General features: G+C 41.4%; 13 protein-coding genes across 21 annotated transcripts in view; 4 read left to right on the forward strand and 9 right to left on the reverse strand.

Annotated features, from left to right (window-relative positions):
- The window catches only part of LOC310872229 (T-box transcription factor TBX5-like), a gene marked incomplete at both ends in the record, with an annotated part of 9,049 nt that extends 6,619 nt beyond the window's left edge, over positions 1–2,430 (forward strand). The window contains 2 exons of the mRNA XM_083783986.1: positions 805–1,043; positions 1,841–2,430. Coding sequence (XP_083640112.1) covers positions 805–1,043; positions 1,841–2,430 — 829 coding nt within the window. The remainder of the gene's footprint in view (positions 1–804; positions 1,044–1,840) is intronic.
- Positions 2,431–17,604: 15,174 nt separating this feature from the next.
- cfap73 (cilia and flagella associated protein 73) lies at positions 17,605–21,534 on the forward strand. The gene is made up of 7 exons (XM_083783723.1): positions 17,605–17,670; positions 17,797–17,902; positions 19,375–19,479; positions 20,427–20,624; positions 20,756–20,977; positions 21,087–21,245; positions 21,405–21,534. The coding sequence occupies exons 1-7, from the start codon at positions 17,615–17,617 to the stop codon at positions 21,441–21,443; spliced, it is 885 nt and encodes a 294-aa protein (XP_083639849.1). The 5' UTR covers positions 17,605–17,614; the 3' UTR covers positions 21,444–21,534.
- A 584-nt stretch (positions 21,535–22,118) lies between these two features.
- Positions 22,119–27,074, reverse strand: drc10 (dynein regulatory complex subunit 10). Of its 2 annotated transcripts, none has more exons than XM_083783722.1 (6): positions 27,025–27,074; positions 26,629–26,816; positions 23,452–24,136; positions 23,128–23,289; positions 22,871–22,942; positions 22,119–22,433 (listed from the first exon to the last, which is right to left on the reverse strand). In XM_083783722.1, the coding sequence occupies exons 3-6, from the start codon at positions 24,133–24,135 to the stop codon at positions 22,152–22,154; spliced, it is 1,200 nt and encodes a 399-aa protein (XP_083639848.1). In that variant the 5' UTR covers position 24,136; positions 26,629–26,816; positions 27,025–27,074; the 3' UTR covers positions 22,119–22,151. The 2 variants fall into 2 exon arrangements, with proteins under 2 accessions (XP_083639848.1, XP_083639847.1); XM_083783721.1 differs by having other exon boundaries at positions 23,056–23,289.
- tpcn1 (two pore segment channel 1) lies at positions 26,207–45,994 on the forward strand. Of its 3 annotated transcripts, none has more exons than XM_083783720.1 (26): positions 26,207–26,734; positions 29,317–29,450; positions 30,492–30,668; positions 31,363–31,476; positions 31,933–32,063; positions 32,205–32,293; positions 32,533–32,567; positions 32,708–32,766; positions 32,983–33,082; positions 33,304–33,420; positions 33,537–33,661; positions 34,442–34,490; positions 34,596–34,659; positions 34,880–34,924; positions 35,071–35,127; positions 35,233–35,286; positions 36,484–36,556; positions 36,704–36,811; positions 36,919–37,080; positions 37,297–37,412; positions 41,025–41,071; positions 41,156–41,224; positions 42,029–42,125; positions 42,328–42,458; positions 44,724–44,804; positions 44,899–45,994. In XM_083783720.1, exons 1-26 carry the CDS (start codon positions 26,644–26,646, stop codon positions 45,040–45,042), a joined length of 2,469 nt encoding a protein of 822 aa, XP_083639846.1. In that variant the 5' UTR covers positions 26,207–26,643; the 3' UTR covers positions 45,043–45,994. The 3 variants fall into 3 exon arrangements, 2 of the variants coding, with proteins under 2 accessions (XP_083639846.1, XP_083639845.1); XM_083783719.1 differs by lacking the exon at positions 26,207–26,734 and adding an exon at positions 27,487–28,929; XR_014570337.1 differs by lacking the exons at positions 26,207–26,734; positions 42,029–42,125; positions 44,899–45,994 and adding an exon at positions 27,487–28,929 and having other exon boundaries at positions 44,724–44,802.
- Positions 45,995–106,440: 60,446 nt separating this feature from the next.
- Positions 106,441–123,946, reverse strand: slc8b1 (solute carrier family 8 member B1). 2 transcript variants are annotated; one of them, XM_083783954.1, is made up of 15 exons: positions 123,554–123,946; positions 123,004–123,156; positions 122,132–122,184; positions 120,422–120,479; positions 120,076–120,181; positions 119,754–119,921; positions 119,532–119,645; positions 119,258–119,326; positions 118,210–118,340; positions 110,566–110,707; positions 109,692–109,813; positions 108,738–108,891; positions 107,666–107,746; positions 107,509–107,573; positions 106,441–107,324 (listed from the first exon to the last, which is right to left on the reverse strand). In XM_083783954.1, the coding sequence occupies exons 1-15, from the start codon at positions 123,746–123,748 to the stop codon at positions 107,133–107,135; spliced, it is 1,803 nt and encodes a 600-aa protein (XP_083640080.1). In that variant the 5' UTR covers positions 123,749–123,946; the 3' UTR covers positions 106,441–107,132. The 2 variants fall into 2 exon arrangements, with proteins under 2 accessions (XP_083640080.1, XP_083640081.1); XM_083783955.1 differs by lacking the exon at positions 123,004–123,156.
- A 777-nt stretch (positions 123,947–124,723) lies between these two features.
- LOC310872096 (acyl-CoA dehydrogenase family member 11) lies at positions 124,724–132,126 on the reverse strand. Its single transcript, XM_083783807.1, has 15 exons — positions 132,017–132,126; positions 131,200–131,481; positions 130,868–131,091; positions 130,107–130,206; positions 129,854–129,971; positions 129,602–129,744; positions 129,259–129,411; positions 128,938–129,032; positions 128,690–128,789; positions 128,064–128,204; positions 127,823–127,915; positions 127,100–127,207; positions 126,844–127,015; positions 126,273–126,339; positions 124,724–125,624 (listed from the first exon to the last, which is right to left on the reverse strand). The coding sequence occupies exons 2-15, from the start codon at positions 131,467–131,469 to the stop codon at positions 125,510–125,512; spliced, it is 1,899 nt and encodes a 632-aa protein (XP_083639933.1). The 5' UTR covers positions 131,470–131,481; positions 132,017–132,126; the 3' UTR covers positions 124,724–125,509.
- Positions 132,127–132,478: 352 nt separating this feature from the next.
- On the reverse strand, positions 132,479–155,331 carry morc2 (MORC family CW-type zinc finger 2). Of its 5 annotated transcripts, none has more exons than XM_083783850.1 (28): positions 155,269–155,331; positions 154,523–154,675; positions 152,147–152,200; positions 151,976–152,010; positions 151,807–151,875; positions 151,558–151,648; positions 151,356–151,464; positions 149,671–149,830; positions 149,444–149,555; positions 149,136–149,261; positions 148,950–149,029; positions 148,761–148,843; positions 148,227–148,312; positions 147,928–148,068; positions 147,278–147,432; positions 146,785–146,913; positions 146,581–146,686; positions 144,313–144,445; positions 144,149–144,232; positions 138,965–139,204; positions 136,578–136,820; positions 135,659–135,760; positions 135,239–135,287; positions 134,980–135,118; positions 134,330–134,497; positions 134,111–134,204; positions 133,728–133,916; positions 132,479–133,507 (listed from the first exon to the last, which is right to left on the reverse strand). In XM_083783850.1, the coding sequence occupies exons 2-28, from the start codon at positions 154,588–154,590 to the stop codon at positions 133,439–133,441; spliced, it is 3,114 nt and encodes a 1,037-aa protein (XP_083639976.1). In that variant the 5' UTR covers positions 154,591–154,675; positions 155,269–155,331; the 3' UTR covers positions 132,479–133,438. The 5 variants fall into 5 exon arrangements, with proteins under 5 accessions (XP_083639976.1, XP_083639975.1, XP_083639977.1 ...); XM_083783849.1 differs by having other exon boundaries at positions 155,151–155,294; XM_083783851.1 differs by having other exon boundaries at positions 155,147–155,294.
- Positions 155,332–156,078: 747 nt separating this feature from the next.
- Positions 156,079–160,446, reverse strand: LOC310872482 (transmembrane protein 248). Its single transcript, XM_083784382.1, has 7 exons — positions 160,329–160,446; positions 159,827–160,019; positions 159,153–159,420; positions 158,889–159,003; positions 158,612–158,762; positions 158,389–158,523; positions 156,079–156,435 (listed from the first exon to the last, which is right to left on the reverse strand). The coding sequence occupies exons 2-7, from the start codon at positions 159,983–159,985 to the stop codon at positions 156,415–156,417; spliced, it is 849 nt and encodes a 282-aa protein (XP_083640508.1). The 5' UTR covers positions 159,986–160,019; positions 160,329–160,446; the 3' UTR covers positions 156,079–156,414.
- A 260-nt stretch (positions 160,447–160,706) lies between these two features.
- On the reverse strand, positions 160,707–166,271 carry plbd2 (phospholipase B domain containing 2; the record flags this gene model as incomplete). The annotated part of the gene is made up of 12 exons (XM_083784922.1): positions 160,707–161,464; positions 162,441–162,603; positions 162,767–162,919; positions 163,006–163,077; positions 163,338–163,433; positions 163,826–163,986; positions 164,256–164,350; positions 164,514–164,728; positions 164,821–164,921; positions 165,250–165,408; positions 165,511–165,604; positions 166,021–166,271. The coding sequence occupies 12 exons, from the start codon at positions 166,269–166,271 to the stop codon at positions 161,294–161,296; spliced, it is 1,731 nt and encodes a 576-aa protein (XP_083641048.1). The 3' UTR covers positions 160,707–161,293.
- Positions 166,272–166,574: 303 nt separating this feature from the next.
- Positions 166,575–181,239, reverse strand: rbm19 (RNA binding motif protein 19). Its single transcript, XM_083784921.1, has 24 exons — positions 181,107–181,239; positions 179,642–179,824; positions 179,433–179,540; positions 179,200–179,235; positions 178,758–178,980; positions 178,113–178,402; positions 177,732–177,791; positions 177,540–177,618; positions 177,355–177,426; positions 176,969–177,175; positions 176,729–176,859; positions 170,985–171,112; positions 170,627–170,723; positions 170,331–170,441; positions 170,035–170,235; positions 169,870–169,939; positions 169,625–169,770; positions 169,450–169,510; positions 169,168–169,247; positions 169,012–169,067; positions 167,781–167,897; positions 167,075–167,180; positions 166,809–166,929; positions 166,575–166,711 (listed from the first exon to the last, which is right to left on the reverse strand). Exons 1-24 carry the CDS (start codon positions 181,140–181,142, stop codon positions 166,629–166,631), a joined length of 2,802 nt encoding a protein of 933 aa, XP_083641047.1. The 5' UTR covers positions 181,143–181,239; the 3' UTR covers positions 166,575–166,628.
- Positions 181,240–185,825: 4,586 nt separating this feature from the next.
- slc2a11b (solute carrier family 2 member 11b) lies at positions 185,826–195,707 on the reverse strand (the record flags this gene model as incomplete). The annotated part of the gene is made up of 13 exons (XM_083784814.1): positions 185,826–186,229; positions 186,388–186,515; positions 186,600–186,675; positions 186,767–186,868; positions 187,045–187,155; positions 187,341–187,528; positions 187,959–188,107; positions 188,194–188,323; positions 188,485–188,609; positions 188,739–188,899; positions 189,150–189,248; positions 195,038–195,156; positions 195,680–195,707. The coding sequence occupies 13 exons, from the start codon at positions 195,705–195,707 to the stop codon at positions 186,020–186,022; spliced, it is 1,626 nt and encodes a 541-aa protein (XP_083640940.1). The 3' UTR covers positions 185,826–186,019.
- An 87-nt stretch (positions 195,708–195,794) lies between these two features.
- Positions 195,795–208,358, forward strand: LOC310872460 (uncharacterized protein). The gene is made up of 12 exons (XM_083784356.1): positions 195,795–195,934; positions 196,768–196,879; positions 197,906–197,999; positions 198,779–198,833; positions 202,500–202,640; positions 202,756–202,916; positions 203,025–203,123; positions 203,984–204,129; positions 204,910–205,081; positions 205,842–205,954; positions 206,272–206,359; positions 206,614–208,358. The coding sequence occupies exons 1-12, from the start codon at positions 195,823–195,825 to the stop codon at positions 206,665–206,667; spliced, it is 1,347 nt and encodes a 448-aa protein (XP_083640482.1). The 5' UTR covers positions 195,795–195,822; the 3' UTR covers positions 206,668–208,358.
- A 4,789-nt stretch (positions 208,359–213,147) lies between these two features.
- Positions 213,148–225,869, reverse strand: aifm3 (AIF family member 3; the record flags this gene model as incomplete). Its single annotated transcript, XM_083784337.1, has 19 exons — positions 213,148–213,532; positions 214,099–214,203; positions 214,409–214,484; positions 214,889–214,987; positions 215,959–216,076; positions 216,163–216,239; positions 217,008–217,071; positions 217,360–217,431; positions 217,703–217,818; positions 218,851–218,981; positions 219,082–219,173; positions 219,352–219,438; positions 220,254–220,366; positions 220,639–220,735; positions 221,074–221,118; positions 221,202–221,311; positions 221,489–221,598; positions 221,819–222,032; positions 225,839–225,869. 19 exons carry the CDS (start codon positions 225,867–225,869, stop codon positions 213,490–213,492), a joined length of 1,800 nt encoding a protein of 599 aa, XP_083640463.1. The 3' UTR covers positions 213,148–213,489.
- Positions 225,870–228,252: the final 2,383 nt, after the last annotated feature.

A 228,252-nucleotide genomic window follows, 5' to 3' on the forward strand; every position in this document is an offset into this window, starting at 1 on the left:
TAAAACAATTCTGTATGTCTCTGCAACTCTCAAATTGGATGATTTGAGGCATTTTGTTCCAAAAATGTGTTTTGCAAAAATCCACCTGTTGGTGGCCAATGTGAAAAGAGTGGGATATATTCCTCAGTTTAGTAGGAAAGTCTGTGAAAGATTTCACGTAAATTGCATGCTGCGTTCTTGATTTGAGGGTTTTTTGTTCAAACCAGGCCAATTAGGATGGAATATGAAATATCGGACAGATCCGTCTTGAACACATGACTATAGAGATAGTGTGTAACGATTTGCGAGATTTTGGACAGAATCTAATTTTTTCTTTTCTTCAAAAGTCGGCCTCCTGGTGGTGCTATAACAGGCCGTTCTGGAAGATTTGGGGCAGAGGTTCATGTTGGCAATTGGCATCCAGGGAGTGTGTGAATTTATTTTTGGCATGGACTGGGTTAACGGTGGAGACAATAAGCTCTCAAGCTTCTTTGTGTTTTATCCTTTTGACATATCGTATTATACATGTACCAGTATATACTGTATGTTAGTATACCGGTATTCATTTTTGTCAATAAACAAATCAAACAATAAACAATCAATCAATCAATCAATCAATCAATCAATCAATCAATCAATCAATCAATCAATCAATCAATCAATCAATCATTGTACGATGTAGTTCAGTATATAGGGCATAAGAGGTAATGACTTTCAGGTCATTACAGTGGCAGCAAACCCCAACTCAAAACATGACATGGCCAATATCTACAATTGCTGTAATAGTCGACTTACATCTCTCTTTCTCTCATCTCCATTTTTCAGTAAAGACTATCCAGTGGTCCCTCGCAGCACAGCCCGCCAGAGAGTGTGTTCTAGTGGGAGTCCCTTTGCTGGTGACGGTGGGGTTCTGGGAGGTTCCCCCGAGGCCATCCGATCCCCATACCCCTGTGACGTAGGCCTGAGCAGCGGCAGCAGTCCTCCAGCAGCCTCCTATGGCCAAACCCACCCTCCCCTGCAGCACCACCCACAGACGCAGGTCTACCACTACACCAAGAGGAAAGGTACAGTGAAACTGCTGACAAGCTTTACAGTGCATTGACCATATTCACATTATTATGGCCAATATAAAAGCATTCTTTACAGTATTAAAAAAGGATGATCTCTATACATTAGAGGGAAAAAATGTGTAATTTACAACATACAGCAGGTCATTGTCTCCACCAGGCCGAAGGCATGGGGAGAGAGTATGTTTTGCACTCCGTCCGTGTGTCTGTCCGTGTGTGTGTGTGTGTGTGTGTGTGTGTGTGTGTGTCCGTCTGTCCGTCCGTCTGTTACCAGCTAATCCCCGGCACCGAACCCAGTCAATGCCAAATTTTGCACACTCCCTAGACGCCAACGATGAACCGCTGCCCCAAATTTTCCAGAACGGCCTGTTATAGCGCCACCAGGAGGCTGACTTTTGTAAAACACATTTTTGGATATCACGCCTCCAGATTCTGTCCAAAAATCCCGCAAATCGCTACACAGTATTTCTATAGTCATGTGTTCAAGACGGATCTGTCCGATATTTCATATTCCATCCTAATTGGCTAACATTGGCTTTAAAAAATGTCAGGATTGGCCCGTTTTGAACAAAATGCCCCAAATCATGAACGCAGCGTGCGATTTACGTGAAATCTTTCCTACTAGGCTGAGGAATATATCCCACCCTTTTTGTCCTGTTATAGCGCCACCAATTGGATTTTGCCATGTCTGTCTGTCTGTCTGTCTGTCTGTCTGTCTGTCTGTCTGTCTGTCTGTCTGTCGTTCTTTCTGTCTCTCACACACTCTCTCTCACTTTCTCTCTTTCCCTCAGTAGTGGAAGAGAGCTGTCCCTCAGTAGACCACCCACATCAGTACAAGAAGCCATTCGTTGATGGCTCACCAAACGAGGGAGAGTCTTACTACCACCCCTCATCCTACCGTCCTCCCCCTCCGCCTGGCCTGCCCAATAATCCTCCCCTGGGTCTCACTGACTCCCCCTACAGCTCAGACATGGGACAGCGTCAGGCGTGTATGTTTGCTGGCTCCGAACCCAGACTGGAGGATCTCAGCTGCACTTCATGGTCTTACACATGTCCCTTGCCCGCTGCCATGACTCCTATCGAACCCTACCCACCATACGCCCCTCATCCCCCCTTCAGCTCCAGCCCGCAGGGCTCTAGGCTCAGTGCCATGGCCCACCAGGGCTCTCCTCCACTTGGGGAGCCGCTGCCTCATGACCCCTACCAGACACAAAGCTCCGGACCTCCATCTCAGACCCACCAGAACATCCACAGCAGACAGCTCAGCCCTCCGCTCAGAGAGTATCCCCGCTACACCCCCAACCTGTCCCCTCCTCTCTACCACACACTAGACACACACACTCCCATCAGGGGAGGCGTCCCAGAGTGGAGCTCAGCATCCTAATCGGACCAGACCAATATTGGACACCTGCATTTCCAGCACCCTTGCTGCTGTTATGACAGAAGATGCTGCACCACACTGGGATTGAATACGATATTAATTTTGTAACATAATTGTGAAAAGTGTGGTATTGTGCCATGTGAAGAGGGTGCATTTGCCAGTTGTGTTGCGTCTCCATTTGTGCTGGATGGAACCATGGATTGCTACAGATAATTTGCTCCTTTTTTACTTGGATATACAATCTGATGTACAGTATGTTCCACAAAACAACAAACAGAGGTGTGTGGTCCATTAGGTTTCCTTCCATACCCAGACTGACTGATGGCGTTCAATATTTGCACTTTGAGACCTGTCAGGCTTTAACATCAAAGGTGCTGCTTTCCTGTCTCACTCATTCACAGGTCTCAGCATTGTGAAGGACGTCTACTGTGACCCACCATCTGACAAGCAGTAACTTTTACTGACTGAACAACATTTTGGCTTTTAACAGTAGAGCCTGAGGCAGACATTTCTTATTTTATTTAGAGGTGCAAAACACAGCTCCTTGCTAAGTCTCTTTTTGAAGGACAAAGCCACGAGTTTGTGTGTGTGTGTGTGTGTGTGTGTGTGTGTGTGTGTGCGTGCGTGCGTGTGTGTGTGCGTGCGTGCGTGCGCGCGCGTGCATGCATGCGTGCGGGTAGCCCGTGTCAACTTAGCTCGTGACTGCTATGAGCTAATTCCCAATGAAACAGGCAGTAGTGGCTGCAGGCATTAGGCATTGCAACACGGAGAGAAACAGTTTGTTTAGATCACACTACAGGCTGAGCGACCTGTACACACACAGTTATCATTGCATTCTGGGTAGGACAGCTCAGAGTCAGCATCACACAGCTGTCACTGTCCTCTCAGTCACCCCAATCTGACCAATCAGCACTCTGTTTTTCCTGTGAGCCAACCAATCACCTGGCACCACTCTTTTATCCCTGGTTGATCAGTCACCTGTGTTCTTTTTGTAGGTTAGCCCATTTTGACTTCTTAGTGAATGATGTGAGAGGATTGCTCAGAAAACATGCCAAACAGGGTAATCACATAAATGTGATAACTATGATGAACCAACTAATTGTCTTTGTTTTCTTTTTATCCAATCCTGGTATTACAAATATTTGTTTTTAATATACCATCTATTTTATTTTTTAGGTGTTTACCATTACCTCCTTTACCTCTACAGAAAGCTATTTCTACAACGCAAAAGAGTATACCATGCTGAGAAGTAGTTACCGTACTTAATGTTTTTATGATCCTATTTTTGCCCAGGTGTTTTATATGCAGCAACATGTGAAAAGGCCTTCTTGCTGTCAGCCATTACTGTTATTAGTACAAAGAACAAAGAAGTCATTCCTCATCATTCCTTTGTGTGAGTGTGTGTGTGCGTGTGTGTGTGCGTGCGTGCGTGCTTGCGTGTGTGTGTGTGCGTGTGTGTGCGTGTGTGAGAGAAAGATTATGGTGTGTGTGTGTGTGTGTGTGTGTGTGTGCATGCCTGTGTGTGGTGCGTGCGTGCGTGTGTGTGATGCGTGCGTGCGTGCGTGACAGTGCACATGAGAGAGAGCGAGAGAGAGAGAGAGTGCTCTATTGTTTTAGGAAATGTTCTTGTTTGTATGTGTTTGTATGATATTCTGCTCATATAGTACTGCTCATATAGTATTTATTATTCTAGATTTGTAAAGACTAGTTTGTTGTAAAATTGTGAATGAGACAGTACTGTTTGAAGTTGTTTGTTTCTCATAAACGGATTCTGATTTCACCTCCCTATTGTGGGGACAAGTGGTTGTGATAAACAAAGTCATTGATTCTTCCTATGACAATAAAAGACAGATTTATATATAGAAATGGATTAAATTTTAATGAATTTTGAATCGCTGCAGCGTCTATATTTGTTACTGAGTAATGCAACCTTCCCATGGGGTTATTTAAAGGACCATGTCACAAGTGCCAGATCGTAAGTGGTGTACAGTTTATCAGTGTCAATGTAGATACCAGTACAAATAACCTGATGGTCAGAATCATTTCCACCTCTACAAAGAAAAAATAAGGACATTGAATAAAGACACACAACCTATTTGTAGATAATTTGTTGTGTAATGTAAAAAGCATGTACATTGTACAATCCTCAGTGTTCACGACTGACAGTGTACAAATTTAACCAAAATGACATACTGTATGTAGACGCAATTGGACACACACGCACGCACGCACACACATGGAGTGGGGTCCTGGGCTAGTGTGCATGCCCCCCTTGCAGTGGGTGATATTTGTTTTCCTTGGAAAACAACTGAAGATAAAACCGATATCGCTCCCAGTGGAGTGGGGTTCAGGACTAGTGTGCATGCCCCCCTCCCAGAGGAGTAGGGTGCTGGGTGTGCATGCCCCCCCCCCCCCCCCCCTCACAGTGGAGTGGGGTCCTGTGTGTATACCTTGTCCGCCTCCTCTTATCTCTGACAGGTTGTTTGGCATCTCCAGTCTCCACCAGCTGGACCCACTCACTGACAACCTGTTGCCCAGAAATGGGAGGGGTTGGACGGGTTGGGGGATACAGCAGGGTGGGGTGTGCTGGTGGTCCGCCTGCCTGCTGTCTTAGCTTTAACACAACCTCTCATTTCTCCCCTCCAACACAGTCAAATCCTCTGTGTTCATTTTATTCTGAAGAGTGTAAAATGGAACCAAATGCACGCGCACACACATGCATGCACACATTCTCAGTCAATATATCTGGTGTTTCTGTTTGTGGCATTAACCTCTCCCTCCTTACACCTGCTCAAGGCTCACACACACGCCTGCTTTTACAGAAAAAGTAAAAGTCACTCTACCACACATTTGTTTGGTAGAGTTTGTAATGAAACTTATTGTGCATGCTGGTGCTGGATTAAGTAATGCCCAAATTGTAAATTGTAATTGTATTATTTAGAATGTAGTTACCAATTGTCTTGATTTTGGTTTGGTTATGCTTCAGGTATTAAAAATGTCTCTCTCTCTCTCTCTCTCTCTCTCTCTCTCTCTCTCTCTCTCTCTCTCTCTCTCTGTGTCTCTCTCTCTTCCCCTCTCTTCCACTCTCCCTCTCTCTCTCTCACGCACCGTAGGGTTAGAGGTTAAGCAGGCAGCTCTTCAGAGGGTCTGTTCCTCCTTAACCCTTTGTCTCCAGACAAACAGAGTGCTGAGAGGGGTGAGGGGGGGTCCAGGAGGCCTCTAACTGTGGAGAAGATGGATCACATCATTGCATGTTTGGATGTACAGATATATACAGTACAGTAACGGTGCTTTGCAGAGACTGGATAGGATAGGTATAAAAATTAAGCTTTTAGTAAAGTGGTAAGTAAACACACTGCAAGTGTGAGCGTATATACGTACAGTGTGTGTATATATATCTGTGTGTGTGTGTGTGTGTGTGTGTGTGTGTGTGTGTGTGTGTGTGTGTGAGTGAGTGCGTGCGTGCGTGCGTGCAGATGTGCGAACATGTGGGTCTATGTGGAAAAGCTTAATTCATCAGCAGAGGACTTTCTCAGACACACTGGTCTGACAGTAAATTGATGACCCTCTGTGATCAAAGAGCCTAAGTGGTGCTTATCATTATCTGTCCACTGGAGACCTACATCTCTCCCACCCCCCTTTCGCCCCCATCCCCCTTGTCTCCCCCTTCCTCTCTCCATATTCTCATTTTCTCATCCCTTTCAAATTTACTTACTGTCGCTGTTTTCGAACGCAGACTGACAGAGGACAAACAGACAGACTGTTATGTTGAGTGTTTAGGACTGCATATACACAAGTGGTTGAAAAATACAGAATGACATTTTTAAATGTCAATTATTTGGCCTGGAGACATACACTTCCATCCTTAAATGTGAATGTCTAATACGCAACCTTTATTTAAACCAAAAAGGTTTGTGTTTTTCGGCATAATATTTGATATTTTTGGTGTTGTAAAGCCCAACGTCCGACGGTGCCAATAATTCAAAGCTGATTTGACTTAAATATAAACTGCAGCATATAATGGCTTGAATATATAAATGTGTAGTTTGGACCCACATCTCTTGCAAGACATTGAAAGGCATTTGTTTTATGTTCTAACATGAATGACGTCATTCTTTGTAGAATAAGTGGTCTGAGATGGAGTGTAATTGGTAAAGCTGATTATGTTTTCTCTCCAGTGGTCTGATTGCGCTCTCGTCTCATTGGTGGTGGTGGCAACAGGGTTCTCTGTATAATACAACACTGATACAAACCATCTGATCATATTGGAGTGCCACAGAGACACACACGAAAAAGATAGGCAACTTTCATACACTTCCATTCTATTCCATTTTATATCATTAAAAGTAGGGACATATATAAAGGACAGCCTCAGATATCGACGTTGTCAACCTAGACAACAATATCAGTTGCAATTAGTTTGACTTAAAATGAGAAATAGTTGAGATGAAGAAGTGGAGGAAATTGCTAGTTGTTCATAGTGTGTTGACTGCACTTGGCATAATTCAAATACATAGCATTCAAAACCAACTATACATAACATATTTATTGTTTATGGGCATGGGCATGCCGAATGTATAGGTACTGTTTTTCACATTAGATATGAATTCATATAATTATAACATTAAAATCAGTAAGAATAGCAATGAGAAGGTTCTGAATTTTAGCAGTAAACCCAAATGGTGGAACAAAGTTGGTTGGCAGGGAGAGCTTATTTGAATGGTATTGTCCATTCCATGCATGCTAGCTTTAATTTAAAAGCCACAATAATGGTGATTCTATTAAGCACTGTATAGTAACGAGACCCAGACCCAAGCTAATTTCCTCCAAATGAGAGTTTATGGCTGAGATAGCCACCAAATCACTGGAGTAGATCTTAATATGAGCATAAGGGCTGTCAAGGATAAGAGGGTATTATGCGTGTGTGTGTGTGTGTGTGTGTGTGTGTGTGTGTGTGTGTGTGCGTGTGTGTGTGTGTGTGTGTGTGTGTGTGTGTGTGTGTGTGTGTGTGTGTGCGCGTGCGTGCGCGCGTGCATGCGTGCGTGCGTGCGTGGGTGTGCTCGAGTTGTTCTGTGTGCTGCATACAAAAGACAAAGGCTGGGGTCAGAGTTCAAACTAACAGCAGACCGGGCAGTCCAGGGTCAGACGACTCAGACTATAACTTGATCAGTGAAGGCTGTTTATCTGGCGCCCCTGTAACACTGGAGTACTCCCACACCACTACCTCTGTATACCACTAGAGTACCCCTGTACCAGTGGTGTGGGACCTATGCTCCCACACCACTAGTACCCCTGTGCCACTAGCGTACCCCTGTACCACTGGAGTAGGCCTTACTCCCACACCACTAGTACCCCTGTACCACTAGCGTACCCCTGTACCACTGGAGTAGGCCTTACTCCCACACCACTAGTACCCCTGTGCCACTAGAGTACCCCTGGAGTAGACCAATGCTCCCACACCACTAGTATCCCTGTATGCCACTAGAGCAGTGGTTCTCAACGTTTTTGGCTGGGGACCCCCCGAAATGCTTTGGCCATGTTACAGTGCGTTAGCACAAGTGCTAATTTTCACCACCTGTACACAGGAGACTTTTTTTTAAATACAGTAAAGGTCCCTGCACACAGAGCACGTTTTTCAGATTTTTTGCAGCGTTCCTCCGTCGGTTTTCCGAAAAACGCGTCCAGTGTGCAAGCACCTTAACACTTTAGTTTAAAAAACCCAATCAAGTACAAAAAAGGAATACATACTAATAATATTAGTCAAAATTACATTAACCTACGATACAAAAGTAAACATGGAAGTTGGAAGTCTATCAACCAGTCCAGAGAACAATTAAGGTGAAACATGACCATGTAAACATTTAAAAACCAATTTGATAGTAGAAAAAACCACAACATTTTCAAACGTAAAAAGGTTGTGTTTTTTTTTTTAAATACCACAAAGGTGCCATCTCATCGGTTTTTGATCCATGATTTGTATATCCTGTTTGTTGGAAAGGCCAAACCATATATTAGGCTGCCTTGCCAACAGGCATGCGCAGAGGGCCTTTGATTGGACTGATTGAGACTGCATTACAGGCACCTGTGCTGTTAATTATAATTTAGTAGGTTCACCTTGCTCTGCAGAGAGTTCAGTTTGTGTTTGACAGAGCAACACCTCCGACTGTGCGCAAATGACGTAAGTGTATTTTGTGCATGTTATCCCGTTATCACAGTACATAGGCTTACATGTAACAGTTTGATGGTCAACCTAAGTTTGCTGTTACTATTTATTGTTTGTTTGATAACTTTGTGACACTATGGATGTTTAGACAGACAATTGTTATGGATGTTTCTGTAATGTTTAGAAATGTATTTTGCCTATGAAAGTGCCTTGGATGTTCTGTATACTGATTATTATTTTCTATGTATTTTGTTTATGCACAGACCACACACACATTTGTTTGCTACCTAATACAAGTAAAGCAAGCTACAGTACCCAGTTCTGCATTCTGAGTGTTCTTACCGACACGCCAAGGCGGCACCAACATCCTACCTAATCGGCCTATACAGTCCTCCTAGTTTCAACACTGTATATTGATGTTATTGGACAGTTTGAGAGGATTGTGACCATGTTGTTATGCTGTATGATAGGTGCGAGAAAATCATAGCATGCATGTACAGCTGTGCAGTTTTAGCTGATAAGTCGCTTCTAATATGACGACAACAATTTAGATTTGGTTTAACCTTCTTGCATAATAATGCTTTACCTGTTAAAATTTTAGGTTTTTATCCAAGATAATTCCTAAATATTTTACTTCACTTCACATTTATACTACCCCTGGCCGGTACCGCTAGGCTAGAGTACCCCGTACCAGTGGTTCTCAAACGTTTTTGTTTCATGGCACTCCTGTTAATACCATTTTCGCCCACGGCACTCCTGAATGACATTGTGCATAGCTATGCATGGCCAAATGCTTTGGCCATGTCTCGCGACCCCTGCACTAGAGTACCCCCGTACCACTAGAGAATCTTGCTGGTATCACTAGACTAGAGCGACCCTGCAGCACTAGAGCACCTCCAGTCCGTCTGTAGCACTAGATCGCCTCTGTACCATTAAAGTATCCAAGCACTGTCTATCTCTTCCAGTGATTCAATGATTTAAGATAACAAGTGGATAAGAAATTCAGCGATGTAAGCAGGTATAATTGCTTTCAACTCTCTACATACCGCCATGCTCCAAGGTCTCGAGTCCCAAGACCGGCAGGCAAACACGCTTGACAGACTGAAAGGGAGAGAGGCGCTCCCAGTGGGTGGTGGGGGGGGGTTGAGGGCCGACATGGAGCCAATGTCCCGTCTGATTACAGCCACGGGAGTGGAGAGGCACGATAATCCTACACACAAACACACACATGCACGCACGCACGCACCCCCCCCCCCCCCCCCCCCACACACACACACACACATGCACAAGGACACACACACACACACACACACAAGGTTGGACACGCACACATGCACGCACACACGCACGCACAAAACTACTCGATCCAGATCATATCCGCCACCCCTGATCTCACTCCAGACCCCTTGTCTGGACAGGGGTACCCAGCGTAAGCATATCACTGCCAGCAGGACATCACTGAACACAAATCAGCTCTTCTGTTTGAAGTGAAGGTCACCACACATCCTGGCAGTGGCCCCTAACGGGTTGGCCCTCTAATTTGAAGCAAAGAATTCTATTGAATGTTTTCCGTTGAATATGTTCTAAACTGGCTAACATTATTAATGTATGCCTAATGAATTTAAATTTCATTATTTTGGTGAAAATCTTCAGCGAATGACATTGCTGTATGACAAAGAGGATGAATTTAGCTTAAGGAGTGCAGCAGGTTGCTCCAGAGCCCAGTGGCGGGCCTGTTTCTCTGTCTCTGCCCTTCAGTTCCACTTGCCATCCCCAGAGGCTTGTCTCTAGCCATGTACAAGGATGTTTGCAAACAGGTCTGACAAGACCACTGCTGGGATACAAACACAAACATCAATTGACAAACAAATGCAATGATACACATTTAGACCCCCAACCCCACTCCCAACAGTACCTTCTAAATTCTGCATGGATATACACAAAAGGCTCTGAAAAGCCTCCACCACAGTCTCGTCCGCCCCGTCGTGTTCCATTGTTTCCCGGTAGCATCATTGTTTTGCCCATGTCCCTTGCATTTCTGGGACCTTGTCTCATTATTAATAGATGGTGTCAGAAAGCCATAGCCCCCGCTGTCTGACAAGGGCATTTGCATAAACACAGACTTCCTCTCAAAATCTGTTTGCACCACAGTGTTGACCTTTAATAATGGATACCTAAATGTTTGCTACCTGTCCAGTCAAGTGTGAGCTACTGTGTGAACATGTGTGTGTGTGTGTGTGTGTGTGTGTGTGTGTTGAAGACAGAGAGAAGAAAAGGGGAGTGAGACAGAACAGGAAGTTTAAATATATCTATATAATTGTTTTTCTTTTGAGTCATTCTATTTATTGACTTTTATTTTCAGGAGCATGAAGTTCATCATGCTGGTAAAGCATATGTTGATTCCTTTTAGTTGGATAGAACAAAAAAAAAAAGTTTTAATTGACATGCAGGCTGTCAAGTAGTCAAGATGTCTTCAAAGACTCTGAATGATTCATTTTCTCCTCCTCTCTTCCTTCGACCGAGACTGTTAAAAGGTCTGTAGGTGTTTACATGGGTGTGATGTCTCCATCTCCACAACTTCACACTCACCCTGCCATCCACCACAATATGCTTTCATTCTAATTCGCTCCATTAGTATTAATATAGTGGCGTGTGTGTGTGTGTGCGCGTGTGTGCGTGCGTGCGTGTGCCTGAGTGCATGTGGATGTGTGTGTATGTTTAGCATGCCATCTACTCATCAAAAATGGATAGGGCATCATCTTTGCCTCTAGCTTTATGTTGTTGTTTTTCCTCTTCACTGACTCATTTTCAGTCTTCGGTTCTCTCTTCCATGTTCTCTCTGCCGCCACATTGGTTTGTGTGCAATGTGCATACACATCTGCATCTACAGATGCACTTCTTTGGTTATTGTTACTGTCACTGTCGGCCCCTCCGTCCATGGCACACCTGACATATACTGTATTATGCAAATATGACACCACAAGGCATTTCCATTATGTGCGCTAATATCACTCCCCAGGCCAGTTCCCACTGTCACCCAAGGCACTGACTGTACTGATCTGGCAATGTAGCCAGAGTACCTTTGTGCAACTTCTGTATTCTCGCCAGAGGTTAAATCCTCAAAATCATTCTGAATCCTTTTAGAAATACAATCAATGAAAACATGACATTTAAAATAAATAATAATAATTATTATAATTATAATTATTATTATTCTTATTATTGTTTTTGTCTTTTTCTTCTCCTTCCACCAAAAATAGCAGTTCTGGCTGGACCGTGCAGTCGGTTTTCGTGAAACTCTGTAATATGGTAGAGGGTGAGGATGCGAAGCCCACGACCATTGGCCAAAGGGTGGCGCTATAGCACTCAATTGAAAATGCTAACTTTGATAGTATAGCATAGCTTATGAACTGTTTGACCGTCGGCAATAAAACTTTTATACACATATGCCTCATGCTGAAGTATCGTGCTCTTACTTTTGACCTCTGACCTCTAGATCACCCGCCATTTTGAATGATATGAAAATCCGTTAAAATGTATCTCCTCCCATGATCTTTGATCAAAATGCACAAGAATTTCTACACGTGAACTTTGGACCCGGACAAGGGAATCTATAGTACTTAGTTTTATGAGCCAATGAAAAATTCTGTTTTGTGAAAATTCTTCTTTTGCCCATAATACATACATGCAACGTCATATGCTTATGAAACTTTACAGTATGGTAGAGGGTCATGCCAAATAGCACTGAAACCAGCCTTACTCCAATTGGCCAAAGGGGGGCGCCATAGCAATTTTTTGAAAATGAAACCTTTGAACAGGCATAACTCATGAGTTTGGCCAAAGGTCATGGCACTTGTTTCCACATGTCCTTTAACTCATGAGGAACACATCTGTCACTTTGACCAGTAAGCTCTGGATCTCGGATCTTTGAACGATTTGCGTGAAACGTTGTACACAATCTATGGACCATTATCTGAAATCCCAGTTGAAGATAAGTTTGTATTTGAAAGAATGAACAGCGAACACACTGTAGAAATGGATGATGATCCCCAAAACCAGGACACATAATGGTTTTTCTGTTAACAATGGAACAACTGAGCTCTTGCCTTTGGACCACAAGATTATAGGTTCAAATCTGGGCATCGCCAACTCAGTGTATGAGTAGCATGGCCTTGGCTTGGGTGTTGCAAGTCCTGGGAATTGATTGTAGGTGTGGTGTTAATTATACTCCAACTTGGAGAAAAGGAGAGCAAAGGGTTAAAATCTGGACTGACACTCATTGCCACTGACACTCGGCTGCAATGCAATGGCATTGCAATGAACATCAATGATGACGTTATCTGTTATGTTTTAGGGATTTTAGTTCGTCTTGTTTGTCTTTCTTTTGTTTATTCGTTCATTCATCAATCCTGTAATGTAAGTGCTCAGTCATTCAGTGTAATGTAAGTGGTCAGTCATTCAGTGCTCAGTCATTCAGTGTAATGTGACTGTAATGTAAGTGCTCAGTCATTCAGTGTAATGTGACTGTAATGTAAGTGCTCAGTCATTCCGTGTAATGTAAGTGCTCAGTCATTCAGTGCTCAGTCATTCAGTGTAATGTAACCTAATGTAAGTGCTCAGTCATTCAGTGTAATGTAAGTGCTCAGTCATTCAGTGTAATGTAAGTGCTCAGTCATTCAGTGTAATGTAAGTGCTCAGTCATTCAGTGTAATGTAAGTGCTCAGTCATTCAGTGTAATGTAAGTGCTCAGTCATTCAGTGTAATGTGACTGTAATGTAAGTGCTCAGTCATTCAGTGCTCAGTCATTCAGTGCTCAGTCATTCAGTGTAATGTAAGTGCTCAGTCATTCAGTGTAATGTAAGTGCTCAGTCATTCAGTGTAATGTAAGTGCTCAGTCATTCAGTGCTCAGTCATTCAGTGCTCAGTCATTCAGTGCTCAGTCATTCAGTGCTCACAGAGCCATTCTGTTGTACATTATGCGTCAGGCATAAGCCACTTTGTAACTTATTGTTCTTGAGTATTAAAATAAATACTCTTTTATGAGTGGTGGTGTTCTTCCATACATGTTGCGGGCAGTTTTCCCCTAGACTTTAGAACAGTCCGTAACAGGAGGCACTGGGCAGACACTGGGGGAGGCACTGGGCAGACACTGGGGGAGGCACTGGGGGGGACACTGGGGAGTCACTGGGGGGACACTGGGGAGGCATTGGGGAGACACTGTGGAGGCACTGGGGGGGACACTGGGGAGTCACTGGGGGGCACTGGGGGACACTGAGGAGGCACTGGGCAGACACTGGGGAGGCACTGGGCAGACACTGGGGAGGCACTGGGGGGACACTGGCGAGGCACTGGGGGGCACTGGGGAGGCACTGGGGGACACTGAGGAGGCACTGGGCAGACACTGGGGAGGCACTGGGGGGGACACTGAGGAGGCACTGGGCAGGCACTGGGGGGGACACTGAGGAGGCACTGGGCAGACACTGGGGAGGCACTGGGGGGGGACACTGAGGAGGCACTGGGGGGACACTGGGGAGACACTGGGGAGGCACTGGGGAGACACTGGCGAGGCACTGGGGGGCACTGGGGAGGCACTGGGGGACACTGAGGAGGCACTGGGCAGACACTGGGGAGGCACTGGGGGGGACACTGAGGAGGCACTGGGCAGACACTGGGGAGGCACTGGGGGGGACACTGAGGAGGCACTGGGCAGACACTGGGGAGGCACTGGGGGGGACACTGAGGAGGCACTGGGGGGACACTGGGGAGACACTGGGGAGGCACTGGGGGGGACACTGAGGAGGCACTGAGGAGACACTGGGGAGGCACTGGGGGGCACTGGGGAGGCACTGGGGGACACTGGGTGGACACTGAGGAGGCACTGGGGGGGACACTGAGGAGGCACTGGGGGGGGACACTGAGGAGGCACTGGGCAGACACTGGGGAGGCACTGGGGGGAGGACCAGAGCGACAGCCCCGCCCCCTGCTATTCATTTCGATGGAAGTTGCTCAGTGGCATTTTGAAGCACCCGGAAGAACGCTCTACTTCTGCATTTTCAAAAGGGCGCTCAATGTTTGGCTTGGGTCTGATATGTCCCGGAAAGGATGCGCTGTGATTGGCCAGTAGTCACTTGAGTGTCAACGTGACCTAGCGTGCCTTCCACACTTCTGGCACACTTTTGCCAGGTCATAAGCTATATTGACATTCCCATATGGGCTTAATATTGATGACATCATGTATCTCCATATATGGGCATAGCAGGGATTGTATTAGTGCATCGCCTGGGAATGCCCATATATGGAGATCCTTGATGTCATCAATATTAAGCGCAAATATGGTAATGTCAATATATGGCTATATTGTGACAGTCTCATGATAACCAGTGTGGTTGCCGCGACGCGAGTAACACTAGCAAAGGTTGCATTTACTATGACTGTTGAGCGACTACGGGAGATTGATGTATAAATAAGTCGCTGAGAGGCGATGGGATGGGCCAGGTTGTCAGACGTGCTCCGCAAACATAATGCTTTCGCTGGGTCCAAAACAATGCGTTTAAGGTGTTTTATTAAAGCTAGGTGCATAACTTAAACGGTGATCAAACATAAAGCAAAGTAGTTACAGCGATCCAACGTAAATAAAGTAAATAAAATAAAGCAAAATAAGCGGTATAAAGCGGTCAACAAAAGTGCAGCTTCCCACACACCCCCGCTCTCTCTCACTGTGTGTGAAGCAGGTAAACTAGGTGAGGTATTAAGTGAATCAGGTCCGCCCAAATGCCCGTCAATCATCCACGTTAATCACCGGTGACAGCCCACTCATTTCATAGACCAAACATCATTTCCAATTCATGGCTCTTATACAATGACATTGTGCGTGTCGCGTCCGTCACACCACCATATGGTTGCCAATCAATCATGCCTTGTGACAGACCCTTAGATCTCCATATATGGATCTGACCTCGTGACATCACGTGACATCATGGTGACCTTTAACGCCTCCATATATGCTCACGCCTCATGACATCACGCCTTGTGACACGTCACACCACCCACCATATATGGCCATCTCCATATGAAGATCACGACACTGACCTCATCTAACCCTGCTGGATAACCCATACATGGAGAAAACTGGATCATCATCTAGATCTGCATATATGCAGCCGGCCAGCAACTCTTGTTGATCTGACACTATAGGCCTAATCTGACACTAGGTCTAGGCCTACTATATTATGTTGTCGAAAACCATCAAAACCATTTTGCACGATTTTCTAAAAAACATTCAGTGTGTAAAATCATGAAAAACAACATGGCCTACTATATGCCATCAAAAACGACATACAAGTACTAGTAGTATACTACTTAGTACAACTAACTATATAGATTAATTAAATACACAGGACCCCAATGGAAACAAGCCAGTGCTTTCTTTTTTTCTTTGGGCAAACTGTTTATAAGTCAATCAGTCAATCAATCAATCAATCAAGACATGATTCTGACCATGATTCTGACCATGATACTACTGACCATGATACTGTCATGTGATGATATTGATTGATTGATTGATTGATTGATTGATTTATAATTGTGTTCATAGATTTCATAATGTGTACAGTCCATGGAATTAAGGTAGGCCAATACAAAAACTGCTACGAGGATAAAACTTTACACTTTATTGTCACATCACAGTTTAAAAAGTGGGTGAAATTCGTTTTTGTGCATAGTTCTTTTCAACAGGCAACTGACATGTCAAGGACTATGATATTAAGTGATTCATATACTGTCCATGATAGGGGGGAACTGGCACAAAAAGGTTGAGAAACACTGCTCTGCACTGCAGAATATATTTACAATAGGCTGTCAGCTTTAGCCTATAGCTATTTGCGAACGCAGTGAGCCACTTACTATGACAGCAAGGGCTGAATGTCTGTGTGTGTGTGTGTCACGCTGTTACACCACCCGCCCGCCACCAGAGGGCGCAGCTGTAGCACACACACACACACACACACACACACACACACACACAGGGCGCAGCTGTAGCACACACACACACACACACACACACACACACACACACACACACACACACGAGCTGCGTTCGCTTCACGCGTTTGCGCGTCTTACTTGTAGGCTAAAGCTGGCAGCATTCTGGACTTCAAAGTTCAAAAGACCTGTAACTTTTTAACAAGTCCTCGATGGAGCTCTGCTTTTGTGGTGGATCACCGTGGATGTCTAGCCTTGGTAATAACAACTTGAACATGATTCTATTTTCTGCCTTTATTGATAGATAAATACAAAGTAAGTTGATTCTTAATGCAATGTTATTTCAAGGCAAGGGAGTGGTTAACCAGTGTTAGCTCTGCTTTGAGTGCTGAAACAAGACAGTTAAACCCCGCCTATTATAACTGTAATGGTCAACTGTAGTATGTAACGGTCATGTGTGCATGCAGCTGAATGCTGATATTCCTAGTAATACAATGCGATCTATTCTGCGTCCACCCAGCCTCATGTCTATGTGAAAACGTGTGCCACTGTGCCTCATTTACGTGTTCACGAAGTGTAGAGCGAACACACACACACACACACACACACACACACACACACACACACACACACACACCAAACTGCCAAGAAAACGTGTAATATTCTAATTCATACACATTTTGTCCTTTGAGTTGACCTCACAAAAAGTCTGCCCTTGTGCCGTGACATTGTCTCGCAATGCCGTGACCCGGATTCGAACCGGGGTTGCTGCGGCCACAACGCAGAGTACTAACCACTATACGATCACGGCGAGCTACCGGGGCTTGGGGAGAGCAGCAGCCACGGAGTTTAGGGTTCTGAAATACTATTGTGCAAATTTACACCACTAGGGGCTGTAAAATGGTGCAGTGTATCATGTATGTTGCCGTAGAAACGGAGGCATGCGTCACTGGAAGAATTTGTTTGATAGAAAGTTTAGTAGCGGGGGGAAAAAAAGAAAATCTAAAATTCTCAAACATCACTAGTGGTTGGCTGGTTGCATTAATGGCCACGGATTTGGAGGATTATTTCAACGTCGTCTATGAGGAACAGCATGCAATGTGAGTGTGTTGATTAATGTTTTCAGGTCGTTTTGATGCTATAGCCACCAAATAAATCGATCAAATTGATTATTTGAAGTTGTTTTTCTCCCTCCTATAATGGCTGTGCCTGCGTGTGTATATTAGAAAGCCGTCTGACGTCGAGATGTGTCTGATGACAAGGGCCACACGAATGTTGGAGAAACACAGAGAGATTACGGAGGTGGATAAACAGCTCAAGGGGCACATAAAGGTTAGTTACATGTTATTTAGTTTATTTATCTCGGTCATGATTTAACAAAACAATTGAATACAGAATAACATACAGAATAATTAAGGTTACATGATAAAAGTAATGAAAAGGTGCAACTTTGCAAGTCCTTGTATCTGTCCACTGCATGCCATTGCCATGTGCACAATTACCAATCCTCAACACCAATATACATTATTTTCATCTGAATGTTAACAGCCTCTTTCCCAGACTGGCCGAAATTAGAGAAATATTCCTAAACAATAAGGCTAACATATTGAGTTTCAGTTAAACCAAGCTCGATGAATCAATCAAGGACCCTGAGTTTGAAATTGAAGATTCTTCGATAGTCAGAAATGATAGAAATGGGGTTATGTATTTCCATGTCCATTCTTTTTGGATCAAATAGTAATCTCAGCAAGGCAGATGGCTTCTTGGTTGGGGTGGGTGACAACTGACAATATTATCACACGAAAAGATTAAATTACCTACCTAGGTTCCATCCTGGAGGCAAATCTTTCCGGTGATAAAATGGCCACTTAATCAAAAAAGTCAACCAAAGAACCAGATTCCTATACCGGATCTCCTCACTGGTCATTGGTCAACAAAAACACCTTGAAGACCCTAACAGGAGCCCTCGTACAAGGTTTCTTCGACTATGCATGCACCTCTTGGTACCACAGCACCTCAAAGTCCCTTAAAACAAGGCTCCAGACTAACAAACAAATTGGTCAGCCTCACCCCCGGAACCCACCTCACCCCTGCCCATTTTGACAGGCTGGAATGGCTTAGGGTTGATGACAGAGTACAGCATCTTGCAATGGGTCTGGTCCACAAGATTCGATACACCACCAAGATAGTTGAAGATACCCATGTACCTGTCTAAATACTTCCTTAATGTCAATGAAGTCCACACCCACAACACCAGAGGGAGTTCAACAAACCATGTGCAACCCAGATTCAGCACAAACAAGGGACTAAATTAATTTAGCTCCTATGCCACAAAAATGTGGAACGCCCTACCAACTGTCATTAAGACATGTGAATCCCTTGACTCCTTCAAAACCGCTCTCAAAGGGCACCTACGGACAGCTGCAATTCGAAACTGGCCCCCGTAAAATCTGAATCCCCCTTTTCCCCCCTTTTTACATCCTTTATGATGATTTCCTGTTTTTGGCTATATAGAAGTGTATATTTGTACGTCTCTAAATGTTATGATGAATTGAAAACATCTTGTAAACAAGTGTAATGCTTTATGGTGTCGTCCACTCACAGTTAACAGTTTGATTGAGTTGTGCTTGAAATGTACTGTAATTCTGCAAACTGTTAATAAACTATACTTCAATCAATCAATCAATCAATCAATCAATCAATCAATCAATCACATACACATCTAGTTATGTTAATTTGCCTGTTGCCATTAAAAAAAAGGAAAAGTTCTCATTGTTTTCTGCATCACTCAATGACCTGTATAGGAGTTTGAAATGAAAAGGAAGACTTTGCTGATACGCAGAGATGACGTGCTGATGAAGGAGGAAAGCCTGAAGGAATCACTTCTACACTTTGACAGATTTCTCAAGGTAGATGTTGGGGGCCACAGTGATCACATCATGTTTCAAGGAATCCACAAGTAATGCAGTATGCAGGAGGCTACCAATTGTTCACATTGATCTTCACATACAGCAGTCATGTGATGGAGGTTTGGATCATAGCCTAGAGATGTAAGCTAGAGTTTTTTTTATTATATATAAGTTGATTTTACTGAGCTCCTTGTGATCAGTACTTTATTTTAGATTTTTTACAAACACATAAAACAGAAAACCTACAATACAAACACAAACAACAACAGCAGAGTACGTATGCATGGATAGACAATTAAGATAGATAAGATAAAAAAAGAAAAAAAAAATCTAATTAAAATGTGAAAATAGTTTACATTAATTACACGACCAAACGCAGCATCATCAACCGTATCATAATGTGTAGTAATACAATAAACGATCAAGAGGGCATTGCCTGACCATGGATCACACCAAGGGACCTGCAACATGACTGAGGAACACGTCCCACTTCAGATCGATTTTACTGAGCTCCTGAAGTGAACATTCATACATCATGAGGTATTGTTTATGCTTGACTATAGTGTCAACTTGAGGTCAGAATGGATATTTTCTTTTGTGATAGGTCTATGTGTAGTTTATGACAAAATCTTATTCTTTGAAGATTATAAAATGGGAACATTGGGAACGTTTTTGCATGCACAACTTAACTTACCACACTGGGGGTAAGTTCGTCAAAGGAACACCATTTTCAGGCAAAATGTTTTCGTTTTTATGGGTGCACTAAAACCTGCAAAAGGTATATTGTTTCATTATAGGCCTATACTTTATGGAAATCTTTATGTTTCTGGCCACTAAAATGCTCAATGTAAAAAGAAATGCTCAATTTATGGTAACCTGTTCACTTATGCAGCTGCAGTGGATAATTGATCAGATTACCTTTTATCTCATCATTCTTCCCCACACAGGAGAACGATGCTAAACGTAACAGAAGTCTAAAGAAAGCTGGGAAAGAGAGGCAGATTGTGCTTCATAAGGAGGCAGAGGCGGAGGAACTGAAGGAGCAATGTGTTGCATTAGAGAACAGACTTAAGAAAATACAGCGCAGAGTGCAGTGGAATACTCTGTACTGGACCTTCCTAGAACAGGTTCTCAAAATGGCTAAGGTAATCTAATTATGTGCACCTTTCACACTGCCTCAAAATTTCATGTGGAAGTCAAACCTGAGACAAAATCTCCAATTTGTTGTTATTACTAATTATTAATATTTCATGTCTACACCACGTGAGTGCTGCAGTTTGAGGGGGTGTGGCAGTTGCTGGGTCGTTTTGAGACCCTTCGTGTCACCAGAGATCAGCTCTGTCAGAGGCAGAGGGAGGTTCAGGAGCAGACAGACAACCAGAGAGCAGTTCTGCAGAGATACACAGGCCAGCAGAGCTGCCTGCTGCTGCAGAAGAACAACCTGCTGTCCCAGCTACAGACACAGCTGGACCAGACACGCTTGGAGGCTCTCAGATGGGTATATGACCTGCTGAATGACATAAAACATCAAATAGGCTACTTAATTTAGCCCAGTCTCTTTTTTTTGTGTGTGTAATGAATGTCAGTTGTTCCGATATACCCCACAGGAAAATAAGTTGAATCACATCCAGAACACTGCAGCAAAGGAGACGCTGCTGCTGGGCCAAATCAAAATGGTGACCCTTAACCTTTACCAAATGACAGGTGGGCACATAGGGGAGAAGGGAAGTTTGGCTGTAGATGACACAGAGACACAGTTGGATAAGGTGAGCAATTTCTCAGCAAGGGTAACATTTATCCTGATAAAGTGAGTGTTCTGCTTTCGTAACTCCTAACTTCCTGGCAGACAAACAGGCATCTAGGCTGAACAGCCAGCGTCCAGCATTATGAATAGTTTCCATCTGAACAGACTCTGCTCTCCTCAGATCCTGATGTTCATCCAAAACCAGTGGCATAGTGAATGACATCAACCTGCCTCCCTCGGACACAACGGTGGATTTAAGATAAGAACAAGACAATACCAAGAGTGCATATCAACTGCAGCAGATTGTTTAGTAGACTGCACAAAACAGAATCTATTGCCAGATCATTTTTTATTTAAACTGAAATGAATGAAGGAACGTTCTATGGGAAATAGATTAATCAAAGATAATACAGAATAGCTTTACTGCCACTCTGTGGCCAATGCAGAGAATAGCAACCTAAATGCCATACAATAAACTGAAAAGTGCCATAGGCCAATAATATCATATGCCAAATACCATATATATATTTTTAATAATGAAATGTATTCTGTGGAAAATACTGAAAAATATGTTTTAAAAAACGTTTTCATTGGTCATTATTTTCAGCAATGTAACACTGAATTGTAATCTCGGCAGCCGAGAGACCTATGTCGCCTAATGTACATCCTGAGAGTGTAATAAAATAAACAGTGACAAATTTTGTTCATAAAAGAGATCTTTCTTTTTAGATATTTGAATGACACATACAAGAGGAATACAATATTTCCATTAGCCTCTCTGAAAACTGTCGCCTTTTCATTATTCTCAGTGAGCAACATGGTCATACGTGCAAATATAAACTGGGCTTAATGCGCAATTCAAATATTGAAAAATACAGTTAATTTTAACGTCTTCAGTGTTTAGCAAAGGCCAAACACTGAGATTAAACTATCTGCCTTTCTTGGCTTTTCCCTTCTTGCTTTTCATCTTCTTGCTCTTGCCCTTCATGCTCTTGCGGACACGGAAGCCCCGCCACCAGGCCTGGATGATGACAGCGGCTCTGGTGTTGAACTCCAGGTCTCTCTCCTCCTCCTGCATCCTCTCCTCTGCCAGCAGGCGCTCCTGCTGGATCTGGCTGTACTCCACCTCCAGGACAGAATAGGCCTCCTGCAGCAGCCTCAGCTCCTCCTTTTCCTCCTCATAGATGACTGCCATCTCCTCTAGCTCCACCTGAATGGATGGGGACGGTAGTGAAATTAATGGAAAGAGAAAGCCACGGAGGAGAGAGAAATACTGTAATGATCGAAGTTAAAAGTCCAGTGTTTATTGGATTAATAGATATTCCATTCAAGAGTGTTTACAGCCAGGCTAAACTCACCTTCCATTCAAATCCTGAGCGACCGTTTTGAACCCCTCTTATAGAACCCAAAGGAATTCATGGAATACACTTCTCTTTTTTACTGCTTGTAAGTGACCTTGTGTAAGTTACAGTATGTTCATTGTAATATTGGGAATATTATGTTAATCAATGCAGACAGATGTGTTTGTGATGAGGATGTGTATCTCATTACTTTAACAGGGATATTTGCTAAAATATTCTGAAACCATATCAATTCTCCCAACTGAGAGCTGTCAAACTTGGTCCCAGCTCAGAACTGAACCTTTACCTGCTTCTCTCCCATGTCAGCATCATACTTCTTAATCCTGTTTTCTATCTCTGTTTCCAACTTGTATTTTTTCTGCCGGGTACAAAAATAGAATAGATAGCTTACAACAAATACATGTTGTGGCCCACACGATAGCAAACATTAAAAACTTAAGGTTTAGGTATAATTGTACATATTAGGTGCACCTTACGAAGTGCTGATTCCGCCTCCTTGTTCTCAAGGATACTATTGTTAAGCTGAAATGTAAGTTGATTGACCTCCTGCTGCAATCGAGTCTGTTTCCCCTCTGAAGCCTTAACATCTGATTGGCTTTGCTTCTCTGCATCCTGCTGTGTACGTGACACAACCTCTTCTGAGAGCTTTTCCATCTGGTGCAAAGAACTCTTCAATTTCTTGATCACATCATTTTTCTTAGAAATCTGGGAGACAAACAGGAAGATAAATGGGAAAAGGGTAGGGGAAACAGACATATTTTCCAAAGTTATTGGCCATGAGCTGTGAATCACATACTTGCTACCCTCTCATGAGTAAAAGACTGTCATTAGCCTAGTAGCTAGCTATAATTACACATGTTGTCTCACCGCTGCATCTCTGTCCTTGGTGACTGCTGCTACTTCCGTTTCTAGTGAAGCCACCAGCTCCATGTTCTTGCCATGGCGCACAGACAGCTCTTGCAAATAGCGGCCCCGTGCCTGTTGCTCAGTAGGACTGGTGAGCAGGTTCTCCAGTACAACCCCATGGAGGTCCCTTAGTCCTCCAATTAGACATTGCATGTTCTTACTCATCCCACTTGCCATATCTGCTTCTCTCCTCAAAATACGGATGGCAGTTGGATGGGCTCGGAATAGTCTCAGCACGTTCCTCAAGGACATCTGGAAATCCTTCTCAAGCTGATCTCTCTCTCCCCCCCTTGCTCTTTCCTCTTCTTTACCTGACCCCTGCTTTAGATGTTCCAGCCTTTCCAGACTCTTCCCTAAGACTTGATGCTCTCTCAGTGCCTCAGTCAGTCCCTTATCTAGCCTACTAGACAGAGTGTCTAGGTGAACCAACACAGCAGGCAGCATGGCTACTAACTCCACTCCACTGATGCAGTCTTCTATAACACCAGATATTTGGTGTGTCTCTAGAGAAGACAATTTCTTTTGTAGAGGGTCAAGGATCTGTTGGGAGTCTTCTGGGAGTCTCTTGGACCTCGGCTGGGGAGTGGAGGACAACATCTGAAGACTGGCATCCACTGCCACCAAAGTTGGTACCTCTGCAGACATGCTGTCATTGGAACATTGAAATTAACTTTTAGTTTTTATTTTATTTTATCTGTTTATATTATTAGGCAATTTACACATGGCTAATTGTCATCAAGCTGTAAGGTAAATAGCACACCTTACCTCAAGGTTAGACTTTAGGCTAGAGTAGACGCGCTTTGACAATAGTTTAAGTGTTAGGCTAATTTACCTGCCTGAGAGTGTAACTAGCACGGACAAAACAGTGCTTGTTAAAAATATTAAGCATGATATAGTCACATTCCCCTGCCGTTCGCCTCAGCTACTGTATTTAAATGTCTTGTTGCCAACACAGCTATCTCGTATGTTTTTGTTTTGTCGGTTGCTAAGATACCATCTCCAACTGGCTATTGTAAGTAAGCCTGGGACCGAGGCTACACAAGTAGCCTACACAGGGTCAGACTCAGAGTAGCCTACAGGGCAGATGACAAAGCACAAAATTATCTAGCGTAGGCTATGCTTCTTATATTTCACAGAAATGTTATTTAATATATAAAGCTAAACTTTCTTGATTTGAATTGGGAATCTTGATTCTGTCATTCGTTGATCAACCGGCATTTCACAATAAGAGTTTGTATTATTTAGGCTACTGTGGAATGTGGATGCTTAAAAACAAATTAACAAAACAAAAAAAATCAAACAGAAGAAAAATAATACTTACAATTTGTTATTACAATCATAATACAAAATATGAATAATGAATTCTGTAGGCCTACTGGCCATATAAGGAGCATGTCTTCAGTGTACAGGGTTTGATGAGGTCAGATCAACATTACATAATTATTATTAATGTCAGAACAGGTCCGCTCCATATATGGAGATCTAAGGGTTGTAGCAGGGACATTCTCTTGAGTGTATAGTAGGGTTTGATGAGGGCCGGGCCTTAATTTTCGGCAGGCCCGTCTAGAGTTTGAATGGACAGGTATCAGTCAAAAGGGAATGGTCAAGAGATGCACGCACATCCACAAATTTCAACGAGTGCAGGACCCAAAATAATAAAGGAAAGAGGAGATCCGCAACAGGTTCTGACATATCCATATATGGAGATCTAAGGGTTTGAGGTCAGATGTGGAGTTGCTGGCCAATATTGATGACAGCAGGGATCTCCATATATGGGCTTAATTGCGACTGCATGCCGCATATACTATGAACAGATGTCATAGTGATGTCACAAGGCCTGATATAATTGTTGTATTGTATTGCATTGTCTTTCTCTTTATTTGTCCTGTTTTGTTTATTATCTGTTCTTGTTGTCTGTGCTGCGTTTTTTCTACCGGAATTATTTGTATTATATTTCTCAAAAAAACCCAATAACCTGGGCACCATATGGGGCTTTCCCATGGGGATTTTGAGTGATACACTGAAATGATTTCAGTATCATGTCAGTATCTGAGTATCATGTCAGTATCTGAGTATCATGTCAGTATAGTCAGCAGTATTGGAATCGACAAAGCAGTATAATGGTCAGTATCATGTCAGTAGCCTATGTCAATATCAATGATCAAATAAAAAGGTATTAGATATTATAGAGAGATTGAGCTCTTGTGACTTAATTCAACTACCAAGTTTATGGTAGTCCAATACGTTTTACTGGACAGTGTTATAGACCTCCATTGACTAGCTGTTTCTGTTAAACCAGTTTCTTTGTTTTTGGTTTATAATAGACATAAATAACTTTAAATTGTTGAGTTTTTCTTTTAATTATTTAATTTAATGTGCAAAGAAATTATTAAAGCAGCTTTCATTGTTTTATCAATTGTTGACCCATAAACAAAAATTGAGAAATCTTGCACTTCAGCTTTCATTCTTATTCAATGCAATGTTCATGTTGGACCTTTATTTTGAAAATTCAACTGCCGTGAATTGAATTGCTTTGGTGTCGCAAACGTTTGTTGATGAAACAGTCTTCAGTGACTGGAATCTGGATGTCTTGACTTTATATTGTTTTAGTTACGGTGAGATCGCAATATTTTGTACTTCACTTTCGATTAAACGTTTGAAAAAAATACTGACAAGCAGCTAAAACGCCTGTGTTGTTTTTGTTATGTGATGATGGTGTAATGGGCGCAGAGACTCGGCAGGAGTTGTGCCGTGAATGACAGTGGGTCTGGGTCGTTGACAGATGTCATCTCCTCAAGACCAAAGACAAAAACTGAAATAAACAAGCAATCCTGCTTGTCAGACACCCTAGGTTTTGCATTACATACCGGTAACCAGATAGCCATTTAGCTAACTAGTTGTTATCTTAAGATATCGTTTTTTGTTTTATATATAAAAACGTACAAAAGTTGCTTGCATGCTAGCAACTAATTAGCTATGAGCGAAGAGTGCGCACACAAGATGTCATGTCCTGCTACGGTTAGCAAAGGAGTTTGTACCGTTATCTAGTTTGAAAACCGAAGCTAACTGCCTATAAATACAGCGATATAACGCTGAATAGGCAAAGTGGAATTTTAGAAGATCGCGGTTGCCTTTTACTTGTGCTATTGAAGAATGGAGACTGATGACGATGTGCCTCTCATCTTAAACTGGGACGACGACAACAGCGGTTTGCTTAGCGACGACACAGAGAGGGGAGATGAGAGTAAGTTACTAAGTTTTACTGGCATCCTCATCCTTAACATTGTAGCCTCGTATACTGACAGTGCTGGCTGCCACTCATGATGCTGTTGATGATGATGATGATGATGAATGAAAAAAAAGAAAGAAAAATGTATCTGATTAAAGTGAAAATAAGTGATAATTGTACTTTTTTTTCTTTATCTTTTTTTTTATCTCCACAATGCTTGTTGTGAATTTGTGTAAGGTATGTCAGTCAGTGTATTTTGTGATAGTAGTATATTGTATATTGTTATTTGTTTCATGCCTACCTACCGGAGGCGTGCCTCCCCTCCCAAGCTGTTGTAGGAGTCGGAGATGATGTTGAAACTCTCCCCCTGAGGATGTGATGTTGGTTGCCAGGTGCAATCAGGGAACATTGTTGTTTAAAAAAAAGGAAAATAGAAATGTCCATAATTCTGAGATCACATGTCCATGTGTCATGTGTCCACTCTATGTTGTAATCCTGCTGCCTTTGTATGCCTCACATATACTCTACAAACTGACCGGTGCAGGAAACTGCAGGCTCAGCAGTGTGTATGAGTGGCCCCATTACCCCCCATGCTCATCATGGGCAGCATGCAACACATACAACAGTATGTGTGTGTGAGACCAGACCTCCATACCAACTGTGTTTTGTTTTCCTGCTCTGGAAGTGAACAGGAAGAGGAGATCTCCTTTCCCCCCAGGATATCAGGGAGTGGGAACTTCCCTGAGACTGGGAGGATTGATTGGGAGTTCTCTGGAGACAGGGAGGGAGTTTGAACGCTGACGGAGGCAAAAATAAGTCACCATTTGGACAGCATATTTCAATCTACGATGATTCTCAATCTCACTGGCTAGGGAGAAAGTGTGGTGTTTGGTTTCTTTGTTGTTGAACGCTGGCCACCGTTCTGAAAAGGAAAAGAAGAATAAAGGATTTTTACTGAGAACCAGTCACCATAGACATAGACATAGTAGTGTGTTTGTTTTTGGAAGAGCCGGCTCAGGGCCTGACCTCACTGGTTATTGACTGGCAGCAACAAACGCATTGTTGTTCTCAAACAAATGATGGGTTGGAATAGCGCACAGCGGATAGTGGCTTTGCTTCTGTCGGAATAACAGCTAGTCAGTCCCTCAGCTGGACTAGACTTTACTGAGGCTGATTCAATTGCTGTCATACAGGAATATACCACAGCCGGGGACTGATCTTTACTTTTTTTATTCTGTTCTTCTCCTACATGTTTTAAAAGTTCTTCTAAGGATTACTGCCTGGGGCAGCAACGTGACATGAATAGGGCGAGAGGACACTGACAGGACCATTCCGATTGAAACGCGTTGTGACCACGGAAACATGTGGACTAGTTGATTGGTAAAGACATAATGGACTGTAATATCTTCCTCCAACATACAGATGGAAACTTGATGTTGAACTGGAGTTGATTTAATATTTTTTCCCTATTTATTTTTAGTATGTCCAGTCGCTTAAAATACAAGTAGCCTCTTTATGGAATGTGTGGAATTGAATTAAGGATTACAGTGTTATATGCCTGCTTCCTCTTCTGTGTTGAAAGAGCCATAAATAGATGAATAGATCTTCCGCGTCTATTGAATACACTTGCAAGTTGCTACAACTGTCCACTGTGTTGAGTGAGTCATATAAAAAAAGTACTGTACTTACAGGCAGCACAGGGTTCAACGTTCAAACTGCACTGCAGTGGCAGCTACAGCTGGTAACTTTCAGAGGTATTGTGACAGTTCAGTTATTACCCTCTCATTGCTGGCATCATGATCTGCAGTCCAGCGTGCTGTCTACATGTTGATTTCTGGAAGGAGAAACTACAGCATGAAAGAAGTAATTAGTTCACAAGAAGACTCTAATTATCAGTGGCAACACCGATGGACATTCTCTTGAAAGGACATCAGTATTGATTGGAATGCTTTCCTGTCTGTATCCTCGGGGGGGGTGTGAACACTGGAGCTGGACCTGTGGACTGTGAATAACACACACATTGTCCGTGGTGGACTTCGGGGGACTGTAATACGTTCACATATGCTGAGACAAATACACACGTCCAGGCTGAGCCATGGAGTGCTTGTCTGAGCAAACACAAACAGCTGAACAGCATCAAAGTCAGGGCCATGAGGAGAGTCCAGTTGTAATGAACTCTTATGTCCTACATGTAGAACTAGACTGCATTGGTAGGCACGCACCCTTGTGATGTGTGTGTCTAGATTGTCTACAGTATGTCTCTAATAATGAAATAACTTTATTCACAATTGCCAAGAAGAATCTGTATAAATAGCGACTATTATACTATAGCCTATAGTTACAGTGATGCTTCAATCTATTCTATATACGTGTGTGTGTGTGTGTGTGTGTGTGTGTGTGTGTGTGTGTGCGCGCGCACATGCTATACTCACCGTGATCTTGCTTGCCTTGTTAAGAGCAGTAATCCAGTCTTTCATGTCAGTCACATCATTAACTTGGAGGAAATACCGCCGGGATAGCGTGTGTGTGTGTGTGTGATGTATGTATGTACACTATATGTGACAACACATATCATACACGTTGTTCTTATTTTATAGATGGAGGTGGCAATTACGATATAATAAACAATGCAGTAATTCCAACGCCTGGCCCACAAAACTGCAGAGCCCAAAATGCATCATTACAACACAGCTGGGAGATGAACTACCAAGAGGCAGCTATCTATTTACAGGTATTCACAAGCACTGGGCAAAGTAACTATATAGCAGAACCTCCACTAGTAGCCTTTAGCTCATGTGATCATATGATAATGTTTTTATTATGTCCTCAGGACTTTGTACAGTACGTTTTAATAGAGCCCATTCTGTTCTGTCGCAGCTGCAAGTGACAGTGTTTAACTAGCTGCTTCTTATTCTTAGGCTTGTCAAAATTATTACATGTTTGCCTGTTCGAAAGTATTTGCAATAATCGTTTCCATGTTGGAAAACGTTCACACATTTTCAAAAAGCTTGTAAATCTGTTTTAACATTTTAAAGTATAAAGTTGACTATAAAGTCAGTCATTTCTTTGTAAATTTACGTTATTTGGGGGCACGGTGGCACAGTCGGTAGTGCTGTCGCCTCACAGCTAGAAGGTCCTGGGTTCGATTCCCCACTGGGGATGCTGTGGGTGCTGGGGTCCCTCCTCCGTGTACCCGAGGCGGGGTTGCCGAAAGGGCCTTTCTGTGTGGAGTTTGCATGTTCTCCCCGTGTCCCCTAGGGTAGGTACCCTCACAAAAAACATGCAGTAATCCTGGTCTCTAAACTACCTCCCCCTGGCCAGCCGGAGCGCCTGATGGAGGGGAAACTATGTCCGACCAGGGAAACTCCCCCTGTCAGGTGAAAAGAAGCAGCTTGGACTCCTCATGCATAGAAGGAAGCATGAGGTCAGTCCGCTGCCCCCCCAGGTTGGCAGAGGAAGTGCAGCGCCCAGGATTACATTAGATAATTGACCCTGGGTTTAAAAAATGGGTTGCAAAATCATGGGATAAAAAAATCATTAAAAAATATATATTCAAAAGAATTTATGTACAGTTATTTGTCATAACTGTACTGTGTAATATTTGTTTACAAAGCCTAAAAGGCCATTTTATCCACATGTTCCAATGTTCAATGCCATAATTAAATGGTTAATTGCAATTAATTGTGCGACAAATAATCGTTGTGTAAAATGTCATGATCGTGACAGCTCCTACCTCCTTATATGCACTCCCCTGTATGTATTGTATGTGTAGGAAGGGGAAAACAATGATAAGTTCTTCACCCACCCTCGGAACCCCAAGGCGCTGGCAGCATACCTGTTTGCTCATAACCACCTGTTCTACATGATGGAGCTGCTGACAGCCGTGCTGCTGATGGTTCTGTCGCTGTGCGAGGCTCCCGCTGTGCCATCGCTTCGCCTGGACGTCTATGTAAGTGGAGACACATGTAGTTCCAAAAACCTTTCAGAAAATTGGAAGAACCCGGACTGCTGGCAGGCACCTAGGCTACAAAGTAGCCTGACAGCATGTTGCGGGTTCGAGTCCCAGTACCAGGCAACCTACAATCTAACTATAAATGCAGTCTTGTACGTCTCTGTACGTCTGTATGAACGTCTGTAATCCACATAACTCGAGAACCGTTCGCCCAGCCAACTTCAAATTTTACACATGCGTACCTCCCCACCACAGGGGGTGCAGTGCCCGGTGTCGCGTCCGTCGGACCCATGGTTATCCAGAACCGCCCCAAAAATGCCTTTGCCCAGGCTCTGTACATATGTCCATATATGGAGCTGGCCTGTTCTGACATCATTCTGACGTCTGCATAGACTCCATATTTGGGCATGCCTGACAAATAACTCCATATATGGGCATAAAAGGGACACAGACATAATATATGGGTGGGGCATGCATCGTTCCAAGTAGGTCAGTGCCCGACTGGCACCGCTGTAGAGGCCCCACGGGCACCGCTGTAGTCCTATCAATAAAGGCATAATACCCCCTCCCCCCAAAAACATGTAGCTCTAAAAGCTCGCAATGTGTTTCATTGCGACATGTTGTGAGCTTGTAGGAAAGAAATTAAAATGATAACTGTAGTCTATTTGTGTTTATGTTATGCTTCTTGTAGGTCCATGCCACTCTGGAGCTGTTAGCTTTGGTCATGGTGGCGTTTGAACTATGCATGAAGATACGTTGGCTAGGCTTCCAGACCTTCATACGACATAAGAGGACCATGGTGAAGGTAATGGATGCACCTCTGATACTTCCAGATGACATTGGGTAATAGTGTTAGGGTGTCTGTCCCTGTGGCTCAGGGGTAAATTACCTGCTCACCATTCGAGCCAGGTGTCCCCGGGCTTGGGCGGTCACATCAACAAACACAATTTAGGAAGGGAGGGGAGGGGAGGGCAATCTCTGTCGCTGTACTAGCTATTTCTACAGCTTTGGTCAAAGCTCGTCATTCCTCTTCAAGCGTCATGCTCTCCTATTGGAACTCCTCAGTTTAAAAGAAGGGGATGTATCAGGCGAGACGTGGTCGTCAAAATACCCCCCTATCCCGAACAATGCCACAGGGATTATAAACATGACAACGACTAAATTGGGAGAAAAGTGAAAAAGAATGTGCACGATATGTAATAAGACATGAGTGTTGTGTATAGTTTTCTGAGTAATCTCATCTCTTTTCTCTGTGAAATAGACGTGCGTGTTGCTGCTACAGTTCATTGAGGCAATTGTGGTTCTCATCAGACAGACATCTCACTTGCGTGTGACCAGAGCTCTCAGACCCATATTCCTAGTGGACTGCAGATATTGTGGTGCAGTGCGCAGGTTCATAACAACATATTCAACGCCACATATAACACGACGACAACACTTATAATATATGCTGTACATATACACACAAATCGCTGATCATTTTACAATTTGGCACTCTCATTAATGACTCATTCCTTCCTTTCTTCCAATTAGAAACTTGCGTCAGATCTTCCAGTCGCTCCCCCCTTTCATTGACATCCTCTTACTGCTACTCTTCTTCATGGTTATATTTGCAATATTGGGTAAGCATCATGTCTTCTTATGGCCTACTGTCACTAAATAGTGACAGTAAAAAAAGAAGCTGCAAGCTAAACACACTTATGTTCTTCCAAGTTGATTTAACCATATTGACACGAGCAAAATTGCCACAGGGTGATTTTGGTCAATTCATCATCGGACTGTCCGCTTTCAGCCATAGAGTACTGTACAGTTTTTCTGTTATTCTGTGTTTGTTTGACTATGGTCCATTGTCTCCTCTCAGGCTTCTGCCTCTTCTCTCCAAACCCTGTTGATCCGGTACGTCTGATAGATTAGTCTGGGTGACATTAGTTTGTTTGGGCTATGTTGTGGTGGTATGTGTTTTTGTTTCCTGGATGACAGTTGTGGCTCAGTTGTGGTCAAAGTTTTCTGATTTGTGTCCGCTCTTCTCCCCACAGTACTTCAACACTCTGGAGAACAGCATTGTCAGTCTCTTTGTACTGCTGACCACAGCAAAGTAAGCACAACAGAACACACTGTATTGTACATTGCCCTTTGCTCAGATGCCATGCAAGCTATACGCATCATCTCCTTCCTACTTCCGTTGCTCAACTTTAATGTTTTCCATAGCACAAGTCTGTTTGGCCTACTACCAGATCTTGTTTTTTTTGTAACCATTGCTGTTGTATAACTTTTGTCACTGGTTGAGAACAATCTTCCCTGTTTCCTGTAGCTTCCCTGATGTGATGATGCCAGCATACTCTAGAAATCGCTGGTCCTGTGTCTTCTTCATTGTTTACCTCTCCATAGAACTGTACTTCATCATGAACCTGGTACTGCACACAGACTGCTCTCACTATCTTAAATGTTCTGATATCTAAACATTAGCTGTATTAGCATCAACAGTCCAACTCCAAATGAGAAGCATTGCATTCTGAAAACCTTTTAAACAGCCATGTAATTGGTCAGCAATGCATATCACATCCTATTTGTCACTGACTGTGATTAATCTAGAAACTATTATTGCATTACACTGTCTCTGTTCCCTTTACAGCTCCTGGCAGTAGTGTTTGATACATTTAACGGCGTTGAAAAGATGAAGTTTAAATCTCTACTGCTTCACAAACGCTCAGCCATTGACCATGCCTTCCAGCTGCTTGTTAGCCGACAGGTATGCCCCTGTTTAATAACATCAGGATGAATTCAGTCTCCGAAAAGCAGTCATAGCTGTTGCATCACATCTACATCATATTTTCCTGTGTGTGTGTGTGTGTGTTTTGTCTCCAGAGGCCGATGGGTGTTTCTCTAAAGCAGTTTGATGGCCTAATGCGCTTCTACAGGCCGCGAATGTCAGCAAGAGACCGCTTTCTCACATTTAAAGCTCTCAACATCTCAGGGGCTCCAATGCTTAGGTACCAGCATTATATACAAGCTGCTTATTAAAGGATTTATTTTGATAAAATTATATATATTCTGATAAGTAATGGTAATTATTGCTATAGTTTCTTCATTAACAGGCTTCTTTAGTAAACAGAAAATGCATTTTCAGGTCAGGATAGCAATTTTATCCAATCAGGAGACACAACTCATGCAGGATACAGGATAAACAAGTGAAAGTGGAAGTGATGACAAAAGCGAAATGAGAAGGCAAAAGTTATCCTGGAACACTATACATTTTAAGATGATAAATGGCTCCAGCCCCTGAATCGCAAGCCTCACATTCAGGGTCTAATGCTGTATCCGGATAACCTTATGAACCAATTGCCATAGAGTCGCACTTTGGCCACACCCCATGTCAGAAAACGGCTGCACTGAGAGGGCTTTTAGGCTGAATAATGGAGTGAAACTAAATGAAAATTCTGAATTCAGGCTAAGGTACTCTCTCTCCTCCTGATTGGATGCAATTGGCAAGCCACCTGAAAATGTATTTTCTGTTTATTAAAGCCATAGAGAAACGGAAACGGACTCTTTGGAGGGCCAGTAATTGGAATGACTTTAAATTCTTTAACCTTTTCACAAAATATATCACTTACACTACCTTTAAGTACTTGTCTTAGTTCACACTGGTGGCTTAACCAAGTAATGCAGTTACCACTGAGTGTATGAATCAAACCTGCCCCTAAACTTAAAAGTAAATCCTCATGTTTGTATTCCTAGTTCCATCTCATTCTCTGCTCCTCTTTCCGTTACAGCCTAGATGACTTTTATAAGTTCTATGAGGTCATTGGCCTTAAATGGAAAGTAAGTTTAAATTAATTCATTCATTTATAATTTTCCCACTATTCCATTCCCTGTGTGTCTGTGGTTTTATTTGTCAAAAATAAATTCTCTGTGTTTGATGGCCAGGCGCGACGAAGTGGAGAATATTGGTTTGATGACCTTCCACACACGACTTTCCTCATTTTCAAAGGTGAATTCTCTCTTCTTCTCTTTCAAATCAAGGCTGAAATGAATCTCATGAACACACACACACACACACACACACACACACACACACACACACACACACACACACACACACACACACACACACACACACACACACACACACACACACACACACACACACACACACACACTCACTGTCTATATACTGTCTATATATTTCTTTATGCATTACATTTTAATAGGCATCAACCTTCTGGTGAAGTCAAAGGCCTTCCAATATGCTATGTGTGAGTGCATCCATTCATTATACTCAACATACCCCTTTCTATTCTTAGATAGATCTGCTATTTATTTATTTAACCACAATTCTCAAAAATAAATTTATTTTATTCTCCCAAAGTGGTTAATTCACATGCTCTTCTCACATCTGCAGACGTGGTGGTGGCTGTTAATGGCTTATGGATCCTTGTTGAGACATACATGCAAAATAGTAAGACCCTTGCAGCGACACTGATTTGATTGTGGTAGTGGAGAAGACTGTGTGGTTCTCCCGGCCTGTGACCTGTGACCTCTGTCTCTCCCTCTCCTCCTACAGCCGGATTTTCCTGGTCCAGAATTGTTCCGTGGAGTTACATTGTCTTCCTTACCAGTGAGTATGACTTGTCCTGTATCTTGTCCTGTATCTTGTCCTGTATCTGTCCTGTATCTGTCCTGTATCTTGTCCTGTATCTTGTCCTGTATCTTGTCCTGTATCTTGTCCTGTATCGTGTCCTGTATCTGTCCTGTATTTGTCCTGTATCTTGTCCTGTATCTGTCCTGTATCTGTCCTGTATCTTGTCCTGTATCGTGTCCTGTATCGTGTCCTGTATCTGTCCTGTATTTGTCCTGTATGTTGTCCTGTATGTTGTCCTGTATGTTGTACTGTATCTGTCCTGTATCTTGTCCTGTATCTTGTCCTGTATCTTGTCCTGTATCTGTCCTGTATCGTGTCCTGTATCTGTCCTGTATCTTGTCCTGTATCTTGTCCTGTATCTGTCCTGTATCTTGTCCTGTATCTGTCCTGTATCTTGTCCTGTATCTTGTCCTGTATCTGTCCTGTATCTGTCCTGTATCTGTCCTGTATCTGTCCTGTATCTTGTCCTGTATCTGTCCTGTATCTTGTCCTGTATCTTGTCCTGTATCTGTCCTGTATCTTGCTTGCATACAAAAGCCATAATAGGTGGCCGTGTCCACAGAAAGCATTTCATGAGCAGCGGAGGATACCACGTTCACAGCGTTTATATGGGGAGTGGCAGTTGAGTGAAGGTGGGAGGTAGTTGAGTACAGGGAGTGACAGTGATAAGCAGAGGGTGGTCTCTACTCCTGAAACGTTGTACAACTACCCTTCTGTCAAATCCTCTGTTATAGCTGCGTTATTAGCACAAATAGTCTAGCTGAAACAACGGTAAACATGGACTTATCATGGTTGTGAACTTTCGATTCGATTTCAAAGCGATTCAATGTCAGGTTGTTAAAGACCGTCAGTCACAGCCAGAAGGATCAAACATGGCATTGATGAGCGACGCACATCTCAAAAAGTTGAAATATTTTCTGCTTGGAATGCCGTGAACGCACCCCAAAAAAAGCTGGGCACCAAAAGAACTGAAACGTGATGTTTACACTGGGATGAGGAGCATCTCTTTACCATGTCAGAAAGATGCAGCCAAAATACAAAGAGAAAATAAGAAGCTTTTTGTGGACACGGCCCCATTATCAACATGTGACTTATGCTGGTCATCACCATCTGTTAAGTACTTGACACATATCCCACACAGACTTCATCTAAGTTTACCCACTTTCTCTCCAGTTTATGGTGTGGAGGTGTTAATGAAAATAACAGGCTTGGGGCCAATTGCTTATTTCAGCTCCGGATGGAATCTGTGAGTACTGGCCTCTCTCATGTGTGACATTTTTACAATACTCAACAGTAGTACAAGAATGGCAATATTTTAGAAAGAAACTCTAGAACATGTATCAAACTCAATTTCTACTGTGTTGTTTCCTAACTACTGATCTTCCTCAACCAGGTTTGACTTCTCTGTGACTGTGTTTGCCTTTCTGGGCTTGATTGCTCTTGCCTTTGACATGGAACCTTTCTACTTCATAGTAGTGCTCAGGCCACTTCAGCTTCTCAGGTGGGCCCCAAACCAATGTCATTATTCACATGCTCTGTTTTGCATATACCGGTAGCCATATTTATATGCATATTATGCATTCTTCTCTCTTTCCTCTGCTCCCGCAGGTTGTTTAAGATAAAGCAGAGGTATCGTAATGTGTTGGACACCATGTTTGAGCTGTTCCCCAGGATGGCAAGTCTGGGCCTGACCTTGATTATCTTCTACTACTCCTTTGCCATTGTCGGGATGGAGTTCTTTGCTGATGTGATCTACCCAAACTGCTGCAAGTAAGTTGTTGGTAACCCATCAGGGTCAGCACTTATACGTGATTGCTGCTAGCATACATTTGTGGTCCTCACTTACGGTAATTGTTTGAAATGACTGAAATGCATACAGAGGTACGCTGTACTTCTGATTTATTCCCAGATTTGACACTTTTACTGGTGTTCCTCTACAGTCTCTATATTCTACTAACTGTACTCCTTATCCAATCAACCCCTCAGCACCAGTACAGTCGCAGACTCCTACAGACAAATCAATGTCACCATAGGCAACAAGACAGTGCTGGAGGAAGGCTACTATTATCTCAATAACTTCAACAACATTCTCAGCAGCTTTGGTAAACACCTTACTTGTTGCTGTTTTGTTTTGCTTTACATGATCTGGTTGTTGCTTTTAATCAGAGGATCACAGTACCACATGGGAGGTGAACACTGTAGCGGCTCCTAGCCAGCAGAAATATTACAACGCTCCAAACTGATGTCTCAAAAGGGTTTTTTATTTCCCAAAGTTGACACCGTGAAAACTGTAACACAAAACATACAAATATTCTTTTAAACACCATGAAATATGCATTTTGAATGTCCTTGTTGTAACTTGTTGTAACTGTCGGTCAATCATGACTTCCGGGTATGGGTAAACAAACAAGATGAAACGTAAACAAACAAACAATCGACAGAACACTATTTACAAACACAGAAACCAACAATATGCAACGTACCGTGTGCGCCTTCTGCCGATTCTTTTAGGAGCTACTCTACGTTCTCTTGTCTTATATTTGAGGACGCTCTTTCTTGGCGTGAGCAGAGATCCTCTCCCCCTGCAACTCAGCTTGAACTGCCTGAGCCAGCTCAGACCGGTGCCATTAATGCTACTCACAGGCTCTTCCTGCACGCCCTCAACACGTCATAATATGAACCAGGCACCACACACGGCATGTAAATACAATGTACCCAAGAAATGTACCTCTAATGTTCACATTAGCAATAAAAATAGAATAGAAAATAGATAGAAAATAGAATAGCAAATAGAAATAGAAAAGTACAAAATACCTATTGCTGGGACAGTTACACTGCCCCCAAAATACAGTGATTTACTACTGCTTTTAGGCTGTAGAAATCCGTATTTTCCTTCTTAATAGAACCCAAGTGTCACATAATAAAAAATTTTTATTTTGTATTGACCTTTGACCAACCAAAAATACATTTTTTCCTTTTTGTATTAAAATAGCAAATGGTTTGCATTTGATTTGGAGGCTTAAATTTGTCAGACCCTCCTCCTAAGTTACGCTGCCCCCATGGACCTTCATCTTCACTCGTCTCTTTCCATTCCACCGTTTCCTTTTCTTTCTTGTTCCTGACAGTCCGGCATCCTCTGTCAAGGCTGTGGATACATCAGAAATGATGACGACGTTCTTCTCCCGTCCTACTTCAGTGGAGTTCTTGGATGCTGATCTTTTCCTTCTTTTCAGCTTCTTCCTTCTTTTCAGAATCCACTGAGGACTCGGAGGACGAGTCTTTATGGCTTCGCTCTGCCTACCTCTTCCTCCGGCGGCTTTTTTCATCCTTTTCTTTGTCTCCTTCCTCCCTGGGTCTTTTTTCTTCTTCTTGCCGTCTGGGTCGGATTCAGCTGCCGAGCCGTCGGACGCCATCCTGGCTGAAGACTTCTTCCGTTTCCTCTTCTTCTTCACACTTTTTTCTCATCCTCGTCGTCAGACTAAGAGGCGGAACTGCTGGAGGAATCAGGACTCGATGAAGAGGAGGAAGATGATGAATGCCTGCTTGATTTCTTCTTCTCTTGTGGGGGTACCGAGCTCTCTGTGCCACACTCAACCTTCATTTTGGCCATCACTGTATTTGGCCTCTTCAAGGTTCCATGTTTTGAGCTTGCACCCGTTGAGCCTCCCACCATACTCCAGCCTAGGTCATTCTTGACCGCATATGGCTCATGCTCTTCCCCATCTATTATCCTTCTTGGTTTCGGGGCCCTAGCACAGTCATAACCAATAAGGAGACGAACAGGACAGTCCAACAACTCAGGCATCTCCTCAGACATACTGAGAAGGTGAGTCCAGCGCTCTGCTGTTTTCCGAGTGGAAATACTATTTTCCTCCCTCGGTATGTACTGCAGTGTCTGCAGGTGGCAAATCAATCTTTTCTTGTGAAAGGTAACCTCTAACTCTTAGACCAGTCACTCTTTGACATTTGACCACTGACCCCCTGTCGGTCATTGTTGACAGTTTCAGTTTGACTGGCTGTGCTTCTGCTTGAACTAAACTAACTTCATGAACTGTCATCTCTTGTTTGTTCTCCGTGGAAGGAAGGATTGGCGTACTGTGAGGGCCTTGATCACATGGAGTGCTGCTACTCTGTTGAATTACAGGCTGAATATTTGCTGGTTCCATGTCCGTTCTTTGGTTATTGTCTCCACCAGGCCGAAGGCATGGGGAGAGAGTATGTTTTGCACTCCGTCCGTCCGTGTGTCCGTCCGTGTGTCCGTCCGTCCGTCCGTCCGTCCGTGTGTGTGTGTGTGTGTGTGTGTGTGTGTCCGTCCGTGAGCAGCTAATCTCGGCCACCGTTAACCCGGTCGATGCCAAATTTTGCACACACACTCCCTGGATGCCAACGATGAACCTCTGCCCCAAACTTTCCAGAACGGCCTGTTATAGCGCCACCAGGAGGCCGCTTTGTGCAAAACAAGTTTTTGCACAGTACACCTACAGATTTTGTCCAAACATCACGCAAATTGGTACACAGTCTCTCTAGAGCCATTCAACGAAACCGGTCTTTCACATTTCTCAGACTCCATCCTGATTGGTTAAGATTGGCTTCCAAAGTTCACAGGAATGCTCACTTTCAAACAAAATGCTGCAAATCATGAACACATCGCGTGATTTCTGTGAAATTGTGCACCCACATTACCACTAGGCCGAGGACGAAATGCCACATGAACAATTTCAACTCAGCCTCAAGGTGGCGCTATAACTGGCCGAAAAGTGTTTTTACCTCTATCTGCACGGATCTGTGGATAACTTTGTATGCCAACTCCCTAGAGGCCAAGGAAAAACCTTTGCCTGGAATTTTTCACATCTGCTCTTTATATCGCCACCAGGAGGCCGACATATGTAAAACACATTTTCTATTATTACTCCTTCAGATTTTATCCAAATTTCACGCAAATCGGTACACATGATCTCCATAGTCATGCCATGTCCTACATTCCTATCCTGGTGTAGACCTGTGCCCAGAAGGGCACTTTTTCTAGTTCAATTTGGACTCCTCTCTCTGGGCTGAGATTTCTGCTTTTATAGCTTCCAGGTCTCTCAGCTTCTCCAATATACTCAACTTCTCTCTCTGGGCTGAAATCTCTTCTTCCCTCAATATTTCAGCCTTCAATGCAGCCAATCGCGCTGCTGCTTTTGCTTTCTCAATTCTGATTGCATCTAGCAATCCTCGCTGGCTGCCTCGTCCTGCTCTTGACACAGTTGAGCCATACATTTTTGTTTTTTAACAACAAAGTTGTTAGATAGAAAATAGACAAATAGACAAAAATAGATAAAGTAGAAAACCTCTTGTAGAAACACCTTTTTTGTTTTACAAATGAATATACCCTTGCAAATATGTCTCTTAGAAAATAGAAAATGAGCAGAATGTCTCAAACTCCAACCTATATATTTTCCTCTTCCAAGAGTTTCACCCACCAAGACAGTTCAACCTGTCCTAGCGTACATTCAATATTTCCTCTTCACCCACACAACATAGGCTACGGTCTGACCTGTCACGTGACTCTTTGCGCAAAGAACGTTCTCCTCTGGAAACTTGGACCCGAAAGTTACAAACACCCATGCTTGACTTAATAAGCCATGAAAGAAAGACTTTCCCCTTTTTCTCTTTACCTATAAATCTGTACATTTACCAAACTGACCATTTGCTTGTCTCATTTATCTCTCTAGTGACACTGTTTGAACTCACAGTAGTCAACAACTGGTACATCACCATGGTAAGATCAAGTTAGTTATCCATATCTGTTTTTCAGCATCATCACATACAATATATAATAGCTACAATACCCACCCTCTCATAGGAAGGAGTAACATCTATGACATCCCACTGGAGCCGCCTGTATTTCATGACCTTCTACATTGTTACCATGGTGAGGTGTGTGCGCGCACGCGTGCGTGCCTGCCTGCATGTGTGCGTCTGTGTTGTGTGTAAGAGAGAGAGAGACCTGCTTTGTGAATAGATGGGTCTAGACCAGTGGCATCCCAGTAACCCATTAACATTGTATTAGTAGTGCCACCCGTAAGCCACTTTCGCACTAGAAACAGTATCTCAAAATCTGATTTGTGAATAGCCATTGAAACCTGCTGACCTATTGTGTCAGCCTGAGGCCAAAATTTCTATTTTGAATGCAAGATATCTCATAATCTAATAGGCAGATTGTAGGATTGCCCCACCTTCAGGCCAAAGAGTTCTGCTTGTTTTTATTTTTAAAGTCACTGGAGGTTTTTCATTTTTTTATTTGTACTTAAGTTAATTCTTCAGTGAATGTACAATATACCCCACCTCAATCTTTTCTTTTTGCTTGTTTTGGTAAACATAGTATACTTTTGTATATTTTGACAGCATAGTAGTATGACCTATTTCTGATTAAATAAACCTATGGTTTATTTACATATTACATACTGTAGTACTGTATACTTTGGTGTATATTGTCAGAAATGCATGCTTATCTTTTTTTGGTCCCCCAAAATGTACAAATCTCTACCATAAGGTATAATTGTTAACCTTTGAGGATCCTTTGAGGATATATTAACTACCTTTTGGTTAATAGATGAACCACTAGCGTACCCTTATTTCTGAGTGTATCTTCACTATCTTGCAAGCATGTACAGCATTCTTGCCCTTATATGCAAGTACGCTCATGAGATCACTGATGTGTGTCTGTCCTCCCCAGGTGGTGATGACCATCATTGTGGCTTTCATTCTGGATGCTTTTGTGTTCCGCATGAATTATAGCCGCAAGAACAGGGAACCAGTGGAGAACCCAGAGGGTGGGACTTTGTGTGTGCATGAGAGAGAGTCTGTGTGTACAGCATGTGTACTGTATGTGCACATTCTCACATGGGAATACTTTTATAGACACTGGCAATTTGTTAAATCTGAATGTATTATTATGTATACAAAGTTGTGTGCTTACGGCTTAGGATGTTTTTTATGTTGCTGTGTGTGTGTGTGTGTGTGTGTGTGTGTTAGATGAGAATGGTATAGTGTTTGAAACAGAGGTGAGTCGTGATGAAGCCTTGGCCACACTGGAGCTGTACAAACAGACCTGTCCAGGACAGAACTCTCTACAGGGAGTCCTACTCGTTATGGACCGCAGTGGGGTGAGAACACATCAACATGAGCCACACAGAACCTGGACGTTTTTCCCCCACGATTTTTGTAACTCATTTTTCACCCTGTGCCAATTGCCTAAGCAGTAATCCTGGGTGCTACTCTCCCTCTGCCAACCTGGGGAGAGCCCCGAACTGAGGGTCCTTCCTTCCTTCGAAGCATGAGGAGGGAGCAGGCCGCTTCTTATCACCTGCCAGGGGGGGGAGTTTCCCCAGTAGGGCGTAGCGTGTGGAACGAACGAGTTATTTCAACCACTTCCTTTCCCCTCCATAAGGCCTCCGTCTGGCCAGGGGGAGGCAGTATAGACCAGTATTACTGCATGTTTTTTTAGGATACCTACTGTACCCTATGGCCTATGGGACATGTGGAGAACAGGCAAACTCCACAGAGAAAGGCCCTTTCGCTAACCCTGAACCTGGAAGTTTGTGTAATAATCTACAGTATCTAGTTGAGCCTTTTTTTGAAGGATAAACATATAATACTGATATGTGTTCAATAGTCTCAGTGCATAATGATGCACAACTGTTTTGTGTCGTGGTGCAAGCATTAGACTTGCGTTACCAGACTTTTGCCTTTCGCAATTCCAAATGATTTCATCATACAGTATGGACCAACGCTATCATGAGTAAAATATAAAGCAGAAGTGGAGCCTCCTCGCCACTTCCGTTTCATCTTTAAAGTTGTTGCAAATGTATCCTAATATATAAATCATCTAAGCATATATAGCTTGCTTGTTATTAGCAGAAATGGAAATAAAAAAAATATGCTCTAAAGATATTTTAAAATATATTTTCGTGAACGGAAATGGCAGCTTCCTTACTCGAAACTACACTTAGGTGTAGTTCCAGACTATAGCATTCAGAGATTGTGGAATAGTTGTCTCAACTTGTCTGGCTACGCGAGACTAGGCTAACCCTGGCCACATGGGTTATGCGTGGGTTATAATCAGCGGTTTCGTCCGTTATCACTTCATTAAATATACGAAATCCACCGTTATCAGGACGTTGGAATATGGCCAATATGGCCATACTGGCATACTATACATTGTGGTGTTTGGCTGTGTTCACCCGGACTGCACGCATGCAGAGTGGTGCAGACATAGCCTGGTCAAGGACTCCCTCTGCTGAACTCATTTCCAACTCTATGGTCGGGGCATGGAAACTAGGGGCTACTAATATTTACTATTCTCTGCCTAGTTATGGGACGTAACTCGGACGGCGCTGAGTCGGCTCTGGTGGCCGTCGCAACGCTCGGCTAGAGCCTCGCTCGGTGGTGCCTCACGTGTCTCAAGGCCACCAGAGACAGCGCCCCTCCGTCATTGACACAAAAGGCAAACGCTCTCATAGTTTCACTTCCGGATTTCCCAGTATGTTGATTATCACATACTGGGGGTATTTCTAAGGTGCTGATCACGAACATTCTCTTGATTAAGGGGTGATAACATCCGAAGCGGGTGCAGCAATGCATAACCACTTGGACCCTAGTGTCCCTATTCTTGGGAAAATAGCAGATGCTGTGAGCTTGTCAATGGGCTATTTTGGGCTATGAGAGATTTAGGGCTGTATTTTGCGTGTGTTACGTACCAGGTCTTATTACTTACCTTAAGAACTTGAGGCGTGGTTAATTCTCTTTGGCCACTCAGAATAGCCAAATGGCTATTGATCACGCCTCCAGGTCTTAAGTTAAGTAATAAGACCTGGTACTTAAGACACACAAAATACAGCCCTCAGTGTTGAGAGACAAAAGGAGTGGACCAAAGACAGACCCCTGGGGCACGTTAGTCAACAAAGTATATAGGTTTCGACTACGGATGTCCCGATCACGTTTCTTGCTCCCGATCCGATTCCGATCATTTGATTTTGACCGATTTTTTCCCGATCCGATATTTATATTTTATAGAACACATTTATGCCATATTACAATAGTACAATATCCTAAATCAGACAATTTCCAGGTTTAATATCATGATATCGATATAATATTGATACTAGGGTGATCGGTCCCGATTTCCGATCACCCGATCCGATCGAGGCAACCCTAGTTTCAACTAAAGTGGTTAAAATATTTTCTTTCCCTGCACGAGGGATTTGTATTAAAATGAAACATAAGATTGACAAAATAAAGTGGGTTTGTGTGATTTTGGAGAGGCACCTTGCTGTATGCTAGTTGAGGTGGTTGAACATAAACATTGGACTGTATCTTTTAGTTATGTGTAGTTCAACTAACAGTCTTTCTTCCTGTGGCAATGTATGCAGCACACGTCTCTGGTGTACATTGGTCGAAGATCACGGACTAAGAGTGACCTCAGCATGAAAATGTATGCAGAGGAGATTCAGGTGAGACACTGTTTAGAAGTATCATAATGTGTCATCCTATCATTTGCTTGTGCGTTCATTGAGCAATAATCCTTTTGCTTGTTTTCCTGCACAGGAATGGTATGCAGAGTACTCGAGGGACAACCTGCCTCAACTAGACCAAAGGCTGCCCCGGGAACTGGACAGTCCCGTCTCTGACCCATCTCCCTCCCCCGAACCCCGGCTCAACTCGCAGACTGGACCGCACAGCATCAACTGACAACCAGTCCCCCAGTGCTATAATACACCTCTGTCTGAGAATTCCCGTCACTCCATGTCTCTTCTATGTAGTTGCCCTCACCCCTGGCCACAGCAGGTATCTGTCCCTGGGGCTCAGATTGGAAGTGAGGGTGTGAGCAGCAGCTAAAGAAACTGAACTGCTTGGACTCCTCACAAGAGACAGACAGAAGGACAAAATGACTGACTGACAAGTAGAAGGTTTACAGGTCTGTTGCTTTACCAGTTTAGCTGGATCATGAACCTTCTTGGGCCTTCCTAAAGACTCCCTCTCTAGCAGTTTGTGTTAGGAAGGAGGCATGTATGGTGTGTATGTATACTGCTGTACGACCCGTTTGGACCTCTTGTAGATCATATACAGTACTTAACACCTGATGCCTTTGTTGAATGGCTCATCTAATCAGTGTTTAAACAAGGTAATACTATCCTTGTGTTCCCAATGTTCATACACAAACATACACTCCTTTATGCTTCTACCATGTACTCCTACGAACAGATAAATTATATCTCTCAACTCAAGTCTCAATAGACAGAAGAGATGGTTTTACTTTTATATAACTTGTTATTCTTTTAAGTGTATGTGTTTGATCTTAATCATTTGAATAAACTGTCAAGTGCATTGATGTACCTTTACTGTTATATCTTACAGTACATCAATCTATTCTAAAAATGGGGAAGGACCTCAACTCAACGCAACTTTATTTATATAGCACATTTTACATGACCAGGTCAACCAAAGTGCTGTACAGGTTCAGAAACAATCAGAAACAGGCATTTAAAACATGAAAACAAACAGGCATTTAAAAGAAATGAAAGCTAAAATATACAATATATATACCGGTAGCTACAATAGAAGTCTACTCTAAATAAACATTTATATTAAATATATTTTATTTGTAAACCTGACAGTGAAATAAATCTGTCTGGTCACTCTGTGACTGTGTTTGATTTCTTAACGGGCCTGGTTCTCTAGTAGTCAACTGGTAACGTATGCGCGTTGTTGACACGAGGTCCCGGGTTCGCATTACAGAGTGTTTCTTTCTATGTTGATTGCAGTATTGATACTTTTACTAAACTAATTTCAAGAAATGTAGTAATTTTTCAACTACTGAGTGGAGTCAAACTAAGGATCTCTCACACTTCAAGACTATATTATAGCCCATAGGACAGACATAGGAGAGTTCAAGGTTTAAGTTAAATCGTGTTTATCTAAATGCCTAATGACAACCTAACTACAGGCTAAAACGATAGAAGCATCTGCGCTCTGAACACTGGACAGCGAGTGGTAGGCATAAAGAAATGCATGCATTCATTATTTGATCCCTGAATTAAATCCAACATCATAGAAGAACACGTTTATCCACAGTCACAAGGGGGCGTTCTCCGCTCTGTAGTAGGCTGTACCAAGAAGACATCTGATGATGAGTATAATAAACTGGAAGGAAAGTAACGACTAGTGTGTGTTCTGGTCCTGTTGATTGAGCTGAGCAGGAGCCGGGTTTCTAGGTCCTGCTCAGCTCAATCACAACACACCTGGTCTGGCTGAATTATAAAAAGTGTGAATGGAGTTTCTAGGTGCCAATATCTGCCATTGAGCCCCATTGTAAATTTCTCAAATTTGAAAGCACTATATTTCTAAAACGATGAAACATTTCAAAGATTCCTTTTCAGGCAAAAGGAATGTCCACCATAAGATGAGGGCAAAACTCTGTCTAATCACTACAACTGATGATATTTCTCAAATCTTCTATTAACGGCTAGGTGTGCTGTCATGCTCATTTCAGCACGGCTGGATAGCCTATTTCAACCAATTGCTTGGTCAGAAGAACTACCTGTAGTAATCTTTCATTCCACTTTTGTCTTTTTTAAATCTTTTGGGGCAACTCCTCTGAGTACCACCAGAGGAGGGCTCAAGTACCACCAGTGGTACTGGTACCAGTGGTTGGGAACCTCTGCCCTAGGGGACACGAGGAGAACATGTGAGAATACCTACCCTATACGGGACACGGGGAGAACATGTGAGGGTACCTACCCTAGGGGACAGCCCATGGTCAAACGCCGCTTTTCATCATTTTTGAGGATTTGAAAAAAAAAAAAAAACCATGGGCTATAACCCATCGTTTTTTTTTTTTTTTTTCATTTTTTTCAAATCCTCAAAAATTATGAAAAACGGCGTGCTATAGTATGCCGTACAGTATGGGCTATTAGACGAGCGTCTAAAATGGGATAAAAATGTCTAAAAATAGACGTCTAAAACACGTCTAAAAATAGACGTGTTTTAGACGTCTATATTTAGACGTTTTTTATCCCATATTTGACCATGGGCTATAGCCCATACTGTACGGCATACTATAGCAAGCCGTTTTTCATCATTTTTGAGGATTAAAAAAAAAAAAAAAACAAAAAAAAACATGGGCTATAACCCATCGTTTTTTTTTTTTTTTTTTCATTTTTTTCAAATCCTCAAAAATTATGAAAAACGGTGCTATAGTATGCCATACAGTATGGGCTATTAGACGAGTGTCTAAAAATGGGATAAGAATGTCTAAAAATAGACGTCTAAAACACGTCTAAAAATAGACGTGTTTTAGACGTCTATTTGTAGACGTTTTTTATCCAATTTTTGACCATGGGCTATAGCCCATACTGTACGGCATACTATAGCAAGCCGTTTTTCATCATTTTTGAGGAATTGAAAAAAAAAAAGAAAAAAAAAACGATGGGCTATAACCCATCGTTTTTTTTTTTTTTCATTTTTTTCAAATCCTCAAAAATGATGAAAAGCGGCGTTTGACCATGGGCTATAGCCCATACTGTACGGCATACTATAGCAAGCCGTTTTTCATCATTTTTGAGGATTTGAAAAAAAAAAAAAAAAAGAAAAACGATGGGCTATAACCCATCGTTTTTTTTTTTTTTCATTTTTTTCAAATGCGTGCTATAGTATGCCGTACGATATGGGCTATAGCCCATGGTCCAAAATGATGACGTTCTCTCTACCGCAACATACTTAAAAGTATAGCGGTGTATGAGAATGGGTGTTGCGGAGGATGAGAAACATTAACATTGTGCTATACATTGGAGCAATGGGACTTGAACATAGAATGTCCGTACAGAGAGACTGATCATTAGACCATTGCACCATCAGTCAGACACACAGTGAACATCTCCTGGTAATTGTGTGTGTTAGCCCTCAGTTGGTAAAGTTGAAACACTCCAGCATTAAGCTATAGGAGAACAGGGATTTGAACATTTAGAGGTGTATTAACTGAAGGCTCACAGCCTCAGCCTGATAACCTCAAAAGTCTCATATCTCCCCTGAGCCATAGGCAGTTGCTTTGGCTTAGTGGTTAAGATGTTGGCCTTCAGTGCAGGGGACCTGTGTTCGATTCCTGGGTGTTACACTCTGATGAACGTGAGTCTATGTTTAACTCTTGATTCTTTCAACTTTACTATCTGAAGGCTAACATACAAATGATCGCTTCAACAGTACAAAGAGGCAGATGTTACTGAGTGATGGTGTAGTAGGGGCTATTCAGCACAGAGAGTTCATGTTCAAATCCCACTCTTCCTAAAGTTTAATGCTAGTTATTGAGCTTCATTTACTGCTATTCTAGCAGTGGCTCACAGCCTCAGCCTGACTACCTCAAAACTCTAATTGTCGTAGTGGTTAAGATGTTGGCTTTCCACGTGGGAGACCAGGGTTCGATTCCCGGCTGTTACACTATCATACAAAAGAAGACCTCAACAACAGCGCTAAGAAACATCTGATTAATATGAGTCTGTGTTATTTAAACTTTACTGAAGGCTAACGCACAAAAGATCACTTCAAAATTACCAGGAGGCTTTGCCTGAGAGTGTCTGACTGATGGTGCAGTGGTCTAATCATCAGGCTTTCAGTACAGACATTCCATGTTCAAGTCCTGTTCCTCCTACAGCTCAATGCTGCAGTAATTTGAAATTTTCAAGGCTTGAATAAAAAATAAAAACTCAAAAGCACCAGGAGACATCTACTGATTGCCCAAAGGTGCCTTGGCTCAATGGTGTGGAGCGCTTGACCCGTTGCCTCTGCTACAGACAGTTGGCAGTTTCAAGTCCCATGTCATGACATCAAGGTGCTGGAGGACCATCGGGAGATGGTTTCCTGAGATGTAACGGTTGGGGCTTATGTCTGAAAGAACCCTGTCCAGCTAACCTTTTACCATGAAAATGTCCAATTTAACATAAATGGTGAATGGTGCATGCACAATCTCTGTAAAGCGCCTTGGATAAAGGCGCTACGCGCCTTTATCCAAGGCGCTTTACAGAGATTGTGCATTACATTCACCCATTCATACACCGATGGCAGCGGAAACCATGCAAGGCACCAACTAGCACATCGGGAGCAATTAGGGGTTCAGTGTCTTGCTCAAGGACACTTCGACAGTAACTCTGGGGGAGCCCGGGTTTGAACTGGCAACCTTACGGTTACCATCCAGGCACTCTACCCCTGAGCCACTGCCGCCCCACAAGGCACCTTGGGGCATTCAGCAGATGTCCCCTGGTGCTTTTGAGTTTTTATTTTCTATTCTAGCCTTGAAAAATTCAAATTACTGCAGCTTTGGTTGAGTATTAGTTTTGTTTGAGTTTTGAACCAGTAACCTTTGGATTACGAACCTCAGATTTATCTTTTGAGCCACACTGGCATGTAAGGTACAATCGGGAACTTATATTTAACCAGCCGTTTAGAATTTAGATGGACAGTGAAAATGTTCTTCAGGAGAATTGAACCCTGAATGTTCTGTTTATAAAGCCCCGGTTTATCTCCGGTGCCACAGTGGCATGTGAGGTGCAATCGGGAACTTATATTTAACCAACCGTTTAGAATTTAGATGGACAGTGAAAATGTTTGATGTATATTGGAATCACAATTCACATTAAATATAGCCTAGTATTAGTAATGTTAAATTGGACAGACTAAATTGTGTCACCTCTAAACTAAAAGTGTACCCCTGTCTCTCTCTCTCTCTTGCTTCCTGCATGGGGGAGAAAGACAACAGGATAGACGCATGGGCACCAGTTCACAGCTGGTACTCTATGGTAAATATAGCTATAGGCCTACTTTGATCTGACCTATTGATAGCAAGCCTACTGTTCCTCTTGGTGACTCGACCACTACCATTTGGGACAGTGGGGGTGGGGAACCTGAGACCACCTTTTCTCTTTGATCTCATTGTTCTGACTTGTATTTAAACCCTACTGAAAATGTAACTGAGTGTGTTAGTCCCAGGAGCCGTGAGGCTGCCTGGGTGCATGGGGCTCCATGCCCCTGCATGGCTGTGATCTGCTGTCTTTGTTTGTACTCTACAATCTACAATAAATTTGGACTTGGAAACTTTCATTTGCCTGTCGGTCGTCGACTCATTCTCCGCATCTTTGCCTGAGGATTTAGTCAAGTTTACGTATGTTTATGGGCTATATAGTAATATACATTTAGCTCATTTACTTCATGTTGTTCAGGAGACTTGAACCCTGAATGTTCTGTTTATAAACGTCTAAAACAAGTCTAAAAATAGACGTGATTTAGACGTCTATTTTTAGACGTTTTTTAGACGTCTATTTGTAGACGTTTTTTTATCCCATTTTTAGACACACGTCTAATAGCCGGCTATTGCTCAGTGGGATGGTCAAAATGATGAAAAACGAGGATAAAAAAAAATAATAATAAAAAAAACGATGGGCTATAATCCATCGTTTTTTTTTCTTCATTTCTTTCAAATCCTCAAAAATGATGAAAAAACGGCGTGCTATAGTATGCCGTACGATATGGGCTATAGCCCATGGTCCAAAATGATGAAAAACGAGGATAAAAAAAAAAAAAAAAAAAAAAAACGATGGGCTATAACCCATCGTTTTTTTTTTTTTTTTTTTTTTTTTCAAATGCGTGCTATAGCATGCCGTACGATATGGGCTATAGCCCATGGTCCAAAATGATGACGTTCTCTCTACCGCAACATACTTAAAAGTATAGCGGTGTATGAGAATGGGTGTTGCGGAGGATGAGAAACATTAACATTGTGCTATACATTGGAGCAATGGGACTTGAACATAGAATGTCCGTACAGAGAGACTGATCATTAGACCATTGCACCATCAGTCAGACACACAGTGAACATCTCCTGGTAATTGTGTGTGTTAGCCCTCAGTTGGTAAAGTTGAAACACTCCAGCATTAAGCTATAGGAGAACAGGGATTTGAACATTTAGAGGTGTATTAACTGAAGGCTCACAGCCTCAGCCTGATAACCTCAAAAGTCTCATATCTCCCCTGAGCCATAGGCAGTTGCTTTGGCTTAGTGGTTAAGATGTTGGCCTTCAGTGCAGGGGACCTGTGTTCGATTCCTGGGTGTTACACTCTGATGAACGTGAGTCTATGTTTAACTCTTGATTCTTTCAACTTTACTATCTGAAGGCTAACATACAAATGATCGCTTCAACAGTACAAAGAGGCAGATGTTACTGAGGGATGGTGTAGTAGGGGCTATTCAGCACAGAGAGTTCATGTTCAAATCCCACTCTTCCTAAAGTTTAATGCTAGTTATTGAGCTTCATTTACTGCTATTCTAGCAGTGGCTCACAGCCTCAGCCTGACTACCTCAAAACTCTAATTGTCGTAGTGGTTAAGATGTTGGCTTTCCACGTGGGAGACCAGGGTTCGATTCCCGGCTGTTACACTATCATACAAAAGAAGACCTCAACAACAGCGCTAAGAAACATCTGATTAATATGAGTCTGTGTTATTTAAACTTTACTGAAGGCTAACGCACAAAAGATCACTTCAAAATTACCAGGAGGCTTTGCCTGAGAGTGTCTGACTGATGGTGCAGTGGTCTAATCATCAGGCTTTCAGTACAGACATTCCATGTTCAAGTCCTGTTCCTCCTACAGCTCAATGCTGCAGTAATTTGAAATTTTCAAGGCTTGAATAAAAAATAAAAACTCAAAAGCACCAGGAGACATCTACTGATTGCCCAAAGGTGCCTTGGCTCAATGGTGTGGAGCGCTTGACCCGTTGCCTCTGCTACAGACAGTTGGCAGGTTCAAGTCCCATGTCATGACATCAAGGTGCTGGAGGACCATCGGGAGATGGTTTCCTGAGATGTAACGGTTGGGGCTTATGTCTGAAAGAACCCTGTCCAGCTAACCTTTTACCATGAAAATGTCCAATTTAACATAAATGGTGAATGGTGCATGCACAATCTCTGTAAAGCGCCTTGGATAAAGGCGCTACGCGCCTTTATCCAAGGCGCTTTACAGAGATTGTGCATTACATTCACCCATTCATACACCGATGGCAGCGGAAACCATGCAAGGCACCAACTAGCACATCGGGAGCAATTAGGGGTTCAGTGTCTTGCTCAAGGACACTTCGACAGTAACTCTGGGGGAGCCCGGGTTTGAACTGGCAACCTTACGGTTACCATCCAGGCACTCTACCCCTGAGCCACTGCCGCCCCACAAGGCACCTTGGGGCATTCAGCAGATGTCCCCTGGTGCTTTTGAGTTTTTATTTTCTATTCTAGCCTTGAAAAATTCAAATTACTGCAGCTTTGGTTGAGTATTAGTTTTGTTTGAGTTTTGAACCAGTAACCTTTGGATTACGAACCTCAGATTTATCTTTTGAGCCACACTGGCATGTAAGGTACAATCAGGAACTTATATTTAACCAGCCGTTTAGAATTTAGATGGACAGTGAAAATGTTCTTCAGGAGAATTGAACCCTGAATGTTCTGTTTATAAAGCCCCGGTTTATCTCCGGTGCCACAGTGGCATGTGAGGTGCAATCGGGAACTTATATTTAACCAACCGTTTAGAATTTAGATGGACAGTGAAAATGTTTGATGTATATTGGAATCACAATTCACATTAAATATAGCCTAGTATTAGTAATGTTAAATTGGACAGACTAAATTGTGTCACCTCTAAACTAAAAGTGTACCCCTGTCTCTCTCTCTCTCTTGCTTCCTGCATGGGGGAGAAAGACAACAGGATAGACGCATGGGCACCAGTTCACAGCTGGTACTCTATGGTAAATATAGCTATAGGCCTACTTTGATCTGACCTATTGATAGCAAGCCTACTGTTCCTCTTGGTGACTCGACCACTACCATTTGGGACAGTGGGGGTGGGGAACCTGAGACCACCTTTTCTCTTTGATCTCATTGTTCTGACTTGTATTTAAACCCTACTGAAAATGTAACTGAGTGTGTTAGTCCCAGGAGCCGTGAGGCTGCCTGGGTGCATGGGGCTCCATGCCCCTGCATGGCTGTGATCTGCTGTCTTTGTTTGTACTCTACAATCTACAATAAATTTGGACTTGGAAACTTTCATTTGCCTGTCGGTCGTCGACTCATTCTCCGCATCTTTGCCTGAGGATTTAGTCAAGTTTACGTATGTTTATGGGCTATATAGTAATATACATTTAGCTCATTTACTTCATGTTGTTCAGGAGACTTGAACCCTGAATGTTCTGTTTATAAACGTCTAAAACAAGTCTAAAAATAGACGTGATTTAGACGTCTATTTTTAGACGTTTTTTAGACGTCTATTTGTAGACGTTTTTTTATCCCATTTTTAGACACACGTCTAATAGCCGGCTATTGCTCAGTGGGATGGTCAAAATGATGAAAAACGAGGATAAAAAAAAATAATAATAAAAAAAACGATGGGCTATAATCCATCGTTTTTTTTTCTTCATTTCTTTCAAATCCTCAAAAATGATGAAAAAACGGCGTGCTATAGTATGCCGTACGATATGGGCTATAGCCCATGGTCCAAAATGATGAAAAACGAGGATAAAAAAAAAAAAAAAAAAAAAAAACGATGGGCTATAACCCATCGTTTTTTTTTTTTTTTTTTTTTTTTTCAAATGCGTGCTATAGCATGCCGTACGATATGGGCTATAGCCCATGGTCCAAAATGATGACGTTCTCTCTACCGCAACATACTTAAAAGTATAGCGGTGTATGAGAATGGGTGTTGCGGAGGATGAGAAACATTAACATTGTGCTATACATTGGAGCAATGGGACTTGAACATAGAATGTCCGTACAGAGAGACTGATCATTAGACCATTGCACCATCAGTCAGACACACAGTGAACATCTCCTGGTAATTGTGTGTGTTAGCCCTCAGTTGGTAAAGTTGAAACACTCCAGCATTAAGCTATAGGAGAACAGGGATTTGAACATTTAGAGGTGTATTAACTGAAGGCTCACAGCCTCAGCCTGATAACCTCAAAAGTCTCATATCTCCCCTGAGCCATAGGCAGTTGCTTTGGCTTAGTGGTTAAGATGTTGGCCTTCAGTGCAGGGGACCTGTGTTCGATTCCTGGGTGTTACACTCTGATGAACGTGAGTCTATGTTTAACTCTTGATTCTTTCAACTTTACTATCTGAAGGCTAACATACAAATGATCGCTTCAACAGTACAAAGAGGCAGATGTTACTGAGTGATGGTGTAGTAGGGGCTATTCAGCACAGAGAGTTCATGTTCAAATCCCACTCTTCCTAAAGTTTAATGCTAGTTATTGAGCTTCATTTACTGCTATTCTAGCAGTGGCTCACAGCCTCAGCCTGACTACCTCAAAACTCTAATTGTCGTAGTGGTTAAGATGTTGGCTTTCCACGTGGGAGACCAGGGTTCGATTCCCGGCTGTTACACTATCATACAAAAGAAGACCTCAACAACAGCGCTAAGAAACATCTGATTAATATGAGTCTGTGTTATTTAAACTTTACTGAAGGCTAACGCACAAAAGATCACTTCAAAATTACCAGGAGGCTTTGCCTGAGAGTGTCTGACTGATGGTGCAGTGGTCTAATCATCAGGCTTTCAGTACAGACATTCCATGTTCAAGTCCTGTTCCTCCTACAGCTCAATGCTGCAGTAATTTGAAATTTTCAAGGCTTGAATAAAAAATAAAAACTCAAAAGCACCAGGAGACATCTACTGATTGCCCAAAGGTGCCTTGGCTCAATGGTGTGGAGCGCTTGACCCGTTGCCTCTGCTACAGACAGTTGGCAGGTTCAAGTCCCATGTCATGACATCAAGGTGCTGGAGGACCATCGGGAGATGGTTTCCTGAGATGTAACGGTTGGGGCTTATGTCTGAAAGAACCCTGTCCAGCTAACCTTTTACCATGAAAATGTCCAATTTAACATAAATGGTGAATGGTGCAAGCACAATCTCTGTAAAGCGCCTTGGATAAAGGCGCTACGCGCCTTTATCCAAGGCGCTTTACAGAGATTGTGCATTACATTCACCCATTCATACACCGATGGCAGCGGAAACCATGCAAGGCACCAACTAGCACATCGGGAGCAATTAGGGGTTCAGTGTCTTGCTCAAGGACACTTCGACAGTAACTCTGGGGGAGCCCGGGTTTGAACTGGCAACCTTACGGTTACCATCCAGGCACTCTACCCCTGAGCCACTGCCGCCCCACAAGGCACCTTGGGGCATTCAGCAGATGTCCCCTGGTGCTTTTGAGTTTTTATTTTCTATTCTAGCCTTGAAAAATTCAAATTACTGCAGCTTTGGTTGAGTATTAGTTTTGTTTGAGTTTTGAACCAGTAACCTTTGGATTACGAACCTCAGATTTATCTTTTGAGCCACACTGGCATGTAAGGTACAATCGGGAACTTATATTTAACCAGCCGTTTAGAATTTAGATGGACAGTGAAAATGTTCTTCAGGAGAATTGAACCCTGAATGTTCTGTTTATAAAGCCCCGGTTTATCTCCGGTGCCACAGTGGCATGTGAGGTGCAATCGGGAACTTATATTTAACCAACCGTTTAGAATTTAGATGGACAGTGAAAATGTTTGATGTATATTGGAATCACAATTCACATTAAATATAGCCTAGTATTAGTAATGTTAAATTGGACAGACTAAATTGTGTCACCTCTAAACTAAAAGTGTACCCCTGTCTCTCTCTCTCTCTTGCTTCCTGCATGGGGGAGAAAGACAACAGGATAGACGCATGGGCACCAGTTCACAGCTGGTACTCTATGGTAAATATAGCTATAGGCCTACTTTGATCTGACCTATTGATAGCAAGCCTACTGTTCCTCTTGGTGACTCGACCACTACCATTTGGGACAGTGGGGGTGGGGAACCTGAGACCACCTTTTCTCTTTGATCTCATTGTTCTGACTTGTATTTAAACCCTACTGAAAATGTAACTGAGTGTGTTAGTCCCAGGAGCCGTGAGGCTGCCTGGGTGCATGGGGCTCCATGCCCCTGCATGGCTGTGATCTGCTGTCTTTGTTTGTACTCTACAATCTACAATAAATTTGGACTTGGAAACTTTCATTTGCCTGTCGGTCGTCGACTCATTCTCCGCATCTTTGCCTGAGGATTTAGTCAAGTTTACGTATGTTTATGGGCTATATAGTAATATACATTTAGCTCATTTACTTCATGTTGTTCAGGAGACTTGAACCCTGAATGTTCTGTTTATAAACGTCTAAAACAAGTCTAAAAATAGACGTGATTTAGACGTCTATTTTTAGACGTTTTTTAGACGTCTATTTGTAGACGTTTTTTTATCCCATTTTTAGACACACGTCTAATAGCCGGCTATTGCTCAGTGGGATGGTCAAAATGATGAAAAACGAGGATAAAAAAATAATAATAATAAAAAAAACGATGGGCTATAATCCATCGTTTTTTTTTCTTCATTTCTTTCAAATCCTCAAAAATGATGAAAAAACGGCGTGCTATAGTATGCCGTACGATATGGGCTATAGCCCATGGTCCAAAATGATGAAAAACGAGGATAAAAAAAAAAAAAAAAAAAAAAACGATGGGCTATAACCCATCGTTTTTTTTCTTTTCTTTTTTTTTTTTCAAATGCGTGCTATAGTATGCCGTACGATATGGGCTATAGCCCATGGTCCAAAATGATGACGTTCTCTCTACCGCAACATACTTAAAAGTATAGCGGTGTATGAGAATGGGTGTTGCGGAGGATGAGAAACATTAACATTGTGCTATACATTGGAGCAATGGGACTTGAACATAGAATGTCCGTACAGAGAGACTGATCATTAGACCATTGCACCATCAGTCAGACACACAGTGAACATCTCCTGGTAATTGTGTGTGTTAGCCCTCAGTTGGTAAAGTTGAAACACTCCAGCATTAAGCTATAGGAGAACAGGGATTTGAACATTTAGAGGTGTATTAACTGAAGGCTCACAGCCTCAGCCTGATAACCTCAAAAGTCTCATATCTCCCCTGAGCCATAGGCAGTTGCTTTGGCTTAGTGGTTAAGATGTTGGCCTTCAGTGCAGGGGACCTGTGTTCGATTCCTGGGTGTTACACTCTGATGAACGTGAGTCTATGTTTAACTCTTGATTCTTTCAACTTTACTATCTGAAGGCTAACATACAAATGATCGCTTCAACAGTACAAAGAGGCAGATGTTACTGAGGGATGGTGTAGTAGGGGCTATTCAGCACAGAGAGTTCATGTTCAAATCCCACTCTTCCTAAAGTTTAATGCTAGTTATTGAGCTTCATTTACTGCTATTCTAGCAGTGGCTCACAGCCTCAGCCTGACTACCTCAAAACTCTAATTGTCGTAGTGGTTAAGATGTTGGCTTTCCACGTGGGAGACCAGGGTTCGATTCCCGGCTGTTACACTATCATACAAAAGAAGACCTCAACAACAGCGCTAAGAAACATCTGATTAATATGAGTCTGTGTTATTTAAACTTTACTGAAGGCTAACGCACAAAAGATCACTTCAAAATTACCAGGAGGCTTTGCCTGAGAGTGTCTGACTGATGGTGCAGTGGTCTAATCATCAGGCTTTCAGTACAGACATTCCATGTTCAAGTCCTGTTCCTCCTACAGCTCAATGCTGCAGTAATTTGAAATTTTCAAGGCTTGAATAAAAAATAAAAACTCAAAAGCACCAGGAGACATCTACTGATTGCCCAAAGGTGCCTTGGCTCAATGGTGTGGAGCGCTTGACCCGTTGCCTCTGCTACAGACAGTTGGCAGGTTCAAGTCCCATGTCATGACATCAAGGTGCTGGAGGACCATCGGGAGATGGTTTCCTGAGATGTAACGGTTGGGGCTTATGTCTGAAAGAACCCTGTCCAGCTAACCTTTTACCATGAAAATGTCCAATTTAACATAAATGGTGAATGGTGCATGCACAATCTCTGTAAAGCGCCTTGGATAAAGGCGCTACGCGCCTTTATCCAAGGCGCTTTACAGAGATTGTGCATTACATTCACCCATTCATACACCGATGGCAGCGGAAACCATGCAAGGCACCAACTAGCACATCGGGAGCAATTAGGGGTTCAGTGTCTTGCTCAAGGACACTTCGACAGTAACTCTGGGGGAGCCCGGGTTTGAACTGGCAACCTTACGGTTACCATCCAGGCACTCTACCCCTGAGCCACTGCCGCCCCACAAGGCACCTTGGGGCATTCAGCAGATGTCCCCTGGTGCTTTTGAGTTTTTATTTTCTATTCTAGCCTTGAAAAATTCAAATTACTGCAGCTTTGGTTGAGTATTAGTTTTGTTTGAGTTTTGAACCAGTAACCTTTGGATTACGAACCTCAGATTTATCTTTTGAGCCACACTGGCATGTAAGGTACAATCAGGAACTTATATTTAACCAGCCGTTTAGAATTTAGATGGACAGTGAAAATGTTCTTCAGGAGAATTGAACCCTGAATGTTCTGTTTATAAAGCCCCGGTTTATCTCCGGTGCCACAGTGGCATGTGAGGTGCAATCGGGAACTTATATTTAACCAACCGTTTAGAATTTAGATGGACAGTGAAAATGTTTGATGTATATTGGAATCACAATTCACATTAAATATAGCCTAGTATTAGTAATGTTAAATTGGACAGACTAAATTGTGTCACCTCTAAACTAAAAGTGTACCCCTGTCTCTCTCTCTCTCTCTTGCTTCCTGCATGGGGGAGAAAGACAACAGGATAGACGCATGGGCACCAGTTCACAGCTGGTACTCTATGGTAAATATAGCTATAGGCCTACTTTGATCTGACCTATTGATAGCAAGCCTACTGTTCCTCTTGGTGACTCGACCACTACCATTTGGGACAGTGGGGGTGGGGAACCTGAGACCACCTTTTCTCTTTGATCTCATTGTTCTGACTTGTATTTAAACCCTACTGAAAATGTAACTGAGTGTGTTAGTCCCAGGAGCCGTGAGGCTGCCTGGGTGCATGGGGCTCCATGCCCCTGCATGGCTGTGATCTGCTGTCTTTGTTTGTACTCTACAATCTACAATAAATTTGGACTTGGAAACTTTCATTTGCCTGTCGGTCGTCGACTCATTCTCCGCATCTTTGCCTGAGGATTTAGTCAAGTTTACGTATGTTTATGGGCTATATAGTAATATACATTTAGCTCATTTACTTCATGTTGTTCAGGAGACTTGAACCCTGAATGTTCTGTTTATAAACGTCTAAAACAAGTCTAAAAATAGACGTGATTTAGACGTCTATTTTTAGACGTTTTTTAGACGTCTATTTGTAGACGTTTTTTTATCCCATTTTTAGACACACGTCTAATAGCCGGCTATTGCTCAGTGGGATGGTCAAAATGATGAAAAACGAGGATAAAAAAATAATAATAATAAAAAAAACGATGGGCTATAATCCATCGTTTTTTTTTCTTCATTTCTTTCAAATCCTCAAAAATGATGAAAAAACGGCGTGCTATAGTATGCCGTACGATATGGGCTATAGCCCATGGTCCAAAATGATGAAAAACGAGGATAAAAAAAAAAAAAAAAAAAAAAAACGATGGGCTATAACCCATCGTTTTTTTTCTTTTTTTTTTTTTTTTTCAAATGCGTGCTATAGTATGCCGTACGATATGGGCTATAGCCCATGGTCCAAAATGATGACGTTCTCTCTACCGCAACATACTTAAAAGTATAGCGGTGTATGAGAATGGGTGTTGCGGAGGATGAGAAACATTAACATTGTGCTATACATTGGAGCAATGGGACTTGAACATAGAATGTCCGTACAGAGAGACTGATCATTAGACCATTGCACCATCAGTCAGACACACAGTGAACATCTCATGGTAATTGTGTGTGTTAGCCCTCAGTTGGTAAAGTTGAAACACTCCAGCATTAAGCTATAGGAGAACAGGGATTTGAACATTTAGAGGTGTATTAACTGAAGGCTCACAGCCTCAGCCTGATAACCTCAAAAGTCTCATATCTCCCCTGAGCCATAGGCAGTTGCTTTGGCTTAGTGGTTAAGATGTTGGCCTTCAGTGCAGGGGACCTGTGTTCGATTCCTGGGTGTTACACTCTGATGAACGTGAGTCTATGTTTAACTCTTGATTCTTTCAACTTTACTATCTGAAGGCTAACATACAAATGATCGCTTCAACAGTACAAAGAGGCAGATGTTACTGAGTGATGGTGTAGTAGGGGCTATTCAGCACAGAGAGTTCATGTTCAAATCCCACTCTTCCTAAAGTTTAATGCTAGTTATTGAGCTTCATTTACTGCTATTCTAGCAGTGGCTCACAGCCTCAGCCTGACTACCTCAAAACTCTAATTGTCGTAGTGGTTAAGATGTTGGCTTTCCACGTGGGAGACCAGGGTTCGATTCCCGGCTGTTACACTATCATACAAAAGAAGACCTCAACAACAGCGCTAAGAAACATCTGATTAATATGAGTCTGTGTTATTTAAACTTTACTGAAGGCTAACGCACAAAAGATCACTTCAAAATTACCAGGAGGCTTTGCCTGAGAGTGTCTGACTGATGGTGCAGTGGTCTAATCATCAGGCTTTCAGTACAGACATTCCATGTTCAAGTCCTGTTCCTCCTACAGCTCAATGCTGCAGTAATTTGAAATTTTCAAGGCTTGAATAAAAAATAAAAACTCAAAAGCACCAGGAGACATCTACTGATTGCCCAAAGGTGCCTTGGCTCAATGGTGTGGAGCGCTTGACCCGTTGCCTCTGCTACAGACAGTTGGCAGGTTCAAGTCCCATGTCATGACATCAAGGTGCTGGAGGACCATCGGGAGATGGTTTCCTGAGATGTAACGGTTGGGGCTTATGTCTGAAAGAACCCTGTCCAGCTAACCTTTTACCATGAAAATGTCCAATTTAACATAAATGGTGAATGGTGCATGCACAATCTCTGTAAAACGCCTTGGATAAAGGCGCTACGCGCCTTTATCCAAGGCGCTTTACAGAGATTGTGCATTACATTCACCCATTCATACACCGATGGCAGCGGAAACCATGCAAGGCACCAACTAGCACATCGGGAGCAATTAGGGGTTCAGTGTCTTGCTCAAGGACACTTCGACAGTAACTCTGGGGGAGCCCGGGTTTGAACTGGCAACCTTACGGTTACCATCCAGGCACTCTACCCCTGAGCCACTGCCGCCCCACAAGGCACCTTGGGGCATTCAGCAGATGTCCCCTGGTGCTTTTGAGTTTTTATTTTCTATTCTAGCCTTGAAAAATTCAAATTACTGCAGCTTTGGTTGAGTATTAGTTTTGTTTGAGTTTTGAACCAGTAACCTTTGGATTACGAACCTCAGATTTATCTTTTGAGCCACACTGGCATGTAAGGTACAATCGGGAACTTATATTTAACCAGCCGTTTAGAATTTAGATGGACAGTGAAAATGTTCTTCAGGAGAATTGAACCCTGAATGTTCTGTTTATAAAGCCCCGGTTTATCTCCGGTGCCACAGTGGCATGTGAGGTGCAATCGGGAACTTATATTTAACCAACCGTTTAGAATTTAGATGGACAGTGAAAATGTTTGATGTATATTGGAATCACAATTCACATTAAATATAGCCTAGTATTAGTAATGTTAAATTGGACAGACTAAATTGTGTCACCTCTAAACTAAAAGTGTACCCCTGTCTCTCTCTCTCTCTTGCTTCCTGCATGGGGGAGAAAGACAACAGGATAGACGCATGGGCACCAGTTCACAGCTGGTACTCTATGGTAAATATAGCTATAGGCCTACTTTGATCTGACCTATTGATAGCAAGCCTACTGTTCCTCTTGGTGACTCGACCACTACCATTTGGGACAGTGGGGGTGGGGAACCTGAGACCACCTTTTCTCTTTGATCTCATTGTTCTGACTTGTATTTAAACCCTACTGAAAATGTAACTGAGTGTGTTAGTCCCAGGAGCCGTGAGGCTGCCTGGGTGCATGGGGCTCCATGCCCCTGCATGGCTGTGATCTGCTGTCTTTGTTTGTACTCTACAATCTACAATAAATTTGGACTTGGAAACTTTCATTTGCCTGTCGGTCGTCGACTCATTCTCCGCATCTTTGCCTGAGGATTTAGTCAAGTTTACGTATGTTTATGGGCTATATAGTAATATACATTTAGCTCATTTACTTCATGTTGTTCAGGAGACTTGAACCCTGAATGTTCTGTTTATAAACGTCTAAAACAAGTCTAAAAATAGACGTGATTTAGACGTCTATTTTTAGACGTTTTTTAGACGTCTATTTGTAGACGTTTTTTTATCCCATTTTTAGACACACGTCTAATAGCCGGCTATTGCTCAGTGGGATGGTCAAAATGATGAAAAACGAGGATAAAAAAATAATAATAATAAAAAAAACGATGGGCTATAATCCATCGTTTTTTTTTCTTCATTTCTTTCAAATCCTCAAAAATGATGAAAAAACGGCGTGCTATAGTATGCCGTACGATATGGGCTATAGCCCATGGTCCAAAATGATGAAAAACGAGGATAAAAAAAAAAAAAAAAAAAAAAAACGATGGGCTATAACCCATCGTTTTTTTTCTTTTTTTTTTTTTTTTTCAAATGCGTGCTATAGTATGCCGTACGATATGGGCTATAGCCCATGGTCCAAAATGATGACGTTCTCTCTACCGCAACATACTTAAAAGTATAGCGGTGTATGAGAATGGGTGTTGCGGAGGATGAGAAACATTAACATTGTGCTATACATTGGAGCAATGGGACTTGAACATAGAATGTCCGTACAGAGAGACTGATCATTAGACCATTGCACCATCAGTCAGACACACAGTGAACATCTCCTGGTAATTGTGTGTGTTAGCCCTCAGTTGGTAAAGTTGAAACACTCCAGCATTAAGCTATAGGAGAACAGGGATTAGAACATTTAGAGGTGTATTAACTGAAGGCTCACAGCCTCAGCCTGATAACCTCAAAAGTCTCATATCTCCCCTGAGCCATAGGCAGTTGCTTTGGCTTAGTGGTTAAGATGTTGGCCTTCAGTGCAGGGGACCTGTGTTCGATTCCTGGGTGTTACACTCTGATGAACGTGAGTCTATGTTTAACTCTTGATTCTTTCAACTTTACTATCTGAAGGCTAACATACAAATGATCGCTTCAACAGTACAAAGAGGCAGATGTTACTGAGTGATGGTGTAGTAGGGGCTATTCAGCACAGAGAGTTCATGTTCAAATCCCACTCTTCCTAAAGTTTAATGCTAGTTATTGAGCTTCATTTACTGCTATTCTAGCAGTGGCTCACAGCCTCAGCCTGACTACCTCAAAACTCTAATTGTCGTAGTGGTTAAGATGTTGGCTTTCCACGTGGGAGACCAGGGTTCGATTCCCGGCTGTTACACTATCATACAAAAGAAGACCTCAACAACAGCGCTAAGAAACATCTGATTAATATGAGTCTGTGTTATTTAAACTTTACTGAAGGCTAACGCACAAAAGATCACTTCAAAATTACCAGGAGGCTTTGCCTGAGAGTGTCTGACTGATGGTGCAGTGGTCTAATCATCAGGCTTTCAGTACAGACATTCCATGTTCAAGTCCTGTTCCTCCTACAGCTCAATGCTGCAGTAATTTGAAATTTTCAAGGCTTGAATAAAAAATAAAAACTCAAAAGCACCAGGAGACATCTACTGATTGCCCAAAGGTGCCTTGGCTCAATGGTGTGGAGCGCTTGACCCGTTGCCTCTGCTACAGACAGTTGGCAGGTTCAAGTCCCATGTCATGACATCAAGGTGCTGGAGGACCATCGGGAGATGGTTTCCTGAGATGTAACGGTTGGGGCTTATGTCTGAAAGAACCCTGTCCAGCTAACCTTTTACCATGAAAATGTCCAATTTAACATAAATGGTGAATGGTGCATGCACAATCTCTGTAAAGCGCCTTGGATAAAGGCGCTACGCGCCTTTATCCAAGGCGCTTTACAGAGATTGTGCATTACATTCACCCATTCATACACCGATGGCAGCGGAAACCATGCAAGGCACCAACTAGCACATCGGGAGCAATTAGGGGTTCAGTGTCTTGCTCAAGGACACTTCGACAGTAACTCTGGGGGAGCCCGGGTTTGAACTGGCAACCTTACGGTTACCATCCAGGCACTCTACCCCTGAGCCACTGCCGCCCCACAAGGCACCTTGGGGCATTCAGCAGATGTCCCCTGGTGCTTTTGAGTTTTTATTTTCTATTCTAGCCTTGAAAAATTCAAATTACTGCAGCTTTGGTTGAGTATTAGTTTTGTTTGAGTTTTGAACCAGTAACCTTTGGATTACGAACCTCAGATTTATCTTTTGAGCCACACTGGCATGTAAGGTACAATCAGGAACTTATATTTAACCAGCCGTTTAGAATTTAGATGGACAGTGAAAATGTTCTTCAGGAGAATTGAACCCTGAATGTTCTGTTTATAAAGCCCCGGTTTATCTCCGGTGCCACAGTGGCATGTGAGGTGCAATCGGGAACTTATATTTAACCAACCGTTTAGAATTTAGATGGACAGTGAAAATGTTTGATGTATATTGGAATCACAATTCACATTAAATATAGCCTAGTATTAGTAATGTTAAATTGGACAGACTAAATTGTGTCACCTCTAAACTAAAAGTGTACCCCTGTCTCTCTCTCTCTCTCTTGCTTCCTGCATGGGGGAGAAAGACAACAGGATAGACGCATGGGCACCAGTTCACAGCTGGTACTCTATGGTAAATATAGCTATAGGCCTACTTTGATCTGACCTATTGATAGCAAGCCTACTGTTCCTCTTGGTGACTCGACCACTACCATTTGGGACAGTGGGGGTGGGGAACCTGAGACCACCTTTTCTCTTTGATCTCATTGTTCTGACTTGTATTTAAACCCTACTGAAAATGTAACTGAGTGTGTTAGTCCCAGGAGCCGTGAGGCTGCCTGGGTGCATGGGGCTCCATGCCCCTGCATGGCTGTGATCTGCTGTCTTTGTTTGTACTCTACAATCTACAATAAATTTGGACTTGGAAACTTTCATTTGCCTGTCGGTCGTCGACTCATTCTCCGCATCTTTGCCTGAGGATTTAGTCAAGTTTACGTATGTTTATGGGCTATATAGTAATATACATTTAGCTCATTTACTTCATGTTGTTCAGGAGACTTGAACCCTGAATGTTCTGTTTATAAACGTCTAAAACAAGTCTAAAAATAGACGTGATTTAGACGTCTATTTTTAGACGTTTTTTAGACGTCTATTTGTAGACGTTTTTTTATCCCATTTTTAGACACACGTCTAATAGCCGGCTATTGCTCAGTGGGATGGTCAAAATGATGAAAAACGAGGATAAAAAAAAAAAAATAATAAAAAAACGATGGGCTATAATCCATCGTTTTTTTTTCTTCATTTCTTTCAAATCCTCAAAAATGATGAAAAAACGGCGTGCTATAGTATGCCGTACGATATGGGCTATAGCCCATGGTCCAAAATGATGAAAAACGAGGTTAAAAAAAAAAAAAAAAAAAAAAACGATGGGCTATAACCCATCGTTTTTTTTTTTTTTTTTTTTTTTTTCAAATGCGTGCTATAGTATGCCGTACGATATGGGCTATAGCCCATGGTCCAAAATGATGACGTTCTCTCTACCGCAACATACTTAAAAGTATAGCGGTGTATGAGAATGGGTGTTGCGGAGGATGAGAAACATTAACATTGTGCTATACATTGGAGCAATGGGACTTGAACATAGAATGTCCGTACAGAGAGACTGATCATTAGACCATTGCACCATCAGTCAGACACACAGTGAACATCTCATGGTAATTGTGTGTGTTAGCCCTCAGTTGGTAAAGTTGAAACACTCCAGCATTAAGCTATAGGAGAACAGGGATTTGAACATTTAGAGGTGTATTAACTGAAGGCTCACAGCCTCAGCCTGATAACCTCAAAAGTCTCATATCTCCCCTGAGCCATAGGCAGTTGCTTTGGCTTAGTGGTTAAGATGTTGGCCTTCAGTGCAGGGGACCTGTGTTCGATTCCTGGGTGTTACACTCTGATGAACGTGAGTCTATGTTTAACTCTTGATTCTTTCAACTTTACTATCTGAAGGCTAACATACAAATGATCGCTTCAACAGTACAAAGAGGCAGATGTTACTGAGTGATGGTGTAGTAGGGGCTATTCAGCACAGAGAGTTCATGTTCAAATCCCACTCTTCCTAAAGTTTAATGCTAGTTATTGAGCTTCATTTACTGCTATTCTAGCAGTGGCTCACAGCCTCAGCCTGACTACCTCAAAACTCTAATTGTCGTAGTGGTTAAGATGTTGGCTTTCCACGTGGGTGACCAGGGTTCGATTCCCGGCTGTTACACTATCATACAAAAGAAGACCTCAACAACAGCGCTAAGAAACATCTGATTAATATGAGTCTGTGTTATTTAAACTTTACTGAAGGCTAACGCACAAAAGATCACTTCAAAATTACCAGGAGGCTTTGCCTGAGAGTGTCTGACTGATGGTGCAGTGGTCTAATCATCAGGCTTTCAGTACAGACATTCCATGTTCAAGTCCTGTTCCTCCTACAGCTCAATGCTGCAGTAATTTGAAATTTTCAAGGCTTGAATAAAAAATAAAAACTCAAAAGCACCAGGAGACATCTACTGATTGCCCAAAGGTGCCTTGGCTCAATGGTGTGGAGCGCTTGACCCGTTGCCTCTGCTACAGACAGTTGGCAGGTTCAAGTCCCATGTCATGACATCAAGGTGCTGGAGGACCATCGGGAGATGGTTTCCTGAGATGTAACGGTTGGGGCTTATGTCTGAAAGAACCCTGTCCAGCTAACCTTTTACCATGAAAATGTCCAATTTAACATAAATGGTGAATGGTGCATGCACAATCTCTGTAAAACGCCTTGGATAAAGGCGCTACGCGCCTTTATCCAAGGCGCTTTACAGAGATTGTGCATTACATTCACCCATTCATACACCGATGGCAGCGGAAACCATGCAAGGCACCAACTAGCACATCGGGAGCAATTAGGGGTTCAGTGTCTTGCTCAAGGACACTTCGACAGTAACTCTGGGGGAGCCCGGGTTTGAACTGGCAACCTTACGGTTACCATCCAGGCACTCTACCCCTGAGCCACTGCCGCCCCACAAGGCACCTTGGGGCATTCAGCAGATGTCCCCTGGTGCTTTTGAGTTTTTATTTTCTATTCTAGCCTTGAAAAATTCAAATTACTGCAGCTTTGGTTGAGTATTAGTTTTGTTTGAGTTTTGAACCAGTAACCTTTGGATTACGAACCTCAGATTTATCTTTTGAGCCACACTGGCATGTAAGGTACAATCGGGAACTTATATTTAACCAGCCGTTTAGAATTTAGATGGACAGTGAAAATGTTCTTCAGGAGAATTGAACCCTGAATGTTCTGTTTATAAAGCCCCGGTTTATCTCCGGTGCCACAGTGGCATGTGAGGTGCAATCGGGAACTTATATTTAACCAACCGTTTAGAATTTAGATGGACAGTGAAAATGTTTGATGTATATTGGAATCACAATTCACATTAAATATAGCCTAGTATTAGTAATGTTAAATTGGACAGACTAAATTGTGTCACCTCTAAACTAAAAGTGTACCCCTGTCTCTCTCTCTCTCTTGCTTCCTGCATGGGGGAGAAAGACAACAGGATAGACGCATGGGCACCAGTTCACAGCTGGTACTCTATGGTAAATATAGCTATAGGCCTACTTTGATCTGACCTATTGATAGCAAGCCTACTGTTCCTCTTGGTGACTCGACCACTACCATTTGGGACAGTGGGGGTGGGGAACCTGAGACCACCTTTTCTCTTTGATCTCATTGTTCTGACTTGTATTTAAACCCTACTGAAAATGTAACTGAGTGTGTTAGTCCCAGGAGCCGTGAGGCTGCCTGGGTGCATGGGGCTCCATGCCCCTGCATGGCTGTGATCTGCTGTCTTTGTTTGTACTCTACAATCTACAATAAATTTGGACTTGGAAACTTTCATTTGCCTGTCGGTCGTCGACTCATTCTCCGCATCTTTGCCTGAGGATTTAGTCAAGTTTACGTATGTTTATGGGCTATATAGTAATATACATTTAGCTCATTTACTTCATGTTGTTCAGGAGACTTGAACCCTGAATGTTCTGTTTATAAACGTCTAAAACAAGTCTAAAAATAGACGTGATTTAGACGTCTATTTTTAGACGTTTTTTAGACGTCTATTTGTAGACGTTTTTTTATCCCATTTTTAGACACACGTCTAATAGCCGGCTATTGCTCAGTGGGATGGTCAAAATGATGAAAAACGAGGATAAAAAAAAAATAATAATAAAAAAAACGATGGGCTATAATCCATCGTTTTTTTTTCTTCATTTCTTTCAAATCCTCAAAAATGATAAAAAAACGGCGTGCTATAGTATGCCGTACGATATGGGCTATAGCCCATGGTCCAAAATGATGAAAAACGAGGATAAAAAAAAAAAAAAAAAAAAAAAACGATGGGCTATAACCCATCGTTTTTTTTCTTTTTTTTTTTTTTTTTCAAATGCGTGCTATAGTATGCCGTACGATATGGGCTATAGCCCATGGTCCAAAATGATGACGTTCTCTCTACCGCAACATACTTAAAAGTATAGCGGTGTATGAGAATGGGTGTTGCGGAGGATGAGAAACATTAACATTGTGCTATACATTGGAGCAATGGGACTTGAACATAGAATGTCCGTACAGAGAGACTGATCATTAGACCATTGCACCATCAGTCAGACACACAGTGAACATCTCCTGGTAATTGTGTGTGTTAGCCCTCAGTTGGTAAAGTTGAAACACTCCAGCATTAAGCTATAGGAGAACAGGGATTTGAACATTTAGAGGTGTATTAACTGAAGGCTCACAGCCTCAGCCTGATAACCTCAAAAGTCTCATATCTCCCCTGAGCCATAGGCAGTTGCTTTGGCTTAGTGGTTAAGATGTTGGCCTTCAGTGCAGGGGACCTGTGTTCGATTCCTGGGTGTTACACTCTGATGAACGTGAGTCTATGTTTAACTCTTGATTCTTTCAACTTTACTATCTGAAGGCTAACATACAAATGATCGCTTCAACAGTACAAAGAGGCAGATGTTACTGAGTGATGGTGTAGTAGGGGCTATTCAGCACAGAGAGTTCATGTTCAAATCCCACTCTTCCTAAAGTTTAATGCTAGTTATTGAGCTTCATTTACTGCTATTCTAGCAGTGGCTCACAGCCTCAGCCTGACTACCTCAAAACTCTAATTGTCGTAGTGGTTAAGATGTTGGCTTTCCACGTGGGAGACCAGGGTTCGATTCCCGGCTGTTACACTATCATACAAAAGAAGACCTCAACAACAGCGCTAAGAAACATCTGATTAATATGAGTCTGTGTTATTTAAACTTTACTGAAGGCTAACGCACAAAAGATCACTTCAAAATTACCAGGAGGCTTTGCCTGAGAGTGTCTGACTGATGGTGCAGTGGTCTAATCATCAGGCTTTCAGTACAGACATTCCATGTTCAAGTCCTGTTCCTCCTACAGCTCAATGCTGCAGTAATTTGAAATTTTCAAGGCTTGAATAAAAAATAAAAACTCAAAAGCACCAGGAGACATCTACTGATTGCCCAAAGGTGCCTTGGCTCAATGGTGTGGAGCGCTTGACCCGTTGCCTCTGCTACAGACAGTTGGCAGGTTCAAGTCCCATGTCATGACATCAAGGTGCTGGAGGACCATCGGGAGATGGTTTCCTGAGATGTAACGGTTGGGGCTTATGTCTGAAAGAACCCTGTCCAGCTAACCTTTTACCATGAAAATGTCCAATTTAACATAAATGGTGAATGGTGCATGCACAATCTCTGTAAAGCGCCTTGGATAAAGGCGCTACGCGCCTTTATCCAAGGCGCTTTACAGAGATTGTGCATTACATTCACCCATTCATACACCGATGGCAGCGGAAACCATGCAAGGCACCAACTAGCACATCGGGAGCAATTAGGGGTTCAGTGTCTTGCTCAAGGACACTTCGACAGTAACTCTGGGGGAGCCCGGGTTTGAACTGGCAACCTTACGGTTACCATCCAGGCACTCTACCCCTGAGCCACTGCCGCCCCACAAGGCACCTTGGGGCATTCAGCAGATGTCCCCTGGTGCTTTTGAGTTTTTATTTTCTATTCTAGCCTTGAAAAATTCAAATTACTGCAGCTTTGGTTGAGTATTAGTTTTGTTTGAGTTTTGAACCAGTAACCTTTGGATTACGAACCTCAGATTTATCTTTTGAGCCACTCTGGCATGTAAGGTACAATCGGGAACTTATATTTAACCAGCCGTTTAGAATTTAGATGGACAGTGAAAATGTTCTTCAGGAGAATTGAACCCTGAATGTTCTGTTTATAAAGCCCCGGTTTATCTCCGGTGCCACAGTGGCATGTGAGGTGCAATCGGGAACTTATATTTAACCAACCGTTTAGAATTTAGATGGACAGTGAAAATGTTTGATGTATATTGGAATCACAATTCACATTAAATATAGCCTAGTATTAGTAATGTTAAATTGGACAGACTAAATTGTGTCACCTCTAAACTAAAAGTGTACCCCTGTCTCTCTCTCTCTCTTGCTTCCTGCATGGGGGAGAAAGACAACAGGATAGACGCATGGGCACCAGTTCACAGCTGGTACTCTATGGTAAATAGCTATAGGCCTACTTTGATCTGACCTATTGATAGCAAGCCTACTGTTCCTCTTGGTGACTCGACCACTACCATTTGGGACAGTGGGGGTGGGGAACCTGAGACCACCTTTTCTCTTTGATCTCATTGTTCTGACTTGTATTTAAACCCTACTGAAAATGTAACTGAGTGTGTTAGTCCCAGGAGCCGTGAGGCTGCCTGGGTGCATGGGGCTCCATGCCCCTGCATGGCTGTGATCTGCTGTCTTTGTTTGTACTCTACAATCTACAATAAATTTGGACTTGGAAACTTTCATTTGCCTGTCGGTCGTCGACTCATTCTCCGCATCTTTGCCTGAGGATTTAGTCAAGTTTACGTATGTTTATGGGCTATATAGTAATATACATTTAGCTCATTTACTTCATGTTGTTCAGGAGACTTGAACCCTGAATGTTCTGTTTATAAACGTCTAAAACAAGTCTAAAAATAGACGTGATTTAGACGTCTATTTTTAGACGTTTTTTAGACGTCTATTTGTAGACGTTTTTTTATCCCATTTTTAGACACACGTCTATTGCTCAGTGGGATGGTCAAAATGATGAAAAACGAGGATAAAAAATAAATAATAATAAAAAAAACGATGGGCTATAATCCATCGTTTTTTTTTCTTCATTTCTTTCAAATCCTCAAAAATGATGAAAAAACGGCGTGCTATAGTATGCCGTACGATATGGGCTATAGCCCATGGTCCAAAATGATGACGTTCTCTCTACCACAACATACTTAAAAGTATAGCGGTGTATGAGAATGGGTGTTGCGGAGGATGAGAAACATTAACATTGTGCTATACATTGGAGCAATGGGACTTGAACATAGAATGTCCGTACAGAGAGACTGATCATTAGACCATTGCACCATCAGTCAGACACACAGTGAACATCTCCTGGTAATTGTGTGTGTTAGCCCTCAGTTGGTAAAGTTGAAACACTCCAGCATTAAGCTATAGGAGAACAGGGATTTGAACATTTAGAGGTGTATTAACTGAAGGCTCACAGCCTCAGCCTGATAACCTCAAAAGTCTCATATCTCCCCTGAGCCATAGGCAGTTGCTTTGGCTTAGTGGTTAAGATGTTGGCCTTCAGTGCAGGGGACCTGTGTTCGATTCCTGGGTGTTACACTCTGATGAACGTGAGTCTATGTTTAACTCTTGATTCTTTCAACTTTACTATCTGAAGGCTAACATACAAATGATCGCTTCAACAGTACAAAGAGGCAGATGTTACTGAGTGATGGTGTAGTAGGGGCTATTCAGCACAGAGAGTTCATGTTCAAATCCCACTCTTCCTAAAGTTTAATGCTAGTTATTGAGCTTCATTTACTGCTATTCTAGCAGTGGCTCACAGCCTCAGCCTGACTACCTCAAAACTCTAATTGTCGTAGTGGTTAAGATGTTGGCTTTCCACGTGGGAGACCAGGGTTCGATTCCCGGCTGTTACGCTATCATACAAAAGAAGACCTCAACAACAGCGCTAAGAAACATCTGATTAATATGAGTCTGTGTTATTTAAACTTTACTGAAGGCTAACGCACAAAAGATCACTTCAAAATTACCAGGAGGCTTTGCCTGAGAGTGTCTGACTGATGGTGCAGTGGTCTAATCATCAGGCTTTCAGTACAGACATTCCATGTTCAAGTCCTGTTCCTCCTACAGCTCAATGCTGCAGTAATTTGAAATTTTCAAGGCTTGAATAAAAAATAAAAACTCAAAAGCACCAGGAGACATCTACTGATTGCCCAAAGGTGCCTTGGCTCAATGGTGTGGAGCGCTTGACCCGTTGCCTCTGCTACAGACAGTTGGCAGGTTCAAGTCCCATGTCATGACATCAAGGTGCTGGAGGACCATTGGGAGATGGTTTCCTGAGATGTAACGGTTGGGGCTTATGTCTGAAAGAACCCTGTCCAGCTAACCTTTTACCATGAAAATGTCCAATTTAACATAAATGGTGAATGGTGCATGCACAATCTCTGTAAAGCGCCTTGGATAAAGGCGCTACGCGCCTTTATCCAAGGCGCTTTACAGAGATTGTGCATTACATTCACCCATTCATACACCGATGGCAGCGGAAACCATGCAAGGCACCAACTAGCACATCGGGAGCAATTAGGGGTTCAGTGTCTTGCTCAAGGACACTTCGACAGTAACTCTGGGGGAGCCCGGGTTTGAACTGGCAACCTTACGGTTACCATCCAGGCACTCTACCCCTGAGCCACTGCCGCCCCACAAGGCACCTTGGGGCATTCAGCAGATGTCCCCTGGTGCTTTTGAGTTTTTATTTTCTATTCTAGCCTTGAAAAATTCAAATTACTGCAGCTTTGGTTGAGTATTAGTTTTGTTTGAGTTTTGAACCAGTAACCTTTGGATTACGAACCTCAGATTTATCTTTTGAGCCACTCTGGCATGTAAGGTACAATCGGGAACTTATATTTAACCAGCCGTTTAGAATTTAGATGGACAGTGAAAATGTTCTTCAGGAGAATTGAACCCTGAATGTTCTGTTTATAAAGCCCCGGTTTATCTCCGGTGCCACAGTGGCATGTGAGGTGCAATCGGGAACTTATATTTAACCAACCGTTTAGAATTTAGATGGACAGTGAAAATGTTTGATGTATATTGGAATCACAATTCACATTAAATATAGCCTAGTATTAGTAATGTTAAATTGGACAGACTAAATTGTGTCACCTCTAAACTAAAAGTGTACCCCTGTCTCTCTCTCTCTCTTGCTTCCTGCATGGGGGAGAAAGACAACAGGATAGACGCATGGGCACCAGTTCACAGCTGGTACTCTATGGTAAATAGCTATAGGCCTACTTTGATCTGACCTATTGATAGCAAGCCTACTGTTCCTCTTGGTGACTCGACCACTACCATTTGGGACAGTGGGGGTGGGGAACCTGAGACCACCTTTTCTCTTTGATCTCATTGTTCTGACTTGTATTTAAACCCTACTGAAAATGTAACTGAGTGTGTTAGTCCCAGGAGCCGTGAGGCTGCCTGGGTGCATGGGGCTCCATGCCCCTGCATGGCTGTGATCTGCTGTCTTTGTTTGTACTCTACAATCTACAATAAATTTGGACTTGGAAACTTTCATTTGCCTGTCGGTCGTCGACTCATTCTCCGCATCTTTGCCTGAGGATTTAGTCAAGTTTACGTATGTTTATGGGCTATATAGTAATATACATTTAGCTCATTTACTTCATGTTGTTCAGGAGACTTGAACCCTGAATGTTCTGTTTATAAACGTCTAAAACAAGTCTAAAAATAGACGTGATTTAGACGTCTATTTTTAGACGTTTTTTAGACGTCTATTTGTAGACGTTTTTTTATCCCATTTTTAGACACACGTCTATTGCTCAGTGGGATGGTCAAAATGATGAAAAACGAGGATAAAAAATAAATAATAATAAAAAAAACGATGGGCTATAATCCATCGTTTTTTTTTCTTCATTTCTTTCAAATCCTCAAAAATGATGAAAAAACGGCGTGCTATAGTATGCCGTACGATATGGGCTATAGCCCATGGTCCAAAATGATGACGTTCTCTCTACCACAACATACTTAAAAGTATAGCGGTGTATGAGAATGGGTGTTGCGGAGGATGAGAAACATTAACATTGTGCTATACATTGGAGCAATGGGACTTGAACATAGAATGTCCGTACAGAGAGACTGATCATTAGACCATTGCACCATCAGTCAGACACACAGTGAACATCTCCTGGTAATTGTGTGTGTTAGCCCTCAGTTGGTAAAGTTGAAACACTCCAGCATTAAGCTATAGGAGAACAGGGATTTGAACATTTAGAGGTGTATTAACTGAAGGCTCACAGCCTCAGCCTGATAACCTCAAAAGTCTCATATCTCCCCTGAGCCATAGGCAGTTGCTTTGGCTTAGTGGTTAAGATGTTGGCATTCAGTGCAGGGGACCTGTGTTCGATTCCTGGGTGTTACACTCTGATGAACGTGAGTCTATGTTTAACTCTTGATTCTTTCAACTTTACTATCTGAAGGCTAACATACAAATGATCGCTTCAACAGTACAAAGAGGCAGATGTTACTGAGTGATGGTGTAGTAGGGGCTATTCAGCACAGAGAGTTCATGTTCAAATCCCACTCTTCCTAAAGTTTAATGCTAGTTATTGAGCTTCATTTACTGCTATTCTAGCAGTGGCTCACAGCCTCAGCCTGACTACCTCAAAACTCTAATTGTCGTAGTGGTTAAGATGTTGGCTTTCCACGTGGGAGACCAGGGTTCGATTCCCGGCTGTTACACTATCATACAAAAGAAGACCTCAACAACAGCGCTAAGAAACATCTGATTAATATGAGTCTGTGTTATTTAAACTTTACTGAAGGCTAACGCACAAAAGATCACTTCAAAATTACCAGGAGGCTTTGCCTGAGAGTGTCTGACTGATGGTGCAGTGGTCTAATCATCAGGCTTTCAGTACAGACATTCCATGTTCAAGTCCTGTTCCTCCTACAGCTCAATGCTGCAGTAATTTGAAATTTTCAAGGCTTGAATAAAAAATAAAAACTCAAAAGCACCAGGAGACATCTACTGATTGCCCAAAGGTGCCTTGGCTCAATGGTGTGGAGCGCTTGACCCGTTGCCTCTGCTACAGACAGTTGGCAGGTTCAAGTCCCATGTCATGACATCAAGGTGCTGGAGGACCATCGGGAGATGGTTTCCTGAGATGTAACGGTTGGGGCTTATGTCTGAAAGAACCCTGTCCAGCTAACCTTTTACCATGAAAATGTCCAATTTAACATAAATGGTGAATGGTGCATGCACAATCTCTGTAAAGCGCCTTGGATAAAGGCGCTACGCGCCTTTATCCAAGGCGCTTTACAGAGATTGTGCATTACATTCACCCATTCATACACCGATGGCAGCGGAAACCATGCAAGGCACCAACTAGCACATCGGGAGCAATTAGGGGTTCAGTGTCTTGCTCAAGGACACTTCGACAGTAACTCTGGGGGAGCCCGGGTTTGAACTGGCAACCTTACGGTTACCATCCAGGCACTCTACCCCTGAGCCACTGCCGCCCCACAAGGCACCTTGGGGCATTCAGCAGATGTCCCCTGGTGCTTTTGAGTTTTTATTTTCTATTCTAGCCTTGAAAAATTCAAATTACTGCAGCTTTGGTTGAGTATTAGTTTTGTTTGAGTTTTGAACCAGTAACCTTTGGATTACGAACCTCAGATTTATCTTTTGAGCCACACTGGCATGTAAGGTACAATCGGGAACTTATATTTAACCAGCCGTTTAGAATTTAGATGGACAGTGAAAATGTTCTTCAGGAGAATTGAACCCTGAATGTTCTGTTTATAAAGCCCCGGTTTATCTCCGGTGCCACAGTGGCATGTGAGGTGCAATCGGGAACTTATATTTAACCAACCGTTTAGAATTTAGATGGACAGTGAAAATGTTTGATGTATATTGGAATCACAATTCACATTAAATATAGCCTAGTATTAGTAATGTTAAATTGGACAGACTAAATTGTGTCACCTCTAAACTAAAAGTGTACCCCTGTCTCTCTCTCTCTCTCTTGCTTCCTGCATGGGGGAGAAAGACAACAGGATAGACGCATGGGCACCAGTTCACAGCTGGTACTCTATGGTAAATATAGCTATAGGCCTACTTTGATCTGACCTATTGATAGCAAGCCTACTGTTCCTCTTGGTGACTCGACCACTACCATTTGGGACAGTGGGGGTGGGGAACCTGAGACCACCTTTTCTCTTTGATCTCATTGTTCTGACTTGTATTTAAACCCTACTGAAAATGTAACTGAGTGTGTTAGTCCCAGGAGCCGTGAGGCTGCCTGGGTGCATGGGGCTCCATGCCCCTGCATGGCTGTGATCTGCTGTCTTTGTTTGTACTCTACAATCTACAATAAATTTGGACTTGGAAACTTTCATTTGCCTGTCGGTCGTCGACTCATTCTCCGCATCTTTGCCTGAGGATTTAGTCAAGTTTACGTATGTTTATGGGCTATATAGTAATATACATTTAGCTCATTTACTTCATGTTGTTCAGGAGACTTGAACCCTGAATGTTCTGTTTATAAACGTCTAAAACAAGTCTAAAAATAGACGTGATTTAGACGTCTATTTTTAGACGTTTTTTAGACGTCTATTTGTAGACGTTTTTTTATCCCATTTTTAGACACACGTCTATTGCTCAGTGGGATGGTCAAAATGATGAAAAACGAGGATAAAAAATAAATAATAATAAAAAAAACGATGGGCTATAATCCATCGTTTTTTTTTCTTCATTTCTTTCAAATCCTCAAAAATGATGAAAAAACGGCGTGCTATAGTATGCCGTACGATATGGGCTATAGCCCATGGTCCAAAATGATGACGTTCTCTCTACCACAACATACTTAAAAGTATAGCGGTGTATGAGAATGGGTGTTGCGGAGGATGAGAAACATTAACATTGTGCTATACATTGGAGCAATGGGACTTGAACATAGAATGTCCGTACAGAGAGACTGATCATTAGACCATTGCACCATCAGTCAGACACACAGTGAACATCTCCTGGTAATTGTGTGTGTTAGCCCTCAGTTGGTAAAGTTGAAACACTCCAGCATTAAGCTATAGGAGAACAGGGATTTGAACATTTAGAGGTGTATTAACTGAAGGCTCACAGCCTCAGCCTGATAACCTCAAAAGTCTCATATCTCCCCTGAGCCATAGGCAGTTGCTTTGGCTTAGTGGTTAAGATGTTGGCCTTCAGTGCAGGGGACCTGTGTTCGATTCCTGGGTGTTACACTCTGATGAACGTGAGTCTATGTTTAACTCTTGATTCTTTCAACTTTACTATCTGAAGGCTAACATACAAATGATCGCTTCAACAGTACAAAGAGGCAGATGTTACTGAGTGATGGTGTAGTAGGGGCTATTCAGCACAGAGAGTTCATGTTCAAATCCCACTCTTCCTAAAGTTTAATGCTAGTTATTGAGCTTCATTTACTGCTATTCTAGCAGTGGCTCACAGCCTCAGCCTGACTACCTCAAAACTCTAATTGTCGTAGTGGTTAAGATGTTGGCTTTCCACGTGGGAGACCAGGGTTCGATTCCCGGCTGTTACGCTATCATACAAAAGAAGACCTCAACAACAGCGCTAAGAAACATCTGATTAATATGAGTCTGTGTTATTTAAACTTTACTGAAGGCTAACGCACAAAAGATCACTTCAAAATTACCAGGAGGCTTTGCCTGAGAGTGTCTGACTGATGGTGCAGTGGTCTAATCATCAGGCTTTCAGTACAGACATTCCATGTTCAAGTCCTGTTCCTCCTACAGCTCAATGCTGCAGTAATTTGAAATTTTCAAGGCTTGAATAAAAAATAAAAACTCAAAAGCACCAGGAGACATCTACTGATTGCCCAAAGGTGCCTTGGCTCAATGGTGTGGAGCGCTTGACCCGTTGCCTCTGCTACAGACAGTTGGCAGGTTCAAGTCCCATGTCATGACATCAAGGTGCTGGAGGACCATTGGGAGATGGTTTCCTGAGATGTAACGGTTGGGGCTTATGTCTGAAAGAACCCTGTCCAGCTAACCTTTTACCATGAAAATGTCCAATTTAACATAAATGGTGAATGGTGCATGCACAATCTCTGTAAAGCGCCTTGGATAAAGGCGCTACGCGCCTTTATCCAAGGCGCTTTACAGAGATTGTGCATTACATTCACCCATTCATACACCGATGGCAGCGGAAACCATGCAAGGCACCAACTAGCACATCGGGAGCAATTAGGGGTTCAGTGTCTTGCTCAAGGACACTTCGACAGTAACTCTGGGGGAGCCCGGGTTTGAACTGGCAACCTTACGGTTACCATCCAGGCACTCTACCCCTGAGCCACTGCCGCCCCACAAGGCACCTTGGGGCATTCAGCAGATGTCCCCTGGTGCTTTTGAGTTTTTATTTTCTATTCTAGCCTTGAAAAATTCAAATTACTGCAGCTTTGGTTGAGTATTAGTTTTGTTTGAGTTTTGAACCAGTAACCTTTGGATTACGAACCTCAGATTTATCTTTTGAGCCACTCTGGCATGTAAGGTACAATCGGGAACTTATATTTAACCAGCCGTTTAGAATTTAGATGGACAGTGAAAATGTTCTTCAGGAGAATTGAACCCTGAATGTTCTGTTTATAAAGCCCCGGTTTATCTCCGGTGCCACAGTGGCATGTGAGGTGCAATCGGGAACTTATATTTAACCAACCGTTTAGAATTTAGATGGACAGTGAAAATGTTTGATGTATATTGGAATCACAATTCACATTAAATATAGCCTAGTATTAGTAATGTTAAATTGGACAGACTAAATTGTGTCACCTCTAAACTAAAAGTGTACCCCTGTCTCTCTCTCTCTCTTGCTTCCTGCATGGGGGAGAAAGACAACAGGATAGACGCATGGGCACCAGTTCACAGCTGGTACTCTATGGTAAATAGCTATAGGCCTACTTTGATCTGACCTATTGATAGCAAGCCTACTGTTCCTCTTGGTGACTCGACCACTACCATTTGGGACAGTGGGGGTGGGGAACCTGAGACCACCTTTTCTCTTTGATCTCATTGTTCTGACTTGTATTTAAACCCTACTGAAAATGTAACTGAGTGTGTTAGTCCCAGGAGCCGTGAGGCTGCCTGGGTGCATGGGGCTCCATGCCCCTGCATGGCTGTGATCTGCTGTCTTTGTTTGTACTCTACAATCTACAATAAATTTGGACTTGGAAACTTTCATTTGCCTGTCGGTCGTCGACTCATTCTCCGCATCTTTGCCTGAGGATTTAGTCAAGTTTACGTATGTTTATGGGCTATATAGTAATATACATTTAGCTCATTTACTTCATGTTGTTCAGGAGACTTGAACCCTGAATGTTCTGTTTATAAACGTCTAAAACAAGTCTAAAAATAGACGTGATTTAGACGTCTATTTTTAGACGTTTTTTAGACGTCTATTTGTAGACGTTTTTTTATCCCATTTTTAGACACACGTCTATTGCTCAGTGGGATGGTCAAAATGATGAAAAACGAGGATAAAAAATAAATAATAATAAAAAAAACGATGGGCTATAATCCATCGTTTTTTTTTCTTCATTTCTTTCAAATCCTCAAAAATGATGAAAAAACGGCGTGCTATAGTATGCCGTACGATATGGGCTATAGCCCATGGTCCAAAATGATGACGTTCTCTCTACCACAACATACTTAAAAGTATAGCGGTGTATGAGAATGGGTGTTGCGGAGGATGAGAAACATTAACATTGTGCTATACATTGGAGCAATGGGACTTGAACATAGAATGTCCGTACAGAGAGACTGATCATTAGACCATTGCACCATCAGTCAGACACACAGTGAACATCTCCTGGTAATTGTGTGTGTTAGCCCTCAGTTGGTAAAGTTGAAACACTCCAGCATTAAGCTATAGGAGAACAGGGATTTGAACATTTAGAGGTGTATTAACTGAAGGCTCACAGCCTCAGCCTGATAACCTCAAAAGTCTCATATCTCCCCTGAGCCATAGGCAGTTGCTTTGGCTTAGTGGTTAAGATGTTGGCATTCAGTGCAGGGGACCTGTGTTCGATTCCTGGGTGTTACACTCTGATGAACGTGAGTCTATGTTTAACTCTTGATTCTTTCAACTTTACTATCTGAAGGCTAACATACAAATGATCGCTTCAACAGTACAAAGAGGCAGATGTTACTGAGTGATGGTGTAGTAGGGGCTATTCAGCACAGAGAGTTCATGTTCAAATCCCACTCTTCCTAAAGTTTAATGCTAGTTATTGAGCTTCATTTACTGCTATTCTAGCAGTGGCTCACAGCCTCAGCCTGACTACCTCAAAACTCTAATTGTCGTAGTGGTTAAGATGTTGGCTTTCCACGTGGGAGACCAGGGTTCGATTCCCGGCTGTTACACTATCATACAAAAGAAGACCTCAACAACAGCGCTAAGAAACATCTGATTAATATGAGTCTGTGTTATTTAAACTTTACTGAAGGCTAACGCACAAAAGATCACTTCAAAATTACCAGGAGGCTTTGCCTGAGAGTGTCTGACTGATGGTGCAGTGGTCTAATCATCAGGCTTTCAGTACAGACATTCCATGTTCAAGTCCTGTTCCTCCTACAGCTCAATGCTGCAGTAATTTGAAATTTTCAAGGCTTGAATAAAAAATAAAAACTCAAAAGCACCAGGAGACATCTACTGATTGCCCAAAGGTGCCTTGGCTCAATGGTGTGGAGCGCTTGACCCGTTGCCTCTGCTACAGACAGTTGGCAGGTTCAAGTCCCATGTCATGACATCAAGGTGCTGGAGGACCATCGGGAGATGGTTTCCTGAGATGTAACGGTTGGGGCTTATGTCTGAAAGAACCCTGTCCAGCTAACCTTTTACCATGAAAATGTCCAATTTAACATAAATGGTGAATGGTGCATGCACAATCTCTGTAAAGCGCCTTGGATAAAGGCGCTACGCGCCTTTATCCAAGGCGCTTTACAGAGATTGTGCATTACATTCACCCATTCATACACCGATGGCAGCGGAAACCATGCAAGGCACCAACTAGCACATCGGGAGCAATTAGGGGTTCAGTGTCTTGCTCAAGGACACTTCGACAGTAACTCTGGGGGAGCCCGGGTTTGAACTGGCAACCTTACGGTTACCATCCAGGCACTCTACCCCTGAGCCACTGCCGCCCCACAAGGCACCTTGGGGCATTCAGCAGATGTCCCCTGGTGCTTTTGAGTTTTTATTTTCTATTCTAGCCTTGAAAAATTCAAATTACTGCAGCTTTGGTTGAGTATTAGTTTTGTTTGAGTTTTGAACCAGTAACCTTTGGATTACGAACCTCAGATTTATCTTTTGAGCCACACTGGCATGTAAGGTACAATCGGGAACTTATATTTAACCAGCCGTTTAGAATTTAGATGGACAGTGAAAATGTTCTTCAGGAGAATTGAACCCTGAATGTTCTGTTTATAAAGCCCCGGTTTATCTCCGGTGCCACAGTGGCATGTGAGGTGCAATCGGGAACTTATATTTAACCAACCGTTTAGAATTTAGATGGACAGTGAAAATGTTTGATGTATATTGGAATCACAATTCACATTAAATATAGCCTAGTATTAGTAATGTTAAATTGGACAGACTAAATTGTGTCACCTCTAAACTAAAAGTGTACCCCTGTCTCTCTCTCTCTCTCTTGCTTCCTGCATGGGGGAGAAAGACAACAGGATAGACGCATGGGCACCAGTTCACAGCTGGTACTCTATGGTAAATATAGCTATAGGCCTACTTTGATCTGACCTATTGATAGCAAGCCTACTGTTCCTCTTGGTGACTCGACCACTACCATTTGGGACAGTGGGGGTGGGGAACCTGAGACCACCTTTTCTCTTTGATCTCATTGTTCTGACTTGTATTTAAACCCTACTGAAAATGTAACTGAGTGTGTTAGTCCCAGGAGCCGTGAGGCTGCCTGGGTGCATGGGGCTCCATGCCCCTGCATGGCTGTGATCTGCTGTCTTTGTTTGTACTCTACAATCTACAATAAATTTGGACTTGGAAACTTTCATTTGCCTGTCGGTCGTCGACTCATTCTCCGCATCTTTGCCTGAGGATTTAGTCAAGTTTACGTATGTTTATGGGCTATATAGTAATATACATTTAGCTCATTTACTTCATGTTGTTCAGGAGACTTGAACCCTGAATGTTCTGTTTATAAACGTCTAAAACAAGTCTAAAAATAGACGTGATTTAGACGTCTATTTTTAGACGTTTTTTAGACGTCTATTTGTAGACGTTTTTTTATCCCATTTTTAGACACACGTCTAATAGCTGGCTATTGCTCAGTGGGATGGTCAAAATGATGAAAAACGAGGATAAAAAAAAAATAATAATAAAAAAACGATGGGCTATAATCCATCGTTTTTTTTTCTTCATTTCTTTCAAATCCTCAAAAATGATGAAAAAACGGCGTGCTATAGTATGCCGTACGATATGGGCTATAGCCCATGGTCCAAAATGATGAAAAACGAGGTTAAAAAAAAAAAAAAAAAAAAAAACGATGGGCTATAACCCATCGTTTTTTTTTTTTTTTTTTTTTTTTCAAATGCGTGCTATAGTATGCCGTACGATATGGGCTATAGCCCATGGTCCAAAATGATGACGTTCTCTCTACCGCAACATACTTAAAAGTATAGCGGTGTATGAGAATGGGTGTTGCGGAGGATGAGAAACATTAACATTGTGCTATACATTGGAGCAATGGGACTTGAACATAGAATGTCCGTACAGAGAGACTGATCATTAGACCATTGCACCATCAGTCAGACACACAGTGAACATCTCATGGTAATTGTGTGTGTTAGCCCTCAGTTGGTAAAGTTGAAACACTCCAGCATTAAGCTATAGGAGAACAGGGATTTGAACATTTAGAGGTGTATTAACTGAAGGCTCACAGCCTCAGCCTGATAACCTCAAAAGTCTCATATCTCCCCTGAGCCATAGGCAGTTGCTTTGGCTTAGTGGTTAAGATGTTGGCCTTCAGTGCAGGGGACCTGTGTTCGATTCCTGGGTGTTACACTCTGATGAACGTGAGTCTATGTTTAACTCTTGATTCTTTCAACTTTACTATCTGAAGGCTAACATACAAATGATCGCTTCAACAGTACAAAGAGGCAGATGTTACTGAGTGATGGTGTAGTAGGGGCTATTCAGCACAGAGAGTTCATGTTCAAATCCCACTCTTCCTAAAGTTTAATGCTAGTTATTGAGCTTCATTTACTGCTATTCTAGCAGTGGCTCACAGCCTCAGCCTGACTACCTCAAAACTCTAATTGTCGTAGTGGTTAAGATGTTGGCTTTCCACGTGGGAGACCAGGGTTCGATTCCCGGCTGTTACACTATCATACAAAAGAAGACCTCAACAACAGCGCTAAGAAACATCTGATTAATATGAGTCTGTGTTATTTAAACTTTACTGAAGGCTAACGCACAAAAGATCACTTCAAAATTACCAGGAGGCTTTGCCTGAGAGTGTCTGACTGATGGTGCAGTGGTCTAATCATCAGGCTTTCAGTACAGACATTCCATGTTCAAGTCCTGTTCCTCCTACAGCTCAATGCTGCAGTAATTTGAAATTTTCAAGGCTTGAATAAAAAATAAAAACTCAAAAGCACCAGGAGACATCTACTGATTGCCCAAAGGTGCCTTGGCTCAATGGTGTGGAGCGCTTGACCCGTTGCCTCTGCTACAGACAGTTGGCAGGTTCAAGTCCCATGTCATGACATCAAGGTGCTGGAGGACCATTGGGAGATGGTTTCCTGAGATGTAACGGTTGGGGCTTATGTCTGAAAGAACCCTGTCCAGCTAACCTTTTACCATGAAAATGTCCAATTTAACATAAATGGTGAATGGTGCATGCACAATCTCTGTAAAGCGCCTTGGATAAAGGCGCTACGCGCCTTTATCCAAGGCGCTTTACAGAGATTGTGCATTACATTCACCCATTCATACACCGATGGCAGCGGAAACCATGCAAGGCACCAACTAGCACATCGGGAGCAATTAGGGGTTCAGTGTCTTGCTCAAGGACACTTCGACAGTAACTCTGGGGGAGCCCGGGTTTGAACTGGCAACCTTACGGTTACCATCCAGGCACTCTACCCCTGAGCCACTGCCGCCCCACAAGGCACCTTGGGGCATTCAGCAGATGTCCCCTGGTGCTTTTGAGTTTTTATTTTCTATTCTAGCCTTGAAAAATTCAAATTACTGCAGCTTTGGTTGAGTATTAGTTTTGTTTGAGTTTTGAACCAGTAACCTTTGGATTACGAACCTCAGATTTATCTTTTGAGCCACACTGGCATGTAAGGTACAATCGGGAACTTATATTTAACCAGCCGTTTAGAATTTAGATGGACAGTGAAAATGTTCTTCAGGAGAATTGAACCCTGAATGTTCTGTTTATAAAGCCCCGGTTTATCTCCGGTGCCACAGTGGCATGTGAGGTGCAATCGGGAACTTATATTTAACCAACCGTTTAGAATTTAGATGGACAGTGAAAATGTTTGATGTATATTGGAATCACAATTCACATTAAATATAGCCTAGTATTAGTAATGTTAAATTGGACAGACTAAATTGTGTCACCTCTAAACTAAAAGTGTACCCCTGTCTCTCTCTCTCTCTCTTGCTTCCTGCATGGGGGAGAAAGACAACAGGATAGACGCATGGGCACCAGTTCACAGCTGGTACTCTATGGTAAATATAGCTATAGGCCTACTTTGATCTGACCTATTGATAGCAAGCCTACTGTTCCTCTTGGTGACTCGACCACTACCATTTGGGACAGTGGGGGTGGGGAACCTGAGACCACCTTTTCTCTTTGATCTCATTGTTCTGACTTGTATTTAAACCCTACTGAAAATGTAACTGAGTGTGTTAGTCCCAGGAGCCGTGAGGCTGCCTGGGTGCATGGGGCTCCATGCCCCTGCATGGCTGTGATCTGCTGTCTTTGTTTGTACTCTACAATCTACAATAAATTTGGACTTGGAAACTTTCATTTGCCTGTCGGTCGTCGACTCATTCTCCGCATCTTTGCCTGAGGATTTAGTCAAGTTTACGTATGTTTATGGGCTATATAGTAATATACATTTAGCTCATTTACTTCATGTTGTTCTGGAGACTTGAACCCTGAATGTTCTGTTTATAAACGTCTAAAACAAGTCTAAAAATAGACGTGATTTAGACGTCTATTTTTAGACGTTTTTTAGACGTCTATTTGTAGACGTTTTTTTATCCCATTTTTAGACACACGTCTATTGCTCAGTGGGATGGTCAAAATGATGAAAAACGAGGATAAAAAATAAATAATAATAAAAAAAACGATGGGCTATAATCCATCGTTTTTTTTTCTTCATTTCTTTCAAATCCTCAAAAATGATGAAAAAACGGCGTGCTATAGTATGCCGTACGATATGGGCTATAGCCCATGGTCCAAAATGATGACGTTCTCTCTACCACAACATACTTAAAAGTATAGCGGTGTATGAGAATGGGTGTTGCGGAGGATGAGAAACATTAACATTGTGCTATACATTGGAGCAATGGGACTTGAACATAGAATGTCCGTACAGAGAGACTGATCATTAGACCATTGCACCATCAGTCAGACACACAGTGAACATCTCATGGTAATTGTGTGTGTTAGCCCTCAGTTGGTAAAGTTGAAACACTCCAGCATTAAGCTATAGGAGAACAGGGATTTGAACATTTAGAGGTGTATTAACTGAAGGCTCACAGCCTCAGCCTGATAACCTCAAAAGTCTCATATCTCCCCTGAGCCATAGGCAGTTGCTTTGGCTTAGTGGTTAAGATGTTGGCCTTCAGTGCAGGGGACCTGTGTTCGATTCCTGGGTGTTACACTCTGATGAACGTGAGTCTATGTTTAACTCTTGATTCTTTCAACTTTACTATCTGAAGGCTAACATACAAATGATCGCTTCAACAGTACAAAGAGGCAGATGTTACTGAGTGATGGTGTAGTAGGGGCTATTCAGCACAGAGAGTTCATGTTCAAATCCCACTCTTCCTAAAGTTTAATGCTAGTTATTGAGCTTCATTTACTGCTATTCTAGCAGTGGCTCACAGCCTCAGCCTGACTACCTCAAAACTCTAATTGTCGTAGTGGTTAAGATGTTGGCTTTCCACGTGGGAGACCAGGGTTCGATTCCCGGCTGTTACACTATCATACAAAAGAAGACCTCAACAACAGCGCTAAGAAACATCTGATTAATATGAGTCTGTGTTATTTAAACTTTACTGAAGGCTAACGCACAAAAGATCACTTCAAAATTACCAGGAGGCTTTGCCTGAGAGTGTCTGACTGATGGTGCAGTGGTCTAATCATCAGGCTTTCAGTACAGACATTCCATGTTCAAGTCCTGTTCCTCCTACAGCTCAATGCTGCAGTAATTTGAAATTTTCAAGGCTTGAATAAAAAATAAAAACTCAAAAGCACCAGGAGACATCTACTGATTGCCCAAAGGTGCCTTGGCTCAATGGTGTGGAGCGCTTGACCCGTTGCCTCTGCTACAGACAGTTGGCAGGTTCAAGTCCCATGTCATGACATCAAGGTGCTGGAGGACCATTGGGAGATGGTTTCCTGAGATGTAACGGTTGGGGCTTATGTCTGAAAGAACCCTGTCCAGCTAACCTTTTACCATGAAAATGTCCAATTTAACATAAATGGTGAATGGTGCATGCACAATCTCTGTAAAACGCCTTGGATAAAGGCGCTACGCGCCTTTATCCAAGGCGCTTTACAGAGATTGTGCATTACATTCACCCATTCATACACCGATGGCAGCGGAAACCATGCAAGGCACCAACTAGCACATCGGGAGCAATTAGGGGTTCAGTGTCTTGCTCAAGGACACTTCGACAGTAACTCTGGGGGAGCCCGGGTTTGAACTGGCAACCTTACGGTTACCATCCAGGCACTCTACCCCTGAGCCACTGCCGCCCCACAAGGCACCTTGGGGCATTCAGCAGATGTCCCCTGGTGCTTTTGAGTTTTTATTTTCTATTCTAGCCTTGAAAAATTCAAATTACTGCAGCTTTGGTTGAGTATTAGTTTTGTTTGAGTTTTGAACCAGTAACCTTTGGATTACGAACCTCAGATTTATCTTTTGAGCCACACTGGCATGTAAGGTACAATCGGGAACTTATATTTAACCAGCCGTTTAGAATTTAGATGGACAGTGAAAATGTTCTTCAGGAGAATTGAACCCTGAATGTTCTGTTTATAAAGCCCCGGTTTATCTCCGGTGCCACAGTGGCATGTGAGGTGCAATCGGGAACTTATATTTAACCAACCGTTTAGAATTTAGATGGACAGTGAAAATGTTTGATGTATATTGGAATCACAATTCACATTAAATATAGCCTAGTATTAGTAATGTTAAATTGGACAGACTAAATTGTGTCACCTCTAAACTAAAAGTGTACCCCTGTCTCTCTCTCTCTCTTGCTTCCTGCATGGGGGAGAAAGACAACAGGATAGACGCATGGGCACCAGTTCACAGCTGGTACTCTATGGTAAATATAGCTATAGGCCTACTTTGATCTGACCTATTGATAGCAAGCCTACTGTTCCTCTTGGTGACTCGACCACTACCATTTGGGACAGTGGGGGTGGGGAACCTGAGACCACCTTTTCTCTTTGATCTCATTGTTCTGACTTGTATTTAAACCCTACTGAAAATGTAACTGAGTGTGTTAGTCCCAGGAGCCGTGAGGCTGCCTGGGTGCATGGGGCTCCATGCCCCTGCATGGCTGTGATCTGCTGTCTTTGTTTGTACTCTACAATCTACAATAAATTTGGACTTGGAAACTTTCATTTGCCTGTCGGTCGTCGACTCATTCTCCGCATCTTTGCCTGAGGATTTAGTCAAGTTTACGTATGTTTATGGGCTATATAGTAATATACATTTAGCTCATTTACTTCATGTTGTTCAGGAGACTTGAACCCTGAATGTTCTGTTTATAAACGTCTAAAACAAGTCTAAAAATAGACGTGATTTAGACGTCTATTTTTAGACGTTTTTTAGACGTCTATTTGTAGACGTTTTTTTATCCCATTTTTAGACACACGTCTAATAGCCGGCTATTGCTCAGTGGGATGGTCAAAATGATGAAAAACGAGGATAAAAAAAAAATAATAATAAAAAAAACGATGGGCTATAATCCATCGTTTTTTTTTCTTCATTTCTTTCAAATCCTCAAAAATGATGAAAAAACGGCGTGCTATAGTATGCCGTACGATATGGGCTATAGCCCATGGTCCAAAATGATGAAAAACGAGGATAAAAAAAAAAAAAAAAAAAAAAAACGATGGGCTATAACCCATCGTTTTTTTTCTTTTTTTTTTTTTTTTTCAAATGCGTGCTATAGTATGCCGTACGATATGGGCTATAGCCCATGGTCCAAAATGATGACGTTCTCTCTACCGCAACATACTTAAAAGTATAGCGGTGTATGAGAATGGGTGTTGCGGAGGATGAGAAACATTAACATTGTGCTATACATTGGAGCAATGGGACTTGAACATAGAATGTCCGTACAGAGAGACTGATCATTAGACCATTGCACCATCAGTCAGACACACAGTGAACATCTCCTGGTAATTGTGTGTGTTAGCCCTCAGTTGGTAAAGTTGAAACACTCCAGCATTAAGCTATAGGAGAACAGGGATTTGAACATTTAGAGGTGTATTAACTGAAGGCTCACAGCCTCAGCCTGATAACCTCAAAAGTCTCATATCTCCCCTGAGCCATAGGCAGTTGCTTTGGCTTAGTGGTTAAGATGTTGGCCTTCAGTGCAGGGGACCTGTGTTCGATTCCTGGGTGTTACACTCTGATGAACGTGAGTCTATGTTTAACTCTTGATTCTTTCAACTTTACTATCTGAAGGCTAACATACAAATGATCGCTTCAACAGTACAAAGAGGCAGATGTTACTGAGTGATGGTGTAGTAGGGGCTATTCAGCACAGAGAGTTCATGTTCAAATCCCACTCTTCCTAAAGTTTAATGCTAGTTATTGAGCTTCATTTACTGCTATTCTAGCAGTGGCTCACAGCCTCAGCCTGACTACCTCAAAACTCTAATTGTCGTAGTGGTTAAGATGTTGGCTTTCCACGTGGGAGACCAGGGTTCGATTCCCGGCTGTTACACTATCATACAAAAGAAGACCTCAACAACAGCGCTAAGAAACATCTGATTAATATGAGTCTGTGTTATTTAAACTTTACTGAAGGCTAACGCACAAAAGATCACTTCAAAATTACCAGGAGGCTTTGCCTGAGAGTGTCTGACTGATGGTGCAGTGGTCTAATCATCAGGCTTTCAGTACAGACATTCCATGTTCAAGTCCTGTTCCTCCTACAGCTCAATGCTGCAGTAATTTGAAATTTTCAAGGCTTGAATAAAAAATAAAAACTCAAAAGCACCAGGAGACATCTACTGATTGCCCAAAGGTGCCTTGGCTCAATGGTGTGGAGCGCTTGACCCGTTGCCTCTGCTACAGACAGTTGGCAGGTTCAAGTCCCATGTCATGACATCAAGGTGCTGGAGGACCATCGGGAGATGGTTTCCTGAGATGTAACGGTTGGGGCTTATGTCTGAAAGAACCCTGTCCAGCTAACCTTTTACCATGAAAATGTCCAATTTAACATAAATGGTGAATGGTGCATGCACAATCTCTGTAAAGCGCCTTGGATAAAGGCGCTACGCGCCTTTATCCAAGGCGCTTTACAGAGATTGTGCATTACATTCACCCATTCATACACCGATGGCAGCGGAAACCATGCAAGGCACCAACTAGCACATCGGGAGCAATTAGGGGTTCAGTGTCTTGCTCAAGGACACTTCGACAGTAACTCTGGGGGAGCCCGGGTTTGAACTGGCAACCTTACGGTTACCATCCAGGCACTCTACCCCTGAGCCACTGCCGCCCCACAAGGCACCTTGGGGCATTCAGCAGATGTCCCCTGGTGCTTTTGAGTTTTTATTTTCTATTCTAGCCTTGAAAAATTCAAATTACTGCAGCTTTGGTTGAGTATTAGTTTTGTTTGAGTTTTGAACCAGTAACCTTTGGATTACGAACCTCAGATTTATCTTTTGAGCCACACTGGCATGTAAGGTACAATCGGGAACTTATATTTAACCAGCCGTTTAGAATTTAGATGGACAGTGAAAATGTTCTTCAGGAGAATTGAACCCTGAATGTTCTGTTTATAAAGCCCCGGTTTATCTCCGGTGCCACAGTGGCATGTGAGGTGCAATCGGGAACTTATATTTAACCAACCGTTTAGAATTTAGATGGACAGTGAAAATGTTTGATGTATATTGGAATCACAATTCACATTAAATATAGCCTAGTATTAGTAATGTTAAATTGGACAGACTAAATTGTGTCACCTCTAAACTAAAAGTGTACCCCTGTCTCTCTCTCTCTCTCTTGCTTCCTGCATGGGGGAGAAAGACAACAGGATAGACGCATGGGCACCAGTTCACAGCTGGTACTCTATGGTAAATATAGCTATAGGCCTACTTTGATCTGACCTATTGATAGCAAGCCTACTGTTCCTCTTGGTGACTCGACCACTACCATTTGGGACAGTGGGGGTGGGGAACCTGAGACCACCTTTTCTCTTTGATCTCATTGTTCTGACTTGTATTTAAACCCTACTGAAAATGTAACTGAGTGTGTTAGTCCCAGGAGCCGTGAGGCTGCCTGGGTGCATGGGGCTCCATGCCCCTGCATGGCTGTGATCTGCTGTCTTTGTTTGTACTCTACAATCTACAATAAATTTGGACTTGGAAACTTTCATTTGCCTGTCGGTCGTCGACTCATTCTCCGCATCTTTGCCTGAGGATTTAGTCAAGTTTACGTATGTTTATGGGCTATATAGTAATATACATTTAGCTCATTTACTTCATGTTGTTCAGGAGACTTGAACCCTGAATGTTCTGTTTATAAACGTCTAAAACAAGTCTAAAAATAGACGTGATTTAGACGTCTATTTTTAGACGTTTTTTAGACGTCTATTTGTAGACGTTTTTTTATCCCATTTTTAGACACACGTCTAATAGCCGGCTATTGCTCAGTGGGATGGTCAAAATGATGAAAAACGAGGATAAAAAAATAATAATAATAAAAAAAACGATGGGCTATAATCCATCGTTTTTTTTTCTTCATTTCTTTCAAATCCTCAAAAATGATGAAAAAACGGCGTGCTATAGTATGCCGTACGATATGGGCTATAGCCCATGGTCCAAAATGATGAAAAACGAGGAAAAAAACGATGGGCTATAACCCATCGTTTTTTTTTTTTTTTTTTTTTTTCAAATGCGTGCTATAGTATGCCGTACGATATGGGCTATAGCCCATGGTCCAAAATGATGACGTTCTCTCTACCGCAACATACTTAAAAGTATAGCGGTGTATGAGAATGGGTGTTGCGGAGGATGAGAAACATTAACATTGTGCTATACATTGGAGCAATGGGACTTGAACATAGAATGTCCGTACAGAGAGACTGATCATTAGACCATTGCACCATCAGTCAGACACACAGTGAACATCTCCTGGTAATTGTGTGTGTTAGCCCTCAGTTGGTAAAGTTGAAACACTCCAGCATTAAGCTATAGGAGAACAGGGATTTGAACATTTAGAGGTGTATTAACTGAAGGCTCACAGCCTCAGCCTGATAACCTCAAAAGTCTCATATCTCCCCTGAGCCATAGGCAGTTGCTTTGGCTTAGTGGTTAAGATGTTGGCCTTCAGTGCAGGGGACCTGTGTTTGATTCCTGGGTGTTACACTCTGATGAACGTGAGTCTATGTTTAACTCTTGATTCTTTCAACTTTACTATCTGAAGGCTAACATACAAATGATCGCTTCAACAGTACAAAGAGGCAGATGTTACTGAGTGATGGTGTAGTAGGGGCTATTCAGCACAGATAGTTCATGTTCAAATCCCACTCTTCCTAAAGTTTAATGCTAGTTATTGAGCTTCATTTACTGCTATTCTAGCAGTGGCTCACAGCCTCAGCCTGACTACCTCAAAACTCTAATTGTCGTAGTGGTTAAGATGTTGGCTTTCCACGTGGGAGACCAGGGTTCGATTCCCGGCTGTTACACTATCATACAAAAGAAGACCTCAACAACAGCGCTAAGAAACATCTGATTAATATGAGTCTGTGTTATTTAAACTTTACTGAAGGCTAACGCACAAAAGATCACTTCAAAATTACCAGGAGGCTTTGCCTGAGAGTGTCTGACTGATGCACGAAATGGCAGGTAGACGTGCAGGTATAAATACGTGGAGAAGGGGAGGGGTTTGGGTGGAATGCTATCAGTTACCATGGTAGATAGTCGATGGGGGGTACTGGATGGTTACCATGGTTATGTTAGTAAACGATTTATCATAGAAGGCACGGTCTTCCTCCTGAACATGCGTTGTACCAACTTCAAATATATTCAAAGATTTGAGGCGCATTTTCACGATTTAAAAAAAATAGCAGACCTACAAGTTCATAGCGCGGCACTCATGTTATTATTATTGTATTTTGTATGTCCAATTCACGCACTGTGACCTTTTGTAGATCTGTTATTGCACTGTGACCTTGTAGATCTGTTATTTTGAATGTGTTTTTATACATTTCAATGGAACATTCTGCATAATATTGTCTACTTTTCCTTTTGGTATACTTTAAGTAGGCCTACATTTGGGGACACGGTGGCACATGCAGTCGGTATAGTGCTGTCGCCTCACAGCTAGAACTAGAAGGCCCTTGGTTCGATTCCCGCTGGAGAAGCTGTGGGCACTGGGGTGTGTTCTCTCCTCCGCGCCGTCAGTGCCCATACCCGAGGGCAGGGTTGGCGAAAGGGTGGAGTTTGCATGTTCTCCCTGTGTCCCCTAGGGTAGGTACCCTCACATGTTCTCCCCGTGTCCCGTATAGGGTAGGTATTCTCACATGTTCTCCTCGTGTCCCCTAGGGCAGAGGTTCCCAACCACTGGTACTAGTACCACTGGTGGTACTTGAGCCCTCCTCTGGTGGTACTCAGAGGAGTTGCCCCAAAAGATTTAAAAAAGACAAAAGTGGAATGAAAGATTACTACAGGTAGTTCTTCTGACCAAGCAATTGGTTGAAATAGGCTATCCAGCCGTGCTGAAATGAGCATGACAGCACACCTAGCCGTTAATAGAAGATTTGAGAAATATCATCACTTGTGCTGATTAGTGATTAGAAACCTGGCTCCTGCTCAGCTCAATCAACAGGACCAGAACACACACTAGTCGTTACTTTCCTTCCAGTTTATTATACTCATCATCAGATGTCTTCTTGGTACAGACTACTACAGAGCGGAGAGCGCCCCCTTGTGACTGTGGATAAACGTGTTCTTCTATGATGTTGGATTTAATTCAGGGATCAAATAATGAATGCATGCATTTCTTTATGCCTACCACTCGCTGTCCAGTGTTCAGAGCGCAGATGCTTCTATCGTTTTAGCCTGTAGTTAGGTTGTCATTAGGCATTTAGATAAACACGATTTAACTTAAACCTTGAACTCTCCTATGTCTGTCCTATGGGCTATAATATAGTCTTGAAGTGTGAGAGATCCTTGGTTTGATTCCACTCAGTAGTGGAAAAATTACTACATTTCTTGAAATTAGTTTAGTAAAAGTATCAATACTGCAATCAACATAGAAAGAAACACTCTGTAATGCGAACCCGGGACCTCGTGTCAACAACGCGCATACGTTACCAGTTGACTACTAGAGAACCAGGCCCGTTAAGAAATCAAACACAGTCACAGAGTGACCAGACAGATTTATTTCACTGTCAGGTTTACAAATAAAATATATTTAATATAAATGTTTATTTAGAGTAGACTTCTATTGTAGCTACCGGTATATATATATTGTATATTTTAGCTTTCATTTATTTTAAATGCCTGTTTGTTTTCATGTTTTAAATGCCTGTTTATATTGTATTGTTTCTGAACCTGTACAGCACTTTGGTCATGTAAAATGTGCTATATAAATAAAGTTGCGTTGAGTTGAGGTCCTTCCCCATTTTTAGAATAGATTGATGTACTGTAAGATATAACAGTAAAGGTACATCAATGCACTTGACAGTTTATTCAAATGATTAAGATCAAACACATACACTTAAAAGAATAACAAGTTATATAAAAGTAAAACCATCTCTTCTGTCTATTGAGACTTGAGTTGAGAGATATAATTTATCTGTTCGTAGGAGTACATGGTAGAAGCATAAAGGAGTGTATGTTTGTGTATGAACATTGGGAACACAAGGATAGTATTACCTTGTTTAAACACTGATTAGATGAGCCATTCAACAAAGGCATCAGGTGTTAAGTACTGTATATGATCTACAAGAGGTCCAAACGGGTCGTACAGCAGTATACATACACACCATACATGCCTCCTTCCTAACACAAACTGCTAGAGAGGGAGTCTTTAGGAAGGCCCAAGAAGGTTCATGATCCAGCTAAACTGGTAAAGCAACAGACCTGTAAACCTTCTACTTGTCAGTCAGTCATTTTGTCCTTCTGTCTGTCTGTTGTGAGGAGTCCAAGCAGTTCAGTTTCGTTAGCTGCTGCTCACACCCTCACTTCCAATCTGAGCCCCAGGGACAGATACCTGCTGTGGCCAGGGGTGAGGGCAACTACATAGAAGAGACATGGAGTGACGGGAATTCTCAGACAGAGGTGTATTATAGCACTGGGGGACTGGTTGTCAGTTGATGCTGTGCGGTCCAGTCTGCGAGTTGAGCCGGGGTTCGGGGGAGGGAGATGGGTCAGAGACGGGACTGTCCAGTTCCCGGGGCAGCCTTTGGTCTAGTTGAGGCAGGTTGTCCCTCGAGTACTCCCCAGCTAAAATTTAGGAACCAAATGGACATTTATGGGTCTGTAACTCTGAAGGTGGACAAATGAGAGTGTACAAATGGAACCAAATGGACCTGTTAGGTCTCTCATAGTTGAACTAACAGTGATTTTACGAAAATAGCCGATCTACAAGCTCACAACAGGTATTGCCACTGCAATGCTGTAGCTACAAAAAAATACAATCTTTCTAACAGCAATGAATACTATTAAAAAGTATTAATAAGCAGTGTTGGAATAAGTACTCAGTTCTGACTTCAACCAAGGTTCATGTTTTAGGTTGTTTTAGAGAAAGTAAAAGATGGGTGTTTATTGGTTTCTTTTCATTTCATTTCATGGAACAGACATTCTAGGGCTATAATCTGCCTTGTGCAACCATTTATGTTATGAAGCCAAAAAGCTATAAAGAAATTAAAACTTTGTATTCATATGTTCAACAGCAAACACAATTGTTAATCGCAATCCTTTGTATGACAATAGACACTAGTAGACACTCTATTACCAATACCAGCCATCTCCTGATGACTGCATCCAAGGTCACCGCATGACATGAAGGTCACATGATCAACCTGTAAGACACAAACATACGCCAACATTATTCTTTATCCAGATTTTTTGAAATTTTTGCATTTTTCTTTTGCAACCAGATCTTATTTTAATGATGTTTGGGAGACAAAAAACACTTTCCTGGGGTTTTTATGCGTTTAGAATCTAAACTTTGAAATACTGAAATATCTAAACTTTAGATATTTCAGTATTTCAAAGAGTCCATGGACTCCATGATGTCATGGACACTGGGCTCACTTCCTTCCTGGACTACATGTTGTCTCAGTAAGACAGCCCTCCCCCTATCCACAAGGAGGAGCAGTGGACCAAAGCATTGTGGGAATTGTAGTTCAGGAAGGAAGCGACATCATGGAGTCCATGGACACTTTGAAATACTAAAATATCTAAAAAGACATAAAAACCCTAGGAAAGTGTTTGTCTCAAAAATCATTCAAATAAGATCTAGTTGCAAAAGGGGTGAAGTGGCCCTTCAAAGTTGAAATCAAGTTGCTCTGTATGGTAGAAATGGGCTTTGAATTCTGAGAAGTTTGTACATTTGAGTTTTCCATCCAGCAGAGAGACATTTAGTTTAGCTTAATCTTATGAATGCGTCTGAGCCACAGTTACAACTTGTGTTACCATTATGTATACTAAAGTAAAAGGGTATGGCATCAAAATGTACTTAAAAAAATGACCAAATGTACTCATTACGCAGAATGTCCCATTTCAAATGTTTGAAAGGAAAATAAATCTGAAAATAGCAGATCTACAATCTCACAATGCATTGCATCACAATGCATTGTGAGATTGTAGATCAGCTACTTCCAAATGGCCAAAATGTGGTTGTAGCCCAGTGGTAAATTGCAATGTAGCCAAAAGGAATTTTTTTAAATAATCCAAATCTACAAAACAACTAGTAAAGTGTCCAAATAATAGAATATAAAATAATATATTGTCCATAGTACTTCAGTAGATGTCATTATTTACTTTCCACCTGTTTTAGTTTGTTTGTGTACAAACACATTCCTCATATTGTTGTCCTTTTAGAGTCACAATAAACAACCAACAGTCCTTCTAGTCCTTCAGTCCTTCCTTGTTTATTTGTTTTTTAAAATGACCGAAATAAAGATTCAAAGATTCAAACTCATACTGTCATATAGACTCAATATGTCAGTTTGTCACCTCACCCTTCACATACAACAGATCCCGTGATATTTTGTGGCCAGATGTAATTTTATGGGGTCTAGTAGGACTATAGTAAATCATTAAAATAAGATTAGCTATAAGATTTTGTAAAAAAAAAAGAAAAAGAAACATATTTAGCCCCATGTTCGAATGCCCCCACCCCCATGTCAAAAATAGATAAAATCGGCCCAGGCCGTAGCGTAACGGTCTGGGCACCGGACTGGTGATCCAGTCGCGGTGTGCCGCGGGTTCGACTCCCGAACCCGACACGGCCTTTACCGCATGTCATCCCCCCATCTCTCTCCCGTTTCCTGTCAGCCTACTATCTGTCCCTTAAAAAATCAATAAAAGGCGTAAGCCGCAAAAAAAAAAATCTTAAAAAAAAAAAATAGATAAAATCGCTGAAACGAAAGAAAGCAGCAAATGAAATAAAATGTACACTCATCTTTTACTTTCTCTAATAACCTAAATCATGAACCTTGGTTGAAAAAAATCTAAAGTTGTCCTTATAAGTAAAAGTATCAATAGAAATACTATTTTTCAGTTTCTGTAAAAGTCCAGAATTTAAAATGTACTTCAGCAAAAGTACAAAAGTATTGGTTTTATAGCTATTGAAAAATAGCAGATCTACAAGCTCGTAGCGCGGCACTCGGTGCCGCGCTGCCGCGCTACGCGCCAATTATATATATCTTTGGGGGTCCTTGACATGAGAATGTTTGAGAAAGACTGACAGAGGGCCGATTCATAATGCTATTTTACCGCTGAAATGCTGAAATGATTTCGGCTCCTCAGAAATTTTCAGTAGCACCGAAGAGCCGACTTTAGGGCGGTACCCGCCCCCCCCCCCCCCCCCCCCCCCCCCCCCCCCGAACCTCAAATGACGTCACATTGTAGGCTCTACAGAGCCGAACAGACTTTTATTTGGCTCTAAAATGAATCGCGCCATAGAAACATGGACTTTTCAGAAAACTGCCAGCATTTGTAGAATAGTCCTCAGGTCTAAGTGGTTAATGTATGTTTTGTAACTAATAAATATAAAAAATAATCTGCAAAGTAACTAGTAACTAATGTTTTCAAATACATGTAGTGGAGGTAAAAATATAATATTTGGATCCGAGATGTAGTGGTTAGTAGAAGTAAAAAATATTGGGGAAAAACTCAAGTGCAACTACCTCAAAATTTAAAGGAATGACCGGAAGTACTCAAATTCCCTCGAAAACTGTTTTTAACATTGTAACAACATTGTAGTAACCTTGCAATAACATTGTAACACTAATGACATTGTAACACTAATAACATGATTGTAACACACTCACCGGTCTGCCGGGTCCACAGGCCGAGGAGAGGCAGGGAGCCAAATCTGTACCTCTCCCACACGCCGTTCTGAGGAGGGTTCCAGACAAGAGCACCAGGCATCATTCTCCTTTAAAAACAAACAAAAAAAAGTATATATATTATAAAACGATCAGACCCGTCTGAAGTGAGTGGTACTGTACTGTACTGTACGGTACTGTACAAGCCCTCCTCCCTTGCCTGTGCGTCTGTGTATTAGGCTGTGCAACAGTGACACTTGGTGGTGAACAAACGCTATAACGCTATTTTCGTGCTCTGACACAGGGACCCAGCACAAAAATCACACCCGTGTGAAGTGAGGGGCTCTCATCATCATCGTACATCATCAAGAATGGTGGTCCCTAGTGTTCCCACCGACATCTGACTGGTTAGCAGATTTTCTCGTCTACATATGACATACATTTTCCCTTCATTGTCAATGGCAATTCATGTTTTGATGTTTAATTTACGTCATATTTGACGGAACTTTGACCTAATTTCTCCTGTCATTGTGGGGACAAAAGCTGTATAAAAAAATCACACTCGTGTGAAGTGAGGGGTGTCTTCATCATACATCATCATGACGTAACGTATGTCGATTTGCTCAGACACACATGACGTAAATTGACCATTCATTTTCAATGGGAACTGAAAAAAATAAACCCAACAAAAAAACTGTGTTTGAATTGATTTCGGACCAAAATTGGGCATAGCTTCGCCGTCCAGAAAGACGTGACATTACTCCTTAAACCCATTTTGGACTGAGGTAGATTTAAAAAAAAAAGCTTCTAAATCCTAACATTTTTCTGAAAAACCCATGTTTCTATGTCAAATATAAAATAGCAGACCTACAAGCTCGTAGCGCGCCACGCGCTATGAGCTTGTAGATCTGCTATTGTTGGACGTTGTTATATAGGGAAAAACATAAGTAGGCTACAACAGTAAAATAAATGTTACTTGAGTATTTCAATTTCCAGTACTTTTACTTCACTTTCACCACTACATCTCAGGGGCAAATAATGTACTTTTACTCTACTACATTAATTTGAAAACCTTCGTTACTGTATGTTAGTTTGTACATTTAGATCAGTGGTTTTCAACCCTCTTCATATCAAGGCCCATTATTTATTTATTGGGCATTTGAGCCATGGAACCACCATTTGATGACATTTAGCCTCTCAGACCCAAAACTAAAGAATATTTTCATGTCGTTGGATAAGATTTTGCTGTATTGATGTTGGTACCATTAGGAGAGATAACAGGCAGACGTTGATCAAAATAACAATTCTTCTACATTCTTTTTTGTGTGGACTTCTGGTAAATTAAGTAATGCAGATGTTTAACAATAATTTAACTCTTGAGAGCGTAAAATGTTTTACGCTCTCAAGAATTAAAGATCTAATAAAGGTCCATTTGGTTACCAACTCTCCATCATTTAGCTGGGGACCACCTGGAACCCCCTCAAGGACCACTGGTGGTCCCCGGACCACTGGTTGAGACCCACAGTTTTAGATCATTACTACAAAACACACATCAATTATCTGTATTTGGCCGTGGACCCCCATCTGAAAATATGTTGTTCCAGGGACCCCCTCCCCCAGAAGCAAAGATTTGAGTTAAAAACATTCGCCCGGAAAGAATATATATTCCAAATTTGTGACACATTTTCAAGATCTTTCAAAAATAGCAGATCTACAAGCACGTAGCGCGGCACCGAGTGTTGCTGTACTGTACTGTACAAGCCCTCCTCCCTGGCCTGTCTGTGTTAGGCTGTGCAACAGTGACACCTGGTGGTGAACAAACGCAATATATTTTCGTGCTCGGACACAGGGACACACACATAGCTGTCTATAGGAGTGGTTGCACCACTCAAAAAGACAAAACGCCATATTACAAATATGAACATGAACACCCCCTCCTCTACAGAGCTTTGGCACCTTCCTAATCAACAGGATTACCAACAACACTGCAGATGAGACAAAATAATTTAGCTTCTGCTCAACAAATGAACACATTTAAAACCATTTTACTTCTCTTGTGTGTGTTGTTACTTAAGTCTATATGTTGTACACAAGGAAAGATGATGCATCACAACACAACTGCACAGTCACTTCCAATCCAGCTGGTGATGTCAATTAGTCATTTGACTCAGGGGTGTGTGTTAGCCGCAATTTGCAACTCTAGATTTTTTGGGTTTGGAACCAAATGGACCCTAATGGGTCTGTAACTCTGAGAGTGTACAAATGGAACCAAATGGACCCTAACGAATCCATTTGGTTGCATTTATACACGTCTCAGAATTAAATAAACATTGATTTTACAATATAAATTGGGGTCTCAGAGATAGAAATGCCAAATGGGGGTCCGTAGACTAATGCATGTCAAACTGGGGGGGGGGTCCTTGAAGTTAAACAGGTTGAGAATCACTGGCTACGTTTACATGGACAGTTAAATCCCCTTTTCATTCAGAATAAAAGTTAAATCCTATTAAAAGTTGTCATGTAAACACCTACAAAAACTTTAATCGGAATGAAAATGGCCAATCTGATTTAAACTTAGATCTGATGTAACTGACCGGATTATTCCGTTTTTAAATCCTATTGAAACAATTGTGGACTCATGTAAACACTCATTCGGATTTAAGTTCATTCTGGTCTTTCTGCGCATGCTTGTTTCCATGTAATTGGTATGGCCATATTATGCTCTTGTTTTGCGATTAATTATAAGAAACTAGACATGTTTAATTTCACATCTCTGAGAGCAACCTCTCATAGGCTACAGGATACATCAAATATAAAGTAATATGGCATAAAAGTGTTTTTTTATTATTATTATTATTTTGTTTTACCTGAAATGTAGTGGAGTAGAAGTAAAAGTATTGGAAATTGGAAATACTCAAGTAAAGTAGAAATACCTCAAATTTTTACTTTAGTAGAGTACTAAAGTAAATGTACTTATTTACTTTCCACCACTGGACGTAAACATATGCGCCCTGCCCCCCATCCAATCAGAAGCCTTCCCAGCCCCAAACCTGATGTGGAATGAAATAATGGGATTTAAAGGTATATTCAGTGATTTCACTTAATTCAAATATCACTTATTTTTTTGTTTTGTTGTGATAATCCTCCCTACTATAGAGTGTGCTGGCCATATAAGGAGTTCCTCCCTGTCCCCAGTTAACCCCTGGGGGTCAAAAAACCTTAGGTTTCGTTTTTGACTCTCTATCCTGATTGGACGAAAGGCTGGGTCCCACAGCCAAAAACGAAACCTAAGGTTTTTTGAGTGAAATCACTGAATATACCTTTAAAAGTATTGTCCATGTAAACACTCATTCGGAATGACCATTTCCCATGTAAACACGCAGCAAAAAACTTACTTCTGAATTAATTAATTCTGAAGTTTTCATTCTGAATGAAAAAGCCCTCATGTAACCGCAGCCACTGCTAGAGAGCCGTCAAAATATTCTTATGGGGGTCCCTGGCATATCTTTTCAATTGGGGGTCCGCTGGCTAATTAGTGTCAATATCGGGGTCCTTGGTATGAAAAAGTTTGGGAACCACTGATCTAATTAACTATTTGCTGCTACATCAAAGTGAAATTACACGCAATTCCATCAACTAATTTAATGGTAAGCACCTAATTAGCTAAGCCAGTCCACCATGTGGTCCTAGGGTGGTTCCATCCAGGTGGTCCCCATGCAGCTATGGCGTTTAACCAAATGGACCCTTAGATCTTTAACTCGAGATAGAATGAAACCAAATGGACCTGTCAAGAGTAAAACATATTAAATAAACTTAAATGCCTGCAATTAGGCCAATTAATTTACCAGAAGTCTTGTACAATTAGATGTAAGTGTGGACAAACAAACTCTTATCCAACGACATCATTTAAATAATGGACCCTGATGTGAAAAGGGTTGAAAAGCACTGAGCTAAGCTAACAGTAACACCTGCACACTCACCTGAGTTTGATCAGCTGATAGCCCCTCTCGGAACCCTCCGTAAAGCTTTTCTGAAATTTGGATGTCACTTTACGTAGGGTCGCTGTGCGTTACTGTGTTTTCGTATTGAAATGATAGAACGCGGACATCAATATCGTCGTTAACGTCGTGTCTGCGCCGTTTGACGGCTTCTTTTCTTTTGAGTTATTCTGAATGTGTCAACTATAAGTACCGCTATACATACCGTTGTTTGACCGATTTGGTCGCTTTGATTCTTCTTGTTTATTTACCGTTCATTGTACCGCCTCCCGATGTGCGGTTGGCTTGTGCATGGCTACGTTCCTGCCTCTGATCTGCTCTGTCATAGCTATAGCCACTAGCTAGCCAGATAGGCGGTACAATGAGGTGTCAATAAACAAGGAAGGAAGAGAAGAATCAAAGTGACCAAATCGGTCAAACAAAGATTAAAAATACTTAACGGCTTCCGCGCCACAGGAGATATTCGCAGCGGTATTTATAGGTACTTATAGTTCACAAATTCAGAAGCCCTCAAACGAACAAAAGCCTTCAAAGAGCGCAGAAGGACGTATCCGAAGGTATTTACGTTTATTTATGTGTGCGTACCCGGTGGCAGGGTGGAGGTGGAATAGGACCCCATGCTATCTGGATCACCGGTATTTATTTTTTGCTGGAAATCCAATATGGCCGCCACAATATTAGTGGTGTAGTGGATGGCTGTATAGTGACTACAGGACACCTCAGAGATGGACAGACTGGAGATCCAGGACAGTGTGTCTCTCTGTCCTCCTGGACCACATGCTGTTCTTCTGGCCGTTGCTCTTCGTACAGCATTCACCAAAGCACAGAGAGTAGCAGTAGAGGAACACATGACCCTTCTGTCACAGAGCGTGTGGAGTCATGCTATAGTCCTTTTCACCCATGGAGACATTCTGGGAGACAGAAGCATCGAGCAGCACATCGAGGCTGAAGGAGAAGACTTCCGCTGGCTTGTTGACAGTGACACATGTGGGAACAGGTACCATGTCTTCAACAATCAGGAGACAGATGACACTCAGGTCACAGAGCTGCTGCAGAAGATGGAGGAGATGGGGGCAGGAAACAGAGGTGGACACTATGAAGATGTTTCAGAGACGACGTCAGAGAGGAAGAAGATCAGAGATAGTCCGGCAGCCGACAGGCTTCTTTTGTTTAAAGCGGGAAATTTGGTATATAGTCTTTTTTATTGGCCTAAAATATTGTCTATATACATACATTTTTTATAGGGGTTTATGTGACCATACCTCTGTATTAAAAAATACACTACAGGAATTTTCTTCGGCTCTGAAATGTAGTTTTCTACAACTTTTATTATTGAAATGTAATCCATATACCTAGTGGATGAAATATAAAATTGTTGCAACAAAAAAATACCAACTCTCAAGAAATATGTATAATTTTTATCCAATTTAAAGCCAACATTTTCAATTAATTTAAATATTTTTACGATTGGCCACCTGGTTAATTGGCCACACCTGATAAATACCTCACTTCACATTTGGCAACACCTGTTGGTAGTGGATCGTCACAAAGAAGAGTCAAACAAACATTTGAGTCAAGCAGATATGGAGAAAACCTGCTACTTTGAGGAGCTACTGTATATGCCTGCAAAACAGAAGGCATCAGTAGCCAGAATAGTCAAAGCTAGCAAAAAGTGTGGTGATGGTAAACACAAGGAATTGGAAGTGCAACAAGTTGAGTTACGTGGAAACTTAACTGTACCTGTTCACCGCAAGTGTCACCCAAAAAGAATGGAGAGGGATAGGGTTGGTCCTCCAGTTGTTGAGCCAAAGAGAGTGACGATCAGAACAATCCAAGTTCATTGCTCACCAACACGGTCTGTTTTGTGGTGATAATTGTGAAATAAAGAAAGATCCTAAACATCCTGCTATCGTAGGTGTCTGCAACATGGTCAATAATGAACAAGCAAAAGCAAACGCAATCCACATCAGATTTGCACTGCGGTTGTTCCTTTTGACCTGCATTCTGCAGGCATAAGGTATCACGTTGACTGTAAAGCCAAATTCATGTGTTCAAGAAACATTTAAGCTGCAATTCGGCAAACGTTAACACTGAATAGCACAGAACCAAAAGACACAGCATTTATTTCATGTCATCACATTTCTTGTTCAAAAGAGATCAAACATGCATAACTCAATTAGTCTATACAAGGAATACGAGGATGCTGGTGGAACCATCCTTGCTCGTAAAAAGTTGGTATCAAACCTTGTTGATTACTTTAGAGGAGAACTCAGATTACTTAGAGATTTCGACCGCGGTCGAAAAATGATGTTTTATTCCCTTGGGTTGGCACCGATACCTTTTTCAAATCATTAATAATTTGCAGCAAAGTTGATATCTAGCAATTGATGCAATATCAAAGAAGATATACAGAGAGATTGGAGACATGATATTGATATGATAGTGAACATTATTACACCCATATCAATGAAGCCATTTGCTCCCAGTTCCAAAGTGACCTTCTGACACAAATAAGCCAAAGGCTATACACAATTCCTTGCCAGGTATGAGTGGGAACATGATCACAGCAATAATAAAAAAGCAAGCGACTCCAAATTTAATCTTCTGATGAGGAAGAAGTTCATGATGGCCAAGATATATATATATATATATATATATATATATATATATACACGGATGGAATAAGTAACAGGGATACAATTAGCCCCGCTGTTTCTGACATTTGGATGACTTTACATAGGGCCGTGGGCTTTAGCCCTTTGTCTTGGACGGCAAAAGTTCCAGCATCTCCACACTAAGCTGAATTATTAAAAATGTGAATGGAGTTTCTAGGTTTTCGATATCTGCCATTGAGCCCCATTGTACATTTCTCAAATTTGAAAGCACTATATTTCTATGAAACAACACTATGAAACATTTCAAAGATTCCTTTTCAGGTAAACATGTCCACTGTAAGATGAACCTAAATAGGTTTGATTGGGGTTTCTAGGTGTAAGTATGTAGGACTAGTAGCATGCCAAAGTTTGTGCTATTGCCTTTGAGAATGCATTGGGCATTTAAGTTTAACTCAGAAACTACAAAACATTTCAAAGTAAAAAGTTCCAGCATGTGTCTCCACAGTAAGCTGAATTATAAAAAGTGTGAATGGAGTTTCTAGGTGAAAGTGCTTTTTTGACGTGCCAATATCTGCCATTGGGGGCTACAGAGCGCCCAAAACATTGTGTTCATTGTCATGATTTGTCACGATCCGAGTTGGCTTTGTCCGCGGCGTAACCGTCTTTAAATAAATTAAATAAGAAGTGCCGATGGGAGAATGCATTGGGTTTTCATTTCCTGGGCCACTCGTTTTTCTGAAAGGGGGAGGGACTGCGGCGCTCTATAGCCCATGGTCTCGGATGGAATAGGCATGCCGTTTTTCATCATTTTTGAGGATTTGAAAAAAAAGACGAAAATCACTCGGGGACCATGGGCTATAGCCCATGTCTCGGAGTGAGACGAAGAGCTACACTATACATATACAGTACATCTTGATCACATGACCCCAGAGATCATTGCAATGCCCCCATTTAGGATGAATGAACACACACACACACACACACACACACACACACACACACACACACACACACTTGACCTTAGGAAGACTTGACCAACTGGCAGCTGGTGACCATTTTGAAAAAATGGCTGCTGCCACACCAAATGTTTGATGGCGTATACAATGCATAGACCAAAAAGCAGATTTTTCCCACCATAAAAAACAAACAACGGCAAATATTGAACCCAAGTGATTTAATCAACATGTAGGTACTAAAGAATTATTTACAAGTAAAAAAGCAGCTTTGTTGCCAAGATATTTAACATTACAGTTGATGTAAAGCCCAGTTATTACATTCAAATTGATTTGAACAACAAATGTTGAATATCCATCTCCACATTTTTCATACCCATGTTGTTTCTAGTCTGTCATGGCAAGAGTAGTCCATGTGTTTGCACTCTCTTGAGGTGCTACAGCAGCTTTGGTCAATACAAACAAGAGTAAAGGCAAGGCACAATGTGATCTGGTTCAACGCTCCCTGAGCTGTGCTCCAAGGACCATTCATGCCGTTCCCATTTTTCCTCATGTAACAATGATCAGTGCCCTTAACATCAGCTCAAATTGTTCACAACGAAACCAAGCTGTGTCCTGAAATATCCGTTTGGCCATTCACATTGATGCAGGTCTCCCTCCAAAAAAAGAGATCTTTGATCTCAATGGGACAAACCTGGTTAAATGGAGGGGGGGAAAGGTACATCCTTCTTGCTTACTGGAACCACCCACAACACAGCTCTGGATAATACAGGTATGCATGATTTCTACGTGTACTTGTTATCCCAGAATAAAGAGTGTGCTTCTGAGAGAATAAGGGGTCCACAAATTGCATGGACCCTGCTCCAGTGTATCCACCAGTAGATGTACAAGACAGAGTTTTGGACTAGACAAGATGGATCATTCCAAACTCTGTTAGCAGTGCAATGACAAGAAAGACAGCATAAAAGATGATAAGGAAGATCCCGTAGGTCCGACCCAAATGGAACCGACACAGTGGAACAATAACAAAGGAAAGGACTAACGATAAACCCAGAGAACCTGCAAGAATCCATGTCAGCAAACCCTCTGGTTCCAACTGCAGAAGAGAAAACAACATAAACATAAAACAGGTGCATGATGTGATGTCTACTCATTTAGTGTTCAACACAGTTTAATCAGTCACAAGTAGCTACAACTTGTTTTTCCATTTCCATTTGCTCGATTCTGTTGTAGACATGAGTCACAAAATAATACAGATTAGGAGTGCGATGGGACAATACCTGTACTTCAGAATGGCTCGTAAACATCTGCCTTAGACAGCCCAGTCCCACACCAAACAGCATATCTGATGGAAGCAGTCAAGGTTGACAGTAATATAACACATGTTTGTGTACAACATGTACATATATTTCACAACGATTTCACACTAAAGGATACTGAAGATGATGCCTCCGAAGCAGGCAGATATTGCCATTCTTGGGTAACCGTGACGTGCAATGGTGATATCAGAAAAAAAATCTGAAAAGACATTTAATACCAAACAGTAGGTCATCAGTTGAGTTAATTATAATTCCAGATATGCTTTCTTCACAGGGTCTGGTAAAGGTGTGCACTGTGCATGCCTTCTAGGGATGGGACCATATGAAAATGACATGTCACGATTATTGTGTCACAATGCATGACACTATGCAGCACAAATTAACACAAATTAACAATATCGCGATAATCAAAATATGCTTAAAACTTAAAATTACACTTTTGATAACCACTTGAACCCCCAGCATCTCTCGTGTGTGTAGAGTGAAATAAGAGCGCATCAACTGTGCTCTTTACAGGTCCATTTTCTCTTTAAATCTTTATCCCACGATTTTGTAACCCAGTTTTCTTTTCACCCAGTGCCAATTATCTAATGTAATACTGGGCGCTACACTTCCTCTGCCAACCAGGGGGGGCAGCGGACTGACCTCATGCCTCCTTCTATGCATGAGGAGTCCAAGCTGCTTCTTTTCACCTGACGGGAATTTCCCTGGCCGGACGTAGCGCGTGGAAGGGACACGTTATTCCGACCAGTTCCTTTCCCCTCCATCAGGCGCCCCGGCTGGCCAGGGGGAGGTAGTTTTAGAGACCAGGATTACGGCATGTTTTTGTGAGGGTATCTACCCTAGGGGACACATGGAGAACATGCAAACTCCACACAGAAAGGCCCTATCGCCAACCCCCGCCTCGGGTATGGGCACTGATGACGCAGAGGAGGGAACACGCCGCCAGTGCCCACAGTGTCCCCAGCGGGAATCAAACCCAGGACCTTCTAGCTGTGAGGCGACAGCACTACCAACTGTGCCACCGTGCCCCTACAGGTCCATTTTATCAAGTAGGATTTAAGTGTTAGTGGTACTGAATTTGCAGCTCAAAAAGCGACATGTCACAATAAATTAAAACATTAAAATAGCGTTTTAATAATAATAATTATTAATAATTATTATTATTATTGTCCCTTCGTTAATCTTACCTCCTATGCTGTTGCCCCAGGCCAGCAGGGTGAGTCCCAGCACAGTGTTACTGAGTCTCAGCACCATGCCCAGCATGTGGAGAAGGCTGACCACCTCTGATGCTGCTGCGCTGATCAATATGGCACTCACCACAAAACCCAAAAGAGCAAACAGCTAGAAAAACAGCACAGGACAAGCATGTCATACTGACTGAGCACTATAGAGCTTCGCAGTCCCGCCCCCTTTCATGACAACGCCAGGCCCAGGAAATAGTTCCCAATGCATTTTTCCCATAGACATTTCGAAACTTATTTATTTAAAGACCTTATAAGCGTCGTACAAAGCCAACTCTTGTCGTGACGAATCATGACAACAAACACAATATTTTGGACAAAACAAATAATTACAAAGAAGAATAACAACAAAAATGTTGTAACCTGCCGTTGTTTTCTACTTTCTAATTCTTTGTTTGGCCCAAAACATTGTGTTTATTGTCAGGATTTGTCCGCCGCGTAAGCGTCTTTAAATAAATACTTTCTGAAAAGTCTATGAGGAAAATGAACAGGGATTTCTTTTCCGGGTCCCTCGAGGGGGCGGGACTGTGACGCTCTATAAACACAGTATAGAAGAATTTACTACTACTAGAGAAGTTTCTACTTTCTACAGGAAACCAAGGGGAGACATGCAAGATATAATGGGCCTCGGACTCGAACCAGGTCCTGGCATTTCACAAGGAGTGTGTGGCTAGAGCAATAACTGACTGGACCACCAGGCAACCCTCACCAGGCTGAGGGGTAGAATTATCTTGTCGTTTCGCTTGACGAAAATGAATCAAACTTGTATTTTTGAAAATCACTTATTTCTGTCAAGCAGCGATCATCAAAAGACAATAGAAATATTTGTTTTGTTATGCTTAACCAGATACTACAGGCTTTATGAGACCTTTATCCACCTCCAAAGCCCACGTTACTTACTGGGTGATATGTGGGAGGACAGTCATTGGTGGTGGTACAGAAAATGATGGCAGAGAGGAACATGCCCAGTAGAAGAATCAGGAGCCAGAGGGGAAACTGTCCTTGGATCATATATTTAGAATCTAGAGACAAAGCAAGAGGATGAGGAAGAGCAAGATATTAAGGATGGTTAATATAGGATAGGTGTGATTTTCACCTCTGACTTTCCTAGTTTCTAGGACATGGCTCCTTCAGAGGTGAGCCATCTGTCTGTGTGTTTTCTTGTGTATACTGCCAGTAGGCCACATAAGTACAACTACTATTTATACTTTTTGAAATAATTTACTTTAATTTGAACCCCTTTTTGTGTTTTAAACATGTTATAATTTAGCTATTGAAAAATAGAAGATCTACAAGCTCATAGCGCGCCACCGAGTGGAGTCGAGCTTGTAGGTCTGCTATTTTTGAAAAATCGAAGAACCACTGACATAGAAACATAGCTTTTTCAGAAAAATGTCATTTTCAAACAGACATTTTTAGAATCTGATCTCAGGTCAAAATGGGTTAAGGCAGTTCAGCTATATCAGTACAGCGGAGAAAGATGAAATTTGACACAGATTATGAGCAGGATTCACACCAATAACAATAATAATTATATGTGCTACATTAATTATGCATCTGTTCCATTTCGGTGTTTCTGCGTGTCAATGAAACATATCTACAATTAGTGTCATCATACCACCAGCTTTGTTTACTCATCTATGGCATGTGAAATTGTCACTGTGAAACTTTGTGACATACTGGCTCACAGCAGAGCACATGAGAGTTAAGGGCTATGGTAGGTCTTTCCATTTCTCTTTGCCAGGGAGGTAATAACACTTAACAGTGAACTTACATAATCCAGACTGGAAAGTGAGCACACACACCATCGGAGTGGTGATCAGATGGAGGCAGTTTAACGGCCGTCTCCAGTTCCTGTCTTCTTTATCAGGATCGACGACAGGGACACACAACAGAAGTAGAACCTCCAGTGGAATCTGGTGGATGGAGGGCACGGTTATAGCTTAACCGTTCACATAACACAATGACAGATGTACAGTCAATTTTCAGTTACATTAACTTTGTATTTCGCTGTGCAATATCAAATTAGGGCCCTTCCGTTTTTCTTTTTGGAACACAGATACAATGATATTAATGGATTTCCACTGCCTGGTCTGGCTGTGATAACTGTAACCTGGCATCACAGCTTTCTGTAGTATTCAGGCATATCAGTAGAGATCAGTAGTGAGTCCGACCATAACAAACTCATCATATTGTTCACCTGACATCGAACTGCTCTCTGTAAATCTGAGACCTAGATATCTCCCCCGTGAATTTGGCCAGCTGAACATTGTTCTGGTTCACATCCCCCTCTGGCAATGACACCCAACAGAGGCTATCTCTGTGGGCAGTCATCGCACTCCCTGGTCTTAATATGTGGCTATGACAGCCGTCAGCTCAAAAAGACTCTCCCCACATACCGGCAAAATGTTAACTGTGCACCAGAGGAAATGAAACAATCAACCTCTGTTATGGTAACGTGAAGAACGCATATAGGGCATAAGAAATTAAGTACAACTGATGATTACAAAGAGGGAGCTGTCTAAAGGCAGGTGCAGCAATTGAAATAAGGAGGCTAGTGAGACTGTATGACTTGTAGTGACTGGAAAACGTTCACAGTTTACAGTGCAAGTGCAAGGATGCATCATCGGTGGACACCCTGGTTCACGCTCTGTAGGACTGTCCTGTAATTGAGAGTTATTGGAAACAAATTCATAATTGTATCTTAAAAATGACAAAGGTTGATTTTCCCTTCTGCCCTAGGCTTTACATACTGGGTGACCCAAAGCAGGTTGCTCACTGTGATTATGTCGATTTCATCCTCACGGCTATCATGATTGGTAGACAGGTGCTGATAAGGGGTTGGAAAGCGTCAGGGACTCGCTCGTTTCATGACTAGTTTGTGGAGTTAGGCAAGGTTGCAGCATACGAAGAAATGGCAAATAGGAGGTCCGACAGACTGGATAAATATATACGGAAATGGGGAGGATACATAATGCATATTGCTGTCAGAGATCCCATTGTGGTGTGAGCGCAACATCCCTTTCTCTTTTATTTTCCTTGAATACAGTGTAAATTAATATTACCCAGGTTCAATGGCATTGTCTTCATTTCTTTTTCCTTTTTTATTGTATGGTATTGTATTGTATTGTCTGTATTGTATTATCTTTTCTGTAAAGGTTTCATGTGTAATGTATTTATTATTTTCTTGTCTAGTTTTGTTTCATTTGTTGTCTTAATTGTTTGTATGATTATTTTATGTACATTCTCAGTTATTCCCTTGTAACTAAACTGAAAAAGCAATAAACATCACAATATGTCAATATGACAGGCAATATGAAACGTGACAATATGACACAATATGAAACATGACAATATGTCAATATGTCAACATGACAATAAGTCAATGTGTGTGTGTGTGTGTGTGTGTGTGTTTGTGTGTGTCTATGCCACCATATGAGACTAAGGTCACATTCATACCAGAGACCTTTGCTGCGATTAAAACGAATCCTGCTGCGCATTGGCAGAAAGTGCGCTTCGTTTGGCAGGTGTGAAGGCTCATTCGAATCCTAATGCGCAGCAAATAACCGCATTTTACTCCGCCCAAAAACGTGGGTTTCGCTTCGCTTCGAATCGCACTTGACTACGATTCGGTGCAGGTGTGAATGCAATCCGCAGTAAATAAAGGAAATGAAGCAAACATAATGTGGCGGGTGAGGAGCTGAACACAGTTGGAGACAGAGAATGCATATTTTACGCAGCGCAAAGATGTCCCGTTACTGTGGATAGACGTGGTCGAATAAGGAGACTGAAGCCCTGATCGAAATGAGGACGTGTACATTAATCAATTGCTTAAGAAAACACATAAAAACACTGCAGTGTATTATAGCCTACATAATATTCTGTCTGTCTGTCTGTCTGTCTGTGCGTGCCGTAAACATGGAGTGCTGTCACTGTGTGGGACTGGGGAGTTATATCAGTGCGCTCATGCAGCGCTGTGCTGCATGCCCAAAAGAACAGTGTGTGGCGGCTGCGTGCGTAGAGAGAGAGAGAGGGGGGGGGGGTGGGGTCCCAGACGGCACGACACATGCACGTTATGAGTGTAATTTTATCACCATAGATTTCACTGTGTAGGCTATAGTTAATGAATGGAACACATTGATAAAGTTCCCCCCTGCTGCGTTTCCAATTGCTGCGAATGACAGTGTGAAGGCAAACCGCAGCCAATTAAATATGCAAGAATCCCAATTTCCCCGCCCATACGGATCTGAGTCTACCGAAGTATTAGGTGAGAATCTGACCTAAGCCTAGTCCTGAGCACCGTCGTGTGAACGAATATGGCTGTCAGAAACGCTGCTGAGTGACATTCTTAATTGTTGTATCATGATTCCAAACATGTGTCGTAGGCTTGTGATTGTAACATAACTGCACCCATAATGTTTGTCCCCTTGTATGCATTTTTCTTTTAAAGTGTGGACCAAATAAAATAATTCAAATGTGTCCGTCCGTCTGTTACCAGCTAATCTCCGGCACCGTTAACCCGGTCGATGCCAAATTTTGCACACACACTCCCTGGATGCCAACGATGAACGGCCTGTTATAGCGCCACCAGGAGGCCGACTTTTGAAAAACTTTTTTTTTATATTACCCCCCCAGATTCTGTTCAAAAATCACACAAATCGTTACACACTATCTCTATAGTCATGCGATCAAGACGGATCTGTCCGATATTTCATATTCCATCCTAATTGGCTATAACATTGGCTTCAAGGTTTGCAGGATTTGCCCGTTTTGAACAAAAAACCTCAAATCATGAACGCAGCGTGCAATTTACATGAAATCTTTCACAGACTTTCCTACATTGGCCTGTTATAGCACCACCAACAGGTGGATTTTTGCTAAACACATTTTTGGAACATAATGCCTCAAATCATCCAATTGCCATCCAAGGCGTAAGAAGACATAGTACCCTTTTCACATTGGCCTATTATAGCGCCACCAGGAGGCCACAACCTGACCTGCCCTGGTGGAGACCTGTGCCCGAGGGGGCACTTTTTAACGGACCAAGAAGTCACGAAGTGACTTTGGTCACTTGTTGTTTGTGTGGTTTATTTTCTTCTTCTCCCGCCAAAAATAGCAGTTCTGACTGAACCGTGCAGTCGGTTTTCGTGAAACGCGGGAATCTGGTAGAGTGCCATGCCAAACGGTGACTATGCGAAGCTCATGACCATTGGCCAAAGGGTGTCACTAAAGCACCCAATTGAAAATGCAAACTTTGAACGTGCATAGCTCATGAACCGTTTGACCGTTGGCAATGGCACTTTGATACACATACTGTATGTGTCTCCTCATGCCGAACAAATTTCATGTTCTGACTTTTGACCTTTAGATCACACGCAATTTTGAATTATATGAAAAACAGTTAAAATGTATCTCCTCCCAGGATCTTTGATCAAAATGCACAAAAACGTCTAAATGTGAACTTTGGACCCATCTGTCCCTAATACATACATGCAGCGTCATATGCTTATGTCACTTCACAGTATAGTAGAGGGTCATGCCAAATAGCACTGAAAGCAGTCTTACTCCAATTGGCCAAAGGGGGGCGCTATAGCATTTTTTTTTTAAATGAAACCTTTGAACAGTCTCATGCTGTTAGGCCAAAATTCATGGCACTTGTTTCCACATGTTCCTTGACTCATGGGGAACACATATGTCACTTTGACAAGTAAGCTCCGCCCTCTGATTTTCAGCCATTTTGAGTAGTTTGACATTGATATTTTTTTCTGCCTGGATTTTTTAGCAATTTGCGTGAAACGTCCTACACACAAGCTATGGACCAAAATGAGGACACACATACTTGTTACCAAAACACTGAATGATGTTACTGTTTAAAATGTAGTAACTGATTGTCTCCGTGTAGCTCAGTCAGTAGAGCTCTTGCCTTCGGACCACAAGGTTGTGTGTTCAAATCTGGGTACAGACAACTCAGCTCGTCAGTCTTATTTGTGCATATTGTTCTTATTGCGTATTTGGGTTCTTTCTTGGCCCCACCTTATCGCTGCTTGCAGCTATATTTCGAATTAATTTTTGCACCTGCCTGCACCGGGCCATTATTTGGTTACAGTTCCTGTCGAGCATGTTTTTAGTGCAAAATTAAAAAGGTATGATAAACATAAATAGCAGGCAACGTCATTTAACTTTTCTTAAAAATGACAGTAGGCTGACAGGAAATGGGGGAGTGACATGCAGTAAAGGCCGTCAGGATCGGGAGTCGAACCCGTGGAACAGACTGCCATGATGTAATTATACCGGTAGTTATTTGGTAGCACAGCTGTGTAAAGTATAAACATTTTTAAAGGCTGTCATATACTCTTAATATATTCTTTCAAATAAGGTTTGGCCTTAGAGATCAAAAATATATTGTCAGTTTTTTTAATGAATACATTTTCAACTATTTGAATAAAGGTTGTAAACTTCAGTGAAATTAACTGCTGGGATCATCCCTAATTGAAGCCACCACGGCTCGCTACGGACACAACCTGTCGGTAAAAATAAAATAATTCCCATAACTTTTGATTGGGTGGGCAGGACGCACCCTATAACTGGCCTTGATGAAGATTACGGCTGAACGATACGGACTACCAAAATTCTGCCGGTGGTATTTTAATCGTATAGGCCCGGAGATAATGTGTGCCGATTTTTGTGAGATTTTGGACAAAATCTGTAGGAGGAGCAAAAAGTGTGTTTTGGAGAAAATTCTAAATGGCGGAAAATCTATCCTGACGGAAATGGGCCTATATGGGGAAATGCGTCATCACCATAGACTGTAAATAAATATGGACAAAGCGTTCGCCGAGTCTGATATGGACGTAAGATGAAGCCAGTCAGTCCTTGAATTGTAAATCGCCATCTTTCTAGATCCGTTTGGGCCCAGCTGGCCATTGGCTGGCCCAGACAACGAGGCGGGACTTCCCCCCTTCTTCTTCCTTGGTTTTTAATTTGACTCGAACGGGGGGTGGCTCCCGATCATAGACTGTAACGGTAGCCACGCCCCTCAGGACATACGCGACTTTATGGTCATTCTTTTAATAAATGGGACCATCATTTTCCAAAAAGAATATTATGACATGAGAAATGAGACTTTAAACTAGTGACTGGAAGCAGAAAGTATTCATGACCATGTTTATTAAGGTAATACAGTCTAGGTGAAGTTGGGCCCAAATACATGGACCTCTATGGGGTAAGCCAAACATAAAGTGGGCTGTTATAGCACCACCGTGAGGCCGACTGATAACAAGTTATTTTAGTAATATTATGAACCTACCCTAGAGGAAAAAATACTTGAAAGTGCTTTTTCACATTTTCCCATTCATGTCAATGGGAGGAGTAGGCAACTCCAGTGTAAACTAGAACTGCAGAGCGCGTAACGTAAGTACTTTTGACCGCTGTAAACTGTCAAATCTCAGTATCTCTGTGAAGGAACGTTTGAAATGTCTAATTATCAGGTGTAACTATTTGCTAACTACCTACTTTATGCATGTAAACACCTAGTATTATTAAGTATGGTTCAAGTTTCTATCTATATAAGAAATACAGTTTTATCAATTTAGAAATATTCTGGATTTTAGTTTTTCAAAGAAAAATAAATCATTGATATGTGATGAAAAAAAGGTATATAAACTGAATTTAAATATGTTATCACGTATACAGTATAATTATTTTATTATTTATTGTAAATTGTCAATTGTTTTAAATGTATTTCATCTTGGACTATAGTGATATTAATACTAAATCATGATCAGAGTAATATGTGTCTCTAACTTCAATTTATGTAATAATACTTTCACATTAGTTAAAATATACATGATCTAAAATACTTACCGTAATCTGTAGTTGGATTTGTATTTAATTGTTTAAAGCCTAATCTTGACATGAAGGTCTTTATACTTCTACCTTTCTCACTATATTGGTCTTCATTGAAATCTCCTATTATCATAATTGCAGAATTGAGCCTGATACGGCAGTGGTGCCAGATTACATACATGTATACACAGGAGCATTACCTTTAATCCTCCCAACACTAAAACATATCGTCATTACGTCACCATCGAAAACCAATTACACTCTGGCATTGGGTCCTTTAATCCACATATTTCTTACGTCATCATTACATATACATATACTATATATATATATATATGTATATGTAATTTAATTTGTAACTTGATTAGCAGTATACTGTGGTTACTTTGCGCCAAAAACCGTCCCAGCCAACCCGACACTTTTGATGCGTATGCAAATAAAACAGCAAATTGTGCCTGATTTGCTGGGACCAGATTACATACATGACCATATGTCTTACGTCATCATTGAGAGCTAGTCATACATATACTATGTATATGTCATTTGTAAGTTGATTAGCGGTATACTGTGGTTACTTTTCGCCAAAAACCGTCCCAGCCAACCCGCCACTTTTGATGCGTATGCAAATAAAACAGCAAATTGTGCCTGATTTGCTGGGACCAGATTACATACATGACCATATTTCTTACGTCATCATTGAGAGCTAGTCATACATATACTATATATATATATGTAATTTGTAAGTTGATTAGCGGTATACTGTGGTTACTTTGCGCCAAGAACCGTCCCAGCCAACCCGCCACTTTTGATGCGTATGCAAATAAAACAGCAAATTGTGCCTGATTTGCTGGGACCAGATTACATACATGACCATATTTCTTACGTCATCATTGAGAGCTAGTCATACATATACTATATATATGTAATTTGTAAGTTGATTAGCGGTATACTGTGGTTACTTTGCGCCAAAAACCGTCCCAGCCAACCCGCCACTTTTGATTCGTATGCAAATAAAACAGCAAATTGTGCCTGATTTGCTGGGACCAGGTTACATACATGTATACACAGGAACATTACCTTTAATCCTCCCAACACTAAAACATATCGTCATTACGTCACAATCGAAGACCAATTACACTCTGGCATTGGGTCCTTTAATCCACATATTTCTTACGTCATCATTGAGAGCTAGTTATACATACACACCATGTACTCTGGTCCCAGCAAATCAGGCACAATTTGCCATTTTATTTTACAAATTACATATATATAGTATATGTATGACTAGCTCTCAATGATGACGTAAGAAACATGGTCATGTATGTAATCTGGTCCCAGCAAATCAGGCACAATTTGCTGTTTTATTTGCATACGCATCAAAAGTGGCGGGTTGGCTGGGACGGTGCATACGGACCGGGCGAAACTATTACTTGCGCGCTCTGCTTGCGCAAGTAATAAAGTGTTATAATTACAATAGTATGGTTGCTCACACTAATTATGTCTGTACTAGTACAAAGTATTTCCTCCCGCAGCATCACACGCAAACACTCAGCGTCACCTGATATTCACAAACCTTCATGACTTTAATGACTTTCCAGGACCAGGGCTTCCTCCTCCACTTCATGTTGTCCACCGGGTTGAGGGAGCTCAGCAGAATCTGACTGGTTGACTCAGAGTACGGGAGGAGAGGCCTATATTCTGCATCTGAAATGCATACGTGCAAGGAAATAGCACTGAGTAACTACAGTCCTGTCACTCTGGTGAATAATATATTAACTTACATTGTGGTGTTATAGCAGTGCTGTATTATCCCCATAGAAATTTATCTTACTTGTATAAACCTTGTTTTAATTACATATGTCATTACAGTGTGGTGTGGCCTGCCACGCCAACATTTAACCACAGGAACCTTAGCGTCCATATTCTAGGCATAATAGGTCAACGTTTGGAGAAAAAAAGCAAATCTACAAGCTCACAACGTGATATGATCAGCCGTTTTTGACGATGAGATTTGGTGTAGAGGGGGAAAAAGGAGGTAGCTCTACCCCCATTGTGCCAGACTCTCAGGCTCTCCTGAGAGATCCTTGGTCACAGTAATGGTTAACTGCAAATACTTGTATGAGCATGTGACTCTTGATAAATGTATAGAACAGTAATTTCCATTCAACAGCAATGCTGTGCTTTTGACTGTGTCAACTACAGAAGAGGAAGTAATCAATTCATACTCCTCCTTGATGCTTTGATCCATATGAGGCTCCTAGAAACTAAGCTCACGGCTTCTATGAACTCATAAATACAGACCTACAAGCTCCAAACGCATCATGTTGTAATGCCTTGTAATGATCTGTTTTAAATATATATATATTTCTGCCTTTATTTGATAGTGTACAGCTGACAGGAAATGGGGGGGAGAGATGGGGAGTGACACGCAGCAAAGGTCGTCAGGATCGGGAGTCAAACCCGCGACACGATTAGCAGCCTAGGTGCCCGGACCGCTAGGCCAGATCTGTTATTTTTGAAAACTTTTGCCAATTTCAAAAACAAGTTCAAAACAGGGAAGACTGGTTGTTGAAATCGGGACACAATGGCTATAATACTTTTATAAGATATGTGGTTCTTACCATATTCCTGCTGGATGTTCCCATTACCCATATAGGGGACCTCATTATCAGAGTCTGATGACTGGATCTCTAAAAAAAAGAAAATAAATGGTGTTATGAATTTATTGTCACCTCTTCTCCTTGTGTGTGTGGAATGTCTGGAGGAAGTGAAGAAGGGGTCCCCGACCCTCTGCACATAGCAGGCTTGTCTCACACATACATACAGGCTGGCCACAGTGTGTGTGTGTGTGTGTGTGTGTGTGTGTGTGTGTGTGTGTGTGTGTGTGTGTGTCACCTGGCGCCTGCGTCACCACAGTTGCAGTTGCGTTGACATATTGTTTTTGTCGGTTGTAGATGTATGCACTGACGATAACAGTTAATACATAAACCACGTAGAGGCCCAGGTATCCTACAGCAAGAAAGTACAACATTCCGGTCTTCAAACCAAAGCCGACACAATGCTTTGTCAACAATGATGGGTCATGCTATGTGTGTGTGTGTGTCTGTATGTACATACCCACTGTCTCTCCCATTGATATGGTTCCTCTATAGAGGATGACAAATGTCCAAAACACTGCTGCCATGTAGAAGATGATATCACGCAGGAAGGGGCGTGATGCCACAGTGAACGGCTTGACCAAGGACACGCTCCCTGCGACTACAGTGGTAACGAATATACCAGCTCCTACACACAGACAGGGACGAGACAGAGTCAAATAGGACACAAAGGACATACAGTATGCTAAACACTTTGAACCTGGCATCCCTGTTTTTGGCAAAAAATAGCACATCTCTAGCATTTTGCGGTGTTGTAAGTGTGTATGTGTCTCGTTGCGTACCAAACAGTGCCCCAACAGCCAGTCCAGCAGTATGTGGACGGGAAAAAGCCGCCATGGCACTGAAGATGTCTGGAGCTCCATTTCCAAATGCCAGAAATGTCACCCCCTCAGCAGCCATACCAGTCAAGCAAAATGCACAAATTATGGTAATCAGAAAAAGACTCCAATCATGACTGCTATTGAGAAGTAATATGAGAAGTTCTCACGGACAGAGGAACTATAATGGTCAGTCAACAATTAAACTGCACTACACTCCCTTAAGGGGAACTGATACCGTAACCAGAATAGGCGGGAAGTACTGCATCATAAAGGAATGGTTGTTTTTTCATAAGCACAAAAAGGATACAGCCACGTTGTGAGTGAGTCGCAGGGAAGTGGAGATAGCCGAGAGATTGGGACAGAAACTGTAGAGAAACATCAAATGAGTAACTGAAATACTGTACACCCTTGAAGTTACACATTCAAAAATTAACACTGAAGATTCTACTGTGCAGCAACACAAGTAAATGAATAGCATTCAGCAGTTGAAAACATTCTCATATTTAGTGTGTACAAATAAAATGAATTACTCAACACTGAGAAGTTTACTGTACAGAGTATGTTCATGGTATACTAGGCTTGCAGATTAATATCACACAGGAAGGGGCATAGGACCACAATGGAAACAATTCCCCAGGACATTTTGGTGTTATCCTTTCAGCCCAAAAGTATGACTGTATCTTGTGCCGTTTGCATTTCCATCTAATAAAGTATTTATGGCTGGGACTTTAACTGATTAATTTAGATTACAGAAAGAATAAAACGATTAATAAATGTACGTATTTTAATCACGCTTAGTTTTTGCATCACAGAACCTTTCTCACTGGATGAGTTTCAGGCCAACCAACAGACAACAATACAGTGCACGTAATGGGAGAAAAAATGCTTCTCATGATGATTCATTAATTAAATACAAAGCTCTGGTTAATTCGATATTTTCTTTTTTTTGTATCGAGTCCCAGCCCTACAAGTATTCAATCAATCAATAATGATTTTGTACTGTACAGTATGTGTGTCTCCTTTTGTGGGAATATCATAGGCATTCTTACAACTCAAGTAGTTTGATGAAAACAACAAAATACTTTCACTGCAGTCATGTGATCCGTCTCCAATCTCCATGTGATGATTACAAAGCAGGCAAGCAGCCCTAGTAAAGATTACGTTCAGCTTTTGGCTGGTGTGTGCTTGCACGAGAGTAGCCCTGGAACATGACTGCCATGATGATTATCATGACAGTCATGCAGTAACTTTGCCCTGTTTTTTGCGCTCACTGCATTTACAAGATTTCCGTATATATAAACATTCAGATTTCAAATATAAAGTACTCACAAAGTGTCCCACGGGTGTTAGTTAGTTGCAGCGCCAGCGATTAGAATTGCTGCGTCCCGCGTTGTTTAATAAAAAGCATTTATGTCCGAGCTCCCCGGCTACTTTTTTCAAACGGGGTTCGTTTGGGAAATCCACAGTTGCACACCGGGAGCGCACTCGCCTATTAGTCTGTATTGGCAGGGCGGTCAGCCTACCTATATCGAACACACCGAGTGCCACCCTCCTCCCGACCGATAGGGGCGCGTAGTTGAAAGCCAATGGCAAAATAACACCTCGGATAAAAATGCTTTTTATTAAACAACGTGGGATGCAGAAATTCTAATCGCTGGCGCTGCTACTAACTAACACCCGTGGGACACTTTGTGAGTACTTTATATTTGAAATGCGAATGTTTATATATTTTAATTATTTGTAAATGTAGCGTTCGCAAAAACCAGGGTGAAGTTACGTCATGACTCTCGTGTGAATACGAGAGTCATGTTCCAGGGCTAGCATGAGAGCAATAAAGAGAGAGCGGGTGTCACTGGACCACAATATGTAATCAATGGGAATGGAATATTGCATTAGGCTGTCCCTTTGGGTATATACTCTGCAGATGTACAGCATGCACTCACACAGAAACCCAACTACAAGTACAACTAATCATGGCTGGATATTTAACAATTACAGCAACAAAAGAGATGCTTACAACTTAGATGCAGTGAGTCCCAGGATAATGAACAGGAAGAGGAGCCACATAACCTGCAAGGAGGGTGTGGAAGATAAAGAAGGTCAGACACTTTCGTTCTCTGTTCTCTTCAGCAAGTTTCATTTATGTACTAGAAAACAAGAACTGAGATTTATAAGCACTCACTGCCACTCAGGTGTTGTATCTGAAATAGGATCCAAGGCTAAGGCTAAGGCAATTTTTTTTTTTTTTTTTTTTGTAAAATATTATTTTTATGCCTTTATTGATAGGTAGCCAATAGTACTGTGACAGGAAATGGTGAGAGATGGGGGATGACATGCAGCAAAGGTCGTCGGGATCGGGACTCGAACCCGCAACACACCACACAAATCAATTTAACCGGTGCTGGACAAGAAATACGTACAACGGAAATGAAGAGATGTCTGCACACTGTAGCTCACACGGGTTGAAATTATAGGTTTTAAATGATTTCCCTAGAAGCTACAGTGATATGTGATTCTTTGTGTACACTTGAATGTCAAGCCCAGATTTAATTCCACAGCCTGTTTGTTGCATTCAAGGAATTTGAGCAAGTTATTTTGACATTAAGTGAGTTGAATTAATACATTCACTCACAACTTCATTAGTCAGCAAGTGAGCACATGACTGGAACCCAGTAAGGAAATATATGGCTGACCGCAGTCGTTTTCTGCTGTGTACTCAAGAGTAATTCATTGTCATGGATAATCAACTGCTATATAACAGGAATGTGTACCCACCCAAGAACATGCCCTCTCACTCACTCACTCACACTCTCACTCTCACTCACACACACACACACACACACACACACACACACACACACACACACACACACACACACACACACTTACACAAAGAGTGATGGTGAGAGGTGTGAGGTCAGGGCGAAGCAGGCAAAAGGCCAGTTTAAGGTAGTTGATGAAACCATCTTCCATATAGCAGTCTGGCGTGGTTTTCACAAACGTACAGCGTTCTGTAGCATTGATGTTCATTACAAGGTCACACTGAGAATATAAGTAAAATGCACGCACGCGCGCGCGCGCACACACACACACACACACACACACACACACACACACACACACACACACACACACACGTTATTTGACCAGATAGGCAGGTACGTGTGTAGTAATGTAATGTATTAGTAACAAATTAAGGTAATTGCACATTTCACAATAATAAATAAACACAAGTGGCACAAGTTGAACTTCTGGTGGGGACATGTCTACCACCCCACGTGACAACTCTGAAAAAACACTTGACAACCTGCCAGGGGCTTGCGCAAGGTTATTATAAACAAAACTAATATGCACCTAAGGCAATTAAGCATACATCAGTAAATGCGTCAATTCAATTTGGACGGGCAATGTAACAAGTCTAATTTAATTTCTCACTAACCTCATCCGTCGTTCCTTGAGCCATCACTGTGCGCCTGTCTGCGGTGCTCCAAACTAGTCTGATACCAGAACGTTTTGTAAGAACATGGATCATGTTACTGTCACTGTCAGTGGAGCCTGACGACACATGATGTTGATGACACAAAAACACCAGCAAAACGCAGAGTAAAACCAATGAAGTCATAATTCGCTTCATCCGGGAGCCACTTCCATTCCCTTTAAATAAAGAACAGCTGCACTACTACTCCAGGCGAAATATGTCTCTGTGTTCAATCTGCGTGTGCTCCATTTTATATTGAATGTAACTATACGAGTCGTGTGTTGTAGCCTAGCCTGCTTCTCTGAAACTCGTCTTTATAAACAAACGTCCGTGTACATTATGTACACAAACGTAGCCTGCTTCATTGAAACCCCGCCTGCTTCACCCCCTAGACTTGACGGCTGACGTTGCACCACTTCCAGAGCTCGGTCCCGCCCCCTGTCTCCTTTGCACCTTAGCAATTATTAGAACAAGAGAACATAGGCCTACTTCTTGGTTGGTTGATGGTTCATAATATGGCAAGCAACTATAATGATGCGTGAATTGAATACACAGTCAGGACCAAATAAGCAGGGCTTTTTGTGTTGTCCTTTTAGCACCATTGTATAATCGTAGTCGTACCACTGTACTATTTGCAAACTGCAAGTATTAAATCAATCAAAGTCAAAGTCAAAGTTTATTGTGCTATTACAGAGGCAAACAAAAAGGTCAGGGTATCGTCATAATATAATTTATAGAATATATCTTTACCAGTGTCCTTCGATGTAAGAGTCAAAATCACACAAGAATAACCATTTATATACAAACTCAGTGATGTAAATAGGTTTACAGTGAGTCCCACTTCAACAACGTTAGGAGTCATATTTTGCCATTTTTACAAATTGCAGCATTTAACTACAATTTCATTTGATATGGTAATATGCATGTAGAAAACAGAAGAAGAAATTATTATTATAACTAAAGCTAGCAAAATAAACTACAATAAAAAACAGTACAGTAGTACAGTAGGAGTAGTGTACCCCGTGGATGCAGAGGTTTTTGTTTTATTGGGTCCCTTAACTATAAACTGCGCTTTGGGATGCAAAATGCACCGTATTTTATTCTCTGCAAACTACTTGCCGAAATAAGAGCAGTTAGAAGTTTATGTAAAGGTCTGCAAATATTTAACTAGAAAAAGTGGTCTCCACCAGGGCAGGTCAGGTTGTGGCCTCCTGGTGGCACTATAATAGGCCAATGTGAAAAGGGTGCCATTTCTTCTTATGCCTTGGATGGCAATTGGATGATTTGAGGCATTATGTTCCAAAAATGTGTTTTGCAGGCCGTTGGGGCAGAGGGCATCCAGGGAGTGTGTGTGCAAAATTTGGCATTGACCGGATTAACATTCTGGAGATTAGCTGGTAACAGACGGATGCACACACCCACACTCCCACACTCCCACACACACACACACACACACACACACACACACACACACACACACACACACACACACACACACACACACACACACACACACACACACACACACACACACACACACACACACACACACACACACACACACACACACAGACGGAGTGCAAAACATACTCTCTCCCCATGCCTTCGGCCTGGTGGAGACAAATATTAACAATGCACTCGGAGTGTAGACCTCTCCCATAAAAGTTTTTCTCAGTTTTCTCATTTTTGGCCTGATGTTGGTGCTATGCTGTAGTCGAAAAGTTCCTCACAGCCACAGGGTCATACATTCTTCATCATGGAAGCATGAATGTACATATTGTACACAGCAATCTTAATAGCTTATTCAGAGAAGGGCAACCTCAATCTAACCCTCTCGTTGTTACACTAAAGATCCAAAAGATCCAAAAGATAACATTTTCTACAAAGCTACAGTATGAAAGGGTCTTGGATGGATGTTCATTCTAGAGTTGGTCGCTCATATACCAACGCAGCATCTTGTGAAGGAGTCTTGGCATTGTACCAGTTTCTGACCTCGTTGGTCACCACTGGACATAAGTCCTGCTCACACCACCTGAAATAGCAATTCAATTCATTAGCTGAGTTGTAAAAGTTGTAAAAATATATGCACATCCCACAGTTTATACGGTGCTGGACCCAAAAAATGATCAAATGAAGAAAATGTTAATGTCTGCACACAATATAATTCTATGCTTTCTCAACTTGTGAAATGTTGTTTCATTAGGTTGAAATAAAGAGGACAGGGAGCAGAATTATATCGTGTGCTGACATTCCATTTTTTCTTCATAAGAATAAAATAAGTTTCATTTTAAAGATGGAGTGCCACCATTTTTTCACTTTTTCATGTGTCTATGAGGTGACAGTACTTCATTAGACACCCTGGAGTCATTTTTATGTGCAATGGTGTATTAACTTTGTATTTAGGGTTTCTTCCTGGAGGCTGAACCCTTGACAGTCAAACGGGCCAATGAAATAAACAGTAATATAGTGACATCACACTATCCGCAAACCAGCCATACTTAATTAACTGGTGCATGGGCGTGTCCACATAAAAGCATGATTTTAACAAATACTGTACACTTTTTGGAAAAAGTTCTTCCTCCTTATATTATAATAATACCTGATGATCATGTTTTAGGATGGAAAAAAATCGTGGCACTCCATCTTTAAGAAATTCAATGAATGAATTATGTCTTTGTACCTGAGAGCAGCATAAGTATCAGATGGAGATGCTCCTTTCCAAGAGGCATGGTCTATGAGCAGAGCACCTGAAATGAACAGTGGTGAAAAAAGTATCAATACTGCAATGTAGAAACATTCTGTTGCAGCAAGTAAAAGTCCGGAATTCAAAATTTACTTGAGTAAAAGTACAAAAGTATTGATATAAAAATGTAAAGTTCCAAAAGTAAAAAGTACTCATTATGCAGAATGTGTACTTTTCTTTTGAATATAGCAGATCTACAAGCTCACAATTTGTCACAATGCATTATGAGGTTGTAGATTGGCTATTTTCATTTAATTATTGTATAGTAATCAAAATCTACAAAGTAACTAAAGTTTTCAAATAATTGTAGTGGAGAAAAAGTACAATATTTGTCTCTGAGAGTGAGATGTAATGGAGTAGAAGTATTGAAAGTAAAAAATACCTCAAAATTGTACTTAAATACAGTACTTGAGTACAAGTACTAAGTTACTTTCCACCAATGGGAATGAAGATACAGCAAGTTTTTAAAGGAATGTATAACACATGTTCTGCTTGTTCGTGTAAATACCCATGTATATGCGTGCCAGGCTGTATGCCAGATCTCTAGCTGCCAGCTCTAGGTAACTGGGGGGTCTGGTTGCTGCAGCCTGTACAAAGTTCCCCAGTCCAGAAAGGGCGCCATCTACTGCTTTAATGGCTGGGGCCAGGGATGGAACACCAGAAGCTGCTCCTAGTAGGGACTACAAAACAGCCGCATATTAAATGCCTGTGCCAGTCAAAGAGTAGTATAGGTCATTATAATTGTTGTTTTCTTTATTGCGGACCTTGGTGTGGGTGAAATAGGCCTGAAGAACCAGTCCTGAACTACGAGCAATGCAGCGCAGCACATCCAGAGACAAAACATTTGTGGTTCCTTCCCATATACTCAACACCTGACAGAGGTAGAGAGAGAGACTTCATGAAAACTTAATACAAGTTATTTTTATTGCATCTTAAAGCAGTATATTCGTTGCAATATTCAAGCATTATTTTATGTTTCGTGGCACATTCTGGGATTTTCCTACCCTTTCATATGGAAAGTCACAGGCATGGAGAGCAGCAAGTGAAGACCATAGACAAGTGCAACCGCAATCGGACAAGCATTAAAAAGAGGAGCTTGGGTGGATGCATGTGATGCTTTTTGTTCTCGCTCTGGATTGCCTAAATTGGAAATTGTAATTGAGGTGAATCTAACAAGAGCTTGCAGGTGGGTATGCGTGAATGGGCAAGATGAAGCAATGTTAAACATTAAGTTAAAGATCTTCAATCCACAAAGTGAAAAGCCAACGATAGACTGAGCATTAGCTGACAGCTAAGTCAGCTAAGTCAACTGATGAGGCAGACTGGCGGGAATCAGCTGAGCATCAACTGATGAGGACGGGGCTTGCCAGAACTAACTCTATTTATGTTCTACTTATGTAAAAAACTAAAATGGATCCCCCTATATAAACAGGAGGCGTGTTTAAACATAAATAAACATCATTCTCCCCTACAGTGCATCACCTCACCTGAGCATCCCTAAGAATTCCAGGTAATCCTGTGTCCTCAATGTAGCCCTGACCACCAAAGCTCTCCAAACCCTCTGAAACCACAGCAACTGCCTGACAATGGACACAGAGAGAAAATAAGGGGAAATCAGTACTACTACAGCAATCTGTGATGCATCGTGAGCTTGTAGATTGTCTACTTTCGATATTCGCTGTATGATGATGTATAACTTCATTGTATGTTTGTATGACTTCTTTGCACCTGTTTCCCAGTGTAGAGCTTGACCACAGGTGTGAGCAGGCGCAGAAGGTGTGTGTCTAGCTGGGATGCCAGGCCAGCTTCTTCTCGGCCCAAAAGACGACACACGTCCATCACAAACAGAAATGCCCCACGGGTCTCTACCTACAGGAGAGGTAGAACGATTGGAAAGGTGAGTTTGTACATAGACAACATGTAAAATCCCTCTGTTCTTTGGTCTGTTGTGATTTCATGGCTCATCGTCTGTGTTTTGTTCTTAAATCTGCTGCAGTTAAGGCAAATTACTGTACATTTAGGACAAGTAAGACGTGCGAACGCAGCTCGTAAATTGCAATAACAACAATTAGAATAAAATACATACTTTTTTAAAGTTCTCTCCTTTTATTTTTGTATAAGTAAAGTTTTGTGTGCGTGTGTGTTTTGTGTGTGATACAGCTGCGGCCTCTGGTGGCGGGCGGGTGGTGTTACAGACACACACACACACACACACACACACACACACACACACACACACACACACACACACACACAGACAGACATGTTCTTGCGTTCGCAACTATCCAGAATCGGGATTGACATCCGACCAGAAATCAGGTATTGGTCAATATCTACTACTAATGCCAGCATACCTCCATTCTAGCAAGGGTCTGCATGTGGAGTGTGTGGTCTGCAAGGAACTTCCCAAAGGCAGTGCGACGAGTGGCATAATCACGAGCCAAATGGACCACCCTGAGAGACATGATTGCATGTTTAATCAGCTGAAATCTTAGCAACTCCAGAACAGTGGGTACACACACACACACACACACACACACACACACACACACACACACACACACACACAGTAGTAGTAGTATAGCCAGTTTGGACATAACACCTTCTCATGGCTGCTGCTGCAGAGATGCTATTGTGGATTCTGGTCACAGTCAACATGTTAGCTATGGAGGCCACACCTCTCCCTTCATCAGACAACTGTACATTAAGGAGAGGGAATGAAGATGAGATTCTTCGTTAGTATACACAGTATTAATTTATCCACAATGTTGATTAAGGAAGTACAAGAACTGCAACGCAATGTTGTGACTGCTGTCTTGTAAGCATGTGACAATAAAACCCCTGAACCTTGCATTTATGTATATACTTCATAAGCCAAAAATAATTGCACTAACATAGAGATGATTGATGACATTAAATTTACCCTGTGTGCTGGCAGGCCATCGAGTAGTAACTCAGCAGTGGGCATCTGTCTGGTGCCCAGTTTGTCTTTTAGCCTCTGGACCTCTATTCCCTTTAACTTCCCTACCTCGTCTCGGCTCACCTCTGCATAGAAGAGAGACAACCCCCTGCTGCCCTGAAACATGAATACGCACTGTCTTTGATGGGAAAGCAAACAGTAATTAGAATGGTGCACTCAGTATAGCGCAAAGATTGTCATGCGCGCACGCACGCACGCGCGCGCGCACACACACACACACACACACACACACACACACAAAAGCATTTGAGGGGTAAGGAGCTGAGGTTTGAGTAGTGAGTGGTACCGGTGTAGTTGCCCCCTCTCCATCTTGGACTCTGGCCAGTGTGAGAGTCATGTCTGCATCTGTAGCAGAGGTGAACCATTTGAAGCCATGTAGTTTGTACGAACCATCTCCTTGAGGCACAGCCACTGTCTCCGTACCACTGGCTAGATATGCGGACAGGGGGAGAAGGCAAGAAATGCCAAGATTACTGGATTCTGGACCGATTAGGCAACAGACAGTGTAGGTAGGATAAATGATAGTGTTATCACTGACCAACGTCTGATCCTCCTTTTCGTTCAGTCATCCATTGTCCAGATGTCCAGAAACGTTCAGGGTCACGAGACGTCAAACGACTATAGGCTTCATCTACTGGCCATGACACACCTAGACACTACAAACACACAGTGATCACTATGAAATCATGCTGAAACCCTCAATTATTTCAAAGTATAATATTGAAACTAGAGATACTTAACTGTAATCATTGGATTGTTGTGAGAAGTATATTGTGTTTCTTCTGACCTACCTGGATGACTTTGGCAGCTCCATCGGTCATGGCCAGAGGACATGTGTAGAGACCAGAGGAAGGCGAGTACAAATACAGCTTACTCATTTGGTATACACGGCTGAAACAAACATACACACCCACACATACACAACCAGTTTGACTATGTTAGTTATAGTATGTATTTGTTGTTTCTCAACTGTATGTAGTAGGGTCGCGAATACAAGCGGCCAAAATCTCCATTAGAGATAGGGTGAGAAGTTCAGTCACATGAGAGAGACTCGGAGTAGAACCGCTGCTCCTTCGCCTGGAAAGGAGCCAGCTGAGGTGGTTCGGGCATCTGATTAGGATGCCTATCAGGCGCCTCCCTAGGGAGGTCCTCGATGCACGTCCCACTGGGAGGAGACCCCGGGGCAGACCAAGGCGCAGTTGGAGGAAACACATCGACTCACTGGCCTTGGAACGTCTCGGAATCCCCCAGGAGGAAGTCACTAATGTTACTCTGGAGAGGGAAGTCTGGAGCACTCTGGTGGAGCTGTTCCCCCCGCGACCCGACTACGGATAAGCGGTTGAAGATGGATGGATGGATGGATGGATGTAGTAGGGCAGTATGCTATTAGAATGAGTGATGGGAGTGTTGTTGGTCAAATACAAAAAAAGAAGGCAGTGGATATTCAGCAGAATTCGTAAAGGAAACGATATTAAGCCATCAGGCGCTAAGCTATAATTATTTGTTTGGTTGGGCGGCCCCCAAGTAAACATTATGGGAAGAGTCCCCTCACCTCCATTCACCAAAGGTCTTCTCATAGCCAATGGCAACCAGACCCTCCTGTGCAGACAGGTCTTTCATCCGTTTCCAAGCAGGAGAAGTGATGATGTGATCTACTCTGCCACCCCAGGGGTCAAAGTGTTCCAGCCGTGGAGGAGTGACCTCACATTCCCGACCCCACCCATCCACCTCACTTGCCAGCTTCATTCCAAAAGCATGCAAGTCTGAGAACACTGCCTGTGTGATACACACGGACACACAGATTATTTAAGACGATGTAGAAATGCCTTCATTGATCAGAAATAATCAGAAGTAGTAGTCTACATTTTAACTCATGCCCCTCACCTCCTCCTGTTCCTGGGGCAGATTTCTTATCAGATATCCTCTCAGTAGGGCATCTTCTAGAAAAGGATTCTTCAGCACTGGCTTGACTTGGAAGAATGGTCCTATCCTGGCTTTAGCGAATAATGGATGGCCATCTGCCTCCCATAGTTTGTCTTCATGAGACCTTCTGCCATGTTGAACTGCGCTGCTTGATCTGTTGTGCCGGACCCTCCAAACCGAGCGGTAACAGCTTGCACCTCTGTGGCAGTTGAGTGCTGGACACGCTGACATTGCTCAGGGAAACTGAGAATCCATGATAGAAACCTTAGTTGTCATGACATGTTTAGTTCGGCGCATTATAGCGTAAACATGCTAAACAACAATCCCTTACAATATTTATATTTTATGTTGTAGGACAAAGTATTGCTGTAGTTGTTCCAAAGTATTGTAGAACTAGTAATGTAATCTCTAGTAGACGAATAATTATAAATCCAGCCTTGTGATCACAAAATTGTGTCAAAGTTCATGTCGCGGTGCTCAATGGCGTTCTTTCCAAACACGCACGCACACCAATGGCAACATTTTGATGTTGATGAACATGGTATGGTATAATGGTAATACATTTATTTGGGATAATATTGCCACATAAATACGTTTGAACTGTTATTCTTTGCACACTTACGAAACTACGTTTCACAATTGCCAATTTATGACAGCTTTAAAGACAACTGTTCATTTCTCAACTACAAATCAATGTTATACTTATGTTATTAAGTAGTTGCTACTTACTACTATAGTAACGAAAGAATATTGGGAGACATTTAAAAACCTGCCTTACCGTATCGACGGCTCCGTTTCCTTTCTCTTCAAAGCTAAAATCTTGCCTTCAAAATAAAAGACACTAATATGTATTTGGAACCTCAATTTGGACCTGGGATGAGTAGCCTAGTTTCACTGGCGTTTGTTTATTAGGAGCGTGTGTACGCGCGTGCGCGATATATATAATACGCACACACACACGACACGTACGGTATCTAGATAGGCGTATATACCGGTGTGTATACAGTATATATAATTACTGCAACACAATTTAGGCATTTAGCAGACGCTCTTAATCCAGAGCGATTTACATTAAGCAAGAACAAAAAAGCATGGGAATACATCACATAAAAAGCATTTATCATGAAACAAAACTCAAAATCAAATATTTGTCAAAATAGTAAACATACTATAGCAGAGGATTATTACAATCCACAAAACTAAGAATAAACAGTTAGCCTGGATACTTTAGAGTGGTTATTGTATTTGTTTTATTGTTCCATGTAAAGCGTGTCAAAAATACAGTAGAACATCCCATAACTATTTTAAAATATCTTCGGTCATTGTACTGTATAATTATGAACAGAGCAACATAAATGAAACATATCTGAACATAATTGAAAACCGTTTTGCCACAAATGTTTGTTTTTTCTTCTTGTGATTTCAAAAGAAACATAAATCACATAACTGGAAGGAGGGATTTATGTGAAATAACCATACTGATAAAACGCAGTAAGGAGTTTTGACTTGTGGGTGTCTCACCCACACAAACTTGGTTGTACTCTGTAGAACCAGGATACAGAAGGTAAGAAGCAACACCGATCTGATACTAGGTGTTTTGCATTAGCACAATTTGAAGATATGTTGAATACGCGCTAAACTGAAGAAACCCAACCGGTGAAGTTGCATCTGGAATTATTGATTTGAGTGCCTGGTAAATTATTTTAATCCAATCACAGATAAGAACGAGGAATAAAAATAATCATCACAACATTTGAAATAAACAGAAACAGTATTAAACATAACAGTTTAAGTCACCATCAATTGGGGTTGTAGAGTTTAACACATTTAACATACAGAAGTGAGTATATAAAAAGACTAAAAAGGAGACGAAGGGCTCTGACAAAAAGGCTCGTTTCAACCGGACCAATGCAGGACTTTCCGAAACTCAGAGAGCATGCTGGTGCTAACTAAAACACTGAAACCAAAAGCTCAAGATAAAGTTCTGATGAAACGAGTGGGACAGTCACATATTGACAACATCCTCAGATGTGCTTAGGGACCTTTCATGTCCCTCCAACTCAGATGCATGAAAGAATATCCAGTCTTTAGAGAACTATCAAGTCCCAGGTGCAACTGTTAGTCCAGTCCATTGACTCGGTCCATTTATGTGCATATGTGGGCCTCTTCTTCCCTTTCAATCGGTTCTCTTTCATCCTTTTTACTCTCCTTTGGTAAGAAGGTCCTCTATGTAGGCATCTAGTTCATCATCCGTGTTTATGTCAATGTCCTAGAAGTATCAGATTGGCATATTACATTTTGTGTTTAAGTGTGAAGACACAACAAATATACAGTAACTATATTCAGTGTTATAATGGCAGTGAAGAATAAAACAATCTCTCTGATGGAAAGACACTACAGTATAATTCAAGTGGAGTTTAAAATCCAACTACATTATCAGTATCATAAAAGTGGGGTTTAAAATAACCAGAAAGCTTATTTTTTTTTACCTCCTGAACTTTCTGTAGAAGTGCTACGATATTGGTTCGCAATTTCTGTAGCTTCTCATCTGCCTCCTTCAGTTTGATCTCAGCATTGCTGCTTTTCTCCTCCACAGCTTTGGCCCTGGCGTCAGCTCTGCTCTGGTAGGAATTACACAACGACTGGAGACCCAGCTCATACTGCTTGAAATACTCTTGCTAAAGACAGGGGAAAAGTCACAAATATACCATGAGACACAATATCAGAACTATTAATGGCACTGTGAAGCATGCTGGCCATGATCCATTTCACACATAGTAGAGGTATACAGGTTTTAAATACTCAATGAAATGAAAACCATGTTTGAACAAATTGTTGAGGGTCAAACCCCCAAATGGGAGATCTGACTCACCAATGGAAAGGCTACCAGCTCCTCTGCCGTCATGCTGTTGACATCATCCTTTGGGATCCGAAAATCAGGAGGAAAGAAATAGCGGAGCAGGTTTCTGGTGAACACACACCACACAGATTACTCAATGAAGAATCAAATGTACCATTTCTAGCCTCGTATTTAGAATCTTGTGACAATAACTTAGTGGTTTAGTGTAGCCAGGGACAGATGTCAGCTTACCTGATCATAGTGACCAGGCTGCCAGTCACCTCTCGACTGGTTCCTGGTTGGGTGGTGTCAGGCTCCATGGGTGCTGGCCCCTTCTCCGTCTCCTGCTGTGTGTCCGGGGTCTGAGAGTTTGGAGACGGAGGTCGCATCAACCGCACGTCATCACTGCCCTTGAACACCCTTTGCAAATAACACAGTGCAATTGGCCCATAAAAAAAAAGACATCACATTTTTAAGAGGCTCTAGCCCTCCTATATACAGCCTTTTGTCATAACTCATGTCACATTTGCCATTGACAATGAAAGGAGAATTTACGCCATGTGTCTGAGCAAATCGGCTTTTTGGGCCAACATTAGATGCCATTGACAATAGTTAATAACATAAGTTGACAAATGAATTCATGAGGAAGTATATTCATTTTGTTATTGGATGATGTACGATGATTAGAGCGCCCCTCACTTCACACGGGTGTGATTTTTTTTTTACAAGCTAGACCTGCCAATGTTGGCATCAACATTGAACAAACTTTAAAAATAAAACATTCAAATAGTCTGAGACTCTGAGTAATTAGAAATTTGCAGTCATTCTATGCAAAAGGTTTTCGGCAAATCCTCAATGAATATGTGAAAGCAACCCAATCAGTATAAACAACTGGAACTTACCAGCGGTCTTTCGGTGTATTTCTGGGAACATAGTCAAATTTCACTTTCCAACGAACATTGTGCTTGTTGGCCTCCACAGCAACCACTTTTCCCGTGAACCACTCCTTATTCACACGCACTTCAACCAGCAAACCTTTATCTAGAGTAGGAGGGAGGGAAATCCACATAGTTCCACTTCATAGCAGTTTTAAGTTAGCAGCTTATATATAACCTTGGTTCATTTAGTAAAGTAGTGGAGACCCATGTCTCTCTGCCTTACCATTCTTAGGATCCTTTTCTGGATCCTCCACTGGAGACTTTTCAGATGCCTACAGATAAAAACAATCATCAACACTGCCATTACAAGTACAGAATGTTAATTTCCGTGGTGAGGTGGAGAAATGAAAACGAGAAATTGAAATTATTCCTGTCCAAATGCAATAAAAAAGGTGGTAGGCCTAGTTGGACTGGAGTAGTAAGGTAAGGTATGAATGACATGCTCCATAGAAAGTAGTTTATTAGAGAAGGAAATAGATACTTCTACTCAAAGAGAGGTTAGCTGGAAGAATCAGTCAGCACATCTAGAACAGATGACAGAGAAAAGCCCTTAAAACCTTGTGAGATGCGAGGACGAAATCGACATGGCTCCACTTGAGAGTGGGTTAGTAGTCAGACCGAGTGGGTAGTCGGGGTATTCTACCTTGGCCTGTGGGGCAGCTTTGGGCACAGGGGAGGGTGGTATGAGGGGTTGTCGTGTTGTTGTAGAACCTACACCCTTCTCTGGCTGAGGGGGTGTGGCCACCTGCAATGTCAACATCACAAAGGGGCTCTGAATGGAGTTGTAGTAGAAACCCCTTTCAATTGAAGTGTACCCATCACGTCATCCAAGGGAAGCAATTATATTGATGATAAAGGCCTTCTAGATTTCTGAAGGCACACACCACTACACAGTATTTGTAGTGGATTGCCTTAACTCAGCGGTCCCCAAACCTTTTTGGCCATGCACCCAGTTACCTCCTAACCTAACTGACACACCCCCCCCAGCGCTCAGTCTCATTGTATTTGGCCGAAAATGCTAATCTTTTAATGATTATGGCAAATAATCAGAGAATGTCACTGTACTGCGAGACATGCTGCTGTACACTCCCACAGCTGCTCTATACATCTCCTTACAACAGTGTTTTACATGGTTTTGCCGTTTGTGTTAAATAACACCATAAACCCGCCATTACCCTTTTCATGTCATGCACCCCTAAAGAGCGTTCGAGCACCACAAGCTACCCCTAAGGCTTAACTAAACATATCAAACTGAATCACTCCAAGACAGAATTGTTACAGCTCTGAATGATACTTCCCAGACAATTCCAGTAACAGTCAATCTGAACCTGAATTAGAACAATCACTCTCACAGGACAAAGCAGCTGAGGTCTATCCAATGCATTTCTAGTGTGATGGGGAGGAGGTTTAAATCTGTGCCTCTTTAACAACTTGAAGCCCTTGCTGACCTACACTAGGCTTGGAACCTCAACTCATTACAGCTCGTCAGCCTTTCTATCAAACATGTGATGAAATGGATGACACAATCTCCATTTTGAACTTTTGTTTGTGTGTATGTGTACCTCACTCTTGCCACGTTTGAGAGGTGTTGCTTTCTCCACAGGTTTCCCCCGGGTACCAGCTGCTGCAGCCATCTTGGATTTCTTTGTTTGGGGTTCTTCTTCACTCTCTACTTCACTCTCGTCCTCCTCCTCCTCCTCCTCCTCTTCATCCTCCTCTTCTTCATCCTCCTCACTATCCTCCTCTTCTATTATTCTCTTGCGTTGGCTTGCAGGTGTTTTGGCAGGTAGAGCTCTGGGTGGGGTCTGTGGAAGGACAGAGGATATCACAAATACAGAAACATACATCCAGGGCTCGACTATGTTTGTTTTCATATAATCTATACAATCAATTTGTTTTATGCTAATACTTTGTAGATAGATAGATAGATAGTAGCTCTGTTCCATACCTCTAATACGTGCAACACAGTACAGCTATGGACCAGAGCTAGATAGATAGATAGATAATGTGTTGCTCATGGATGGATAGACAGGCTATCCGTTTTTATCCTGCTGTTCTATCATGTTAGTGTGACATTCAGTGCAGAGGCTGCTCGATGGTGAATTAGTATTGTAACATTCTCATGGCTTTGACTGCTTCAGTTCAGACAGTAAATCAGTCTACTGTAGCTGATATGTCCGATGTTCTAAGCCAGGGGTGCCCAAAAGGTAGATCGTGATCTACCAGTAGATCACAAAGGCTGTGCAGGTAGATCACATGACATGGCCCTAAAAAATAATTAAAAAAGGAAAAAAACTAAAGGCATCTGCCACTTGAATTATGGTGACGTCATTGATTGACAGACATCAAATAGGTCCTGTCAGCTCAAACCCACAATGAAATACTTTGTTTTCAAGAGTGTTGCGCACAAACATTACATAAGTTATACTAAACAAAACAGTACCAATTACAATTTCCCCCCTCTATATCTCATTCCAAGTGTGTTTGTCTTATATGTAACGCCAGCACTGCTATTCAAAAGCCCCTTCAGGTACATTTTTAAACTATTTTCAGCAATGGGATAATTTTTTGGTGGGTAGCTCTCAAGTCAAAAAAGTGTGGGCACCCCTGTTCTAAGCTATAGTCTGCTATGCAGAAGGAGGTCGGACAAAGTAAACCTCTGCGAGTCGGTGTGGTGGAAGGAGGTGGTGGGGGGGGACAGATCTTTGCCTTTTTTCCGATGCTCATTATGCAGGTCACACAATGACCACTGACTGACTGATATGAATAATAATCCAGCCAGTTCGGTCATTCGTATTATCATTTACGCTGCACACACACTTTTGTAAGCAAACGCTAAGCAAGGGTTGTTTTTGATCAACATCAATCCGTCCACTCCATGTGTGTGTGCGTGCACGGCTGCACGCTGTTTCACCCGCGTTTGGTTAAAAGTAAGTTATGTTTGAACTTTGAACATTACAAACAAACTTTGCAAATAACGTGTCGGGGGCCAAGCAATTCCTTCTGAATCTGTGCTATCGTGCTAATGCTATCCCGCTGCGTTCGCTCTGTCTTCTTTTCTGTCTGCCGCTGCTGACAGCAAGCAGTGACAGGGGAAAGAGCAGCTACACAGGGAGGGCGGGGCGGTGGGAGCAAAGGGGACAGATCTTTCAATGAACGCCGCATTGACCCTCGACACGTTGTTAGCTTGAAGATCTGCTCTTTTTGGCGAACGACACCGCCGTACTACAGAATATAAATGTAGGTATAGAACTGAGACTATAGAATGTGCACTTGCTGTATCAGAGCCTTGTCTTGATCACGATTGAACGGTCAAATTCTGTAGTCACACCGGTGCTACAAATAAATGTACAAAAATGTACAAATGTACAAAAATAAATGTACAACTCGCATGATGCTATTTCTTGTAGCATATGCGAGTACCTAGTCGCACTGTCGAGCCCTGCATCACTGAAACACAGGACAGCATTGTTTTAAAATTGTAAGATGGTATGGTAACCCTAATGAAATGTACATATGTTATCATCTGCGGTCGAGATCATGGAGATATATATATATATATATATATATATATACACACACACACACACACACACACGTACAATGTACAATGATACAAGTAAATCTGTTTATTATTTAGACTGTTTCTGGTTGTAAACAATAACAGCTTTGCAAAAGTCTGGTTTGTGAATGTTGCCCTGGGAAATCAACTATCAGAGAAACGGCTGTTAGTTATCTAGTTATAGCCAGTTCAGGAAGTTTTCAATTTGCTTTGAGCCTGCCCCTTCCTAATGGTGTAAACAGCTGACCCGATGTCGACAAGGGTTTCACATCTCTTCCAGCAACAGTAGTCTCTTGACACAATAACTATTCTCCGCTCAAAACCTCAAACATAATGTGAGACACTGAGGGACCACAGTGGGACGCCTCCAGCAAAACTACAACTTACCCGTGAGCTGCGTACGGGTAGGGGTGTTTTAGCAGGAGCTTTGGAGGCAGGCCTGACTGGAGGAGGAGAAGCCTTTGCTGCTGCTCTGAGTCTGGACAGGTCAACTTTTTGAGCAGGAGCGGACGCTGCGGGTGTCCGCATGGGGCGCTGAGGAGTGCCACGTGTCGGAGGGGCAATGGGGGCATTTTTCAGGTGAGCTGGGAGAGGTGGAGAGCGGGGACGTGTTGAGGACCTGGTGGCCTTGGGGACAAAAAAAGGGGAACAAAACATGCATGAAATAACAGAATTAGTGTTTGCATAAAGACTACTACGCTGTTTTTCAAACCTCTATGTTTATATGGGGAATGGTACGTTTTAAGTCCTGTTGCCTATTCTTAATATTATAATGAATTTTGTCTAGAGGAGTGTAACTAGATAGTTCATTTAGCCAGTGTGAAACTGTAGGAGGGGTAGAGGACTTCCAATGTAAGGTAATACATTTCTTTGCTGCTAGAAAAGCTAGGTCAATGTATTTCTTTTGGTGTCTGTCCCAACCGTCCTCCCCGCCAGTGCCAAAAAGGCATAGGCGAGGGGAAAGGGGGACAGAAATTCCCAAGCAAGATGAAACAGCATCTACAATTGAATGCCAAAATGATGACACAGCACTGCATGACCAAAACATATGGATGAAGGATTATTTATCTTAATACATAAAGAAATACGAGCGACCAGCGACGTTAAAGAAGTTAAGAACACAGAACGACACAGTGTACTGTGAGTGCTGTGCGCTGACTGTGATAGTCAGGAGGACTCAGCCCCTCACCTCCCTCAGGAGGGAGGGGGCTGTGTGACTTTATGTACACTGCGCAGGAGCATGTCTCAAATCCCAACCAACGGGAGTAGTAGTATCGATACAATACATTGACACGATCGTAGAAAGGAACACCCACAAACGTCACATCCGGTTTTAGCCCGGGGTAAACAAAATGGTCTTACCCATAGTTATAATAGCGTACGATCCTTTGGATCACTTTCAGAGCGATTTGTTGGATGATAGAAATATTGACAGCCAAGACAAATCCATCAGGACATCTGGAACACTCGCCCCGGAAAGTTGACTTATTACGTATACGAGACGATTTAGCCATGGTTCACATGGCGCTCGTCTGTCATGGCGGAACTTCAACCAGTTTTATGCAGTTTTCCAATTTAGAACGTTAACGTCTACATACATGTTCACATCTCAAATATAAAGTGCTCACCCCAGAGCCACGGATGTTACAATCCTCGTCGGGTGGGTAATAGTACCCGTGTCTTCCGCATTGTTCAATAAAAAGCGTTTTAATCCGATTGGTGGCCATTTTATCAGAGTTACAATGCACCAAACGATAGGGGCGCATAGTTGAAAGCGCTTGGCCAGTAGGGCTGACCCCAAAAAATTGATTAATCGACGTTCAATCGATACGCACGGGAATCGATTTTTAAAAATGTTATCGAATAGTCATTAAAATAAAAGCGGACGCTTTTGGTCCGCGAGACGGCCCCATTTGGTCCGCGAGCCATGCTTGTGTCTCGCAGCACCTCGCAACGCCTCCTCTTTCCCCGTGTTAACAACTAGGAAGTCAACTGAACAAGTGCAGCTGCAGTCCCAGGAGCCAGGAAAAATAAATCGAAAGTGTGGTTGCATTTTAAAATATTTGAATAAAGGTTGTAGGCTACACGAGAGTGAAAATCCCTAATTGAGAGTGTAGGCAAGCGCACCACAGCTCAGTGGACATTAAATATAGGGTACCATGTTTGATAAGTCATATAAAAACATTACTTAAACCCAAATGAAAATATAAACTTCACAGATTATAGATCACTTGGAATTATAACAATCTGTTGAGCATTACCTGAATAATGCCACTATAAAATCCCAACTTTTATCGATGCGCCATTGCGCTGCCTGGCGGTGTACATTATACTTGTGAGGACGCACCGACGCACCGAAAATTCAAAGATCTGCAATCTCATGCGCTGCGTTGTGCATATTGGCTGAGTATAATGGCACGAATGAAACTAGGCCTATAGATTTATTTTGGCGATGCGGAGAATTGATTTTGCCTTTGCCAGCGATATTTTATTTTTTCTTGTCTGAAGACTGACCTGTTTCATCACTGTGAACTCCCATGCAGCAGAGCAGCTCCTACAGACCCAGACCAAAACACCTTTTCTCTTTGGCATTTAATTGCACCTAATCGTATTATTGTAATTATGTAGCCTATACTATTTGCCTGTGTTTTTTCTTTTAATTATGTTTTTTTTTGTGCGCCGATGGTGATGCTCCACTTGTTTCAGCCTGTAGGCCTACAGCACTTTGGTCAGCTTTTATTGTTTTAAATGTGCTATATAAATAAAGTTTGATTTAGGCCTATATTGGAGCAGGTGCTGGCAAATAACTATTTACTGTAATGCCATGCAGTGAAGTTGCGCAAATGTCAACTCAATTAGCAAGCGGAGCTGCTCTCATGCACTCTGCACTGTCCGCAGCACAATGACTGCAGATCTCTTCTTAAAGTTTACTTATTATGGTTTACTTTCAACCATAAACCATAATATGATTGACAAACCTAGGATTATAATTCTTCATCGACCAACAGCGCATGCAGCATGACTATGAGGTAATTTAACTATGTGGGCTTTCTCCATCGGCATCGCATGTCGATAAAAAATGGGATTTCACTAGTGGCATTATTCAGGCAATAGTACTCAACAGATTGTTATAATTCCAAGTGATCTATAATCTGTGAAGTTTATATATATTTTCCCATACGCACACTCAGTCACATTAACTTTATGATCAATCAAATCAACCGTGGTTGATTTTATTTCTGACAAGTGTCAGGCTTGAAGAGTTCATTCATGTTACCGTTCGTTTACAATTGACAGAGGAGTTTGGATTATATATATATTTATTTGATGGAGGTAATGCCTGTTTCAGGCACTGTTTAATTGTTAAATAAGACCACTCCAATATGCGCTCCTCTCTATCTTCTGCAGCTATATCGCTGTTTTATTTTAAGCCTAATTCATTGCGCGTCAGCGTCACTGCTCGTCTCGCGCCTTACACACCCCCCCCCCCCCCCCCCCGTTGGGTTTCAAAGCGTCGACGATCGAAACTAATTTATATCGGAGCGTCAATCATCAAAAACGTGATCGAAGGTCAGCCCTAATGGCCAGAAACTGAGCTTTTTATTTAACAATACAGAAGATACCGGTACTTATTCCGCCCTAGCAGAATTGTAACATCTATGGTCCTGGGGTGAGAACTTTATATTTGTAATCAGAACATTTGTGTAGGGCTGTAGGCGTAAGCCGCTGTAAGGACTGTAAATGGAGAATGTGCGTAAAACACTTCAGTCCAGGCCAGGGCTACCATGAGCTCACAGCGCGTTGCGACGCGTTTGTAGATTTTTTTGTTTATGCTGGGGACCTGGGGTTCAAGTGGTTTATAGTCAGAGTATCCTTATCTCTTTATACTTTATTGCAGCGTCAAGTTGCACAAGCATAACCACCACTGAAATCAGACATCAATCTCCCTCTCCCTCCATGTTACAAAACATTGTGTTACTGGGGTGCAGCGTTTACTCGCCTGTAGAGACACACTATAGATATGATCAATTAAACTTAACGCAATATCAAAAACCAACAGCCATTAAGTCATCAATAATGTTTATAGACAGGGCTGCACATAAGTGGTGCACCAGTGCACATGCGCTGTCAAAATTCATAATGCGCTGTCAATCAAGCGCCGGGAAGCGCTTCTGCGTACCAACAGCTGGGGCCGCACAGAATGATTATCATGGCCAGAATACTAGTAAATTCTGTGGCGAGAGCATTGCCAATCACAGCACGTCTTGCACAAGTGCACTGGCCATTGTGGCTAATCACAGCGCGTCCTTAGTCAAACGAGGGAGGATCCACTCTATGGGGAGGATTCCATGCTGCTCACTGCTTGTTTTCCGGGTGCTGGAGCAAGTTGCTTGTGTGCGATGCAACTTGCTCGTGTGCGATGCCGTCTCTCACGGACTGGCACTGCTGCACAATATGAAGCTTATCAACATGACAACAGTATAATGTTGTATAATGGGATGAATCTAGTTGCAATACTCTCCATTGACTCCCCAGTCCCCACTTATCCAATAAATATCGTTTTGCTACAAGTTATTCATGCATCCCTCTTTTATCCATCCGGCGAGACGGTTCGCCGCATTTTAGGAGCACCAAGTAACTCCTCCAGGTGCTCCTCTGAGTACTAGACCAAAAAAGTTGTGTGCAGCCCCGTTTATAGAACACATTGTAGTGAATTCTAAGTAGTTTAGAGACAGTTGGAACTTGGCACGGAGCCATCGTTGTGCGGTCGAAACGAATGGTGTCGGTAGCCTACTTGGAATTCACTAAAACATGTTCTATAAATCAGCTTTTTTTTTTTTTTTTTTTTTTTTTTTTTAAGATATTTTTTTGCGGCTTACGCCTTTATTGATTTTTTAAGGGATAGAAAGTAGGCTGACAGGAAACGGGAGAGAGATGGGGGGATGACATGCGGTAAAGGCCGTGTCGGGTCCGGGAGTCGAACCCGCGGCACACCGCGACTGGATCACCAGTCCGGTGCCCAGACCGTTACGCTACGGCCTGGGCCATAAATCAGCTTTTTAAAATGAATATATTATGATAAGTTTCAGTGATCATATCTATAGAAAGGTGTCTCTTACCATGCAAATATATCAGTCCATTGTGTTGTGCTGGATCATGTCCATGCAGTCAAGGAAAACATTCCAATCGGCCTATAGCTTGTTTCATTTTCTCAAGTAGCGTTCCTTGTTGAGTGGCAACAAGGATCTGTGCCTGTGATCTGGCAAGCCATGACACCTACTTTTAAATTAGTAGTATTTAAAGCATCTGCGTTTGAAAACCCAACACTTCACTGTTTATTCCGGTTGGGAGAACTCTGAACTTTCCCCCGGCTCCACCCCCCAGCTATATTGACGCCCCTGATGACAAAAGTTGGTGTCGGTGTATGGAAAAGTCATATTGAACATATTCAGAATCGATATTTATCGATATCTTCAACATGCATACATGCATGCATAGAGGGAGCATACAGACAGCTGGCCTCTTTAGTGTTACAACGTAAAAAGTTAATGAGAGAAGTTTGCTTGGTACCTGTGAAGAACTCTCAGATGGCCTCATGCTGACCTCCAGTGGTAGCTTCCTCACATCTGCAGCAGATTTGATAGTGGTGGTTTTCTAAGAGGATAAATCTTCTGTAAATTCTCAGGTACACAAATGGAGTATGAGAAGGTTTGTTTGATTATAAATGGAGATACCTGCAAGCACTCAAGTTTCTCTTGCTGCTGTTTGATTTTGTCTGTCAGTTCTTTTTGTTTGGATTCAGCTGTGGGCTTGTCTTTCCTGAGAATTCCACATGGCAGGTTCGGTTTCTGTTCTGCAGCGTCACACCTGAAACAGATGTAGTCGCATGAGAACAACGATCACTACAGTACAGGGTTTTCATACTCATACATGGACTTTAAAGAAAAATGTGAACTGAAAAAGATCTCCCACTCCCACACCCAGAAACATGGCTGGGCACACATGGGGAAAAAAGTACAATAAACCCATCCAATCTGTGTTCTGTGTTCAGGGAATGGGTTGCCCCAGGACCCAACACAAATGTCACAGGAATGGGCTGTTTTTAGGGGCATTACATACAAGACTAACACACTTGGAATGGGAAATACAGGGGGAGAACTTTGAATTGGTAGGGTTTTCTTGTATATAACTTTCTAATGCTACTGATGTTTGTGATACAGTACTTGAAAACAAAGTATTGTATTGTGGGTTGCACTGTAGACAAATAATGCGTCTTCTCCATACTCCAGCTGCTTATTTTCTCATGACAGTGAGGGGTTTCATCAGGACAGTGTAATGTATGCAGAGGTTCATTCCATCACCTCCGGATCCTCTCCCCGCTCAACAGGCCATCCAGTAGGAGTCACGGTGATGTTTTTTCTGGTACCACGGAACGTCACGTGCATGTGCGCTAGAGACTTACATTTTGTCGGGACTCCCGCGGGTCACGTGATTCCCGGAACGGGACGGAATTAAAGTCAACAGGAGCGGGCAGGAGCGGGAATGACATCGATCTATCGACCATAATGATCATTTTCAACTGGTCGCACTGCCAACCAAAAGAACAGAAGCGCCCATTTTTGTTGTACCGGTAGTCAACATTGACGCAAATAAAAATAACTACATACCATGGAGGATATGGATGATACCCTCCATGCAGTTCAGTAGGGCTGGACGTCTTATAAAGTGGTCTGCCAGCCCCCCTCAATACTTCAAGTTTACTTTCAAAATGGTGCAAGAACCCGGTTATGTGTTGGGCCTTTGAGGATTTGTGTTGTTTAAGAAGGCATTAAATTAACCACACTATTAACTATTCCTGTTGCCATATTGCTATATGCCATATAACACAATTGCCTTTCCTAATGACTTAAAAAACAAAAACAGGAGCGGGATGGGAGCGGGAGTAATTTCAAGTGGGAGCGGGATGGGATCAGGAGTCATTCTACAGGAGTGGGACAGGACAGAATTTTCTCTGTGGGAGTGGGACAGGACAGGTGTGAAAATCCACTCCCTTGTCAGTCTCTAATGTGCACATCGCGGCATACACACAGAACAGCTACATAGCCTACGCATATTGTTAAATAGTGTATGAGAGTTTTAGACACACAAACACAAAAGTAGACTTAACCCATTTAGGCCTGACGTCGATTTTTTTTTTAAATGTCTTCAAAATCCTGACAGTTTTCTGAAAAGCCTTATGTTTCTGTATCAGTGGTGCTCAATATTTCATGTCAAGGACCCCAAGAATTATATGTAATAGCCTATGAAGTGTGCCACGCTATGATCTTGTAGATCTGCTAAAACACCAAAAGGGGTTCCCGCCCAAAATGGGTTAAAATAGTCAGACAAACATCTTTACTGCACAATATCAAAACTAAAAAGTTTGCTTTGGACGAATGAATCTGTTCTTTGATAGAGGCGGCATTCTTCTTACTAGAGCCATAGCCTACTGCTGCAAGTGTGCATGCTCACCGTATAGTCTACGTGCGCTCAGGTATAAACAGTTAAAGCTGTCGTTATACAAAGTAGTAGCCATTAAGTGTGAAAAGGGGGGGGGCGCCAGTAAACCTAGACCACTGGTACTTGGTACGTCTTGGAAAGTCTGGTGACGCGAGGTTGGTGCGTCTTCTCTTGAATCTAGGAGGACGCATTCTAGCATTTCGTTCCGTCCCTGCACGTCAAAATTACTGATACCACGGCGTGGTACTGCGTACTACGAGCATGACACCACTGGTCACCAGTGTATAGGGATTTTCAGACAGGGAGGGACACAACGTTGATCAGTGGCAAATCTTTGGCCAAAATCCAGCACTTCTCACGGGTGGCCGTGCGTGTGAAACGAGCGCAAGCATGTCAATTTCAGATGAGATGGAACATCACTGTGAATGTTCAGAAATCATGCTGTTGTGGCTGGGTGTGGGATGCAAAGAACAGCGCATGGAGGGCTCTATTTCAGTGTGTACCTGTCCTGGGTGGGGTCAGGATTCATCAAACACACCCAGCTGTCAGGGTAGCGTTTGTCCACGGCATCCATCTGGAACGGTAACGTTCTCCACTTTAAACACTTATCTATGGAGAGAGGGGGGGAAGCAATGTGTCTGTGTTGCAAGTGTCACTCTGGACTGTGTGCTTATACGTATTTATTGCAAGCTTTGTTTGCAACTCACCACACTGTATGGTAATAGGTATCTCCATGGCACGACGTCTCTTGTATCTCTGTTCTGAAGAGGGAGGTGCTGACCAGCTGGCAGACAGGTAGCCAAACTCATCCCAGAACTTCACTATGCCCTTCTGAGCTGCAGAATAAACAAACATGTAAATTAATACTGAATGCAGGATGCTTGTGGTTTTTTTACCCAGAACTAAACAACTAGCTACAACTTTGACCTTGCCATGCATTGCCTTGCTATGTCATTAGCCTCGGAAACAACAGGCTTCATCAACCCCTGATCTAGTAGTAGAAATACTATTTAGTCATCACATAATACATTATAAACAGTATACAATATAAATAAATGTAATATACAATAAGTATATAAAAAAAATATATAGACAGAATAAAGAAAGTCAACAGTAAGTATCCTACATTTATATCAATTTAAGATACCCTCCAGAAATAAAACTAAAACATTGTGTGTGTATAAAATGTAATTAACTCACCAATGTTACTATCCTTCCAGTACTGAGCGAGATGCTCTCCCATGGATTTCAGAAGATGCCGATACTCCTTGGCGTCTGCAAAGTCTTGTTTGTTGTGAGTAGGTTCAAGTACTAGATATGGAACATCTACTACTCCCACTACACCTCCGCATGCCCTGGAAAACAAAGAAATAATTGCCCACTCACCTGACTAGAAAAAACACAATGTCATTTTGGGAATTGTAGTCTCCAAACCATCATTCAATTGGATTAAATCCAATTGTTTGACAGGAATCGAAAAGTTTAAAAAAACAAGCACCAAAAGTAACAGAGAAGTGTGCAATGAGTCGACGGTCATTAGTACAGATACCCTAGATTTTGGTCAAAACATCTATAATTTATGAGGTACAGACCACATCCAGTAATGTTTTTGTCCTGAATAGATCGACTCATTGGAGCTATTCATTATTTGAGTACCAAAAATCTGGAGTACCAAAAATCTGGAGTCAGGCGACTCTATTGTATTACTAAATGCTTACTGATGTCCTCTGAAAACACCCTACTTTGAAACCATGTGAAATATTCAGAATCTAATTAAGATTATATAAAAAAAAAATATATATATATATATATATATATATATATATATTATTTGTGTGTGTTTTACTCACATGCCTCCCTCGAGCTGGGGGCCTGTTTTCTCATACATCTTGATGAGGCGAGAGCAGTTGTACACAAACATCCCATCAAGCTCCCTCTGGTCAATGTTCACCCCGAATATGAAACTCAGCTCCTTGGGCTCCTTTAATGCTCTGAGGAGATAGAAGAAAGGAAGGAATGAGATCGAGGGAATAAAGAAACATTTCAGCGAGAACCTTTTAATGGGTTGTCCAGCCACTATGCAAGCCACTGTTTTCGAGCACATGGCAGGCAGTGGAGTTTTAATGGAAATGCAAACTGTGAGCCTTACTTCTGTTTGGTTTCATGGATCTTCTTCTTCATGTCAGCATCCCGCCGAAGCATCATCGCAGTGTCCTGTGCCTTCCTTACGAGCGCCTAGAGAATGGGTAGGGAAAGGAAGAGACATAGGCCAGTGATTGGAGATGTAACATAATGCCTCTTGCATGTTACACAAATTATGATTTGAGATTCAAATGGTTACCATTTCTAATAGCAAATTCTATATAGAATCAAATTACCAGGGGAACAACTCAGACCGAGATTGTATCTCCCAGGTGAATATCTGTAAATATCCATTCATATAATTCTGAGAGAGACTATCCAGGGTGTACTGTCCATCTGTATTAGTGGTGTCTTTGTGAAATTTGTAACATACTGGCCCGATGTTGTAAGTTACAAAGTCTTTGAGGTTAGAGAATGGCTTAAGCATTAAGGAATCTGGTGAAGCTTTTTTTTAATCATTAAAAAAAAGAAGAAGAAAACGGGCTGATTGACAGCAGTGCACATAAAATAAATAGCTGTGGCATTATCTTTGAATGCTTACCCGTGACTCTTTTGATAGGTCATCGCCTAATTTAAGATCCAAAGCCACTCTTTTACTCTCTGCCTCACGAGCCTTTTCCTCAGCTGAAACGAACACACAAAATTATTAAAAGTCAGTGACTTAAATGAACGCAAAGACAGAATGACACAGCTTAAACAGCCAATGGATACGAGGTTACAGTGAACTCACAGATTTTGGCAAGGTGATCTGCCTTCTTTACTTCTTGCTCGGCGCGAGTTTTGAAACGAGTTGAGGTGTATTTATAAACCCTAATGACAAACATCATGGAATGCGTTAGAAAAATCTGCATTTTGGAATAAGTTAGTTTTAGACAGAATGCTGAATATTATATGCATTTTCCTCTGCACACTTTACCTAGGTTTATAAAGACAACAGGACAATCTCTTGGTTCTGACTTTGTGGCTCTGAATGAAGATTCTCATGCGTGGGTCAATGTACAACACAGCTGCATAAGCTCGGAACGACCGCCTCTCTGGCTTCCTGCGAGATAAACATTCTTTACATGTAAAACTTTCATGATGGACTTCGTATTACGTTTAAGACGTAATTTGAGGGACACCTCCTCGGCTCCGACCTGTCCAGCCAGCCTGCCAGTTCCATACATCCGGACATTGACTGTGGAGCTTTTTTCACAGGAGGGGGGGGGGGGGGGGGGTACTTACACGCCTTCTGCAGGTGTCCCAGCCATCACAATATCCTGGTGATCTGTCTCTACGTCCAACTCAGGCTCCCCATTGTCCATCAGCTTCAGATTGAAGATGATAACCAGAGTACCTTTACAGACCACACACATCCAAATTAGGAAATAATTAATAAATGATCAAGTCAATGTTCAACCATCAGATGAATTGAGTACACAGTAGACATACATGCACATAAAAACACTTACCACTGCTACTTTCAATTTTCTTGAATTGGTCCATCAGCTGCTGTTTAGATTTGAATGGAGAGTATTTGAAAATTAGCTCTGTCTCAATTGCGTATTTCTCAGGGTCAGAGGTAAGCGGCTCCTGTGTCTTCAGGTCCCAGGTTGGGAGGGGTACAATCACCTGAATATGGAGAACAAGATAATATTAGAACACAATGCCATCATTCCTATAATATAAACACTCAAGATATGTTAGATTAAGGTACATTAGGTGATTTGTTCGCTAAATGAGTCAATAATATTCTATTGCTGCTAGTACAGTGTTTTTCAGTAACAGTGATCTCCATGTCTTTCCAGCCCTAAACAGAATGCATTTGTGATACAATTTTATCCAATCTGGAGAGAACTCATGCAGGATAAACCAGTGAAATTGGAACTATAACATTTAAGCTGATAAATGGGTATTCTGGCTGAAATTGGCAACCCAGTGTCCTGAAAATGTATTTTCTATGTATTAAAGAGCTGAAGAGACAGGTTAGACCCCTGTTATTGAACAAACACTCAATGATGTATAAGAGTATTATAAACAGGCCTGCACACAGGCATGCGTCGTCAAAATAAATTCTGCGCTGTCAATCAAGCGCCGGGAAGCGGGCCGCCCAGAATGAATATTATGGCCAAAATACTAGTAAATGCTGTGGTGAGAGCATTTCCCACCGACTGCCACTCAAATTGGCTACTGGCCAATCACAGCACGTCTTGCACAAGCGCACTGGCCATTGTGGCCAATCACAGCACGTCCTTACTCAAACGAGGGAGGATTCCATGCTGCTCGCTGCTGGGAGGAGGGCGGTTGACAGCATATAGGACAGGAGTTTACTACTGAGACAACCTGACACAAATGGTTTGGCTTCTCCGTTTCAGATGTGGAGCAAACTAGTCCCTGGTGTAAAAGTTGTAAAAGGGGATGCTTTGCACTCTTCCCATTGGCCACTGTGCTTGTGTTTGTTTTCCGGGTGCTGGAGCAGGTTGCTCATGTGCAATGCCGTCTCACAGCCTAGGCACCGGCCACCGACTTTTTATGGGTACAGGTTTTAGTTCCGACATAGTGGAGTGGGAAGAGTGCAAAGCATTGCGGACTGGCACTGCTGCTGCACAACATGGTGCTCCTCTGAGTACTAGACCAAAAAAAGTTGTGTGCAGCCCTGATTATAAAGCTTTTTTGGGAGACTGAGGTGTGAGACTTCCTGTGTTTATTTGATAGTACAGTGAAGATAGACAGGAAACACGCAGCAAAAGGTTCACCAGATTCGGGAATCGCTGTCATACTGCATCATGCTGCCTATACTGTATATGGTATGCGCCTTAACCATTCGGTCAACAGCACTCCAACAATATTGAGCTTTAACTTTATTTTTGAAGTTTTGTTTTAACCAAAATATATAACTCACTCTACCTACGAGACTGTCTGTAATAGATTTATTACAGTGCTGTGGGACAAAGTTACATTATTAATCGTACTAAGCCGAAATCCCATTCTGAAGGAATTATCTCTTCCCTTGAAGAATTTGAACAAACTTGGGGAACTAATGCGGAAGTCTGTTGTGCCCCAATCAATATCATAGTAATCATACTAAATCACAATGGCCAACAAAGGCCATAAGCATAAATAAATAATCTTTTCCACCGCTACATTCAACTCTGACCTCATCCAGTCCCTCTTCTTCATGGAACGTCCTTGATAGAAAAAGGCACGTCAGGGTGTTGTCCTTTTTAGTGAACAGGATGAAGTCCTTCCCAATACGCATGGACCCCCTGTGGATACACATAACATACTTGTTTCAGTCATTTCTGAAAATTGTCTTGTCAGTACATCCAATTAGTGCCTGAATCAGTCGGGACTCTTACGATTTTAATCCATTTCCGTATTGGCCAATATGAGTGGATTCCGGGGTCCGCTTACTAGACTTTCCAAACTGAATCACATGGGTTGCCTCATCTAATTAAGACAACAAAAATCAATCTATATCAGTATCATTCACAAACACCAAGTGTTGGATTATCATGAAACATCTATTAACTGATCATACATTTGAATTCTTTAATTGTATAGAAGTATAGTAATAATAGTATTATGGTGTCATGTGCAGCACTCACTGGGATCCATTCCAATGCCATCATCAAGAAAACATAACATGTAGCCACCTCGTAGTTCAGGTCTCTTTTCTGTCATCCAAACAGGAAAAGTCAGGGAAATGTGGTTAGGATACGACACTAATGTGTAGTAATGTGTACCCAACTGTGTACGAGTGTGACTGATGTGTACCTGTGTAGAGGTCTATTCGGGTGGCACTAGCATCTCTGTGGGTTTAAAAACAACAACTAATTAACAGACTGTTATAAGAATGGAATGGTCTCTGCCTCTCTGGTATTATCAAGGCTTTTCCAAAGCACACTGTCAACAATCTTTGTGCCCAGTTATAATCATTACAGGTACCTGGAGTTATCCACAAGTTCTGCCAAGGCTCCAAACAAGAACTCATGTGTTGTCCTGAAAACAGAGAGCTCTATCAGTTCTTTGAAAATAAAGACAGAAACTGTAATAGATATGTATTGACAAGTCAGTGAAGCGTTTTTGTGAATGTTCGTTGTAGAAGATGCATGGCAAACTGGCAATGTAAAGCGCATAGAATAATATGAATACTTTCAAATACAAAAGTAGACAACTTATGTCAATTTTGTTAACCTGATGACTTTTGTTTTGCTGGAATTCTAATTGGTTCACACACATAATGGTGGCGGGTTGCGCACGCCTATCCGACACACCATAGGACCGACATGGGAAAACAACAACCGGATTAAGGTTGGCGAACATGCACTGCTCCGTGCTTGTGGTTAGGGTTTGAGGTAGGTTGTCGTTCTAATGATAGTCGGACCAATAGTATAGTATATAGTAATAGTAGAAACTAAAGCCTGTACCCGTCGGTCCTATGGTGTGTCATAGTAGTATAGATGTATAGTTTATATGTATAGTTTCATCATATAGATATTCCACTGTTACTTTCTTAGCTTACGCATGTTTCATGATAAATGTTCTTATGTGATGTATTCCCATGCTTTTTTGTTCTTGCTTAATGTAAGTCGCTCTGGATTAAGAGCGTCTGCTAAATGCCTAAATTGTAAATTGTAAATTGTCAGATAAGCATGCGCAACCCAATAGTATTTTGGCTACATGAGAACATAAGGAGAATGGATTATGTTACTTCTGAGTAGCTTTGTGGATTAATTGAATTGATGCTCGCTTACAGACATAGCCATGTTGAGCTAGACATCTACTGTGCTTCAGAAAGAGTTGTATGCCAAGTATGAAATAGAATGCAAAAGTAAATACGCACATCTCTAAAATATTCTACAGGTGCTGAACAAAAAGAAAAGGAAAAGGAAAGTATGTGTGCGGACTGCCTTCCTTTTTCTTGAATGGCAAGTATGCCACATTCATGTAAGTGGAAATACACTTACTACATCTCACCTATTCTCAACAGTGGGTGGTAATCAGGGTCAGAAGAAAATTGATTAAAACAGATTAAGTCAGGAAATTACTGTTTTAAGTTTGAAGATTGAGTACCAGAACATAATCAAAGGGTAATTTAATTTTAAGAACTGGAACTTGCGACAGACTGTCTACAACTATAAAGATGTTTTATCTGTGTTGCAATAAAAGTTAATAAATAACAATTTTTGTGGTACAACTGTATACTGATAGAACTGTGTAAACAAATGTTAAACAATGAATACAGTCTGTGTGCAGTTTAACCTTTACCACTGACCACTTTTCAACCTATCTTCATATAATTGGTCCTCACTAACGATCATGATAAAATAGCAAAAACAAATTCTACTCAGTCTTGTCTCATACTGTACGAGGGCTGTGGGCAGTTCAGAAACCCGTACACCAGTGACATCATCGATCGGGAAACCAAGCTAGTAGAAACTGCAGGCTTTCTATTCCTGAAAAGTTTCAGTGTGAAAATGGAAGCCGTTCTCACGATAATATAAATCAAATATATATATTTTTTAATCTTGTTTTAAAGGGCCTAACGATGTCACTGGTGGACGGGTTTCTAAACTGCCCACAGCCCTCCTATGAGACACAAACAGAGTAGAAGATGATTGTGGTATTTTATCATCAACATTAGTGAGGACCAATTATATGAAGATAGGTAACCTGGTTGAAAAGTGGTCGGACATTTAACAGATAAACTGACTGACCAAATCATCAATATGTTTCATGTACTAAACTATGATGCCCCCTGTCTGTGTGGATGAGCCAGTGTTTTACTGTTTTAGGATTTAGGGAGCTTGTATTTTGTGTTGTGATATTGTTTATTGTAGATAGAAGTACCGGTATACAAAAAGGTTGTTTTTGTGTGTGTGTGTGTGTGTGTGTGTGTGTGTGTGTGTGTGTGTGTGTGTGTGTGTGTGTGTGTGTGTGTGTGTGTGTGTGTGTGTGTGTGTGCGAGAGATAGAGGGGGCGTGAATGAATGAAAGACTGAGGAAACATGGAGACCATCACTGTCTGTCAATAATGGAAATGTAATATTAGCTTTTGTGTCCAGCACTAATACTATCCCCACCCAAGGGGGAGGGGGACATTCCTCCAATAGAGCCACGTCAAGTTGGCATTGCTATTTGTAAGAGATGCAGTCTTTTGAAAGCCTTTGAAACCTTTGAGCACAACACATAAAAACATTTGAGTTGGATTGGTTTTAGCAGGAGAATGTGGTGTTTATGTCAACATTTTGGTCCATAGACTAACTCTTTTCCTATACTGTGGGAATATAGTCTATGTAGTAAGTACATAAACTGTACTTACGAGTTGGTGTGCAGGTATTCAAAAGTCAGCTGAGCCCTGTTAAGGGTACTGTAGTTTGAGTAGGCCATTGTCCGTAACTTTCTTCCTGGTCTTGTGTCTCCTCTTAGTCCATCATTAAGCCCTTTTCCATTTCTGAACCCCTAAGAAGCAGAGCTGTTGGTGGTGTGGGGAGACAAAGCAACAGCAAAACGGGGAAACACGTTTAACTCTGACAGTCCACCGTAAATCATTTTTCAGATAGTCAAAACACACCCCACTCCCACCCACCGTCCCTCCAAATTATTGCCACTCACTCACGTGGTTAGGCCTGCCGTAAGGTCACCATGTATTTAGGTTTGCATCATACACAATTTTGCCAGTTTATTGCACACTGGCATTATTCGTATTTTCAGATGAGACACGAGTTCTTGCCACGCAATGTGATGCGGAGGAAAGAATGTCTAAACTTGTTCATAACAACATAAAAGGCATAAACGTTCGTCTGCCAGTCTGGACTACTGTTGTTCCTATGCAACTTAGCGAGCTTGTTAGCTAACGTTAGCGTCTGGCAACGTAATGTTAGCTTGCTTGCTAGCTGAAGACTGAATAAGAACGTTACGTGTAGCTATCTAAATGAACATTCACCAACTTTGCAATCCAGTAGAAGTGGACACCAACTTCATCGAGTGTTATGCGTTGGCGCAAATACGTCCTTTCAATGAAGAATAAAGTAATTGGCGCTTTTATTTCCTTTACCGGATACATACATCTGCAATTCGCCACAGGCCGCCAAGAAGACAGTCCGCCCCAGTCGTTCCAGAGTCGTTCCGCTGTGTGTGCAATGGTTTACTGTTAAGGTAGTCTACATCCCATAGGCCGGTGGGAAAACTCGTGCATTGATTGGCTAGTTGGTTGCCATGCAACTGCTAGCAAGGTCTTTGGCTTGCACATCCGTTCTAGAGAGGATGCGGAAACTTTGTATGTGTGTAGGAGTAGGCGGGCTCTGGACCGGATAGCACTGGTTAGCAAATGGACTTTCAAAAGCTTGGTAGAGTGGGACAAGGTTAGATCCACTTTCACAGCAACTACTACAATGATATAAATTGCTTGTTTTGGTCTATAAGTTATGTGTTTTAAGAGGTTGTTGTCGTTAACATATATCTCTCCCCCAGGCTACATTAATTAGAAACCAGCACACCTTTGTTTTTTGTTTCACAACCTGTAAAGACAGTCTGTGCTTTCTTGCCATTGATTGGGAGATGTACAATTTCGTCCACGTCCAAAGAGTAGACATAAGTTGGTCAGACTTAAGTTATAGTACCTCAGAAGTTGTCAGTTCGTGTTGCAGTCCCATTTAAGGCAAACATCTATCGTTTCTAATAATAGGACAGAGTGGTATGGTAGTTCAGCACACTGACAGGGGCAAGGATTGTTCCCCGCCAGGTTCTGTAGTCAGTGAGTGACTATAGCACTTAGTTCTGGTGCAGAATAAGAGGACCAGTTACTCAAACCTGTGAATTATCCTTGTGTTCCAATTCTACTCGGGTATGGAATGAAATAAAGACATGGAAACAAAATACTGATTAATAAAATTAAATAAAAACTTTAATCTTTCTGTTAAGATGGCTACATTATTATAATGCTACTCCCAGAGTAGTTAACATTGACATGAATGAATGCAATTAAAACCATGTGGTAATCAAATGAAATATATTATACATATATTACTGCACACTAATATATAAATGAGATTTAAACATGTATTCTTTGCCAGTTGAGGAGTTGGTCCGATTTGGTTGGTCTTATCGGGAGTTTCCCGCCTGCCTGGCTCACCCCTATGTTTATTTTCTTCCCCAGAATGTGAATGCTTCTCTCCTTCAGCAACTTGATTTCTTCTAGATGTAGTGAGCTGTTCATGAGTCTATCAGAGGTTCCTGCAATTCAAGAATGGCAAGCAGGTTAGGGTTTGTATTTGTATTTGGTATACAGCACGCTGTCCGTTATGCAAGTGCACCATCAGGACTGCTAGTCAACTTCATTGTAGCATCTACTGTGAATACAAAGTAAATACGATTCTTATTTTTATGACTGGCTGGCCTGCATTACTGGGAAAGAAGAACTGCTTTGCCAAAATACAGGACCAGGGTCATCCGATTGCATTTGTGTCCTTTGGGTTAACCATTCATCCTCTATGTAGGTTTTACTCCTGGTCACTCATCACAAATAATCATGGTTAAATGGCACGATTATTTTCTACTCAGTCCGTGTCTCATAGGAGCGCAGTTCAAACCCCTCCACCAGTGACATCATCGCTATGCAGACTTTTTTTTTTTTTAAACAAGATATTTTTTTACAAAAATGTTATTTATTATCTCGAACGATGGCTTCTATTTTCACATTGCAACTTTTCAGGACTAGAAAGCCTGCAGTTTCTATTAGCTTGGATTCCCCATCGATGATGTCACTGGTGGACGGGTTTCTGAACTGCCCACAGCCCTCCTATGAGACACAAACCCGAGTAGAAAAAAACAATCACACCTGTGTGAAGTGAGTGGTGCAACTCCATGTGGGGGTCCCCGGAAGTTCCAGACCCACAGGAATGCGGCACAGGGGGCTGGCCCTGTTCCGCATCCGAAACGGTCGAGAAATGACAATCACCGTGTGGGGGTCCCTGGAACATCCAGACACCCAGGAATGCGCCATGGGGGGGGGGGGGGACATAAAAAGTTGCAGATCCGGTCTAGAGTAACATTTATATAGAAATGATGTGCAGTCGTTCATGTCATGTGTGTGCAAATTAATGGATAAAGTAGGTGCGCTACTGTAGATCGGATCTGAGAGGAATACATTTATTTTATAATGTCTTTCCCACGATTTTGCAACAAATCTTTTCACCCAGTGTCTAATCTAATGCAATCCTGGGCGCTACACTTCCTCTGCCAACCTGGGGGGGCAGCGGACTGACCTCATGCTTCCTTCTATGCATGAGTAGTCCAAGCTGCTTCTTTTCACCTGACAGGGGGGAGTTTCCCCGGCCAGACGTAGCGCATGGAAGGAACACATTATTCTGAACCGTTCCTTTCCCCTCCATCAGGCGCCCCGGCTGGCCAGGGGGAGGTAGTTTAGAGACCAGGATTACTGCATGTTTTTTGTGAGGGTACCTACCCTAGGAGACACAGGGAGAACATGCAAACTCCACACAGAAAGACCAACCCCGCCTCGGGTATGGGCACTGATAACGCAGAGGAGAGAACAACCACAGCGTCCCGAGCAGGAATCGAACCCAGGACCTTCTACAGACTGTGCCACCATGCCCGAATAAATATAATTTCTTGCTTCAAGCTTTTGTGGGGTTTGTCCTACCCCTCCTCCACCGTTATTAGGCAATAGGCAGCTAGGTAAAAAGTGACATTGAGCACTGCAATGAAGCCAAAGCGCTATATAAATGCACCATCTACCTTTATTTTTTTACTATACCAGTTAGAAACACCAGTGACGACTCGCTCTGCATTGCAGAACTGACCAGATGGCATTCACGATTACATTATTGCATTATTTGACCATAAGCACAAATACAATAGAGCGTCGCAGTCCCACCCCCATTCAGAACGACGAGTGGCCGAGGAATTGATTCCCCGAAAAACAAAACAAATAGTGTTGTATCCTGCCTTTATTTTCTTATAATTATTTGATTGGCCCAATATATTGTGTTTGTCGTCATTTGTTACGATCCGAGTTGGCTTTGTCTGCAGCGTAAGCGTCTTTATATAAATACTTTTTGAAAAGCCTATGAAGAAAATTAATGGAGAATCATTTCCTGGGCCACTTGTCATTCTGAAAGGGGGAGGGACGCTCTATAAACCATACGAAATAGAATTAACTATTACCCTTTGCAGATCATTCCCATTGTAGTGGTGAGATGATGAGTGTGTCAGGATAGCCGATAAACAAAGCATTAGACATATTCCTAGCAGGCACACACCGACTTCCACCAGATGTCGCCCTGCCACATTTCGTTCGTCCTACAGCAGAAAAAGAAGAAATGTGTGGGCTTTTTTTCTGGCAGAAGCACAGCATAATTGTGTTTTTTTTACCCATGTTCACATCTACCTTTGTTAACATGACTGTTAGTGTGGGGTCATGCTTCCACTGTAAACTGTAGCAGGTGCGTGAAGTCATAGGTGACTTCTTGTAAGATTCCACAGATTCCACTTGGACAGTGGAAATAATTTTTTCATTGACTGGACATTCTGGAGGAAGTCTTCACAAAAGTACAAGTTTGCACAAAAAGACATCAGAAACCATCAAGCTTACATATGCAGAACACACAGAGGTTACAAACAGTCAGGCTTTCAAGTTTGGGTGCATAATGTATATGCAAACTCACAGAGTTGAGGGTAGAATGTGTGTAGGAGCACTTATGGTAAGGCAGGTATAAGTATCATTTCTATCTGGCTGGGATGTAGAGTAGAGATGCAGAGTCACATTCACAGTTGCATTGCCTGCATGGGGAACAAATCATAATTTCATGATCAGCACGAAACAAGAAACAACAGATAAATTATAATTTAACTGTGGACCATATTGACCTGTGTTTAATTTCCCTAACCAACAAAACAATCATAGTACCACATTCCACAGCAACACCAACCTTCAAACCCCAGCTGACTGGCCACAAGGGTGCTGTGTAATCCCAGGTCTTTCAGAGACTGACTTGAACTGCATGTCACAACCACTGGAACCTTCAGATGCAGTTGAGTAACAGGAAGAGGCTTCATTGTACTGCTAAGTGATGTCATTCCAGCTGTCCCGTGCTCCGTCAGAGGAGAGGTGCTGGGAGAGACCAGGTCATCTGAGCTTACATTGGATGTTACACACAGCTGAAACTGTGATAACGAAGACAAGATGTGGTTCCAGTCCTAACAGGAGAGGAAACAGATTACGTATTTGACATCATCTCCTCATAACACGAATACAAACGATCACACAGTCCTACATCAACAGTAATAAAATCACAGACCATTTGCATTCAAGTGTTCACCCTTTGTAAGCATAACATTTTTTTAATGTAAATATGACCAAATATGTAATTCTTAATTATATTTAATGAGTATACTCATTGATCGTGTTGTTCGTGTCAGATGAACCCAAGCTAAATACGAGACTGCAAAGTATGCAATGAATCGTCTACACTACTACACTTCACAAAAATGGTCTGGTTCTTGCTAGTTCGGTCTAGATAACTGCCAGTGTTCCAAATATTTATCAGTCTCAAACATCTAACTTTTCTCAGGAAATGTGGGCATAAGTTTCTGCAGTACCAACCTGTGCAATGTCTGGGTTAGGCAGGGTGTGAGTTTGGCCATATAAACTGAAGCCGATAAAGGAGAGAGCCAGACTCAACACACAAATAAAGAAGGTAACTACTGGAGGGTTCTGGGTTACAAAGTCTTTCAAGGTAGTTACTGGCTGCCAGAACCCCATCACCAAACTCCAGATGCATTAGGATGTGCGTGACCTGTAATAGCAAATAGTATTGCAATAGAAATAGTACAGCAAAGGGGAGGGGGGGGGGGGGAATCACATATTAAGCATAGTTTACAACCTGGTTGGTCACAACGACCACAATTTTCGTGCTGTGGAAAAGTTCAACTGTCTATTTTTATGTGCACCAATTGACCAGTCTACAATTGCAGTATAAAGTGTATACTATTCCCTCTTCTACATTAGGAGTCTTAAGTCCAACACTAACTAACATTACGCAAGTTACTGCATATTTCATAGATAACAGGTTAACGTTCATCATGCTATAATGCTAACCACCTACCTTGCACGCAATTATCAAATTCACGTTGGCAGCAATTAGGTAAACGCAAGTCTGAATACAGAATTTAAAATGTTTGGTAAAGATAAAATCGACAACTTGAAAGAAACATTCTGCCTGCTGTCTGGCTGGAAATTGTGCAGACAAATCCACTCGACAAAAATACTTCCTGTTGTACTCCGATTGGTAGAAACAGAGTGATTCTTCGCTCTCCTATTGGATGTTTATCAAGGGACGTACAACAACAAACCCGCCCCTTTGGGAAACACTCGAGAAAGATGCAGTCAGGATCAGATCCATAATCTAAGGATCTGGTCAGGTCGTCAGGATCATAAAAAATATCGTTTATGTTATAGAAAACAGGTACATAACTTAAAAATGGACACTCATTGGTAACATTTTATTTGCATACAAATCATTTTACAAAATAAACATATCAATCAACTACAAGTTCTAATGCATAGCAGCGAGGGCTCTTGGTTTGGCTTGGTTACTGTACCTCCAAATCACAACTCTCTGTAATATTCTTTGTATTTATTTATGTAAATGTAGTGCATCAGTGTTTCCCCTATACATTATTGTGTGGCGGGCCACCACACACTCATGACCACCCACCACAGTATGATTTTTAGTAGGCAGCCGCGAATAGGAAAAACAAAAAAGGGCAAATAACCACACAAAAGACTGCAAAAAATTGTGCATGTGTGAAAGCTCCCCCCACACTATCAGCTTCTGGCTAGGGGAAACACTGTGTATAGTGCAATACTTTGATTTCCAAACATTGTGCCTAGTGTCCTGAGAGCGGATACAATCCCATGTCCCATGACAGTCATGACCATTAAGAAAATCTTGTTCAAGTCCTTTGTTCATGGCTTGGCATATATTCCCTTTAAAATAAAAAATCTAAAATAGCTGGTACTACAAACAAGTATGAGCCACCTAAGTACGTGAGTTTGAAGAGAGAGTGGTTAAGGAGACCAGGTGACATGTATAGGCTTGAATGTCCAAGTATCAGGGTGTCCCATATGTACAAGGTCTTTGTATGGAGAAGTGCTCCACTGGAACGGTGGAACTTGGTCCCAGGTGGGTCCATTCACTGCCACCATACCAAATTCATGGAGCATGCTGTATGAGGTCACCTGGAACGTGCAAAACATGCCTGAAATTAGCACGCTTCTCTAAGCTCTTTGTCAACCACAACTGAGAGGACAGATAATGAATCTGTATTATTCCCACATGTTATTAACCCATTTAGACAGACTGATTCTACAAATGTCTTCTAAATCATGACATTTTTCTGAAAAACCTATGTTTCTATGTCAGTGGTGCTCAAACTATTTTATGTCAAGGACCCCCAGAATTATCTGTATTTGGCCGCCGACCCCCATCTGAAAATGTTGTTCCAGGGACCCCCCCAGAAGCAAAGATTTGAGTTAAAAACGTTCGCTGTGAAAGAATATATATTCAAATATTTGCGCCATTTTTCAAAAATAGCTAAAGTATAACATATTAATGCTTAAAACACCAAAAGGGGTTCCCCATTCAAAATGGGTTAATAAACAGGGCTGCACACAACTTTTTTGGTCTAGTACTCAGAGGAGCACCTGGAGGAGTTTCTTGGTGCTCCTAAAATGCGGCGACCCGTCTCGCCGGATGGATAAAAGAGGGATGAATAACTTATAGCAAAACAATATTTATTGGATGAGTGGGGAGTCAATGGAGGGTATTGCAACTCTAGATTTAGCCCTAGAATGGCTCTTGTTGTAGATTCATCCCATTATTTAAAAAATCTAAATTTGCTAAAATCTAGGTCCATGTGTGGTCCAGCCCTATGGAATGCATATTCTAATAAAAACAACTTAACACTTCCTAAGGATAATATGAGCATCAAAGCAATATTTAGATTCTTTATTATTTTGTATAAAATAACCGATCTACTAGCTCACAACGTGTTGCGACACGTTGTGAGCTAGTAGATCGGTTATTTTATACAAAATAATAAAGAAGAATAAAGAATAATAATTTTTGACGACGCATGCGCGGTGGCGCACCACTTATGTGCAGCCCTGTTAATAAATGAGACATTTAATGAGGGAAGATGATGAAGAGACAAACCTTCATGTCTGTTCCGCCATGTGGTCTCTGCCTCAGGGCACCAAATGGGTATGTACCATTAGCTGGGTTCAGGTCTGAGCGGGCTGAAATGGCATTTTCCCCATTGGCAAGTGGATTACAGCCATCACATCGTGACAGTGGGTCTTCCTTGAAGTTATTGTACCTGAAAGGAGAGACATTACAACACCACTTGTAAAGAAAAATTATGGAGTAATACAGAACTGTTATAACACACAAATCACACCAGAAATAAAGTTTGTATGTATCAATAAGATTCATGTCAAATTCCTATCGCAGATCTGCCTTAACAATCCAGAAGATCATACCTCATGAGGCGGACCATTGAATCCAAGTCTGTAACATCGGTCTGATTTCGTCTAAAGATCTGAGCTCTGGGATTCTGTTCCAGAGAGAACCATGGACCAAACATCTCAACCAGCTCATTGCAGCCACTGGCATTGAATATGTCAACGTAGTATCTAAAAGTAAATAAATTAACAAATCAAATCATGCACACATTTGATATGTTTGTGAAAAGATTACCGGTAGTACTTTACATACTTACGGAATATTGAAACTTGCCCAATAGCCTTTTTTCAGCAATTCATCCGTTTTGTCACTGTAAACAATCATTCCCCTGCAAGAAAACACACAGTTTAATCAGAATGGAATAGAAGAAAAACAGACATAAGTCTTGATCACGTGACCAGAGATAATGTGTACTAATGTGTGTGAGGTTTGAACAGAATCTCCAGCTAAAATCTGTCTCATGGTGGCGCTATAACAGGCCAGGGGAAAAAACATGTCTCTGGCCTTCCGGAGACAATTTATAGAAAATTAAATGTGGAAGTTGTTGTTGTGGTGGTGGCCATTCAAAATGGTGGTGTGAGGACTTACGGAATCTGCTCCAGAACAGTGAACAGCTGTTCTTCATAATCTGTCTTTCCTGGAGTGAAGTGGTTATAATCCACTATCATCCACTGATTGTTATACCTGCAACAGAGACAAACACAGTACACAATGCATAATCATGTGTTCATTTGACCAACAGTGTAAAAGTGTACCCAGCTGGTCCATAGTCCAGTTAAATTAACACTCAGCATTCTGCACTGCATATTGAGAAACAGGTCAGACTAAACTGTGCAACATGTGATAATGTTGCCTTGTGTGTGATTGTGTACACTGACTCTGTACCTTGCCCTTTGCTCCCGTTCTTGCATGGTATATTTCATGTTCTAAAGACATTCAAAATTTGGTGGGAAACAATTTGAGATGGCATTTAAAGGAACAGGGAGGACCCCCAGTGTAAAGGTGGAACATTTCTCTGTGGACATATGCTAGCAATAAAGAAAAATAAAGGCATCCAGATTAATGTATAGACTCACGTTCCACTGTTGTACTCGCTAAAGATCTTTGCCCATTCCTTTCCAGTTGTGGCCAGTCGATTGGCCACAATATTCCTCAGCCATTCCATGACTGCTCCTTGAGGCTGAACAAACTTCCAGCGAGCCGAATTGCTGTTGCCAATGGTGGTTTCCAAAGTAACCTAGAGAAAAACAGGAACTGACAACTAAATCTCTATTACATTTCTCATTGTAAAAATAACATTTGGCGTCATGATTATCCCATTAAGACCTGAGGCCAATTCTAAAAATGCCTTACAAACCAGTAGTTCTATCAAGATTGTCATGTTAAAAAACTGCATATGTACAAGCTTGCTTATAGCGTTTATCTGCTATTTTTGAATAGCCAACGCAAAAATCTAAAATGACACAAATGCTTTCCCGATTTCAATGGGTTAAGACTCATTCTCACCAGACCACTGCTTAGGATGTAGAAGTCATCACCAGAGAAGATGGATCCTGGGTAAGAGGAGAATGCTTGGGTTCCTCCAGGAAGTGGCTCACTGTCTGAGAACACCACATAATATATGTTTGCTAAGTGGAACAGACTTTCATAGGTCAGGGAGGACACGTTTTATAAAACGCACAGCTGTGGGTTGCAAATAAATGTAAATTACTGTGACTCTAAATAGCCTCTTATAATAAAAACATTGGTCATGGAATGGATTACCTGTTGGGGACACATTGAAGGCAAAATGATACTTCTTCATAATGCGCAACATGGATTGATATGTGTTCCAAGTGTCATGTGCCACCAGCAGTTCCTTATTGCCTGGTAACAGCTTAATCAGAGCAGAACAGGAGCCTGATCCCAGAGTCCGTGTTTGGCTGGATTTATTTAGAGCAGACTCCAAATCTTCCAGATCCCCACCCATTTGGAGCAGTCTAGTAGAGAGGGATGTAAAATGGTTGAGAATGTGAAAAACACATTCAAGGGGCAAATGTATGGTCTGAAGGAAAAAAAGCAAAAAACTCACAGGAAGCCAAATGGTTCAATGGAAAAGGGGCCTTTAGGAAATGATAACTGGTCATTATAACTGTCCTCCAGTCCTTTCAGTTGCAGCAGAGCCAGACGTACCTGAATAGAAGAACCAGGAGGAATGAAGACTGAATGAATTTTCCTTAAGGGGCTAATATTCAGAATATAAACGGATTACCAGCTTTTCACAAAGAAAATAAGTCCGGTTTATTTAAAATGTTCATTTAATCAAAATCATGGATGATGAATACATGTCATATGACAAAAAACTCAACTGTTAATAAATGCATACATTTAATGTGTAAAATAAAGACAAGCAATAATAATACAATGTAGTGTCCATTGTTCAACCATGAAATTCTTTAAAAACAAATGATAAAAGCTTAAATTCAATATCAAACAGTGAAGAGTGAAGAGAGAACAGTACCTGGTGCCAGTAGGGTGAATTTGGTTGATCCTGTATCTGTCCCTGTATCCACTGCATGTTTTTAATGATGTAAGACTTCAGTTTCTGGCAATATCCTGACTCAAATGTGAAGGGCCCACAATAACCCATTAGTGTGTTCATCCAGTGCATGTAGATCGGCTGAAACAAACATCTTAAATGTGAACTGTGCAATAGGATTTTTCAGATAAAGTTCGAACGCATATGACCATAAAAAGTCACTATTTATCCCGAGTGTCTGACCTGCGATGTGACAGCAGCCTCGACTGCACCTGCAGCATAAGCCTGGATACTGTCATTGTACTGCTTGCTGGTAGTGACCTCCAAGAACGACCAGCTTAGAAGAACGTTTGCAATTAAATACCGTTTTAATCAAAATAGACAAGCACAATTTCAATAGACACTGGTAGACAAAACTGCACGTCTCTCATCCAAGATTCAATCGAAACAAAGGACATGAAAAAAACTAAACGATTTCGGTTCCACTTCACATTGATACCAGCACGTTTTCATAATTTCCATTTATATTGATTGATTGAATAATGTAACTTTGCACAAAAAGGTAGTGGTACACATTTATACAAAAGATGCTAAAAGGATAACAGAAAAACCGTAAGGACTTATTTCCACTGTGGTCCTGTGTATTCAATCAAGGATATATAATATGCAGCTGCTTCTTTCTCGAGTAGTCAATGCCAAAGTCCGTTATTTAGCCTGGCTACAAAACAATGATATCACTCGATATCAACTCACCCCGAGTTTTTGATGTCATCAGTATAGTTTGCCCAAGCAACAAAACCATCTTTATATCCTTCAACGATGGATAGCAGTCCAGTTTGCTTATCAATAATAGCAGTATGTATTTCTGCTCGAACTGACGTAAAAGAAAAGTAAAAAACGTATAAAACCATAAAACTATTCATTGTTGTTAAACTCTTTCCATTGCTAAACGACATGTTTTCAGAGTATGTGAGTATGTCATGTGATTCTTGGGCAGTGGGCATGTTATTGGACAATGGACATCATGTGACCATAACCTAGGACGCACTTTCAAAATAAGAGCTCAGACAGTTCCGAGCTGATAAACCAACCAATAGTAAAATATTCACACAATATCAGAAATGACAACATTGTATAAAGCATCCATTCTAATTTTATATATAGCATTTATTACAATAGTCCAATGTTCTCTGTTTGAGGTGCAATCTAGAAATTAAAGGGTCATGATCACAGGCGTTCTAGGTCTAAATATCTTTGTGATTTAACATTTTCTACTTGGTCCTCTACACCATCTGAGGTGCATATGTTGACAGTTCTGTTCTCTCAGGTTGTCTGAAGATCATGGCATTAAACAAGGGGACTCAATCTTCTTCAGTTGCTGTAGTTTCCATCGCCTCCATAATTCCTTCCAAGACCTCTGCCTGTTTACGTTTTTTGGGAGCCACTGAGGGGAAAGGAAAAGGTAAATGTGTTAAGAGTTGTTGTGATGCAGCAATGCAGCATGCATCAACTTGTGTTGTAGTGGCTGAGGTTGGCGTTACCATGAAAATGTTCAGCAGTTTTTCGTCTCAACTTCTCCACTGTGTCTTCAGTGTCAGCCCATTCTAACACCAAGCGTCTTCCGTACAAATGGGTGCTGTGGCACAGTGCAGCAAAGGCTTTCTATAAAGACCACAACAGTGCGTTATTATGGGCAAGCTATAGAATTACTGGGTACATTTCTCCCTTAAATGAATATATGATGGGATGGCTCACATAACAAGAAAATCAGATACCGGTAATACGGTATGCACATTTGCAAACACACCTTGGCATCCTGTTTGGTAAGGAAGTCAACAAAGCCAAAGCCCCGATGATTCCCTGATCCAGCTGCTTTCTTAGGGAGACGGACTGTCTTCAGCTCTCCAAATGTACTGCAGGCAAGGAGTAAATCTTATTATTAGAATCCGTAAGTTGTCTGGTGTTTATCTTTTCGCCTCTTGTAGTGCAATTGTCTCCAAACTTTGCACAAAAAAAAGTCATGCTTTCAACTATCATAACTTTTTAAACATTCATTAAAAGTCACATAGGTTGGGGTTGTCAAATCACAACAAGTTGTCTCAAGACACTTTAAATGTAAAGCAGAGACCCGACATTGTCCAATGGGACTGGGGGTTAACTTATGGAGGCAGAGGAGTTGGGGGTATGGACTTCTATTCAGGGACTTGGAAGTATGAAGGTACGGAGGTGGGGTTGGGTATAGGGAGTTGGTATGCGAGAGAATTATGTTGGGGGGGGGGTTCACATAGAATGGGGCCTAACGCCTGCAGGGCTCTTTTTTCTAGTTTACCTAATTAACAACCTTGAATGTGGGATGCCAAACAATAAGACAACTCTGTGTGTGTGTGTGTGTGTGTGTGTGTGTGTGTGTGTGTGTGTGTGTGTGTGTGTGTGTGTGTGTGTGTGTGTGTGTGTGTGTGTGTGTGTGTGTGTGTGTGTGTGTGTGTGTGTGTGTGTGTGTGTGTGTGTGTTACCAGAAGAGCTCTCTGATTTCCTTGACAGTAGTTTGGAAGGGGACATTGCGTACAAGGATCTTAGATCCTGTCTGCTTCTTGACATCCTGCTTCTTCTTGTGGGACACATCAGCAGACCTGAATATAAGGAAAGGTGATTTAATAAGTAACGATAACTTTCAGCCCCTGCCACCTTATATTTGACCCATTATCAAATACATATCAAATATGTGCCAGCAGCACCAACTCTAAGTCTAAGGGACCTAAGTTAAAGCTAAACATATAGTCGATCAATAATGCATGCGTTACATACTTTTGGAATCTCTTACAGACTTTTCTTTTTGTTTAGACCTCAGTATTCAGTAACATATATAAAGAAAAAATTAGAAAGAAATTAAATGTACTTTACTCCTATAAGTCTACAGATGAATGAATGAAATTATTTAAGTTTTACTTTAACATGGGCCTATTTCTTTCTATCTTTCTTTTATTTATTATTTTCCTTTCTTGCTTGGAATAGGTGAAGGGTTGTATTGTGTCTGTATAATGTAGCGCACAAAAAAATATATTCTTACAAGGAATTGTACATGGAAAACATGGTTATGCAGCCACGCCCGGCAGCCGGCAAAAACTAGAGTTCTCAACAGGCCCGCAAATGAAGGCCCCCGGCCCTACCTAGGCCTTCATCAAACTTTGTACACTCAAGACACTGCCCCCACCGTCACCCTTAGATCACCATATATGGAGCTGACTTGTTCTGACATTCCATATGTTGATCTGACCTCATCAAACCCTGTACACTCAAGATACTGCCCCGCTGCCACCCTTAGATCTCGATATATGGAGCTGACCTGTTCTGACATTCCATATGTTGATCTGACCTCATCAAACGCTGTACACTCAAGACATGCTGCATATAATATATGGCCAGTACAGAATTAATTCCATATGTTGATCTAACCCCCATGCCAAAGAAAGCGACAGCGCTCGCCGCTCGACCAGCAGTCTGCCGTCACCCTGGTGGATGTGTGCACTCGACCCGTCACTTCTCGCCCTCAGGGCGTCTCACTGGTATTGTTGTAAATAATGTATTTTATTTAAGACAGTATATTTCTGCTGTTTAATCACACAGGTTGACACCTTCACCTACCAAATTCTAGCTAAACTACATCTCTTTTTTAGGATGACTGTCATCTTCTCATCTAGACATGACACTATGTCCCATCTCATATCATATCAGATCATATCATACCTTGTGGCTTTCTCAGAAATCTTCAGCTCTAACTGGTGGTCATCCACATTACAATGCTGCAGAGACGTTGAAGGAGAGAATATAAATCATAGGTAAATGGCTGGTTTAGGAAGGTCAGTGTGATTAGGAACAGTGTTCAGTAAAGACCGTCATTACTTGTAGCAGCCTCATGGCTTTCTGTGCTGCATCCGCAGTCTGATACTGGACAAAACCGTAGCCCATGGACAACCACTTTCCTAGATTAGAGAATAGCACAAGATGGTTATTTATTGCCATCTGGGATTACATACTGTATGATTTTGGGCCAGTTCTCTTAGTTGTGTGCCAGTATCGTGCATGAAAATAGTGCAATCTACAGGTCATGATACATTGTGAACTGAAGAGTACCCCACTTTCAAGAGGATGATACAGTTTCAAATGATGGATTTGTTTTAGGACCTGCTTTATCTTTCTTCTTGGAGATAGTGCACGTCTTCACTTTTCCACATTTGGTGAATGTCTGTAAAAAAACAAAACATCTATCACTTATATTGAACCAACTGTTTTGAACAAACTGTTCATCACCAGTCTTTAATTCCATGTAAACTGAGGGTCTCATTACAACTGAACTTACCGCTTGTAGTTTCTCCTCTGTTGTGCAGAAATTAAGATTCTTAACAAAGAGTGTGGAACCTGGAGCAGACTCCTCCTCTTCCTCCTCTTCTTCGTCTTCTTCTTCCACCACACCCTCTGTCTGTCTGTCTTTGGAGACAGACAGATCTAAAAGATATGATTATTCAAATGACCCATTTTGTATCTTAAAAGAAACAAGCTATTGAGATTTGAGAATGTCATGTGTGCCTATTTGAGCACTGTTACCTGGTTCCGGTCTAGCTGCTGTAAACACCCCCACAGGGGCCCACTCCAAATATAGTGGGATGTGATGGAACTAAAATGGAGACAAGAGTAATTAACATCAATACAATACATTGAATGTACTGTACTGTGAATGTACTGTGTTATTGTAGAAACAGCAGTACAAACCTTGCTGTAGGCTAGCCTGGTGAAGGCCCGTTTTGCTTCAGTTGGCTCCAGAAATTCTATAATGGCAGTGAGCCCTGAAGGAGGCAGCAGCACCCGACCCAAAGAGCCATGGGGTGAGAACAGCTCCTCTAGCTCTGACACAGTCACACCCGCTGGAAGGTTTTTTACCAACATCACAGATGTACTCCTGGCTGATGCTGCCTATTTACAAGCAAGCACACAGAGCTTATAGTACAAAAAACTATTATGTATGTATTGTATACTCACTATACTGTATATGCAAGCTTGCAACATACCTGGCTGAATGAATCCAGAGACACGTTATTGTCCAGAAGGAACTGGCGAGTCTCCTGGACGATCTGGGTCTCCCCTAGAGCCATCCTCACTGCAACGCTACCCTTTGATTCCTGCAGACAGGGACAAAGGACCACACTAGCATGAAGTAACTTTTAGAATACATGTGAGAAATATGATATCTTAAGTAGTAAGGGTGTATGTAAGTATGGACAGGGGCACATGGGATATATTGGGGCGCAAACATGGATCATGGGCAAGTGTAAATAGAGAGAGGTACGCAAAAAGAACAACTCACATGGTCTAGAACTTGGCTTTTGGTTGTGTTGTATTTCTCAGCAATGGCATCTGCCACGGCACTTGTACCCACAAACAGAGTGTTCCAGTTGTGGGAGCTAGATGGTAAATTAGAAATAGAAGGGACAGGAAATGAGGTGTGTGTCAGGAAATGAGGGGTGTGTGTGTGTGTGTGTGTGTGTATTAAAAAGAAAATACCATGACTTTCTTTTTACATTAAACTTCTTTTAACATTAATGTTATATTATATATTAAATAAATATTATATTATCATTCAAATCTTTTATTTGCAATATCCTCACGGCCCACCAGTGGGCCAAGGTCCAGCTGGGCCCACAGATTGACAATCGCTGCAGTACCTGGAACTCGCAGCTTTATTTTTTGCGTCTTTCTGTCGTTTATAAGAGGAAGACCCAGGGGCGCCAGAGTCTGACGAATCCGTTTTTTCCTTCTTCACGGTGGAGGGAAGCAGGTGAAGCATCCTGCCCTGAAAGCATGACAGAAACACAAAGGTCACAATTTGTTTCGCATCAAGCCAAAATCTGAGCCCAGTTATTAACTAGAACTGCACTCTGTCGAGTGCATACTTGCTTGTTGCACACTAGTAGGCCATAAATGGCCAACTAGTGCGCAAGCAGAGCGCGCATGTAATCTTTTCGCCCGCTGTAAACTGCCAAATTTCAGTATCTCTGTGAAGGAACGTTTGAAATGATTAATGTTTAGATGTAATTATTTGCTACCTACTATACATGTAATCATTTAGTATTAAGTATGATTCTAGTTTCTATCTATATAAGAAATACTGTTTTATTGTTGTAGATATATTCTGGATCCATTTTTTGTTTTTCAGAGACAAATAAATCATTTATATGTGTTGAAAAAAAAGGTATATAAACTGAATTAAAATATGTTATACAGTATACTTTTTCTGTAAACGGTGGAATCTCAATATCTCTGTGAAGGAACATTTGAAATGTGTAATTATTAGGTGTAACTATTTACTACCTATCTAATTTATGTATGTAAACGCCTATAAAAAAAAGTATATAAACTGAATTAAAAATGTTATTTTAATTTTAAATCTATTTCATGTTAGACTATAGTGATATTAATACTAAATCATGGTCAGAGTAATATGTGTCTCTAACTTCAATTTCTATAATAATACTTTCACATTTGTTAAAATATACATGATCTAAAATATTTCCGTAATCTGTAGTTGGATTTGTATTTAATTGTTTAAAGCCTAATTTTGACATGTAGGTCTTTATACTTCTTTCTATCTCAGTATTATGGTCTTCATTGAAATCTCCTATTATCAAAATTGCAGAAGTCGGAGATGATATGTACTGTATCATGTATTCGAGAAATGTGTTTAATTTTGAAAGGTCTGTTTTAGGTGATCTGTACATAAGAATGATATATAGATTTTTATCTTTTACATGTATACATATATGTTCTACTTTCTCTAATATCCTGCTTTCAGTTGGAATTCTTTCAATGGAAATATCTTCTTTTATAGCAAACATAACTCCCCCACCTATATCTTTTTCTCTGTCATTCCTCATTGTATTGTAATTCGTGTTCGTTGTTTTTAATTTAAAAGTAATGTTATTATTTTTCTTTAAGTGTGTTTCAGTAAAAGCTATTAGATCCAACATTTCGAGTTGGGAATCTGAGTTTATATCTTCTAAATGTGGTAGATAACCTCTGAAGTTCAATAATCCAATATTTAATGAATGTTTTAATGGTAATTGAGTTATTTTACGTATATTAGGATTTTCAAGAGGTGATTGTCGTAATCGTATCATTTCTCTCTCTACATTCTTATCTACTTTGATCTTCGTAGGATTAAAGTCAAGTATATATAGATCTTTTATCCTTTTTACTCTGCTGAATGCTACATAGGCTTGTCCCGGGTTAAAATGTGAGCCCTTCATAGATACGACAATCTCTTGTATAGTTAAACCTTGGACCTTATGAATAGTTAATCCCCAAGCTAATGTCAACGGGAATTGAAATCTATTTGTTGATCCTGTTTTTCTGCCTCCATGGAAAATGATAGCTTCATGTCTGTAAATTGGAACTGCTTCTGGATATTTTTTATAGGTACTATTAGCCTTCGCATTAAGACCAACATATTTGTCTTGGAATTTAACGAGTATTACTGTAACATACGTGCTGTTTTTCCCAAAGTCAATATACTCAACAAATCCTCTGATACCGTTGACTAATCCATCAGATACCATTACATTAGTAGTCAACATCACTTGTGCACCAATTGCTATACTGAGTGTAGTTGGTAAACCTCCTGTTTGTGATAGTTTCCTATTTGTGCAATCCAGATCAAATAGTCGTGTGTCTTTATCTTTTCTACTATCTTCTGCCTTTATATGATAAATAGTAATATTCAATTTTTCAAGTTTGTAGTTATTGTGTTCATCGACAGATTTATTCTCTGCAAACACATGAAGTGCATCTTCTGGGTAATTATCAGCATTAGCATTTATTTCTCTTGATTGTAACTGTTGGATATCCTCATCTGTTATTTTTCCTTCTCTGACTCGATTCAACATTACAGCAAAGTTCAAATCATCTTTCTGGCGCATTACTTCATTAAGTTCCAACAATTTAAATGAATCCCATCCATTACCACATATTTGCAATTGCATTACTTGTACCTTGAAAGATGTATTTTTGCATTACTGGTGGTAATTGGAATAGATCTCCAACAGCTAAAATAGATACATTGCCAATTTGTTCTTGTACCTTTGAGCCATTTTCCATAACATTTGTGCCTTTAATTTGACTCAATCGTTTATGTACTTGGAGAAAAATGTCTGCACCAATCATAGAAATTTCATCTATAATTAATAATTGCAGATTTTGTAAGGAATTTTCTAGTAATGCTACCTTTTCTTGATTCAGTGGTAAGAAAGAATTTCCAAATCTCGATGATTTTAAAGATAAAGCTGAATGGAGTGTCACACCTCTAATATTGAAAGCTGCTATTCCCGTTGATGCCGTAATCATAGAAATAGTGTCATCAGGTTGTATGAAGTTGGCTGTTTTGAATAATCTCATGCAGTCGTAATGGATCAGTTTAATAAGATGACTCTTTCCTACCCCACCTGATCCACTAAGGAAGATGTGATATGGGACAGTTTTCTTTCCTTCCTTTAAATCAATAACTGTATTTTTACACCATTGACGATGGAAATCCATTAATTGTTTTTGTTTCTGGTTCAATGATCTCATCATTTTACAATATTCTTGATGAGATAATATATCTCTCCTAACTTCTTGTTTGAAAAGATCAAGATCAAGATCAAGACCATTATTTGTAGAAATAGTCTTTACTTCTGAGAAATTAATGCAAATCCCCAATACGTCTATGACACATTTGTCTTCTAACAACTGTATGTCAGGTATCCTGGTGAAATTAAACTTAGGTTTCAAAATTTCCACATCTCTATCAAATACAATAATTTCTGTCCTTGATTTCAGTATAATTTCAAAATTTTCGCGGTCCGTAGAATATTTTGCATTTATTTCTTTAAATTGTCCGTCAGTGATGAAATAACATTGGTTTACTTCAATCAAATTAAAATATTTGTCACATTCTTGAGTAAATCCTGTTACCTTAATTGTTGCTGTACTGTCTGTAATCCGAAAGAAGAAGTATATTCCGTTAGTAAATTTACGTTGTTCACTTTTAGTAACTACCTTTCCACAGATTTTCCATCTTTCACGACTTCCAAATGATAATGAACTTAATGCTGAGATTTTAATTACGGGGTCCTTCTTCATCCTTTTATTTGAAGGTATATCTGTAGATAGTTCCATTGTTTTTCTGTATGTTTCGGTGTGGAGGTGTCCTATTGATCTAGATCTGTGTTTACAACAGGCTTCCGTGTGAAATTGTCAAATGATCTGGAGTGTTGATATGCCCGAGTCTGTCTGCGTCTTCCTCGGAGAGTCCTGGTTTCAATATCTTCCTTCTTTCACTGTGCATAGGATAGCTGAGAGTCTTTGGCTGAGAGTCACCCCAGCTAACTGGTACACCTGAGAGTCTTTCACCCTTTCTAGCCTTCCCCCGTGGACGTGTCAAATGATCTGGATTGTTGATATGTCAGTTTCGGTGTGGAGGTGTCCTATTGATCTAGATCTGTGTTTACAACAGGCTTCCGTGTGAAATTGTCAAATGATCTGGAGTGTTGATATGCCCGAGTCTGTCTGCGTCTTCCTCGGAGAGTCCTGGTTTCAATATCTTCCTTCTTTCACTGTGCATAGGATAGCTGAGAGTCTTTGGCTGAGAGTCACCCCAGCTAACTGGTACACCTGAGAGTCTTTCACCCTTTCTAGCCTTCCCCCGTGGACGTGTCAAATGATCTGGATTGTTGATATGGCCAAGTCTGTCTGCGTCTTTCTCGGAGAGTGTTAAATGACTGAGCTTCTTGCGATATTATAACTTAGTTTTTGCATATATAATTATATACTTAGATATATATTTAATTTTGCAAACCACACTAATATTAATAATTATGGTAACATTTTTGACACGTTGTGACTTTTATACATTCCAGAATCATAATGTTGTATTACATACGTCATTACTGAGAGCAGTTATACAATATCTATATACGTATATAGGCATATACTATATACGTATATCTATATACTCTATACTCTATACTGTATAAAGTGTGTAGTTGTAAGTTGATTAGCGGTATTCTGTGATCGGCCTGGTCCAAAAACCGTGACAGCAAAAAAACCGTTCCGCCATTTCAGGACCCCCCCAGAAAAACATCAAATCTGTGCCCGTATTGCTGGACCAATGATGACGAAATGACCATATTTCTTACGTCATCATTTAGAGCTAGTCATACACATACGTGTATGACTAGCTCTAAATGATGACGTAAGAAATACGTGTATGACCAGCTCTAAACGATGACGTAAGAGATATGGTCATTTCGTCATCATTGGTCCAGCAATACGGGCACAGATTTGATGTTTTTCTGGGGGGGTCCTGAAATGGCGGAACGGCTGTCACGACAAATGGACCAGGCCGATCACATTACTTGCGCGCTCTGCTTGCGCAAGTAACTACATTTCATTTCACTCATTATAGCAACGATGGAGTGCCGTGATATTTTCCACCCTAAAACATGATCATCAGGTATTATTATTATTATATAAGGAGGAAGAATGTTGTCAAAAAAAGTATACAGTATTTGTTAAAATGTCGTTTTTATGTGGATATGCCCACCAGTTCATTAAATATGCCTGATTTGCCTGGTGGGTGGCGTGGTGATGGGGGGTGAATGATTCACCTGAACTGAAGCCACACCCACAGCTGTTTTTGTATGAGAACGGGGAGGGGAAGATATTGTGATGTCACTATATCACAGTTTTTTTCATTGCCACATTTGACTGTCAAGGTTTCAGCCTCCAGTCCCTATTTTCCAGTTTTGTTCTGTAATTCTGTGACCTGATGATAATGTCTGCATTGTCAATAAACAGTCCATCCGATGTGTCCACACATTCTAGGGAATCCAACCGACGGATTCAAAGGACTTGTGTACACGTCCTAGGGCATCTTCAATGATATCAGGCTTGAGAACAATATTCCGATTTTTGTTTGTTTGTTAGACCCTAAGGCCACCGTACGCTTCGCTCTTCTTTCACCAGCTGTCCCGGTTACTTCCTAGTGTACCGCGGCAGAAAGAATGCCTCGTCTCTCCTAATATAGAGCGCTCTCCGTGGTTTTGACCTGATGGATATACTAAGCTCTTCATTTCTGACTGGCTCTCGTTCAAAATAAGAACGCAATGGATTATTTAGCGATAATATTAAAACGAGAGAAAGGTAAGCGAGCAAAGAAATATCTCAGTTTTTTTCCGGAACAGAAGGGGGGGGGGGGGGCTTTACAGAGTAAAAGCGGCCATGTCTTCCCGGCACCCCGGAGATCCTATTTTGAAGGAATCCCAGGGCTGATTGTGTTAAACTTTAACACAATCAGCCCTGGGAGATGTGGTTTTATGCTTTAACAGTTAAAGCATAAAACCACATCTCAAATAGCAGTTGGAGATCAGTTTACCTGGAAAATGTGTCCATCCAGCTGAGCTAGAGCTGCCACAGCATTCTCTGGAATCATGTATGTTACAAAGGCGAAACCTTTAGTCTTCTTGGTTAAGTTGTCGATGGGGAACAGCACATCAGACAGCGGACCTGCATACAATGTGGAATCATGACCGTTGTAGTGACTAATTTGTTTGCATTTGCATGCACTGTACATGTGCGTATATGTGTATGCATGTACTTATGTGTTTTAACACACCATGTTTAGTGAACAAATATTTGATGTCTTCCTCTGTGCAGGTGTAGGGAAGGTTTCTCACAAAAAGTCGTCCTGATTCTGCAACGTCTTCCTCTTCTTCGTCGTCTTTCAACTTTCTGGTGAAGTCCCTGTCAATCTCCTTCTGACTCTTGTCCCTCCAACTCTTACTCTGCACATTCACCCGGAACATCTCAATGTAGCGCCCCCCTGAGGCACACAGAGGCAACACAGAGACATCAAAATCTGCTCCAGATTTACTATGAATACATCTCAATGTAGCGCCCCCCTGACAGCACACAGAGGCCACACAGAGACATCAAAATCTGCTCCAGATTTACTATGAATACATAAACAAACTCAAAAGAGTAGAACATATGTTTACTCACCCATATAATCTTTGTTCTTCTTCAGTGCCTTTTCCACCTCTTCATCAGAGTGCAAGTCCACATATATATAACCTAAAACATACATTACAAAATCTGACAATTATCCACATAAGTCATAAATCGGAAAAAAATGAGAAATGATCAGGAACATAATGTATGAATTATGAATAGTGTCACTCTCACACCTGTTCTATTGCCACTTTCGTTCCTCCCAATTCTGATAGCGGCGGGCTTCAGAGGGGTCATGAACTCTCGTACTTGTTGCTGGTGACATCACACATTAAGAACAAAACAAAAATATTTTTTGAATTAGGTACGTATGAATCAATGTCACTTCTCTCCATTCTACTCACCTGTGTATCTCCTTACTCACTCACCTCTTTAACTGTGAAAGGGGCTCCTCTTAGTTTTACTTGGAAGTCTGTGGTAGGTTCAGTCTAGGGAAGGCAGTATCAGTGTTAACCAGCGGAAACATAGGGTTGATACTAGATGGCCATCCTAAAAAGGACAGACATCCCACCAGAACACACTCACCACACATTACCATAACCTAAACAAACACATCCCCATTGTAGGGTTAAGTTAACTCTACTAATAACCTAACCTTAATTAATTCAACCAATGCCTAAACTATATGCAGAACTTCCATCCATTCTTGAGTGGCCATGTAGTGACAAGACAACTGCAATGTATGTATGGAAAATAATATATTTCACTTACTGCATGTAGAGGGGGAAAGGTTATAAGTAAGCAATTACCTCCTGTTTTGTAGTTTTGATGGTTTTGCCCTGCTTCTTATCCAGGGACGATACAGCTGTCTTGGTCTTTAATGTGTCTTTGTCACCACTCTCATAGGCACTGTCTGACTGAGGCAAAGGGCATTGTACTTGTACATCATCTTTGTTATCATTGTCTTTGTTATTATCTTCATTTCTTTCAACATCATCCCCTTCTCTACTATGATCCATGGTGTCTTGTGTCTGGACCACTTTGGAGCGCAGGTAATCCATATCAGACAAATCAGTTTTCAGTGCTTCTTTGGTGGCCTCTGAAAACAACACATGATTTCATAATCACATTTGGTTTTACTGTAGTTACTTCTAAGGACATAAATAATTTTGTATTGCAATTTTATAATCTAAAGTAGCCAGATGACCAACAATCTACACCTAATGATACGGATAGTGTCTAAAATCAATTAATAATCTAAAAGAGAGTGTAACGAATTCGGAAATGAAAAACAACAGCATCACAAGGCGGTCCTTCATATTCGGAGCAGTATCAGGATTGGTTTTCAAAGCAGTGGGCAAAAGTTCGTTGTTTTTATCAGACATTGAAACGCATTTATTGCGCACGCATGCCGCACGCACGACACACACACACACACGACAAATATTACCCACCCCGATCTTCACAATTTTCCTCTTCCTCTTCTTCACATTCTGACTCCTCAGAATCAAAGTTGAGGTAATCATCAGTTGCGGGTTTCTGTTTCTCTTTTGGTAGTTTTCCCGTTGCAGCTTCAGGGGCAGCTGATTGTTGCAGAACATCGTTGGCCCAGGTGGGTACCTGACTTCGATTCTGATACACTGACACAAACTCCTTGAAAGTGTCATCCTCTTCCAGCTGACAAACAAGATTAAACATCAAACATCCAAACATAAATCACTAAGTTTATATATTTTGCTTAACATACAGTATAATCATATCTATATGTATCTTCAGTGTGTTTTGATGGTGTGTGTGTGTGTGTGTGTGTGTGTGTGTGTGTGTGTGTGTGTGTGTGTGTGTGTGTGTGTGTGTGTGTGTGTGTGTGTGTGTGTGTGTGTCAAGAGATTGACTTACTTTGCCCAAAACACTAAAGGTTTTTTGTTTCTCCTTCTGAGGGTAACAATAGCAGAACATGAATTTTATTTAAAATTGAAATGCAATGCAAAATGTCAGTTACCTAGTAGTGACGGGGCCCGTCACATGTGCAAATACCATTAGACAATTTTAATATAGGATATGTAAGAAGTTAACAAATAGGTAAAAAAAAATCTCATCAGTTTTATTTTAAGTTGTTGTACACACAATACCTTTTCATTGGTTTCTTTAACAGCCTGTGTACCTGGGCCTGTGCTCTGTGTGTGCTTGCTCCAGGCTTTTGCTTTAGTGGGGTCTCCAAAAGATTTACACATCTCCACCTGCAGAAAAGGATGGGAGGTAAGCAAAATTGCAAGATGTGTCAAGACAGGGCTGAAATTGAGGGCATGATGGAACCAATGGTTTGAATCATCCAGCTTACCGTCACTCGAGATGTATCAACAAAACTCTTGTTGAAATGTTTTAAGGCATTATCTGCATCCTCTTCGGTTTGAAATCCAACAAAACCAAACTTTCGAAACTTGCCATCCTTTGTAAACTTCAGAGTGCAGTCTGTCAAAGTTCCAAAGGCAGCAAACATCCCCCGGAATCTATCCTCCTTCATCTACAGGGGCAGATCACATTTTCAAGTTTATCGCAACTTGCAAGATGTTTGCATACTGAAAACCGAATGAAATTATTAGCTTCAGCAGAGACTGCAACCCATTGTTTGGATCGATTCTGGCATTTTGATCAAAACAAGATAAATCATGGGGCGCGTTCGGAAATAGCGCACTGAGCGCACTGTGCAATGCAAACTAATAGGCGAGTGTGCTCCGGTGTGGTATTTCCGAACGCACCCATAGTCTCTGTTGAGGTCGTGATACTCCCCATTGCAAATGAAAAAAGAGAAGGACATGATAAACAATACATTTATGGTAAATTTAGGTCTGATAATGATGTACCGAGCTTGTTCAAATCATATACGTTCCTAGCCGCAATTTGCAACACTTGTATTAAAAAACGTTAAGCTACTTTTTGTCAAGAAATTCTGTGCAGGTGATTATTTTGTAGTAGTGTAGTGTTGTAGTTGGGAAGCGCTCGTCGAAGTCACTGAACGGTCTTGCGTACCACCCGTTTCGAATTTGCACATAATGCAGGAGCAGCAGCACAAAAAACGAGTGCTTCCCAACTCCAACACTTAAAGATGGTATTGCAACTGATTCATCCCATTATAAAACATCTAGTTGTTGCAAATCGCAGCTAATACGTTCCAACCATTTTTCAAAGCATATTTTTCAGAATCCAGAATGAGAGGCCTATATACATTCCTGCAAATCTGTGATATCCACTCATTTCGGGGATAAACAATACATTGATGGGTAAATGTTAGCCTCAATCCTCCCAGTCTTACTCATCTGCTGGAAAATGTAGGTGTCGTGCATGACAGTGAAATATAAATAATCATATACGTATTATATGCAACCATTTTCCAAAGCATACATTTATTCTTTATGTTTTTACATTTTGAGAAAAACAGCAGAGATGCCCTAGCCTTGGATCAAGACTATCGACGTAGTAGGTGTTCTGTTATGGTCCGGGGCTAGTGTAACTGCATGTATTCTTATCGATGTCATGGTTCACATGACGCTCGTCATGATAATCATGGCAGTCACGTTATGGTGTTTCAGGGCTAATAAAATACATACCTGGTGTCTAGCCTAAAAAATTTGACTCCCATAGATGCATGTGTATCGATTCTGACGTTCTAAATTTTAAAGAGTCTAGTCTTAAGCTATACCATGCACTGTCCAATGTAACTGTAGAGTAATCTTTCTACATGCACCATAATACCATACTCTATTTCGTGGAAAATCTGGCAAATGTTAACTGCATACATTACTTACCCCGTTGGGAAGGTTTTTAACGATGATCCTTGACATGTCTGATACTTTTTAAATGACACAATAAACATAAATTTGGATTTACGTGAATGTCAGGATGTCAACAAACAAGCATGTAACTTTCCCTAGGTCGCCATTTTGAGTAGGGGCGGTGCTTAGAATTCTTAGCATCCGGGTATGGACATCGTCAAACAATAAAGGAAAAACAGCGCCCTCTTGACGCAGATAAGTAAGCCTGGGACCGAGGCTACTCTTAACGTGAGTCAACTGTGTGTATAAAATAGCTCAAGGCTCTATTGCTGTGGACCCCCGCAGTGGTGTCCGATTAGAACTTAAACCAGGATGCTTTGACTTCTTGCCTTCTCCCTGAAGCCGACCCTTGTTATATAAACCTATGTCCCTATTCTCCGACTATGCTTAATTGTCACGATGACTAAGCCAGTTAGATCTATCCATATATGCTTATACCACATCTTTCTGATATCAGCACTAGGTCGGCTCGGGCCAAATATAGGGATTGTCATACATGTCATATGTCATATAGCCCAACGTCAGTCAGAGTCTTCGTTACTGTGTGTGTGTGTGTGTGTGTGTGTGTGTGTGTGTGTGTGTGTGTGTGTGTGTGTGTGTGTGTGTGTGTGTGTGTGTGTGTGCGTGTGTGTGTGTGTGTGAATACGTTTATACATCTATTTGTGTTTGATATAGAGAAGTGAGCTACATTTTCTCTATAGGCTATGATTGATTGATTGATTGATGTCATCACGTGAAATAATGTAGACCCTTATCTCCATATATATGGTTATCAGTCCAACCACTGTGGTCAATATTAAGCTGCCTCATATATATGGGAATGTCAATATATGGCCATATCGTGATATTCTGATGATTACCTGTGTGGTTGCCGCGACACAGTGTTGTCACACTTGCAAATGAACCAAGTTGGTACAACACATGGATCTCCATATGTGGAACTGACTAGCATCACCTGGATCTCCATATATGAAGATCACAACACTGACCTCATCAAACCCTGTATAGCCATACATGGTTTGACATACAGATCTGAATATATAGAGCCGGCCAGCAACTCTATTGACCTCACTGACATGACACCAGATTAATAGTTTAACTTCTGCTTCTCAACTGTGCCATATTAAGAAGCTCTGTTGTTTCATACTGGTTGTAGGCTTAAACCATTTATGAATTTGTGCTCCATATGAACATGGTCGTGACTCTTGAGTTTAACTAAATGAATGAATTAGAAATCCTTCCTTTCATTCTTATATTCATACAGTATATGGCATTTCTTGTTTGTTTTAAAATGTATAGATTTTTTTTTTTTTTTTCTATATTAACAAATAAATGGGATTTTTCTTTCTTTTTTTTTTTTACTCGAGTCGTGACCCACTGTTTGGGAAACGGTGAGTTCCAGCATCTTCAGAATATTGACAGACGGGGTCACGAGTCATGGCCAAAGCATTTCCGGGGGTCCCCAGCCAAAAACTTTGAGAACCCCCTCTAGTCCACATGGTTCTCCAAGGGGAAGAGGGACACATTTGCTGATTTTGCTGATTTTTGCTGATTTTCACAAACAGCCTGCCAATTGTGTCACCGGAGGCAATTCTAACATGAGCAATTCTAACATCTTAAATCGCACCAATCAGACATTATAGAACAGTGAAATTCATTATGGATATGGTCTGTCATGACCCCTTTCTACCCGCCAAAGGACAAGCAGATGTTCTTTTGTTTGTCTTTAACTTGACTGTCATAGTTTTTCTGCCATGACAATTTCTTTTGAGGCGTTATATTCAATATTTTCCTCATACTGTCTCATAATAACGGTAGAGAAAATCCTCATGCCAACACTATACATATAGGCATAGATATATACTTAGGTATTCTATTGTATAAGTCTCCATGATGGTATATCATAAAACCAGCAAACCAAATTTCAGTGCTTGAGTTTGAATATACTGTACGATCAGCCATTATTATATACAGTACATATTCAAGAAAAAAAAACAGAATCCCCCTGCACTCACCTGAAAATGTACATATTTTTCCCCATTTACAAATGAATACAAGAACACTAAAACACCCTGGCCCTGAGAGTCAAATTTGACGACCATGGAACGGTCGCCATTCCTAAACATAACCTCAGTAAAACTATGCCTAAACCCTAAACCTACCCTTATTCCTAAAGGAAAACTATGCCTAAAGCCTAAATGTATTCCTAATCTTAAAGCGCAAATAACATGCATTTTAAAACTGCTTTTAATATCTAATAATCATATTGTCTATGTCCCTCAAAGTTATTTCTAATGGTTTGAGCCTCAATCACCACTCTGATATAACCAGGCCTTGTCAATTCTTTCTGGACTTTGAAAGCAGTTTTAGCTGCAGTACCACACTGTCCTGAGGTGGAGAGGGTGCTGATATGCAGATTATTTAATATTTGAGTCATTATAATACTCATGCTAGATAACACCAGGCTTGTTTCCATTCCATGCCAGCTTGGAAAATCAACAATGGTGGACATTGTAAACAAAGTGGAAATGCAAATTTGCAACTGAAGACTGAAGAAAAGGAGGAATTATACAAAGTAGGGTGACATTGATGACATCACGATGAGGCCAAAATCAGTCGAGCTGTTTCTGAGAGCAATTTCCATTAAAACACCCATATGACATGAATGCCTGATTGTTCAAAATTGGTTATTTGTGGGGATAGAAAACACACATGGGAGCCCCAAAAACACAAAATAAATTGAAAAAGTTGAATTTTATGTTATAGGTCCTTTAACCTCAGTAAAACTATGCCTAATCCTAACCTCAGTAAAACAAATACAAGAACCATGCATGGGGGCGTATGGTCCCCAAAGAAATGTGGTTGAGTGTGTCTTGGGGCGAGCCTTCCATCACAGCGAACATCACAGCTTTTTTTTCCTCCCTGGAAATAAAAACGTCTGTGTTTCCGAGGCTACAACATCACTGATGGTGGTACAGTTTATTTAAAAGTGCAATCTTTATCTCACAGACAATAAATGGTCATAGGGAAAAAGAAAATCAGCTATATCACGCACACTCGCGTGTGCACACACACACACACACACACACACACACACACACACACACACACACACACACATAGCCTGGTTAATAAACCAGACCGAATCAGCCGTTGGCAAAAACAAATTGCCTGCCCGTGTGATTTGAGTCTGGCTTATTAGCCAGGCTAACACACACACACACACAGAGGGAGAACAAGAGAGAGAGAAAGAGTCCGACAGACAGACAGACAGACAGACAGACACCTCCCAATTTAGCTTAGGTACTAGAGTACAATGAGAATCAGCAGCATTGCTTTCCCTGATGATTATGTTGCATCATTCAAGCCACGTGGGAACTGAAATCTTTGATGCACTGCATTCAAGTTTCTGATTTAGAACTATCTACTTCTCGTCTCAGAGCGTTTAAGTGGTTGAGGTCAAAGCAAAATGGATAATGGACTGCTTTTTCAGTTAGTAGGGAGACTGCGGTCAAAATGAACAGGGGGCAATTGTAACAGTAACACACTCAATAATTCTAATAAGAAGCAAGCGAGGGATGAGACTTCTTCTTCACATGCTCAGTACTAGGGTCCTCTCTCTACCTATGGAAGAGTATAGAATGATCACTTCATCAATCAATCTCAGCAGAAGTTTATAAAAGTACAGACGGTATGAAAGTACATTTTTGAATGTACAATAGGCTATTTTCCTTCTGTTGTCTAAAGTTTAGATGACAGCAAATTTAAACTAAGGTGAATTGTATCTGAGATACAATTAAAATACATTTAGTCTAAATACCGGTAGTCCAAATTTGAAAAACAAAATACCATATTGACCTGAATATAAGACAAGTAAGACGCGCAAACGCGGGAAGCGAACGCAGATCGTACATTTCTACTGGGTCTCATAGTTAGTGCTCATTGCGTTCGCAATCACTGCGTTCGCAACTAAGTTTTTCCCCCCAATGTTAATATCCCAAAAAACAGGGTCGTATTATAATCGGGGACTAAACCTTTTGACATTCAATGTTATTTTTCTACAAATGAGTCTTGAAAAATGGGTGTTGTCATATAATCAGAGTCGTCTTATATTCGGGACAATACGGTAATCCAAATAAAAACAATAACTGTAATTATAAAACATTCTTAAGCAACAATGTTGTAAAAAAATAAATATTACTTTGTGCTTTTATTTTAGACTTGTTTTTTTGCCTTTAAACAGAAAACGAATGTTTTTTTAGCCTAAGGGTGGCACTACTAGAGGAAAGGCCATGGGGTCACCAAAAACATATGTTTCATCCTGCAATCTGCAATACCTGCAATCTGCAATACATTATGATGAGACATATTGCGCTCAAAGTTTACACTTTGGCCTGAGGGTGGTGCTAGACTAGACTAGAGGAAAGGTGATAGGAACACTTATAGATTAGGGTTCCTCCTACAGGAAGCATGAATGCACTCAACAAGTGTCATGAAAAGCTGCTTGTTATATTTTTAGGTATCTAACTGAACTGAACTGAGCCCCCCTTAATTAGTATCAAGTCAAACATGAATTATTAAACTAAACACAACAATATAGTGTTTACACTGAATACTGTGTAGGTGGTGTTCACCTATAGTCTCACAGTAGCCAGTTGATTAGAATCTAAATCTAATGCCTGGGGTTGACAAAAAACAAACAAAGAAAAAAGGGAAAAAAAGAAGCCTGACATTTCACAATTGACCAACCATGGGCAAAATCCAGACATGCTGACTTATGATTCAGACTGAGACATTTGTTCACCTGATAGGGGCAGCAGATTAGTCTTCATCACAGGCAACATAGTTTGTAATATGTGTTAGTGAAAGCTTCCATGAGTTGTATTTCAAAAAGAGCTTGTAAACTGTGCTGTCCTTGGTTCTAGTGCATAATTGTTTATAATCGTACTAGTCTTCCGCCTGTCTTTCTTTTGGAATTCATCGTGGATTTGTAGAAAAGTCTTGTTCTTGGTTTCAGGAACAAAAAAGAATATGTAGCTTCCCACAAACAGGCAAATGACCATGAAAACCAGGAAACAGTACTGCTGTAGTCCAGTCTGTGGAGACAGAATATATTACTTACTATCTAAGATGAGCTTTATTAAACAGTTCAACTTTCAAGACCTGTTTCCTGCTGGTAACCATTCACTTTTGAGCTGTACCAAGTAGAAACCCAACATTAGAAGATAAAGATTGTGGCATAATAGACACCTACCACAATAAATGGGAAGATCATGCCTATGAAGAAGAAGCTGAACCAGTTCACAGAACCTGCAATTATGTATGCAGCAGGGCGCGTGGTTTGTGTGAAAAATTCCGTGGTCAAGATGTTAGTCACACCACCTTCAGGGCAAAAGGAACAATATAAGAGGTCTTATTTAACAGAATTTTAAGAACAATGGATGAAAAATAAATTTTATGAGTTACCTGGTCCTAAACCAAAACTTAGGATAAAAGCAAAAACACACGCCATACTTATATAAGGTACAACTGGGCTGGATTCCTGCAGGGAAACACAGGAAAGAATTATGTTAACTTGACACACACAGGTTTGGTTAACATGCTATTATACTATTATATAGTTATTCAATTACCTGAAAGGTGAGGCTCACAGTGAATAAAATGCAGCAGATACTCATCAGAGAATACCCTCCCAAGATTAGCACTTTCCTTCCCAAACGCTCTATGAGCATGCCCTAAGAAAACACATAACACGTCATATGGATGCACACCACAGGATTATTTAGAAGAGAGCATAATAAAGAGAGAAGCATATTAAGTATGCTTCGCAACTCTAATATTGCACTAGTATGTCTAGCACATAGAACCAATATGAAATAATATAGTTGGAAACAGTATCTCACATACTTACACAGGTTAAAGCAGTGATGCATTCACAGGCACCGGTGCCTACTGTTGCATATGGTATTCTTTCATCTGGAATGCCAGATTGTTTGAACACATAATCTGCATAGAAATAAATCTGCAGAGAAGTAAAGATAATAAAAATAATAATAATGTGCTGTGCAAAGAAAATACATTATGATTTTAGACATCTGGATATCGATATCACTATGCAAATGTATTTTTTTTGCTGACATTGTTGGTATAACCAGATTAGAATCATCATTGTGAGAAAGCAGAGTTTTAGTGGACAACTGGACATACTGCATTGATGCCATTGAGCTGCTGTGCAGCGTTGATCAAGATGATAGAGACAAGCTGCAAGCGCAGACTGCGGTCACTGAACAGTTCCCATGGTTTCTTGGCTTCGACCCCTAGTGCAGCAATCCTCTCTCTCTCCATATCTTCCATCTCGGCATCATAGTTGCCTGCCCCGTGCAGTTGCTTCAGAGCTACACCCGGGAAACACAAGACGTGTGATTGTGAATAATCTCATTGCCGCATGACACAGTCATACTCTATTATTGCATTTGTTCTGCGCACATGACAGATTCACCTAACAGACAGATCAACCTGTGTAAGCTCCCTCTACAAACCTCCACAGTATGTTATAATGTCTGCTCAAAGACAACGTCTTACACATTATCATGGTATATGCTTGAACATTTATCCATTCTCCACAATTCATGTTTCTGTCTCTGACTATATGAGATAATACAAGACTCGCTCTGTCTATTCAACCATGCAGTCATGTGCACAATGTGAAATCAAGATTTGCAGTGCATTGCTGGACTTTAATCTATCAACATTAAATCAATATTTGTGTATATATTTATTCGAGTTTCATTAAAAAGTACAAGAGCGGTTTTGATGCCATATTACCTTTTCTACATCCAACATCATCCCCCTTGTCAATCAATAGGTACCGTGGGCTCTCTGGGAAGAAGGGCAAGATCAAAAGCTGCAGGAATGCTGGGATACAAGTTGTGGAGAGCAGAATGGGCCAGTGTTCCTCATTACCCAGTAGCTCCCTGTAAAATCACATGAATGAAATCTAAATAGCAAGGTGAAACAAACACACAGGCATATTAACACAAAAACAAGTTTCAGTTCTCACTTGAGGCCCATTACTTGACCAGTAAAGATCCCACCAGTGATGAAAATTGAGGTACCCATTGCCATGGCACCACGTAGAGCTGTTGGTGCTATTTCCCCTAAATAAAGAGGCTGCACACATACACCAATTCCTGCAAAAGAGAAAAGTTTTAAAACCAAGTTTTTGTCTGGGTATGGGCGTATTTTCTCATCATTTTTGAGAAATGTAGTTCTCTTTATCTGACATTTAGATGACATTTAGATCTCATTTAGATGAGTATAAAGATAGGAACAAGCCTGTTGAAATATTCACCTGCATTTAGGCCTGAGACAAAACGTCCCAATATGAGTAGTTCAAATAATCCTGTGTGGTAGCTCAAGGCAACTATCAGTGCCGCAAGTAAAGCCAATAAATTATTACCCAGCATTGTTCCTTTTCTGCAACAGAGATCATATACAAAGGAGGAATACATTTAAGCTTTATTTCAAAGGCACACATTTGTAAAAAAAACAAAAAAACAATAATAATAACTATGTAATAATGATGTAATTAAAAAAAAATCATACCTCCCATACTTAATGGACAAGAATCCACCAATACTATTTCCACAAAACCCTCCTAATGTGAATATAGATACAATAGTGGACCACAGTAGTGTGAGAGTATACTCTGTGATGGTAGTCTCATAACGTTCGTGCCAGGTGTGGTTGATGAAATTCTGCACAGCCTGAAGTATGGAAAAATATCAACATGTAACAGTTAGACTGAAATAATGAGCTGTCCTTATGGTATATAATTATTTGAGAAATCCTAAATATTTCAAAGTTGCAACACAGTTGTATGCTACACTAAACCTTAACCACTTGGCCTTCGGTGCTCCCATTGATTATTCCTAAACATAAATAACATAGAGGCCTATAAACTATAATATATGCAGTCTCCTACAATGATTGACAGCCAAATAGGGTCATTATTACCTGAGTGGGTGCATTGATGACCGAAACGTTATAACCATACTGAAAGGCCCCTCCAATACCAGCAGCACCAGCAGCCAGTAGAAGTGATTTATTTGGCAACTGCAACCAAAACAGACACAATGAGTCACCCTAATATTAATATAATAATAATAAATACAACCTTTATGATTAATTGCGACCGAATGAATTATGGAATCACGCATTTCCCGTCAGTGTGTCGGGCACCAGTGTGTGTTGGGCACCATATATGGTGCCCAGGTCTTGTGACATGTGTCATCATCAGGGATGGAGTTAAGCCCATATATGGAGACCCCTGAGGTCAACAAAATTGGCCAGCAACTCTACATCTGACCTCAAACATCAAACCCTTAGATCTCCATATATGGATATGTCGGAACCTGTTCTGACATTCCATATGTTGATCCTACCCCATCCATCATTCCTCTTCGATGTCTCCCTTTTGTTTTGACTGATACCTGTCCATTCAAACTCTAGAGGGGCCTGCCCCAAAGTTATTAGTGCAGCCCACCCGGCAGAACTAGAGTTCTCAACAGGCCCGAGAATTAAGGCCCTGTTTGATGAGGGCCCAGGTAGAAAATGTCCCCGCTCCCTGCTACCACCCTTAGATCTCCATATACTGTATGGAGCTGACCTGTTCTGACATTCCATATGTTGATCTGACCTCATCAAACCCTGTACACTCAAGACATGCTCCTAATATGGCCAGTACAGAATTCATTCAATGTTGATCTGACCCCCCCCCCCCCCCCCATGCCAAAGCGCCAGCGCTCGCCCAGCAGTCTTCCGTCAATGAGGCGTATGTGTGCACGCAACCTCGTCCTTTAGGGTGAGGTCGCTTCTCGCCCTCAGGCGTCTTACTGGTAAATAGAAATTAGAAAACTAAAAATACAGCTGAGTTTAAGGTAAAAGCTATGAGAAGGTAAAGAGCTATGGACATAAAAATGGCTTTATTTAAATGACAGATTAAAGATTGGTTTTCAACTTCTTCAAAACACTAAGAGATCTTGTCATTGTGAGTTCAGGGTATAGGGGCATAGCAGCAGCAGAAGTTTGTCTCACCATGCAGTGATTTTGTCAAATGCTTCTAAAATTAAGACCTGAGTGTTTTGTCTGGAACAGAAAATTAAAGGGAGTGTGTGACAAATAAAACTTAACTTTAAACTCAAATCCAAGCCAGTGCCATATTGCCAGAACTGGAGTAAATGATCGCTTGTCTTATGTTAAAATAATTGACGGAGCATTCTGAATTACTTTCTGAAGTAATACAACCGGCTTGTAATAAATGTAATGTATTTAACTTCTGCATCTTTCTGATTTAAAAAAAGTTAAAGTTCTCAGTTCCTGAGATGAAAAATGGCTATGCTTGTTAATTTAGTTTAATGTAATTTAATTACAATCCAAATTTAAAGTCACACCCAGGTCTGTAAACTGTTTTGATCTGTTTACAATCCAGACACCTGGAATGTAGCATGCAGCATCATGACCAGTATTTTACACTGGCGGTAATTGTATGTGAGGCTTAACTGTTATTTATTACATTATTTAAATGAGTATTCCACCCCTCAATACATTTAATCCTGGGATACATACCTTAAATTCCCTTTTACGTTCTCTGGTGCTTAAAAGTAAAGGATGATATTCATCTCCATTTTCTCTCCTGAATCTTTCCGTGATTAATTTCTTTAACTTATTTACATTTAAATCCATGTCTCTCAATTCTCTCACAGAAGCACAAAGCTCTCTTCACAACGTTGTCATCTTAAAACAGGAAGCCCTCTATGAATGAGACGATTCACAGAGTAGTAAATATACCGTAGCGAATACAATTGATGAGTTAGCTCATGCGTGACCCAGTGGGAGTGTAAAAACCAAAAGGCGTGGTAAACTAGACAAGAGAATAGTGAAGCTTGTTGAAGGGTACCTTACTGTACAGCAAAATCATCTCTCTCACTTAATTTCAGTTACTACAATTCATGATATGTTCAGTATCTATTCTCAGTATCTATCTATTCTATTAGTATTTTTTCATACTGTACATGTTTCCCCTTTTTTTATTTCTTCAACTGTATGATTTCCTTTTTTTCATAGAAGTGTATATGTGTACGTCTTTAAATGTTCTGATGAATTGAAGATGGAGGACCCTGATGCGTGCGTGTGTGTGTACAGTATGTGTGTGAGGGGGAGAGAGAGAGGAGCAGTGGTCTCATCATGACATAGCTATGGTACTTCAACTACACCCTGGCAGTAAACTAATGTTGCACTGGCCTCTACAGGTTGAAACTTCCAACTGGCTTTATTGAAAGTCTGTCACTTGGGGTGTATTTATTCTTTAAGGTCCCCAGACTGGCGGCAACCCACTGATTTATGAGTAAAACATTGTTTGTTCAGGTTCAAGAAAAATAAACAAAAAGGAATAATCAAGAAGGAGAAAGTTTCGACTGTTTCCTAAGGTACTTAAAGGACAACTTTTGTTTTTTTTCAACCAAGGTTCATGTTTTAGGTTGTTATTAGAGAAAGTAAAAGATGAGTGTAATTTTCTTTTCATTCTCTGCTTTCTTTCGTTTTAGTGATTTTAGCTGTTTTTGACAGGGGGGCGGGGGCATTCGAGCATGGGGATAAATAATTATGTATTTTTTTACAAAATGTTATAGTGATTTATTTTTTTATTATTTACTATAGTCCTACTTGAACCAAATAAATTACATCTGGCCACAGAAGATCACAGGATCTACTGAATATGAAGGTAGCCTACTAGAGGGAAGCCACACTGTGTGTCATAGGCTCAATATCAGTTTGACACATTCAGTAGATCCTGTGATCTTCTGTGGCCAGATATAATTCCTTGGGGTCTAGTAGGACTATAGTAAATAACAAAAAAAGATAGCTATAAGATTTTGTAAAAAAATACATATTTAGCCCCATGCTCGAATGCCCCCGCCCCCCTGTCAAAAACAGCTAAAATCCCTAAAACGAAAGAAAGCAGCAAATGAAAAGAAGAATTACACTCATCTTTTACTTTCTCTAATAACAACCTAAAACATGAACCTTGGTTGAAAAAAACTAAAGTTGTCCTTTAAGGTTCTCAAGGTTCTATCTATTGTGACCTGTGCTAGTGTATTTGGCATTGTTCAATACACAGGCTGCCTCTGACCCCAGACAAACAACCATGGTTAGGTGACTCAAATGTCCTCACAACCAAAAAACATGAAACTCTATTTTTCCCCATCATTTCTTTTTACTTTATAGTAGTGATGCACCGATGTATCAGCCATTGTCAATATCGGTAACGGCAAATACAACCGACATTAACCGATGGCAGTAGCCCATGTTTATTTGTTGTTGATAAGCATAGATTTTGCATTGGCTATGTTGGTGTGTTGGTTATCTGTAGTCTACCAAGCTGTAGATTCTGAACATTTATTTATTGTATTGAAGATGTATTTTTTTCCCTGGACCAAAAGAGGGAAGTAAAAACAACAAAAAATAAATAAACATATATCGGTGTCAGTATCGGCTATCGGCTAAATTGTTATTTTAAACATCGGTATCGGCCAAGAATTTCCATATGAGTTTGAGTTTGAATCTTTATTTCGGTCATTTTTACAAAAACAGATAAACAAAAATAGGTTTAAGCAATTTACATTGCTTAATTTATATTACATTTATTTAGTCAACACAGTGACTAGTTCTGACCGAAAAGGTATGGGCTGAAGCATAAAGCTTATTATGCCCACCTTTTTATATAATACAAATAATAATAATAATAATAATAAGTCTGTGATTAATTATCACAGTAGCATAATTTATGAAAACACAAATGGGAAAAAAAAAGAGCAATATCATAGAAATATTACTAAAAACAGAAAAGGAAAAATAACAAAAGTAAACAGGATGTTGATTTACATCTGTCATCACATACTATAATATATAATAATATAGATATGAATATAAAAATAAACTTAAATATAATTATAAATAGAAATAAATATAACCATACTTATCTAAATGTCTATACATGAAAATGTATACATTTTTGTTTTTGTTTTCTTTTTTACAAATATATACAGCCAAGCACCCATTCAACCGTTTTCTCATTTTGTTTGTTCTGCTGCTATATATGTATCAATTATCTTTGCTTTAAATAATTTCTTATATGTTTGTATTGACCTAGACAATTTAAGCTCGTTATCCAATTTGTTCCACAGTTTCACTCCTATCACAGTTATACATCTCCCCATGGTGTTTGTCCTTGCCTTTGTTGTTTTAAACATAGCTGTTCCCCTGAGGTCATCGGTAGGTGCATCCCTACTTTTTAGTTAACCCGACCTTTATCCTATACCCTATAGTACATACAGACTGTCATGAGTCATGACTATAGCAAGTATTGCAACTCAATTGAAAAGATATGTATCTGCAGTTTGACAATAAAATTGACAATGAAACTGCTGATGCTGCAGTTCTTTGACTTCTTTCTATGTCTGTTTTTACCTCCTTTTATGATTATTTCCTGTTTTTGGTTATATAGAAGTGTATATTTGTACGTCTCTACATGTTCTGATTAATTGAAAATGGTGGATCCTATTGTAAACAAGTGTAATGCTTTTACTTACTTATTATATACATTATGTCTTAATAATATACCGGTATATTATACTACTCTGATGTTTCATTGGTGTATATAATGTAGAAAAACTATTTATGCAGATGTTGTTCTATGATGTCATTCCCATTCAAATCAAATAAAGAAATATCTTCCAAGTAAACTGACCTAAACAAAGTTCTTTCACTTTGACCTACCTCTTTCTTTAATGCTGGAGATCCTTCATTTGACAAACTCATTTTCAACGCAAAATATGTCTAAATGCATTATATATAACAGATGTAGGCTACTACTTGTGTTTCAGTCTAAATAGCATGCAGAGTAGACTATGATCTCATAACACCGGGTAGCCGTTTATTAACTCTAACAGCACATTCCACATGCCTTTGGTATTAGGAGGATTGCTGACCCCGATACAGAGATTATTAACAATTTGTTGCCTTAACTAGAAGTTGAGGTATTTTCAAATGGGCACATTTATGAGAGCAGATAACCATCAGATAACCATCAAACACATAATTCATCCAACAGAGATCAACTTCCTGGACACCACCGTATTTTTTCATACAATAGATCATACACATAAACGACTACTGACAAAAATATATTTTAAGGACACAGACACACACGCACTACTCCATAAACACAGCTACCACCCAAAGCACACCTTTGCAGGAATCATTAAATCACAAATCATTCGGTTTTCCAGGATTTCATCCAATAGGGAACATTTCAATCAGGCCACACACACACTCTTCACAGTCCTCAGAAGGAGAGGTTACAGCAAGAGATTTTTGCGTACCATCAGGAGCAATGCCCTGGCCTCTCTCTCCCCCACCCAGTCACTCTCCACAAACACTCTGCCTCCCACCCCTAACCCTCTCACCCCTAATTCTAACCCTAACCTCAACCCTAGCTTTCCTCCCCAGCCACCTCAGAGCATGCATCCCGGTCAGAGGCCTCTCTCTGGCGCGGGGACAAGGGCGGACCTGGACGGGGCCCACACATTACCCTCTCCTCTATGTCTTCCCTCCTCCAACTCTTCTTCTCCCACCATCCAGGCCATCGGCTCCTCTACCACTACAACACTACTCCCATTCATAACCACATTTTCACATACACCCCAACCACTACACCACAAGTTCAAACAGAATTTCACCACTACACAACAATCTTACCCCCCATTACAAACACATCAGGTCATTTCTGCACTAAGAAGGAATAGGAACCTGGGAGACCTCCTTGCATTCCAAATTTTCCACTTTACCTCCCAAGCCCCCACAGCCACATACACTCCAAATTCATCAACAACGCCCATAGTCACACTTCCTCCCCCATCACAGATCCCCTGTCTCTGACCACCCCCAATATAGTTTACATCATCACCTGCACAGTGCACACAATGTCGTAAACACTACATAGGAGACACACACTAGAAACACGCCTCAAACAACACCTATCACATCAAACGAGCAGACATACACACAACCCTGTACACACACTTTCAATCCCATCCTATCGCTAACCTCATCATTTCAGGTCTGGAATGTGGAGTCCGATGGACCAGTGGACAGCTGAAACTAATGGAGCATAGATGGATCAAAAAATTGCAAACAGTAACACCCACTGGGCTAAATGAAAGAAGTTGATTACCTACATATTACACCCACACCTCATCCCTTTTCTGTACATTCTTCTGTTCAAATAAATAAATGGTATCCAGGCCTTGCTCTTTCATTCATATTGTTTGGTCCATGTTATTTTAGGGGGGAGTAGGAAGTGTGATCCTGATCTTGTGTGTGACATCCCTCATGGCTTGCAATTTCTAAAAACAAAACAAAAACATAACGTGTCGTAGTTTCACCGTGTCAATTAAATAAAAACGTTTTGAATGAATTCTACGACAAACCTTGAAGTAGCCTATCCTTCGTGATCATTTGGCCTCAGGGGGGCACCACATCTTCACATGAAGAGCTCGGTGCAACACTATAACTCTTCCCCCGATCGTTTTGAAATGTCACAAACAGGTACTAGTTGGTACTTCTTTTCACAATGTCGGGCAGAAAGCCCCGGTCGGTGGCAAACCCTCTGGAATCTGCGATCACCACACCCAGTGAGCGAATTTTGAAAGAATGCCACAATTTGTATGTGGACAGCAAAAACGGTAAATACTAAGCAATATGTGGATTATGATTCAATTCAATGTTCGGCATGAAGCAAACAAGTCCATGACTGCATAGTTGCGATGTTATGTAAGGTTACAAACTATCCAGCAAGACCCATTCTAAAGTTTACTCGAACGCAAAAGCGATAAAATACATATTTATTGTTTAAAGTGATATACAGTAACAGTTAAGAACCACATGCTGCCTTCTGTCATTGTTGTCTGTCGGTTATAACATTGACCCTATCTAATCCTTGTGACTCGTCTGGCCGTTTACCCCCCGGGGACTGGTGCTGCACCGCCTGTGTTCACAGTGTGTCTGACAGATAGTTGAACATAAGGTTCTGCCTGTTTACTATAGTATATGTATTCGGGTTTCGAATCGATTATGAGAAAGTACCACTAAACACGTCGACATTCTTCTCAATACATTATGAATTTATGATCCAACAGCTACGTAAACTTTTAGATAGCCATATGTTCACTGTCCACAGTGTCTGACTGTCATAAAGTAAGAAATTGCTGAATCCAATATCAGAGTACAGGCATTCACCCAATGCAGGCTACCTCATTTATTGTTAAACATTCACTTGACTACATGATGCTGCCTTTAGTGGTTTTTGTACCAATCATCACACAAACATAGCGGAGAGTGGCCAGATTATGCCAATAAGACCCATTGAATTGAATTATAGATGGTAGGATAGGATCTACAAACTGGATTTGACAGTGTTGAATGCTGCAGGCCTGCAGGGCAAGGGACAAGCGGTTAAGCGTCACACGACCACATGCCACATGCTCTGCTGCCCTTAACGTGTATGCGCTGCATATAGGCTTGGTGAAGATTGCCAGCAGCCTGGGTGTCCGTCTCCTACCTCCTAGAAAGAAGATCATAGTAATGATAATGGGGAATCATTCGGCAGGAAAGAGTTCCTTCATCAACTGGTAAATTGATTATCATTATTATACACACTGTACACACACGACACAAGGTCACCTCATAAGAGAGATTTCTAAATCCTCCTAAATAAATAAAGGTTAAATAAAAAACCACACCCATGTGAAGTGAGCGGCACTCTTATGATTTTTATCATCATCATTATGAATGATGCACCATCTCATTCCGGCCAATCCCAATTTGCATCCTCACTTTCACCACTTTTCTGTCCTCACTTTTTATCGTCAATAAGTACTTTGCTACAAAGTACTTTGCTCAGCCAATCAAATTATGGGGTGCTCAGCCAATCAAATCATCGCTATGGGCCGGGGTACACACATGTTTTCTCACAAAATTAATGGTCATTCTTATACCAGTACTGCAATTGGCAAAGTTGATTTAAAACCCAAGAAAGCATAGCAATACATTTGTTCTTGTTATTACCTACCATCTGGCTGCTATGACACACATCTAGAAGACTTTGGCTGTCTTTCCTGTTGATAGGCAGCAGTTTCAGACTGGGGTGAGACCTTACCCCAAAATGAGTACTGGCTCATGCAGTGGCTGGCATGTATGAATAACATAATATGTTATTCATACATGCCAGCCACTGCACTTTATATATTATATAAAGCCACATTTTTAATACTTTTTCAAACAACTGCTTTGCTTACTGAAAATAACCGTTTTTTGATTAAAACAACGTGATGGTGAGTTATGTTTTTCAGTTGAAACGTGTTATTTTCAGCAAGCGACATTGGAATACCAGATAGCGGTACATTACAACAAAGTATAAATCTGATGCCTCTTGTGGCTCATGGGTAAGCACAATAAAAGTATGTCACAATACAAGCTCACATTGCAGATCTGCTAATTTGGGCGTGCCTCACTGTTGTACAACAAATTATAAATCGCTAAGATGAATGGATATTGCAGAGGTACTGTAAAATGTTAGGTAAATCTCCTCAAGAGCATGCAATTAAACTGGCTAAAACTTGTCTCCTTAATTTAAATCTTCACTTGTGTTATTTCAGGTATGCTGAAGAACATATACAGAAAACAGGTGTTGCCATTGAAACACAGGGGTTTACCTTCATCACAAGTGGGCGTAAAAGAGAATCATTGACGGTAAGAGGAGCATTTAGCCTCCTGAAGCTTCTCAAACGGTCACAAACATATAGTGTTCACCCTGTGAGGTTTCTAAGCCCAAGCCTTATAATCACAGCATGAAAATAATATTTATTTTAGAGAGAACCATAATGCAGTAAAAGTAACTACATGGCAATTGTCTTGTAGGAAGGCAATGTTGTAATTATTATTTGGTTTTCAGCTGTTAATTAGTTTGAACTATTATTTATTATCTATTTAATATATTATATATTCAGACAACACTTTTCTGCAGGAAAGAACCATATCTTAGCCCAATCAAAATGGTTGGTAAACAGATACATTGGAAGCCTGTGTGTATGGAAGGCACTCCCTCTCAGTGTAGCGATGCCTCACTGCATGCCGCTCCTACGAGGGGCTGGGTTACACACACACACACATGCACGCACACGCACATAGACTCTCACATCGCACACAGCATCTCTGCAGTACTACATATACTAAGCAGGCTGGGGAACAATCTCTCTCCCTGTCTTCTTCTTTCTCATTTTCCTTTGCATTTCTTTCTCTCTACCCTCCTTTGTGTGTGAAAAAGATGAAGCTGAATAAGATAATTACAGGGAAGGACTGTACTGGAAGGAATATTGGCTATATACAGGAAGCCACAACAGAGCACCTGACTACGGGTTTTATGATGTGCAAAGATGAGAGAAGATTCAGGGCTAACTGGCTGCTCGCTCCAGAAAACCATAGATATAATCTGTCACTTGTTATTTCTCTCCCTGTTTTCTCTTCCACAGGGGAATGCAACGCTGCATCTCTACCCTCACTTCAGACCACTCCTTGAGTTCAAAGGTAAGGCGCTCCCCTTATTTTTAAATTCTGTATCTGACTCTAGAAATCAGAAAATGTTAATTTTCACCACTTAAATGCTGCCATGAACACCATTAAAAATGATTCGCTAGTGTGCATCTTTGCAATAGTAGCATTGATATTGGTATTCGAGGTGACACGCAGGCCTTTCCAGCCTATCCACCTGTTACTCAAACTAAAGCCATATTGGTATTCTACAATTCATGTTTTAGGGTATGTACATTTTGTCTCAACACGTAGGCTCTGTGATAGCCTGACTCTTACAGTACCATCACACAACACAACAGAGCTGTTGTTTCATCTCATGTCTTATGTAGCTAGTTACTGTTGTGACTCCCTGGCTTTGGTATGGTTTCTGCCCAACGATGGTTTCAGCCTTTGCTTATGCTCCCAAAACAATCCAAATGGGTGTTCGTCACTGTTATTCAGCACTCTGTTGGAGCTGCACCAAAGCTATGTTACAGACTTACATTTAGGTTTGAATCACTAAATCAAATTACACTTATATAATTCACTGAAGCTGCAGATAGACGCAGATATAGACTTGGTAGCTGCTCCATTTGTTTATTCCATAACTCTAGAGGTATTAAAGTCTAGTATACTACTATCTGATAGTCTATCCCACTAAAGAAATGTTCTTGTGAGCGACTTGTGATATCCAGCTGCTGTTGTCTATAGAGCTCATTCCTGTCTTGGTGATTTGAGCTAGAGTTTATGTGCTACACCTTGATGACTAATGCTCAATACTGAGTCATAGCTTCAGAGTGCACCAGGTTTATCACTTCATTACACGTCAGGCACAGACTCCACATTCACATTTACTCACTGTCTGTCTCACACCAATGTCATGCAAATCTGTATATTTATATGCTAGCATATAACGGAAAGGGACATAATTGGTGAGCTATTCATTCGTAATTCTGTCTTTAGTAGTGTCTATGTTGTCCTGCCTGTGGTGGCAGTTGGTTGGTGTGGTCCAGCGGTACAGTGGGTCGGTGGTGATTGGTGAATGAAAAATGCTTGAGTAGGAACTCTGGGTGTGCCTGCCTGGACGAAGTATCCGCGTGGAGGGGGCTGCACTGTACTGTACGTCTATACATTGACAGTATGTAGATAGCGAGGGTTCACTGGGTGCGGAGTGCACACGGTATGGCGCGTGAGTCACACGCCCCATCGACGGCAGTGCAGTGGAGTCAGGAGGAGCTACTGAGAAATGTCACAGCCATTAGAGCCTGCACAGACTATAGAGCACAGCCCCGACGGCAGCTCCACGCCACAGGCCTTTACCTCACCCATGGAATGGATCTGACCTGGAATCCAGCTGCATCACTGGCCCACTGCCTCCGGAAATACTACATTAGATGCACTGTACCTGTTTGCCAGTCATGCTGGCTGCAAGGATGACTCGGCAGAAAAGAACACATCTATTATCTTCATCCAGTGGAAGTTACTGCTGATTGTACAGTTTGTTTGTTGCGTGTTGCGGTCCCAGGCATGTATGATGTTGTTTGTGCATGTTTGGTGTAAACTTACAGTGTGTGTGTGTGTGTGTGTGTGTGTGTGTGTGTGTGCGTGTGCGTGTGCGTGTGCGTGTGCGTGTGCGTGTGCGTGTGCGTGTGCGTGTGCGTGTGCGTGTGCGCGATATTACAATATCTTATTAATCAACTTTGTTGTCAAGAAAGAATTCAGAATATCATACTGTCAGAATTAATGCCTGCTGTCATCCTTAGAAAATGATTAATTCTGGTTTAAAGTGACATGCATAGATGTGATTTGTCTATGTTGTGTTTGCATTTGATATGCTTAGTTTTCAGTCAACAAGTTCTTTTTTAGCCTTTGTCAATGCAGCATTATTTCAGCCTTTGCCCTTTTACTCGTGCACAGGATCTCCTGTTCAGCCTTCTCAGTTACTCTGTCTAGAGGGACTCTCTGTATGCTGTAGGAACGCTTGTTGGCACCTATTCACCTTTAGCCACTTTTTTGGGGCATGTCATTATAAGTGAGAAATGTTAAGAAATAATAATATATTTCTGAGGGGCTTGTGTGTGTGTGTGTGTGTGTGTGTGTGTGTGTGTGTGTGTGTGTGTGTGTGTGTGTGTGTGTGGGGGGGGGGGGGGGGGGGGGCATTAAATGCCATTGACATTAAGGATAATGGACAATTTTGAGTGTTTGTGGTAACACAAACATTGAAGACTAAGTACAATGATAAGAGCGCCCCTCACTTCACACGGGTGTGATTTCTTTTAAAGTAAAACTTAAAATAATTGCTGATCTAAAAGATCCCAATGTGCTGCCCTGTGAGCTTGTAGATATTTTCACTGTCGTACAATAAAGTTAATTATATAGATGGAGTATAAATGATTTTGGCAGGCATAAGGCTTTCTTCTATGTTTTACATCGATAACTATGGCCATAATCTATAACTATGGCCATAATCTATCTCGCTCCTAATGCTTTTAGCACTTGTAGATGAGTGTTTTCAGCATTCCTGATCAATAGCTATAATATTGTACTGTTACTATATAAGCATTAAGCATTCTGTTCCACAGTTGGGATTTCAGTTTTATGTAAGCGGAATGGCCAATTAATAGGAAATGTATGGGAACAACCTTTTGAACAAAGGTGTGGAGTTGGAGACAGATATATTGGTAGTGAGGCCATGCTGATAATAGAACCATTGGGGAATGCTAATGTGTCACAGTCGCTGAGGCTGTGGTCGCAGCAGCACAAGGGTGTGATTTGTACTAACACCTGCCCCTTGCCATGAAATACCCCCAGTGTAATCTCGGGCCTCTATCTGCATGCGCGTGTGTGTGTTTGTGTGTATTGAGTGAGTGTGGGGGGAGTCAGGCTTGGGGAGGAGGGTGGTGGTGGTTTCTCAACGGTCATCCTGTTCAGCTGCTCAAAGAGATGCGGGCTGTGTGGATGTGTGTCAGTGTGGAGCCGACTTCAGGGGACTCGTGTGCCGGTGTTTGTGGGATAGTGCGACCTCACAGTGCGTTGCTTCACAGTCGTTCTTCACTGGCTAGCTTTATGTCCCACGCCCCACACTAAAGCTGCCAGTTGAAGAGCTGTTGTGTGTAACCATGACAACAGGCCTCTCTCCGCAGAGAGGATGGTGGGAGAAGTTAGACCCTATGAATTGTTTCATGTCGGGTAGTTTGATCTGTGAGGGCGTGGACACCAGGGGTGTTGGCCTTTTGGGGATTTTCATTGCAGTTTACGGAGCAAGCTGTAATGCATTCTTGATTTTTTTCTTCCAAATGTGCATTAGTGCTCATAATCAAAATGCAAACATAGAGTTGTATGAACTGGACTAATATTTATTTGTAATAATTGACACATTTTCATTTAAGAAGTCAAAGCGTTGACAGTATTCCTGGCCATCCCTGCTACTGGCTTCTTTCAGCTCTCATAGTATTGACTGCACTGCGGCTTCCAGTAACAAATAAACCAGTCATTGGCGGTGACAACCTTCAGAAGGGCTTCAACATGTTATTTATCACCCTGAACCTTTACTGAAGTGGGGTACGCTACAGTATATCTCTCTCACCCTACATAGTACATTCCTCAGTGTTAATATACTGTAATGCTGAGCATTTTAATGTGCAGAGAGAGAACTGCATACACAGAATCTGTATACCCTAGGTGTTTTGGACTACTTGATGTCCGAGATCTCGACCTCCAAACAGAAGAAGTTCAGCCTGGTGACATTTGTGGACACGCCAGGTTTGGTGGACGGGGACATGGTCTACCCCTTTGATGTGAACAGCGCCATCACCTGGTTTGGTAAGGCTTTATCGTTCAACCTCTTTCCTAATTTCAGTGTATCTGCTCAAGAGGCATAAACCGGTGATTGATTTCTGTCTCATCTAATGTATATTCTCTTCTTGTCTCTTTGCAGGGGAGCAGGCAGACCTGATCTTCGTGTTCTTTGACCCCATGGGCCAGGCGCTGTGCAAACGAACACTCAATATTGTGGAGAAATTGAGTGAGACGTGTGCAGACAAGGTGTTGTTCTACCTCAGCAAGGCGGATGTGGCTGGGAAAGAAACAGACAGACAAGTGGGTTTGCCCAATACGTGCCTATAGCGCTGAACCTTTTCTAGACACCGCTTTATATATTTGAGCTGCATGTAATGAATAAACCAGGCTGTGCTCTTGTAATTACAGAGGGTGATGATGCAGATAGTTCAGGAACTGTGTCGTCGTCCGGGCCTCAACAAATGCGGTTTTGAGATGCCCACAATATACATCCCTAATCCACAGAAGGTAAAAATGCAGGATCACTGACGCTGTACATCCTTATTATTTATAATTATGGAGTAATTAAGGAGTCACAAGGAGAATATGAATTATAACTGCAACAAATGATGCCGACAACCCATGGGTGTACTTCCAACGTTTTTTCGCCTAGATCACATGCCGTTCACGTGACTATAATTAGAACATATATGTTTTGTGTTTTAGCCTTTAATTCTATTAGCTACAGTATACACATGTGATGATGACAATCATAGTCAACTTGCTATTCATATGCTATTTCTATTTTATGTTCTTTTGTAGGATTAAACGTTGAGTTGAGTATCTTTCAATAGTCAACCTCAAGTGTGCACATATTTAAATTGGGTCTGACTTTAAGGTTCTTTGCTATCCTTGGTGTTGAATGGCCATTGATTATCTAGGAACATAATTTATCCACTTCAGCTTGTCACTGTACTGTGGATAGCCAAGAACAGTATGAATCATTTTGTAATATGATTGCTGGGTGAGTTACACACCGTCTCAAGGAGAGCAAGGGTTGTAAACCATGGCCTCTGATCAGCCATCTTTGACAATGTCTGCCCGGGTCCGGAGTAATTACTCTGCCGTCCCTCTGATCAATAGCCGCAAGGCTGTGCTCTGCATGGTGTACGGCTCCTGCACAGATGTATTTTTGCGGAGAGAGTGCAGCTTCACATTCTGCTAAGTGCACATGGCTGTCAGTCAATATATTCCCATATTCCCATTTGTGGAAGAACATCGTTTTTTTCAAGCTTAGGGCGCACATAGAATTTGCTGAGTCATTCCATCAAACAAACCATTCCATTCAGCCATTCCAGTCTGTATAAGGAAACATTTGTTCTGTTTAGCCAAGTCGCTGTGTGAACCAGATTGATGGGGTGTGTCAGACCATTGAGAAGACCATCAACCAGGCAGTTCAGAAGACACTGGATCAGCTGGAGAAGGACTGTGATATCATCTGTTCAACAATTAGCAACAGACTTGCCCAAGACAGGTAGACCACTGAACAATCATGTATCAGTTGTGTTATCCTTCATATTACTATTATTACTACTAACTATTCTCGTAGAAATCCGTAAGTGACAGTAATGGTCCTACTCAATTAACCACTTAAACCCTAGGATCCCTATTCTGGAGGGAAAATGCAAGCCAACAACGCACCGCAATGTGTGAGCTTGTAGATCTGCTTTTTTCTGTGACAAGATTTGGTGTAGAGGGGGAAAACGGGCGATCCAAGTACAGAGCCAACTCGGGTCAAGTTTACCAAGTAGGCTATAGATGTTTCAAGTGGTTAATGTAGTCATCTTTCAATATTTGGCGCGGAGGTACCCTGCCCTGAACCATGGAGGATGTGGGTTCAACTTCAAGTCCACCGCGGTGAATCCGGCTTTGTCAGGCGTCTATGCAAACACGATTGGTTCGGGGGAGGGGAGCCGCCGAGCCGGGTGGGTAGGGTGATATTTACACATACTCCTACAGGCATGGGCTGCACCTGTCAGCAGGGAGTAGTCCTCCCAGTGGGGGAGCAGTGACAACACAGAAATATCTGTGGGGAGGTATTAATTGGCATAACGACTAAATTGGGGAGAAAATGGGGTAAAAATAATTGGCTACTCTAAATTGAAAAACAGTATAAAAACATATATGTAGTCATCTTTCTGCGTACTGTATATACCAGATGTATGTTTTATTATACACAGGATGCAAGCATTATCCATGTTTCTTTGTCGATTGCACCTTACAGTATATTCATTCCCTCTCTTAATCCACACAGGGCAGATGTCAGCTACAACAAAAGTGTCCGTCTTCACTCCTTCCTGTGTGGGGCTCTGGGCGTATTTCTTCCCTTCCTCTTCATCCTCAGCTTCATCGTGAACACCTTTGCCAAAGAGACACTAGATGAACTTTTTGGAGAAGGGCTGTCCAGGATCCTTTCAGCCTCCACGGTATGCATGTGACCCCAATAATGCTCACACTGGACCCTCGGCAGGCCTAGTTTGACACTCCCAGATTTAAATGAACACTCAGACTTTTGTAGCCTCTTGTCCTATTCCCACTGTCCTGTTTTCAACATTGTTAACAGTTTACAATTGGCATAGCCGAGGCATGGTTGGCGAATGGGCCTTTCTGTGTGGAGTTTGCATGTTCACCCCGTGTCCCCTAGGGGACCTACCCTAGGCGGGGACCCTCACAAAACACATGCAGTAATCCTGGTCTCTAAAGTAAACTACCTCCGCCTGGCCAGCCGGGACGCCTGATCGGGAGGGGAAAGGATCTGGTCGGAATAACGTGTTCCTTCCACACCCTACATCTGGCCAGGGAAACTCCCCCCTATAAGGTGAAAAGAAGCAGCTTGGACTCCTCATAGATAGAAGGAAGCATGAGATCAGTCCGCTGCCCTCCCCAGGTTGGCAGAGGAAGCGTAGCGCCCAGGATTACATTAGATAATTGACTAGGTGAAAGAATTGGTTGCAAAATCGTGGGATAAAAAAAAAACAGTTTACAGTTGGCTGAATGCATTTACTATGTATCTCTTGAGAGTCTTGCAAGTGATATGGCATGGAAAGTTATAGCGAACGACTGCTGAGCAACATGCATGATGGGGGTTTGCTTCACGATAGAGGACATCACTGGACAATTTAGCATAGGCCACAATCCCTGTGGTTTATTTTGTGTTCTGACTGTATATTGTTTGTATCTCACCAGGGAATAATGGTGTATCTGTGGGACTGGATCCCAGAAGATGGACAAGTATTGTTTCTTATCATCTTTGGAAGTTTTTGTTACCTCCTGCTATTCCTAGCAAAGTATTTTGCACGGTAGGCAAAATTACATCCCTACATTTTACCCTACCTCCAAGCAATGTCAGTTTTACTTCTAGAGACTAGAAAACAGCATTTCACATAATAAAGTACAGCATTTACAGTTTCCACTTCAATATAGTGTATTGGTTAGAACACATACACAAGCATTCTCTGTCTCTCTCTCTCTCTCTCTCTCTCGCTCGCACATGCTCTCACACACACACACACACGCACGCACATGCGCGCACACACACGCACACAAATATAGTAGAATTTGTAATTATGTATCTATTTTATTAATGATAAGTTGATGTGATGTTTATCTTTCTTAGCCAAGGGAATAAGACTCTGACAAAGAAGGAGAGGAGGAGTCTGGCAGAGTACAATGATTACATCCAGGACGTGGTCAGAGACAAGAAGGTTAACATCCTTTTTATTGTTTTAATCTTGTAGTCTCTGAAGATCGTTGTTTTTCTTTTGTTTAATGTCTGTCGTATGGTGGTGTCGCTTGCCAAAAATATCATATTTACAAGCTCACAAGGCGCTGTGATGTGTCGTGAGCTTGTAGATCGGTTACTTTCGACACCATAGTACGACGAGAATAAATGAAGCATAATTATGTTAGTTAGTTATATTTCAGCCACAGAACTAACATTGTACATTTTAATCAACAGGGTCAATTGTATGAATGGTATCTGCAGCAGTGTGCAGCTGAATATGACTTCTAACCATGGGTAAGCCCCTGAAAGTTTACATACATCAGAATTGTTGATGTCACCATTTGGTACCATTTGTCAAAATGACACTCTTTTTGCCACTGGGCATTTTTCAATGGGAGCCACGGGAGGTTCTGATCAGGTAATTATCACCTCCGTGATAAGCTTTAATCTTCCCAATTATGTGCTCCCTCATGATCTTTGACAAATTGTATACAGTGATAAGCTTTAATCTTCTCATTTATGTGGTCCTTCATGATCTGTAAAAATGTAATACAATGTAATGCCAACGTTGTCATCTCAGAGTCGGAAGCAATTTCATTATGCACATGCAATTAAAAGTGCCTTTAGTGTTAAGTACAGGATAATACTATGCTGATAATAATTTGAGAAATATCCTTATGATCTTGTTTATCAGTTTTTTATTAAGCCATAGTGTTTCTGTTGGAAACTTAACTGTTTACATCTAAATCTTGTTCTTACTGACTTGTAACTGGCTCATGTTTGCAGAATGTGTTATGGAAACTGAACTATATTTTATAGTTTTCTTTTAATAGTTTTTGTTTTACCTTTGTTCAGCCAAAGCCGTCACTTTATCTTTACAAAATAACAGAATGTGTAGTACTTCACTTTATATTTGTATTCTGAATATTCTAAATTATGTAATTCTAAAATAATCAATACCGCAGCATAGAATGTTGGTTATTGTATTTGTACAAGAATAGATGCATTTCTTTGAAAAGGTTTTCAGATAAACTAATTAGGTGTAATCACCCATGCCATGATGTCCAGAAGTTCTCATTTGATCCCTGTAATGTGATGTATGTTACCAATTGTGTCTTTAGTGCATTGTCCTACAAAACATTATAGTCAGAGTTTAATACAGATGGAGAAACATTGCCAGATTCAGATTGCTGTCTACCCATGAAGCTATGGCTGCCCAATAATTGAAAAGATTTCATGTAACACAATATTAATAGTTCTGTTCAACTAGTGAGCATAGGTTGGTCAACTGTGAACTCGTCCAGTCCACTGATGTGTGTACCCTGTATCCTTTGTTGTCAAATTAAGTAGTGAAAATAGCCAATCTACATCTGGTAGATCTGCAATTTTTGCCAAATGTTTGCCTATTTTGGCTTATGTTCATCTATTATGACATGCCAAGAATAGGGATGGTAGGGTTTCATGTGGTTAATTTGATTTTGAGTGTCCATTTGTACAGTTAAATTAACTTTTTATACATGGCTGTCTGCTTTGGTTGAACCTTTTTGCCCTACAGTGTATTACTTTGGGTTAGGGTCAGTGTTGTTATTGCAATACAAACTCTCCGTTCTATTACCTTAGCTGCAATACCACATAATGCCTTCACTCCAGTGTTTGTAGATAAGATATATTTATTTCTCTCAAAAGGTATCGTTGGTCTTTTTGTTTTAACCAAATGAGCCCTATTTGGGCTCTTTGCAATATTGCTGTGAATGCTTTCAGTTTCTATTATATTGTCTGTATGTCTTAATGTAGAATGGGTTCTTTCTATTTTGTCCTTTAAATTGACTTTCAATACGTTTATTGAAATTGCGTGTGAATTTGTCTATCGTGTGTAATTGTTTTTAAATTGATTTTAGATCGTTATGGGTGGTACAAACAATGTCTCAATAGTATAAATCTTAATCCAGTGACTCTAAGACAGCCTGTCTTCCCCTGTACCCTGTTACATCTTTCAAGATTAAATATTTTGTAATGACATGACTCCTATATTTATCACTAAGGGGTGTGTGTGTGTGTGTGTGTGTGTGTGTGTGTGTGTGTGTGTGTGTGTGTGTGTGTGTGTGTGTGTGTGTGTGTGTGTGTGTGTGTGTGTGTGTGTGTGTGTGTGTGTGTGTGTGTGTGTGTGTGTGTGTGTGTGTGTGTGTGTGTGTGTGTGTGTGTGTGTGTGTGTGTGTGTGTGTGTGTGTGTGTGTGTGTGAATATATACCCTTAAGTCATTGTTGAAGACTTTTATTTCAAAGTTTTTGTTATAAAAATACCATTCCAAGCCTCTGTAGGAAGAACAATGCTGTTTAAAATGTTTGACTTATATCTTAAGCATAATTTATACTACAGTATGAAACGCTCATGGAAAATGACACTAGAACGATGCTGTTGCATGACAAAATAGGCTAAATCAGGCTCATGTCTCAAGTGTTTTGGAATCTTCAATGTACCAATGAGACGGAATCAAGCTTATTTTATACATCTAAGCACATTGCAAGCTATTTTGAATGAAAATGTGAAAAACAGTGAAAATACAATAATTGGCATAGATATAAAAAGCAACAAATTAATTTATTTTTGCAAAAAGACCAACCCCGATATCCCTAGGCCACAAACCTCAGTTCCCTGAGTTAGTAACAATGAACATCCCTATGGAGATGACAGCTATCAAAAAGAACCTTAAACTAATGCATTTCATCCAAAAAGCAACATCTATCTGTAAGAAAATACATACTTCCATTATCCAAGCACTAACATATAATCAAAGTATTACAGTAGAATTTAATTTGTGCAATCTACTAGCAAGGCAACATGGGTCACCAATAAAAACAGGTATGTTGCAACCCTTAACCACTTAAGCCATTCTGACCTGAGATCAGATTCATACGAGGTTTCCGCCGGACACACACTGGTCTGATGAACCCATTCTGACCTGAGATCAGATTCTAAAAATGTCAGTCGCTCTTCGATTTTTCAAAAATAGCAGACCTACAAGCTCGTATCGCGCCACTCGGTGGCGCGATATGAGCTTGTAGATCTGCTATTTTTAAATAGCTAAAGCATAACATGATGCTGACACCAGCAGAATGGGTTAAGCCCTATTTTCAAATATGTTCACAAATGTTTAATTTTTAATAGTTGTGAGCTGGTAGATCTATTTCCAAAAACATATTTTTGGGGCAAAATGTGTACATTGCTCAAGATTGTGATGCCAGGGTTAAAGTGGTTAAATGGAATCTTTTAGGTTTAAAGCTGTGTGTATATACACTATCTGTGCCCATGTACAGTACAGTACGTGCGTGTGTGGGTGCGTGCAATTGGGTGCTATTTGGCAAGTAGTGAAAGGGGCATTCCAGCATCTGCAGTGCACCTTATGATTATTCTGTTTACGTTGTTAAAAGTTGAAGCTTTGTTCACTGATGCATTTCATTATTAAAATATCACCTAGCAATGTTTACAGTATATTGGGGTTCCCCTACGTAGCTCTGGTCCATAGCTCTAATGCGCGCATTAGAGCTATGTTACTCTCAACTTCCGCCGCTCGCATGAATGCAGACCAGCCTCTACTCTTTGGCGTAAATAAAAAGAACGTTCTTGCTACTCACCAAAACAAAGGCGAGTTGTGTCATTAGAAAGCCTACTTTCCTTAGTGGACGCACTCTGAGCCCCCCACCACACGTATAAACTGTACTTTTTGGCCAAAAGGGGATTTTGTTTCCACCGGAAAAAAAATATTTTCAGTTACTCCGCTGCGCCCTCTACTGATATTGCCCAGAGAACTGCCTCATAGAGAATATTTTTCCTCCGGTGAAAACAAATCCCTTTCTGGCCAAAAAGTAGGCTACCGTTTATACGTGTGGTGGGGGGCTCAGAGTGCGTCCACTAAGGAAAGTAGGCTTTCTAATGACACAACCCGCCTTTGTTTTAGTAGCAAAAACGTTCTTTTTATTTACGCCAAAGAGGAGAGGCTAGTCTGATTTCGATTTGAGATTTAAAACGATAAGTCCCATAGCCTTACTGCGCAGGGCAGAATCGTAGAAGCAGTAGAAGGCTATGGACCAGTGCTAGGGTTCCCCCACTTCCAATGTCTTTCAATTATTGTCCATGCAGATATAAGGACTGTTTTAACCCATGTGAGAATACAAATAAATGTTATTCAAAACTTAAAGAAAAAAGGTTCTGTTCAAATTGTATGGTCTTATTTCGCTACAGTGCATTCAGGATTATATCTATTTACAATGTTGCTTATACAAAAAAAAGCCAATGCCCATCCCTGTCTTTTTACAAAGTGTACAGGTAGATCATGCAGGAGCACAGAGGCTGAATCCAGTATTGCTTGTTGAGAAACAACAATATTATAATAAGACACCTGCCATCACAGTATTTGAGTATTAAAATCTGTGTATGGCTCACGTTTGTTGCTGTGGGGCAGAAACCTCTTATCTCCATATTTTTAATTAAGTTAATGCCATACATCATACTACAATGTTACACAAAAGTAGCAAGAATAGCTGATCTACAAGCTCAAAACACATCACGCTTAGAGCTTGTAGATATGCTATTTTAGCTATTTTTGTCTCCATCAGGCCGAAGGCATGGGGAGAGAGTATGTTTTGCACTCCGTCCGTCCGTGTGTGTGTGTGTGTGTGTGTGTGTGTGTGTGTGTGTGTGTGTGTGTGTCCGTCCGTCCGTTACCAGCTAATCTCCGGCACCGTTGGCCGATCCATGCCAAACTGTGCACACACACTCCCTGGATGCCAACGACAAACCTCTGCCCCAAATATTCGACAACGTCCTGTTATAGTGCCACCATGAGGCAGAATTTGGCAAAACACATTTCTGTAGATTACTCGTACACATTTTATCCATACGTCACACAATTCGGTATACACTATCTCCATAGTCATGTGATCAACACGGATCTGCACCATTTACCATCTTCCATCCTGATTGGCTAAGATCGGCTTCCAGAGCTCACATGATTGGTCCATTTTGAACAAAATGCCACAAATCACAAACACAGTGTGCAATTTCCATGAAATTATACACACACATTTCCACTAGGCCAGCGAGGACGACATACCACTCAAATCAGCCTCACGGTGGCACTATAATAATAATAATAATAATGGATTTTATTTATAATGCACTTTACATTCTAGTGAACCTCAAAGTGCTACAATGAAATGAAAACAAAACAAAAATCAATAAAAGAAAAACATAACATATAGGCTAAGGCAGAGGGCAGTTAAAAACAAATTTATGAAAAAGCTTTACTAAAAAGGTGAGTTTTAAGTCCTCTCTTAAAAGTGTCCGTAGACTGTGGTGCTCTGAGCTGTTCCGGAAGAGCATTCCACAGGTCAGGGGCCACCGAACAAAAGGCCCGGTCGCCCATGGTTCGCAACTTGGTCATGACGGGTTTGAGGAGGTTGGTGTTCGAAGAGCGGAGGTTGCGTGATGATGACTGAAGGGATATGAGTTCTTTGAGGTAGGGGGGGGCGGTACCATGGATGCACTGATGTGTCAGCAGGGAAATCTTGTACTCGGTCCGGGATGCGATGGGGAGCCAGTGAAGTGATTTGAGGATGGGTGTGATGTGCTCTCTCTTACGCACCCTCATCAGGATCCTGGCAGCGCTGTTTTGTATGTATTGGAGCTTTCTGAGGCTCTTGCCAGGGATCCTGATGAGGAGTGCATTGCAATAGTCCAGCCTGGAGGAGACAAAGGCATGGACGAGTTTTTCGGAGTCGGCAATGGTGAGTGAGGGGCGGAGTTTGGAGATGTTTCTGAGGTGGTAGAAGGAGGTTTTGTATATGTAGTTGATGTGGGATTCAAAGTTCAACTGAGGGTCCATTTTTACTCCGAGGTTTGTGACAGTTTGTGAGAGTGGGATGTCCTGTCCAGAGAAGCTGATGCTGGTTATGGGAGATGTGTGTAGCTGGTGGGGGGTGCCGATTTGGATGATGTCCGTTTTGTTGCTGTTGAGCTGCAGGAAGTTGGTTCTCATCCATGCATTGGTCTCCTCCAGGCAGGTTGTGAGGTTGGACAGGGGAGTTGGAGATGCTGCGGAGGGGCTGGTCTTGATGTAGAGCTGCGTGTCATCAGCATAGCAATGGAAGTTAATTCCATGCCTGCTGATGACACGGCCGAGGGGTAACAGGTAGAGAGTGAACAGGAGGGGGCCAAGGACGGATCCCTGGGGCACACCAGAGGTGACGGGTTGGGTTTGTGATTTACAGCCTCCCAGGGAGACATATTCTGACCGGTCAGAGATGTATGAAGTGAACCATTTGAGAGCAGTGTTATTGATACCGATGGAGTGGAGGCGGGTGAGAAGTATTTGATGGTCAACGGTGTCGAACGCAGCCGTGAGGTCCAGGAGGATCAGCAGAGAGGGGGAGCCTGCGTCTGCCGCCATCAGGAGGTCATTAGTGACCCTCACTAGTGCGGTTTCTGTGCTGTGGGCAGAACGGAAGCCTGATTGGAATTTTTCGCTGAGGTTATTGTGGTTAAGGTGGGTTTGGAGTTGGGTGGACACAATCTTCTCTAGAATCTTGGATAGGAATGGGAGGTTTGAGATGGGCCTGTAGTTGGACAGGTTGTCTGGGTCGAGGGAGGGTTTTTTAACTATAACTATAACAGGGCAATTCCTGTTTTACCTAGTTGAATTCTGAAAAGTAACAGTTTTAGACATATGAGATATCCGCCTGACAGCAACGATGTGTAAGATGACTTACCATCACCTTTAAATGTCTCTTAGAAACAAATTCACGCTCCATCTCAGTCTTGTCTTCAGCTGAGTGTGTCTCAAACAGACCCACTGCAGCGAGGGTTCCTCAGAGTGCATACTGTATGCCTGCCCAGAACAGGATAGCTCCTCAGTATCTCAGCACCATGAAGGCTAAGCTAAGCTTCGCCGGGAAATAAAAGTGCTATGTGAGATGTCACATAACAAAAATGACATATTTGTTGAGCAACATGTCATATCACTTTTTCACTGAAGCATAAATTGGCCTTTAAGTGTCTGTAGTTAAGTGTCCAGTAGATAAGACCTCTGCAACATAGAGATCTTCAGGTGAGTGCTCATTGAGAGCCTTTGTCAATCAACCAAGAAATGTCTCCCGTCCTGCAGAGGACAGAAAACAGCTTTTAGTTTCATATGGATCTCAGCATTGAATGCATATTAAAGAGATTCAGACATGATACATCATACTTGCCTAGTTAACATCCTTCATTTTGTGTGCACAATAGAAAATGATAAACATGAGAGAAGTGGATATGAAAGCATCTGAACACAGTGACAAATACTGTAGAAAATATTAAATACAAATATATTGGAGTGGAGTAATCATTATCAGACTGTTATATATAATTGACACATTTTCATACATAAATATAACATTTTAATTTTCACTAAATGTTTATTTTAAATATTTTCAAAAACATGTGTTAATTTTACTCCAAAATGAACGCTCAATGGTACATTTTACACATAACTATACTGTAGTTAGAGTATGCCAAACTATGGTAAGTTAGACTTGTACAATACTTTGCATGTGATCAAAGTCACAAGGCCTGTACATGTCTCTTTGGTGTGTCCTGTCAGGGTGAGATAATATTTGACTTACAGCTTTTCTTTACAGTACCACCATTGTAACCATGACCAGATTTAAGACTTGGAAATGTACTTACTCTACATCTCGTTTCTTAATCGTCTTTCCAGATCCTAAGACCTCTGCCACACGGGACACAATAGGATCATAGTTCATGCTGGCCACAGCAACTACCTCCTCACTCCTATAGATATGGCAGATTAAAACCCGATTTAGCCTATGCCCGGTTAAAAAACAGAGTATAAATTAAGCATAAAACAACACTGTTACACATAAGGCTAAATATAGTGAGGACACTACGATGAATTTAAAAATATGAATGCCAGTACGTATGGACTGCCAGTACATAAAGACTTAACAGGCCTAGTTTAAATACAGTTTATCCTTACCTGGTATAAAATGCCACAAACTTCAGTTCATCCAGATCTCCTTGGATAATGACATCATCAAAGCCTTCCCCATAACCTTTGCAATCAGAAACCACTCCACTTTACATAATTATAAACAGCAAAAAGAAAGAGGAAAACATTTCACAGCTAGAGGGCAGTGTGGAAACTAAAGGTTTAACAGAAACCCAGGAGAGATCCATCAAACACAAGTTTTCAGGGGTCTCAAATTCCCAGTCAGTCTATTGCTCATTGCACATAACAACCACACCAAGGGGTCTAATGAAGTACTGTCACCTCATAAACACATAAAAAATACAAAAATCACAGCACTCCAAGTTGAATTTGAGACCCCTGCTTTAGATCATAAGATTCATAACTGCTATTGTAAAGCATATTTGTAATACATTCAATTGATCAAATCTCAGTTTAGTTACACTAATCTGCATTCTCTTTTTTTCCTGGGAACAAAATTCCATTTACCTGCATAGCGTATGCTTTTGCCAAACATGGCTGTCCAGAAATAAGGCACAGTTTTGATTTCTGTGGCTCTGCCCATCATACTGAGAGCTGCCACTCTCCCTGTAAATTAAACACAACACAGCATAGAAACTGCTTTACAAAATCCCTTAACAGTGTCTGTGAAGTAAAACATCACGCCGGCCTGTGTGAAGTGAGGGGCGCTCTTATCATATATTGCTTCATTGTTAATGGGTATATGTGTAGGACAAAAATACCAATTTTCTCGTCTACAGTACATATGATGTAATTTCTCCATTCATTGTCAATTGCATTTAATGTTTGTTTTAGGACAAAAATCGACACTATAGCTGAATGTAGGAGGGGCTATAGCGCCCCTCAAAAATCACATTCGTGATGTATGATGATGACAAGTTCAACGTCATCATACAAATCAAAGCCAATCAAATCATCACATTCCGTGTTACAAACATATTCCGTGCTCAAACACACCTACACACAAAGCTGTGCATAGGAGTGGCTGCACCACTCAAACACACCTACACACAGAGCTGTGCATAGGAGTGGCTGCACCGCTCAAACAAGAAAAGAAAAAGAAAGTATGAGTATGAACTGATAAATTAAGATGTTCCCATAATAGTCTGGGCTACAAAACTGTTCTGTTTCATTTTCCCTGACCACCAGAGGCAGTGTTTAATGCAGATTCATTTCCAGTCCACCTCGCTTGGTGTTAACCATTTTGACAGTTGGATACATTTAAAAATGAAGTACTGCCTCTGGCAGTCATCCACTAGAATTCATAATATAGTTACATGTGTAACCCTCATTTAATGCTGTAGATAGGATATATAATGCTGAACTTATACTCTGTTGTATGATGGTGGTGACGTGGTGTCATGTGTCAAAAATTGCATATCAGCTTTTTTACAGCGCAACACCACCATATGACAAAGTATAAACCAAACACTCACCATGGACATGGGACATCTGCCAGTGAGGGATGATAAACCAAACACTCACCATGGACATGGGCCATCTGCCAGTGAGGGATGTACTATAAACCAAACACTCACCATGGACATGGGCCATCTGCCAGTGAGGGATGTTCACCTTCTTATTGCTGCGCGGCAGGAAGGGAAACATCACCACATCTCCTCCAGCAAACACACCGTCAACATTTGTCTGCATCATCTGGGAGACAGTTCAAACAAACCAATGGATTCAACAACATTGGAAACTAAACATTTGTGTATACTCGGCTGTTCTTTCCAGAGTACCTTGTTGACAGTGATAAAGCCCTTGGAGTCCATGTGAATTCCGCTTTGTTTCAGGAAGCTGGTAGCAGGAATGCATCCTGCAGAAACATCATAGTCATCACTCATTACAAAAAAGTATAGTGACCAAACTGATCTACTAAGGCGATCAGCATCATATTCTGTCAGCATACATACTGTGCATGCTGACAGTAGGCCAGGCAAAAATAATAATTGTACTTTAATCAGTAAAAGTACCAATGGTACTTCTCCCAATCTCTCTCTCCCTGTTTCCTGTCAAATTCAACTGTAGGCCTACTATCCAATAAAAGCAGAAAAGCACCAAAAATTAATTTATTATGGGAAATTGAGTCCCTATTCATTACAATGGAGGTGGCTGAACGGTGCAGAGCGCTTTCTGCTTCGTTCTGTTGTTGTGGTCGGCACTTTTCAACAAGCGATTACACCGTTTTGAAGTGGATTTTCATGACAAGCAACTCAGCGGTCGGTGCAGTGGCTGTTCAAAGGTAACTTTAAATGTAGGCAGTTAACCTGTTAAAAGATAACTTCTGTACGTCATAATCGTAAATCGTAATATTCACAGATATTACTACAGACTATGGGATACTCATCCCCCCTATGGACCGAAACTAGGCACCTTTCCCTCCAGGTTATCGATTTATCTATGAATATGCAACTGACTAGTCAATTGCAACGGTCCGCTCGTGCACACACATATAGTTGCAGGTAGAAATTGCATACATGTTTATTATTATTAGGTTATGCTTCCTGGTGGAGATTTGTGCTATATTGAGCGCACCTTTCAAGTATTATAATTAAATGTAATACCCATAATGAAAGTGCATCACCTGTACCAATGACGCACACGTCTGCCCGTAGGACCTTTCCACTTTTCAGTACCACTTCTTTCAACTAAAACAGAAAGACAAAGAGCTTTGTCATGTAGTGAAGATGTATAGATTACAGATTACACAGCTTTCAGTTCTTGAGGACAAAATTGAGATTATTTCCAATTGAGTGTAATTGAATTACACCCCAAATTGAGTATTTGTACCATTAATCTTGTCTGATAATCATCTACTGTTTCCTGGCACACTATTGTACATACTTCACCTGCACTTGCCCATTTCAAATGCTATGGATTGAGCAAGAGAAGATATTGAGCACCATGTCATGCAGTGTTTCTCACTTTCTGAATACCTGTCCATGATGGCCTATCATCTCCGACACCTCGTTCAACATGTAGAACTTCACTCTTTGGGTCTCAAACAGCTGTAACACACCACAGTTACAAAACCACAGATAATTAGGTTGACAACAACAGGTTTCTTCCACATATCTCAGAGGGGGAGAATGTACGGTGTCCTTAATGTCCACCTGTCTGCATGATCTGTGTCAATGAGTATATTTGCATTCCTTTTGTGGTATATTGAGCTGTAGAACATGATCTGCATTTTAAATGGTAGTTTAGTTTGTTCTGCAGAGAGAATGCTGAGGTAGTTCTTGTCCTGCACAACTTGATTTCCCAGGGGTGCTTCCCTACCTTCATTATTGCTTTCCCTACTTTCTCCCCAAGAGCTTTCTTAAATGGCACTGGTTCTATCCCAATGATAGAAACAGAGTGAGCCTTGTCAGTGAGTGCAGCAGCCACCTCCATACCTGGCAACAACAAAGAGAATAAACAGTAGGTCCTATGTTATTATACCATCTATATATATCGATATAATTCAGAATATGAGGCCCTCAGCCAACACAAAAAGAGTGGATTAAGTTTGTAATAATATAATTATAAACTTAAGTGACAAAATAAAAACATAATAAAACGAAAAGGTGCCGACCCATTTTGCATCACAATCTATCTCTATGTATGTTGCCGGTCCCTCTTACTTATACTTCAACTCTTCTATCTCCTTCTTACAATATCTAAGCAGGAAATCTGCTCTCTTCAGTAGAGCAAGAGACGCCAACATACAATACAACTTTGCAAAATGTTCCCTTAAACAGTATACTTTTGCTTGGTTATATTTTTGTCTCACTAATTCCATGTAGTAAACAGTAATTAACACGGTGTGTGCCTGCCTGGGTAGCTTGGTCGGTATAGAGTGCTCCACTTTGAGTCACAAGGTTTGATACCAGCCCAGGCACTGCCAAGTAAACTCAACATATGAGTAGCATCAACAAAGTTCTGCCCATATATGGACATATCGGTCAGATTGGCAGTTCTGGACAACCGCATATTCGAACAACTCAGCAGTGGGCACGCACTTCCTCGAGTCCTTATGGAAGATCCGTGACTCCGGACAACCAGATTTCCATATGCCTATAATTATAGGCATATTGTGTTTGTTTATGGTTATGTCTGAGTCAGAGTGGCATGGCTGTGGTCCTGCCTATATATGGGCGTATGGGGTTTGATTAGGGTTATGTCTGAGTTAGCGTGATGTGGTAGTAGTCCGTCCGCCTGCCTTCCGGCCGGTCCTCCCTTAAACCAATTTTAATATAGGATTTCTGGACAAATGCTCATCCGATGGACTTCCCGGTGGGCACATCACTCCCTTGGGTCCCCGGCAATACACATGCCAATTGCAGAGGATTGGTTTGACGGTTCTCGAGATATGTGGGAAACACAGAGATTCTGTGCATTTATAGATAGATTACTATTACTTTCTAAAATGTGTAATTTATTCTCACCGATAAATCCTGTTCCCACAATCACGGCATTCTTGTTGTTGGCCAGCCTGGCTATGCTGTTTGCATCTTCAGGTGTCCTGAGATGAAATACATTCTCAATATCCTTGCCTTTGTAGTTCATTGGTTTGGGTCTTTCAAGCAAAAGACAGAAGCAATCAAGTATCAGTACATTCATTCATTATGGTAATACTGACTACAAGAACAATGTATTTTGGCAAAGATTTTCCTCACTGGTTTCCTGTAGCAATGAAGAGTTTCCTGTATTCCATCTTCAAGCCATCTTGAAAAGTCACAGTCCGTGTTTTGACATCAACTGCCAAAACCTACCATTAATAATAATATTGGGGTCAATATATTCCTTTTCAATTCAACCAGTTGAGGAAGTGAAATTGAAATGATTGAAAATGTATGGTTATATAACAAACACTTTAATTTGACACACATCATTTTTATTTACTGAAATGAAAGAAACCAACTGTGCTTGGCATGATCTCTTATTACCTCTGTCTCTGTGAGCAATTCAATGTCATGACTCTGGAGGAAATCAGTGGAGCGAAGTCTCAATTGCTCTGCTGTGCTTTCTAGGGACTGAAGGAAAGAAAGTTAGTCACGGTGTAACAGTGTGCACGTTTGTTAGTTCATAGCCTTTCAAATATAAATTTGTTGACATTTTCAAAACATAGAAGGTACATTACAACAATATTAATCTGCCACTGAAATTTCTGACTCAACAAAAACATTGTCCAGGAATGCTATCTCAAGGATAACAAACCATAATGTATGGCCATGCCATCTACAAGCGAGACAATTAGCTTAGCCAATGTAGGACTAAACTATAACAGGTCAGAAGAATATACAGATAAAGGGGTTTATTTGTCACTCTCACTCACTCATACAAGTACAAGCAGCACAATGTTAGTGTGACATGCTCACAATAATAACAATAATATACTGTAACAGCAAGATAATACTGGGCATAAAAAGTAAAAAAAAGTAAAGGAAAAACCTTTAGCAGCAATATGAGTGCGTATTTATTTACTTCAATCAGTAAATCAATCAACTTACATTTCTTGTCAAATATATGATCATGGAGTACTGTTCATAAATCTTTAGAGAAGATGCTTGATTTGTGAATTGCATCCAAAACTAAAAATGCAGGGCTCCAAATAATCAACATTAAAGCTTTATAACTTTTATTTGTGATTTGTGATTGATGTGTGATTTTAGATTCCTTTTGATTTAATATTGTATCCACAGGTTTTCAGCAAATCTTTGGTACTATCGAGTGTATTTGATTCCCAAGAGCACTTGTCTTATAATTGACGAAAGCAATAACATAATTATTAGATATTATATATTGAGAAACATACTCTGAGTGGTGTGCTCTGGGTCTCTGTACAAACCTTACTCAGTTTAGGCCTGTCATAAGGTGGATGTTTGTCCACGGTGCATATGACAATGCGATCAGTGAAGCCCTCTTGCCTTAATGTCTCTGCACACACCAGTCCTGCTGGACCTGATGACAAATCAGTTCATCACAAAAAGCAGGATTGTATTACAGAGAGACATAAAGTATAACCATAGCCTCTCAAGCAAAAAGTCAACAATGAGAATCTAATCAAACCTAATCATATCCTCATTCTTGTAGTCATGGGAGTGCAGGAAATGGTCAAAAAGAAAAGTTATATATATATATATATATATATATATACAGTATATACACGCACGCACGTGCGCACACACACACACACACACACACACACACACACACACACAAATGTAACTGACCTGAGCCAATGATAAGAATGTGGCTGAAGCCTGTGTTAGAGTTAATGACTGCTGAACACCGTGCCATGGGCTTTGACCTCTTCTGTGACTGAAGAGCCTAGAAATATTTGCAAGATCTTGAAATCAGTGGATTTGTTTATTTTCTGGAATAAATTCCTCAAATTGTCCCAAACCGCTTTTGTTGTTGTTGTTTTTTTATAACTTTGTTTATTGGTTTTTTTCACAGAAGCATTATTGAAATAGAGTTTGAAAAATAATAATTAACATTAACAGCTTCTCTTAAATAAACCCAAATTCAACACATTGAATTTTCACCCCAAAGAAAAAGGACAACAGAAAACAAGACAAACAAACCTTAAATACAAGATTAGTAAAAGTTGAAAAATAAAAGGCAGACAAAAACAGACAAAACAGTAACCGCTTTTGTTGTTTTACCTGTTTGTTTGCACGAATGATCACCTTATCCTTTTCAACTCTGACCTAAAGAAAACAGACATGAACGATGTGTACACTTTTACCATGATGTTAAGGCACAGAATGTGAAAGACAGTGGGGAAGGTCACCTGAAAGGTAGGCAGGCTGTCCAGGCCAGGGAAGTCCTCAATGTCTCCTGTTGCAATACTGAAACAAGCGCCATGCCAGGGACAGCGTACGTGACCTTTTGACAAAACACCTGGAATGACAAACATGACAAACCTTTATTACTTTAACCCACAACAAATAACAGATTAAATACCAGATCAATGTATCAATTAGGCTTTAATGGTTGAATGTAAAATATAAGTGGTAAATTCCTGTTCTGTGCTTCCTCTGTACTACACAGAAATTATTTTAAATTAAACGTATTCACCTTTGACCAGTGGTGCGCCATAATGGGGACACTTGTGACCAATGGCTGAGAACTCTCCATGTTCTTTGATTAGCAAAGCTCTGCCACTTCCCAAGTCAACTTCTCGCATCCTGTCAAGAATGCACAGAGAGATATCTGTGTGTGTGTGTGTGTGTGTGTGTGTGTGTGTGTGTGTGTGTGTGTGTGTGTGTGTGTGTGTGTGTGTGTGTGTGTGTGTGTGTGTGTGTGTGTGTGTGTGTGTGTGTGTGTGTGTGTATGTGAGAGAGAATGTGCAGTGTCCTATGCATTAAGACGCCTTCCCAACAAATTATTTTTTCATTAATTTCTTACTGTCCATTTTCCAGATCTTTAACATGGCAGACAGAGGCCTCCACATAGTCTCGTGGTTTGTGGTAAAGACGCGGGGGTGCAGAGTCTTCATCAGAACCATGTCCCAGGGCCCCATTTGGTCTGCAGTCAGCAAAGGGGCTTGCCTTGCCATTGGGTGACATTCCATCCACCTCTTTTTCTTTCTCCAGGAGGGATAGTTCCACCTTAACTTCAACTGTACAACACAGACATGTTGTTACACAAAGCACATCCTCTCACAAATTGCTCCCCACTCCTATGGCCAGGTTTTCTGTTGCTGCTCCTAAACTTTGGCAACAACACTGTTTAACAATAGAATCATACTTAAAACATTTAGTTAACCTCACTCCTCATCAGCATAAAACTAATTTGAATTATTTAAAGTTTTTGTTAATACTAGAGGTTCAGCACATCCTAGAGTTTGGGCCCTAGCTCACACCAACGTCGCACCGCCGATCCAACCAATCATTATGAGTGTTGCGCAATGTCTGATGACATTTCTCTATAAGTCTGCCACTTAACGGGTGTCCCCTGTGGCACACTCATTATGAGATGCTCACAATCACAGCGGCAAATTTTGGCTCCATACATGAGCATTCTTCGGCACCTCAAATTTGGCGCCTCAAATTTGAGGCAAAAAAAAGTGTATTATTTATACACCTTTTTACCCTCATATGATTGGACAATATACAGTGACATCACAATTATGTATTATATTCCCTATTTAGGCAACCACACTCCCCAGGAATTTATTGTCAATGTCTGCATGTGTTCAAATTCAGATCGATTCCTCCCACCACTGAGGGTTTGGCCTCAAATTCTGCCTTAAATTCCCACCACTGAGATTTGGCCTCAAATTCGGCCTCAAATCCGGTGCAAATTCTGTCCTACACAAACATTAAATTCCCATTGACAATGAATGGACAATTTTACGTCATAGTTAAACAAAACATTGCGTAACACAAACATTGATGACAAAGGTGAGGACACAAATTGTGATTGGCCGGAATGAGATGATGTATGATGATAAGAGCGCCCCTCACTTCACACAGGTCTGGGTCCCCTTCTATAAACAGCTTTTGTCCCCACATGTCTCAAGATTTTCCATTGACAATAAAAGGGGAATTCAGGTCAAATGTCCGCTAAATCTTGTCCCCACACGTCTAAATATTTGCCATATTGCCAATGAACTGAGAAATGGCGTCAGAATTCCGCTAAATATGACGTAAATTTTACATCAAAACATTAAATGCCATTGACATTGAAGGGAAAACTTACGCCATAATTATGTAAACGAGCAAATCGCCTAACCAATCACATGTTGGTGGGAGCGCTTGACCAATAAAGGACCACCATATGTACCTTATGTAGAAATGTCAAATGTACGCTAACATAATAATAATAATAATAATAATAATACATTTTATTTATATGGCGCCTTTCAGGTCACTCAAGGTCGCCTAACAAAACAGAAAAATACAAAACAATAAAGCAAGTTTAAAAATACAGCAAGTTTAAAAAACACACAAAAGGCCTGCAGCAGACTTCTACTCAAGGTGGGAGTAGGCTTGTCTGAAAAGGTGAGTTTTGAGGTGGGATTTGAAGGTGGGGAGTGAGTCCATGTTTCGGATGTCGGGGGGAAGGCTGTTCCAGAGGCGAGGGGCAGAGCGGCTGAAAGCTCTACCCCCCATGGTGGACAAACGAGCTGGGGTGTACAAATAAATTGATGTACGATGACAAGAGTGCCCCTCATTTCACACGGGTGTGATTTTTAGTATAGAAGCAGGCGCAGCACCATTACATCAGCATTACAGGTGAATAAATTAACCCAAGCCACAAAACATTAAATTAAGAGGACACAGGTAATACAAACCACCTCAACATCCCACCACCACAACCAAATTGAGCTTAGACATGGAAGCACCAAAGCAGCATTCTGTTTACAATTACATTTTTTCTTACCATGACAACGTTATATATAAGCCTGTCAATTGGGAGCCATAGAGACATTTTAGACTACATCTGATGCTCTGCATTTGGGTTTAAATATTGTACATAAAATAAGGGCTGTGTAAACCTTTCTCACTACAGCCGACTTTATCTCTTCGCCTGGAAAAATGTGCTGACGATCCGGTTCTTACACAGTAATCTGTCTGGAATTTTCACCTGCTGAGCAAGTCTTAATTAAAATCAATGGAAAATCATAGCAGTGACTACTGCAGGAGAAGAAAGAGAGGGCTATCTAGAGTTAAAAGACAGTTTCTATACGTTTACTTACGCTCTGCACAAGCAGAGCGTGCAAGTACTGCGATAGGCTTGGTATGTAATGTGTATGTTGGTGTAATCCACCGGCCAATAAGGGACCACCGTTCTTGGTAACGTAACTATTAAGGTACGGTACAGTATGTTGGGGTAAGAATGGTGGTTCCTTAAACTTCCTTATTGGCTGTTGATGGTGACGTAACTAAGGTACGTTTCATTATGAGCATCTAAATTGTATGCACCAGGCAGCCGATGGCCTTTTTGTGTCCGTGCTTGTTTCAAAACTACATTATAGTATGTGGAACAAAACAAGTTCTTCCCTGTCCAAAACATATGCAGGATGTTCAATGAGTGCTCCCCCATCCAGCTTGTAAGCATTCCCATAGTATGGGTGTTCCCATTGAAGGGGTATTCCCTAAGCGCCTGCACACTGCCAGAAGAACATAAATCTCAGCCTACTGATGATGATACATCTAAATTAATTAAACACAGGAAAAAACCAGCAGTAACAAACCATGGCTACTAAGGCTACTGCTTTGAAACCCAATTCTGATCATTGTTTCCATCTAGTCTTAACCCATTCAGTGAATTCACATTGTCACCAGATGTACCAGTACGCAGATATTTCTAATTGTCTGGCTATGTGAGAATAACTGCATAGACAATTTTAACACAAGCCTTTCCACAGGTGATTGTAAAGTTTCACCGGACGGGCAAGGCTCCATGAGTCAGACAACTGTCCAAACAAGTTTGTTGTTTTTTTATTTACCAAAAACAATCCAAACACCAACCAGGCAGTGCAATAATATTCACAGTGACAGATCTGTCCAAAAATAGCACATCAAAATAAGAACACAGGCAAAAGGTTAAACGAACAGCAACCTATAGCTAACTTTTAAGAGCTACACCTGTTCCACGACCACGAAGGGCCGACAGCAGCTCTCGTAGCTTGCCCAAACCAAAACTGTCTGCAGATGCAGCCACCATTTTAAACCAGGCAAACTATAAAGGCCCATAAGTTATATACAATTACATCATTACTTAAACCATTTCCATTTCATATTTCAGGCACCACTTTACTCACACATTTAGGCCTACAATTAGAAAGGCTACAATATAAAACAGAAAACACCCCTCTCCTCTACAGTACTTGGGTACAGGCGTGCCAGCACTGGAGAGGAGAGACAGGTGCACAACAATCATTGCAATGTCTATGTTCAGGAATTCATTCAGATACTACCATTATACAAATATGAAACCCACAACCCTCCCAAATAGTTATTTCCAAACTGGCCAACTATATTAAATAGAAGCAACTGTCAAAACAGATATCAGTGTGTGTGTGTGCATTGTTAACTTCAGGTTAGGCTCTATAGGGCACAGGCTGCCCCGTGATCATAATTGCATTGCAATGGAAATACATTCTCTTGCTGAACATTATTGCAACAGGAAATGTGCAAGTGAAAACTCCCATTCCAATTCCAAATCAATGTGAATAGATTTATTAAATGCATTTATCTGTTTGGTCAAAACAAGCAATCGTGTGGCACTGTACACAGCCATTGTTTATACTTCCAGTTTACGGCCTGGGACCCTGTGGCCTTCAAAATAAGGGTCTGCACTGAAAAAGGGTCTGCACTGGACCCTGTGGCCTTCAAAATAAGGGTCTGCACTGAAAAAAAAAAAACATAATCTTGGGTAGGATGAGTGAGAATACAAGGCAAGAAAAGGGTTTGTCACCTGGCTTGGGTTTGGAGAAACATCCTCCCATGGTGGACCCAGGGTTGAACCAGGAGACCTGGCTGAGGGAAACCCAGGGAGAGGAGGAGGGGTCAGATCCCTCTGCTGGGCTGCTTGGTTGGGAGGTAACGATAACGCTTGAGGGGGGGTATGAGTACCTGCAGGTCCAGGCTGGCCATCGCACACGTCACCTTGTCCACATAACCTGTATGCATAAGTGACAGACATATAACAATATATATATAACAATATATAATATAACTATAACTATATATATATATATATATATACACACACAGACACACTATACCGACATATATATATATATATACACACATACACTATACCGACCGACCAAATTTGAAGTCGGTTGGTTCTCGAGATACGTGAACTATACAGACATACAGAGATTCTGTGCATTTATTGTAAGTCTGTAAGATGACAATCCTGTATTGTATATAGTATACAGTATATATAGGCATATATATATACACACACACACACACGTGTGTAGCTAGCCTATATACATATTCGAACCCTGGTTCAAACTCTGCCTGGGGTCGATGTCGCAACGGGTTCCTAATGCCAATTTCACTTAGTAAGAGACCACACCTTCGCTCAAGATTAACAGTTTATTGAAACAGAATGAGATGAATGCGGAGTGGAATGAGGTGGGTGAGAAGGTAGGGCGAGACTCAGGGTGGGGGCGTAGTCTCTGGAGCTGTACTCGGAATGAGCGGTTGGTCGTCTCTGCTCCGTCACTTCCCCCCCTGGATTCCTAGAGAATCGAGGCGGAAGGAGGAGGTTGGGGTGGAGGAGGATGGCGATTTTGAAGAATAGTGAAAATAGCCGATCTACAAGTGCAGTACTCACAACCCATGTTTGGTCTGTCGTGGAGCAGAACAAACAACTTGGTTGAGAGATCGCAGGTGTATTTATACTGTGGTGATTGCACCGGGGATTGGCCGGGTGATAATGAAAGGCAGGTGAGTTTGATGAGGAGGGAGGAGTTGTTGATAAGGAGGGAGGAGTGGTTAAGGTCAAGCGGAAGGAGGTCTCTTCTCCCGAAACTGCGTTGCATAAATACAACTTCCCTCAAATGGGTCTCCTGAAGTGGCTCGTCTGAAGACTCTCTTGGAGTCTTACAGTATGTGACCTAAATGCGACCCCAATCAGCATCAGCCGCAATTTAAGGGTCAATAGGTTGTGCTCAAACATACAGACAGACATACACACACACACACACACACACACACACACACACACACACACACACACACTCATCTGTCATTCTTGTCACAGCTCAAAAACGGATATTGATATGCATATATATATATATCCAGATGTGATGAGTTGTCAGCTGACTAATGCAAGCTAAAGTGCCACTGTGTGTGTTGAACTGAAATAGCTCACAGAACGCACGTTATGATGAGGTCAGCCATGTTTTCAACCTACTCCCTCCCCACACGGTCAGGAACTCCCAGTCAGACTTAGCCTGATTATCAGACTGTAGCTTAAGAGATGCAGTCCACTCAGAGATCTGGGCGGGGTCTTGGGCTGAATCCAGGCTAAGTCAGACTACCATTTTTAATTTGAAAGATTTCTTTTTGGCTTTTGTGCCTTTATTAATAGTTACATTGAAGGCAGGCACGGAAGAGGGAGAGAGAGAAGGGGAGAGACACGCAGCTAGCAAAGGTCGTCATGGACGGGACTTGAACACGAGACACAAAGCTGTCAGGCCAGAGCCTATTATTTGGTATGCGCCTGGACCACTAGGCCAGCGAGCGCCCCTCAGACCACCATTTTGTTTGCACGGGAAGATCCAGTTGACCGTGAGTAATTTAAATTATTTATTCATTTGCATCTTTGTGAATAAATAAGGCTATATGGGTATGTGATAAACAAGGTATATTATTCACTCATCATTGTCCTCAGCATCCAACCTCAGGCAGGCTGCACCTGATGGGATGGATGGATGGATGGATGGATGGATGGATTGATTGATTGATTGATTGATTGATTGATTGATTGATTGATTGATTGATTGATTGAATATGTTATTAACAGTTTGAAAAAAAGAGAACAGGAAAGTCCAGTTCAATACAAGGTCTGCTAAGAGGATTATAAACCCATGAAAGCCTATGGCTTAATTGTTTCCATTGGGGTCCTTCATACTCAATTCTCACAAAAACTATGCATTAACTTAACCTCAAAACCACGTCGACCTGGGCGAAACAAAAGATAGAGTCCATGCACCTGATATACCAATCAGAAACATCTGTTGTGCGTGCGTGCGCGCGCGTGTCTAATTTACATTTAGATGGGCTGTTAGCTGGGTTGTTAACATAATGCTATATCCGGCCTGGGCCGTGGCTCAGCGGTCCTAGCCTGGTTAATAAACCAGACTAATATCG

Source organism: Protomyctophum parallelum (genome assembly GCF_964188405.1).
Source record: "Protomyctophum parallelum genome assembly, chromosome: 15".
In the NCBI taxonomy this organism is placed as follows: Eukaryota; Metazoa; Chordata; class Actinopteri; order Myctophiformes; family Myctophidae; genus Protomyctophum; species Protomyctophum parallelum.

Excerpts from the sequence above, each read along its gene's own strand:
- drc10 (XM_083783721.1), bottom strand. The coding sequence starts at position 24,135 with ATGTCTGCAGAGGTACCAACTTTGGTGGCAGTGGATGCCAGTCTTCAG. Across the intron at positions 22,943-23,055 it reads CGGAATCAGCACTTCGTAAG|AAAAAATACAAGTTGGAAAC; the intron begins GTGCACCTAATA and ends TGTACCCGGCAG. Across the intron at positions 22,434-22,870 it reads CTGACATGGGAGAGAAGCAG|GTGGAGCTAGAGGAGATGGC; the intron begins GTAAAGGTTCAG and ends CCATCCATTCAG.
- rbm19 (XM_083784921.1), bottom strand. The coding sequence starts at position 181,142 with ATGTCAAGGATCATCGTTAAAAACCTTCCCAACGGG. Across the intron at positions 179,541-179,641 it reads TTGATACATCTCGAGTGACG|GTGGAGATGTGTAAATCTTT; the intron begins GTAAGCTGGATG and ends CCTTTTCTGCAG. Across the intron at positions 169,068-169,167 it reads AAGCCATGAGGCTGCTACAA|CATTGTAATGTGGATGACCA; the intron begins GTAATGACGGTC and ends ACGTCTCTGCAG.
- slc8b1 (XM_083783954.1), bottom strand. The coding sequence starts at position 123,748 with ATGAAGCGAATTATGACTTCATTGGTTTTACTCTGCGTTTTGCTGGTG. Across the intron at positions 122,185-123,003 it reads CTCTCACCATCACTCTTTGT|GTTATGTGGCTCCTCTTCCT; the intron begins GTAAGTGTGTGT and ends CCCTCCTTGCAG. Across the intron at positions 120,480-122,131 it reads GGACTCACTGCATCTAAGTT|TTTCTGTCCCAATCTCTCGG; the intron begins GTAAGCATCTCT and ends GTTTCTCTACAG.
- LOC310872096 (XM_083783807.1), bottom strand. The coding sequence starts at position 131,469 with ATGTCAGCGTGTCCAGCACTCAACTGCCACAGAGGTGCAAGCTGTTAC. Across the intron at positions 129,745-129,853 it reads AAAAGGAGGATCAGACGTTG|CCAGTGGTACGGAGACAGTG; the intron begins GTCAGTGATAAC and ends CCGCATATCTAG. Across the intron at positions 127,916-128,063 it reads AGCTCTACACTGGGAAACAG|GCAGTTGCTGTGGTTTCAGA; the intron begins GTGCAAAGAAGT and ends GTCCATTGTCAG.
- LOC310872482 (XM_083784382.1), bottom strand. The coding sequence starts at position 159,985 with ATGGGGTTCTGGCAGCCAGTAACTACCTTGAAAGACTTTGTAACCCAG. Across the intron at positions 159,004-159,152 it reads CAGTCAGCTGGGGTTTGAAG|GCAATGCAACTGTGAATGTG; the intron begins GTTGGTGTTGCT and ends TTCCCCATGCAG. Across the intron at positions 158,763-158,888 it reads CACATTCTACCCTCAACTCT|ACTTCCTCCAGAATGTCCAG; the intron begins GTGAGTTTGCAT and ends ACTTTTGTGAAG.
- cfap73 (XM_083783723.1), top strand. The coding sequence starts at position 17,615 with ATGGCCACGGATTTGGAGGATTATTTCAACGTCGTCTATGAGGAACAG. Across the intron at positions 17,671-17,796 it reads TATGAGGAACAGCATGCAAT|AAAGCCGTCTGACGTCGAGA; the intron begins GTGAGTGTGTTG and ends TGTGTATATTAG. Across the intron at positions 17,903-19,374 it reads AGCTCAAGGGGCACATAAAG|GAGTTTGAAATGAAAAGGAA; the intron begins GTTAGTTACATG and ends TGACCTGTATAG.
- morc2 (XM_083783850.1), bottom strand. The coding sequence starts at position 154,590 with ATGGCCTACTCAAACTACAGTACCCTTAACAGGGCTCAGCTGACTTTT. Across the intron at positions 149,262-149,443 it reads GGGACACCTGCAGAAGGCGT|GAAGCCAGAGAGGCGGTCGT; the intron begins GTAAGTACCCCC and ends TTTATCTCGCAG. Across the intron at positions 146,687-146,784 it reads ACCTATTACCATACAGTGTG|ATAAGTGTTTAAAGTGGAGA; the intron begins GTGAGTTGCAAA and ends CTCTCTCCATAG.
- tpcn1 (XM_083783719.1), top strand. The coding sequence starts at position 28,815 with ATGGAGTGCTTGTCTGAGCAAACACAAACAGCTGAACAGCATCAAAGT. Across the intron at positions 31,477-31,932 it reads ATAAGAGGACCATGGTGAAG|ACGTGCGTGTTGCTGCTACA; the intron begins GTAATGGATGCA and ends TCTGTGAAATAG. Across the intron at positions 33,083-33,303 it reads TGTACTTCATCATGAACCTG|CTCCTGGCAGTAGTGTTTGA; the intron begins GTACTGCACACA and ends TTCCCTTTACAG.
- LOC310872460 (XM_083784356.1), top strand. The coding sequence starts at position 195,823 with ATGTCGGGCAGAAAGCCCCGGTCGGTGGCAAACCCTCTGGAATCTGCG. Across the intron at positions 202,917-203,024 it reads GGAAAGAAACAGACAGACAA|AGGGTGATGATGCAGATAGT; the intron begins GTGGGTTTGCCC and ends TTGTAATTACAG. Across the intron at positions 203,124-203,983 it reads ACATCCCTAATCCACAGAAG|CCAAGTCGCTGTGTGAACCA; the intron begins GTAAAAATGCAG and ends TGTTCTGTTTAG.